This window comes from Ambystoma mexicanum, chromosome 1p, assembly GCF_040938575.1.
Source record: "Ambystoma mexicanum isolate Mex_15411 chromosome 1p, UKY_AmexF1_1, whole genome shotgun sequence".
Taxonomy (NCBI): Eukaryota; Metazoa; Chordata; class Amphibia; order Caudata; family Ambystomatidae; genus Ambystoma; species Ambystoma mexicanum.
Window position 1 is genome coordinate 1,132,675,064 of NC_090921.1, and position 288,358 is coordinate 1,132,963,421.

The window sequence follows — 288,358 nt, forward strand, 5'->3', positions numbered from 1 at the left end:
AATTAAAGAAAGATACATGGCCTGATTCGCCAAGTGTTTTCGAATAGGATTGCACCATTATAAAACATGTCTGTGAATCAGGCCCAAAGTTTCTAATACAGTCATGATAAAGTCTCTTCGGTCAGAATATAAACTCCTTCTTAGCAAAAAGCAGGCATTAAATTCCCCAACCCGCAAAGGGACCACGTAGTAAGGCAGTAAGGATTTACCGGTACCGGTAAAATACCGGTACCGGTAAACCCTTACCGCCTACCGTGTAATGAGGCCCTAAGACATCAGACCAGTTTTCTGTGCACTTTTTCTGGTCTCAGTGTGCTGTAAAAGTCAAGAAATATGTCCGGTCCTGCCTGAATGGCAAGCTTCTGGCAAGTCAGGTGGTTCCACAAAGGCCCCCTTAATTCCAGAACCCATGGTTAGGCAGCCTTTGAGAGAATTGGCATGCACATTGTGGGTCCTTTGCATCTCCAAACTAGCTAGGTACCCTGAGGCTGTCCCTCTCAGAAGCATCAAGCCCAGTAGCTGTAAAGGCCCTGATTGGGATATTCTCCTATGTTGGTTTCCTGAAGGATGTCGTTCGTGACAGTAGAACAAACTCCATATCAGTGTATATGAAGGCTATGTGGGAAGAGTGTGGAGTAACCTACCGGTTCTCTACATCTTTCCATCCACAACTGAATGGTCTTGTTGAGCAGTTCATTAAGACCAAGAAAGGCATGATAGGTTGCTTGGAAGAGCAGCTGAGGAGAAAATGGCATATTCTCCTGCCATGCCTTCTGTTTGCCTACAGAGAGGTGTAACAGAACAGAGTGGGGTTTAGCTCCTTTAAGCTTTGGTTTGGACCCTGTAAGTGGCCCCTTCAGTCTAGTGATAGAGGGATGGGAGGGAAACCCCTCATCCCCCACATGAGATGTGTTAGACTATGTACTTGGCCTTCAGTCTAGAATGACAAAGTACATTACAAAGTAAATGGAACAGTCAACCAAGAATCTAAAGGCCATTCAGGAGTTGAGTTGATAACGCACTGGCACAACTAGAAGGCCACAGTGACGGTCTAATCACCAGGCCAGTGGGTGTGGATTATGGTGCCTGTTAAACCCAGTGCCCTTCAGGACATGTGGACTGGGCATTAGTGTGTGCCGAAAAAATTCAGTGAGGTAAATTATGTCATTGACGTGAAAGGACCTAAACAGATGGCTCAAACCCCATTATAGCTGAGATAACTTGGTCATGGCATTAGTGACAGATGGAGAGACTAAGGAGGATACCAGTCTCCTCCCAGACCTCCTGCATACTGAAGCCACAGATAGATCAGTTAAAGGTGTGAACCTTGCAATGGACTTGTCAGAACAGCAGAACAGCAACTGACAAACTCTCACCGTTGAATCCGTTGACTCCAGGTCACACAGATTGTTGCACCCATGAGGTGGACACTGGAGACATTAAGCTGGTAAAGACAAGATTCACCAGATGTCTAATATGGTCAGGGGCACCATCAAGGAGGATGTTTCCCAAATGTTGTCCCTTGGAGTGATAGAGCCATCCCACAGCCCCTGGGCTAGCCCATTGGTACTCGTCCCCAAAAGGAACAGTGGTGGGAAGACTGAAGTCTGCTTTTGTATGAACTACAGGGGGCTTAATTCTGTCATGAAAGCAGATGCTCACTACATGGCCAAGTTCATGAGTACCTTTGCCCTCATGGGAGGGTACTGGCAAGTCAGCTTGACAGATCCGAGCAAGAGAGTATTCAGCATTCTTAACCCCAGAAGAACATTATCAGTTCACTGTGATGCCCTACTGATTGAAGAATACCCCAGCCACTTTTCAGAGGATGGTTAACCAGGTTTTGTCTGGACTGGAAAACTTCAGTGTTACCTATTTAGATGACAGTGCGTAGTTCAGCCTCACCTGGGAAGATCAATCATCCCAACAAGTGATTCAGGTACTGCAGAATGCAGGTCTGTCCATCAAGGCCATGAGGTGCCAGATAGCGCACAACACAGTTAATTACGCAGGCCACCTGCTTGGTGTCGGTAAGAAACAACCTCTGGAAGCTAAAGTACAGGCTGTAAAGAATTGAGACATCCCCACCACACAGACACAGGTGAGAACCTTTCTAGGTCTCACCAGGTACTATCAGTCATTCATCAATGGGTACAGGACCACATCCATGCCCTAAATGACGTAACTCTTAAGACAATTCCTAAGAAGGTAGCTAGGATCCTCGTCTGTCAAAAATACTTTCAGGATTTGAAGGATGGCTTGTGCAGGGCCCCAGTTCTAAAAGTGACAGACTATGGTCAGGAGTTCATTATCTAGACAGTGATTTTGGGATTGGAGCACTGTTAGTGCAGCTGAACTCTCAAGAGCTAGAGCAACCTGTCACCTATATTAGCAGGCAAATTACAAAAGGGAAAGGAACTGGACCATCATTGAAAAAGAAGCTTACACAGTTGTGTAGGCAGTTAAGAAGCTGCAGCCCTTCATCTTTGGGTCACACTTCACTATCCAAACACACAACCTGCCTCTCAGATGGTTAATGGCCATGCAAGGGTAGAACACCATAAGCTTTTGCGTTCAGCCATATCCCTACAGGGGACATCCAGCACAATTCAGGCTCCCAGCATGGAAATGTAGATGGCCTAAGCCAGTAGTTTCAGCTAGATGACGAACCAGACAATTAGTAGGGTGGTAGTTCACATGTAGAGGCTGGGTCTTATGTAAGCAATTCAACCATCTGCATTGTGGGTGTGTGCTTGCCTGGGGTTTTTGAAATGTTTAATTAAATGGAAATTTGGTAGACCAACCTCAGAAAGATATGTGGGGCTAATCCACACACATTTTCCTATGCTCAGACCACAACAAATGCATAGACTTGTGTACTCTGGGTGGACCTGGGTGGACACAGCCTACAGACATAGTCCACCCTGTTACATTTAGTTAGAATGTGACAGCAAGGAATGCACTAGGTCATCTACGGGAAGGGAGGGGGCCAAACTTACCCCATGGTGAGACTGATTAAGTAACAACATCTCCATGGATCCACCCTGCTCGTTTGTTAGGCCCTGCAGCTGGTGGCAGCAATTAACATACCAATAGAGGGTACTTCAAACTGGCCCACATGGGTTCTGGCTGCAGATGCCAACAAAGGAGACAGGAAACCCAACAACCTTTCACATGTAACTGTCTCAACCTGAAGCCAGCTCCCATCCTCAGAATCAATGATAGTGAGCTGTCATTTCTGGGACTGCTGTTGTCAGCAAGCCGCCCTGCTAGGAGAACCCCATTTACAAGGTACAAGAATGTGGTTTGCAGGAGCCCAAGAGTCTTGTCTAACCACAGCTTCAAGTGAGACCTGCCGCTTTAATCAGGAACCACAGAGAAATCTATTAACCAACGACAGACAGGAAGATGCTTGGGACTTAGTATCACAAGGGAGTGTGGCCAGAGATCTTTCTGTTTAGAGAAGGTTTCCGCCATTTGAGTTCTGGGCACACCTTGTTCCTGTTTTCACCCCCATAACTTTTATGTTGCAAAGTACTCTGGTTATGTCCTCAGGCATACAGAAGATTGTTGGTAGGGACCTCAGGATTGCTTCATTAATGTAGGCTTCGCCTATGCCAATCACTGTGGCCCACTTGGCTTTAAAAGAGAGTTGAGCTCCTCTTTTGGGGAGATCATCTGAAGACTTTGCAAGAAGAAGCAAGAAGATCTCAACATTGGGTCCTGGCTGAAGGTACAGCCTGACTTACATCTTCTGCCAGTGAAGGAAGGCCAGGCTATCCAAAGAGGGAAGCACGGTCTCTACCATGAACATTTCACAGGGAATATAGGAAGATACAGAACACAGAGGACCCTCCTACTGCACTAAAACCAGTACCCAGCCAGCACACAGCGCCTCCTGCTAGGCTCTGCAGCAAGCTTCCTGGATAGGAAGTGCCAGAAGGTCTCTGAACCTACACCCAAGGACAAGGCAGCTGTCTGAAACACACTCCACAGCTGTGGGCCGTCCTCCCTTAAAGGAGGACACAAGCAAATTGAAGAAGCTGGGAGAAGTGCTTCAACAAGCATCTACCAACGTCCACCTTAAAGCACATTTTCGATCCAGTCGAGTTTCTCGATATGCAACTGACAGCAAAGCTGACCATGGTCAAGCTCTCATCGCTAAAAGACGTGAGAGACATCTTGAGCAGTACTACAGAACTGTTGATAGCCACTAAGATAAAAACTCCCGACTCCGAGCCAGCATGTAGGCCAGCCTGCAGCCAATCGTCCAGCTTCATTCACTAAACAGTCTTGCTGCCCGATACCCGCAGCTTTCACTCATCTTGAACTCTTTCACAGAAGCCTGTAAAGTGCCCTGAAGCCAACTCGACCCTGTTGAGCACCAAGAACCTCTACAGCACAAGGTATATTGTTTTTCTGTCCCCCTGGTCCCCCCCAGAAGGCCCCTATAGAAACATGTTAAGACCCATTGTTCCCTTTGTGCATAAACCAAGAAACCTTAAACTGTTGTGATTATTAACCATACCGACTACCCTCAGGTCAGTACCCAGAGTGCATCCCTTTTCCTTATTTGAAACTGTCCTCTGCATTCCTTTGCAGGGTGGGTTGTATTTCATAGTGTTGCTAGAACTGTCTGTTGTGATATAAAAAAGTGGATATTTTTGATACAACCTTGACAGGACAGTCCCTTTTATCACTGGGTAATAATTGTATGTTCACTGTGTTGCAACTAAATAATGATCCACAACCTTTTGAGCTTTAAACCTGCTGTTCCATTCACATTACCAAAATTTGACAAGGAGGTTTATAATTTTCTTGTTCCAATCTGTTCAGATACCTTTTGGTGTATTAGAGGTGTGCGGCTGATGGATGGTTTAGAAACCGATATCAACCTCTGGACCACTGGTACCCCAGAAGTTGAATCGTCACTGGTATATTCACCACTAATAATGTTTTATGATTCAATCTGATAGGACAAAGTGAATGCATTTTAAGAGAAAGGGCTCGGGCGTCAACATTACTTATGTATCAAGTTGGGGTTAAACAATTTTATCTGTGTTGCAAGTCTATAGAGCAACAGCATCTTCTAACACAATTTATGTCTCAGAACTTTGTGGTTAATCCTCATAAAGGAGATTGGGTTTGGCAGAACCAAAGTTGTTAAAACATACTGTCCATTCCCCCAAGTACCCCACTAATCCCTGTGTATTTGGAAGCATCCATGCGCCTGATTATATACAAGCCATACCTGAAGTTGCTTCACTTTGAGAAAACCTGAATGAAGAACCAGAGCTAACACTCCATACACATGTTTTATGCTCTATTGCTAAGGAACTCTTGAATATATCAACTGGAAATGGCTAACATTTGTAAAATGAATGTTACATGATCCAGGTGTTGGTCAAAAAGTATTAAAATGTTGCATTTAATGTTTGGGCCTTGGCACATTTTTTAAACTAAATGGGAATGAGAGATAAAATTAGAGTCAGTCCGAGTCTAAAAGTAAACTGGAATTTTGAGCAGTACTTATCCTGAATCCAAAAAAGTGATGGGTGGAAGGTTTTCAATTAATCTGAACCACTGGTACTGCTCTGGACAACTTTCCACACTGTTTTTTCGCCCGTCTGTGCCATTGCAAAAGAGGTCCAGCCATATGCAAATCAGTCAGGTACTGCCACCAATAGTCGCAGCCCTGCCCAAACTGCTAGGCCAGGTCCCCTCTGCACTGGAAACACAAGCAACCCCAGACATGTTTCGGTCTTGTTGGGCCTCCTCAGTGAGGTGCAGCTTAGTTCCCTATGGCACAGTGACCAATGGACTAACGTCTGGGCATAACCTCTCTCACATAGGGAGACAAACTGAAACCAAAAAAGTCATGGGTGGAAGATTTTTAGTTTATCCGAACAACTGGCAATGCTCTGGGCAACCTTCCACACAACCATTTTTTGTTGTCTTTGCCATTGCGACAAAGGTCCAGCCATATGCAAATCAGTCAGATACTTTCACCAATGGGAGCACCCCTGCACAAACTGCTAGGCCAGGGCTCCTCTGCATGGAGACACAAGCAACCTTGAGTGGGGTGGGTATGCTTAGACATGGATCCCCAGTCTGCTGGCTAAATAGACCTAAGCTACTTCCCACTGATGATGTCCAATAAGGCTAAAACATGTCTGGGGATGCCTGTGATCTCATGCAGAAGGAATCTGACCTAGCGGTTTGGGCTGAACTGCCCTCTTTTGGGGTGGGACCAAGCCTGATTTTCACATGGTCGTTCCCCTTCTTCAAAGGCTTGACAGACTGAAGAACGATGGCCTGGAAGCTGGCTCAGAACCAGAGGTTAGGATTAATTCCAAACCCTCCAGACATCACCTCTTTTGTTTTGCACACTACTTATCCTGAACTGATGAAATACGCTGTACAATTCTATTAACACCGTTTCATATGGATATACTGTTTCTGACAGTTTTTACATCTAAGTAGGCAAAAAGGTGTTCAGAATATTGTCTGTTCTGCAGTAATATTATAGAAACGGCAGTTCATTTTATGTTCTTTTGTCCCATTTATTAAATTCCCAGAAAACATGTCTTAAACCGCCATTTAAGAAACAAGTGGTCAGGCAGATTTAGGTGGCTATAAGACTTCTTAAAAATGCAAATACAAAGAAATAACAGTAGCTTTAGCCAAATATGTTTGTGCTGAATTCTCTATTAGAAACTGTATTTTAGGTTAATTCTATATGTTATTGTGTTCTCCTTTTGAAATTTTAATGCATCTGATAAAATTATTTGGGCATGATGAATTGTTTAGTAAATGTAAGTAATGTTGTATACTTTTATTTAACCTATTTATGGGTTATTATTATCAGCGTATGTTGTGGTGAACCTTATTGTATATCTGCATTGCATGAATTTGTTATCCTATGTGCGTTTTTGCAATGTGATATTTGTACATTAATGAAACGTTGCTGAATAACGTGACGCATATTTCAAAGCAGTCTTCTGGCGGTTAAAGGCTTACATTCCACTGAAATAAGCTCCTGGTGAAACAGGGGTGTTGCTAGGTCTGGAAAAGACCTGGAGCTACGCTGATGTCGGAACTGTTGGGACTAGGGGCTAGCTAGTCTTTTGGCTGTAGCTCCTGAGATTCTATCCAGGGCTACGATGAAAAGACCAGGGGCTATAGCCCCCTCAGCCCCCCCAGCGACGCCTCTGTGGTGAAATATACATGTCTTAAACATTAGATGCCAAGGTACATCCACCATTTTCCAGCTTTAGACACAGTATAGCCAGGTATTACCCAGAAGGCAGTGCCTTGCAAATGCCTCCTCATGCCTACGAAAAAGCTATCAATGCGTTTTGGTTGTAGTTTGTCTTCCTAAGTGACAGGGTGTATGCGTCAATGTTGTTCCCTTGCCTGCTAGTGTTAGGGGATGCAGCTGCAAGTCACTGAATAGGTCCAACAAGGCCATACCTGAAAATGTCAAGAGCAGGGCGGGGAGAAAGGACCACTTTCTGCTCTTCCCATCATGCATATCTATCTGAGGGTTTCTGACAAAATAGAATAGATGTGTGTCTGTGCGGAAACCTGCCCTGTAAGAAGTTGCCCTGGTTTGGAATGATAACTACTGACCTTGTAACCTAACACTGTTTGAGGAACTTGTTTGGAAACAAATATGATTTTACTCCTGGGAGATTAGGCTACTCCTACACCCACACCCAATGGAAATTGCCCCTCGCCCAGACACATACAACCCTGACACACACTAATAAGAAATTATGCACCTGCAAAGTCCACAATGCCATTCGCAGTCGACTCTTAATAATAGTGTGTTCTTTATTAAGCACTTGTTATCAGGGTGGCTCGTCCATAATGGGCAAGGGGCGTCAACCCACTGGGTCTTGGCCCCTTCTCACCCATTATGGAGGAACCAGCCCAGTAAAATACAAGCACTCTCTCAGCTGTTTTTTCCAGCTAAGGGAGTGCTCTCAACTGTGAAAGGGAAACTTTGTTTCCCTTTCACAATTACATTTCCCCAGCCGCGCAAGCTCAATAAGCCATCCATGCAAGGCTGGGTGCGTTTGCTTCCCTAGGCTCACATGGCTCATTTGAACTGCTGGGTGGGGAACTGCATGTCTGCATGTGCAAGGTGGTGCTCCTGTGCCTTCTCGGACATACAGACAGAGCAGGCTAGATTGGGGCATCTCCGGACCCATGCTCACGCCCCGTGCACGCATGTGCACGCCTCTTCCTGCACTTGCGTGTCTCAATGTCACTGGGCCTAGTAAGATCATTGTTTTGTCCTCCCTTTTACCCCTCTGTTGCCTCATTGTGCCTTTAAACACTATGTATGGGTGTGATATAAATAAAATATCATATCATATGTGCAGGAACCAGGAAACTTTCTGATTCCTGTTCATGCTTGCAGAGGATGAAGCACTGGAACAGCTTGACCCGCGGCAGAAGGTAAGTTTGTTTATGTTACTTTTTTAAAATTTAAATTATTTGTATGGATGCGTGCATGCTTGTGTTGTTGGGTGAATGTATGATGGATGCTGGTGTGAATGAGAGAGTGTTTTCTGTGTGTATGTTGTGTAAATGTGTGTGTGTTTGTTTGTTCAGTATTTAAATACACAAATGGCTGTGTGAATGCTTGTATTATGAGTGAGTGCAAGATGGATGTTCGTGTGAATGAAACAGATTGTGCGCTGACGCTGCATATGTGTTGTGCAATATGTGTTTGTATTAGGGTGACCAGATTTGGAAAATAAAAAAAACGGGTCAGGCCACTGACATAGAAGTAGGACTACAGCTTCTGCTGTGAAACTAGTCCTATTTCTACGTGGGTGGCCTGTTCCATATACAAGGGAAAAAGGTGGGGTGAGGGGCACTTCTTGTGTGACAATAAGTTCCTCAGTTTCTTCTGTAAATCTCAGACTATTTTAAGTCCCTTTGGATTAAAGAAATAAATAATATTTCAGGTGCATGAAGGTAAAAGGTCTCTAGGCCACAAGAGACCCTCATAAAGAATAGCTAAACACAAATGGCCTGTTGTTGCCAACAGGGAAACCTTCTTGCTCTCCTAAAAGAGCAATTCCCTGTTTGGAATTATGATTTAACAACTTGAATCTTCAAAGCAAAACCACATTTCCAAATCTTTCATAGCAATCCACGCTTCTATTACAAATTGGTTATTCAATGATTAGTGTCAGAGCAAAGACATATGCAGTAAAAAATTCAGAGTTAATTAGTTTAAACATGTGTTTAATTAAATAAAAACAATACAACCAGAGCCTTAGTGGTGTCCCGTGAAGTTTGTAAACAAACAAAGTACAAATCAATTCGAAAACGACCAGGTTTTTCTAACAAAAAGAGCCATTTTCAAATAAACAGTAACCAAATGTCAACATTTCAAATGAATACAAATGCCTGTCCACCTTCTCGGTGTGTACTTAGGTGTGGTGTGTTGCTTTAACATACAACCAAGAATATCTTTCACATGTTGTGCAACAAGTGTCCTTAGACTTAAAGAATCGAATGTCCAAATACACTCAAATCATTGTTGAACAAATAAAGCCAACACGTTTTGAACTGTTAGTTCATCCTCAGGGCATTTGAGACAAATGTTCCCAATCTGTTTGTTCATCCTGTAAAAGTAACAGGTATATATTTTAGGTAATATTGTCCAATCCTGGAGACTCTTTCTTTTGCAGAAAATAACAAAAAACAAATTAAGGGTACTGACCATAGTCTTTAAGTGTAGCATATTGTACAGACACCTATGGGAAAAACCACAGGGGTTCCATTGTCAATTCCACTGAAAAATGCATTTAAAACATACAAAAATATTATAAACTCCAAGAGAGACTTTTCTCTCCCTGCCTTTGTGTGTGGCATAGGCAGGTATGATGGTGAAAAGTTACAATAAAGTCTACTCACCCTCCCTGTGGGGCTTGTGAACTGCGCAGGGAAGTGTGTAAAATATGATGAAAGGCCCTTGCGGACTCACCGAATACTATAGAAAAAGGGAAAAAAGGTAACATCTGGTGATTCCTAAAAACACAAGGTGTGTATAAATGATACGTATGACTCATGCCCTGTTTTATTTTATCCAGATAGGTGAACGTTAAAGTGCCGGCCACCGGAACGCCTTATTTTGGCGGATCCGTGTTAGACAGTTAATCCCATGCAGTGAGACCAACATCATATCCCGACTGATAGTCGGATTCATGCATCTTACTAGTGCAGCTCGTGCGTGACTGGCCGCTCTTCGCTATATTACTGACTCTTGTAACCTACTAATTAGCCTCACACGGTGCAGTTATAATAATCATACCAAGATCTAAGTGCAAAAGTTCCTTAATTAGATAACACAGATTCAGAGCTGAACTGTCTGTATAAAGGTGAGTGATCGCGCGTACTCGGCCCGTGTCTACGTGGCAAGTTTTTGTGGATTGCCATCGTGATCATGCACATGCGTGGATCGGAGTGGCTGAAAGAGTCTCCATCTTGGTGACGGAGAAATGCTTGAAGGCATTGTCCTGACAACTGTAGTTATTGAGACACTCTGAGGGCGGGTTGTCCTGAACACAATCTCCCCAGTTTTATTTAGCTTTAAATGTATGTTGCTGTTTTGCCTTAGACCCTGTGTTTCGTGTGTCCCTCTCCCGTCCCACAGGATCTGATAAGAGAGAAACAGATCTCAATGGCATAAATCAATATGAGGACCATGAGTGCGATACAAGGAAGGGGCCCCGGAGTGCTCCCAGAGCCCCTCCAGCGCACCCCTGGTAGTACAGTGTAATTATGAAAAGAACATGGATCCCACCGAAGGGTGTGGACCCTGAATCTATGACGGTATGATTACGCGCATGCAAGAGAGCGCTACTTTTGTATCTCTCATGATGACTACTGCAAATTTCATGGCCGTTAGATCAAACTTTAATGTATACTCGAGCAATTCCTGAATATTCGAGCCTTGTTGGATTACATTCAAGAAATAAGTGTAGTTGCACTTGTAATGTATACATGTAACACAGACATGGCTTAGAACCATCGTGTTGGAGGATCAGGAGTAGCAACAATATGACATATGGAAAAATGCAATAGGGTAGTACAATAATTCATGTCCATTTGACCTCAACTACAAACTGTCCCGCGGATAAAATCTTTATCGACCATCTGTTCTCTGGATTATCATTTTCAATGACGATTCCTGACTCTTGGCGTAACGCGATAATTGTTCCCATTTACAAAAAGGGCAATCGGGCGGACCCTACCAACTATCGCCCCATTGCCCTGTTGGACACGATGGATAAGATCTTCGCCTCTTTTTTACGCAAAAAACTAGAAGTATGGTCACTGTCCAAGCAAATACCTGATATTCGGCAAACTGGTTTCACCAAGGGTGTCAGCGTGGAAGTAAACTTGCTGCTTCTAACTATCCTCAAGCTAGAAACCCTGAAGGCAAAATCACAACTGTTTTGGCCTTTATCGATTTACGAGGAGCCTTTTACAGTGTAAATCACTCTAAATTGTGGCATAAACTAGAAAGGTGGAATTGCCCAAGTAACCTGATTGAACCGATCAGAGCACTTCACTCAAAGACTGTTATCAGCATAAGGCTAACCAACCAAGGAAATCTATCTACGCAGATTCCAACGAACATGGGCGTGAAACAGGGTTGCCCCTTGGCCACCGAGCTGTTCAAACTGTTCATCTCTGATATTCCTACTCATCGCAAGACTGTGCGTTGTTTTCCACCCAAATTAAACAACACAGAAATCGGATGTATCCTATACGCCGACGATGTTGTCTTACTAGATCAGACCGAGATCGGCCTACAGCGGCAATTAACAAATTTACATGACTACTTGAACGCCAACGATTTAGTGTTAAACATCGAGAAGACTAAGATAATCATCATTGGTGGGGCATGTACCAAAAAACAGAATCCATTTACATGGAAAATTGAAAACAAAAAAATTGATGTGGTGAATTCAATCAGATATCTGGGCATCACTTTCAACAGCTCCATCTGTGAACATTACTGGAAGCAAGGCATGATAAGCCGTATGACCCAATTCAGCATACAGGGTCAGTTGTTGAACAAATCATACAGGAAATTCACAATAGTGCCTGTTTTGACTTTTTACGTCCAAAAAGTAATTCCGGCAATTACTTTTGGCTCAGAAGCCGGATGGAATATCGATGCCAGTTTTGGCAGAAGTTGGAAGGCATCTTTTGGCGACGTGTACTAAATCTCGCGTCCCATATCTCGATGACCCACGTCAGGTATGAACTCTCATTAAATTCCCTTCACACTTGTGTCTTGTGGAAATCACTAATGGCCATGTGCAAAATGAATTTAACTCCAACAACGCCAGCATTTCAAGTCTTTGCTGCGAGGCCCAGTCCAGGAAAATCAAATCTTTTAGAAGAGTGTAAGCAACTAATGGAAGGAACCATACTCAGTGCCGACAACACAGAAATCGGATGTATCCTATACGCCGACGATGTTGTCTTACTAGATCAGACCGAGATCGGCCTACAGCGGCAATTAACAAATTTACATGACTACTTGAACGCCAACGATTTAGTGTTAAACATCGAGAAGACTAAGATAATCATCATTGGTGGGGCATGTACCAAAAAACAGAATCCATTTACATGGAAAATTGAAAACAAAAAAATTGATGTGGTGAATTCAATCAGATATCTGGGCATCACTTTCAACAGCTCCATCTGTGAACATTACTGGAAGCAAGGCATGATAAGCCGTATGACCCAATTCAGCATACAGGGTCAGTTGTTGAACAAATCATACAGGAAATTCACAATAGTGCCTGTTTTGACTTTTTACGTCCAAAAAGTAATTCCGGCAATTACTTTTGGCTCAGAAGCCGGATGGAATATCGATGCCAGTTTTGGCAGAAGTTGGAAGGCATCTTTTGGCGACGTGTACTAAATCTCGCGTCCCATATCTCGATGACCCACGTCAGGTATGAACTCTCATTAAATTCCCTTCACACTTGTGTCTTGTGGAAATCACTAATGGCCATGTGCAAAATGAATTTAACTCCAACACCGCCAGCATTTCAAGTCTTTGCTGCGAGGCCCGGTCCAGGAAAATCAAATCTTTTAGAAGAGTGGAAGCAACTAATGGAAGGAACCATACTCAGTGCCGACTTGACTCTGGACGATCTTATAATGAGACCACAACTTGCAAAAAAAAAGTTTGAGAACTTGTGTTGGATCCAGGACATTGAACAACGTCTAAAGATGACGACAACCTTGGACTCTGGAATTGGAGCACACAAGTTAAACGTCTTACCTCGATACCTGACAAACTGTCCATCTAAACATCATCATGATCAGTTTCTCAGATTCCGCTTAAATGCGGTGAAAACTAAACAGATGATGTGGCTTCGTCATTCTAAAGAAGTAAATGATAACTTATGTCCGTTCTGTCAAAACGAAATCGAATCCTTAGAGCATCTCTTGGCAAAATGCCCACAAATGATCTCGAAACGGATGCAGCACCTAGGAAAATTCTTGCCGGCGCACCTAGGCGATCGAGACTGGTGGTCATATGCCGCGGCCGGTCACTGCATTCAATTGAGCTGCGCCATAGTTGATTTTTTGGATTCACTGCGATTAGAGACAAACCCTTGAACATTACAGGGAATGCTCTTCTTGGGAAATGGAACTTAGAATGACAAATTTTGTGTTGTACCAGTAAACCTTGGAATGTGTCATTAACTTGTAACAAAAGTCTGATGCCAAAGTACTTGTACTGAGGCATAACAGGCTGTCATTTCAATAAAAAAAAAGAAAACACTCACAATCTGTTCCCTAATTAGCCAAGTTCCAGGTCAAGAAAAGCACATTAAATCCAATTCACAGTTAGCTAATAACTGATGTCAATTTGACCTCAACTTGATATTATCTTGTGAGTAAAAACCCACTCACAATCTGTTCCCTACCTCGCCCAGTTACTGGTAAAAAGAAAAGCACATTCAATTGAATTCACAGTTCATGCCTTTGGCACTTAACGTGTCTGACCTGTCTATCCAACCTATTTCTCTTTGCAACAACTGTTTTTGTAAGTAACCTCCCCTGTGCCCTAGTCTGATTTGGTCTAGGATTAGGCAGTTCAATTGTGCCACTGTATGTCAGTTTTCTTTCAAATGTGCTGCCACTTGTGATTTCATATTCAGTGCCCTAATGTTGGACTCATGCTCAGTCCATCTGAGCTTTGCCTTACGAGTGGTGATCCCAATGTAGTACAGCCCGCACAGGCATTTCAAAGTGTACGCCACATTGGTGGCATCACAGGTGCAAGAATGTTGCAGTTCAATAGTCCTTTCTGAATATGGATGGGCAATCCTTGTTCCTTGATAATATTTCCACAGGGTTGGCAATTGTGGCACAGTTGAGTGCTACAGTGTTTAATTTTGCTTGTCTGATCTTCCAATTGTTCTGCTTTGATCAAGCTGTTGCCTAAAGTCTTACTGTTTTTGTAGGCAAAAATAGGTGTCCGTGGGAAAAGATTTTGTAGCTGTGGATCTAATTGTAACATCGGCCAATTTTTCTTAATGATGTACTTTATTTTGTTGCTTTGTAGGGAATGAGTGGTTACATATACCAGTTGTCCCTCTGGTTTTGCGGGTTTTGGCTTTAACAGGGTTTCATGTTGTATTGCCTCCACTTTCGTTGGTATTGTGGTGATAGTAGACCTCCCTCCAGGAATTTAGCTTCCAATGTTTTGGACTGGCGTCTGTATTCCTCCGTGTCTGAGATGTTTCTCCTGTATCTAAGAAACTGGCTGAGAAGTATACTATTCAGGGTACGCTGTGGGTGAAAACTAGTCACCAGCAACAGACTGATCCTGTCCATGGATTTGGTGTAAATTCTAGTGTTCCCAATAGACCTGTACATCCAGCAAATTGATGGTGGTGTCACTGGTTTGAGATGTAAATTGTATTCTAGGGTTCATGTTGTTCATCATATGGAAGAATTCTTCCAGTTCCTCTGTTGGACCTGTCCAAATCCCAAAGGCATTGTCAATGTAATGGACAAACATGGATAAATGTCTTAGCCATCGAGGGGAGTCTAAGATATGCTCTGTTTCTAGATATATCATAAATGCCTTTGCATAACAGGGGCCAGGGCTGCCCCCATTCTTGTGCCAGATAATTGCAAGTAAAATCTATCCTTAAACTTGAAAAATTGTTTGTAAGGACAAGCTTCAGAAGTGTTAGGACAAAGAGTCTATCTCCCAGGCATGAATCTGATTCTAGTAATAACCACTCGACAGCCTCCAGACCAATTTCATGAACAATGTTTGTGTATAGTGAGATGACATCCATTGTGAACAGGATGTCACAGCCTTTAACAAAGCGGATGTCCTTCAGCTGGGATAGGAAGTGCATACTGTCCTTGACCTAAGTGTGGCTGTTCTGTATCAGGGGTTGCAGGACATGGTCCAGATAATGGTTCTAAGATGCACTCTGTTGCTGCATTTATGGGACAACCTGGCTGTTTATCCAAGCTTTTGTGTATTTTTGGCAGTAAATAAAATACCGGCATAATGGGATGATCTTTTACCAAAAATATGTGTGTTCTTTCACTGATGACTCCTCTCTCCTCTGCTTCTTCCAATACCCCCATGATGAGGTCACATACTTTCTCTGTGGGGTTGAAGTTAATCTCCTTGCAAGTCTCCTCATCTCCAAGCTATCTGTTTACTTCTTCTAGGTAATCAAGGGGCTTGTCCCGTGTCATGTTGATCACGTGAGGAGAGCGCCCGGGTTCCTGAGAGTATTACATTTTAAAAACCAATCTGGGATTTGAGGATCGGGTGAATACCATCCTGTTTTTTGGCCAAATCGATGGAAAAATCATGACATCGCGGAAAAAACCGGGATGTTATCCACCGGATCCCCAAATCCTGAGATGGGGTTTTTATACTAAAAAAAGTATTGGGACCCCAGGACGAAGGCGCAAATACCAGGACAATCCTGGAAAAACTGGGACGTCTGGTCACCCTAGTTTGTATGCTCATTTATTTATTATTTAAGTATGTGTATGAATGTGTGTATGCTGGTTTTATGCGAGTGCATGATGGGTGCTTGTGTGAATGAAAGAGTGCTTGGAGTGTGTATGGTATCTAAATCTGTGCATTTCTATGTTAATTTATTTATTTAAATATGTGTTTTGAGTGAGTGAATGATGGATGTCCGTGTGAATGAAACGGAGAGTGCTTGCTGTGTATATGTTGTGTAAATGTATGTGTTTGTATGGATGTGTAGTGGAGCAGCTGAATGCCTCTGCAGGGAGTCCCACCCACACTACCTGTATGTTGGAAGCCAGAAATCGTACCATATATGACACCAGTGATTGTGCCTTTTCCGCAGAGAGCCTTCAAGAAAAGGTATCCACTAAGAAAACCCTATCTGATGTATTCCCAAAGAAATGATAATCTCTTGGAAGAAGTCACAGAAGGGATATGAAAATGAGAGAAAATAGAAGCTGGTGACATCACAAGAAGTAAGCTTGACACACTAAGAAGAGTGGCTAAAGAAGAGGATGTATAGACTTTATGGAATCTGATGACGAAATAAAGAATCAAGTAACTTTCATGTGCAGAATAAAGATTGCATGTGTGAAGAGCACTGTAGAAAATACAAGCCATTTAATAATTGTACAGATGCAGCAAAGCAGGTAGACCAAATAATTATAAAGGTTGGCTAAACATAGCGAATAGACTGCAGGCGATGCCGACCATTATATAGAAGATGGACGTCGATGTCTCAATACTAGTAAGCTGAAGTCCACAGAGAAAGAAGGATCAAGAGCTGTAGCTGTGTCAGAGCAGGAAAAGCAGCTAAGAATCATGGAAGGGCCAAGAAGGGCTGTCTGGCCTGGTGTCAATGGCTGGGGCAGCCAAGAACTGGTTATCTAGTCTCAAAGGCAGTAAAACGTGAAAAAGAAAATCATTTCTTGATAAGTTGCAAAGAGGGAACACCATGAGTGCCAAGTGTATTAATTCAAGACAATTAAATGCTGACAATCAGGCTGAAGTGTGGTCTCCTGTTACGTGAGTCGAGGATGGAAGTAGAAGTGGGCATGCAGACCAGAACATTAATAAGCATGTGCTAACACTCCCTTTTAATCCCAAGAAAAAAATAAACTAGTAAGGCTGAGTTGAAGAGCAATCTTTCTGGCAGAGAACATGATTGGTGAAGGATGTAGAGCTCATTGGTAGGGGAGAGATCGTCAAGTCCACCTCCTAGCACCTGGGGTCTGAGATTACGTGCTGCTAGTGAATCAAATATTCCAGCCAACCAATTATAAAGGGCCATATAACGAAGGGCTTTCTATTTTGAGAGACAATAATATACTGTGTACTTAATAACTGTTGAGGATGACTTGCACTAGAGGCAGGCTTAAATTGTCCACCTGATAGTAGATGTCCTATCACAAGCCGATCCCTTATAGAAAGTATACTTAAATGTTCCCCCTAGTCTAACTACAACTCCTGTAGGGTTTTCTAATTTGCCACATAGTATGATGTCACGTATGATGCATTTTTACTATAAAATTGTTGTTTTTTATGAAATGCTTTGAGAGAACTTAAGCGTGCGTCCGTTGATGTGCGTTGTAACTCCTCGATATTAAAACAGTTGGAGGAGACTTTTGCCAAACGTATTAACTTATTAGAGTCGGTCTTATTATTTGGTGTATGAGTTACTCTGCATTCCATATGTGTATGATATGTTACTATTTATGGACCTTATGTTCACATGGTAGTATTATCGGATGGTTGGAGAAAGACCCATCAACTTCATAGAGCTCCAGAGTTTCGGACAATTAGGTAGCCTCCACCATTTAGCCAGAAGATTGCACTGTTACCGGGGGAGAGCAGCCCAATAGAATTCTTGCAAGAAAATCGAGATGATGGGCATGGTCGTTCTTTGACGATATCCCTACCTGGTTTCCACAGGCGCTTTGCGGACAGAAGATAAAAGTGGTCAGGTTGGAGGAGGAGATGATACCGAAGGCCTCGAGCCAGAGCGATCGAATGGTGAGTAGACTGAGAGGAATGGCAAATTAAGGGAACAGGGTTGTGGTCATTTTAAAAGTAACTAAAGTAACTGAAGTAACAGGAAGTATTGTATAAAGAGAGAGAGAGAGAGATATAGCGCCCGAGAAAACTGACTCGAGGAGTTCAGAAGAGTTTGTCTCACACTCCAATCTGCGAAAACTAGGCTATGTGCAGGACAGGTCCACATAAGGAGACAACCTAAACTCTGTGATCAGAGTTTTGATTAGGGGCAGACAAGAAATGAGGGGGATCACCGTTGTTTAAATGTGAAAAGTTGACTAGTTTGTCTGTTTATGTGTTTGTATTGAATTAAGGTGTCGAAGAACGACAATGAGTTGTAAAAAAGTTGAGATAAAGTTAAGAAGTTATATTGTCTATCTAGGAAAGGGGTTGGTACCAATCCAGAAGTAGACAGAGATCAGTGAAAAGGTAGCGGCTTCAGCGGTGATTGATTGGAACATGCTCATATTTGTTATTTTTGGTGAAGCAATTTTTATAAATTCTGCTAAGTATTGACAGTCAGTTGAGACTTGTCACAATGGGATATATTACTCCTTTGATGCATTTATGTAAGACATTGCTAAATCATATGCCCAAGTTCAAACAGTATAGTGCTGAATGGGTGAAAGGCATGGCAGATAAGATGTTCATGCCGTGGCAACAAGGGGGATCGCTGTCAAAAGCGATATTGCAACACATGACCACATACTTGCACGCTGCACACACAAGGCAGAAATTAGAGAAAAGGTTAGCTATTTTAGAGCTCTGGAAAATGTACCAGGGAGAGAGAGTGGATCCGCCACCCCAGGAGTGGATACTTAATCAGAGTAAGGAAGAAGGTGTTGTCCCTTCAGCTCCCCTTGTCTCGCCTTAAGTGAAAGGCATTGATGTAGGAGATGAAGGGTTGTATCCATTAAGGGAACGAAAAGCAGCAGCAGGGGTTAGTAATCCGATATACGAACCACCTGCGTATAGCAGTGATGATAGTACAGAGGAGAGTAAGAAAAAGAGGAGACTTAAGATTATATGAGACAAAGAAGAGAAGAGTGAGCAATCAAACATATCGACAGATATAGAATGGGAGACTAAGAGATGGAAAGTAGAAAAGGATAAAGCTGACGAGGTAACGCTCCTACAGAATGAATGGATGGGAGGACAGAGATTACTCAAGCTAGATGGGAAAAGCATTGAGAAAGTAAGGCAAAAGGAAAATAAGGATGAAAAGGATATAAAAGACAGTGAACGACAAAAAAGATCAAAGGGCGATGAGTATAAAAGATAGAGTAGACAACAGCAAGAACAGATGTATCAGGAAGAGCAACAAAAGAAATAAGAAAAGGCAGAGGAGCAAAGAAAGTATGACAATAGACAGAGCAATGGAAGATAGAGAAAGAAGAGGAAAAGAAAAGAAAATGAGAGAAGAGCGCAGAAATTAAGGGACAAAAGGATACAGCGACGGAAAGAAAAGAGGAAGAAAGAAGAGCAGGAATAAGGAGAGAAGAGTTAAGCCAAAGAGGAGAGAGTTAGATGGGGAGCAAGAAAGTGAAGAGAATTAGAAGAATTAGAACATGGGAGGAGACAACAGGAGCTTGATATTAATCATATTCAAAAGGAGCTGATGGAACCAAGTCCAACAATACGATGGGACAGAACAGAGGAGTTCCTTCCGTTAAAGGGAGCGACATCAGGACCATCTAGGGTGTCCTAGAAGATAACTTTGAAATAGGAAGCATCAGGGATAGGATTTATAAGGCCTATCAGGAATTAAGGGAAGGTAGCAAAAGGGGAAGCCGAGGGAAGGGAGAGAAATCACCTGTATTTCAATTACAAGGCGAAGAGGAAAAATCCATTCAGTCTTGACCATAGAGCCTCATCCTTAAGCAGACTGACCTTAAATAAGGGGACGAGAGTCATATTAGTTGTGGACTATAAATATCAGATGAGGAGAGACAATCCTTTAATGGAGGAGAGGAAGAAGGTGCATGTGCTCCCGAGGGAAGCCTGCAGGCAGCAAGGAAGTAAAATGGTCTGATCTAGAGCAACTGAAGGATAGACACCAGAGCCAATAGCATATCCAGAGCATCCCCAAGGATGATCTCATGGTGAAAGGGAAGAATCACTGCCATATGTCAGTAGGTTAAGATCGCTACCAGGAAGGAAATGGTCAGGAACGATTGTCCCTGCTATGGATAGGCAGACAATGGGAGCTGACTGCGGGTTAGGGTTAACACATTTTCCTTTATTGGAAAAAGGGGAGCAAGTCTGCAGTATATTCCATGGCCACAGATGGATAAGGATATTTTACGATGCAAACTTCCGATTTTGACATGGGGAGCGGGAATCGGATTTACGAATTAGAAAAAAATGCCAGGAGGTCATAGGGGAAATTAAGGGTCTCTTAGCAGCCATCATTGGAGAAAGAGCTGATGATATATGGGTAGAGCAGGCTATTCAAGTATGACAGCATAGAACACAGTGCACAATGGAGCTGTCATGATCCCAGTAAATGACCACAGTTCCCATTCAGGCATACACGAGAAGCAAAGGACATCACATCAGTCAGCAGGTCAAAAGTGGGTACAAGCCTGGCACAAATGGCATTTGTACCATTCTTGGCATGTGCACCCATAGGCTCTTATAGTGCTTACAGTGGTTTTCATACACTAAAGATGGCTTCCGCTAGGTCCATTGATAACTTACAGCACACTCTATACATATTGCAGAGGGAGCTACTTAAGCCTCGCCTCTGCTAGAGCCCTCGCTTCGCGTCTGTTCCCCTGACAGCGGGTAGCACTACCAGTGTCTCTCCTCACAGAACTTGTCAAAGGAGAAAAACAGAGACATTAGTTTTCACAGAAAAAAACAATAGAATTCCATAGTATTTGAAAATACTCAACTTTCCGAAGTGTTTCTTCAGTCATCTGTTTTTGTTCGTAGCCGCAGTATCTTCTGTCAGAAGTTCCCTCACAGCCGCTGCATCTTCTTCACAGCAGTCTTCGTTCGCGGTCGGAGTACCTTCATTCAGAAGTTTTCTCAGCAGACGCTGCATCTTCTAAAGGTATTTCTTCTTCAGCTTTCCAAAAACCTGCAAACAAAAGGTATTTCATTAACGAACGAATTTAATAGAAATTAGAAATAAGAAGTTTAACTAAGTTATCTGCCTGAAGTTTCTTCAAGTTTTCACCGCTTAGTTTTTACCACGCTCTTCCCTGAAGGCTGCAATTAATCCGCATAGACGAACTTACGTTTGTTAAACGTTTCTTCATCCGGAGTAATTTCACAGTCATTCCGCAGCCACTAACCTTTCCGAAATCCAAGATTAAGCAAGATTAAGGGAAACATATTAGAAAGAGAGATCTCTCCAACGTAGGGACTATTCAGAAACTAACGAACTATCATATTTTCACCAAATATCTACCCAAGACAACTCTAAAAAAGCAAGGACATTATAAAGACAAGAGTCCATTGAACACGGCAGCCTTCCAAGTTCAAAGTTTGTCATTCCAATGCGCCCCTGTAGAATACAGAATGAAGAGCTCCACAAAACAAACTCATGTGAGAAGGGAGGGATTACCAAAGGCACACTGCTATACAGTAATTTCCCAGACAAATAGATATTATAGTAGTTCTATTGTTACTATTGTCGTTTACACAGAAAAGGAATCCTAAAAGTGCCCAAGTAAAAGATCCACTGGCTGAGAAGGCATTACACTCCCGAAGAGTCCAGGTAAGCGTTACAGGAGTGCTGTTTAATAATTGTAGAGAAAATGTGTGGAGGGCTCTAAGGGTACAGTAGCCTGACATATCAGACATGGGTGCAATTATGACATGTAAGATGAAAGAAGATGAAGATGAAGATACTATTGCTTACATCTAGGACATTCAAGAAAATTCAAACTCTTGAAACGAATGAGCCGTGGGAAAAAACTGTAGCACTGTTTTACCACATTTTATATCAAGGGTTGTCAGAGCAAGGAGGGATGGAAGCCAAACCATGGGCTCAGATACAGCTGACGATAGTCCATCACTGCTGGCTATTACAAGAGAAAAATAAGAAGAAAGATGAGGCTAGGAAACATGACGAAGCCAAATTAGTTCCCAAAAATGTTTTTAAGTATGCCATAGAAGTGGCGGTATTGACAATCGGAGAAGGACTGGGAAGACAGCAAGCAATAGGAGCATCGCAGGTGAATAATCATCGCCCGATGGACCAAGGTGGTTATGGGTTCATGCCATGAGGCAGAGGTATATGCTACAGAGGAAAGGGTGTATTTCAAAATAATCAAGGTGGATTTCAGAATGCACAGAATTAGAATCAAAATGCACAATTAGAGTTTAACCAAGGGGGGTTACTTAGGCAGCCTCCCCCTGTATGTTGGATTTGTGGGATGACACGGCACATTGCGCATTGGAGACAAGGGAATGTAGCTTATCCTCCATCCTATAGCTCACAAGCTAGGGAAGGGTTGGCCCAAGATCAGACAGTGTATCAGACACAAGCACTGAGAATGCAACAAGCATTGCAACTACAGCAAGTTCAAATGAATCCACCACAAGGGCAGTCGCAGCATGCCCCCATGCATACACAGCATTACGCAAATATGGGACAATTGTTGACACCTAGAATAGGGGGTGTCCCTGTAGTGGGAGAGAATCCTTTCACAGGTACAGTTGTATGCATGTACCCATAGTAGGACAGCTCACAGGGCGACTTGATGTGTTCAGAACTATTTGTGACACCAGACCCCCAAAAGGAACCAAGGGTCGATGTGACAATAGGAGGCAAATATTTTTCTTTTTTAGTAGATGCTCGGGCTACAGTCTCATGTATACAAGAGGGAAAATATCCAATGTCGGGAAATGCCATGAATGCTCAAGGGTTCTCTGGAGCTGCAAGTTGAGTTCATTTTACTGACAAATTACCAGTCTCTATAGGAGAGTGTGACATGTTTGTTCGATTTTTGTATTCACTGCAGACACCAGTTAACATTTTGAGAAGACAAAACTTAACATGATGATTTCATTTACTGACAAAGGTATTGTGTGTTCCACTCCTGGGATATACTATTTAAACATGGGCACATTCATATTGGCATTCACAGGGCAAGTGGCTCTGCGATGCGTTCCAGTTGAGCCAAAGGTTTTGGGATGAGCATTCTATTAACATGGTTACCTGGCTTAGTGGGGAAGACCATGGGAATACCTGAGAATTCTTGTTCAGACCACAGATACCTATTGATGAAGAGGGGGACAGACTATCCTTATAGAACTAGATGCAGCCATAGTACAAGGGGAAATGGCAATTCTCTAAGGAACAGATAATGAGGGTAGACCATGGAGAACCGTGATAGCTATTGAAGAGGGGTGCAGATTGACTGACATTACAGATGATGTCATGTTTGGGGATTACTCGACAAATTATGAAATAGTGTTTCACATGAGCGTCACTTAATGGATCAGAATAGAAAAAAGAGAAGCCCCACAGCGAATGGTGATAATGCGGCAGCGTCCAGACATTTTTTAGGAAGACTTGGACAAGGTGCCAAGAGTCCTAAGGACTACAGGCCCTTATGACGTAGGTCTGTTAAAGGGGGTAGGGGAAGTCAAAATAAAGCTTAAGCCAGGAGTGATTTTACCTTGAGCAAAACAGCATCCCATGTCTCGAAAGACTGATGAGGGAATATTTAAGGCCATTTCATTGCTGATGGAACAAGGTATTCTGGTAGTGTCAGAATCACAGTGCAGCACAGCGGTGTATCCTGTGAAAAAATGAAAGGGAGGGTTGTGGAGATTCATACAGAACATAAGACTGATTAATCAGATTGTAGAGGCAGAGTTTCCTTTAGTTTCGTATCCAGCGATGATATTATGCAGTATTCCAGTAGAAGCACTATATGTCACGGTGATTGATTTGACTCGTCTGAAATACAATAGGGTGCCCCAAGGGTGAGTCTCCATCGATCTTTAATAGAGTTCTACAAATGGACTTAGGTAATATTGATTTGAAAAGTGCCATGATACAGTACGTAGATGACATTTTAATCTGTACCATGACAGAAGATTAATGCAGGCAAGATTCAATTCATTTGATGACTATTCTAGCAAACAAAGGATACAAGGTAAACAAAGAGAATCTACAATATTGTCAAGAAGAGTTGTCATACATAGGACAGTTGATTTCACATGAGGGAAAAAAGGTGACTCCTGAAAGTTTCTGAGGCAATTATAAAAACGGAAAAACTTCATACTGTAAAACAAAAATGCAAATGTTTTTGGGGCTATGTAATTATGTTAGAACCTGGGTGTTTGATTACAGTTCATACACCAGACTTCTTTTGCAGGCTTTGAAAAAGGCACAAGTGGACCAAGTTACAATAGAGTGCACTAAGGAGATGGAGAAGGGATTTGAATAGTTGAAAAAAGCAATTTGTATAGCTCCTGTTTTAGGAATCCCCAATTACGATGGGGAGTTTCTGTTATTCTCGCACACAAATGGGACAGTCATGACATGCAGCGCTTACACAAAGTACCGCATTTGGGTATAAGCCTCTGGCATATTACAGTGGGATGTTAGACCCAGTTATGAAGGGACACTTTACTTGCAAACAGTCATTGGCAGTCTCCACGTTCGCAATTTACAAGTCTACAAGTATTGTGATGGATTGTTCTATGATGGATTTTGTGGAGAATGCTTTGTTTGCCATTTTGAGTAACCCAAGGGTACATTGACATATCAGAGAGTTTCGGCTTACGAAGTAATGATTTTGAACCCAGCGATCAAAATTGTTAGATGTAAAATAGTGAACCTAGTCACATTTATAGCTGAGCCAGTGGTGGAGGGTGAGCAGGTGCATGACTGTGCAAACTATGTTGAATTTTATGATGATATACTGCACGTGACAGAGAACGCATTGGCAGGAGGGGAAAATGCTCTTGGTTCTTCAAAAATTGTTCAAACTAGTGAAGAAAGGCCTTCTGCCGCAGCTGTAATGAGGGATAGAGCAAATGGTGAGTTTGAAATGGTAGCAAGTGCTAGGCTACCATCTCACTTTTCAGCGCAAGCAGCAGAATTAGTGCTACTTATTGTTGTGCTTGAGAAACAAGAAGGGCAGGAAGTGACAGTGTACAGTCACTCCACCTATATGACTTCAACCATACACACAGGGCTAGATCATTGGTAAAGGAGGGGCTACCTCCTTGAGGATGGCACTCCAGTGTAGCACGCATCCTTATTGGGCAGGCTTATTAAGGCACTGAAACTCCTAGTAGCCATATCAGTCTTAAATGCACCACTCACTTTAAGTGAACAGACTTTATTTCTTGTGGGAACAAAGCCACATATGCAGAAGCTAAGAGGGTTGCATATTCTCTAGATATTTTTAATTTTGATACTCCGAATGTCAACAAAAAGGTAGTTGTTGCGAAGTGACTTGCAGGCTTAACTTAGGTTATATATTAGGTTTATTCAAGACACTTCAGTTGCAGTTACATGGAAGTAAATACAAGAGTATGGAGTATTATCAGCACTGGCCCCATCACCAAGGCAGGGGAGCTCTAACTGCCTGCCTCAGTACGGAACCCTCAGATCAGCATTCCATCATTCACCCAACAACATTCCATATGACATCACACTCACATATGGCAGATCAACACAGACAGTCACTATATAACACATCTCCCTCCTTTTCCAAAGCCACACACACACAGGAAGTCACAACGTAACACATCTCCTTCCTTTACCAGACCACACATGTACAAATCAGACACAACAAGATATTTCTCTAAACCCGTCTCAAACACGCATCTAATACCAAACCGAAACAGACACATTCACAGCGACACAACACCACTTACCCATTCAAACATCAAATATACTCAGCCTGTTGGGTGTGAGCTAATTAGCCAATACATTCAAATACTGAAGAAGAAGCTGAGACACTGGCCAGGCATCCCAAACCCATCTGCGTACCCGGTGAATGACCACAGTCAACCCAATGCAGAATTGATAGAAACTGACATGCCACACCCCACTAATTTGGATGAAACACAGGCTCTGACACAACGACACATAAGAAAATATCACTACAGAGGGGCTACCTCCTTTAAACAATTGCGGGAACAATATGACATGGTACTCATCCACTGAGGTACCTGTCCTACTCTACACGGGCTGAGGCGCTACCTCACGCACATCACTATGTTCCACAAACCTGAGGCGCTATCTCCCTCATATACACTTTTGTCCATTCACATCAGAGGCGCTTTTCTTGCTAACACTAATAGAGACACCTACCGGAGGCGCTACCTCCCTTATATGCACTTACGTCCATGCACATCAGAGGCGCTTCCTCTCTCTAATACTATACTTCGCATAAACCTGGAGGCGCTACCTCCCTAACATACCCTAGTGACACTCACCTCAGAGGCGCTACCTCTCAAAGAAAACCTATTGTCACTCTAACTGGAGGCGCTACCTCCCTAAAATACCCATTGGGCCACACTCATCAGAGGCGCTACCCCCATCAAACGTGACCCACATATCAGAGGCGCTACCTCTAAATACTACCACAGTGTCATTCATCTCAGAGGCGCTACCCCTTACTAAAACTGATGGAGACACATACACATCAGAGTCGCTACCTCTCATTCCTTACAAAAATGCCATTCACATCAGAAGCGCTACTTCATCAGTTACTGCCTGATCCATACCATCTACATGCTCATTATTTTGCATCTATTTTACTTCCAACTTTAACTGAATCAGGCTAAAACATTTTACAATTCACCATGTTATAATTGCGGTGTTATTAAGTTAACCAACATTTTGTCCTAGAAGTCCATGGTCATCTCTTGACCTTAAGCTAAATACTCTGCTCCTAAGAGTCCATGTTGCTTGTTAGCAACCTACACCTGAAAATCCTCAACAGGTTATGTTAGCTCAATCTTCCACACTTAATAAAAAGGATACATATCATGCAGCTTTGTGATGTCCTGCACACTATTTCCATTCACCACCTCTCATTCTGCACCTTCCCAACCGGGCAGAGACATACTCTCCACTCACTCATCACAACATACTGAAATATCATTTCTCACTACCGTCAAACATCAACATATTTGAACCAGAGTAATATTATAGCCACAGTAAACCCTAGCACAATACATCTTATTTTTTTTTTTAACAAATACCGTATGACATTTGTTGCCATTGAACATGTTAAACCATAGCCATCGCCAAAGTCCATAAATTACACGTAGCTTTCTGTTTTACTTTTACCATAGTCATAAAAATACATCACTGAGATCACCCATTCCTTGTTGAAGCTTTAATGGCAAACATCCTGTGTAGATGCTTTATTGGCATTCCCTTTAAAAATGTTGCAGCTACTCCCACTGCTGCCACACCGGAATAAAAAATAGTACCTGTTTACTGAAAACATCCCTTTTTTTTTTCATTGCCGCCCACAATCCACACATCAGTATATGATGCTTTCTCTTTCATTACCGCCGTGTAAGCAATAACACTTCCATTCCATTGTTGCACGCAATGAACTCCTCATTGCAACCGCAGACCATTGCAATCACTGCATCCAATATGTGAGGATAAACTCTTCCGGGAACGTCATCACGTTGGGGCACGCCGATAGAGCCACTCCTCTAATGTATTCGCTTGTAACACGGCAAGGGAGAAGATAAAAACGTTGCTCTGCGTTCCAATGCAGGTAAGAACATTCTGCATTTAACATTCGTATCTTCATCAAACCCGTGCGGAATTCCATTACGTCATCATTAGCTTCTCCGCTCCTGATCCACACAGAACTCCTCAAAGGGGCATTTTCCCAGCGGTCACACGAAGCTCCAGTGAACTGCACTTCAGACCCTCAGCAGTTCAACACTCGCAAAACGAGCGCGCACATTTCCAAAACGCCATAACTAGGCAAAGATCATTAGGCTAAACAGCACAATGCGATTTCACCATTTAAAAGTCTCATTAATGCAGAATAATTTCATTTCTTTTTTTAAAGTACCCATTTTACAGTGCTCTGCCGTACTTCATTTCACTGTAAGCTGGTAGCAGGAAAAAAAAACTTGCTGCATTTTCTTGGCTGCCATTCATCATAGCAGTAATGCACACCATATTTTACAGTACTTTAAACAGCTTCTTCCTGTACTGCACTGCACTTGCTGCCCCCTTTATTCTGCTTATGACTTTCCTCTACACTTCACATTTGCTCTTTTCAGTCATTCTTTCACAACACTTACAGTACCTTATATTCCTTGTGAAAGTAAGGGGGAAATCAGGCATTTTCAGCTCACCACTTCTTTGGCTGCCTGCAAGGGCGTATCCCCAACAGGACTTATGCCACGTCAAGTTCAGGGCATCATTTCCACAGCTGCCCTCACCAGCTTCACATCTGTGGGCACTTTTCATAATTTCTGCTTCACCACAGGGCGCCATTACATCACTGGACTGCCAACTGCCATCACTGGTCCTCTTCTAAAAGTATCAACTTACTTTTGTTGATGCCTGAAGAAGTGGGGCTTCCTTGCTCTTCCCCCGCCTGAACCCTGGGTGATGGGTCTCTTACTTGTAATGAGGGGGGCAGTGCTGAACTCCGCTGTGTCCTCCTGTCTACTGCACCCCCCGCAGCAGGCTCCTTCAACTTCAGCTCCTTCTTTTCGTGCACAGGTTCTTCTATGTAGACCAACTCGTCGCCAATGTTGCGAAGTGACTTGCAGGCTTAACTTAGGTTATATATTAGGTTTATTCAAGACACTTCAGTTGCAGTTACATGGAAGTAAATACAAGAGTATGGAGTATTATCAGCACTGGCCCCATCACCCAGGCAGGGGAGCGCTAACTGCCTGCCTCAGTACGGAACCCTCAGATCAGCATTCCATCATTCACCCAACAACATTCCATATGACATCACACACTCACATATGGCAGATCAACACAGGCAGTCACTATATAACACATCTCCCTCATTTTCCAAAGCCACACACACACAGGAAGTCACAACGTAACAGTAGTCATGATTATGGTAGTGATAGAAGGGTTTAATCATTTGCCGAAAACACAACTAATGGAGATTCAAGGAAGTGTACCACAGGAAGAGCAGGAATTAAGGAATCAAAGGGGGTGCTCTTTATCCTCCTCAGAAGCCTTATGTTGACAAGGCAGTGCTTTAACAGCTGCACTACTCAATGCATGTAACTAGGAAAGTCTTGCTGCAACAATTGCACAAGACTGATTTGTTCCAAACCTGTTAGAACACATTGCATTTTGTGTAGTAAACTGCATCACATGTCTGGGCATACACTGTGAATGATTAGAGGAGTTATTCCTCGACCAAATTGTCCTTTTCAGCATGTACATATTGACTATGTTGCTTTGCTGCAGATTTGTAGTGGATAAAGCTATCTGATAGTGGTATTGTGTCCCTTCTCTAGGGGGATTGAAGCAGGTCCATGTACGCACCCTGATGCCACTTGGCTGTGAAGTTTCTAGTGTGAAACGTCTTTCCAAGATGGGGTGTGTGTGAAGTACTCAGAGTAGATAATGGGCCACATTTTGTCAATGAAGTATTTGAACAGATAGGGCTTCTACTGAGTAATAAGCATAAGCTGTCTTTTTTCTTATCACCCGCAAGCAAACAGTCTTTGTGAGGGACTTAATGGCATCTTTAAAGAATGGATTGGCAAGCTCAAGCTTACATTGAAAAAGGGATGGCTATATTACTTGCCCTTAGCTTTAAATGTCCTAAGGAATCAGCCTGGATCAGATCACCACCTCACACCCTATGGACTAGTGACTGGGAGGTGAATGAGAATGCCTCTTGCACCTCCATCGTGGAGTAGAAGTGATGCCCAGAGTACATCAGAAATGTTAGGAAATTAGTTCCATGTGTATTTGACATGTATGACTGCTAGTTTCACTCTCATTTCAGATCAACTCAAGCGTCAGGGGGGTCGGTCTCAAAACACAGATGAAAACCATCCAGCAACCGGATCTTCTGAATTGTATTTGTTGGCAATACCTTGCTAATAAGAAATTCACTAGGAAGTGGTATGAGCCAAGATGAATGGACCGTACCTTGTAGAAAATGGTACTCACTCAGCGTTAAAAATTCAAGGCAGATGAGCATGGATGCATCTAAATGACGTAAATCTACAAACCGTCGAGACTGCAGCACTCCAGCTATCAATCAAGAAGCTAGACAAGAAGAAGAATTTCAGCATGTGCAGACTCAATCGATGACGAAGAAGAAGGATGATAAAGTTACAAGTTGATTAAAAATGCAGATTTGCATTTGGACTGTAACTCCCCGTGGACACTCCTTATAGGTGTTATAGCAGGCATGCAGGTCTTTGCCAGGAGTCACAGGATTTCTGAAAAATGAACTTTAGAAAAACATTAATGTATCTTGCAGATGCCTGACTTGGATTTCAAGTTTGATAATTAGAAGCAAGAGCAATACCCCGATTCTTTTCTCACTGAATATTTGTTTGGCTGAATCTATGGTCTTGTCTGACCGAGATGTGCATCATCTTGTACTTGCTGTTTTTGTAGTCATCCTTCGAGCTTATCCTGCTCTTGTCAGAAGAGACGTGGAAATTCACACTTTTATACAGTAATCCTAAGAGTGGCCCTGTAATCAGAAGGCTGCTTGCAGCAATAGTAGAACAATTATTACAGCTACCAAATTCATTATAGCTACCAGAGTAAAGTGTTTTTCATTCTTTAAACTGAAGTAAAATGAGAAATGTTGAAGTTAACACGATTTCAGAGAGTGAGCAAGCTCGAGAAGTTCCAGAGTGGCATAAATGTGGGGACTAATATGTTGGTTCATGATAAACATATGCACAACTATGCTTTGTGTCTTCCTGTTTCTACTGATTCTCCTTTTCTATTTCATTAATCTAAACATGGCAGATAGCCTTTTGATCCTCCACACTCCAGGAACTCTTGTTGATTTACCCATTACCAATGGGCCAACACCCTTTATGATGTCTTCCCATAGTAGAGCTGCATTAGAATTGTTTCCATGGGATGCTACCATTTTGGAGTATTCACAAGGAGGGCCACATCATATTTTCATAAATAACGTCAGTTCTGTTTATCTCACAAAAATAATTTTGGGATGATCAGGAGGAGTTTACTGTCATCTTTCCTAAAATCCTACAATGACTATTGTGCGATGTATATTTTCAATGTTATGCGATAAAATACATTTCTCCCATTGTAGTCAAGGTACAATCCCATTCCTCATCTGGTTAGGTCCCCACCCTCCTGGAGCACATGACGTCAGCTGAAGGTCTGTGTTTAGATTAGCCTACACATTCCAAGGGCTAATGACTAAGCTAATGCACTTTTTTTATTGAGACTTGTGACCTGGTGTCACAAAAGCCGGAGAACAGACATACTCTTATCTGGTCCACCCTCTGTCTCCCATCTCAACAGTATTTAATGTTGTATTTTTAAGAGAAGGCACTGAGGTTTGAAGTTGCAGGCTTAGATCTCCAGGACATCAGGGACTCTGGAATGCAGTTTCACATCTTGATGCAGCACAAGCAGCACAAAGCCTTTCAAACTCAGCCGCAAATTGCCTTTTAACTCACATTTTACTTTTAAATAAACTCTTAGGAGGCACACAGTTTCAGCATATATATGTATCCCTTGCATACAGTTGTCACTTAGATAACAGCTATTAAATGAGAGCACCATAATCACAATTTTAGTAGTTTTGGTGAAAATTTTGCTTTGCAGATTGTAGGAGGAAGGACCGAAATGACATTTGATTTTTTTCACCCATGAAAGGAATTCCATTTTACTGCAGCAGCATAACCCCAGTTCAGCATCCCATTATAGATTATGTGCACTTCCGGAAAAGTAAGTTCAAAAAGGGTAAAAGACATACCATTATCTCAAGACTTGATGACGTGTCCTCAAGAGCTATGCAGGTGGTTGAAGTCAATGAAAGTAATCTGACTGATCGGGGAATATCACAGGACCTGTTCTGGAAGGTTTCGACCGCTGGCTTAATTGGGGCTGCCTTTTCCCCTACTTGTTCTTCAAAAATCATTCTAATAGGCACACAAACGATGGACCCCCCCACGTCCCCTACCAACAATTCATAATGGGAGGGTCAAGAGAAGTGGTGGGGCCTGGTCCGGTTGGAGGTAAGGAGGTGATTATTTCAGGCCACTAAACCCCAACCTCCTGTTCCCTTCCCCCACACCCCACAAACACTGAGAGTGCCCCTGACTGATCATCATTGCCCTTTATTCTAGAACAGAACATATTGCAAGGAAGAGGGGGAGAAAATCTTGATTGAATATATTTTCCCTTGCCCGGACTCTGTGATGAACCAGGGAATCTACTACGTTCGTTCCAGGAAATACCCTTTTTGAGATCCAACATTTTTGTGTGATTTGGACTTGATGGATTTTATTGATGATACCAGAACATATCTAATGGCTGTCATGCTACAGGACGACTGGAAATAATGTGCCACATTGGGTCAGGGCATGAGCAAACCATCAGACTTTCAGTAATCCCAGAAGAGGTTTTGTCAGACCATAATTGGTCCTGGGTTCTGGGTATTTTAGCAGCAAAGGGGTAGATGTTGACAAAGCCAAGATGATCAAGTTATTATTGTGTCATGGAATAGCAGAGGCACTTCAACCTGTTGAACAATTTGGAAATATGCTCTGTAAAAAAATATCATTCTATTATCCTGTTACACGAGACCTGGTTGTTACAACCAATTGGCCTGAATGGCTTTGAGTCTATTGCACAGAAGGCCATGAGGGGGTGTAAGGAATGACTCCAAGGGAAATCTTAAAACTGTATTTCAATTTGGTCAGAGCAGGTCGATTTTTGATGATGCTATTACCGGGATTCTGACTGAGAATACTATTCTGAAGCTGGGACAGATAACGTATTGGTGATGTGAATTTTAACCCTTATATTGAGAAGTTTGAATTTTTTAATTAAGCTTATTTGTCTAGGATCGTAGAAACCTGGGTGGGGAAGCTTGGTAATGAATATATCATTCTAGCTGCGGATCTTATTCCAATTGTTTAGGAATGCAGTAAGTGCGATTGATGTTGCAGTCTATTCATAAGAGGCAACATTTTATTGAGAGGGACAACGGTTAGATCTGTTTGAGCCATTTGCAGCATCTTTTGACTGCCTTCTGGAGCTACACCATAAAAAAGTTCTGGTAATAAACAATTAAAAAATCTAATGTTTTACATATTATGAAATCTTCGCTCAGTAAAAGGGATAGTTTGAATAGGTTGTTGAACAAAGTAAAACTAGATTGTAATAATGTGTTAAACTATTTGGGTTTATTGGTCATGGGCGTTAACAGTCTTAAAAGAAAACCCTTTTTATTTTAGAGCTCAAATGCAATATTAATTTTTTATCTCACTTTGGGAAGTTCTCTATAGACCTGTGCAATATTTTCTGGGACAGCAAATTGTCATCTCTTCAGAGAGTATGATTTTATGAAAATTTGAAGAACTGCTGTGGAGGAAAACATTAGGTTTACCCCCCCAGTGTACTTTCTGTTATCATACTGTTTTCATCGTCTGTGGCGGAAGCCAACTTTTTGAAAGAATTGTGTTCCCAGTGGAAATTAACATTTTAAATTATGTAGAAACTCCCAAGGCAAGCTTCTGGTTTATGTTGTGAAGTTGGATATTACATTGTTGAAACAAGGTTTTTACCTGGAATATTTATTACAGAATGACGTGCTAAACGTTCCTTGATACAACATGGTATCAACATGGATTGCTTTTAATTCTGCAATGCGATCTCTGGTTATAAGCACTATGAACAAATAAACAATGAAGCCAAGAAAGGAGCACATATTTAACTTGATATCCATCTCCTTACTTAAGAAAGTTAATGAGAGTCTGCTTAAACTTGTTGAATACTAAACTCCAGCAAGAAATTAGAGCTAAATTGTCACTGGAGAACGCTTTATGTAGGCAGGAAACTGAAACGCTGCAGCACTTAACCCTAGTATATGCAGCATTGTGGGTAAAACGTTCCTTTTGTCTTAAAATTTTGGTCTATGACTCCTCAGTTGTTTTTACTGATCTGTTTTTTTATTGATCCTTTTTGTTTTTATTGTCTAAGGACCACACTTAGACAGAATTACAAATGTTAGCATGTGCCACACTTAGATAAGATAGTGATCAATAGCCTGCGTCACAACTAGATAGGATTGTGAATGTCGGCCAGTGCCACATCTAGATAGAATAGCGATTGTTAGGCAGTGCCATGTCTAGACTGATTGGGAGTACTATCAAGGCCAGATTTAGATAGAACTGTGAATACTAGCCTGCCTCACATATAGACAGGATTTTCGAAGGTGGGCCAGTGCCACATTTGGATGCAGTTGTTGAATATTGATAGACATCATATATAGAAAGGACTGTGAATATTAGCCAATACCGTATCTAGATAGAAATGCAGAGATCGTCACACTCCACATCTAGGAAGAATGTGGAATTTTAGCACATCACTTCTGGACAGTGATGTCAATAACCAACCCACTAACAATTTCACCTCTCTGCATACACCTCTCAAACTCTAACCAAACAAAACCACAACCCTATAGCAAAACAAACCGCACAAACTTTACTACACTGCAACAACACACACATAGACTCGCACAACAGCACACGATGGTTTCCGACCGGAAAGCACCTGAAGCCCAGGGAACAGTGTTAACCGGGTTGAGGCTGCCAACGACACATCACTGCTCTCTTGCACTTTTCCCGCTCGTTCCCACTAACTCACCCCCTTCCCCTTTCAGAGCCGCCAAAGCACCAGGGGACCGCTCCGGTGGTGATAGTGCACGGTACAAATATCCTTTAACATTAACATTAACATGTGATAGGCTTGTGATAGACAGAAACCAAGTTCACATTTTGAAAGTCTTGCAAACATTTTGCTGTACATATTATTAGTCTTGGATGGAAAAATGTAATGACATGCTTTTTGTTTGCCATGAAAAGTGCTTCATTTCACTATGGCGGCTTGAAACACACAATTCTGGCATTTCACTTAAGATGCTGGGTACTGCTGTTTCTGGGAATGTCATTGCAGCTTTCCAAGAAATTGTCATACATTGACACGTGTCTTTTCTTCATGTGATGTTGTGTACACATTTTAGCATCTTTTGGCATCTGGAAGTTTTTAGACCCAATTTCTCCCCTTATTACTTTGGTTCTATAGACCTTATGTTGGACATCATCTCTGTACAGGCCTGGGAATTTCGTTGGTCCTCATAACTGACTCTGGCCTCTTTATTTCTCACATCCAGGGGCCATTTCACCCCACAAGCCTTGCACTAGCGGCAGGCTTAAATTGTCTACCTGATAGTAGATGTCCAATTACAACCTGTTCCCTTATAGAAAGTATATTTTGATGTTCCCTTAGTCCAACCACAACTCCCCGTAGGTTTTTTCTTATTTGCCAGTTCAGTCATTTCGTATTGTGGTACGGCATTTTGTATTGTTCACCTTTGATAAAGCAAGCATGATACATGTTATTATGTAGCTGGACTGGCATTTTAGTGCAGCCAGATTGGACATGTTATCATACTTTGGCATGCATTTTTATTGGTGAAGCCAACTGGAGTATGTTCTTATGTGGGGATACTGCCATATATTGGTAGAACAAACATGGACATGCTTTCCTATAGAATCATTACTGGCATTATGCACAAAGCAAACATGAGTATGTTCGTATATGGGAATAATAGGGTATAATGCTGCAGTAAGCATGGAAATGTATGGGCACAGCCAGTGTGAACATTTTTTATACTGGCACATATTGTGGGAAAAGGCATCATGGAAATGTGTTGGAGAAATGCTCCTATGCTCTGTTGTTGACTTGCATGCATTGTATTTTTTTCATGAGTTACTCTTCAAAACCCAATTGCAAACTTTTCGGCTTTTACCTCCATTTTTCTAAAAAGTGTGCTCTAAAATGCACCATTTTCACTGATTATTTGAAAAATTCTCAGACGGGAGAACCCCCCAATCCTCCTTTGAGTAGTGTGGGCTCCCTCGCTACTCTCGGCCACATTCGGGACAAATGTTTACGCCCCTCCATTTAAAATATTAACCAGCCACCAATGCCTGTTATCATAGTTTCATGATTTCGTGACTTATAAATAGACAGTATTCCTGCTGCCCAATGCAGGAAAGTGTCCATGCTGGTGTCCGACCCTGTGACTTCCTTGTCACAAGTACAGCTCCTGCAACTAACTAAGAGACTACTATTGTGCCGCGTTCACACATCCCCTGCTCTGCCCCCCTTCCTGGACTATGCACAGCTTGTTACAATCAATGCAGCTGATGTCAAACATGCACATTAAGGGCTCTATTCTTCTCTCCACGCTTCGGACAGAGGACCTGGAACTTCCACTTCCCACTTTCTCGCTTGGGCTATTTTTGCGGGAGCACCTGCTGCTTCTGTCCTTTTGTGATTAGCAATTACTGTACATTCTACCCTTTAATTCGTGGTTTACCTTTTGAGTTTGCCTTTCTTTTGTGCTCGCCTTTCCAATCCCTTGATCTGTGCTGCTGCACAGCGCATGTCATGCGGTGCCATTTGCCACAATTATCAAAAACATCAGGCCCATTTCAAGAATAGCATCAGGTTTGCGCGGACTCCACAGCCATACTTGGTGCCTCATCAGTAGTGGTAATGGTAGAAACAGGCAGTCATAAATATGTCTGTTTTACCACCCACCATATTAAGGGTTGGAGGTATTTACCTCTGGCGGTATTCAGAGGAATACCGTCAGTGTTAAATAATGCCTGATTGCAGATGGAATATCCCCAGGACCCAACACCAATCTTCACCTTAGATGTGGAGGTAAACATTAAAGAGGCTCCCTGTAGTAGAAACGTTTCTGTCTGGTGACCCCCAAAGTGGACTAAAAAGCAGACATCTTTGATGCTCACCTTCTCACACACCCATTGCATTCTAACTATGAGAATGGACCCTGCTCTGTAATATAATATATTGTACAGTGGCAGTATGATGTGCTACTGTGTATATCCATTTCCAAACTCAGGATTAGCATGGAAATGGCAAAACAAATAATTCTAAAATACATGCCGATTTACTTAAATACTGCACCTGGTTTCAGTAAATTCATCTCTGTAACCATTGTAGAGGCAGTATGATGTAATAGGAGGCCCTCCAGTTACCTCCAAAGCTGTAATAATGCCATCAGTGCATGACCTTTTTGGATCTTTGATAGATCTTGTGTGGTCTGCACATTAGGCAATACCTTGGATGCCTTTTTACTTGTGCTCTTGTAGTCAAAGTACAAAGCTAATAGGTGTCATAGCTCTGGAGTAGTTAATAACGTTTAGGGATTGGATAAGTGTCTGCATGGTGTGCACCGTTTATTGAGTGCACACCATGCACACACGTTTAGGGAAGGAGTGTCGAATGCTGTGCACTTGCATGGTGTGCAGAGAATGGCTCCGAAGGTGTGTTGGTCTCCGTGGTAAAGGGTATTGTATGCTGTGCAATTGGGTGTTTTGCAGAGACTAACTGCAAAGCTGTGATGGTCTCCTTAGTAGGAGGTATTTGTATGCTTTGCACTTTTGTGGTGTGCAAAGAATGAAAGGGAATATGTGTTGGTCTCCTTAATAAGCCATACACACTAACGTATCGCATCCGGTCCTGCCATTTCACTAGCCCTCCCACCTGGATATTCCATCCTCCGACAGGACAGACACCTGTCGAAAGGAGGAGGAGTAGCTCTCCCCAAAATGTACTATTAACATACATCTCGTTTACCAGTCACCAGGCTCAGCACCAGACTTTCAAGGTCACCTCCTCCACCTATTAGGTGACAACCTAAAAAGTTCCACCAAACCTCTCCTACTCTGTGACCTTAATTTAGGTCTCAACAATCCCAAATATAAAACAGCCATAGCCCTAGCCATGGAACTCAAAGACATGGGGTTCTTACAAAAAATCAACAGCCTAATTCACTTTAAATGTCGCACACTCGACTGGTTGGCTGCCCACAACTGTTCTACCACTATTACCTCCATCTCTGCCCTCCTGTGGACAGACCATAACTATATTCAATTCACCATTCCCACAGCCCCAACTACCAAAGCTCTCAACTATGCACCACCAGCACAGTTTAGAAGCTCCAAAAAATTAACCAAGGACAACCTTCGTTCATTTCTGGAAGTGTCACAACTAAAGCCTCAGTTCTCTAGTGACCTTGGCACTCTAGCAGAGATCTATGCGGACACCCTCACTAAAGCTATTGACGCCATAGCGCCAATCGAATACAAAGAAAGAGAAGAAATCAATGCACGTTGACTCATGGTTCACAGGTGATTTACAGACCCTACGCACTAGTAAACGTGAAGCATTAACCAAGTGGCAAGCCACATCTAGTGATTCCACCAAGGAAGTTTCCAAAAGGCTTTGCACACATTATAAAGAAGCAATCAATAAATCTAAGTCATGCACGTATCTTAAAGGCCAATTCTCAATCTAAAGAAATGTTTGCCATTTTTAAAGACCTAATCACCCCGGCCACCAGCCCTGACGGGATCAGTAAAGATGAAGGGTGGTGCACAAGCATTCAGGCAGCCTTACTCAATAAAATGGAACTTCTTGAAGGAAAAATCCAGCTGCAATTCAAAGCCTTACCCTACCAAGACCGTCTTCCTTTGCCCAGTCTCCCATCCCATATGCCTACAGATGTGCTCTTCTCCTTCCGTGACGTCACTGAATCGGAAGTCTGTCACTTCTTTTAGCACCCTAAACCATCCTGTGCATAGGGGACATCTGTCCGCCTAGCATCATTAAGGAATGCGCTGACTCACTAACACCCTTCATAACGGCGTTCATTAATGCATCATTCAAAACAGGCACCGTTCCATCTAGCCTTGAAGAAGCAACCTTCCCTTGATCCCAACTCCCCCAACAACTACCACCCTATCACCACTGTCCACTTTCTCCTAAAAATCTTGGACAAAGAGGCCCACAATCAGATACAACAATTACTTGAATCCAACTCCATCCTGGGTAAAAGACAATCAGGATTCTGCAAAGGCCACAGCACGGAAACCACCCTTCTAGACCTTAAAAACCAAATAATGGAAATTATGGACAAAGATAAACCAACTCTCCTCCTACTTCTCAGTCACTTTCCAGCCACCTTTGATATTGTGGATCACATGATTTTCACCTCACATCTTACTCATGCTGCACAATTCTCCAAAGAGGCCTCCACATGGATCCCATCCTTCCTAAAAGGAAGAGCCATGAAGGTTTTCTCTATCCAGGCCAATGTAACTCCCATTGCAATCCACTGCAGAGTCCCTCAGAGCTCTTGCACAACTACTCCTCTCTACAACCTGTTCACTAAGCCGCTCTTTGATAAACTGGACACCTTTGGCATAGCATACACCAATTATTCCGATGATACGGCAGTACCCCTGCCACTCATGGGCATGTATGACCACGAAACTGCTGCCCTTCATCTGATATACTCCACGATCCAAGCCTGGATGACGGCAAAAAGGGCTATGTCTCAATGGAGACAAAACAGAGATTATCATTATCGGCCCTAAAGAAACGTTATCCAAACTAGGTGAACAATACTGCAACTTCACCATTGATAACACCATCATCCCTGTCTCCTCATCAGTAAAAACACTGGGGGGTCTACCTAGAGGCCACTCTGTCAATGACGCAACAGGTTAGCGATATTGTCTCCTCTTTAGCCCATACTACCAAGCATTAAACACAGTAAAACCATTCCTCTCCAAACAGAACTGCTTGTCAATGCCCAGAGCCACCAGTGGGGCTAAACTTGATTATTGTAATGCCCTCTTAGCAGGCACCTCTCCGAAAAAACTAAAAAGACTCCAAGTCATACAAAACAATGCCCTTAGAGCAGCACTTAGCATCCCGAAAAGAGACCACATAGCGCAGCCCAGGCGAGCTGCTCACTGGCTCCCCATTAAGGATTGAATCACCTTCAAGACCCTCAGTCGGACACGCAAATGCTTAACCTCCACAGCCCCTCCTTACCTCTAACTATCATCAGAGATACCTCCTCACATCCCAAACGAACTTGTCATGCCAACCAACATCACATCCCTCCCATCAAAAGGGCTAAATCAGTGGGATCGAGTTCCCTAACAGTGCAACCAAACTCTGTAATGCCCTTCCCAACACAATCAGAGCGGAGACGTCCCTCCCTGCATTCTGGAAAGTGTTAAAAAGGACACTCTTCAACTAACACATCTGGCCCCTCCTCTCCTGCCTCCTGCCTCTCTCTCCATCACATTCCTGTACTTCTTATGTAAATATGTATGTATAAATGTATTCTGTAACTAAGTATGTTGTCATGTAGCAGTGCCTTGATGCCTCAGGGCTGTTGCACACTTTATAAATTTGAATACATAAATAAATAAATAATACATACATGGTGCGGAGAAAAGGGGTGGGAAGGTGTGTTGGTCTCCTTAGTAGGGGATAGTGTTTGCTGTACACTTACATGTTGTGGATAGAAGGGCTGGGAAGGTGTGTTGGTCGCCTTAGTAAGCAGTATTGTATGCTGTGCACTTATATGTAGTGGAGAGAAGGGCTACAAAGGCGTGTTGGTCTCCTTACTAAGGAGTATTGTATGATGTGCACTTTTGTGGTGTGCAGAGCATGACTGGGGTGGTTTATTTGTCTCCTTAATACGGGGTATTGTATGCTCTACACTTTTCTTGTTTGCAGAGAATGACTGGGAAGGTGTGCTGGTATCCTTAGTAAGGGGTATTGTAGCTGTGCACATATATATGTTCTGGATAGAAGGACTGGGAAGGTGTGTTTTTCTCCATAATGAGGGGTATTTTATGCTGTGCACTTTTGTGCTGTTGTGAGAAGGACTAGGAAGATGTGTTGGTTTCCTTAATTAGAGGTATTGTATGTTGTGCACTTATATGGTGTGGCGAGGAGGGATGGGAAGGTTTGGTGGTCTCCTTGATAAGGGTATTGTATGCTGTGCACTTTCATGGTGTGGAGAGAATGAAAGGGAATGTGTGTTGGTCTCCTTAGTAAGGGGTATTGTATGCTCTGCAATTTTGTTTTGAGCAGAGAATGACTGGGAAGGTGTGTTGGTATCCTTAGCTGTACACATATATATGTTCTGGCTAGAAGGGTTGGGAAGGTGTGTTTTTCTCCATAATAAGGGGTATTTTATGCTGTGCAATTTTGTGCTGTTGTGAGAATAACTAGGAAGGTGTGTTGGTTTCCTTAATAAGGGGTACTGTATGCTGTGCACTTACATGATGTGCAGAGATTGGCTCGGAAGGTGTGTTGGTCTCCGTGGTTAAGGGTTTTGTATGCCGTGCAATTGTGTGGTGTGCAGAGAATGATTCTGAAGATTGTGTTGGTATCCTTGGTAAGGGGTATTGTATGATGTGCAGTTACATGGTGTGGTGAAAAGGGCTGGGAAGGTGTGTTGGTCTTAGTAGGGGTAGTGTATGCTATGCACTTACATGTTGTGGATAGACGGGCTGGGAAGGTGTGTTGGTCTCCTTAATAAGGGATAGTGGATGCTCTGCACTTAAATGGTGTGGTGAAAAGGGATGGGAAGGTTTTTTGGTCTTAGTAGGGGTAGAGTATGCTATGCACTTACATGTTGTGGATAGAAGGGCTGGGAAGGTGTGTTGATCTCCTTCGTAAGGGGTATTGTATGCAGTGCACTTATATGTTGAACATATGGTCCTTAATCAGTAACATGTCAGGCAAATGATGGGATGCAGAGCAACTCTTAGACCAAATAATCAGACTGACTCAGGAAGTTGGCAAAGTCCAATTTGACTCTTTCAATATCAATTGTCTAAAACAGGGAGTTACACGGACATCGACAGACTTGTGTTCATGCTCTCAATTCAAATCACATACAAATGTATTTATATAACAAAAAGGTGTGATATCTGATGTCAAACTGCATGGCAAATAAGAAAAACCTACAAGGGATTGTGTTTGGACTAAGGGTAATATCTAAATATACTTTCTATAGGGATTGTGTTGTAATTGGGTCTCTACAGTCAGGTGGACAATTCATGCCCACCCCTAGTGCAAGTCATCCTCAGTACTTATTAGAAACACAATACTCTATTGTCTCTCAAACCATAAAGCTCTTTGTTCTATGGCTCTCTACAATTGGTTGGCACGCTCGTGCCATGTCTGGAACATTCAGTTCACTAGCAACACGTAAACTGAAACCCCCAGGTGCCCGGGGTGAACTTAACTTCACCTTCCCTCCTAATTAGCCCTACATCTATCAGCACCCATGTCTTCTGCCTTGACAGTTGTCTTTGAACTTGGCCTTGCAATAGATTCTCTTCTCTTGGGAATACATTTTTGTTGTTTATTTATTTATACCGCACCATAGCCCATGGGCATCAGGGTGCAAAACTCACAACCTAGGACTATGGGCACACGCTTATCATAGTTCTGCGGCTGCATGCCCAACTCTATTTTCATCCTAGGCTCACGTGAGACGAGATCATATTTCAGCCCATTTTGCAGCATTTAATTGTCTTGAATTAATAGAACTTGGCACTCACAGTGTTTCTTCCTTGCACCTTAAAGGGATGATCCAGCTTCTCATGTTCTCTGTTCTTTGATAACCAGTTCTTGATTGCCTTCAGTCTTAACACCAGGCCAGACATCCCTACTCACTCCTTCCATACTGCCAGCTATTTCTTAGCTGCAACACAGTTTTCGATCCTTATTTCTCCGTGGGTATGAGTTAACCAAATTTGTGACACTGATGTCCACTTTCTATATATAGATAATGACGCTTCGCCTGCAGTCTATTCACTACATATAGCCAGCTTCTATGCTCACTTAGTCTACTTGCATTGCTGCATCCGTACAATTATTGAACATCTTGCATTTTCTGCAGTGAATCACATACACATGTGATCTTGTTTTCTGCATAGGAACATTCACTCAATTCCTCATTTTGTCAGCAGTTTCTATAAGGTCCATGCATCCTCTTCAGCCGATCTTCTTAGTGTGTCACTTCTTGTCCCTCGTGACATCACTAGCTCTTCTTTCGCTCTTTCTCAGATTCTTTTGGGGAGATCATCCCTTACATTGTCATCTCTTCGGGAATACATCTGGTATGGTTTTCTTAATGGATAGCTTTTCTCAAACACTTGGCGCAGTATAGTCAAAACTACTGGTGTAAACCATGGTGCAGTTTCAGGCTTCCAACATATAGGCAATAGGGGAGCAGGACTTCCTGTAGAGGCATTTGGCTGCTGCTCTACACCCCCACCTCTGGTCGAGTCATCAACCTCACCTTCATTAATTAGTCTCCACATCTCCGTACCTTCTCTTGAAGAAGTGCTTCTTCATAGACCAGATCTTCTTCACTCCCTTCAGAGACCCAGCTCATTTGACATGTTCATCCACATTCCAGGTCATGTGACTGCACTGTCCATTTAGGTTACAATAAACCTATCGTCCCACGCACTTCTTGTGATTTTTTGGATACAGGAACTTTGTTCCTTCAGGTGCTAAAATGATGGCCTTTATGTATCCTCTAAATTCTTCATCAGTCAATTCCTTGGGTTCAAATCCTGCTTCAACATCAATCATGATTTTCATTCTTACTGCCTTTTTCGTTGTCGTCTTGCACTGTGTAATTATCATCCTGCCCACAAAGAATCCAAACATCGCCATCACCAAGATTGCTCCAAGAAGGTTGAAGATACTTGCCATCCACTGTGGAACCCATGAGAATATAGATGCAAACCAACTGTCATCTGCAACATCCTCTGTCTCGTCTTATTATGCATGTTAGTCAGCAACGTTATGGCCTCTGTTAAGGTCCCATTCTCGTCATCATGAGAAGGTATGAATTTGCAACATGATGGCCAGATTTTGGCACAAACTCCTCATTCCATCGCTGTGATCATATCTAGGACATATCTGTTCTGGAGGGTCATTAGTTGTATGGCAGTCAATTCTTCCTTAATATCATTCAATCCTTTTATGGTAGTGTTCATTTTCAGCAGAAGCTCCCACCTGGTAATTTGCAACTGTTTAGCATTGGCCATTGTCTGAATCCCAGGCATAAAGATATCATGAAGAATAAAGCAGTTTTGCTGAACAACCTATGCTCATATGCGATAGTCTCATATGCATCTGTTGATTTTGCTGAAAAGTAATTCTCTCACTTGGTTCGATTGAGAAATTCAAGCGATCTTCTTCTCAAATGGGCATCTGCTTTTGGAAATTCTCCAATTTCCAGGTCACTCTGAGGAATCACTAATGCTGGAACATGAATAAGCACTAGAGAACATATTCCTCCCCAATCCTTGGCCAGCTTCATGTAGGCTGTGGACGAGCAAGCCAAATATCGACATATCAGGACGGCTGTCCCTACTGCCATCCTGGAGACATCAATGATAGTCTTGCAACCTATGTTTTCTCCCACATGCTTCTTTCCTTCTCTTCTAAAGCACACTGTCACATTTGCCAATGGAATCACAACCACTGGACTTGATTCATCTTCTACCCATGTCAGCAGCTTGGCATGTTTGGCCCATGACTTCAAACACCCATCATTTACTTGTTGTACTTCTCACATTTGTTCTGGCTTCAATAGATGAGCTGCACAGGGCATCAACCATTCTTCCCATCCTTTCTTGGACTTCATTTGTCCATAAACTAGCAGCTGAGATCTTTCCCACCATCCAGGCATCCAAGCTACTTCTATTCTATCAGGACAGTCCATTCTCTTCATTTCTGCCACAACCACTTCATCCTGTCCTGCCCTAGGATACTTGAGCATCTTGCTCTTCCATGCAGGCTTATTTTCCATCTGTTAAGTCTTGATATAATCATCCTGGAAAGGAAATGACCATTTCGATCTCCATTGCAGTGTGGGCCAATTTCCTTGGAACTGTCCTAGAGTCATGCATGCTGCAAGGTGAATACGATATCTGGCATCATGTGCTGGAACTTCTCTGGAGATGAACGTTCAGGGAGCATTCATGGCATAGTGTATGAGAGTGCAAATGTAGGAACTCTACTTATATGTTCTCTCCCCTATGCTTCTCATGTATTGATACCACATGTTGTGTCCCAAATGTGCTGTATTATTCAAGTATGTATTTATCCCTTCATTATCTTCCTCTACGCTTCTCCTTTGTCTCCCTAGCAGGATGTTTGCAGCAAATGGATCAACTCTAATGCAAACTATGGGGAGACAATGCAAGGGGTTTTGGCTCATCTGTAATGGGCAACTTAACAATAGTTCCTGGAGTGGGGAGGATCCAAGGGACATCTGCCTTATTTGGATCAATGACATTGAGAGTGCGAACCAAGAGGAACAAAAAGATACAAAACATATGTATATCATAAACCAACATATCCACCCCCACCACTTGTGGCATTCTGGAATTGGTTGGGCTTGCTCAGCCCTTAAATGTGTATTTACCTCATTATTTCTCATTTTTATTGCAATCAATTAAGGAAAAAGAAACACTTTTACTCCTGCAGTTGTAATACTTGTTCAATAATTGTGATGAGCAACCTTCTAATCACTGGCCCATTTTTAGGATCCTGGAAAAAAGTGTGAATAATAACATTTTATTTTTATTAGTGTTTGGTTGGAACAACCTTTTACAAAACGATTCACGACTAACTGATTCCTTTAAACAGACGAACGAGAAACAATTCACAAAGAGAAACAAAGACAAGCAACATATAACCATCTACAAACACATTCGCAAATACGCATAATTGACACATGAAAACCCAATCATTAAAAAACAACAATTTTAAAAGTAGACAGCACTGAAACTAAAAATAAAAAGATCTTTCTTATAAAATGTTCCCATTCATCCTAAACACCATTATGATCACTGTAGCAGTCCTATGTCTTTACGAGCAACATTCTACAATAATTTCAAACTTTTTGAAGAACAAGCGGAAAGAGGTGAGGCCAACGTAGCATTTGGACATATTGAGAATTTCTGGTGCACAATTAGCACTCATAAAGCCAAATCTGATAAAAAGTCGAGATCTGGCTTCTGCAGTTCCTTGACAATCCATATGGAGATGCTTCAAGGTTTGAGCTGTCGGATTCGAGCATCCATGGCAAAGCTTTGCGGCCTGATCCCCTTGGACTATTTGTGCTAAAATGTCTCCAGTTCCTGCTACGTTTAATCGAATTCTGGGGAAATTGTTCCTTATTTTCCAGTCTGGAAATTTTACCAGATAACTCGGTAAGAAACCAAGATTCTTTTCTTCTACTATGAATTGATTGGATCTTGCTTTCACCTTCATCAAGTCTGTTGTTATGATCCAATCCAATTCTACCAACATTTTCTTTCACCTTACAGGGATTATGTAGCAAAGTGTCCAGATCTGTATTTGCCTTTAATAATTCACCCTTAACCCATGTTTCCAATTTTCTCAGACTCTCCGAACCTCCCCTCTCACAATGCTCTCTGATATCCCTGTATAAAGAGTTTTCCTGTGCCACAGAGATAAGCCTGAAAAGAGACATTATTTCCATTCTGCAATAGTTTTCAAGGAGGTTAACCCAAGTTCGAATCTGAGAAGACCCATTGAGACACTCATAGGGTGATTGAGCACTTTCTTCCACACCATACCCTCCCATTTCTGCCAATCGGTATACCACAGAAGGGGTTTGGTTTCGAGCCCATCAAGTATGACTGGTATAACCTTTTTTTTGTAAAACCAAAGCAGTGGAAGAATAGAAAATGTACAATATTTTACCAGATATATTTTCATCTGGGCCACTAGAGGCAAGATTTTATTTTGCAAATCCTTTTCCACCTTACGATTAGCAGGAGAGGCATACATTTTGAAGCCGAGATATACCAATTCTTCTACTCTCTCAATTTGTTGTCCTCCTGTTTCCCATTGACTGTAAGGTATTTTTCTAGATCTTTGTCTGAACACCAAAATCTTGGATTTTTTTGGATTAAGGGAGAGACCATTATCCCTAGCGTAACTATCCAGTCCATTCAATAATCTCTAGAGTCTCACAGGCGAACAATCCAGAAGGACTCCGTCATCTGATTAGGCCAGCCAGTGAACCCTTGATCTTCCATTCACTGGACTGGCCAACACACATGGCTTTAAACAGTCCCCCGCGTCTGCCAAATATAGGATGAAAAACAGTGGGACACCCAAGCAGCCCTGTCTAACCCCCTTTTCCACTTTGATGGGCTCAGATAAATTGCCTTCCTCATCGAGTCGTATTCTTACAGTATTTTCTTTATGGAATATGATCAGCATGGCAAGCAAACCCTCAGGGATGCCCCAAGTTCTTAACTTTGTCCACAATTTGCCCCTGTCCACCTGATCAAAAGCTCTGGAAAAATCCACCCAGGCCCCATACAATGAATTTCCTCCACACTTTCTCATTTTCTCTGACATTACATTGAGTGCAACCCCATTTAGAGCTGTTGAGAGGCCCTTACGAAAGCCAGTCTGGAACTTAGAGAGGATCTTATGATCTTTTACCCATTTCTCGACCTCACCCAAGAGGATCTTCATAAAAAGTTTTCCCTCAATATCTAAAAGGGCAATAGGATGATAATTGAATGGTGACAAACTGTCCTCCCCCTTTAAAGAGTGGTATGATTATGGCTGATTTCCAGGTAGAGGGAAAAGCTTTCTTGAGTGATATTTCCCCAAATAACCAGACTAACAGTTTGGTCCATGTGGTTGGATTCTCTTTTAACACTGAATATGTGAGCCCATTCGGGCCGGCTGCTTTGGAGGACGAGCTCTTCTTAATAATTTCCTCCATACTCGTTGTGTCTAATGATAGTTCCCAATTATCACTCTCCGAAACTGCAGAGATAGAGTTTTTACATGACCCAAAGGTGAACGAGAGATAGTCCACCCAGACCTTTTCCGGGACAAACTTACAAAGAGAGCTTTTCGAACACCCTTCCAATCCATTTATCACCTTCCAGAAATGACCCGCATCCCTGTTTATCACCAACTTTAACATATGTTCACTGTCATACTGGAGACACAATGCCTTTCTTCCTACTGACCAGTGTTTGTATGACTGGCGTAGTGCTTTAGATTTGTTTTCCTTTTCATTCGAATCCAGATTCAACTTTGCTAAACTCCTTAATTCTTGGTTCAAGTGTTTTTTCTTCAGCATTGTGGCTTCGTCAAACACGTGGCGATGCACTTGCCTTTTCCCGCCACCTCCCACACTCGGCGGGCAGGTGGACCAGATGAATTTAGTAAAGCTACCCGGGGTACAATTACTCCTTAGTATAAAGTCAGGAGTTTCACTGAGGCACTTATTTAACCTCCCTCCGTCCCTCTTATATTTTTGGTGGCGTATTCTCCCTTTCCTACTCTCAACCTGCTTACGTGCCTATATTGCTCTTCAAAGTCAATCTCTGCAAACGTCAGGGTCAGCCTAGAATGGTCACTGCCCCCGCATTTATGTGCAATCATTGAGACATTCTGGGCAAAAAGGTTGAAGGACAAAAAGAAATAATCTATAATTGAACTGATTTTCCCCTGTGATCTTGTCGATTTGGTAGTGATGTCCCCCGAAAGAGAGCCATTCCCCATTTTCAGACCCCAGCCTTCTAAGAACTCAACCTAAGATCTACCGCTCCCTGAGGGTTTCTTTCCTTGGTGGACCCCCCCTCCTTTGAGGGATGCAAACAATGCAAATTTAAATCACCCCCCAATATGATTTGCGCACCCCCATAGAGGAGTTTAATATTCTCCATTGAGGCTGCTAGATCCTTGAAAAAAACTTCTTGGCTTGAACGTGCGGGGTTCCAATAAACATTCACAAATATCATATCAGACATAATGACCTGACATTTCAATGAGACTTTACAGATTTGGATCCCGCCTTCGTTTTTACAATTAAGACAGGTTCTTTCAGTATGGAATTTATAATTGCCACAAGCTGTCCTCCCGAAGGTCTTCTTTTCAGTTTTTGTGTGGCAGCCTGCAAGATCACTCTGAATCCTTCAATTTCAATGGGGTTCACAAACCAAGTTTCTTGTAACATTACAATGTCCCCCGAGTTAAATAGAGTCTCCCTCATTTTTGATGAATTGAATGTGTTGGGATCCCTCATGTTCCAGCAGATAACTCTAAGCACCCTGTGACTAAAGGTGCTGGTTCCCTACCCCCATCTTGAGGAGAACCTGAGACAAGATTTCTGGAAGAAGTGAAATAGGCAGATTGTTTCTATTGAGGCCATTATCCTCGACCCTTGTGGCTGAGGGATGGCCTTCTTTTGGGGCCCCAGACCATTCTGTTGCTCTTGAGATCCATTTGGACTTCTTTTGTTTTGTCTTCTCCAAATCTAGTGGGCAAGAACTTGTCACTTGTATACCCAGTCCTTTTAGCTCTTTTACATATTTTATTTTGCTTCTTGACAATCTCTTGAAGTTAAACCAACTTCAATTTCAACCATTTTGGATTTCGGGAAAGCAAACGTATTCGATGTCTTCAGATTTTTATCAAGTACAAGCTCTGTACTTTCTTGAGAATTGTCAGAATGGTAACTCTACATAGTGACTTGATTCCTTTTTTATTCAAAACTAAAAAAAACAAGAGCTTTGGGATCATGAATATTGATGTTTCTGCCTCGGTAACTACTTCCTGAATAGATTGGTGTGAGGCCTCTTCTGAGGCATCTTCTGTGACGTCACCTCTTTCAAACATTTCATGAGCCTTTTCCATTCTATTTTGGTCGATAATCAAAGAACAATGTTTACCTGGCCCCATTTTCACTTCTAGAAGCATCACACTTTTGCTGGCGCTATAAATTGTTGGTTTGACCGGCTGTGGACTAGCAGCTGACTGACCTTTGCTGATTGTACCAATCGATTTCAATGCTGCATGTTGTTTATTTAATAAGAAAATGGAGGCCACTGGGATTTTCTTATTATTACTGTCCCAACAGAAATTGGGGTTCAGTGGCTTCTCCGCCGCTTCCTTCCAGTCCATTTGTAACCCTGATCTCACATTGATCACCCTGATATCCTCCAGGTTGATTACTTCCGACTCATCGGGTTTCTTATTTTTGCAAGACGGAGGCTCTTCCTTATGACTGTCCTTTGATACGGCTCTATTCAGAGCTGAGACAGGATCAGTGACTTTACTCCCTTCAATTAGAGGGTCTGCCTTTTTTTAGGTAATGCTTAAGGAAGGAGATTGTTTTGGCTTTGATTATTTTTTCTTTTCCTTGATTTTTGGTTTTCTTCTCACCCTTCTGGATGAAAGTCACCCCTTTACTTCTTCTTTTCCTTCTGGCCTCTCTTTTCCTTTGTCTCTTTTTGTTTTTGGATAAACTCTGCCCCGTCTCTTTGCTGGACTGTCTTTTTCCCTCCTGGGTTACATGAGAAATATCTTCTTCCTGGATTGGTATTTGATCCAAGGTCTCTATAGATGCTTTGACTGCATTTGCCATTCGCAGGAATTCTTCTAAGACAGATTCAGACAGGGGAGTATCATTGAAAATAGTAGAGTTTCTCTACTCTTGATCTTGTCTTTTTTCAACTTGTGACCCACTTGTCAAGATATCTTTGACCAGGAGTGCGATGTTCCCTTCCTCCTCCTTTTTTGACGCCAATGAACGTTGGATTGCAGAGATGTCCATTCCTTGTTTTACCAGTTCGACCTCATGTCATTTACCAATGGTGCCAAAGAGGAGTTAATGATGTTATTGCACCCTACTAAGTTTGAGTCCAGATTTGCCACCTCTTTTGTCAATTCTAGGAGGATCCCAGCTTGCCCCTGGACCCCTGACCTTAGAAGTTTAAAGACAGAGAGTATTGAATTAAGAACAAAATTAAGGGCTGCAAAGGTATTATTATCTCTCACTTGTGTAGTATTCAGTGGCAACGAGGACTCGGGTGCTACTGAGCAGTCCTCAGGTTCATCGCTGGAATTATCTCCAGAAGAAAGAATCCATATTACATCTTTGGTCTGAGAGTCCTCATTGACCTGTCCGGACTCACTTTCATCATCAAACACAGATACATTGGTGTAGGAAATCTCATGTGCATCCACCTTTCCCTTATCAGTCGCCATTTTCTGCGATGTAAAGTCTTGGTCAATTGTTAATATGTCTGCATCATTGACACTTATGCTTCTCTTTTTCTCGAAGTGGCTGTGTATTTCTTTCTGATTTTTTTTTAGTTATTAGGGTATATTCCAAGCCTCGCTTCCATGCATGGACAATGCTCTCCTTTCCTTCACTTCAGCCTGGTCTTGACCCCGGTGTATGAAACTCTGGTCCAGCCTGAGTGAGAGCCTTTGAGTGCACTTGGGCATGGATGACTTGTCTCGTGGAACATTCTACTAAGTCGCCACAATTTTCTACCAGGCCCTTTTTGGATTCTCTATTTGAGGCTACAGAGTTAACTGCACCGATTGCCAAAGTGATTCCATCCTATTCTGGGGCCCTGAGGTCATCTACCAATGGGTTACTACGAAGTTTCATCACTTACGTAGATTAACCCCTGCACACTCTGCTAATAAAGGCAAATGATGTGCTTTTAACGGGGTTGTTTAGGACCTATATAGGACCTGTGTCACTAAACTCTTCGCAAGCAACTGATCAGCCCGTGATCAATGAACCCCGACTCTGAGCTTTACCACTACCCAGCTATAGACTGCTGCTTTGGGAGGGTGAGCAAGGAGGAGGGAAAATCTGCCTACAAGTTTAGGGGGTTAGGTGGGTGAACGATGAAAAGACTGAAGGCACAGAGGGCACAGAGCCTAAGCCTCAAGAACCGAGAGAAACTGCTCTTGGGTATTCACAGTCTCCCTGTTTTATTCAAGCCCTCAGCACTCAGCGCATGGCTTCACGCAGCTCTACAATTATAAATATACATTTTTGATTGACGGGATCAAAGAGACAATGCACCACAGCTCTGCAGTCTCCTGCTTCGATCAAACTCACCCCCCCGTGGTTCAATTATTATTATTTTGGTATCCTTAATACCTTGTCAGTATATAGCCTAGTACCTTGTCAATACCTTGTCAGAGGATGCCTCGACTCTCCGCTCCTTCAGGGGGTCACGGGTCTCGGATCTATGGTCTCACTCTCACTGCTCTCACAGCTCATACAGCAGTGAACGTAGTCACGCAAACACCACTGGTCTCCGCGCCACAGCCTCCAACCTCTGGGCACCTCCAGGCACCTCCAGGCACCTCCAAGCACCTCCAAGCACGGGACTAGGCGGGACCAGACAGGACCAGACCGCAGACCACAGACCGATGCCAATACCGAGACCTAGAGTGTGTTACCTACACGCACGAAATGCTTTGACTCACTTTGACTCGATTCGAGGACAGCACCTTCCGCTGCATGCTACGTGCTTCAAGCCTTCAATCTGCACTGAACTGACACAGAATTCAGCTGCTTCCGACAGCTCCAGCCTCCACTTCTGTATGCTCCACGCTGTGTCCTTCTTCCGGAAAATCAACATCTCTTATGACAAGATCAGGATAAGCTTGAAGGATAAACACAAAAACAGCAAGCACAAGGCAATGCACATCCCTGTTGGTTAAAACCATAGGTCTAACCAAATAGATACTCAGTGAGAAACGAGTTGGGATATAGCTTCTGTTTCCAATCTTCGAATTCAAAATCAAGATCAGACATTTTCCTGATACATCAATATTTTTCTAACGTTAATTTTCAGAAATTCTTGTCACTCTTAGCAGAGAATTGCATGCCTGCTATAATATCTAGAAGGAGTGTCCAAAGCGAGTAACAGTCCAAATGCACATCTACATTTATCAACTAGTAGCTTTATCGTCCTTCTTCTTCGTCATTGATCCAGTCTGTACAGGCTGACATTCTTCTTCCTGTCTTGCTTCTGGATCGGCAACAGTGGGAGGTACGGTCTCACCTTTGCACAGATTAGTGTAACTTAATTGAAGCCTAGCTTGCCTGCCTTGAACTTTTACTGCTGATGGGGTTATGTTTCCAACAATAAAGGGGCCATGGAAACGTGGCTCGTGCCACTTACGGGTGAAATTTCTAATTAACACAGCATTACCAATAAACACTTTAGGTGTTGATAATAGTTCAGTTGATCCAGTTGCTGAAATGTTTTCTTCTGTGTTCTGAGGCTGACCCCCTTGGCACATGAAATGAGAGAGATGCTAGACATCATACATGCCAAATATTAATTTAATTCATTTCCTACCATTTTCGCTGTGCTCTGGGCATCACTCCTACTCCTCGATGGAGGGGGTGAGGTGATGGTCAGAACCAGGCTGATTCCGTAGGGCTTATAAAGCTAAGGGCAGGCAATATAGCCACCCCTTTGTTAGTGTCAGTTTTATTTTGGCAATACTTTCCAAAGAATGCCATTGAGTCATGCACATATACTGTTCACTTGTGGGTGATAAGCAGAAGAAAACATATGCTTAATGTTCAACAATAGCCCTATCTATTCAAATACTTCATTGACAAAATGTGGCCCGTTATTGGATCTCAGCACTTCACATACACCCCATCTTGGAAAGATGTCACACACTAGAAACTTCACTGTGCAAGTGGCATCCGGATATGTACACAGACCTGCCTCGATCCACCTGGAGAAGGGACACACCACCACTATCAGATACCTGTATCCAATACACACTTGCAGCATATCACCATAGTCAATATGTAAATACTGAAAAGGACCAATTGGTTGAGGAATTACTCCTCTAAACATTGTCAGTGTATGTCCAGAGGTAAACATTTGACATACGATGCAGTTTACTGCATACAATGCAATGTGCTCTAACAAATTTGGAATAAACCAGTCTTCTGCAATTGTTGCAGCAGGTCTTTCCCTAGTTACATGCATGGGGAATGCAGCTGTTCACACGCTGCTGGCATCATCAGCTTTCCTGTGCGATATTGTCACCATAATGCTTCTGTGGGGGATAAAGAAGACCCCCTTCGCTGCCATAATTCCAGTTCTTCCTGTGGTGCACTTCCTGGAATCTCCATTAAGTGGGTCATCAGTAATTGATTGAACCCTTCTTGCATCACCATAACTGCGACTATTTTCTCTTTAATATTTGGTGTATCAAAACTTGAAATATCTGGAGAATATGCAACCTTCTTGGCTTCTGATTCTGCAGCTTCATTCCTGCAAGAAAGAAAGTCTGTTTGCTTAGTGTGAGCTGCGCACTTAATGACTACTATGGCTACTGGAAGTTGTCTTGCTTTAGTAAGCCTGTCCAATAAGGATGCGTGCTGCACTAGAATGCCGTCTTCATGGAGGTAGCCCCTGCTTTTCCAACATGCTAACCCTGAATGTACAGTTGAGGTCACATAGGCAGAGTCACTGTAAACCGTCACTTCCTGCCCTTCTTGTTTCTCAAGTGTGATTATAAGTGCTACCAATTCTACTGCTTGTGCCGAAAAGTGAGACGGTAGTCTTGCTCTTGCTACCATTTCAAACTCGCCCATTGCTCTATGTCTCATTACTGCTGTGCTAGAAGGCCATTTTCCACTTGCCTGATCAATTTTCAAAGAAACATCAATAAAGAGAATTTCTCCTCCTGGCAAATCATTTTCTTTCACTCATTATATATCATCATAAAATTCAACATAATTTGCACAGTCATGCACAGCCATGCACATGTTTGCCCTCTGGCACTGGCTCAGCTACAAATTTAGCAGGATTCACTATTTTACACCTGTTAATTATAATCACTGAGTTCTAAATTATTACTTTATAGACTGAGGCTCTCTGAGATGTCATTGTGCCTTTGGCTTTCTCTAAAATGGGAAACAGCATATGCTCCACAAAAAGTGTAATAGAGCAGCCCATCACAATACTTGTAGACCTGTCAATCGTGAATCAGGCATCTGCCAATGACTTTTCACATGGAAAGTGTCCTGGGTCTAAAATCCTACTGCAATACGCTAAAGGTTTATACCCCAATGTGGTCCTCTGTGTAAGTACTGCAGTCATGACCGTCCCATTCATATGCAAGAATAAATAAAATTCCTCAGCATAATTGGGAACCCCCAAAACAGGAGCTGTACAAATTTCTTTTTTCAACTCTTCAAATACTTCCTCGATCTCCTCAGTCCATTCTATTGCAACTTTGTCCACTTGTGCCTTTTTAAATACTTCAAAAGGGTCTTGTGTATGAACTACAATGAAACATAATTACATAGTCCCAAAAATGGTTGCATCTTGTTTACTGTGTGCGGCTTTGCAGTTTTCATAATTGCCTCAGCCCTTTCTAGTGTCACCTTCTTTCCCTCATGTGAAATCAACTATCCTATGTATAACACCTCTTCATGGCAATACTGCAATTTATCCTTGTCTGCTAGGGTAGTTATCAGCTGAATCGAGTCTTGGCTGCACTCATTTTCTGTAGTACTACAAATTAAAATGTCATCTACGTACTGTATCACCATACTGTTCAAATCAACATTGCCTAAATTCATCTGAAGGACCCTCTTAAAGATTTACGGGGACTCAAAGTACCTTTGAGGTAGCCTTGTATGTTTCAGTCGAATTTGGCAGAACGTAAATTAAGTCAAATCTTGTCAATCTTTGTGCAAGAGGATTGAGAAAAATGCATTATTCAAATCAATCTCCATGAAATATTGTGCTTCTTCTGGGATGCTGCATAATATCGTTGTGGGGTTATGACCTATAGGAAACTCTGCATCCACAATCTGGTTAATCGGTCTCATATCTTGTATGAATCTCCACGACACTTCCTTTGATTTTTTGATATAATATACCGCAATGTTACATGACGATTCTGGTGGTACCAGAATGCCTTGTTTCATTAGTGCTGAAATTATTTCGAATACACCCTCATCGACCTCTGGAGACATAGGGTATGTTTTGATCAAGGTAAAATCACCCCTGGTTTGAACTTTATTTTGATTTCCCCTATCCCTTTTTTTACAGACCTATGTCATAGGGACCTGTGGTCCAAAGAATACTTGGCACCTTGTCCAAGTCTTCTTCAAAAAAAGCTGGATGCTGTCGCATTATTGCCATTCGCTGTGTGCCTTACCTTTTCTCCATTATTATCCAGTATGTGATGCTCATAAAAAAACACGACCTCATCTGTTGGGTCATCTCTAAACATGTCATCATCAGTAATGTCAGTCAACCTGTACCCTTCTTAAAAGAAGCGGCACTGGGAGCCGTGTGGCCCACATTCCACCTGCACTGCTCCTTGGATATGGTTGTGCCAGTGGTGCATGGAGTCCCACAGTATGGTGCTACTGTTATGACTGCCTGATGAGGAGAAGTAGGCATTTGTTTTTTGATGTACCTGTATCACTGGATGATGGTAAATGTTCATTGCACCAACAATTTCGTTGAACAGTTGACATGTTTTAATGCACCAATGGGATACTCTTGCTGTGATGTTCATGTACATGTTTACTCCTTGGTATTAATTTAACACAGTACTTTAAAGAATAGGGAGTGGTATCCTTTCACTTCGGATTACTATCTGGGGCCTGGGTGGACTCGCTGTTGAGTGATGGGGTGTGGATCAGCACTGCAGCACATTAACGGTGCATTCTGGTCATTGTGGTCTGATGCGTAGTTGTGTTTGCAGCGATGTGTGTCCATCATCATGTGTGGGTTCAGGTGTGGTGGCCGTGTGCATGCACCCTTGGATGCCCCCTGTTAATTTTGCAGGTGCTGCAGAGATGTTGACAGTGCCTCCTCTGGTCATGTTAAGCTTCCTTTGGCGACAACCCCCTCGTTTTTTGCTTCAGCTTAAACATACATTTCTATCAGGGTGTGTACTCACCCACTATCCAGGTCTATTTTCCCCTGTGCCTCTCCATGTAGGTCTACAGTGCGCTGTTGCGTAGCACCATGGAGTCGTAGGTGGATCCATGTTAGCGGGCGCAGTAGTGGCTGATGTTTAGGTCAGACTCAAAGGTCATCTGCACATTCAAGGAATGGTAGTCCTTGCGGTTCTGAAATACTGTGCCATGGGCTGGGGCTCAACTTTTGTAACATGGGTGCAGTCAATGGCTACAATGACGTTGGGCACAGATGGCATAGAACCGTGCCTTGTGTACATTCACCTGTGCATGGGTGGTGGGCAGTGCCATATGCAGATTCACATGGAGCAGCAGGACATCCAGCACCTGGCCCAGGACTGCACTGAATGCGGACTGGGCCATGCCATGCATCATGGCCACAGAATGCTGGAAGGTGCCCGTCCCCAGTAACTGCAGGAATGCTACCAGCTTGACCAATCTTGGCACAGCTGTGTGGATTGCAATCCTGCTCCCAATGTCATTTTTTAATCACAGCCAGCAGCTCAGTGATGGTCACCTGATCTAGCCAGTACTCAGTTACTATCTGGATGTCACTGAGGGTTCAGGGTGATAGCCTGACCCTGGGGATGGGTGCACGCCTTGCTGAGGCTGGTCTCCTTCTCCTCCTCCTCCTCATTCAACCCCCATCCCCAGTACTGCCTGTGCCCTGCCCTGGTTGTCCAGCATCTGTAACTCCAGGCACAGCATGTGGAACTGCATGTCAAAGCTCCCAGCAGAGAATGGCAGCTTCATATTGAAGAGTGTGCTTGGGGCCTGGGTGTGTTTTTTGTAGCCTTCTGGTGTGTATAGTATGCACCTGTGGCTTTATTCCTGGCACCTGCATTCATTAACCTCCAGCTAGAGGCTGTGGTCAATTCCAGCTGTATTATCGCCGGTTTTTGGCCAATAATACCGCTGGAAATGGGGTTGTGATAGGTCTGTGATAACGCGCTGTATTGTCGGCAGTGTTACCGCCGGCTGTAATAACGTCGGCTGTGATACCACCAGCTGTATTAACGCAGGTCCCTTTTGGGTCCAGTGCTAATTTTGCTGGGTCATGATGGGGTGAAGCGGTATTCCAGGCGGTAACATTGTTACCGTCGCATTTAAGGACCGCCCAACTCGTGAGGAGGACCAATATGTTTTATACTGCGTGCCTCCTTGAGTAAAAATATTGTTGCCCCCCTGTACCCCCCCTCAGATGCCATATTTGCTTACCATTTCTGTTAAAAGCTGTCACTGTACTCCCTTTCTGTAGAGCATTGTTTGGCTCCCTATGGGGACCAGCCCCACAGTTTGAAAGCCACTACCGAAAACAGAGAGTGGGTCATTAGAATTAGACCCAGGCACATTGTGGGCCTCCTTCTGTCCCGGTAAATACTTTCCAAAACTTCTGGCCTGGACAAGCGGAGCGGCCCTTGTTGGTTACACGCTTTCCACATGGGTGCTCGAGTTTTGGTGATTACAGATACAGTGGGTGCATGTGAAAGTCTCACACAGTAATACTTAGCGACTAGATCTCTGAATACTTTCAGGGCAGGACCCAAAATACATCCGAGTGTGTCAGCTCTCTGGGTTTCTTTTCTATAGACATTCAAGTGTTGTTCATATCTTTGACCTTATCAAATAAGTTATGTGGTTGGATGCGTTTAAGTCTTGAATGAAACCTAAAGGAGAATAGTCCTTGCAGTCTACCATTTAATAAAGCAATATGAAATAAAGCCACTTACACTTTTGCTTAAAAAGTAGCTGTGGGGATTTACATAGCATTTGATGTGTGAACTTGGCCATCGCCATAATAATAATAGTAATGATAATATAACATGTCTTACATAGGATGCTGTATCCTTTCACGTCTAAACGTTGCAATAATAGCTGCTGATATTACACAATGTCATTGTAATAGAAGGAAATATTACTTCAGTTCTTGAAAGCAACACATTCACAAATAATTATATTTTCCTATGCAGCTAAAGCTGGGCCACAGGTGCCTACATTACATACTGGGCTCAAATCCCAGCTTCGCCGCTTAGTCAAAGGCTATTATCCTGGGCAACTTGATTAATCTCACTGTGTGTTACCTTCCAAAATGGCCAGACACTAGAATTAATTTGCTCACCTTGTATGCTATTTACAAAAAGCCTCACCCACATCGTTGCTCCACCTTTAATAATAGTGACCCTTCATATAGTGCGCATTATAAAGCGATTTGTCTGTTGCTCACTCATGGTCACATTGCTTGTTTTATAATATGCCACTAAGTAGACCCAAGCTGTTTATTATGAATGCAGTGCACGGTGTAAAATCATAGGGAAAATGCACACAACTCAAAGCCAGCAGATGGAAAATCTCAGATTATTTAGTTTATGTATTTATTAAATCCTACTGCTCACATGTAGACAATTCGGGCATATAAGGGAACTCTTGTGCCTAGATGTAAACACAATCGCCCATGATTATATAATTAGGTGAGGTTGAGAAGCTACAGTTAGATGGAGGCTCACTCCAGGCTGTTGTAGCCAACGCAGTTACGAAATCCCAAGAAGTCGAGGCTTATTGTTTTTTTATGTGTGGGAAACCATCGATTTTCTAAATAGTGTCTCGAAACAGCCAGAAAAGAGTTGGGGTTGCCAATAAACATGTCAATTGCTCAGAAAGTCTGGTAGAGGGATTGAAGACACAGGTTACAACATGAATGCCATGACCCCTCTGCCAGCTCTCTGCTACTGCTGCTGATTTTTTGGCAATGAATCAGAAGTAGAGTAAAGTACTGAACTGTCCACCCTGATGGATCAGAATCCCCAATATATATTTTGTTAGATGGTACTTGTATAGCACCTAACTGCCATTCTTAACTTTCCAAAATAAGCCACTTGGGTAAGTCAAGCTATTTGGGATGAGTTCAACCTGTTCCGTGGTATTCGTGCTATGTTATGCTATCTTGCATTTGTATAGTGCCTCCTGCTATATTTCAAGGCTTCAAAGTGATTTGCCTGTCGGAGAGTCAAAGGAGGAATATGATAGAACGTTCAGTATGTGCAGGGCGATGCAAAGTTGAGTTAAGCATTGGGATGAGGGATCCTATAATATTTCCTGAGTGCAAAGCATTGCCATGTGTCTCATGGCAGGGTTTGAAGCCTATAATACAAAAAAGTGTCTACCACTTAAGACACTCCCGTCCACTGCTCGCCAATATAACTAAACATACAGTCAAAAATGTATGAAAGTCATAACTTTTGTAATTTAAGTAGTAAATCAAAACACACAGTTTACATATGAACATTTCAAGGCATATCTTCTGCCAAAACATGAACACATCTTATTTATATAACACTATGGGCCTCATTACGAGTGCGGTGGTAAGGGGTTAACGGCACCGGTAAGGATGCCTGTGCCGTAAAACCAGTGTCCTTAGCGGGAGCCGCTAAGGGACCAGGGAGCTAATAACGGGCCCGTAATTTATGGGCCCGTTATTAGCTCTCTCCCCATTCCCATTGAGCCCTATGGGGGCTCGAATGGGAATGAGGAAGGGATTTTTGAATGGGGATTTACCGGGTCCTCCAAGGTTGGAATGACCTGGTAAGTCCCCATTCAGAGAACCCGGACCTGGACACGACTTTGGAGGCAGCCATGGTGCTAATAGCACCATGGCTGCCTCCAAACTCGTAATGACCCCCTATAGCTCCAAATCAAAAATGAAAAGGGTGCTCTTTGATTTTAAACACTTCAGGCCCAACACGTTTCGGGAGGTGAACCTCTTCTGAAAAATCATGTATAATAAAACCAATTCAGACCCACAATCTTATGTACATTGCAAAAGTGATGTAAAGTACTATGTTCTTAGGCATGTCAGAGGTACGGTCACCCTATTAGTGTATCAGTCCAAACAAGTAATTCCAACAGAGATACTATCAAATGTAAGTAACATTCTCCACCATACAGCTCTATACCTGTCATGATTCCTGCCCCTCATGTCCCCAGCCCTCCAAGATGTCAGGCTGGAGCCAGGCCATGATCACCGACATGGCCCTCAAGGGCCTCTCCATCCCTCCAAAGACCCACTTGGAGTCAGACTTGGCGCTTGTGGCACCAGACTCACTCACTCCCATAGGATAACATTGGGGATTGGACTTGTAGTGCTTTGATAGGGACAAGATGGATGCCCCCACATATTTTGGTTCGCAGAACTGCATGTGCAGTCTAGTCTTTTAGTGGTTTAGCCCAGAGACACCTGGGATATCCAGGGACTATTTAAGCCATGCCCAGGCTGAGAAACATGCTTTGCGTTTTCTGCACCTGCAGCGTGACACTCAGTGTGTTCGGATCGGTCTCCAGTAGGCCTGCATCTTTCTTCTGCGTTTAGCTCCTGCAAGAACAAGAACACTGTTAGGACAGCCTTACCTTGCGGCACTTCTGCACATCATTCATCGCTTCTTTTGTTTTGCGGGCATCCTTGGCGGTGTCATTCCCATCCCGGCACGCCACTTCCTAAGGAAAAGGGAAAATAACCGAAAAAAGGCATTAATAAGCATTCAGCAAATCTTTGCTTATTTTTAAAGACTGTACAAGCTTCAAACGCTTACCTGAATCCCAGCCGCTCTGGGGGAACTCTGGCTCCGGAACTTCTCATCCATCTGCAAGAAGGAAAAGACACTCTAGGTTAGCGTGGAAACATCTAGAGGCGCTGCATAGCGCATTTACTCACCGCATTTCTTCTTCATACCCGGCATCCACGCTGAAAACGTTGCAGCACCTAAAAGACACAGAAAAAGAACTCAGTTCAATACAAATACGAAAGGGTCGCATCGCGCACCGTGCTCTCACTCAACTTCAGTGCTACTCATCTCAGCAGCACGTCGCCATCCCCGGACGAAAGGAAGGAAAGGCACGAAGTTAGAGAACTGTTCAAAAGACTCATTATACTTACCTGTCGGACTCTTGCCAGTGAAGTAACGAGGCAGCAACGAGCCCGCATCAATCAACGCGCCCCTGTGCTGAAAACAGGACGGAGAGCACACTTTCCAAGAAAACAAGGTGAGCTGTGGATCAAAGCGAACGGTTGGACCCCGGGGAAGAAGGGGTTCAAGCACACAGAGAGAATAGGGAGTTAAACTCTACCAATCCTGTGTTTCAAGCCCATTCTCCAGTCGAGTAGACTCCAGGGAAGGGTTCGAGGTCGTAAGAGGTCAGAACAGGCTGAGTGATGTCCCCGTGGATACCAGGTGAGCATTACAATACCCATGAGATTGGCAATCCATGTGTTAGATATTGTGAATATAAGATTTATAAGTGTGCAAACGCCAGTGTCCAAATGCTACATATTACTACCACCTCTAACCCAGTGTTATATGTATAATCAAGTATGGCATACCTTTGACCTGGTATCAAAGGACCAGTGTCACGACTACCTATACATAAGAAAAATAAGAGGAACTTAAATGTGAATATTCTGCATCAAACTTTGTCCAACAAGGAGTTTTATGCTGAGAGTGCTCCACACCTACCTGTATACACAGGCAGACGTATGCATGCTGTAAAAGCATGAATGTGCCAATCCGTGTATCAAGGAGGACCCACAGTGTTGTCCCAACAACGGTTCTCCAGCAAATATTCTCCAATTCAATCTCCGGATGTCCTACATATAAAGCCAATGTTTCGTTTTATGGCGTTAAGATCCACCTGTGCAGTTGCACTCGTACATATAGCGGCTATCTCGAATGTTCATCTATATCGATATGTTCTTAAGCACAAGTGATGCCTATGCTCCCAAATACACCATTCAATATTTACCTTTCTGAACATCCAATAGCATGTACTGCAGTAGTCGCAAATCCAGAACCCGGCACTGAAAATATTTAAACAGAAAGTGGAGCAAGATTTTAGGAAGATTGATTACAGTAAACAAAATCCATACAATATGAAAGATCAACAACTTAAGGAAATTGAACTTCTAGTTAAAAATGAGGAATTAAATATAAAACCTGCTGATAAAGGTGGTGCTATTGTTATAATGAACACTGCCTTTTAACCTCGTTTTTTACATTCTTTTTGTTTCTTCTTTTAAAATTTTAAAATACTTGATCGTTAACATCCTCACTTCTCTAAACACACAGATGTAGATGCTATTCATTGTCAATAAAAATGTACCAGTTTTTATCTGTTGTATTAAAATAATGTTTTAATTCTGTTTATACTCTATGATGCATTTTTCTTCTATGACCTCTGTGCATATAAATGTACGATTTGAATCTCAATGAATAATGACACTACGTTGTCTAGAGCGTGGGTTCTCAATTTTCTGTTTAATTACCTCTATGGGGACTGCCATGGCCCCAGCATATGCAAAAAATGTTATGAATGCATTTGAAAAACAGTATGTACTTGATAAAATGGTACGGGGTTCCAAGATCCTTGTCTGGAAGCGATACATTGATCATTTTGGTGTTTGGTGTGGCTCAAGACAGGAACTTCAGTATTTCTTTGACTACCTTAATGGAGTGCATTCACATATCAAATTTACACTAGATATTGCAATCCTACCTTGCATTTTTTGAACATACAGTTGGCCATTGTGAATACCAGAATCACAACCTCGATACACCATAAACCGACCGATGTTAATAATCTCCTACACTTTGCGAGTTTCCATTCTAAAGTGATGATGAAAAGTTTACCAAATTCTGTGACTCATTAGAATTATTTTAGATTCAGCGACCTTTTTAACAGAATGTGTAGAGTTATCTGGTAGACGCTCTAACAGAGGCAATCCGGAGGACGTCCTACATGAAGCCACTGTAAGAGCAACAAAGGTCTCAAAGGAGCAACTCCTGATCCCAAGACCTAAAAAGGAATTGATGTCTCTTTTATATATTTCCAAATACTTGAGATAGAGTTTTTATATTTGAAAGATCATTAATACACATTGGTCTATTTTACATCATGACCACACTCTGCTCAAGTTGTTCCCCGAACCACCAATGATGGTATACAGGCGGGGTATAAACCTGCTTGACAAATTGTTAAAAGCAGAAGGGATACCAAGGCAGGGCCAAACAACTTTGAAATCAAAAAGAAAGGGGACTTTCCATTGTCTAATGTGCAGCCATTGTATAGGCATCACCATCATTCATCGCTTTTTCTGTTTTGCGGGCATCTTCGGCGGTGTCATTCCCATCCCGGCACGCCACTTCCTAAGGAAAAGGGAAAAGAACAGAAAAAAGGCATTAGTAAGCATTCAGTAAATCTTTGCTTATTTTTAAAGACTGTACGAGCTTCAAACGCTTACCTGAATCCCAGCCGCTCTGGGGGAACTCTGGCTCCGGAACTTCTCATCCATCTGCAAGAAGGAAAAGACACTCCAGGTTAGCGTGGAAACATCTAGAGGCGCTGCACACCGCATTTACTCACTGCATTTCTTCTTCATAACCGGCATCCACGCTGAAAACGTTGCAGCACCTAAAAGACACAGAAAAAGAACTCAGTTCAATTAAAATACGAAAGGGTCGCATAGCGCACCGCGCTCTCACTCAACTTCAGTGCTACTCATCTCAGCAGCACGTCGCCATCCCCGGACACCGGCCACCATCTAAGGAAGGAAAGGAACGAAGTTAGAGAACTGTTCAAAAGACTCATTATACTTACCTGTCGGACTCTTGCCAGTGAAGTAACGAGGCAGCAACGAGCCCGCATCAATCAATGCGCCCCTGTGCTGAAAACAGGACGGAGAGCACACTTTCCAAGAAAACAAGGTGAGCTGTGGATCAAAGCGAAGGGTTGGACCCCGGGGAAGAAGGGGTTCAAGCACACAGAGAGAATAGGGAGTTAAACTCTACCAATCCTGTGTTTCAGGCCCAGTCGCCAGTCGAGTAGACTCCAGGGAAGGGTTCAAGGTCGTAAGAGGTCAGAACAGGCTGAGTGATGTCCCCGTGGATACCAGGTGAGCATTACAATACCCATGAGATTGACAATCCATGTGTTAGATATTGTGAATATAAGATTTATAAGTGTGCAAACGCCAGTGTCCAAATGCTACATATTACTACCACCTCTAACCCAGTGTTATATGTATAATCAAGTATGGCATACCTTTGACATGGTTTCAAAGGACCAGTGTCACGACTACCTATACATAAGAAAAATAAGTGGAACTTAAATGTGAATATTCTGCATCAAACTTTGTCTAACAAGGAATTTTATGCTCAGAGTGCTCCACACCTACCTGTTTACAGAGGCAGATGTATGCATGCTGTAAAAGCATGAATGTGCCAATCCGTGTATCAAGGAGGACCCACAGTGTTGTCCCAACAATGGTTCTCCAGCAAATATTCTCCAATTCAATCTCCGGATGTCCTACATATAAAGCCAATATTTCGTTTTATGGCGTTAATATCCACCTGTGCAGTTGCACTCGTACATATATCGGTTATCTCGATTGTTCATCTATATCAATATGTTCTTAAGCACAAGTGATGCCTATGCTCCCAAATACACCATTCGATATTTACCTTTCTGAACATCCAACAGCATGTACTGCAGTAGTCACAAATCCAGAACCCGGCACTGAAAATATTTAAAGAGAAAGTGGAGCAAGATCTTAGGAAGATTGATTACAGTAAACAAAATCCATATAATATGAAAGATCAACAACTTTAGGAAATTGAACTTTTAGCCAAAAATGAGCAATTAAATATAAAACCTGCCGATAAAGGTGGTGCTATTGTTATAATGGACACTGCCTTTTAACCTCGTTTTTTAACATTCTTTTTGTTTCTTCTTTAAAAATTTCAAAATACTTGATCGTTAACATCCTCACTTCTCTAAACACACAGGGCCTCATTACGACCCAGGCGGTAAGTTACCACTATGTTTACGCCATGGTGGTTGGCGGACTTACCGCCCCATTCCGAGGTCGGCGGGGCGGTAAGTCCCCAATCCCCATTTACCCTTCCCCATTCCCATTCCCATTTTTGCCCCATTGGGCATAATGGGAGCGGGGAAGGCGTTAATTACCCCACCGTAAATTACGGTGGCGTAATTAACAACACGGTCCCTTAGCGCCATGGATTTTAACACCTGCTAAAAGCAGGTGTTAAATCCGCCATGGCGCTAAGGGACCTCGGAATCAGGCGGTAAGGGTCGGCGCTGTTTACGCTGCCGTAAACCCCTTACCGCCTGGGTCGTAATGAGGCCCACAGTTGTAGATGCTATTCATTGTCAATAAAAATTAACCAGTTTTTATCTGTTGTCTTAAAATAATGTTTTAATTCTGTTTATACTCTCTGATGCATTTTTCTTCTATGGCCTCTGTGCATATAAATGTACGATTTGAATCTCAATGAATAATGATACTACGTTGTCTAGAGCGTGGGTTCTCAATTTTCTGTTTAATTACCTCTATGGGGTCTGCCATGGCCCCAGCATATGCAAAAAATGTTATGTATGCATTTGAAAAACAGTATGTACTTGATAAAATGGTACGGGGTTCCAAGATCCTTGTCTGGAAGCGATACATTGATCATTTTGGTGTTTTGTGTGGCTCAAGACAGGAACTTCAGGATTTCTTTAACTACCTTAATGGGGTGCATTCACATATCAAATTTACACTAGATATTGGCAATCCTACCTTGCATTTTTTGGACATACATTTGGCCATTGTGAATACCAGAATCACAACCTCGATATACCATAAACCGACCGATGTTAATAATCTCCTACACTTTGCGAGTTTCCATCCTAAAGTGATGATGAGAATTTTACCAAATTCTGTGACTCAATAGAATTATTTTAGATTCAGCAACCTTTTTAACAGAATGTGTGGAGTAATCTGGTAGACGCTCTAACAGAGGCAATCCAGAGGACATCCTACATGAAGCCAATGTAAGAGCAACCCAGGTCTCAAAGGAGCAACTCCTGACCCCGAGACCTAAAAAGGAATTGATGTCTCTTTTATATATTTCCAAATACTTGAGATAGAGTTTTTATATTTGAAAGATCATTAATACACATTGGTCTATTTTACATCATGACCACACTCTGCTCAAGTTGTTCCCCGAACCACCTATGACGGTATACAGACGGGGTATAAACCTGCTTGACAAATTGCTAAAAGCAGAAGGGATACCAAGGCAGGGCCAAACAACTTTGAAATCAAAAATAAAGGGGACTTTCCGTTGTCTAATGTGCAGCTATTGTAAAAATGTGCACAAAGGAGACAACATCACATATCCCTATACGGGCAAAAAAATAAATCTCAGAGACTATGCCACCTGCAGGTCAACGGGTGTTATATACAGCATTAAGTGCCCATGTGGCCTACTGTACATTGGGCAAACATCAAGGACCGCCCGTGAGCGGTGGAATAAACATAAATGACATATATGCTGCATGAATGTCAAATCACCTGTGACAAGGCACTTTAAGGAGTTGAGGCACTCAATTTCATTTATTATCCTAGAAGTGGTGAGACGTCCACCCAGAGGGGGTGACTTCAGCACTCGACTCACACAAAGGGAAATGTTTTGGGTTGACCTACTGGACACAATACAACCAAGGAGTATGAATGAGGATTTTATTGAACTGCTTCATTTAATGATGGATTTGATATCAGTCAGGAGAATGGTTAGTAACACTCCACAGAATAATGTAATGAGACCAGAGTAGAATATGGCCAGTAGAACTGTTGATGGGCCAGTTAGCTCTGTTATTGCGGAACAGTGAGTATCACTTGCAGATTCGATACACTGAAGGGTGGAATAGTGGACATATTAGTAATTGATACCTACTTATTGTTGAATGTGAATTTACTGAATGTTGACCAGTAGTACTATACATAGATCCGGTACACTGCACCTGATCCTTTAGTACCGCAACCTTGGAAAATGAGATAGATCTATAGAGGTTGATCATTACCTTAGTAAACTAATGAACATTCGGGTTATACATGGTTAATAACCCACATGGAGGTTGCAGCATAATATAGCAATTCACTCGACTAATATATGGGGGATTCATGCATAGTCCTTGCTTCTCCCTCGTTGACTACCTTTCAGATGCGGCACTTGTGCTAATCACAGTGGTAGGACGACTTGAGTTTAAGATTCATGATGAGTCAGCCTACAATACCCGTACTTACCTGCAGAAACATTCAGTCTTTACATATGGTCCCTTATATCGAGGGCAACGGTCTAGTGTTTCTACGTTGATCGGAGACACAACCCCCTTCTTAATAGGTCCATGTGACTAGTCACGTGACACACTGCTAGATTGGGAGAGTTCCGGGTTACACGGAGAGAGAAGTTCCACTGTGAATACTGCAGTGTATGTTATTGGATGTTCAGAAATGTAAATAATGAATGGGTGTATTTGGGAGCACAGGCATCACCTGTGCTTAATAAAATATCAATATAGATGAACACTCAAGATAGCAGCTATATGTCTGTGGAGAATATTTGCAGAAAGAAACATTCAGGGTAATTCATAGAATTTCGCACAAAAGTTGTGCACGCGGCTGGCGCACAGTGTGCGCGTGCGAATGTATGCGCCAGCCGCGTGCGCTGAAATCGTTTTCCGCGTACAGCGTATTCATGGATTTTAGCCCCCAAAACCAGCCGTGGCACAGAGTGGTGCAGTGACCCTGCAGCAGCGCCAGTTACGCCCCCAAGAACGCCCTCGCGCAAGGAAAAGCCATCAAAATCCCCAATCCACGCCCAGATCCTTCAGAGGCAGACCCGTCTGGAGTTGAGCAGTAAGTGGCCAAGCATTGCTGTGTGAGACAGGGCATGTTGCAGTGTGCTGGTAGACTGATGCTTGCCTGTATGTGTGACATAGGCCATGTATGGATGTGTGTATGCAGGGACATCATGGTCATGCATGTGAGACCAGTTATGTGTGAACCACATGGTTGGTGCATGTGTTTTAATGCAACATGGGGAGCTCTATGCGGAATGCACACATGAAAGCATGGCTGTCTCTGTTCCTGGACATGAAGGGGGGTGAGGAAAGGGTGCTGATGTCATGTACATGTATGGTGCACGTGTGTGTGTGTGCCTGAGAAGTGTGTGTGTGACTTTGAAACGCCATGGATGCATGGGACTTTGAAGGCAACATCTTGGTTTACAGGGGCCCTTCTACATGGATGTTGATGTTGATTGCAGGCGCCAGGACTGTTTCTGCATGTGTGTTGTGTGCATTCACCCATGTGTTGTGGAATGACAGGACAGAAGTGACATTTGACAGCGCCACTCATGTGTTATTGCTTCCTGTCTAGGGTATTTTGTACTGTACCCTGATGCTTGTGTTCTATGTCTCCCTCTACGCAGAGTCAAGTGAAGAAGAGGGCGGAGATGGCGCTGTGGAGCCAAGCGGCGGGGATGCCTCCATTGGGCGGCGACACAAGGCCCAGCCACCCTCCCAGGAATTACCATCATCCGGGACCGAGGGGGCTGGTGCTGCGTCTGCCACAACGGCTGTGGCGGAAGGGCCGGGTGAGCCCCCACAGGGGCTTCCAATGGGGGAAGACGGTGTGGCGACATCCAGGTTGGTGGTCTCCACAAAGGAGGAGGAGCCCGCTACTGAGCCGCACATGGGGCCTGGTGGTGGTAGTACCACTGGTGCAAGTGGTGCAGTCCAGGGCCAGGGTCAGGAGGCAGCACAGGTCACCACGGAGGGGCCTGTGCATGTCGCTGTCCCTGACTCTGTGGCTGCACCACCATGCACCAGCAGGGAGGCCCCATCCCAGGCCCGTCCACAGGTAGGGGAGAGTGCCATGTCATCTGCCTCTCCACTACCTGCGGATGAGGGGTCCCACGAACGTATGGGCTCCGTCCTGGTTGGTGTCGCATTGCGCACGTGTGTCATTCGTGATGACGTGCGTTCTTCCTGGGCGGAGAACGCACGCCATCACGGAGAGCAGCGTCGTGACATGGCACTGCTGGGAGGGGCCCTGGTTGGTGGGTTCCTACATGTGTCGCACACTCTGGTGGACCTCTCCTCCTCTGTGGAGACTATGCGCCAGTAGTTCTCCACACCGTCTTCTGGCCAAGATTCCACCAGGGCCCCCTGTGGACCTGGCCCGACCAACACAGCCAGCTTGGTGGAGCTCACATCCCTGCCACAGTCGGGAGTCGGCGGCCCAGCAGGGGTGGACACCACAACTGGAGACCAGCTGATGGAGGATGTGCAGGCACCATCAGATCCGGCACATGGACAGCAGGAGCAGGCTCTCGGTGGGAGCAATGATGGCTCGGGGACATCAACATCGGAGGGGCAGGCATCGGCCAGAGGGCAGGAGGACCCAGGAATAGGAGTGTCTTCCGTGTGGCACCGGTTGGGCCAGCAGATAGGTGCGGAGCGGCGACGGGCGGAAGTGGCGCGGCTCAACCATGGTCAGGGCGGAGTTCTCCATGTGTCAGGTTTTGAGGCGGGCAGAGTGCCTCAAGGCAACTTGCAGGGAGTTGGAACAGGCCATGAGTGCCTCCCTGCGAGACCTCGTGGCCAGGACAGAGGCCCGCCTCCGGCAAATAGACATGAAGTTCGATGATGCCCTGGCCCGGGACACCACAGAGTAAGCCGCTGGACTTGCCCGCCGCCATTGTATATTGTTAGATAGTGTTAGATTTCCTTTTGTTTTTTCTTTATTTTGGTTGCGCTTGGACAATGCACCACGTTTTTGTATATAGTTTTATATTAGGTAGTATTTTTGATAGGTTTCATTTAATCAGTTGGGCTCATGGAACCTGGATTGTTCATCTGTACATAGTTCACCATTGGATTGTTCTCTTCTTTTTTTATTTTCACCATGGAGCAATGGTTTTCACTTTCTTTTTTCCCTTGGATTTGCTTTGTTGGACTGTGACTTTGGAAACCATTTCTTTTGGATTTCTTTGGATTATGATTTTTTTTTTTTTATTCTTTTACGGACATGGGGCCTCATTACGACCCTTGCGGAAATGGAAAAATGATGGCGGAAATGCAATACCGCCATCGAACACCGCTCGTTGCGATCATGACCCGTCACCGTAAAGTACGATGCCATTAGCGACACCGCAGTGAACGGCAACGCTAACTGCACCAAGTACGCGCACGCGCGCCTTGCAAAACCGGAATCACCGCCATGGCGCAACGGTACGCGAATTCTGACCCTAGCGGACATGCACTGAACGCCATCAAGCACGTCGTAAAGTACCATTCCGCCATGGCGAGAAATACGGCAACGCGAACCAACCGTAAATGGCCCACTGAGTGCCTGTACTCCACTCCCTGGCCTCATTGCACAACTCCTGGCAGGCGCAATGTACTCACACTATGCAACCAGTGAAATCCACAATTCACCCATGCATGCCAACGTAGAAAAGCATGCAGGGGCTCAAAGCGCCCCGTGAGTGGGCATCCATGTACGGCATGTCACCATAGCCGTACTGACGCAGCACAGGCATGTGAAGGTACAATACATCAAAATGAAAATCAAGAACACATGACACAAAACAACAGTAGTCCCCCATCGCTTGCCACCAGCGCAAGGCAACATCCAAAACAGCATCCTGAGGGGGATTGCACCAGCCCTGTACTCATGCCAGTAAACAAACCAACCATCAGCAGAAGCATGTACCACACAAGTCGGCAGAGTGACTGAGCAGCCAGGCTCATCCCAAGAGGGGCCGATGGGAGCTGCAGGGCACAGATGGCATCAATACAGAAGCTATTCCAATGGACATGACCCCAGTCCCCCTCCAACAAACGCACGCAAACACAGTCACCTGTGACCAGCCACATTCTGAACAACCCATCATTCCACCAATCGACCTGGCTGACAGGCACCAGTCGGCCAAAAGCCAATCCCCCGCCCCTGAACAGCACATCATGTAAACAGTCACAATGGCAGCCCCTATCCGTGACCATACTGTGCTACGTAGGCAAACGCGGCCAGTACTGTACCACGCAACTCAACTCAGAAGGCGGAACACAATGCAGATCATCACGCAATACATACCGCCACAAAGCGAAAATCGCCACATCACCTGCAAAGAACAACGCAACACGTCAGATATCGGAATACAATTTAAATGCACATCCAAATGACAAAGGCCCCACAGCAATTTGCAAAATACCACCAAAACAACCATCATCACCGAGGGCTGCATCTGCAATAATTGACCGGCTTCCACTTGTGTGACGCCCTGTACCATCATGGCACACAGGGCCTACATCAACGTTCCAAAAGGCACCATGGAAGCGGCAAGAACCGCAGGTCCGTCCCATGAGGCAGGCACTAGTCGAGCTGAAAGGCCGAAATGTTGCACCTAGCCACCAGTACAGCGTAAGGGCATGTGGCCCATTGGCGATCGTCCCATATGATCGAAATGGTGCTCCACTGATTCACCCGAAGCTGCAGGAGTCGAGAGTAAAAACCATCTGGAGGAGTGGCGTAGAGATGGCATCTGCAATAGGGCAGGAGATACCTGTCACCCAAAAGAAACACAAATCAACCGATTGCATTACGGGACTCATGATGCATTACAATCTTCATTCAACACACCAAATCCACACCCATATGCATGCTAGCCCACTCCAAAGGAATATACACACCCCTAAATCAGTATCGAATCACAACGAAACCAATCGAGCTAAATACACCATTGTCAACGTCGGTTACTGTGCATGCGTCCGTCAAGATAGAACCCATGACATGGGATTAGTAACGTGCCTAGACACAAGTGTATGAAGGCGCGTCGAGACAGGGAGGATCCGACAAGGGCAGATAGACGTATGTCCCACTATGGCAGCCTTGCATCACATAACGCAGGGGAAGGGGAGTGAATCAAAAAACCCATGTACATGGCAGACCCTAAACGGAATCATCAGTCCATGCATCCACACATCATTCCCTCATCCCGCAATGAAAACGCATGAATATTCACTCACATAATATGTGAAACTTCCATCGCGTCTGTGCGTAATGCAGTCCGCAAAAACCACTGTGCCCCTGGCCGGATCTGTAGTGTTGTGAAGCAAGATGGATTTGGGAACGTCCTGCCTTATCGTCCACTACGCTGTTGCGCATCCCATTCAATTCATATCATTCATTGCCTGCTCGTTATGGGCCATGTCCCAAGGACATACTACAATAGAACGTTACATTTCCAGCCAGACCTGTGGGCGTATCCTCGCCGCTACTTCAAAACCCAAAATGCTGGCCTTCGAATTCCTCACTTGCAACATTACGTCGAAAAGGCTTCTGTGAACGCTTGCATTCACAATTACATCAATGTAGTGCGGCTGTGTGTCATGATGCTAACTGGCTGCAATCACAAATGGCACGCCACGCCCGTCGGTGAAGTACGTTACTGTGCTGCATGAGGGTCGGCCATCGATCGAGCCCTACATACCACTGACTCTTCACAGGTATGGAAGCGGCTGTAATCATAGCATGTGTAACAATGGGAGCATAGCATGAAAATCAGTCAAAGTACATCACACTGCCATCGGGATTTGATACATGATTCAAATCCCAAGATGCCATGCGGCCAAATTCAGCCTTACGTGCGGGACGTGCTCGGCCAGAAGGGATTGCATCTGCCACAGATTCATTCAATCAGCACAGGTGGAGGCCATACAGGCCGACAGCACATATATTGCAGACCCAAACCCCTCCCACAACCACTCCCACTCCAAAATGCTACCGGCAGGACTAGCGATGTTGGGCCTGGGGTACCAGATAGCACTGCAAGTGCTACAACTACAAGAAGACGACGAACAACAACAGGTACAACAACCGGGCGCACAGGGGAGACGGAGGAGAAGGAGGAGGAGGAGGGCAAGGCAGGGTCAGCAAGGCCCACAAGCACTGCCACTACCACCACGCAGGCGGCCCGCAATCCCACGCCTCCGAGCCGATCCGTTCAACCTCACTGCTGAGCAGATCCACACCCTCTACCGTTTGGACCGGGACACCATAATCGCCATTGTGGACATGACACATGCTGACCTCGTGAGCATGATAGATAGCCCAACCGCCATCCCACCCCTACTGAAGGTGGTGTCTGCACTCCACTTCCTGGCCACAGGCACCTACCAGCACACAGTGGGACAGTTGCATGGCATTTCACAGCCACTGTTCTCACGGACACTCTTCCAAGTGCACGATGCCCTCCTGAAGCACGCCGACGACCACATCACACTACCACGCACGTACCAGGAGATTACCAACGCTAAAGTGGGATTCCATGCACTTGGCGGCATCCCGGGTTGCATTGGTGCCATCGACTGCACCCATGTAGAATTGGTTGTCCCACATGCCATGGAGGTCCAGTACCGCAACCGGAAACAATTTCATTCAATCAATGTGCAAATGGTGTGTGACTCCAACAAGATCTTTACGCATTGTTGTGCCAGATTTCCAGGATCTACCCATGATTCTATGGTCCTGAGGAACACAAGAATACCACGCTACATGGAGCGACACGCAGGGCACAGATCCTGGCTACTCGGTGAGTCTCATTCCATGCATGACATCGTGGCCCATTTGATGCGTCAATGACCTTGCAGGGGGGGGGGGGGCTACTTAGCACTATCATTCCACTGACACCCTTAATTCGTCTCATACAGGTGATGCCGGGTATCCACTGAAGAGATGGCTCCTTACACCAATCCGGAACCCACAGAACGAGCATGAGGAGGACTACAACCATGCCCACTCACGTACCCGTGTGGTCATTGAACAGGCATTCGGCCTACTGAAGGCTCGTTTCCGCAGCCTCAGCAGGTCTGGCGGGGCACTCATGTACAGCCATGAGAAGGTTTCTAAGATGGTCATGGCATGTGTCATGCTGCACAACATGTGCATACGTAGGAATGTGCCCATGCCCCCTGACGCTGTACTGCATGCACCTGAAGATGATGATGGTGATGAGGGTGGGGATGTGGAGGCACCTCAAGGAGTCCATGAGGCACAGGATGTACGTGCAATCCGACAGAGCATCATAGATGCATGCTTCTAGCAACCACGCATGGTGCCTATTACACGGAAAGGGGACCTGTGGCACTGTGTGTGTGTAGTACAGGCACATTGTGGACTGTACGCCTATGAAGGCCTCGTACGCAAATATCAATGTCCACACATGTCATTGGATGATAATGAGGTGCTGTATTGTTAATGTGATTTGATTTATACACCCTATGGACCCGCCACCCAGTGAAGCCCAACACACCCCCTCCACCCTACTACCTCCCCCCCCAACACCAGTGTCCAAATATGCATGCTGTCCGTGGGTAGACGCTATTGCAAGCCCCCTCTACGGGTATCAGGGGCACCCCTGCCCGTGGAGCGCAGGTTCCTGCCAGATCTGCGTTGGGGGCTGCCCTGGACGGAACTTGCCACGGATGATGTCTCTGCCTGCTCGCGTCCATGCATGTCTCTGAGGGTTTGTGAGAGCTCCGAGAGCACACGGCGCACAGCAGCAAGTTCAGCACAAACGTCTTTGGACGTCGCATGCAGTTCCCCCCTCAGGCTCTCGGTGCTTTTCTCCATTTGTGCTCTCAGGCTCTCGGTGCTTCTCTCCATTTCTCCCCTGAGGCTCTCACTACTTTTCTCTATTTGTGCCCTGAGTGTCTCGGTGGATGTTTCCATGGCTGCCCTGGAACCCCCGCATTCATTTGCATGGTCCTTGAGTAGCGTGGACGCTTCCTGCTGTTGCTCGATCAGCAGGTCGAGGGACTGTTGCCTCTGCTGGGCCATGGACATTTGCGGTGGTGTGACAGGGGGGCTGCTCAACACATGTTGCCTTGGCACAGGACTTGTGGGGGTTGGCCAGTCGTCGTCTTCAGGGTGCCCCTGCGTGGTTTCGTCATGGTGTAGGGGATGGAACATGCAGGGGGATTGGGAAAGGTCATGGATGGTACCTACGTCGCCAGCACTGTTTTCCGTGTCGGAGCATGCTGGCATGACAGCTGTGTCACCTATGGTGCTGCTACCACCAGAGGCAGTGCCATCAGATACGTTCTTTGGGGGGACCTGTGGTGCTGGGGTTGTGGACTTGCTGGCTGCTGGGGTGCCTGTTGCAGTCCCCTCCAGTGTGCTGCCACTTGATTCCTGCTGCTGCCGTGTCTTGATCCTTGCACCTGAGGTGGAGGCTCTTGGGACGTTGGTCCTGGCCCTCTTTGCAGGCGTGCTGGTAGGGGTGTCCTGCAGCTCGTCGTTGGTATCGGACCCTGTGGTGGAGTAAAGAGGGGCGAGCGTTAGTTATGGGTCTGTCGGATTTGGAATGGCAACGTATCAAATGCATTGGGGTGGTACATGTGGCTGATTTGGGACTGGGCCTTGGAGGTGGTCTCATTTTCGTGTGGATTGAGGATGCATTCATTTGGCTGCCTGCAGTTAGGGGGTGCATGCTGCACATGTAGGGGTTGTTTATGGCTTCTTGATTGATTCGTTTGTTCATTCTGACTTTTAGAGGGCGCTGTCAGGGCAAAGTATGTATTGCACTATGGGGTCACATGGTACTGCACATGTTCGTGGTTTGTGGATTTCGCATTGTTTCTCTTGGCCAACCTACCTGATTCTCCGGATGTCGGCACTCCTTTCTCCATCCCTCCGACTCCCTCTATGCTCTCCATTCCTATGGTGGAGGCGCAGATTTCCTCCCAGGGGGTCAACTTGATGGGCGACTCTGAACCCCCCCCGGTAGCTGTGGCGATGTTCCTGTTCGCAGAAAGTATGCTGCGTACGCGGATCCGCAGGTCGTCCCACCGCTTGCGACATTGCTGTGGCGTGCGGGGTGTTGTCCCCACCGCACTTACGCGCTGTGCCACCAGGGCCCATATGGCCTTCTTGTTGGCAAGGGCCGTCCTGGTCATTTGACTGGAGAAGACGACGGCGGAATTTTCCTGGAGGGTCTCGGTGAGCACGGTCAGTTCCTCTCGGGAGAAGTGTACCTGCCGCTTGCGGTCACACGCTTTCTTGGCTACCTTTCCCATATTTATTTTTTAACTGGGGTTGCTAACGGGTTGGGATGTGTGTCAGGGTCGGATTTTTTATGGTTGTGTTGGGATTCGGATTTTATAGTTGTGCGGCGTGCTGTTTCCCGTTCCGGCCACATGCTTTTACTTCCGTTTCCGTATATTTACGGTGGCCGTAATTTGCGGTGCACGCTCGTTACGGTGACCGCTCATTACGGTGACCGCTAAGATGGGTGGCGGTATTGCACCTGGTGCAGCGTACGGCGGCGGTAAGGGCCGTTTTGGGGTCATTTCCGCCATCGCAGCCTTTCGGATTCCGCCATGGCGTAATGCTCGTGCCCGATGGGTCGTGATTGGCCGCACTTTGCTCCTTCGTGCAATGGCGGAAACGCTATTTACGCTGTTGCGGTCCGGTCAGTCACTTTCCGCCAGGGTCGTAATGAGGCCCATGCACCTTTTCTTTTATCATTCCTATTGTTGCGTGTTGGATTTTGATTACATTCATGTTGTGTTTTAAACATTTTTTTCTTCATTCTTCGATGTGTATTATTATCTTGGTTTCATGCATGTCATGATATGGGTTTTCACATTCACTTGCACCCATTGTGTGTGTGTGTGACAGACATGTGTTCATTAACATACTTGCCATTCGGGTTGTATCATGTAATTACCTTTTCTATGTGGGTGGATGCAATACTTGGTTGGGTCTTTGGGCTGGGGAGGCTGGCCATAAGGGCCACGATTGAGGATCGTCATGACCTGGGGGCAGGGGGACATGAGTTGGACATTAGTGGGGGCCTGCTGCCAGGTGCCCTGCACTGCTGGGGGGTGGGGGTGCAAGGGGACATGAGTGGGACATGAGTGGGGGCCTGCTGGCAGGTGCCCTGCACTGCTAGGGGGTGGGGGTGCAGGGAAACATGAGTGGGACATGAGTGGGGGCCTGCTGGCAGGTGCCCTGCACTGCTGGGGGGTTGGGATGCAGGGGGACATGAGTGGGGGCCTGCTGGCAGGTGCCCTGCACTGCTGGAGGGTGGGTGAAGTTTCACACGTGAAAGGTCCCTGTGCGAGCGGGGTACGTGTATTCCTGGGGTTTGTGGGAAGTCTCACATGCGATTTCAGCAGGGTACGTGTATTTTGGGGGTGCAGGGGAGTCCGACACGTGAATTGGCAGTGTGGGTCCTCCCAGGTGTTCCCTCTACACCCTCCACGGCCCCTGCAGGCAGCCCACACCACAGGGGACTACCCTGCACCCCTGGTCATGTCCCGCAGGCAGCCCATCCACCATGGGCATGCCCACCAGCCAAGCCACATGTCACCTTGCACTACTGATACTGAGGGAGAGGAAGGCCAGTTGTTGTAAGCGGATCCCCTCCCTGAAAATGGGTCTGAACGTAGGCATCCCTGCTGGTGCGGGTTGATGCAGTCACAGGATCGGGGACAGGATTACACACAGGCACCTCTGCGGTGGCCTGTGCTGCCTCCTGTCCCTGCCCCTGCACTGCACCACTAGCACCAGTGGAATCCCCACCTCCAGACCCGTGTCTGTCCCTTGCACGGCCTCCTCCTCCACCAAACCCCCCACCAACCTGGATGACTCCGTGCCATCTTCCTCCGTCGGACCCTGTGGGGTCTCAGCTGCCCCTTCTGCTGCCAAGGAGTCCAACTCCGACCTCCGCCTCTTGGACCTTCCCTCGGCAGCTGCGGCCTGGGACGCGGCTCCGGACTCCTCACTCCCCGACAAGATGACAACCTGGGAGGGGAGCCGGGCCTTCCTTCTCCGGCTGGCGGGATGATCCCTGCCGCTGTGCTCCACAGCACCCTCTCCGCCCTCTTCTTCAGTTGACGCTGCAGACAGGGAGAGATAAAACACAGGCATCAGGGCACTGTACAATGGACTGATACACACATGACAGTTGCACATTAGTGGCCTTGTTTAACTACAGACACGGCATCACACTCCACGACGCACATGTCATTTTAACTCATACACATGAACATTTCAACAGCAATATTGCACCAGGCAGCAGCATGCATCACATACAACAGCATGAACAGCCAAAGGTGAGCCTGACATCACATGAAACACAAGGAGTGCACTAGACATGCACACACGCCACCACACTTACATGCATGTCTACATCTCCTCCAACTGTTGCAGTGATGAGATCCCCATACATGTCACATCTGCCATTCATCCTTCTACATATCAGTGTCACGTGCATCCATGTTGCATCACAGTTGCACACTTGTCAGATACACATACATGCACATGTACACAGTGCAGATGCATGCATTATGAACCACCATCCATGCCACAACCATGCCAATGTACATACACAGAAATTCAAACATGTGTGCTCCCACACCTGCATTTGCCCAGCATGCTTACCAACACACACACCATCAATGTGTCTCACAACTGAGAGGACTCACATGTGGCAGCCTCACGCCCATGTTCATACACATCCCTACATGGCCCTACATAAACACATGTGCAACCTGCACACTACTGGTACACCACAACACGTACAGCGTACTATCAACATGCATGTACAATTACCGCTCGACTCCAGACGGGTCTGCCTCTCAAGGATCTGGACATAGAGCGCTGGGCATATGCATTCCAGGACCCTCATTTGATGGTTCGACAGCCTGCCCCGGCGCCCCTTGGCATCCGCTGCCTTAGCGAGGCGCCGGGCCTTGTTGAGGGTCCTGGGCCTGAAGTCCTCCCAGCGCTTCTTGACATGATGTAAGTTGCGGACTGCCACCCCCTCCGCGTTGATGGCAGTCACGATGCCCATCCAGATCCTGGTCCGTCCTTCATTGTCGGCGCGCAAACTTCCAAAGAGGGCATCATACTGCCCCAGGACTTGCTCCACCAGGAAACCATCTTCGGTGGCAGTGAAGCTGGTGGCCCTCTGCCTCTCTGGCTGGGGGTTGCCAGTGTTGCCAGATGGTGTTTTGCCGGACATGGCAACCCCAGAGGCAGGAGTGGGTGGGCAACTGGGTCCTGGGGCTGGGCTGTGGAGCGATGGAATCCCAGTCAGGAGTCGTCGGTTCCAGCAGGGGTGGTCACAGCAACTACACCCCTGGCTGACGTGCAGGCAGCAAATGGCAGGGCACGTGGGCAGCAGGCAGTCAGGCAGTCAGGCAGCAGCAGATGGCAGGTGGGAGTGTGCTCGGGGCTCTGGGGGGCAGTAATTCGGCCTTCTGGGCAGGAGCGTGGTCTTCCGTGTGTTTTGGCGTGGCCAGCTTGATACAGAGTGATTTGGCTCGTGAAAAAATTGCACATCAGCGTGTAATTCGAGGAAAGGGCCTTAGCGCGTAAATGCGTCAGCACACGCACGCGATTCCATTGGACCAAAGGCCCTTAGTTACATTACGCACACCGGCGTTTCCCTCATAGCACGTGATGACAGAGCACACGTGGAAAAACTGCACGTCTGAGTGTCATCACGTGTAAGTGGAGGAAAGCGCCCACGTACACGCGAATCTGACGTGTACGTGTGGGCCGGCTTAAAATCTACATGTAGGACGCCATTTCCTTGTACGTGCTTTTTGTGGAGAGCGAGTGGGTGAAATCTGTACTTCTTGTCGGTTCACACACGATTACTTCACAGCGTTTCTTGTTCGTACTCCCTGTTACCTCTGACAGATCTTTTCAGAATTTTTGTTGGGCCTGTTTCCTCAAACAGAGTTCACTTCTCCTTTTGTCCTGTCTCCTCAGAAAGTGTACAATTCTTCTTTTGGCGGGGGTGTTGCCAACGCGCACATGCGTGTATTCTTCACGTTCTTTTTCCAGGCAGACGGTGAGTTCTGCATGTACTTAGCAACTGTGCGTGCCCCGTGTGTCATGTTCCCCTTCAGAGGTCATTGTAGGCTACGTGTATTACGCGTACGCTTAGTTTTGTGTTTCTGGGTGCCACAGCTTAGTGCGGATTCATTTTTTCACGCACGTGGTCTACGAGGGGTTGTGTGCACGTTAATTTTTGATTTTGGGCTGCCTGTGCGTTGCGTGACCGTCATCTTCCCACAGGGGTCACAGACAGCCTTGTTAGAGCACTAGGGTACGAATTCCATCTGGTATCCTACCCCTTTGACCCCCAATTGCCCAGGACAATAGTTTACTGCAACTCCCATATGCACAACAACATCAGTGCCATGGTTGTGAGGCGACCAAGCGATAAGGGAGGCAAAGGTGGCCGACCTTCAAAAGGTGGGCATGGTGGGCGCAGTAGGGGACGTGGCCAGGATTTGCAGGGTGCCCCTATACCCCCATGTGTGGAGGAACAATCAGGGACACCCATGCCCCCCCATGGTTGAGGGAAACGTGGCTGACACCATCCCAGCTCAGCCCCTGTTGGACCAGCCCATTGTGGCACCTGACCTGGCACAAGATGACTCCCTGGCTGACTTCCAGGTCAGCAAGTCTAGGCCACGTGTGGTGGTGCAAGTTGTCACCATGCCAGGTGGATCTGGGGCAGCTATGTCATCTGCTGCCCCAAGTATGCAGGGTGGGGAGGCTGCAGGGGCTGCTGCAGCTCCATCTGCCCCAGCTCTGACTCTCCCAGCCAGGACAGTGTCAGACCTGGTCCATCAAACTGATGTTCCCCCTGCCAACATTACCCTGCAACCAATGCCTGCATCAAGACCTATGGTCATTGTGCATTCCCACATTCCTACTACCCAGTCCACCGGTGATTCTGCCCCTACTTACAAGAGCGGCGTAAGCCACTCTGGCTCTGCTCCACCTTTAAAGAAGAGGAAGAAGGGTGCTCTAGCACGACAGGCTGAGGCCCCAGACACGGCTGCACACTCCGGTACCTCAAGGAAGCCTTGCTTTAATAATCCGGAACTTGATGCACTTGTGGCCTATGTGTCGGCACATAGCCACAAAATGCTGGTGACTGCAGGTGAGACCTGGTCCACGTAAGGCACACTGGCAGACGATTGCCGACCGCATAAGTGCCCTTGGATTTTTGAGGCGCACAGCTGATGATTGCTACAAGCGTTGGAATGACCTGAAACGCAGAGCAAAGAACAAGCTGGCCTCAAATCATGCCACTACTCTGGTGGTGACTGGCGGTGGGTCTCCACAAGAGGCCAACAAACTCACTGAACATGAGTCTGTTGCTGGGGCCTTCGTCACAGAGGAACAGATCCAAGGTGTGGGAGGACGACCTGATTATGATGCATTGTCTGGTGAGTGCCCATGCATGTGTGTGTAATGCATGTGTATGTTGTTTGGGTGACGGGTTCTGTTTGAGTGCCAGGTGAGGGTGTGTGTGCCTGAGTGGTATGGGTCACCCATGTGCTTCATCCAAAACATTCAGCGGCCTTGCATTTGGGTGTGAAAGTATCCCTTCTGCCCACAGTAGTAATTTAGCGCAACATTACGGCAGTTGCCCTTGAAGTGGCATCTTGCAACAACATTGTTTGTATTTTTCAGTGTTCGTTCAGGCTGATTGTTTCAATTCTCCCACTTTTGCTACACATTCCTCAGCCCTATTGTCACATTTTTGACATGCTTCTGTCATTGATGAACCCCACATTGGCCCACATGTGTTATCTTGTTAGGTGAATGATTTGACCATGCAGGCTGATTGAGTATTGGCCTGATCACATACATTTTTTGGGGCCTGTTTGAATGTGGAACATGATAGTTGTTTCCTGTCATGTTGAAGTGCACAACCATTGATGTGTACATCGGCCTGCAATCACTGTATTTTTGTACACTGGATGTGTTGCAGTGTGTGGCACATGCCTATTTTGTCACACTATGTAGCATTTTTCATCTCATCATGTCCATCTCACATGGATGGCTGGCAGTATTCATTCACTGACATATGGATGTACTTGTGGAATGTACAATGGCTATGGTACATGCCATCTGTGTGATGGCATGTGTCATGTATGTGTATTGGACATGCCACTCACAGGCCAATGTGTGATGGCAGTGCTACCTAGCATGCAGCAAATGTGTTGCTCTTCCATCTTGGTGTCATCAGTGTCTACCTTTTGCCTCCCCTTCCAACTCAGTGACAGTGCATGCATGGGAGGGTTATAGTCATGTGGGACATGTGTAAATCATGGACTGGTTCTGTAGCTTGTCAGGCCTATTTGTGTGCTATGGGGCTAATGCCTGTTTCCATTTTTTGTCTTTCATGTTTTTGCAGGGGATGACGCACTTGATGCTGTTGATGTTGAGGAGATGGTGCAGACCCAGGAGGGATCTCAGGCACGACCGGGCACCAGTGGGGGACGTGGTGTGGTGGTGGGTGAGAACCCAATCTTGTTGCAGACCATTCTGTCCAGGGGTGCCTCTGGGTGCACCTCCCCAGACCTCTATTCAGGTGCTGATTCGGATGATGAGACCTATGTGCCGTTGCAGGTAAGTGTTTCTGGCAGGGATTCTGTTCTGTCCAACCCACCTGCACCAGGGGTAGAACCCTCAATAGGGATGTCAGTGTTGGTAAGTCCACCTTTGCAAATTATGGATGCAGGGTCACACTCCACAACATCTGATCCTGTTCCTGGGCCAGCAGATCAGAGGGGGAATGCAGTCCTACAGCCTCCGGCAGCACAGCACAGCAAGGCGCAGATCGCCTTGCCCCAAACAGGTGTGGTGCCCGCCGACGCGGTGGCCATACGCCACCAGGCAATACCGCATGGGAACAATCCATGTACGGTATGGCAACCCAACAGGCAGCATCAGTTGAGATGATGGCTCAAGCAATGGAGAGGGTGGCCACTTCCATTGTCCCCCCTGAAAGGCAGATGGAGCAACTACAGCAGGCAACAGACTCCATTTGCCAATCACACAGGGAGGACATGTTGGCGTCCAAAAGGGACGGACGGGCGGCACTAGAGACTCTACGCCAATCGATATCAATAGAGTCCCAGGGCCACAGGGAAGCCCTGAGGGTATAACTCCATCACCTCAGGGAGACTCTTGTTGCCCTTGAGGCTTCCACTAACTTGAGGACAGAACAGCAGCTGGAGTGGCTCACACGTTCGCTCTCAGCTGAGATGCAGGCAACTCGGGAGGAGATCCGAGCATCATGTCAGGTGCTGCATGGGGATCTCCACACTATAATCCTCCAGAACGAGACCTTCCACACCCGCATGCTTGCTGCCATGGAGGACCATACCAGGGCTTTGCGTCGGCTGCCTCCCATAGCACCACCACCTCCTGTGGCAGCAGCAGAGGGTGATGAGAGTGACAGCAGCAGTTCTCCCACATTGGCATAGCCGTGCAGGCCATGAGCCCATGGAGGTGTTTTTTTTCCCCAAAATCCACACAGGTGGCTGTTGGTAGGCACCCTGTCCACGGACCTCCTGGATGCCCCCCCCCCCCTAAGCCCCTACATGGCCATTTTTGATTTTTGATTTTTGATTTTTGATTTTTTTTACAGTGTGTTGCCTTGTGTGGCTCCCGTGGGCATCCACTGTATTCCGGCTGGGCACATGCAGGCTTGTCCTGAGTTTGGGTTAGATGCTTGGGTTCGTGAGACACACACCCCTCCTGCTTCCCGTTTCCATGGGCTTGCAAAGGGTGTGCCCAAGTGACAGTGACTTACACAGTGATGTTGGACTCCCATGAGCTGTGTGGACAGTCTGTAGTCAATACTGTGTATACATTCCTAGTGGATATTGTTGTTGTATTGTACACTGCATGGTGTATTGATATGTGCTTGTGCATCCATATCTTCCTCCTAATTTGCAGGTTCATTCCTCATGTCTTCACAAGGCCGTCTACTTTGGAGATGGAGTTCATGTTGTAAGCAGTGCACTTACACATTTGAGTGGCAGCAGCACTGCACAGTTGGAAGTGGTCGATGTGCTAGCATAATCAGGTTGTAAGACTACCACTACTTTAACTTAGTACTGTCATGTTTATGCTATGTTTGAGATTGTGTAGCTGCATTGTATTGTTGGTAAGTATTTGGTCATGTGTGTTGTTAGTTCTACATTACTGGGAGCATTTTGTGGGTGGGCGGTTTCCATTAGGGACACTGTACTTTGACACTTGTGTCATGTTTTGGGGATTGCTTTGTTTGCTCTCACATAGCATGACATGCCATGGTGTGTTGGGTGGCGGTGCTGGGCAGGGGTTGGGTGACATTGCACTGCTGTCATGTTGTATTTTGCAAGGGGGTAATGGATTTAGCAGCATAGAAGTGTGTTTTTTGATGACACAGCATTGGTGGTGTTTGTGTAGGTAGGGATGCACACAATGTAACACTTCCAGGTGACCAATCTCAGGCTGGTATGGTTGTGACAGTTGACTGTCCCTTATGTCATCATCATTGATTGTCAGATGGTATGTGCCAGGGCTGTGTGTACTCCACAGGGGTGTGATTTTAGGTGAAGTAATTAGCCACCAGCTGCGTACGGGCTGCCTCACCCCATGACCTTTCCCCTCCCATGTGCAGCGGCCGTGCATGTGGTTGGGGATGTGGGGGCACCACCATGTCCACGGGCAGGCCCCAGCGTGTTGCAACGTTGTGCAGGACACATGCTGCCACTATGATCCTGCACACTACTGGGGGAGCGTATAACAGCTTCCCGCCAGAACGGTCAAGGGAGCGAAAGTGTGACTTGAGCACTCCGAATGTGCGCTCCACTATGCCCCGGGTTGCAATGTGGGCTGTGTTGTATCTTACCTCGGGTGGCTTGGTGGGGTTCCGAATTGGCGTCATCATGTGGGTGCTCAGAGGTTAGGCACTGTCCCCTGGTGAGGTGGTGATGGGTATCATTAGTGGGGTTGTGACATTGCTCTGTATCTGACACGCATGCATGTGCTGTGGCATTTATACTCACCGAGCAGCCATGTATCGCCATGCAGACCAGCTTCTAGGTCCTAGTTTAGGGTTGACATTCTGTAAATGAAACTGTCGTGGGTGGACCCTGGATAGTTGGCATATACTGAGGTGATTATTCCCTTGGCATCACATACTACCTGCACGTTGATGGAATGCCAGTGCTTGCGGTTTCTGTAGATGTGCTCAGATGCCCGGGGGGGACGTAGAGCCACATGGGTGCAATCAATGGCACCTAGCACTTTGGGGTATTGTGCCACCCCGTAAAAATCTTGGACGGCAGCCTGCCTTTCTGCAGGTGTTCTGGGCAGGTATATGTGCCTGCAGACTGATGGGCGTGCAGTCATGATGGGCAAGGCCTGGTGTAGGCAGCGTGAATGCGTGGCCTGTGACCCCCCCCCCCACTATAGCAGTTGTCCGCTGAAATGATCCAGTGGCCAAGAAGTGCAGTACCAGTGGCCAAGAAGTGCAGTAGATTGAGGACCTTATGCAGGGGGCTGAGTGCTTGGGAGCACAGGGTGGGTGATGTGAGGTCATCCTCCCACTCACTGACCAGGTCGAGTATTATGTGAGGTGGAAACCTGTACCTCCCATACACCTGGTCATCAGGCATCCCAAAATGGCTGGTTCTGGGTGTAAAAATTCTGGGCCTGACTATCCTCCTCCTCCTCCTGCGGTATCCCACGACCACTGCTGCTAGGAACAGTATATTCATCCTTGAGTCTGAGCTTGTTTGTTGTTTGTGCGCACATTTATGCTGCGCGGGTCCACGTACGCCTGCTTTTTGCTGGCGTACGTTTTTCCGGATTAGCGCGTCTTTTTTGGCGCACGCATTAGCCCCGTTCGATTCCATGAATACGTGTTTTGAACGTGCGTGTGGGCATTCCGCGCATTTGCCTCCTGTACTTCCCCCGTGACGCCCACATTTTCTCGAGTTGTTCCCCATTCCGCGTGTCACGCCCCCTGTTCCTCCTACTTTTGTTGTGTGCGCCGCGCTTTGTGCGATTTCGCTGTGCGCATAGCACACGCTGTTTTGGAGACGTGTGCGGCAGCGTGCGCCACGCAGAATTTTGGCGCACATCCTGGGATTTCCATGCGCACAGACTTCCATGAATCACTGTGCGCGGGTTTCGCAGCGATTTCAGCACTGGCACTGCGATTCGCATGCTTTCGCACGCTTGTGCCGAAAATTTCAGCGCACATTAATTCCATGAATCGCCCTCATTGTTGGGACGACAATGTGGGTCCTCTTTGATACACGGATTGGCATATTAGTGCTTTTACAGAATGCGCATGTCTGCCTGTGTACACAGGTAGGTGTGGAGCACTGTGAGCATAAAACTCCTTGTTGGACAAAGTTTGATGCAGAATATCCACATTTGAGTTACTCTTATTTTTTTTAATGCTTAAGTACTCTTGACACTTGTCCTTTGATACCAGGTCTAAGGTATGCCGTACTTTATTATACATCTAACACTGGGTTAGAGTTGGTAGTAATGCGCAGCATTCGGACACTGGCATCTGCACACTTATAAATCTGATATTTACAATATCTAACACATGTGTATGGATTGCCAAACTCATGGGTATAGAACTGCATGGTGGAGAATGTTACTTACATTTGATAGTGGCTCTGTTGGAATGTCTTGATTGGGACTGTTACACTAATAGGGTGATAGTACCTCTGATATGCATAAGAACATAATACTTTACAGCACTTTTGCAATGTACATAAGACTATAGGTCTGAATTGGTTTTATTATAAATGTATTTTCAGAACTTGCTCGCTCCTGAAGAAGGGGTTCACCCCCCGAAACGAGTTGGGCCTGAAGTATTTCAAATCAAAGAGCATCCTTTTCATTTTTGATTTGGAGATGTATTGTTGTATAAATAAGATGTGTTAAGGTTTTGGCAGAAGATATGCCTTGAAATGTTCAAATGTAAACTGTGTGTTTTGATTTATTACTTAAATTTAAAAAGTTGCGACTTTCATAAATATTTTACTGTATGTTCAGGTATATCGGTGAGTAGGGGATGTGAGTGTCTCAAGTGTAGACACTTTTTGTATTATATGTTGTCAGGGCTTTGCGCCTGGGCCTGTATTCCACCCCTCCACCCGAAGAGTGGGCTAACGTACTCTATTGAAAATTGCTATTTATTGATTGTGACGTATAGATGTGCGTATATATACTATTAGGGTTTGAAGCTTGCCATTTCAATTGCAAGGCCTGAGAGGAAAGAGGTGAGTGGAAGTAGCCTGTCAGAAGCTGCAAACCATTCTAAAATATGTGATAGATCCTTTAAAAGGTTCAGCTTGGTTCCTGCTACATTTGTGGGATTTGTTTGGCTGTCGAGTCAGGTGTGGACAAGGTAGGCTCATTTAACAAAACTATTACAAACTACCAAACACAACACATACTAGCTAAACAATATGACACCAGACACAGTTGAAGGGAACCTTCACACCTGGATCACTGACACGTTTGACCAACTAACACCCATAAAACTCTTGAAACCCACACCAAATAAAAACAAACTAGAAAATTGATGGATGAGGCAGTACAACCAGTTAGACAACATGATCTATCAATTGAAAATTCGGCTTTACAAATCATCAATCCTGAAAGCCAAGAAAGCACACTGTACCATGAGAATCCAATCAGCAACAAAGCCACAAAAGACCTGTTCACAATAGTAAATGGAAATAAAAAGCCCAGTTCTTTTTTCTTTTTATTATTATTGATTTAGCTGAACAAAAGAAAAGGAAAACTTCAATCAACCTTTCAATAAATGATCATTAAGAAACATTAAAATGGTAAAACTTAAGCCAATAGATATGAGCTTAGAGACTACTTAGCCACCTAGTTGCCATTTTTCTATTAAACTCTTAATTACATATCATCTAGAACAATCTCAAATGCATAGAATGATTCATAATTTCATCAATTTCATCAATTTACCAGTTGGTCAAGTCAGATTCAATGAGATCAAAAAATTAACAGGTGCAATTCTCAAAGCATTTTGAGTGGCAGTATTCTTGACTCTTTAAAATGCATTCTAAAATATACAATTTGTATAGAGGGTGCTAGAGAGCCGTCCAAGATGGCGGCTTCCCTGTGAGCTCCGTGTAGCTCCCCAAAGATCCTGAAAATAATATTTTTCCGTGGTGAATAGTTGTGAACACCCAGCGAGAGCTAAGGCGTTTCTGTGCACAACCCTGCAACTATTTAATCTGTCGCATGAGGTCTCACCCACGAGCGACGGTCGGAGAAGAGTCCCACCCACCCTTCTGCCATCTGGGTGGCGGCGCAGTCTCAGCAGAGCTGTGGCGAGGCGGCCGGGCGGGAGTTAGCCGAGCCCGGCGGTAACATCAAAAGGCGCCGGCCGTGCAGCGCCGGAGCTCCTGGGTCGCTGGGCAGAGCGGAGAAGCCGCGCGGCAGTGGTGTACAGCTCGGCCCCCCCAGAGCGACAGTCACACCTCGCCAAAACTCCTGGGAAGCGAGGAGGAGCCGATTGCTGAGAAGCTGTGGAGTCCGGAGTGGGCCCAGAGGACCGACGTGAACAAGCAAGAACGCGGGAGACGGCGACGAGGCCGCGGACCATACGCCAGCAGGAAGCCAGGTACGAGCGCGGTGTGCGCCCCCCTAACTGCCAGCACCCGCGATAAGTTGGATAGGCCCCCCCGGCTCTCTCGCGCGACACCATAACCTACAACCACCGTGGTTCTGTGGGGCCTAGCGGCCACATACACAAGACAAACATAGATCAGTCCTGCATTGCCATCAACAGTGAAGGAGGCCAACTGCGGTCCATTGACTTGGGGGTCCGGGGCATGTACCAGGAGCCTTGCAAGTGAAAAGGTTTCTACAGACCCGCACATGTGGATATAAGCGACAATCCACGGTGGGGCGACTAGTCAACTAAAAAGTACTCTGAATCGCAGCAGAATCACCCCACCTCCAACTGCTGACAGTGAAACGAAGATTACAAGAAAACCAAATCCAATACTCCATGCTTTTCCCGGCGAAACTTCGCCTCCAACACGAAGGTAAAACGCAGTTCTTCAACACACCAGAAGAGATCAGTGATTATTTGGACCGCGCCGGCTGCAGGCCCGCCCCAAAGAACGTAAACCCTCAGAGGGGAAATAGACAGAGGAGGGATCCGCCATAAAAATCCACTTCGTAATTGTCGCAAAATGAAAGACGCCTCACCAACACTCACACAGCAGTTATATCACCACGGACCGAAATTCGTAACGCAAGTTGGGAGCCAGCCCCCTCTTGGAGGGCCACCGGCACCCCTGGCACTGCAATGTTGACTGTTCTGTTTGTAAGGGACTGTTCTTTGTGGGCCAGTTGGGGGTTGCCCACACAAGGGTGGGAATCCAGTTCTGCCGAGCCGCTACCTACCCCTCACCCTTATTCCACAACAATCACCTGGTTCCTCATCACTCCAACACAAGCCGGGCCGTCCGGCCACCTCCAGATTACAAGAATCCACTCAATTCCTCTGGTCCTGATGGATTGGAATTTAATTAACCTCCCAGGTGGCAGGAATAACACTTAAAATCGCCACCTGGAACATCCGAGGGGGTAACCATCCAGCGAAGACTAGGAGAATCCTCCATCATCTCCGACGTCACAAGATCAATATTGCTATTTTACAAGAAACTCATCTCCTGCCTTCATCAGAACAACTTTGGGCCAAATCATGGGGTTGTCATAGGTACTTTTCATCATATTCGTAGTACGCTAGAGGTGTTGCAATTTTAATCGACAGGATATCGAACTTTAGTCTCATTAACTCAGTAAAGGACTCAGAGGGAAGAGCCCTGCTAGTGAGATGGTTGATCTCAAGGAAAGAGGTAGCAATAGTAAACTCATACGCACCAAATACCGATGGACCCAACAACTTTAACTGGGTCATGACCCAGCTGGGGAAGATCAACGCAGCAACCATTATTTGGGGAGCGGACCTTAACACGCCAATTGACCCCATTCTCGACAAGTCCCATAATACAACAGGACATCCCTCCAAAGCCAGCGCCCAAGTCCGCAAGATTTGCCACACGTTTGAGTTGTCCGACACATGGAGGCGCCACAATCGAGACGCAAGAGAGTACCCCTTTCATTCTGCTGTTCACAATACTAGTTCCCGGATTTATTACATTCTGGCATCCACTCACTGCCCTTTAACTGGGGGGAAAGCCACATTTTACCACGTTCCTTCTCTGATCATTCAATGGTCACACTGGAAGTCACCCTTTCAGGCACCACAAACCCTGGGCTCCGATGGAGATTCAAGCCCGGATCACTCAACGACACCGTCTTTGCGGATAAACTTCCCAAGGAACTAATATCCTTTATAGAAATAAACCAAGACTCTGTCGACTCAGCCAGCACAATGTGGGAAACACTAAAATATTACGTGCGAGGAGTATGCCTGGCCAAAGAAAATGGCATACTAAAACTGATCCGGAGAGACTTGGCCAGCAGTCAACAGCACTTGAAAGAACTAGAGCTGAGAGCCTCCACTACCCAAGACCTACATGTTCAAGCCGAATTAAAGAAAGAACTGCTGAAGTTCAAGGAAATAGCTGAACGAGAAATAAAGTTCCTGAGCCGCAAACACCAGGTCCGCCAATATGGGGAAGGACAGAAACCAGGCGCTTTGTTAGCCCGCCTTCTATCAATAGACAAATATCCGACCCAAGTGGAGTGCATTAAAGATGACCAAGGTCAACTAGTATATTCAGAGGAAAAAATTGCTGATGTATTTCGGGACTTCCATCAAGTTCTTTATAGTTCCCGGGGGGATTCTGATCCCGAATCTATACAAAAGTTCCTTGACGACACAGAGTTGTACTGGGTTGAAGCGGAGCTGCGTGAACCCCTGAATGCTCAGATAACAGTAGAGGAAATTCTGGAGGCAATAAAATCCCTCCCAAATGCCAAGGCGCCTGGGCCTGATGGGCTTATCAGAGAGTTCTACAAGGCCCATGCAACCATCCTAGCCCCTCTTCTGCTCCGAGTTTTTGAAGAATCTTCGCTGTGTGGATACCTCCCCCCCGCATCGCGTGACGCCAACGCAATGGTGCTGCACAAAGCCGGCAAACCCCCAGATGAGTGTGCATCCTACAGGCCAATCTCCTTGATTAATCTGGACAATAAAATTCTAGCTAAAATCCTCGCTGCACGGTTGCTTCCTCTTATGCCCACACTCGAAATCGGTGATCAAGCTGGGTTTATCCCGGGGCGAAGCACAACCTACGGGATCAGAAGACTGTTTGGCGTCATAGAGGCCCTAAATCCAACACAATGGGCTATAGCAGTCCTTCTCAACGCCGAGAAGATGTTTGATTCTGTTGAATGGCCATTTATGTTCACAACACTTACACAAATGGGCCTAGGCAAATTCTTTATCAAATTAGTGTCCTTGCTATACAGAGGCCCCCGCTCATATATCACACTCGGAAACTCCAGGTCCTTAGGCATAACAATAGAACGCGGAACAAGACAGGGTTGCCCACTTTCTGCCCTTATTTTTGCCCTCATTATGGAACCCTTGGCGTCAAGGCTTCGCGCCAACCATCTGACACGAGGTCTTAAACTGGGTCCCCATAGATTAATTGTCTCCCTCTACGCTGACGTCGTCATGTTATTTGTCAGTGACCACCAGGCCAATCATAACCCGGTAATGCGCGAAGTCATAAAATTTGGGCGAATGTCAGGTCTCAAGACCAACCACTCAAAATCGGTAATCTTTCCCCTGACCTCGACCACAACTGAATTCGCAGACGCTTATGGTTTTAAATGGGAAACCTCAAGGGTTCGCTATCTGGGTATTTATATGTCACGTAATCATCATGAAAAATATAGAGATAACTATGTCTGTGCACTAAATTCCTTGCAGGAACGAATACACAGGTGGAAAACTCTGCCTCTAACGATATGGGGAAGAACCTCCTTAACGAAAATGGTTGTCTTACCCAAACTTCTCTATTTATTCACGAACATTCCGCTGCTTGTCCCCAAATCCTTCTTCCAAAATCCAAAAAGTCAGGAGTCTAGTCCTAGAGTTGCTTTGAGCCGGGAAACCGGCGCGCGTAGCGTACAGCAAATTAACGTTGCCAGTGTCGAATGGCGGATTAGCGGTCCCCGATATTGAGAAGTACAACTACTGGGCAGCCCAGGCCCAATTTCTCAGTCATTGGTATACGGTCCACTTTGTTCGGCCCCACGTGCAGGTGGAGCGAGCCTTAGCTTCCCCCAACCTCCTGAGGACCGTCATTATCAGCCATATCCCGGTCCCATACAACACGCTAAACACGGTCCTATCCACCTACGCAATTTGGAAAAAAATAGCCAATAAATACGCGGTGACGATAAGATTTTCCCCATTATTGCAAATTAAATTTGTTCCTGTAATCCCCCTCACTAATGAGAAAGTGTTCCTTATATGGACAGACAAGGTTAACATTCACTCCTTTGGCGACCTCTTCCCCGGGGGTACCTTTTTGACTCCACAAATGGCCAAAGATAGAGGCGTTAACTCCTCTTTGGATGTGTTCATTTACTTTAGACTAATTCACACCCTTCAAAAGTTGTTTCCGTCCTTTCCCAATCAACCTCCCACATGGGACTTATTACACAATACGATTCAAGCGCAGGGGGAAGGAAGATTAGCATCACTACTATATAAGTGCCTCATAGTAGGCAGTGTGACACCCAAACCCAAGGCGCAGCAAAATTGGGAATCAGCCATTCATGAATCGATATCAGATGGAGACTGGTCCTATATCCTCCGCCAAACGCAAAAAGTAGCAATAAACACACAGCATAAATTAATTCACTTTAACTTCGTGCATCAGACGTACTACACCCCAGTTAAGAGGAACAAACATCACCCAAAATTGTCGGCCCGATGCGACAGATGTGCAGCAGCCAACGCTGACTTCCTCCACCTAGCTTGGAAGTGCCCGGGAATTCACAATTTCTGGTCCACTGTTCTACAAATAACTGAAGACATCATAGGCGAACAAGTGATCTGTTCTACAAATAACTGAAGACATCATAGGCGAACAAGTGACCCCAACACCCCTCGGAGCCCTGCTCAGTCTCACGAAATACTTGCAGCCAGCATCTCGAAAACTTGCAGCTCTTCTCTTGGTGCTGGCTCGTCGGAGAATCGTGATGTCGTGGGGTCGTGGCCCACTCCCCAAGATTGAAGACTGGAAAAAAGACATTACATATTGTCAAAACACTGAGTGCGAATTTATAAGACTCCTACCATTGCATGCTCGCCCCCCGGACATCTGGGGTCTATACATAAACTATCTGCTAAAAAACGCAGATCCCTCAGATTCTGATACCTCTGTGAGCTAGAAGATGTGTAGTGGGGCTGAGATTCATAAGGAGGCGCTGGATAATGGCGAACTGAAAATGCGGAAAGAACCCACGGAATCCTGCAAGGGTGAACTTGGGGAGGGTGGGGTTGGCTCGGCGGGGTTGATTAAAGTTGGGGTCTTGTTTTTTCTTTCTAATTTTTCTCTGTTTGTTTTACTCTGTTTCCGCACCCTGGAGGTGCCTATGTATGGTGATCATATTGTAAAATCAAAAATAAAGTTTAAAAAAATATATATATATTCAATTTGTTCGCTTACCAAATTAGGACATACATTTAACAAATGCTTTACAGTTTCCAACTAACAAGTAGCTTTACAGAATCTACATAGATTTTGATTGTTCAATATCTTTTTCCATTTTGCCATTATATCTCTGGTCTGACATAAATTCAAACAGAAAAGTAGAGCTGCTGATCTATATTTTGGAGAAGAAAATCTAACCAAATTAGACTCTGGGACTCCATGTTTCTTTAGGTTAAATGGATTAATGTTGAAGGTTAAGTAAGTAGATTCACGTGCAGTTATCCAAACTTTTTGTCATATCTTTTCTTTTGCTCGGGTTTGATTGTTGTCAAGCAACCCAGGAGTGATGTCCGCAGATCCCATGTTGTCCACAATTCATCGTTTCCATCTGACTACAACATTATGTTCTGACGTAGTCAAATAGGATGATAATATTTGCAGAAATGTTCCCAGTTTTGAGTCCATCAGACATTTCCTGTACATATACATCCCATATAGCGAAAGCAATCCTAGCTCGTGCCTGATGATACACATAGGTTGTGAGTGCAGTGGTTTCAATATATGCTTCCAATACAAGCCTTCCAATTGAGTCCAGAGCAATTCAGATTTTAAGGCTTTGGTTTCTCTACCATATTTGTAAGAAGATTCAATTCAACACTACAGCTAAGTCAATGCCTAGTCTGGGATACTGAATGGAAACCCTTATTGATATATCTTTATGTCCAGTTCATGAGTTCTGGATGACTACCCCTATATAACACCCCTCTCTTAGAATCCCCCTGGCCCCACTGAGCCAAGAAGTAGTTCTGTTTTGCAAGTTTAAAAGGTTTATTTGAGAAATAAGACAAAATATAGATACCACGCTTTTATAATAAATTAATAATCGATATCGCCCTTATAAATATAATGTTAATCAACAATGGGTAATCTGACACTAGCACACTTCTTTATAATCAATGAGGAGTTAGTATAGGATGGATCAAGTAGCAAAAATACTTTTATGATTTCAAGGGAAAAGCAAATAGGAATAAAAGGCAGTACAGAAATACTTGAGATGATTTTAGCAAAAGATAATATAATTACTTTTTCTCTGGCAATTCACCCCCCTCCCCTATGCAATGTAAGACATGGAAGTAGATGGAAAGAGGAGCACACAGTTCTCAGGAATTCAATCAAATACAATACGAAATTCAGTTCCCCCCCAGCAAGCTTAGAGAAAACCGGTATGAGTTTTAAAGCACAGGCCCAAGTGCTTTGAATGTGGTGGCAATGAAGTGAGAAATATGCTGAAATGCTTTTAATTCCCTTTAGGAGGTTCAGGGTGAGTGAGAGATACTTGGGATGAGTTCAGGCTCACTTTAGCAATGATTCAGAGATGGTGATTAAGAGGCAAACAAATTTTTAGCAAGGAAAGAAATGACTGCTGATGGTTACACGTGGCTGGATTTTTAACCAAATTGCAAATCGCGGTAAAATTCGCGAGTGCGTGAATCGTGATTACGGCAAAAGTATAAGGAGTAGCAAGTCAGTTCTAGGTTCGTTGGAAGGCTGGGATTCTAAGCTTTCAGAGGAAAGTTAAATTCTGTTCCTATCCCAAACGGTACCAGAGATACGGACGATTAAATAAAGGTAGTTTTTCGGATTTAAAGTAAACTCAAAATGACAGGTGACAGCTTGCAGCTTCAGAATTGACAGGTGACAGTTGTGCAGCTTTACAAATGACAGATGACACGATTTCTAGGAGGCTGTTCTACTTAGGTTAAAATAGTTTGGATTAGATTATTTTAACTAAGAGATTGGTTCTGCACAGTTCTGGTAGGTACTCACAATATAAATTTGAAATAGGCCTCGCCACGGATCTGGTCAGGTTTTGGACTGGACTCCGGTTCTGGTCTCGGCACTTCACAGTGATCTGGGTCAGCTCTCTGGTTCTGCTCACAGCGGTCTGGGTCACTCTGGATATCTGGTGTGGTCTGTCCGGATACAGCGGTCTCTGCACGGCTCCTGGATCTCTGCACTGGTCCTGGCAAAAGTTCTTGGCAAGGGATTCAAGCAGCTCGCCCGGCTGTGAGTAGCTTGCAATGATTTGAGGCCTGCTGCAGAGAACTCAGCTTGTGGTTTTAGGCCTCTGATTTAGGTTCTAAAGTATAAGTTCTAGGTTCTGGAGTATGTAGCTGGAGTCAGTCTGGAACTGGTATCTTCTGGATGTTGTGTGGTCCGGCAAAACGCTCCGCAGCAACTGGATTTGAATATCTCTACCTGTCCCAGCAGTCTCTTTTTATGTGTTTTGAAAATGGGTGTGTGACTGGGCCTAGCTAAGCCTGCCCCTCTCTTCTTGTCATTGGCCCGATTCTCCCCTCTCCCATGATTGGGGGAAGGAAATGTGAGTCAGAGTGATGCTGTAGGTTTTATGGGTCAGAGGATCCTCCCATGGTCAGTTTGCCCACAAATCTATATTTGTTTGAAATACATCCTTCCCAGATATACAATTTGTTGAAATTACATGTGCACATTATATATTCCTTAGCTTATGGTCCATGCTTGTCCGCCTCTGATCTTCCTGGGGGCTTGCATTCAGAAATGACAACATTTTGCGCTTTTTAACTGGTTTTGCAATATCGGACATTTACCCAAATTTACACACATGTGCGCAAGGAGTATGGACATTAATTGATGAAGTGTCAGATTTTTAACATGCAGACATTTGGAGTGAGACCCTACTTTCCGCTAGCAACCCCCCAGAATACACCACAGGGTCCTAACGCATCTCAAAATGTTCACAGAAAAATCACAAAAATAATGATATTACTTATATAATTCTTACAAGTCCGCACTTTGAGTTATCTATCTTTTTAAAATTATGCCCTGGTCAAAAAGGGGTGTGGCTTCCCATATCACAGGGTGAAATAACTAGTTTATCCACTTCCCCCAAGCTCAGCTGCTAGCAGAGGCACTGCCCCTTCCAGTTTCCCCTAAGAGGAAGCCACTTTACGGCCCCCCAATATAACATTTGCCTGAGTCCAGGACAGGCCTTTGTTCAACTCCCTGTAGTCCCCATCTACTCCACCCCTAATTTAATCAACAGGGCCATGTGACCTCAGGATGCAGCCAGGCCTGGCAGCCAGGCCTGGGAACACAGCTGTTAATCCAGTATCAACTCCTGTCGGGGGTAGTTGTCAGGCAGAATTCAGTTTCATTAAGCCAGGTTTCAGCTTAATGTCACTTTTTGTTCCCAGTTTTCCACATTCAAATCAAACTGACAATTTTTACATATACATTAAAAAATTACTTCCTTCAAGTCATTTCAGAATATAGTTTTACATTGTATCCACCTCTTAGCAAGTCTTTCCTTGGTCTGGCTTTGTTTCATTTGTTCAGTTTTACACAAAAGTCTGGTGGTTTTAAAACGCCGGCTTTCTGATAGTGGTGAGTACTGGCAATGCAACCATTTTTGGGATTAAGAAAATGAATTCCCCACAAGAAGGTTGTATCTTTGGAGTGGTCTCGTGCCAACTGTGCAGTTCTCCTATTCTGGCGTGAATGTGGGCGGCGATAGCTCATCCCCACATCCACCCAGTCTATTGATTTAGTTTGTTCTGGGATAGAATAATGGGCGGCGACAGCTCATCCCCACATCTACCCAGTCTATTTATTCAACATGGGTCAAAACCCATGACAAATCCCCCCGCCCGACTGCGCTTTGATTCAAATCAAGGGGAAGTCGGGTGCAAAGAAGGTTTTGAGCCCTTGCGCTGGTATGTCCCCATTATCTTCTTCCAATCCTGTAGGTGGCACAGTTCAGCATCTTTTCCTCCCTCCAGTCGATCAATCAGTTCTCCTTGCTGGTCCTGATGGGAGGATTGGGCGGTACCCTGGGCCCCTTGGGTCTCGGCTCCCGGTCCCCGGTCGTCCTCCTTGGTCAGTCTCCAGGTTTTCTTTATCCTAGGATGACAAAGGAAAAGCGGCAATACCTATTCGTAGACATTTTTCCACCACTATTAATGGTGTGGCAGACATATACATTTTATACTTTAACATACCTAACATTTTACTTTTGAGATACAAGTTATCATTCAAAGACAGTGGCTTACAAGAGTATAATATTTTAGAGACTATATGTGGGATATTTTAGGGTTGTAACTGAATTAATCTGGAGCGGTCCCCTCTGCTATTGCAGAGGACTCCTCCAGTTGCTGCAGAGTGTGCCTGGGATGGCACTTGTCTTCCCCCTCTGCCAAACCGCCTTTGGGGATGCAGATATTGTAGGCCACAGGGGAGATCTTGTCTATAATTTCAAACGGTCCCTTCCATGTAGGCAAACATTTTCTCTGTTTGGCCTGGTTTCTTTGGAAATTGTTTAGATAGACCCGATCACCCACCTTATATTCCTTTCGGGTAGTTTTTAAATCATAGTGGGTCTTCATGCTCTCGGCTGATCTTTCTAGATTCCGCTGAACATAGGCAAAAGCATGCTGAAGGTGTTTCCTTAAATTCTCCACATACTCATGAGTTGTGGAGGCATTTATCAACGTTTGCTCTTGGGTTCTGTAGAGTAAATGCTGGGGAAGCACCATCTTGCGTCCAGTCATCAACTCAAATGGTGACATTTTGGTTGCAGATGAAGGGGTAGATCTGATGGCCATTAGGACCAGAGGTAATCGGATATCCCAACTTGGCCCAGAATCTGCCACAAACTTTTTTAAGATGCTCACAATGGTTGGTTATATCTCTCCACTGCTCCAGAAGAAGCTGGCCGGTAAGCAATATGTAGCTTTCTTTTGACCCCCAGTATCTCCCACATCTTTGTCATTACTTCACTGGTGAAGTGGCTACCCCTGTCTGACTCAATCCTTTGAGGTAGACCAAAACGGGAAAAGATGTGCTTAATCATCAGGGCAGCTGCTGTTTCTGCCTTGCAGTTTGGGGCTGGGAGACATTCCACCCACTTGGTAAACAAGCATGTAACGGTCAACATGTACTTGTTTCCTCTAGAGGAGCGAATCACAGGGCCTACAAAGTCGATTTGCAAATCTGACCATGGCAGTGTCATCCCCCTCTTTTGGAGAGGCGCACGGTGTGTGAGGGATGATGGCTGAAATTGTGCACACACAAGACAGCCCTTCAAGTATTGGTCGAGGTCCTGCCCCATGTGTGGCCAGTATGCAACCTCTCTTAAGATTTCCAGTGTTGTGTGAAACCCCCTATGACCGGCGGTGGCCGCATCATGGGCGTGACTTAACATCAGGCTTCGGAATGAGGTAGGAACCACTCACTGATCATGGCCAGCTTGGGATTTCCTTACCAACAAACCGTCTTGGATTCAGAACATTTTTGGACATTTCATCAACACTCTTAGGTCCTCTTTCCCAATGTAATCAGTATCCGTCAGGGGAAAGTTCTCAGGGTCCTCAAGGTGTTGGTAAAACTTACCAATAATTGGATCCCCCTTCTGAGCTGTAATCAAATCAGCATCAGGGGTCTCCTTGCTCCATTGGGCAGTTGAAAGATCATTGTGAGCACTTGTCTGGGACCTAGTGATAGCGGTGACCTGGATTTCTCCCAACAGGAACTCTATTTCGATTAGATCCCCTTGGATGGCCCCGGTATTGGCCAGCTGATCAGCTAAGTCATTTCCAGTTTTGTCTGGTCCCTCTACTTTGGAATGACCCTTGATCTTCTTCCAGTAGATGGTCATCCCATTCGAGGTGACCAGATCATCAATGTTTTGGATTAACTTCCCATGTTTCAGGGGTTTGTTATTAGCGCATAACATGCCTCTGGTTTTCCAGTTGACCAGGTGCTCCACGAACCCGTTCTGTACATAATCCAAATCTGTGATTATGACCAGTTCGTGGAGTTGATGCTGGACAGCAGTGAGGATGGACTGATGCACAGCCATCAATTCTGCCACCTGACTACTTCGGGGACCAATTTTGTATCCAGCGGAGGGTTCTGGGAACTCCTTCACCCATGCATTCCCTACGCCAGCCACCAGTTCTTTCTCCCCGTCGTTGTCAACATGGTAAGAGCATCCATCCACATAGACAGTGGGCATTCCCTCACACCACACTTGTCTTCTTCAAAGACTTTGTGTGGGGAATTAAGGTATGCCTCCATGTTGTCCTTGATTTTTAGACTTCGTCCTCGAGACAGCTTTCTCCGGCACAATCATGCAAGTCAGCCAGACCTTGCGCTAGGGGACTCTTCTTGTTTTGGCCATATCTGACCTCCACAGGAAAGCCTTGCATTGACAGAATCCAGGAAGTAATTCGGGAATTACTCACATTTCCGGCCCGGATTCTTTCACTTTGGAGATATTGCAGAGGCTGGTGTGGAGTCTCCACTATGCTGTGTTCCCCCTGGATAAACGGGCGGTAATTCTTCAATGCCCACACCGTTGCCAGGAGTGCCTTCTCACAATCGTTGAATTTTTCCTCCACAGAGGATAAAGTTTTGCTCGCATAGGAGATTACTTTATTGACCTTGTCATGCTTTTGGTATAATACTGCCGTCAAGCACGTATTAGAGAACCCCGTCTCCAGGAATAACTCCTTGTTTTTGACAGGGTAAGCTAGGCAAGGCGCTTGTGAGAGGCTTCTTTTGAGTTGTCTTACCACCTCGGATTGTTCTGGACCCCATTCCCACTTGACCCCCCCTTCAAGAGATGAATCAGGGGTCTAGTGATCTCTGCGTAGCCTTCAATGAACTTTCTGCTGTAATTAGTCAGTCCAAGGAGGCTCCTTAGTTCCCGCAGAGTGGTGGGGTCTTTCAGTTTCTGGAGTGCTTCCACTTTCTTTTCTTGGGGACAGAGACCCTGAGGAGTAATCTCATGCCCCAAGAAATTAACACGGGTTCTACACCACTGTGCTTTCTGAAAGGAAAGTTTTGCTCCGGCGGCCCTAAACTGTGTCAGAACATAATGGATCTCCACTATGTGTTCCTCCACAGATGAACTTTTGATGAGGACATCATCTACATAAGCCAGGTTACCCCTCGCACCCAGGTCGGGCATGGCCTTGTGTAGGAAAATGTTGAATTCATTGCCGGAGTTGAGGTATCCGAAGGGAGTCCGGGTCCAGGTGTACTGCTGGCCCCCAAAGGTAAAAGCCAGTTTGTATTGGTCCTCCCTACTGACAGGCTCGGTCCAGTATCCATTGGTCAGGTCTATTGCAGTGAATACTTGTGACCCTTGAATCTGGGCCAGCCCTTGGTCAATGTAGGGCAGAGGCCATCGGGAAGTATGGACCCGTTTGTTGAGCTCCCTGAGGTCGGCGCAGAGTCTCCACTGGCCGTTTGGCTTCAATATTCCCAGCACCGGGTTATTGAAGGTGCTGTGAACTGGACGGATTATTCCCCGGGACTCCAGGTTCTTAATTATTTCAGTAAGGGACTCCATTGATGCGAGAGGCAAGCGATATTGCTTCACAAACACTGGAGTCATTCCAGGGTACGTGGGAATTGTTGTGGTGTGGATGTCGGTGCGACCACAGTCATATGAGTCTACCGCAAAGAGATCTTGGAAATCCAAGAAAACTTGTTTCAACTTTTGCTTCTGTTCCAGAGTCACACAGGCATCAGCTAGGTTGACTCTCTCTTCCACCATCTGCCTGAAGCCTGGAAAGACTTCTGGTTTGGCTATCTCAGCGGCCTCCTCCAGCTGGGTGGAGAAGTCCCTGGTCAGAGTGCTGATATGGACTGGAGGCTTCAGGTGGGAAAGGCAGCCCTCATGGACCTGTAAAATCACCTCATCCCTCCTAAAGCCACAAGTCACATCTTCCTTACCATAAGGGCAAGAAGTGTACACCAGGAAGTTCCCCCCATGCCGGGTGAAAATCCTGTCTGGTGTTGTATTGTCATCACTGTCACTGTCAAAACAGTCCTTGGGGATTGGTCCTAACAGTTCATTTCCTAAATCAATGGAAAAATGTCGGTCATCAACCGCCATTCCAATAATGGTGCCTGCGGCTAGAGTAATAATCTTTAAGTCGCTGTTATCCACCTCTATTAGAATGGTGTCATGTTCTCTGTTGACTAATGGTGTTGGGTTTACCCCTAACCCTTGCTGTTGGAGAGAAGCATTTAGATGGATATAAGCATCAGGGTTTTTCAATTTTTGTCCTCTTTTAACTTTCACTCCCAGGGAGAATTGTCGGGTCCTTTCTGGGATGGTGACTTCCTCTTTAATCTGAATTTCAACTGCATAAGGTAGCAATTGAGCAGACCTAAATGCTTTTTCTAAATCATCAAAGCCCATGGGATTATCTGCTAATCGGGACCAAGCTTTGAAGTTTATTAGGTCCAAACTAATGGCAAAGCGATTGAGAATGTCACTGCCTAAGTAAAAGGCGGCAGTGACGTCTCGCACGACCCAACAATTATGGACTATGCTCTTGTTGCCAATGGAGATTTTGAGCATACACCTGCTTGGCAGGAGATGTTTGGAATTGGGTGCTTCCAGGTCCATTTCCCATTTGTCTATCAGTTTGAATCTGGGAATGGCTGGATCTTTTGGGAGTTGGCAGAACATGGCTTCGCTGATGAATCTCTTACCGTTGTTCACGCACACTCGAGCGAGAACAGAGTCCTTCCCATCATTTAATTGAACAGGGATGAACAACTGCTCTCCAATTTGCTGAATATCAGCCAGGCTCTGAGCTGATTTCACATCTTTCTGGACTATAGGAGTGGGAGTTTCTGATTGTGGATTAGTAAAGAATTGCAGGGTGTTTCCTTCCAGTGTGGAATACCACCTTAAACTGGAAGGAAGGTTGATTTTCAGAAATAGAGAGGACCCCCCATCACCAGTCTGTTGTCCTACTGCTATTACTGTCACATCTGGAATTTGGTTGTTCTGGAAGTGAAATTCTACTTGGTCAGATTTTTGTTCAACCATGTGGCAGGTGCCATTTAAACTAACATGGTTGACACTCTGTTTTACTTTTATTGGTCGGCTAATCTGTGTCCAGAGGACCTTGTTTACGCAATCTATTAGGGGCGACAACCTTCTCAGGAGGTCATTCCCTAGTAAACAAGGGGTGCCCTCTGGAGTCACTACTATGACCGGGTGTTTCACCTTGTGTCGCCCAATTTGAATGTCCAAGTCTGCAGTCCCCTCAACGGGAATTTCCTTCCCGTCAAAGTTCTGCAGTTGTCCAGGAAGAGAGGTGAGAGGAATTCGGTAATTCTCCACCCTTCCTGCATTTAGTTCCTCAAAGGCCCTTTTGGACAGAAGGGTAGCTTGGGATCCAGTGTCCACCAGTGCCAAAATTGTACCCTGCCCCTGTACTTGTACCGGGGCATAGTATCTTCCCTCCTTCTCCTCAAGGGGGCACAGATAATGCACATTTTTGGACAACTGGTGGGCTAACTTTCTGGTTTTGGACATTGCTAACGAAGAGATTTGGGCAGAATTCTGTGGAGAGCCTTGGGAATCTGAAAGAAAAAGTTGGCAACTGGAGATCAGAGCCATTGTTGGTTCCGGTTCTGGGCCGCCCCAATCTTTTTGGAGGCAGTCACCAGGATGGGTTTGAACCAGGGGATTTTGGTATTGTGGGTTCTGGGATGAGATGATGGGCGGCGGTAGCTCAGTCTCCACAACTCCCCAGTCTGAATTGGCATCCCTTGGGACCCATTTTTCCTTGAGAGGAGTTCCCCCATCTCTGAAGAAGAAGATCCTCTTCCCAGGATCTTCTGAGGATCCCTCTCCCTCAAATTGGAAGACCTGTACCTCCTCCACAAAATGGGTCTGTTTGGGTCCTTTGTTTCTCCTACCCCCCCTCTGCTCCTTGGGAGGCAGGCTTTCAGGGGTAGGAGATTTTGTTTCTGGTTCCTGGTTTTCCAGGGGCTGTTTACAAGTTGGGAAGGAAGCTTCCTCCAAGGCTTTACACCCCCCTTCCCCTTGTGCCTCCTCCCTGGGAACCGGTGTGTTATCGGGGTGCTGCCCCCGTCATTGTTCTGGAGCATGCTCATTTGAGGGTTCTGTTGAGCCCTCAGTATGTGACCCAGATCCCGTGCAATATTTTGGACTTGACGCTCAAGTTGTGAAACCCGCTCAGGCTGATACGGGGCTCTATTTTCTCCCCTGGGCTGATCCCGGGTAGGGTAGCTATCCCTTCTCTGGTAGTACCCCTGGTTGGGAAGATTTTGGTACCCCTCCACCCTTGGCCTCCCCTCTCCCGGATTAGGTTGTCTGGGCTCAGGGAATTGGGGAAAGAAGGATGGATGGTTTTGGGGTTGGAAATTGGGTGGATACCTGGGGAAAAAGTTCTGCCCAGGATTTGGAGAATTTCTGCCCTCCTGCGGGAAGTTGGGAGGGAAGTCCCCTGGGTTAGGTGCTTGGCCGGATCCCCCCCCTTGGGCTGGAGAAGTCCACACATAGCCCAGGATTGGTCGGTTTCCCTTATAGCGGGGACTTACATAGTCAGGGGAGCTGGGGACCCCATTTGTGGGACTACCTCCTCGACTCCCTGTCTGTGACTGGCCCGAGAGCCTTCTGGGCTGTGAATTATTTGGTGCAGGCAGGTTTTTAGGCCCCCCCATCTCCAAATCTAAAACGGGGGCAACCTTTACCTCTGCCACCTTGGCAGCAGCAGGGGTGCTGTTGGTTTTGGGGTTTTTCGGCGCGTTATTTTTATTTTCGATAGGCTTCTGCACCTCATAGATCCGGGTAGCCTGTTCAATGACCCAGTCTAAAGATCTTTTCTCATGAAAATCTCTCACGAGCTGGGTCATTATATATTTAGGGAGAGCATGGAAAAATGTATTGACAAACTCTTTGCTGTCTGTGCGCACCCTTCTGGTGGTCTGCGCAAAAGCATGCTTTAATTCTTGCACAAACTCTTGTGGGGCCTGATCCTCCCCACATTGCAAATTGTAGGCTGCCTTGCGAGCCACTTGGGGATTTCTGTGCACAGAAAAATGTTTCAAGATGGCCGCCCTGTATGTGGACCACCTTGAATGATTTTGGTCCTCCAGCCCCAGAAAGAAACTGGAGTACTCTGGTAAGAAGGTCCACTTTACATATTGAATACAGCTTTGGCTGTCCTTCAAATGAAAAGTCTCCATCATTTGCTCAAACAGCTCTAAGTGCTCCCAAACAGAATACTTGGCGTTCTTATGATAAGGCGTGATAACACTCCTTATTGCCTTTATTTGCTTCAATCGGTCCTTAAGCAAGGCCCTTTTTGCCTTATTTGCCTTTTTGGTTCGGGTAACCCTGGTCCATTCATCCTCTGACTCAGAGGCACTCCTCCCAGAGGTTCCTGTCTGATCTTCCAGGGTTTCCCGGATTCTGCGAGCCTGGGAATGGCTGGCAGAATGTGGGGACCTGGTCTCCTGTTTCCTGTACCGCTCAGAGGAGTCTTTAGATCCCTCCTTGCTACAAAGATTTGCTGGGTATCCCCCCCACTGACCTAACTGGGCAGAGGTTTTCAGGATGCCCTTAGTGGGCCTACTCTCCTGGGGTTCCCCACTAAATTGCACTGTGCTTGGGTGCCCATACCCGGATGCCCGCCCCTCCATTCCTGGGTGGTACTGGCCTATGAGCCCCATACTTTTAGCTGGATAGTAGTCTGCCATCCCTTTGGCCCCGTGCTCATGTGCGCCAGGCAGCATGGGGGTGGCAGAGTCCAGGGACTGGTAGAGGTGAAGGCCTCTGGCACTAGGGCTCCTGAGGTTATGCTCAGGAGTTTCTCTTTCCCAGCGAACCTCATCTCTATTCGCCCCTGTTCCCTGTTGCAATGCAAGAGCCTGCGCTTTCAGTTCCTCAGTTAAGGCTTTACTAGACTCTATCAGTCTCTCCTGCATCGCTACCTGTTGCTGGAGCCTATCATTGTGCTGACAGAGAGCCTCATTTTCTCTCTGTGCCTCCTGATTGGTCCTGGAGTACTGGGCCAGTCTCTGCTGCAGGAGGGTTACCTCCTGAGCTGTGTCCCTATTGGCCTGCTCCTTTCTTGCCAGAGCATCCTCCACCCTCCTGGTGTGCTCTAACAAGTTCTGGTGTTCTTTTTGGAGGTCACCCAGTCCCTGGAGGGCCAGGTGATTTTCTTCCATTTTCCTTTTTAAGTGGCAGACTTCCTGGCCTAAGGTATCCCTTTCCTGACTAAGAGTCTGCATCTGTGCCGCCAGGTCGTCCCTTTGCCTTTGGAAGGCACCAGCTTTCTGGTGTTCTTCATCAAACTCTGCCTGGGTATCCAGGTCTTTCAAAATCAATTTATTGCTTTCCTCTTTCTCTCTGTCTAGTTGGATTTCCAGGGTGGCTACCTGCTCGGTGCATGCCCTGTTGAAATTGATCTGTTGCTCCAGCTTTTTCTGGCTCTGCAGTAAGGAGTCCAGACTGTCTTGGTGCTCCTTCTGCAAAGCCAGAATTCTGGTATCCTGGTCCGTCTTTTCCTGTTGGAGGATATCCATATCCTTCTTTATTTTAATGATGTACTGTCTACTCTAATTTTCGGACTCCTGGCTTCTGTGCAGCCTCTGCTCAGAAGAGTCTAGATCAGATTGGGCCTTCTGTAATGCCAGCAGTTGCCTACTCGCCAGATCTTGGCCTTCAGCACATTTGTCCTGCATGGCTCCCATATGTAAATAGAAATATGCCGATACCCTGGCAATCTTGTTGTGCTCATCCTTGGCCTTAGGGGCCATATATAGTTCACTCAGGGCCACATGTAAGGGACCCTGGTCTCTCCATTTATCTGACCCTGTTTCAGTGATCTGGGGTGCGATTGCCTTCAACCAGACCGTCTGGTCCTGTTGAGTCCACTCACCTTTCACAAATAGCTTATGTAAGAAGTGCTCTCTGGCTATTTTCATATCTACCAAGGTCGTCATTCTGGAATTTGAGTTCCTTCCTGACTTACAGAAGTTTGTATTTTATTTTTGCAAAACAGACCTTTCCCTTAGAGCGTCCTTTTGAGGAGTGCTTTACAGCGTAACACAGCGTGGTGATCCGACCGGATGTATGTATCTTGTCAGTTAGCACACTGTATTAATCTGCACAAGTGATAGATCTAATCCGGAATCCCTGGCTACGAGCCCCCAATTTGTAAGAAGATTCAATTCAACACTACAGCTAAGTCAATGCCTAGTCTGGGATACTGAATGGAAACCCTTATTGATATATCTTTATGTCCAGTTCATGAGTTCTGGATGACTACCCCTATATAACACCCCTCTCTTAGAATCCCCCTGACCCCACTGAGCCAAGAAGTAGTTCTGTTTTGCAAGTTTAAAAGGTTTATTTGAGAAATAAGACAAAATATAGATACCACGCTTTTATAATAAATTAATAATCGATATCGCCCTTATAAATATAATGTTAATCAACAATGGGTAATCTGACACTAGCACACTTCTTTATAATCAATGAGGAGTTAGTATAGGATGGATCAAGTAGCAAAAATACTTTTATGATTTCAAGGGAAAAGCAATGAGGAATAAAAGGCAGTACAGAAATACTTGAGATGATTTTAGCAAAAGATAATATAATCACTTTTTCTCTGGCAATTCACCCCCCTCCCCTATGCAATGTAAGACATGGAAGTAGATGGAAAGAGGAGCACACAGTTCTCAGGAATGCAATCAAATACAATTCGAAATTCAGTTCCCCCGAGCAAGCTTAGAGAAAACCGGTATGAGTTTTAAAACACAGGCCCAAGTGCTTTGAATGTGGTGGCAATGAAGTGGGAAATATGCTGAAATGCTTTTAATTCCCTTTAGGAGGTTCAGGGTGAGTGAGAGATACTTGGGATGAGTTCAGGCTCACTTTAGCAATGATTCAGAGATGGTGATTAAGAGGCAAACGGATTTTTAGCATGGAAAGAAATGACTGCTGATGGTTACACGTGGCTGGATTTTTAACCAAATCGCAAATCGCGGTAAAATTTGCGAGTGCGTGAATCATGGTTACGGCAAAAGTATGAAGAGTAGAAAGTCGGTTCTAGGCTCGTTGGAAGGCTGAGATTCTAAGCTTTCAGGGGAAAGTTACATTCCGTTCCTATTCCAAACGGTTCCAGAGATACAAACGATTAAATAAAGGTAGTTTTTCGGATTTAAAGTAAACTCAAAATGACAGGTGACAGCTTGCAGCTTCAGAATTGACAGGTGACAGTTGTGCAGCTTTACAAATGACAGATGACACGAATTCTAGAAGGCTGTTCTACTTAGGTTAAAATAGTTTGGATTAGATTATTTTAACTAAGAGGTTGGTTCTGCACAGTTCTGCTAGGTACTCACAATATAAATTTGAAATAGGCCTTGCCACAGATCTGGTCAGGTTTTGGACTGGACTCCGGTTCTGGTCTCGGCACTTCACAGTGATCTGGGTCAGCTCTCTGGTTCTGCTCACAGCAGTCTGGGTCACTCTGAATCTCTGGTCTGGTCTGTCCGGATACAGCGGTCTCTGCATGGCTCCTGGATCTCTGCCCTGGTCCTGGCAAAAGTTCTTGGCAAGGGATTCAAGCAGCTAGCCCGGCTGTGAGTAGCTTGCAATGATTTGAGGCCTGCTGCAGAGAACTCAGCTTGTGGTTTTAGGCCTCTGATTTAGGTTCTAAAGTATAAGTTCTAGGTTCTGGAGTATGTAGCTGGAGTCAGTCTGGAACTGGTATCTTCTGGATGTTGTGTGGTCCGGCAAAACGCTCCGCAGCAACTGGATTTGAATGTCTCTACCTGTCCCAGCAGTCTCTTTTTATGTGTTTTGAAAATGGGTGTGTGCCTGGGCCTAGCTAAGCCTGCCCCTCTCTACTTGTCATTGGCCCAATTCTCCCCTCTCCCATGATTGGGGGAAGGAAATCTGAGTCAGAGTGATGCTGTAGGTTTTATGGGTCAGAGGATCCTCCCCTGGTCAGTTTGCCCACAAATCTATATTTGATTCAAATACATCCTTCCCAGATATACAATTTGTTGAAATTACATGTGCACATTATATATTCCTTATGGTCCATGCTTGTCCGCCTCTGATCTTCCTAGGGGCTTGCATTAAAAAATGACAACATTTTGCGCTTTTTAACTGGTTTTGCAATATCGGACATTTACCCAAATTTACACACATGTGCGCAAGGAGTATGGACATTAATTGATGAAGTGTCAGATTTTTAACATGCAGACATTTGGAGTGAGACCCTATTTTCCGCTAGCAACCCCCCAGAATACACCACAGGGTCCTAACGCATCTCAAAATGTTCACAGAAAAATCACAAAAATAATGATATTACTTATATAATTCTGACAAGTCCGCACTTTGAGTTATCTATCTTTTTAAAATTATGCCCTGGTCAAAAAGGGGTGTGGCTTCCCACATCACAGGGTGAAATAACTAGTTTATCCACTTCCCCCAAGCTCAGCTGCTAGCAGAGGCACTGCCCCTTCCAGTTTCCCCTAAGAGGAAGCCACTTTACGGCCCCCCAATATAACATTTGCCTGAGTCCAGGACAGGCCTTTGTTCAACTCCCTGTAGTCCCCAGCTGCTCCACCCCTAATCTAATCAACAGGGCCATGCAACCTCAGGATGCAGCCAGGCCTGGCAGCCAGGCCTGGGAACACAGCTGTTGATCCAGTATCAACTCCTGTCGGGGGTAGTTGTCAGGCAGAATTCAGTTTCATTAAGCCAGGTTTCAGCTAAATGTCACTTTTTGTTCCCAGTTTTCTACATTCAAATCAAACTGACAATTTTTACATATACATTAAATAATTACTTCCTTCAAGTCATTTCAGAATGTAGTTTTACATTGTATCCACCTCTTAGCAAGTCTTTCCTTGGTCTGGTTTTGTTTCATTTGTTCAGTTTTACACAAAAGTCTGGTGGTTTTAAAAAGCCGGCTTTCTGATAGTGGTGAGTACTGGTAATGCAACCATTTTTGGGATTAAGAAAATGAATTTCCCACAAGAAGGTTGTATCTTTGGAGAAGTCTCGTGCCAACTGTGCAGTTCTCCTATTCTGGCGTGAATGTGGGCGGCGATAGCTCATCCCCACATCCACCCAGTCTATTGATTTAGTTTGTTCTGGGATAAAATAATGGGCTGCGACAGCTCATCCCCACATCTACCCAGTTTATTGATTCAACATGGGTCAAAACCCATGACAATATAGAACCGTCAGTAAAGCCTTCTGTTTGTAGAAGGTTATTACAGCTATATATGAGAATTTTCCATACCTGTTATGGAAAATTCACGCCTGTGAGGCAGCTGCAAACATCTTTTTTTTAAGCTCTGTATAGTACGGATGGTCAGAGGTATGATTTTTTTATATTTGTTCCTAGGTATCGATACTCATTAGTTACCTCTAGTCTGATACCATGCAGAGACCAACCTTGACTGTTTTTACAGTTCCTTCATTTTGCATTGCATTGTAAAAATGGTCTTTTTTCAGTGTTAACCGTCAAATGATTTTCATTTGTATAGTTCTCTAACACTGTCAGCAGATTCTGTAAACCTTTGGGAGTTTTGGATAAAAGTACCAAATCATCTGCATAAAATAGCCAGGGAACCCGGGTGAGGACCTAGCTTGGTGGGGGGGGGATGTCAGATACAACTTCTCTGAGATTGGAGCCTATATCTGAAATGAACAAATTTAAAAGGGTTGATGGCAAGATACAACCTTGTTTTAATCCTTGTGAGGATTTTATAGGCTGAGACAGCTTGACATCAAGCGTTAAACAAATCTGGATGGTTGTGTCCATGTGGAGTTGCATTATAAGGAATAAAATGGAATTCGGGCAAGCAGCTTGTGACAGATTTTTTATTAGCAAGCCCCTAGATACCAAATCAAAAGCATACTTAAAGTCTACAAATGCCATGTAAATTGGCTGATCTCTTTGTAGACAATGGCTTTTATTGCTCTTATGGTCATGAGATTGATAGCCGTGCCCAGCCCAGCAATAATACCCGTCTGAAAGAGGTCCTGCTGATTATAGTTACTTGTCAATAAGTTAAAGTCCCGAAGTATTAAACATGCAAATAATTTGCTGGGAGCATCTAAGAGTGTTTTAGGATGATAGTTGCTGCTGGACTGGAGGCAGTCACCTGTCTTAAATATCGGAACTACTATGTACTTCCGCCAGGATGGAGGTATGGTTTGTGTCTCTAATATTAGCTCAAAAACATCATAGAGTATTTTAGCCCAGCTTGCAGGGTGAGTATTAAGCATGAGTTTGCTTATGCCATCCGGCCCGGGAGCTTTGGACGACCTTAACTTTGCGAAGTAGTTGGTAATATCATCCAGATCCAAGTTCAAGACAAATTTTAAATGGGTGAATGATCTTGCAGAAGGTCCATCACACAGTTTGGGTGCATTGAGGACAGATTGATACTCATTCCAAACGTGTTCGGAAACTGCATTAATCTGGATGGGGACCTGGGTAGCATGGTTGGTTTTGTTTAATAATCTCCAAATATGCACTGAATTCTTGGAGACAAGAGTCTGCAACATAAGTTCTCCATCTCTTTGAATGATTTGAACTTTGTGTGGGCTAAGCCAGTTCTTGTATTGCTTGTTTAGCAACCTACGTGCACACATCTTAGATACGGGAGATAAAGAGAAAGGATGTCTTTTAGCGTTGCAATGTGCAGATTTTCTTTCTTGAAAAACAGCATCATAGGCATGTTTGTGCCTGTGAATAGGCTTAGCTCTATAACAGCATCACTGTTCAAATATTTGGAGAGCTGCAACATATAGCCCCCTTTCATGAGTAACTTTATCACAGAGTATCTGTGATTCATCTTCAGTGGAGGTGTGTAAGAGATCTAGCTGATCAGGAGTCGAGACAAAGCGGTTTATCCCTCTGTGGACCAAATAATTGCAAAGCATTGTGTTCATAGGTGTGACTGAGGGGGATCACGACTCCACAAGAGGAACAGTAACTCATGATCATTGCATTGCTACAGTAAAATTTCAAATGAATCAACAAGCGCAAATAGAGAACCATCTATGAACATATAATCAATGATGGCTACTTGATTGATTCGCCTCCAAGTGCTTTTAGCTGGTATGTCTCCTGGAAGGGAGCCATTTACCATTATTAAGGCGCTGTCCTTCATTAATTTGGTCCAGCATTTAGCCAGAGGGGAAAGTGGGACCCCTTTCTTGGGGTTACAGTGAATGTTCAAGTCACCAACTAAGATGGAGTAATAGTGAGATTGGAAGCAACATGATCTAAGGTGTCGCCCAAGTCATGTAAAAACGTGTCATTTGTGCTGCTGGCTCAATTCCATTATTAATAAACATTAATAAGAGCAAAGACCTGAGTTTGAGATGTTACATTTGCTAGTTGTATAAATTAGTTTGGCTGGGCCCAACGCTCGAGCTGGAGTCCACCAGCCTTCTTGGTGGCAAAAAGGAGCCCAGCCATGGTCTTCCTTTGAATTGTGTTTCTGCTGGGAGTAGTAGAATATCATAGCCATCCCAGACTAGGGGGGTGGTGAGCCATGTTTCCTGTAAACTGATGATGTCATATGTATTCAATTGTTTAGCAGATAGTTCCAAAAGATGTTTTTGGCCCCTAGTGTTCCAGGATCCTAATGTATAACTTAGAGCTGCTGGAATCTTGAGCTGCTACTGCAATTTTGCAGGCCATGAAGTGTGGTGGATGTGGTTCTGAATTGCTTGTGCCTGGTGCACCAATCGTGAATGATCCTGAGAGCATGTGATCCTGAACAGTGGAAATGTAGAGATTGCACTACCTGATTCTAATTTATTTACATGTATGTCCTCAAGTGGAATACTAAGTCGTACAATGCTGTCCTGGCTTGCCAAATGGCATGAAGAACACCAGCAGATGGTATCCATATGCTGGTTACTGAAAAATCTGTGTCTTTCAGAAATTCAACCCGGTAAATATCTGACGTGGTAAGGTCTTCGAATGCTGGTAAATTAGCAAAGATACTGAGTATGCACATTCTGTTCATATCATATGAAGGACATGGTGAGGGCCTACACTCAATTAACAATTGATGACAGTGTTGTATCTGGCTCGATTTACCATTTTGCTTTGCTATTGACGATGTTTGTCTAGAGTCCATATGATTGTTAGAGGTTTGTGTGTCTAGTGTAAGGAGAGATTGCGTGACATTGGATTGAGATTCCTTAGTATATTATTGGATGTATTATTTCTCTTCTGGGGATTGTCTTGGATGGACTGAATGTACAATGTTGTCCCTCAGTTGCTCGAGGGTTAACATGGGGATCTCAGGACCAATTTCCAGCTCTTCCTTGAACGGAGAGCAAGGATGATCATGTCATTGCCGAATGTAATGTCACAGCTGTTTTTTAAATGATGTCTCTTCATCGTTCTAGAGTTGACATAGTGCTTTGATGGTCAAGGTCAGTTTGGTGAGTATCTGAAGGTGACGCCTAAGATGTAGAAACCACCTGTTTGTCTAACAGTGAAAACAGATTGTCCTGATTATCTACTTCTTGTACTAACTGATCTAATGGTTCATATTCCAAATTTTGAGGGACATGATTTCTCGCCACATTCTTTTTGGTAGAAACTATGTTTGAATTTTTAATTTTTTGGATGGTTAATGACGCTGCTTTCTTTTTGTCATTAGGTAATGATAGAGCTTTTATAAATTGCTTGGATCTGGAACCTGTTGGCGGTTTTGCCACGTTCATATTTTTGGTTTTCTTAATAGGGTTATTTATATTAATGTCCAATGTCTATTTCGGCTTAGTAAATATATTGAATGTTGGTTTACAAAATGTTTCATTACTGAGCTTCATCTGGGTTGATGTTGTTACATAGGCTACAATTGGATCCATTGAGATGGATTCGCCAATACTGCTACGATTGATTTCTATAGCAGGAGAATGCAAAATTTGGTCTATGGCAATGGCTAAATCTAGACATACTCAATGCGGAGAAGTGGTTTCTGAGGGTCCTTCCTCGATAGATGTAGGTTTTACTGGCTCACGCTGCAGTAATTGCATAAGAATAGATTAATGCGAGCTGAATTTACTAAGATGTATTTTGTAGAGCTTAAAAAGCTCTTCCATAGAGGTGGAGGATCTGACTTTGCACTGTAATAATTGAGTGAGCATGCATGTCTATGACGTAAGTTTATTGTATATTATTTCGTAAAGCTTAGTAATTGACAACAATGCAGTATTCATAGCAGCGAGTGTGTGCTCTAAATAAGGAGCCAGAGTTTCACAATGTAACGTACATCACTCAGGATGATGTGTCGCAAGATATTTCCTCAGAGAGGGGTTGGTAAAAGGAATAGATAAAGCAGAGGAGTTGTGAGACGACTGGGGAAACGTAATCCAGGACTGAGAAAGCATGGGGTGTAATCGAAGCAGCAGGCAACCTTCCGTCTGATAACAAAATAGAGTCAGTTTGTAACATAGAAGGAGGGGGGACTTTGGTATTGGCAAGATGGAGTTCATGCTCTTCATCAGAAAGTTTAGAAGAAAGTGAACTTTCATTGTGGCCAATCTCTGCTTCTGACGTGATCACGCTCGCACAGGAGCCAAGTATATATGAAATTAAATTATCGGTTGGAGGCTCAGTGAAGCCCGCCTCCATAATTGAATCAGGTGGTGTAGATAAGTCAATGGTAGAGCGATTCATATCATGAATATCGACTACGTTGACTCTGAGGTAGAAATTACGTCAACTGGTAATAAATCGACGGCATTAGAGTGCTTACTCTGATCAAGAGTACAAACATTCTAATGTCAGCTGTATGAGCTTGGGCACGAGGCTGCATCCTAACAGCTCTGTTCTTCATTATGTTCAGCGTATTCAGCGTTCTTAGGGATGTACAACTTTTAAGGTGTAGAAACCTGCTGCAGTGGTTGGTCAATGCACTGTTCTGTTCTCACAAAATCTCTGTTATGTTGGGGGGTTCACTTCCACTGATTGTGTGTTCAAGTTTTCAGCTGTAGTTAAGGGAGTTGGTGGCATGACTGCAGCTTTAATCAAACGTTCTGGGCACTGTAGGTGCAGCTAAAGTGGGCCACACTCACCATCTCATGTAGTGGTAGGAACTGGCTTATGAAGCATGTCACCGCAAGATGAAGGACCTTGGCAAATCAGGACAAGGGCCTGGGTCTGTCTTTACTCAGGGTAACTACAACATTAAATCTGTTACCCGAAAGTTGCAAGTGCCAGGCTAAACTCGCAGCTCAGCAAGTTATCTGGGTACAGCTAGAAGAGTCTTGGTTTAATCTGAAAGTTGGGGTGCATTTGCTGGCTCTGAAAAATGATTTTAAACCAGAGAAATCCCTTGATTTTATATCCCCGCCCTATGCACGCGCACTTTTCATGGAGTTTAGAGCCGATTTCCTCGAGGTCACTAAATGTACAAGAAATTGGACGGATTCCAACTCTGGTATTTGCCCACTGTGTGCCATTGATGTAGAAACTACCATGCGTTTTATGCTATTTTGTGATTCATTTAAGGATCTGAGGGCAATGTATTTGATCCCGTTGTTCAAGAAATCCCGTGTTTCTATAGTTGTGGATAAACTATAGTTATGTCGGATGACGACTGATTTAAATGTTGTATTTTCTGTGCCGAAATTAATTTACCAAGCATGGGCCCGAAGGAACTAACCTATTAGCCATTGACACGCCAGTTCACGATAATAGTCCTATTCCAGCTTATTATATGCCAATTTTGTATTTAACTTACAAAGGTTATTTATTTATTTAAATTGTGATGAATTGAATGCCTTAGAGAGTTCAAGTGTGGTAATTCATGTGTTGTGTATTTTAGTATTGAATTGTGCCGTAACATGTTTCGCGTGCTGAAGACCATTGTGTCGAATAAAGCAGATGAAACAAATAAAAAGTGAATACATCTGTTGTCAGCTGCCTCAAAACCCACTTGTAAACCATGAAGAAGTGTACATATCCTACCAAACAACGTGTGCCTTTTAGGTCAGTCCAGCTCAAACTGATTTGTCACATCCCTTCAACAGCCAATATGTTCCTCGAATAACAACTGTGTCCATTATCCCTTCAAAAATTACCTTGTGCTGGGAAAAGTCTTGGCGAGCCTGCCCCCAGACATCAATTTTCACTGGCTGCTACAGCTGTGATGTGTTAGACAGGAGTCAACTCTCCCAAAATGCCATCCTGTTGTACTGTCAATAATAATGGCTGTCCAATCCTTTACATCATGTATTTGATGCCCTCGCATGTGTCAATCACAACACAGGTTTCTTCTTATTCACACCATGGATCATAGGTGGCAGCTTTGTACACTTCAGCAAAAGAAAGAAAGGGTACAGGAGGAATTCACATTTGGCAAGAGAACCTGTTGGAATTGAAATGATATTATGCCTCCTATCGCAGTATTTGAATGTGTATTGGCCTACGCCACGTTGTCTAAAATATCGTGTAAATAGACTCCGCGGCAAGGTCTTGACCTTAACGAAAAATTGTGTAAGTCGCCATCTTGGATTTAGCCGCCATTTTAGGTTCTCTTGTAAAGTAGAAGTCACCCTGAACATCAAAATGGAGGCCGAATAACATTCTGAGTGAGATTCTGGCCGTTGTGACCTCCGCACACACGAATAATTAATATGCCTGCAAGCCACTTGTCGGGGTCGCGAACTGAGACCTTGTCCTATCACTGACATATGTGTAAATGAACAACTTTATCAGCGGAACTGATCAAAATGCATACATTATAGGATTGACCTGGCAAGGAACCCTAGGCCTGGTCCCAAGAATGGTTAACCCGCGAAGGCGTTGGCCAAAGGATGGACAAAGAATATAAAAACCCAAATATTCCAATGTACAATCTCTCTACTAATGCATCGAACCTTCGTTGAAGTTCGTTACGTTACTCTGAGAGCCGAATAGCTATCCGTTTGTCAATTGACTTTTTGGTAACTGTTGTAGCTTTTAAATAAAGCACTTGTATGTCCTTTGTAACCTGTGTTGGTGTGTTTCTTTTGGGCTTCCCAGGCTCATATCAATTTCTTTGTTTTCACAGTTGGCGCCCGAATAGGGACCCTCAAGATTGATGCCGGATCATTGAAGGTTGGCGCAGACTATCGAACCGGGATCGGACGGTGTGATTCTGCGGGCCCGACCGAACGAGACGCGATACCTCGGCAGCGCTGCACGATCCGATCCTTGGACGATAGTCGTGTGGTCTGACACGGCATCTTGACGAGGGTCCATTTTTGAGGCGGGCAGATTTGTCGAAACTACCAAACACAAGGTAAAATTCGTTAGGTAAGTTCTTTGATAAACCGTACGGTCCTCCTTAGGTTTGGTCAGGTGCAGTCGTGACCCGGCTCTTAATTTAACCCTGACAATTTGAATTTGGCATATTGTATCTGCAGACACAATTATTGACCAGGTAACACCAATTTTTTGTGAAATGCCTGGGAAATTGTCTAGCTGCTTTAGGGCTCTGTTCCGCAGCGATCGACAATCTTTGAAATTTAGCCGCCCGGCACCACAGGATAGGGTCACCAGCATGTACTATATACTGTAAGTATGGCATTGGTAGTATAGTATTTAATGATATTTGGCACAGACAGACCAGACATGCCTCTGAATTTCAGTGGCCAATCAACAGCAGTTTTGAGATCCCCCGTATTGAATACCTAGAAGCAGTCTTGCTAAAAAAGAAGGCTAGACCTGCAGCCTTTGATGTTTTACAGAATTGGAAAAAAGAAGCGTTACAGCAGCTTAAAAGTAGGGACAAGCATGCACGCCGTCATAAAACAAACGCCGAAAAAGCGTTGTTATATGATAAAGAAAAACATTCAGAATCAGTTAAAAATATGGATAGGGCTTTTTCACTTGGAATCCAGAAAATTTACCCCTCTAAAGATTTCCATGTTTCCGAAGAATTTATTGAGAAATTGTTAAACGAACGCAGGCCTGGTGCCTCTGCGCCACCTCAGTATGTTCCTATTTTGGGTGCTCTGGCCATTCCTGCTGTTGTTCCGGCTGTTATTCCTGCCCCCCCCTGTACAACCTATTGTTCCTAGTCCTCTAGTTGTTGTTCCTCCACCTATCGCACCGCCCCTTCCTTCTGCACCGACAGTTGCACCTTTATTAAATTTACCTGCACCTCTGCTCCCGAGTGGTCCCGTATTGACTGAAGTTGATCAAGGTGCAGGATCAAAGATAGTCACTCGTAATACTGTTTCTTCAAATAAGAAACAGGAATTGTTTGCATGGGCCAAGCACTGTATGGAGAAAGGTGATCAAATTAATGTTTTTTCCACATTATCTAATTTGAATAGTTTTCCCGAGAAAAAAGTTTTTATCAAAGGTTTGGGGTCTCATTTATGTGTGATGTGGGGTAGATTTCAAAATTCGGATCTTCCACAAGGAGTGAGAGATCTGAATGCTTTGGCACTTTCGAGGGACACAGAGCAGAAAGTATATGGGCATGTTGAAAAATTGTTTGAGTATAGGAAAGACTTTGAAAAGTCACGAGATAAGGATGACGAAGACGATAGAATATATGTACAGAAACGGTTCCTTCCGTGTCGTAGATCGGCACCTGAGGAAATACGAATTTGTACCAAAGATGCGATTCGATGGATCTCGGATTCATCGATTCCGCCAGATGAAGTATATGACACGTATAGTCAGTATACAGTAGAAATGCAAAGAAAGGTAATTCAGGTAATGGTACAGTACCTGCAAGAGGAATGTGTAAGAAAGAAGGTTAGTTGCCCCATAGAATTATTGGGGATTTGTAAAAGGGTTTTTTCGCCCGACACTTCTTCAGCTGCCTTAGCGCTCGACCTGGCTCTGTTGCTTAGTAAGCGGACGGAGGTACCTATATCTCAGTTGCCTATGAGAGAGGTTCCTCCGACCTTTGTCCCAAAAGTTATCCCCGCCGACGCTGGGACTGGTGCCCCCGCTGTGGATATCCCTGCACATCATGTATCATAATTCGTTCACGTCCCGTTTTCACGACAGGAAGTGAACACTATTAGACAATCAGTTCCCGATATTAGGAAAAACCTGATGGGGTTTTACAAAGAAATAGAGTCCGTCTTGCAGTCCTCTGTGTTCACCTTGAGTGATATTGACTTGCTATTTCGTGTACTCCTACCCGTAGATGTATGGAAACAGGTTCGGACAGTAGACGATGTGCCAGGGTTGGGAGATACGTGGGCTAATATGATTAGGATTGATGGGGAAAGACCAGCAGGGGAGAAACCACCACAGGTAATACTTACTTTGCCTGATAGAATTGTCGCAAAATTAAAAACTATAATTCCAGAGAAAAGAATTATTTGGGACAAGCTTACGGCCTGTGTTCAAGGAAAAACTGAAGGCGCCACCGAATTCTTTAACCGATTCGAGCAGGTATTTTCTGACTTCAGTGGACAGGATTTGGGTACAGAGTCTGGGAAAAGGTTGTTTGTGGACAAATTTGTACGCGGATTGTTCCCCGACATCCAGTCACAGATTATGTCCTCTGAGAGCGCTTGGCAGGCAAAATCTCAATCTGAGGTTTTACACATGGCTCAGTATTATGAGAACCGTGTTAATAATGAGAAGGAGAAAATAGAAAAGAGGAAAGGAGATTTGAAAACCAAAGTATTATTACAACAAATTGTTAGAAACCCCAGGGGAGGCACGACACAGACCAGAGGTCAGTATGTCCCAAAAGGAAATGCTCCTTTGGGTTCTGTGAATATTAATCAATGTGATTATTGCCGCCAGGAAGGTCATTGGCGAGCACACTGCCCCTTCCTTCGACAAAGGTCAAACAGTGCGTTTGGGAGTATGGGTAGATGACCCAGGGGCCGCCCTGGAGCAGGGGGCCCTGATAGAGGTCAGTTTTTGCAAGATCCTCAGCAACCTTTTTCACGGGAAAATCAGACCTCGAGTGTGGACTCGAGGAACATATTTGATCACCCTTCTGCTGCCTACCTTTCTGAAGAGCTTCCTTTTGACAATACTCTATTTCATTAGGACTGCCCGAAGCAGGGTTTGGAACCTTCACCTATTCCGGTTAATCAGAAAGGCCCCTACGTTGAATTATTAGTAGGGAATAGGAAACACCAGTTTTTGATAGACACTGGAGCACAGAAGTGCTCCATTGATCATTCTCGGGTTCCAAACATTCCACTGTCAGGGCAAACCAATGTTTCCGTAGGGTTTTCTGGTATACCAATTGTTTGTCCGGTTTCTTCACCGGTGTCTGTTTCTTTGGGTCCCTTCACGGACCATTGCCCTTTTCTTCTGACTTCGAACTGTGGAGAGAATTTGCTGGGGTTGAATTTGTTAAAGAAATTGAATGAAGTAATTCATTGTTCCTCTGATGGAGTACGGCTGACGGTTTCACCACAGCAACTTCCTAATCCTCAGTTTCTGATTCGACCTTTACCTCCTGAGTTTAACATTGTCCCGGAATGTTTATGGGCGGTTGACGACAATGATGTCGGGGTACTACAGATTGAGCCCGTTAAGATAGTTTTGAAACATGGAGTTAAACTACCACGCATTCCGCAGTATAAAATATCAGTTGAGGGCGAGCGTGCTTTAAAATGCATTGTCTCTGATTTTGTGCATCGTGGGGTGATCGAGGAGATTACAGGTAGTTTGTGTAACAGTCCGATCTTGCCTGTATATAAGAAAGGCGACAATGCAATCCCATACCGGTTCATAATTGATCTTCGTGCTATTAACAGAGTTGTGGCCCCATAATTTCCAATTGTGCCTGATGTGACGACGATATTGACAATGATCCCTGCTACGGCTACGCACTTCAGCGTTGTGGATTTAAAAAACGCTTTCTTTAGCATCCCTATACATAAGGAAAGTAGATATTTGTTTGCGTTCACCTTGGGGGGACGCTCATTTACATTTACTAGGGCACCTCAAGGGTATACTGAAAGTCCAAGCATTTATAGTAGAGCTTTGAAAGAGCAGCTCGACACCCTTGAATTGCCACCTACTTGTACACTGCTTCAATATGTCGATGATTTGCTTTTGGCTGCAGATTCTGAAAGTGCTTGTAAAGAAGGCACTATACTGTTGCTTGTTCATCTATTCAAAAATGGTCATAAAGCTTTGCTCAAAAAATGTCAATATTGTTGTCAGGAGGTCGCCTATTTAGGGTACCTCCTGTCAAAGGAGGGGAGAAGATTGACACCTGAAAGAATAAAACACATTTCTGGCATGTCTGTTCCAAATACACAGAAGGAAGTCAGAGCCTTAATAGGTATGGCTTCTTACTGTAGGTTGTGGATCCCGAACTTTTCGCTAGTGATAAAACCAATGTTGGCTTTGACGAAGAAGGGCATTTCTCTGCCACTGCCATGGAAATTGGAACATCAACGATCATTTGAGCTTCTCAAAACCGCGTTATGCTCTGCACCGGTTCTGGGTACTCCAAATTATGACAAGGCCTTTGTGTTGTTTGTGCATGAATGTGATGGATGTGCTTTGGCTGTGTTAACACAGGAACACAGAGGGAAGAATAGGCCGTGCGGCTACTACTCCTCCGCCCTTGATCCTGTCGCATGCGCTTTGCCAAGATGTTTGCGAGCTGTCGCTGCTGCTGCCGCGTCTGTAAAACAGAGTGAGGGAATGGCCCTAGGCCATGATTTGATTTTGATGGTACCTCACTCTGTAGATATCCTATTGAATAAAACCCTAACGCAACACCTCACCTCTGCGCGGTTAACAAGGTATGAACTAATTCTGTTTGCTCCGCACATTCAAATTAAGAGGTGTTGTGTTCTTAATCCAGCTGAACTCTTACCTTTCCCGCAAAACACTGTTTGCGGTGACGAAGAATTACATGATTGTCTGTATACCACTGAACAAGAAATGAAGGGCAGGATAGATCTCATAGATACTCCTTTGGACAATGCAGAAGAGGAGCTGCTCTGTGATGGCTCCTGCTTCAAACTTTCAGATGGTACATCTACAGCTACTTATGCAGTTACTACATTGAGTAAAGTTGTTGAAACTAAGAGAATTTCGCATAACTCCGCGCAGGCCGCAGAGATTATAGCATTGACCCGAGCTTGTGAACTCTCCCAAGGGCGCATAGTAAATATATATACTGATAGCCAGTACGCCTTTGGGGTGGCTCACAACTTTGGGAGGCTTTGGTCGGAAAGAGGGTTCCTGACCTCACATGAGACCAAGATCCAGCACGGCCCCTTGATAGTGCAATTACTCTCGGCACTCTCACTCCCTAAACAGTTAGCGATCATGAAATGCGCAGCACATCGTAAGGTCATAGATGATGTGGGAAAAGGGAACGCTTTTGCGGACCTGATAGCCAGACAAACGGCCACAGACCTTAGCACGGACATGTATGCTTTGAGGGAAATGAGAGATGCTTATATAATGGATGGAGGTATTGGGTCTGTGCGAGATATTCAAACTGATGCCACAGTAGAAGAATCTAAAAGGTGGGCTGAAGGAATGGGGAAACTAGATGATGATGGGTGTTGGGTAGATACATCTGAAGGAAAATGGTTGCTCCCTGATTCATACGTCCTGGCAATGGTTACGATGGCGCACGGTCCTACACATGTGTGTGCTCAGCAGATCACGAAAATGTTAGAACAAGTTTGGGTGAATAACAAGATTCCGGAGACTGCCAGACATCATGTCTGAAATTGTATGATCTGCTTACAGCACAGTGTGGGCAAGGGGACAGTAACTCCAAGGGGAAGCTTTGGGCCCCCTTCTGTTCCCTTCGAGGTCATTCACTTTGATTTTATTGAGATGGAACGGTGCAACAATTTGAAATATGTTCTTGTCATTATTTGTGCCTTCAGTAAATGGGTCGAGGCTTTCCCCGTTAAAGATGCTACCACCATGACCACTGCAAAGATTATGGTAAAAGAATTCTTTCCTCGATTTGGGCTCCCAAGGGTAATTTGGTCAGATAATGGTCCTCATTTTGTTGCAGCGGTAATTTTGCAGATATGCACAGCCTTACGTATTGAGAAACGATTTCACTCAGCTAGACAACCTCAAAGTGCTGGGTTGGTGGAAAGACACAATGGTATCTTAAAGAATAAGCTTGTAAAAACATGTGCCGATACCAAACTGAAATGACCAGATGCCTTACCTATTGTATTATTCGCTATGCGTACCACACCTCAAACTAAGACTGGGCTTTCTCCATTTGAGGTAGTGATGGGGAGACCTGCTAACATTTGTGGTCTCCCAAAACCTAAAGCCCTGAGGGAGGTGGAAAATGTATTGCTTGTAGACTACTGTAACCAGTTAACTAAAAACCTGTATTTCATTTATCACCAGGTGCACTCAGCTTTACCTGTACGGTTCACGGGCCCAGGACACAATATACAGCCTGGAAGTTGGGTCCTAGTGAAGGCCTACGAAAGGTCTTCCTGTCTCGCTCCTCGCTGGCGGGGACCCTACCAGGTGCTGTTGGTCACCCGGACAGCAGTGCGGGTGGCTGGAAAGAAGCACTGGATCCACGCGACGCATGTCAAGAAACTTCCTCACCCGACGCCACATGTTACAGAAGAAGCAGAACCCCTCGCTGATGCTACAATCTCTGATCCTGGAGTAGCAAACAGCGCTGTGAGTGCGTCAGAGAATTTCTCTGAGCCCGAGGAGCTTGGGGAACAGTCCATTTCGTCTCCGCACTCTCTTGAAAAATCACTTCCGGAAAATACTGTTTCAAGCTTTGCGACTTCCGTCGCCTCCGACACGTCGCTTCCCTCAGGAAGTGACGACACTTTATTTTCGGACCAAACAATCTTGGGTACCACCAGGTAAAACCTTCGACGAAGAAAATAGAACTACGGCACGGGTTTTTCCGTGCATTTGAGAAAGAGAAGTGATCGAAAGTTTTCCTTTGTATAAGAAAGTTTCTGTTGAACAAAAGGGAAAAAAAGGGATTCTGCTGGCTAGGGTTGGGAAGGACTAAGAAATCGCGCGACCGTAGCGTCGCCAGCAACGAACATTGGGTCGTCGATTGAGGAACTACAATGCCTGCCACCTCCACTGCTGCTCCCCGCACTGGACTTGTGAATAAGGGGGTGACCAACTTGGACAATGAACAATGTGCCTGGGCCCCGAAAACGTACTGCTGTGTTTTGATAACGATAATTGTTATTTTTGCAATTACTGCTGTGGGACTTTGGTACTTTGAAGAAATCTATCCTCTAAAACCTTTACTACCGACCGAGATTGTACCGACTGCTTTGACTCCCTCTGTACACCTTCACACTCTGTCCCCTAGAGACTCCCAACATAGACAAAAGTATCATAATAACACTCTAATGATAGTAATGAATGCAACTCATACCATTTTTAATAAGAGTAACTGTTGGATTTGTACTCATTTACCGCAACATGGGAACAAGGGAGTGGGATGGTATATTCATCCTTTACCTTTAACTACTGCTTGCTATGCCTCTCTTAGAGCACTATTCTTTGGCCGTTGGAATGATAGCATCTCAGGGAACTTTGATGGAACTAATTTGAATGATTTCGAGAAACGTGAATTAACTCCCCTGGGATGCTTGCTTTTTGCAAATAGAAGTAAACCCAATGTTACTTCTATTAGGCCGTCTGATAAACTATCTCTTCCTTTTCAAACTCTAATTTCCTTTAAAATGGCTCGTATAGGCAATAAGGACGCCGTACCTCCTTCTTATTCTATAAATCATAGCCCTAACTCAGTCCCCTTTTGTGTACAAAGAAATGGCACTCGGCCAATGGGAGATTTTGAAGGTTGTAAAAACATTGTAAATTTGACTGGAGAAAACAGGCCTATGTATGTAGGGGGGCCTGTTTATTTTGTTTGTGGTAGTTTAGCATTTCCCTGGTTGCCCAAGGATTGGCAGGGAACCTGTTATTTAGGAATACTGTTACCCGGGGTATTTATAGCTAGTACATTGGAGGTTTCTAAGGCTCGCCCACGGCGGGACAAGAACGGAGATACCCCTGGGCAAGTATTGGGAGATATAGCAAAATCAGTTGTGCCCTTTTGGGGACAAATAACAAACTCTGAGAACATTAGGGGATTAGCAAGGGTACTGGAGAGGACGATCAACTGGACCACGGACATACTCTACAATATGACCTTAGAACAAAAAGCAATAAGATTGGTAGCACTCCAAAATCGGATGGCATTAGATGTCATTTTGGCGGAACGAGGTGGAGTATGCAAATTGGTGGGGTCCGCTTGCTGTGTTTTCGCACCAGATGCCTCGCCGACAATTTTTAAAGCAATACAGAACTTGCATATTCTTAGTTCTGAAGTACATATCCCTGTAGGAGATTGGAATCTTAGCACCTGGTTCTGGGATTCTTTACGATCTTGGGGTTGGAAGGTGCTTTCTGTTATTCTAGTTATTTTGGGGATCCTGCTATTCCTTTGTTGCTGTTTTCAATGTCTTCCGAGTATATGTGGAATGCTAGGGGGATGTTGTGCCCAAGCAGTGAGCACAATAGGGCATAGAATATATGCCCCAGATACAGCATCCAAAGAGTTTGTGTTACAAGAAGTTCTGATGAACGACCTAATGGCTATAGATATTACAAACAATGATTTGGGATGTATGGATGACAGCACATGGAGTTATTTGCAAAAGTATTAGAAATGATATTAGCACTTGGCATAGGCCAAAAGGAGGGTCTGTTGGAATTGAAATGATATTATGCCTCCTATCGCAGTATTTGAATGTGTATTGGCCTACGCCAAGTTGTCTAAAATATCGTGTAAATAGACTCCGCGGCAAGGTCTTGACCTTAACGAAAAATTGTGTAAGTCGCCATCTTGGATTTAGCCGCCATTTTAGGTTCTCTTGTAAAGTAGAAGTCACCCTGAACATCAAAATGGAGGCCGAATAACATTCTGAGTGAGATTCTGGCTGTTGTGACCTCCGCACACACGAATAATCAATATGCCTGCAGGCCACTTGTCGGGGTCGCGAACTGAGACCTTGTCCTATCACTGACCTATGTGTAAATAAACAACTGTATCAGCGGAACTGATCAAAATGCATACATTATAGGATTGACCTGGCAAGGAACCCTAGGCCTGGTCCCAAGAATGGTTAACCCGCGAGGGGGTTGGCCAAGGGCTGGACAAAGAATATAAAAACCCAAGTATTCCAATGTACGGTCTCTCTACTAATGCATCGAACCTTCGTTGAAGTTCGTTACGTTACTCTGAGAGCCGAATAGCTATCCGTTTGTCAATTGACTTTTTGGTAACTGTTGTAGCTTTTAAATAAAGCACTTGTATGTCCTTTGTAACCTGTGTTGGTGTGTTTCTTTTGGGCTTCCCAGCCTCATATCAATTTCTTTGTTTTCACAAGCCTATTTTACAATTTAATTGCAGTTAAGCATAAAGTGTTTTTGTTTAATTGTTTTTCTTTTGCTTAAACACAGAGGGGGGATGTGTCCTCCCTCTAACAAAAAGATGGTGGACGCTGTCATTTTTGCCCTGAAAGCATGGGAATGTTGCAGTGAGCCACTCAAAAACACACAATGCTTTGCCATTTTTATTATTCATTTTAAGATTTGTGCACTCTTAAAAAGGTCAATGTAATTTAATAACAATATTTTGGATGAAAATCCAAAATCTCCCTCCATAAAGGAGTAGCAGCCCTAATTTCTACAGTATGATATGCAACACCGCACAGGATTTACTAATCTTAATTCTAAATGATCCTCTTCCCTGGGTGCACTTTTGCACATTGTGGTGGTAGAAGAAAGACTGTTTGCTACACGCTTTTGATGGGTTTTTTGCATGGTACAACGAGCACCAAAAAGCTCCTGCAGCTTGCCGCTCATCCCTAGACCAATGGTTGTAGACACTATGCAGTACCAGAAAAGTGGGCCGCACAGCAGGTGACATTTCACAAGTTGCAATGCAAACAGAATAAATACACCAATCTTCCAAACATGGCCCAATAAAGGGGGTAGGACATGGAGTGTGACAAAAAAGCTTGCAACAGTTTGGTGTTTAATTGCTTCAAAAAGAACCATGCTGAGCACAGACATCAATGTGTGGATCTTAATCAGGGCTGTTTAGAAAAGGTGCAAACATCTTACAAGAGGCAAGGAACAATACTGGGCTCTCGCAGAAGGTTGATACATGATTTAATACCCCTACCCCCCTGCAGTTCATGTTACTGCACTTGCACAATCCGAATGTCATGTCACAAGGCGTAGTAGGACCATTATTGTTGATTATCTCCCCTGTCCCCTCAAACTCCCCTGTTTTGTCTTGCTGTGCCTAGATAAACCATTTTGCTGTATACTGTGCCTTATAAATAATCAACAAATAAATAATAAATACAAATGGAAGGGTCCTTACTAGTATCATAATAACAAAGAAAAAGAGGGAAAATGGGAAAAGAGCACAACCTTGTGCTTAACCATGAAGCTGTAGCAACATGTTGTTCACTCGTAAGGGAGCGCATAGTATGGTTCAACGCACTACTATGTCCCTTAAAAGGAGGTGCATTCCTTTATATTCCCCTAGTTACCAAGACATGAGGCACATTTTTTCCATGAAAAAACAATCTGAGGAATCGATCATGGAAAAAACACTGCTATTACACTCAAATGAAAGACTTAATGTGTTGTCCAATCAGTAAAACACATTTCAATAAAGCGCCATGATGTGTTTATAAATCACGCAATATAGTTTGTAGAGAGGGGAACAAATATCCTTGGTCATCGGGGGGGATCGAACTGGAATATTTCCTGCAACAGACGAACTGAAGCTCACCAAGAGATCTCCTCAGCCTCCAACCCCAGAAGCAAATTGCTTCCATAAATACAAATAAAAAGCATACAGTACAGTTCATTATTTATTTGTCTTATGTATTAATCCAAAACCGTGAATCAAACATTTTTACAAAGAAAACATGGAAATTGAAGGTGAAAATCGAATGCAGCGCCCAGGTTGCTCACTTTTAGGAGAAACGTCCTCAAATTCCCAAGCTAGAGTACAAATGATGCATTTATAGAGTATACAAAAGCATAACAACGACTCGTCATTATGAGTCACCATGTGCTTGACCAAAACCTTCCATGTGGGCAGTGAGGCTCACATCTTGCGCCTCCCGTGCAGAGAGTGGAGTGGAGCCATTACTTCCTTGCTGGGCCTATTAGCGATGGCAACGGCGAATGGAATTGCAAACAGGCCCCTCGCTAAGATGAGTGTCCCTGTATAGTGGTCAAATGGTACACTGCGTGTTGATTGACATAACAACTGACAGTGACAAGTTCTGTATGATGTGCGAACCTGATTTGGTGACAATTTTTGGCATTATAGGAGTATTTACTGGGAATGTAATGAGAGTGCTTGGCATGCGTTGCAAGTGCCTGCCATTTCAAGACCACGCTTTGCATAGAACGTTAGAGGTAGGGCATTATAGATAACACATGGCATCTGATTTGCGTACATGGCATTTGGCATGGTGGGAGTAACTGGACATCTGCTGTGAATGCTTGCTTTGTGACATAGGTAGCAAGTGCTTTGTGGTACAACCAGCCATAGCCACAAGCGCTTGGGAATGTGATGGGAATACTTTCCATAGGATGTGTGAATATGGCATTGAAGAGCAGTACCTGGCATGTGACTGGGTCAATATGCCATGTATATTTATTTATTTATTTATTTATATTTATATAGCGCGCAAGAAGCCCAGGGGCATTGAGGCGCTGTTACTTGCAATAACTTAGTTACATGGTACAGGCATGAAAGCGATTGATAACACATTATGAATACTACAAGATATCATACTGTTGTTACAGATATTGCATTGGGACGTATATTACAACATATATGATAAGTATTCGTGCTGGTGTGTCGGGTCTTATGTGAAGAGGGTAGTTTTCAGAGGTTTGCGGAAGATGGTGAGGGAGGCCTCCCCTCGGATAGTGGGAGGTAGGGCATTCCAGTGAGTGGGCACTAGATAGGGGAAGCTGGATCCGCCCGCTTTTACTGTTTTTACTAGTGGCACCGAGAGCATGTTGGTGTACGGTGATCTGGTTGGCCTGGTAGTGGAGACGGGGTGGATCCTTTGAGAGAGGTATGCTGGAGCAGCGAGGTGAATGTACTTGTGGGTCAGTGTCAGGGCTTTGAATACGATCCTTTCCTTTATTAGGAGCCAGTGGGCTAGTTTTCTGGCTTCAGAGATGTGTTCTCTTTTAGCAATGCCTTGGGCTGCCCGGAGAGCATTGTTCTGTATTACTTGTAGTCTCTCTAAGTTTTTGTTGGAGGTTCCTAGAAAGAGTACGTTGCAGTAGTCTAGCCTAGAGCCGGTGATGGCTCTGGCTATGTTGGTGCAGTTCTCTTTGGAGAGAAAGGGTCTGACTGCGTTGATAAATTTGGCATGATATGCAGCTGCTGAGGCTATTGCGCTGACTTGTCTATCCATGGATATGCTGGAGTCCAGGTAGACTCCCAGAGTTTTGACAGAGTCGGAGACCGGAATTTTAATGGAGTCAATGGTGAAGTGGCTGAATTGGGCATCTAGATTTTTTAGTGTGTCGGGGGAACCTACCAGGAGGAGTTCTGTCTTGTCAGAGTTGAGGCATAGACCGTTGTCTGCCATCCAGGCTTGGATGGTGTTGTAGAGGTTGTTGAGGGTCAGGGAGTCAGTGTCATAGTTCCCTGTGAGAGTGAAGAGGATCTGCGTGTCATCGGCGTAGTTGCTGTAGGATATGCCCATAGTGTCGAGGATGAGGAAGAGGGGTCGTGTGAAGATGTTGTATAGGGTGGGGGAGAGACAGGAGCCTTGGGGTACACCACAAAGTATAATGGTTGGTGATGCGGCGGCTAGGTCAGAGAATACTTGCATGGTTCTGTCTTGTAAGAAAGAGGTGATCCAGGCTGTGGCCTCTGGGGAGAATTTGGCAGTGGAGGAAAGGTGGTGGCATAAAACACTATGATCCACGAGGTCGAAGGCCGCGGATAGGTCAAGGAGTAGGAGAAATGCTGGTTTACCCAAGTCTCTAGCATCGTCCATCTGGTTTTTCAGGTCAAGTAGGGCGGTTTCGGTCCTGTGTTTGGGGCGGAAGCCAGATTGGCGGAGTCCAAGGAGTTTGTTCTCTTCAATGAAGTGCTGGACCTGCAGGTAGGCTGCTTTGTCCAATATTTTGAGGAGGAATGGGACAGTGGTGATGGGTCTGTAATTGTTGGGTGAGGTGGGATCGAGAGTTGGCTTTTTCAAAAGAGGGTGTACCCAAGCTTCCTTGAGGGAGGCAGGGACTTTCCCTGTGGTCAAGGAGGCATTCACAAAGGCTGTTAGGAAGGGAGCTAGCGCTTCCGTGCAGTCTTTGATAATGGAGGCTGATTATGCATCGCCTTTGCAGTTAGAGGGTTTGATGTTCCTCATTATGTTGATGATGTCTTTTTCCTGAATGGGTTTGAAGGAGAAGGGTAGGGGGGGATCCGGGGCAGGTGGTGGGAAGGGCATATGCTTATTGGGTAAGGCTTGTTTAGTGGCTAGTATTTTGTTTTTGAGGAGGCTTAATTTGGTTAGCATGGCCGTTTGTATTTCATCACACCAGTCTTTGTCTTTGATGAAATTCTGGGGGGCAGGAGTGGGTGTCTCGAGCTCCCTGAAAATGGCGAAGATTTCTTTTGTGCTAGATTGGGCTTCCGAGATTCTGTATTCAAAGGATTTGGCCTTTGCTTGGGTGATTGCCTTTTTGTATTTGGTGGATAGGGCTTTAAAGATAATCTTGTCTTTTTCAGAGTGGGACGTTTGCCACTGTGTGAGTGCGGCTTTTTTCTCATTTCGGAGTGTGAGGAGGTCAGGGGTGAACCAAGAGTTGGAGTGGGTAGTGGGTTTGGATTTGCGAGGTTTGAGACGGGCAATGGAGTTGATAGCTGCTTTAATGGCAACATCATAGGTTGTTGCGAGTGTTTCTGGGTCTGATGAAAAAGGTGGTCTGAAGGCTGGGCCTTGGAGGAAGGGCAGTAGCCTTTCCTTCGTGAGCTGGCGGGAGCTTCTGGCGAGGCAGGGTGGGAGCGGTTGAGGTGAGGGGGCAGCAGGGGAGCTAGTGGTGAGGATGCTAAAGGTGATGATGTGGTGGTCAGACCATGGGGTGGGATTGTTTCCTGTGATGATGAGTGGGCAGTTGTGCTGTGCTATCCAGTCGAGTGTTCTGCCCTGGGTGTGAGTTGGGCTCAGGATGGTGTTCTTGTAGCCTAGAGCATTAAGGGCAGAGTCAAGGGATTTGGCTGCTACGTCCTTGCTATCCCGGAGCCCTAGGTTGACATCCCCAAGGAGAATGGCTTTAGACTGTTTTTTGAGGTTGTCAGAGAGGAGGTGGATGAGAGAGGCTTGAAAGTCTCCTGTTGGGCCTGGAGGGCGGTAGACAGTGTGTACAGTAATGGTGCAGTGGGGAGAGAGGGTTATTTTGACTTGGAGGTAGTCGCTGTTGTTGTTGGTCAGGGATTTCTCTACCTTTCTGATAGAGAGGCAGTCTTTGGCAATAATTGCTACACCTCCACCTTTGGAGAGGCGATCTTGTCTAGTAATGGAGTAGCCAGGGGGTAGGGCGAGGGAGAGCACGGGGCCAGAGGCCTCATGTAGCCATGTTTCTGAGATCATGAGTAGAACCAAGTCCTGGGAGGTTAGGAGGTCGTGGATGTCTAGAGCGTGGGCATTGATGGACCTAGCGTTAATCATGGCGCATTTCAGGTGGGGTTCAGTAGTGGCTGGGGGGGTTCATGATGAAAGAGGGTGAGGTGGAGGGGGGGCTGCACTCTGGGTGTTAGGGGAGATACACAACACAGATTTGACACTGGGGAGTTCATTTTCAGAGGTAGTGGACACATGTGGCATAGCATTTGGCACAATAGCATTCAAAATGGTGGTAGAAGAATTGCATACCGCAGGTTTTACACTGGGGGGCTCATTTTCAGAGGTAGTGGACACATGTGGCATAGCATTTGGCACAATAGCATTCAAAATGGTGGTAGAAGAATTGCATACCGCAGGTTTTACACTGGGGGGCTCATTTTCAGAGGTAGTGGACACATGTGGCATAGCATTTGGCACAATAGCATTCAAAATGGTGGTAGAAGAATTGCATACCGCAGGTTTTACACTGGGGGGCTCATTTTCAGAGGTAGTGGACACAAGTGGCATAGCATTTGGCACATTAGCATTCAAAATGGTGGTAGAAGAATTGCATATCGCAGGTTTTACACTGGGGGGCTCATTTTCAGAGATGGTGGACACATTTGTAGTCACATTCGTTATGGGGGCAGTACAGTAATACGAAGAGTTAGGTACTTTGTTGGTCGCTGTGATGGTAGTACATGTAGTGGATGCAGGCTTTGAGGTTTTGCAGGGTAGCCTGGCCTTATCAGCGAGTATAGAGGGTTGTACAGAGCGTGAGCATAGCCGTGTATTACGGGTGCTTGTGGGGATGGGCTGCGAGTTGATGTCGGTTTGCAATGTACGTGCGCGCAACCTGATGCGCCTTGAGGTACAGCATTGGATAGGGAGAAGCTTGCAGGGGTGGTGCTTCTTACCTTCTAGGCACGGCATCGGAATTGGGCACACGGCAGACGAGCAGCGAAGAGCTGCAAAGAGCACAGGAGGCCTTTTCTCCTGGCCTTCTCTCGGTATGGGTACCCAGCATTGGATGAGAAAACCTCCCATGAATTTTGTACCTTGCATTTAAGTGGAATAACTAGCATGAATATTGGACCCTTGATGGCACTACTTGACATATCATGTGACTACCTGGGCTTTAGATGGAAATACCTTGCAACACAGAAGACAATGTAACTGTAAAACATGTGTCATGCCAATTCTTGTTAATACTTGCAGTCGACTTATACTGCACACCTTCTGCACTAGCTTTTCCCAGGTTATGGCACCCCAACCTAGTGTGCTTACATTCACTCTCTCACACTCTCGCTCTCTCTCGACACTGTCTTTTCATTCTCTCCCTCTCTCCCTCTCTCTCTATGAGGGAGAGTCGACAGGTGGGACTTTTCTAGAGCAGCCTAAGCCGCTACCGACCGCAGCGCGACCAGCGGAAAAACACAGGTATCTTGAAGGGAGTGCTCTATCTTTATGATTAAAAGTAGAATGAGAGGAGCAGCAAACGAGGCAAACCTGAGGTGGGGATGGGCCTGGTAGTTCTGAAATATAAATGACCATTGCTTGTGTTCTGCAGCATTACCACATCATACTGATGGAAAATTGTTCATACAGAGGGACGTAAGGGGCTTTGCAGACTGTAGTCACTGGCACTCAGCATTAAAACATGTCTCTGGTGCTCACATAAGAAACAGATCATTGGTTTTAATCTGAACGCAACCATTCCCAATAAGGAATGCCATTTTGAGAGGCAAAAAAGTATGCATTGTTGGAAAAAGGAGCATCCTTGGAAAAAGAAGCCATTAAAAAGCTATTTAAAAAAAAGGAATGATTTAATTTCACTAACATTGCAAACTAGTTTAAACATGTTACGATGTCTAATTATCACTTGCAGTGCATCGATAGTGGTCAAAATGAGAACATTACATGCATTTTACTGAGCAAAGCACATAATCAGATCTAGGAATGGCCATGTAAACTATATTCTGATAGAATATTATCTTTACAAGGAGGACACTCTGGTAGACTTCCATTGTAATATTTTGAAAGACCTCTATGAGAAAGGGGAAGCGGACTGACAGCACCAATGAAGATCCCTGGCTGCTTTGTACGAAAACAAATAGCATCATAAGAATGACCATAAATCTTTCTATTTGACAATATGTCTCTGATTAAATAAATGCTGTACATTTGTATCACCGGGTACGGAATACACACATTTTATTTTTCAAAACACTCACCCCAGCAATTCAATGTTAGTAACAAACCACCATGTAAACCTATTCAGACAGCTTCATACATTGGATATAAAGATACAATGAATGCAGGGCCTTTCACTGCTTTGAGGTCTGAGAGCCACTCTGCTTGTTTCTGGAGATGAAGAGTCACCTCCCTAAAACCATTAGTCTCACAGAATATTATAAATGGAGAGCTGACATCCTTAGAGAATTATACATTTACTGCATTTCCCCAGCAAAACATACACAGATCTCGCCCTCTCTGTTTCTCTCTCTCGCTGATCTTGCCTCTCCCTTCCTCTCCCTCAGTCTGTGCTTTAGTACCAGAGTGTCACTAATCTCCCACCCTGCCCTATCCCAGAAGACATCCTGGGAAGTGAGGGAAGGGGGGGATGAGCAGATTGTAGCTGTCCAGAGAACCTTACTGTTTAGTAATCATTTGTGTAGAGGAGCAGACGTATACGTCACTTATAGGATCTGCCCCCCCACCTACGTCATACTGGATGAATAATAGGAAGACATCGTGCATATAACCAGGCATCATCCCAATACAATACTGGAACAAGTGTATGAGAGACGTTATGCACTCAGACAAACCATATATCGAATGTATGCTCGTATTGAGGTGGTACCAGGAGAATTGCAGACACCTGTTAGCAATTCGAATCTGGCCTATGCCTGTCTTGCTGTAGCCTATGCCTGCATTGCTGCAGCCTAACTGAAATTGCCCATTCTCTGCATAATAACTAAGCAGCTTAGCCAACGCCGCATTCCTAACTATGCTCCCTTGGCTCATTCTCACCATGTTCCCTTTTTGCATCATGAACAACAGCATTCCATGTGGCAGCAACAGCTACATACCATACAATAATGGACTAGCTAAACTCGGCTGCCCTAGACACCATCCCACACCCTTCCTGACCACCCTCCCACCATTCCCAGACATCGCTCATCAACACCACACTGCTAAAGTTAGTGCCACACCAGCTAACACCCCACCCAACCTCACTAAAGATGACCACACTACTACCTACCCCAACCCTCTCAATCCATTAGGATACTGCCCCACAACCAACCCTACCCTCCCTGACTGCAACAGACTTGGCGCTAGACTCCATACCACATCCAGCAAGTTGCCTGCCATACCCATGACCAAGGCCACCATCAATAATAGCACTAATGCCACTAACACTGCATCCCTAAAAGGAGCACTACTCAATGTCAGATCCCTAGTAGCTCACCCCACCGAAATTGCTGACATCATTCTTTCAGCAGACCTTGACTTCCTTGCTACTACAGAAACATGGCTACATGAAGCTACAGGACCATACCTTACTCTTGCTATTCCCGACAACTACTCCATCCTCAGAGCGGACAGACCCAATGCTCGCGGAGGAGGTGTAGCAGTCATATTCAAATCCTCACTCGACCTCAGACCCACTCCCCCCCCTAAAATCCTGCGAGCACCTCACCATTAAATTACAAACTACCCCTAAGAGCACAATTACTCTGCAACTAATATACAGACCCCAGGCCCCACAGGCTCCTTCGAGGAAGACATTACTACCCTCATAGCAGATAGCTCTAAGCCCCATTCCCAAAATATCATTCTAGGAGCCTTTAATCTAGGGTATAACGACCCTAATGACACTCAAGCCGCTTCCTTGGCTAACGCCCTATCTGAGCATGACTTTACTCAAGTCATCACATTACCTACCCACCAGAAAAGTAAAACTATCGATTGGGTCGCAGCCCATAACTGCAATATCACCTGCAAAGCCCCACAACTTCTTGCGTGGACTGACCATTCCCTCATACTATTCGACATTAACCACAACAACCCTAACCCCAAGCAGCGCCCCCACGCACCAGCCTGCCTGACTAGAAACAAGCGCAACATCACTGCAGGGACCCTCACACCACTGATTATCCCCCTCCTAAACACACTCCCAGCCACCGCTGACCTTAACCTCCTAGTCAACACCTATAATGATGCCCTAACTAATGCCATTGATGCCGTTGCCCCACTAAAGCTATGCAAAGGTAAACCTAGAGCTCATCTGAACTCTTGGTACACACCAGAATTAAAAACTCTTAGAAAACAGAAAGCCAAGATGGAAACCTATGGAAAACCAATCCCTCAGCAGAAAACAAATCCAACCTAATGACCATCTCCTCCCACTACAAGAAAGAGATAATCCGCATCAAAAAGGAAGTCTACAATGTTTGAATAAACAATGCACAATCCTCTGCTAAAGAACTCTTCACCATTCTGAAGGAATTCGAAAATCCCAACCCTCCGACTGACACTTGCGGGAAAGACAAGCCATGGTGCACTAGCAGTGTCCTGGCCTACAAAATCACTGGTTTTCAAACTAAAATCGAGGCCAAACGTCTACAACTTTCCAACAGCAAAGCCTTCATACCGAGCACATCCACCCCGACCAACAACTCACATTCAAAATGGTCACTATACCCGAAGTCCAAAAAATTATAGAATCCCTCAACCCCCTCCCTAATTGCAAAGGGGATAGCTGCACCGCCCAGATTGTCAAAGATGCTGCGAGAGACCTAGCCCCCTTCATCTCCAAACTAATAAAACTATCCTTCTCGACTAATTCTGTACCCAACAACCTGAAACAGTCATGGGTTCTCCCTCTTCTAAAAAACAATCCCTTGACCCTCCCATTCCCACTAATTACAGGCCTATCACCACGGTCCCCTTCCTGCTAAAACTCCTCGACAGATTTGCCTACCTGCAAATTCAAGACTACTTAGAGTCCAATCAACTGCTAGGCCTACGTCAATCTGGCTTTCGTCCTCAACATGGAACAGGTACTGCCCTTGTTGACCTCAAAAGTCAGATTGATGACATCAAGGACAAAAACAAAGCAGCTATCCTACTCCTCCTAGACCTCTCAGCAGCCTTCGACCTGGTTGACCACAAAATACTCTGCAACCACCTCTCATCTGCTGCCCACTTCTCCCTCTCTGCTGTCATGTAGATACAATCCTTCTTAGCCAACAGAACCATGAGGGTTTTCTCATCTGTGGCTGCAGCAGACCCCATCCCCATCACCTGCATGTTCAGAGGTTGCAGGTTCACTCTTGACAGCTGGTGAGACATCAAAGTGACTTTAGCCAAGAGGCTGCATTTAACAAATGCACCGCTGTTCCAAAACTACATAATTCTAAGGAATATCCATCCAGGTGGCAGTTGAATATTTAAATCAAAGACACACCTGAATGAATTTGGAGTATGATATACATTTGAAAGCCAAACCTGATCTGTATCATACATGTGGTGCCCGCACTGTTAGCCAGGCAAATCAGCGAGCATTCTACCTAGACTGGCGGTCTCTGCTGCACCTTGCACGACCACAGCCAGTGAGGGCTTCCTCTAGTTTGATCCTTTCTCAGGTCGGGCAACACATCTCTCAGGAAGGCAGCCCTTCAGAAGGAACTGTCATGGGAAAGAGGAATCTATGGGAAATTTCTACATAAATGACTATGCTCACACCATGGTGTTGCCTATGAAAGGACCTTTTATGCTATGGGTCTGCGAAAGGGTAGTCTAATCAGAGTGAGGTCTACACAATTGCGAAAGGATTCCACCATCTTGTTTCCTTCAATACATTTATTTCTTTCCTGTTGCCTCCCTTTCCTTTAGCACAACACACTTTTGATCCAAGAAGGCATGGACCACTTGTCACAGGGAAGGAGAATGGACCCCTAAAAAACAAGCTTTTATTTGTCTAATCCCGTGAGGACATTTGTCAATGAAAGAGGGTATCTCCAACTCTTTTTTTGATTCACTTTTAACCATCCAGGTCATAAGAAAGAATTCATTTGGACATCTTTGGGGGAGTGACATATTTCCAAAGCCCTCTGCCATTGATGTAAGGAAGGAGTATTCCAAGACAGACAAAAGCTCTGTCCCCTACCTCTGTGCATGGTGCATTGGGGTTAACTCGTGCTGAGGACCAGAATATGCCATTCTGCATCAAAGCTCCCTAGGATGGGACAGCAGGACCTGAAAGAACTCACCTTGTCCTAGAGCACCTGTCATGGGACTCAAAACATCTGGAGAGCCATGTCAGCAGGAATCACTGTTCTATGGCATCAACATGGTTGAAGCATATGTTTGAGCTGTGTTCACCGCACTTGAACCAGAGGGAACTGCCAGTGCTGCTTTTTGCACTCAATTGAATTTTGAAAAAACGGTTACTTTGCATCCATTCAACGGCTCACCACTGCTTCATTCCCAGTGGAGCATGTCACCGGTTCAGCTCAAGCAACCTGGCTCATTGCTGCAGGAAAACTCAAAACTACTGCCTTTGGAAACTTGCATGGGATCATCAAAGGTACTGCATCGAACCAACAGAGCTCCACTCTAACGCTGAAGCATTGCATCAATCGTCAATCTGTAATAGTGATTACCAACTTCTGAAACAGACATGACCCTTGAACTGACCCAGATGAGCCATCTAAGCCTGCACAACCCCAATGCAGAACTGGACCGTGCCAAGCTCCAACTTCGAATTTACTAGACACCAACTCGTCACTTGATAAAGCATGACTCGCTACCGCCAAATCTTGTTCGACCCACATTGTACCAGAACTCGAATCCTGGTTCGAGGCTGTCAAACCCCCAAACATTGCAATCAGCTACTTTGAAGTGACCCCCTCGTTCACCTTTTTGGACTATAGAGAGTGGCTAAGTCCCTCTTGCACATTTTTCCACAAACCGTGAGTGCTGCACAATTGCATTCTGCATTTCACCATCTTTCCTTTACAGGTGTGTGTTTTATACCGAATGTAATACTCATTTTTATTTAAATCGGTGTTTTCGATGAAAAGTATATAAATTACACGGCCCGCAGTGGCGGCCGTGTAATTATGCATAAGTTGCTAAACTCATAAGAAGAGCACTTTTTTGGTGGCGTATAACTTCGCTCCCCCTGGAGGAATGCTCACCAAACCTTGCAAAAAAAGTATATGGCTGGCTCTGAATTTTTTTGCCAAGTTGGGTGAGGTTTTGTGCAGGGGGGCAAAGTTATAGGGAGGTCCCAACAGTTTTTTTTCTTCCATAAACTGAATGGGCAATAACTTTGCGCACGGCTACAGGCCGAACGGCTGGACGGATTTTCACCAAATTTGTGGCAGGAGCGGGGGCTTGGGTCAGAAAGCATGCTTTTGTGTGATTGGTGGAAATAGGACCAGTACTTTTGTTGCAAAGAACTGAAATGTACGTCCCAAAAAATGTGAGATATCTGGGTCCGTGGACCGAAGTCTCATTGGCCTGAGGTACGCCGTGCTGTCGGCGAACATTGGACGCAGCCGGTGGTTTGCTGTGCATCAAAGTTTTTGGGAAACGCTTCCATGTGTATCGGAGGACAATGTTGTGGTGTGTGTGCCAAGCCCCTAATGCATTGTGTTCATGGCTGGGCCTCTTGTATGTTACTGTGTGGCCACTCAAAGTAGTCATATCTGCCCCCGCTCCGGCGTCCCTTTTCCCTGTTCGCCGTGCGGTAAAAAATGTGATTGCACTGCAGTGTACAGTGAATCCGCTGTGCATGAATAGTTTTCGATAATGCTGGCATTTTGTTTCCAAGGGCAATGCGGCAGCAAAAGGGCTTGGAAAACACAGTTTACGGCATCTGGTGGTGGGAAGAAGGGATGGAAAGGATGGGGGAGTGAGAAGTGCTGCAAGTGATACATCTCATTAGAAGAAGACAGTGGTGTGCCAGCGGTATCCGTGCCTACTATGCCAAATTGTAGTTATCTCAACAGGCAACAATCTTGTGTGATCATTGCAGGCAGCCTTCGTTATGGCATGCCAGCTGCAGCGGCGATGTCTTTCTGTGATGAGTGGTGGCAGGCACATTTGCAGAAGGGGAGTGCATTCCACAAGACATGCACATTTACAGATTGGGTGTACTATGGTTTGCTGTGTGTGGTAAGTCTGTAGCCCTTTTAATGCATGGCTGCAGCCCTGCACAAAAAAGTATGTCCACTGGTTGAAAAGGTATGTCGACTGGCTGAAAGTCTGTGCCACATTGTCGCTTGTGGGTGTGTGTGTGGTTTGGCTGCATTGCACACGTTGTTGGTTGCATGGGTTTGGTGATTGCTAGAACATCGTACAGTTGTCGGTGTATGGGTGGAGATGCTGCAGTGACCAGTCCTGTACTGTGTCCACTGGGTGCACTAATGGAATGGTGTATATATGGAAGAGGTTACGGTGCAACTGGTTCTTACATTTGCTTGCACAGTGTGCATTGTGCAGATTAGTAAGTGTTGAAGTGCACTTTGCAGTACTTCTTGTATGCACATAGTACAGTGTGGAGAGCAGGACCAATGTTGCGATGATTGTGTTGTTTAGTTGGCATTATTACAATGGTTTCTGATTGGAAGTGGGTAGTGATGCCAAATCCTGTGGTATGTTTGTGCATTACGATAAGTGGAACATGTGTGCGTGCCTTCCTATGTTGCCTTTCTGATTTGTGGCACATGCCTACATGTTTGTCTTCATGGCTCTGTTATGTTGTGGTGGGTGTGGGAAAGGCCTAGAATGTTTGGTGCATGGCCGAAGGCTAGGCCTGTTAGGGAGATTTCTCATAAATGTGCTAATTCCCTTCATTTTAGAGACCCCCAGCAACTTTGCTGGATTTTGAGGACTTGATTTTTTTACCTGGAAAGAGTGTGACCCTTTTTCCCCACTCTTTCATGTATTTTGATGTGTGTTTTTCACTTGTGTTCTTTGATTATGGAGTTTTAGATAACTCCATAGGCATCATCTTGTCATGTGTGTTACACTGCACCCTCGGTGTAGTGACACATGGATGTCTTTTAGGCTTCCCAAAGGTTTAAATACCTTCTCTGGGATAAACTACCATTTCCCAGAGAATGTAAAGTGAAATTGCCTTTACTAGTCTTTCCAAATTCCTAGACCCAGCACACACCATCTTACAATGGAGGAGTTGCATAGTACCTCTCGTGTCTAAATTCTCATGTAGCAGTCAAATGCTGCCCTTTCTTATTGAAAAGGCTGATTTCAGTGGTTTTACAATGAACTACTATGATTTTTGCCGACCGCGAACACCAGTAGCTAAAAATCACGGGAGCCATGTTTTTCAAGGTGACGCCTTAAGCCCCTTTGTTTAAACAGGCCCCTGTCTTCTTTTTTAGCTTTTGTTTTTTTAAAGGTCCTTCTAGTGTTTGTCTCTGTGCGCCAATCCGGGTTTGGTCCCTTTGTTCATGTGCCTTTGGCAGGCTTCAGGACTGAAGAGCGCCTCTGGCGTCTGAGTGTCTGGGTTGGGCACGAGGTGAGGGATGTGCCCAAAACTCCCTGTGCTCAGTCTCCTAGGAGACCCAAATGTACTCTGGCGTGATTGGCTGGCTGACTGTCCGGCAAGGACAGCCACCCTGCTGGGTGAGTGACAGCTAGGCTGGAATGAAAGGGAGAAAACTGTTTAAAAGGCGAGTCTTTTGGACTGGGAAGCAGAGTCGACCACTGGAACAAAAGAACAGAAGAAGAGATGGAAGGGGACGGCTGCCGCAATTCCTGGACCGTTGGTTTGCCCGGTGAAGCCACACTGCAGGTCTGAATTGCCAAATTCATCTCGACAGAGAAGCCCCTTCAAGGACGACTTCTAGCTTTCAGTTGGTAAGACCAATCAACGCGGAATCCACCTGGATACCATTCTCAAGGCTGGTTAGGATTAACCAAGGAGAGGGATACCAGCTTGTGTGCTTGAATCTACAGCTGCTGGAACTGAAGTGACTCCATCTTGTTTGCTTTTCCGACGATCCCGTGCAGTGAAGGAGTCCCCCGACTTCCTCCCTCTTGTCCCCATGACTGAGGCTCAGGAACAGTGAGATCTGCAGAACCTGCCAAGAGCCAACGTCTTCAGCTGCATTTTGTTCTTCATATTGAGGTACTGTGCCAACCGGATTGAGAGAACGCCACTCTCGCACTGAAACTTCATGAAACTTTCCCAATTTACAGGCCTAATCAGCTTGTGAACCGACATATGGTTCTTTATTGCCTAAACTACTTCTGAGAACATTTGCAAAGACTTTACCGTTTGATACCAGAACTGCTCTTTCCTATCCAGAACACTAGTCCATTGACTTTGGCCTGGTCTATTGACTTGAATTGAACTCTTCTGGTGAACTGAAACTATTTGCACTGTCTAACAAATATATGTGATCTATTCTACTTACCTTGTTCCTTTTGCTCACTTCTAAGTAACTGAACTGCCATTTTGCTCCTATTTCAGGGGGGCTCAAACTGTCTCAAAATCGTAGAGTTTTGTAATCCCTTACCTCTCTCCCCCCTCACCCCAAATGGGTGGCGGGGGAACCTCATGCAGGCCTCCCTGGGCCTCCTACAAACGGATGCATGAGGTACACCGCCCCTCCATTTGGGGGGGTGGAGAGGGCCACCAAGAATTGTGGGACAGGCCTCCCAGTGGGTGTGGCAGTAAGGTTGGGGCACCCTGGGGCCAGATTGGAACACCAATGTGCCCCTCTGCGCCAAGGCAAGTTTGGTAAACAAAGAAAAAAATTGAAAATGGCAAGCTGCACTTCAGGGGGGGTTGAGGGGCACCCTACACCGCCGGGGAATTTCGTAATGTGAAGGGGGGTGCACCTCTCCACCCCCACCCCTATTTGAGGGGTGGCGCATCTCATATAGCCCTCCCTGGGGGTAGATAGGGGGGGCTGTCCTGCACTCCTTCCTGGGCTCAGGAGTCCCTTCCTAGGAGCAGATATCTGGCCCCCGGGAGGGCTACATGACATGGCCCCCACTCCATTGTGGGTGGGGGGGGTCACCACCCCATCCCATTAGAAAGTTCCCCGTCAGTTTGTGGTGCCCCAGAGCCCCCCCTACAATGCGGTCCACCATTTTCACTTTTTTCCTTTGGTAACCCAACTCCCCTTGGCGCAGAGGGGCACATTGGTGTGCTAATCTGGCCCCAGGGTGTCCAACCCTTACTGCCCCACCCACTGGGGGGGCCTGTCCCACAATTTTTGGTGGCCTTCTCCCCCCTCACCCCAAATGGGTGGCGGGGCACCTCATCCAGGCCTCCCTGGGCCTCCTACAAACGGCTGCGTGAGGTACACCCCCCTATATTGGAGAGAGCCACCAGAAATTGTGGGTGGGACAGTAAGGCTTGGGCACCCTGGGGCCAGATTGGCACACCAATTTGCCCCTCTGCGCCAAGGCAAGTTTGGTAAACAAAGAAAAAAAAATGAAAATGTCAGGCTGCACTTTAAGGGGGGCTGAGAAGCACCCTACACCGCTGGGAATTTTGTAATGTGAAGCACGGTGCACCTCTCCACCCCCACCCCAATTAGAGGAGCAGCGCATCTCATGTAGCCCTCCCTGGGGTCAGATAAGGTGGCGGCTGTCCTGCACTCTTGCCTGGGCTCAGGTGTCCCTTCCAAGGAGCAGATATCTGGCCCCAGGTAGGGCTGCATGACATTGCCCCCACTTCATTGTGGGTGGGTGGGGGGGTCACCACCCCGTCCCATTAGAAAATTCTCTGTCGGGTTGGGGTGCCCCACAGCACCCCCCCTAAAATGCGGTCCACCATTTTCACTTTTTTCCTTTGGTAACCCAACTCCCATTGGCACAGAGGGGCACATTGGTGTGCCAATCTGGTCCCAGGGTGCCCGAACCTTACTGCCCCACCCACTGGGGAGCCTGTCCCACACTTTTTGCTGTCCCTCTCCCCCCTCACCCCAAATGGGTAGCAGGGGCACCTCATGCAGGCTTCCCTGGGCCTCCTACAAACGGCTGTGTGAGGTACACCCCCCCTCCATTTGGTGTGGGGGGGAGAGGGCCACCAAAAATTGTGGGACAGGCCCCCAGTGGGTGGGGCAGTAAGGTTTTCGGCACCCTGGGGCCATATTGGCACACCAATGTGCCCCTCTGCACCAAAGCAAGTTTGGTAAACAAAGAAAAACATTGAAAATGACAGGCTGCACTTTAGGGGGGGGCTGAGGGGCACCCTACACCGCCGGGGAATTTTGTAATGTGAAGGGGGGTGCACCTTTCGACTCCCACCCCAATTGGAGGGGCAGTGCATCTCATGAAGCCCTCCCTGGGGGCAGATAGGGGGTCTGTCCTGCACTCTTCCCTGGGCTCAGGTGTCCCTTCCTAGGAGCAGATATCTGGCCCCTGGGAGTGCTGCATAACATGGCGCCCACTCCATTGTGGGCGGGGCGAGGGGTCACCACCCCTTCCCATTAGGAAATTCCACATCAGTTTGGGGTCCCCACAGCCCCCCTAAAGTGTGAGAATCTCCCCTTTCCAACAACACCTCCCTCGATCTCTGGCTTGAAATCAAGGGGGAGAAAGGTGGAAACTCACCTTCATTTTCACCGCGACAGCCCGAAATGGTTGCCACAGTGAAAATTACTTTCACTTTCACGTCGGCGTGTTTACGCACGCCAACGTGAAACTGAAGGTAATCCAGCCCCCGGGCAGTGAGGGGGGACCCCTCCCTCACATTGCCCAGGGGTTGGATTGCTGTTTTGAGCGATCCCTGCTTAGCAGGGATCGCTCAAAACAGAGTGCCAAAAAGGACGAGCTATCTCGTCCTTGGCACCCTGGAGAGAATTCCAAGGACGAGATACCTCGTCCTTGGCACTTAAAGGGTTAAGATAATGCCTGTGTGGCATACTTGGATGACATTGCAGTGTTCATCCCTCCTTGGAAAGAACATGTTGACCACTAAGGATATGTTTTGCAGGCTCTTGAGCAGGCCCATCTGACCATAAAGGCAAGTAAATGTCAAATTGGTCAGAGAAAAGTGGTCTACCTTGGACATGAGGTAGGAGGGGGTGAAATAAGGCCATTGCCTAGCAAAGTACAAACTGTACAAGAATGGGCCACCCCTACTATTCAAACCCAAGTGAGAGCCTTCTTAGGTCTCACTGGTTATTAAGGAACTTCATTGAGAACTATGGGTCCATAGCTTCTCCCTTGAATGTGGTCTCCTCACCCAAATGTACTAAAAAGGTCCGATGGAATGCAGAGTCCAACAAGGCATTTGAAGAACTTAAGAAAGCCTTTTGTCAAGCTCCAGTCATAAGAGCTCCTGACTACAGCCAAACCTTCATTGTGCAAACAGATGCTTCCAATACAGGTATAGGTGCAGTTCTGAGTCAGCTGGATGAGAAAGGTCGGGAGCACCCCATCTGCTTCATCAGCAGGAAGCTGAAGGAACCAGAAACAAGGTGGGTAACCATTGAAAGAGAATGTTTTGCTATTGTGTGGTCACTGAAGAAGTTTAGACCATACTTGTATGGATCTACTTTTGTGATTCAGACGACCCACAAACCCTTGAGATGGTTAATGCAGATGAAGGGGGGAAATCCTAAATTGTTAAGGTGGTCAATCAGCTTACAGGGGTTGGATTTTACAATTGAACTCAGGTCAGGGTGTAATCACGAAAATGTTGATGGTCACTCCAGAATGTTTGACCAACTGGGGTAAGGAGATTCATCCAGGGGTGGATTAAATCCTCCTGTCCCTTAGTATGGGGGGGACTAGTGTTAGGGAGAATTCTCATAAATGTGCTAATTCCCTTCACCTTAGAGACCCCCAGCAACTTTGCTGGATTTTGAGGACTTTATTTATTTTTTTTACCTGGAAAAGAGTGTGAGCCTTTTTTCCCACTCTTTCATGTATTTTGATGTGTGTTTTTCACTTGTGTTGTGATTGGGTGGATGACTGTCCAGCAACGACAGCCACCATGCTGGGTGAGTGACAGCTAGGCAGGAATGAAAGGGAGAAAACTGTTTAAAAGGTGAGTCTCTTGATCTGGAAAGCAGCGTCAACCACTGGAACGAATGATCCGAAGAAGAGCTGGAAAAGGAGAGCTGCTGCAACTCCTGGACCGTTGGTTTGCCCGGTGAAGCCCTGCTGCAGGTCGGAATTGACAAGTTCATCTCAACAGAGAAGCCCCTTCAAGGACCACTTCTTCCTTTGAGATGTTGTGACCAATCAACTCGCAAGCCACCTGGATACCATTCTCAAGGCTTGTTAGGATTAACCAGGTAGAGGGATACCAGCTTGTGTGCTTGAATCTTCAGCTACTGGAACTGAAGTGACTCCATCTTGTTTGCTTTTTTGACGATCCCGTGCATTTCAGGAGTCCCCCGACGTCCTCCCTCTTGTCCCCACGACTGAGGCACAGGAACAGTGAGATCTGCAGGACCTGCCAGGAACCAACGTCTTCAGCTGCATTTTGTTGTTCATATTATGGTACTGTGCCAACCCGATTGACAGAACGCCACTCTCGTAGGGATAGTTTGTGAAATATTCCCAACTTACAGGCATAATCAGCTTGTGACCCGACATATGATTCTTTTTTGCCTAAACTACTTCTGAGAACCTTCGCATAGACTTTACTGTTTGATACCAGAACTGCTCTTTCCTGTTCAAAACACTAGTCCATTGACTTTGGCCTGGCCTATTGACATGAATTGAACTCTACTGGTGAACTGAAACTATGTGCACTGTCTAACAAGTATATGTGATCTATTCTACTTACCTTGTTCCTTTTGCTCACTTCTAAGTAACGGAAATGCCATTTTGCTCCTATTTCAGGGGAGCTCAAACTGTCTCAAAATGTTAGACTTTTATATTGAAGTGTATTGGTATATAATAATAAGTAGTCTTCTGCTAGTGAAATGTTTTCTAAATGATGGTGTAATAAATTAATATGTGTTTTACCAAGTATAAGTGTTTACTTGAACCACTGTGATTAAAAGTCCTCTGTGTAGCCGCTTGTACGGCTCACATTCACTCTTGAGATAAGCCTGGCTGCTCAGCTCGATAACAAAAACTGTGTGGTACAGACTTACACCAAAGGTTGGTTTGGCTAACAACTGTAGTCCTCAAGGTGTGTAGTGGTCCCAGAGGGTACTGCATACAATTCTGCCTAACAAGGCCTTCATGACTGCCACCACAATGTAATGCAGTCATGCACGTGTCAGTCTGCATGCATGTCAGGTTGTTGACTTGTACACAATTGTTGTGGAGGACATTGTAGACTTGGTAGAGCAGCAGAAGTGACCTGCAATGCGTACATTAGGATATGGTGCACATCATTTCCTCTGTTGCACAATAGGGAGCCACATGTCTGCGTTAGCTATGGTTAGGCCCTTAGAAGACCCTTGCTTTAGGAAGTGCTGTAAAATATGGCAGCATGAAAAGACATGCTCAGCAGCGCACATGTAAAACATGGCCAATGCACACAGCCTCCTACATACCATTCACCACACCTGCACCCAACAACCTAGGCCTTAATAACAGCCACCACAACCTATTGCAGCCATGCAGTTGTCACTCTGTGTGCATTTGAAGTTGGCGACTTTTACACAATGGTTGTGGAGGATATTGTGCACTTGTTTGACCAGCGGAAGAGAGCTGCTATGCGTAAATTAGCATATGGTGTACATCATTGACCCTGTTGCACAATAGGGCGCCACATGCCACCATGTGCATTTCATATGGTTTGCCCCTTATAAGACCCTTGCTTTACTGAGTGCTTTAAGATATTGCAGCATGAAAGGATGTGTTCAGCAGCACACATGTAACCTATGAAATGGGGAGTGCAGTGCACATGGCATGAGCATTTAAACATACCGTGTACGATGGTGTCTGCATGCATTTGAAGTTGGTGACTTTTACACAATGGTTGTGGAGGACATTTTAGACTTCGTACAGCAGCAGAAGTGAGCTGGTATGTGTGCATTATCATACGGTGTACATCATTGCCCCTGTTGAACAATAGGGAGCCTCATGCCACCATGTGCCTTTCCTATGGTTTGGCCCTTATAATCGCTTTGCTTTTGGGAGTGCTGTAAGATATTGCAGCATGAAAGGCCTTGCTCAGCAGCAAACATGTAAACTATGGCTAACGTACACAGGCTCCTACATACCGTTCAGCACACCTAACGCAACCTTATGAAGCCATGCGTGCAAATATGTGCCCAGGGTGAAAGCTGGCAGCCTGAATTGCAGACAGGGAGTGCAGTGCACGACATGAGCATTTAACCATAGCCTGTACTATGGCCGGTTCAATTGAAGATGGGGAGCACAGTGCACATGGCATGAGCATTTAAACACAGCGTGTACGATGGTGTCTGCATGCATTTGAAGTTGGTGTCTTTTACACAGTGGTCCTTGAGGACATTGTAGATTTGGTAGACCAGCAGAAGAGAGCTGGTATGTGTACATTAGCATACAGTTTACATCATTGCCCCTGTTGAACAATAGGGAGCCTCATGCCACCATGTGCATTTCCTATGGTTTGGCCCTTACAATCCCCTTGCTTTTGGGAGTGCTGTAAGATATTGCAGCATGAAAGGTCATGCTCAGCAGCACACATGTAAACTATGGCTAACGTTCACGGGCTTCTACATACGGTTCAGCACACCCAACGCAACATTATTAAGACATGCATGCAAATATGTGCCCAGGGTGAAAGTTGGCAGGCTGAATTGCAGATGGGGAGTGCAGTGTACATGACATGGGCATTTAAACATAGCCTGTACCATGGTGTATATTCTGTGGGGAGGGCCTAGTGCCTTGCATGCATGGCTGGAGTGGAAAGCGAAAAAAGAGGTCCTCCTGCTTTATTGGGGTGCGGCCCTACTGGTACTTGGGGAAGCGTACACGCCACATTCTGCATTTCTCACCATGCTGGCCAATGGAAATGTGACTATGACCTTTGTCCAATCAGGTGCTCAGGGTGTGCGTCACATGCGAGAGCACCAATAGGGATAAGGATTACTCCTGCTTCACTGGGGCACGGCCCTCGCGGTACTTGGGGAAAGGCACATGCTACATTCTGCGCTTCTCACCATGCTGGCCAATGGAAATGGGACTATGGCCTTTGGCAACTGTACATGTTGTGGTTGTTTACTTTGGAGCCTTCTTTTTGGGTTCCATGCCTTGTTCCCATGTGTACCATCAACTGAAGATGATGAAAGTAGTGTAGCGCATTTTTCCCACTGCCAAGGTACTTTTCTCATGTATACCCCCGAGAATAGTGTGGAACTATTCCAATGATATCTGTTGTCAGCCAGAGGTTGGGAGGGGTCTCATCAACAGAAGCATGTGTGACTTCTTGAGTGCTGCTGGGATTTTCTCCTGTAAGAATGAGAACTTTGGTACTCAATATATAAAACATTTCCAAGGAAATGGCATGTCTTTGTCCAACAGTGGCAATTTCATTTTGTTTCACAATCTACAGGCTGCACTGAAGACCCTACTGTAAGAATGTGAGCCGACATTGAAAACACAAAATTAAGTAGCTTTAAAAAAAAAAACAACTAACGATGTCCCCTACCCTGGTTGAAAGTTAATCCACCACTCCCGCGCGCACACAGCACGAAAAGTCGGTGAATATCGCTATAGTTGCAGGGTGGCACGTGTTAGATATGCCACTTTTGCAGATGAGGGCCATAGAAATAGGCCTGCAGAGGCTACGGGATTGGTCAGTAAGGTTTCTGGGTTTGGTGTGTACGCACAGACTGTGGTAGATGGTGTATTTGAACTTAAATCAAATTGACTGGCCTGTATGGATCGAAATGAGGCTTCTCCACTTATGTTGCTTGATCTATCTGTGGCATTCGATCTGGTGGACCACTCGATTATGTCCACCAGGTTACACAAGGTCGCTCATTTTTCTCCTCTTGCAGTTAAATGGGCCGGTTTATAGTCAAAAAACCGAATAAAATAATCTCAAAAAAAAAAATATCGAATTGAAAATCTCAAAAAAAAAAATCTCGAATTTTGTTTTTAATACGTTTTTATTTCAAAATAGGGGGGTTCCCCCCCAACCACCCTTTTTTCATTTTTTTTTTTATTTACCCTTTTTTTATACTTACCTGAACCCACAAATACATATAAACAAATAAATAAATAATTCAAGATTTTTTTTTTTCGAGATTTCAAATTCGAGATTTTGGTAATTCGATATTTTTTTTTCGGTTTTTTGACCGACCACCGGGCCTAATCATTCGTTAATAATCGTGACAGTAAGGTGTTCTGTGGCACAGATGAGTCTGAATCTATTACCATCTCCTGTGGGGTGCCGCAGGGGGCGTGTACTTCTCCCTGCTTATACAACATATTTACAGCTCCTTTATTTGCTATGTTAGACCATGAGAATGTAATATTTACCAACTACGCGGATGACACTCAATGGGCCTCATTCCGAGTATGGCGGTAAGGGATATCGGCCACCGGTAACGAGACCGGTGGCGGTAATCCCTTACCGCCATACTCCGAGTTCCCTCTGCGCCCTCGCCCTTAACGCCTGCTTTGAGCAGGTGTTAAAGTCGAGGGCGCAAAGGGGCCTCCAAGCCAATAACGGTGACCGTAATGAACGGTCACCGTTATTTGCATCTTCCCCATTCCCATTGAGCCCTATGGGGGCTCATTTGGGAATGGGGAAGAGCCTTGGTGAATGGGGAATTAACGCCCCGCCAACCTTGGAATGGGGCGGTGATTCCGCCATCCACCAAGGCGCTGCCGGTCCGGGTACGGCGTCAACCAAGGCGTTAATAGCGCCATTGGTTAGCGCCGTACTCAGAATGAGGCCCAATGTGTCATCCCGCTATCTGGTACACATGGCCTGGACGAACTGGCCATCAAAAAAATGTTTTACCATCATCGAAATCTGGATGGTCCATGACAAGTTGGCCCTAAACAAATCTGAAACTGAGCACCTAGTTATTGGATCCTCTCAAATACTGAATAAACTTGGTCCATGTTATGATAGCTTTCAACTGGGAGAAGAAACTATCCTCCCACTTAAAAAATACTTGGTGTCCCTTTTGATCAGCGACTGTCTATGAAACAACATGCCAGCAGGCTGGTCTCGTCTTGTGACTCTTATATAACTCTATTAGCTTACCTAAGACCCTTCATATCACAACAAAACGCAGAGACTATTGCCAGAGCAATAATAGGGTTGAAAATTGACTATTGCTCAGTCTCCTAATAGGCCTGGACAAAACTGATCGGAATAAACTCCAAGTGTGCCAAAATGGCACTGTAAGAGTTGTTATGAAACTCAAGCGTAGAGATGATGTCACGCTTGCAAGACATGCTCTCCATTGGCTTCCGTGGAGTCTAGAATTTTGTTTAGGACCTTAACCATAATCCAAAAATGTAGGCAGGGCAATATGCAAGATTATCACAACAGCTTCTCTCAGTGAGAACAAGTAAAAGAGCTTTAAGATCTAGTAATCAACACCTCTTATTTGTTCCGAAATGCCGAACCATGAAGGTGGCCAACTCAGACTTTTCTGCTATTGGGCCTAAGGTCTGGAACTGTCTCCCCTCTGAGTTGAGAGGTATTGAATCGCCCGTGATTTTTAAGAAGGAGCTAAAGACTCACCTGTTTAATTAATCTCTTTTTAATCCTTTGACTGGTTTTTAACTGATTCTCTAATCACAGAATTTTTATCTGTTTTTCGTGTTGTTCTCATCTTGTAGCACCCTCACGCCCTCAAGTCCGTGGCCGCGCTATATAAATGTTATAAAGTAAAAGGAAAGTAAAAGTATTTGTCGACAGAAATGCAGAGCGTGCGGTTATGGCTGTGTGTTTCACGAGCCACAGCATGCAGGTATTTAGGGGAGTTCAAAGTACATTGACTGAAAGTGAATAGAAAACACTGTGCAGTGTCTGCTCATTTTGGAATCTATCATGTGGATGTGTATTGCTATGGAGTACCTACAATGAAGTCACTGATTTTGGTTTGTCTGTGTGACACTTTGGTGACACGCAATCATGACAATATTATTGTTGTTCATTGTGGAGGGAAAATTGCACAGCATGTTACACGAGTTTCAGTGCCGTTTGCGATGAAGGAGGCACTTGCCCAGGTCATGCGTTTGTTTCCAATATCTTGCATAACTTTCTATCGCATTATGTACACACCGATGGGAATGCGTCATTTTTTATTTGGTTCGCAAATGGTGAAAGCGCTGTACATTGCAAAGGAGTGTATTTGTGCCTTTTTAAGATATGTGCCAATGGCATACTTCACACATGGGAATATGACATTTCACAGCACAAGCAGTTTTCCCCAGCTATAACGTTCATCTTACTGTGCCTGCCATCCCGACTTCTGCACTGAAAGCAGTGAAATTTTTTTTCTAGTAAGTGTTACACACTGACACTCTTCAAAACGCTGTGCAACACGTAAAGAAACCTCTTTCTACAGCGACCCCCTTTCTAACCAATTCAACTACAGTGTTTTGCACAGTGCCACGCCTCCCGCCCTGCATACGTTCATTGGCAATTCCATTGTTCATCTCTAAAAGGTGCTTTCTTTATTTCCCTTTTTTCTTTTCCCAGTTAATTTCCATTTATTATGGTCTTCTGACACACGCCACAGAAGGAACGGAAGGAAAGGGCCGGTACAGAAGGGGCAGCACTTGCATGGATATCATAGGGGACCTGCCGAGAGACGGAATTATTGGGTGGCCCTCACCTACATAGACGCCGGTCATTGTCATGCTCCCAGAAGGACCCTTCCCACACACAATGGAGTCCTACGGATACTTGCAGTGTGACTGCACATACACCGGCCAGGTGCAGTCCACCTAGGAAATGTCCATATTGCTAATCTGTAGTCATCTGGGCCAGTACTGTGCGGCACAGATTCACCATGCTATGTTAACAGAAAAAGAGAAACTACTCAAACACTCACCAACATTTACCATGTACATCTGTAATTGCTAAAATACACCAACACTATTCGGAAAAGGAAGGGGTAGCACAAATGGATAAATACACCAGAACATTTGGCCTTTCCACACGTTTATCATGAGGGCAGCCAAGGAATCTGTTACAAACCATTGTCAACGGGACGTTATGGTTCCGTTGCAGTACCAAACAGCTATCATATTTACAAAAAACACTATGCTAAAGCAATGTTCTGGTACATTGTCCTACTAAAAACCTATGAAATTCACTATCAAAAACATTGTTAAAGGGTCGTTATGGTTAAGTTGCACTAGTAAAAACCTATGCAATTCAATTGACAAACGTTGTTACAAGGATGTTATGGTTACAGGTAAAACCGAAAAAAAATGAAATTCGCCAGTTATGGTAAGCTAAGCAACCATAACTCGCTCCACCAGTGTGCACTGCAAGGACTAACACCCATCACATCAAAGATGGCATCACAAATCTCATTGATGACATCAGCTTGTTCACATCAAGTTGCCCATTCATAAGTGCACATTTGAAATACCAGGTGAGAGACATTGTAGACACTAAACATGGACTAATGGTGCTTGTTGAAAACTGTCGGCCATGTTGTATTAGTATGTCGGAGTTACAACAGTACAGTGAGCATTTCTCAAATCAGATATTCTTTTTGAATTGAAGGTTTCCCCATGTACATTCAAACCTGTACTATATCTCATGCATCTATTACAACAAAGTGTGTAGTGCTGTGTTAAACTTCTGCTGGCAATAAAGTGCTAAATGCATAACTATTTTCCCAACCAGACAGCATAAAGTGCATAGTGTCATACAGCAGTTCTGCTGGTAATAAAGTGTTAAATGCAGAACCACATTTACAACCGAGCAGCATAAGGTGCATAATGTATATCCACAATGATATTGTCAATAGAGTGCCAAAATGCCTCTCACTGTCAAAAGCTGCTCGCAATCTGATGGTAAACGGCATATGTTTTGGCAAGGTGCATAATGCTATGTAGCTATTCGATTAAAAAAAGTGCTTTGTGCGTTGCAGTGTTAGGGATTAGGCAAATGCATCCAGACTCTCACCTGTATTACAAGTGGCTGCCCATCTGGCAGTTCCCGGGCCTCAGCCCCACTCATGACAAACCCCTCATGCGTCACTGGCACGCTCATGGTTATCGAGCACTATCCGACCTATATCCTGAAGGGAAATGTATCACCCCACAGACATGGCGGCCTGGGTACACTGGCTCGGTGCTAGAACTACTGCAATATTTCAGATTGAGGGCAGCGGTCCGCGCCATGTGGCCCTCCTATCCCGATGATTCCCCAGACTCACCTGAAATGCACTTCATAACGAACTCAGCCGGGGCTAAGAGCATAATATCCTCCCTGTATAAAATGCTGCTGGAACAATTGGGTGACACACCTCAGACACCACGGGATGCATGGAATGGCGAACTGGGCCTGACTCTCACTGATGCTATGTGGGGTAAGATGTGCATATACACATGTTAAGTCTCCCTTAATGCCAGATTTCGGTGCATGCAATATAAGCTCCTGAACCACCTATACTACCCGCCGTACAGGGTATGGAGATTTAAACACAGCCAGGCCCATACCTGCCTGAGATGTAAATCCGCGGAGGAGGACCACATTCAAATGTTTTGGTCTTGTGATGCGCTGGGCCCGTACTGGAAAGCCATCATAGAGGCCCTCTCTGAGAAAATTGAGATCCATATCGCTCCTGACCCACTGGCCTCTCGGCTTGGATTGTGGGATGGGCCTGAGTTGAGGAAGGCGTCCAGGTTCTTAAACATCGGAACTATGGTGGTCAAAAAATGCATATTACAGTGTTGGAAGCGCCACCCCCCCACCCTTTCGAGATGTGGCTGAAGGCCCTCACCTGGACCCAAATGTGCGAGGAGGACTATATCAACACTCTCCCCTCGACCTCTCGCCCTAAAAATGTATGGTCTGATATTTGTAGTTACCTGAACAATAAGGATGATATTGAACTGCTGTACTCCCCCCTGCCAGACATATAGACATATACATGAAATGTGCTGAACTGCGCGAGATGCTGTCTGCTCTTTCATGATAACCCCTGTGTGCAATGCCATTCATGTGTCTGCAATATTATTTGTAATATGCACCATATTGTTTACCTGTTCTTGCCTCATGCCAATAAAGAAAAGTAAAAAAAGAAAAAAAGAAAATTCCCTGTCGGTTTGGGGTGCCCCAGAGCCCCCCCTAAAATACGCTCCACCATTTTCACTTTTTTCCTTTGGTAACCCAACTCCCCTTGGCACAGAGGGGCACATTGGTGTGCCAATCTGGCCTCAGGGTGCCCAAACCTTACTGCCCCACTGGGGGGCCTGTCCCACAATTTTGCTTGTACCTCTCCCCCCTCACCCCAAATTTGTAGCAGGGGCAACTCATGCAGGCTTTCTTGGGCCTCCTACAAACGGCTGTGTGAGATAAACTCCCCTCCATTTGGTGTGGGGGGGAGAGGGCCACCAGTAATTGTGGGACAGGCCCCCCAGTGGGTGGGGCAGTAAGGTTTGGGCACCCTGTGGCCAGATTGGCACACCAATGTGCCCCTCTGTGCCAAGGCCAGTTTGGCAAACAAAGTAAAAAATTGAAAATGGCAGGCTGCTCTTTAAGGGGGGCTGAGGGGGAATCTTGTAATGTGAAGGGGGGTGCCCCTCTCCACCCTCACCCCAATTGGAGGGGTGGCACAACTCATGTAGCCCTTCCTGGGGCAGATAAAGGGGGACTGTCGTGCACTCCTCCCTGGGCTCAGGCGTCCCTTCCTAGGAGCAGATATCTGGCCCCAGGGAGGGCTGCATGACATGTCCCCCACTCCATTGTGGGAGGGGGGAGGTGGTCACCACCCCGACCCATTAGAAAATTCCCTGTCGGTTTGGGGTGCCCCACAGCCCCCCTAAAATGCGGTCCACCATTTTCACTTTTTTCCTTTGGTAACCCAACTCCCCTTGGCGCAGAGGGGCACATTGATGTGCTAATCTGGACCCAGGGTGTCCAAACCGCGCTTCCCCACCCACTGGGGGGCCTGTCCCACAATTTTTGGTGGCCCTCTCCCTCCCTCACCCCAAATGGGTGGCGGGGGCACCTCATGCAGGCCTCCGTGGGCCTCCTACAAACGGCTGCGTGAGGTACACCCCCCCTACATTTGGGGGGGTGGAGAGGGCCACCAGAAATTGTGGGACAGGCCTCCCAGTGGGTGGGGCAGTAAGGTTTGGGCACCCTGGGGCCAGATTGGCACACCAATTTGCCCCTCTGCCCCAAAGTAAGTTTGGTAAACAAAGAAAAACAATGAAAATGGCAGGCTGCACTTTAAGGGGGGCTGAGGGGCACCCTACACCGCAGGGAATTTTGTAATGTGAAGCACGGTGCACCTCTCCACCCCCACCCCAATTAGAGGGGCAGCGCATCTCATGTAGCCCTCCCTGGGGGCAGATAAGGGGGGCTGTACTGCACTCTTGCCTGGGCTCAGGTGTCCCTTCCAAGGAGCGGATATCTGGCCCCAGGGAGGGCTGCATGACATTGCCCCCACTTCGTTGTGGGTGGGGGGAGGGGGTCACCACCCCGTCCCATTAGAAAATTCTCTGTCGGTTTGGGGTGCCCCACAGCCCCCCCCCCCTAAAATGCGGTCCACCATTTTCACTTTTTTCCTTTGGTAACCCAACTCCCCTTGGCGCAGAGGGGCACATTGGTGTGCTAATCTGGCCCCAGGGTGTCCAAACCGTGCTTCCCCACCCACTGGGGGGCCTGTCCCACAATTCTTGGTGGCCCTCTCCCCCCATCACCCCAAATGGGTGGCGGGGACACCTCATGCAGGCCTCCCTGGGCCTCCTACAAACGGCTGCGTGAGGTACACCCCCCCTACATTTGGGGGGGTGGAGAGGGCCACCAGAAATTGTGGGACAGGCCTCCCAGTGGGTGGGGCAGTAAGGTTTGGGCACCCTGGGGCCAGATTGGCACACCAATTTGCCCCTCTGCCCCAAAGTAAGTTTGGTAAACAAAGAAAAAAAATGAAAATGGCAGGCTGCACTTTAAGGGGGGCTGAGGGGCACCCTACACCGCAGGGAATTTTGTAATGTGAAGCACGGTGCACCTCTCCAATTAGAGGGGCAGCGCATCTCATGTAGCCCTCCCTGGGGGCAGATAAGAGGGGGCTGTCCTGCACTCTTGCCTGGGCTCAGGTGTCCCTTCTAAGGAGCAGATATCTGGCCCCAGGGAGGGCTGCATGACATTGCCCCCACTTCATTGTGGATGGGGGGGAGGGGGTCACCACCCAGTCCCATTAGAAAATTCTCTGTCGGTTTGGGGTGCCCCACAGACCCCCCCTAAAATGCAGTCCACCATTTTTCCCTTGGCACAGAGGGGCACATTGGTGTGCCAATCTGGTCCCAGGGTGCCCATACCTTACTGCCCCACCCACTGGGGGGCCTGTCCCACAATTTTTGCTGTCCCCCTCCCCCCTCACCCCAAATGGGTAGCGGGGACACCTCATGCAGGCCTCCCTGGGCCTCCTACAAATGGCTGTGTGAGGTACACACCCCATCCATTTGATGTGGGGGGGAGAAGGCCACCAACAATTGTGGGACAGGCCCCCAGTGGGTGGGGAAGTAAGGTTTCGGCACCCTGGGGCCAGATTGACACACCAATGTGCCCCTCTGCGCCAAGGCAAGTTTGGTAAACAAAGAAAAAAATTGAAAATGATAGGCTGTACTTTAGGGGGGGGGGGCTGAGGGGCACCCTACACCAATGGGGAATTTTGTAATGTGAAGTGGGGGGCACATTTCTACTCCCACCCCAATTGGAGGGGCAATGCATCTCATGTAGCCCTCCCTGGGGGTAGATAGGGGGGGCTGTCCTGCACTCCTCCCTGGGCTCAGGTGTCCCTTCCTAGGAGCAGATATCTGGCCCCTGGGAGCGCTGCATAACATGGCCCCCACTCCATTGTGGGTGGGGGGAGGGGGTCATTTATACTAGGAGGAAGCCTGGTATACTAATAGCTAAGAACAGTTAGCTATGTATACTTTGTCTATGTCCAGGTAGACAATAGCCTGTGTATATATAGAGAGAGACAAAGCTAGAGTGTAGATGCCGGGGGTGCGGAGAACAATTTATCACATAGGGGACCAGTCATAATTAAAATCTAATTTTAATGATAAATCATAGAAGTTAAAACAACCAATTAAATGAAGTGGTCCACAGTACAAAACATACAATATTCCAAAAATCAAAAAACAAACTAAAACAGAAGTTACGTTACAAGCTAGTTCGGCTAGTTACAAAACCAGTGTGTTGAAAGAGCACAAGGGGGTATCTATTTAACAGATTGTATAGTACCCTACTTTCGTAAGAATCAATGTGTCGTAAATTTAGATCTCTGGTTACAATACAGAGAGGTATCTCGACATGTTTCTGTTCCTAAAGCAAGTGTGGAACATTCATCAGGAGGAAAATATTAACGTAACCCAGTTACAGTTGACATATAGCACATAACAGTGAGCACTCTCTAGCATCTGTGAAAATAAAACAGAACAAACAAATAGTCAGCTCTTGAGTAGCAAGATACTATGAAAAGTTCACAAACTATGAACAGGGCGTAAAAAGGGAGGAAACAAATACCTCAAATGACGCCTGTGGGTGCTCGCTACTCCGAATAGTAGGAGGTGGAAGACCATATGGTCAATCCTACAAGAGATAAAAAAATTACCTTATAAGCGTAATAAGTTGCTTACAGAAAAGCAGAAATAGTGTTTAACACACAACAGAATGGGAGACCAAAATGCAGAAGTCAAGTACTGTGTGGTGGACGTCACAAGGATACATCAGAGATACGAAGATCCGTAGGGGTTGATCGCCGAGCCAAAAAGGGGTTGAATCGGTCCATCATAGGTAAAGTAATGTAAGTTAGAGAAACGCTATGCTCAAAGTGCAAATGCAGAGGCTCAGCAGTGCTCAAAATTACTATGAGGGCCATGCATCGCTCCGAAAGGTGAAGAGGAAGGTGAGAGTCAATTATGTCTCGAACCCGAAAATGACACCCACGGATGTGTTACTATGGGGTATAAAGAAACTCTGGTATACCTTAGGAAAGCCCATATAGGCAACAGTTCAGCGGGAATCCTTCGATCGACCCTACAAGAGAATGGACACATACAAGCGGAGCTGGCATAAATATACGCTCGTAACTCATCTCCTTTAAACTTATTCAAGAGCGCTTAGGGAATAAGAAATTAAAAAATTAAAAAATTAACATCGCTTACCCTCAACATAATAACCGCCAGAGGATAAGTGCTCTGTACTCAGCGGGAATAACTCCCCGAATGGCTCAGGAGGCTCGTCACCAAAGCTAGCAGGTAGTCATAGTTACCTGGTAGTCCTACCTCTATGTTTAGTGGAGATAAGACCAGAGCCTGGAAAAACAAGGAACACGACGGCGGCCATTTTAAGAAGTAGAGTAAGTGCCTGCAAGCCACTGGCCCAAGCGTAAACAGAGGTGGAGGGGAGTGACAGAAGATCTACACGGAGGTGTACACGACCTATATAGGTCTAGATGGAAAATGTACAAACGTCACTGTGATTGAGTAAGACTAGAGCATAGATGTTGCTAAATGTTCTGCCAATCAATCGATTCATTGAGACCAATCACATCACTGTGCAGCATATATATCATTTTTTGCTCCATCTTCAACAGTTTCTTTTCTCGAGCTGAAAAGTTAGTTCCTTTAAGGGCTATTAGAACAGTCCATTTAAAGTCCTCATGATTGTGCTTTAGCAAGTTGAAATGTTTCACCATGGGAGCATTTTCAGTTCTATTCTTCAGACAGCTTCGATGTTCCATGATTCTGGTTTTCACTTTACGAGTGGTCTTGCCCACATAGTGTAGTCCACAAGTACAAGTGATCATATACACCACAAACTCAGTGTTACAATTTGTCAAATTCTTTTGGGTCCAGAGTTTTGAAAGGCCAACATCAATCATTTTCGTTTTGGAAGTCAATTTGCAGACACCGCATGAGCCACAGGGGTAATGCCCGGTGGCATCGGGAAGACCCCATAAAGTGGTAAGTCTAGGTTCCGAAATATTGGGACCTTTAAGTTTGCTGTTGCTAACTCTGTTGCCGATAGTGGTGCCTCTTTTATACGCAAATATAGGTCGTGGCATAACTAGAGAAGTGGTTTCAAAGATTTTCCAATTTTTCTTGATGATGTTGGTGATTTTAAAACTCTGGTCTGTAAAAGTGTTAACACAGACAATACGATCATCTTTGGGTTTAGCGGGTTTTAGTTCAAGTAATGCTTCACGATTGTTATTAAAAGCCCTTTTTGCTGATTTTTTCACCAATTTTTTGGGGTAGCCTCTTTGTCTGAGTTTTTTACTGAGACGAGCAGCCTCGGTCTCGTATGTTTCTTTATCCGAGCTATTCCTTTTGAGGCGTAAAAATTGGCCAAATGGAAGGTTATCACGTAAATGTTTTATGTGATGGCTCGAATAGTCTAACAGGGAATTCTTATCAGTCGATTTGTGGTCCAGGCCCAGAACAGAAACACCTGGGACGACGGACCGAAGCAAACCCGAAGCAGGAGTCGCTTCTGATTAACCTCTCTGACTGCATACTTACAGAAATGGAACAACAAGACCTCAATAAGGGACTTGGATACGTCATGACCAAACAACATGACCCTTTCGAATTCCGTATAGAATTCAAACAATTGATGAGGAAAATTCATCTCAAAGAATTTTTCTCTCTCGAAACTGAGAACATCTATGAAGGACCCCCCAACTGTACGGGTCTGCGCAACCCCTCCACATTTTACCCACCTCCGCAGAGTTTTTCTCCAGAATCTTTGGTTTTTGAAAAGAAAGTCATGGCGGAAGTCACCGCCCTCGAGAATAAACACCAGAGACCCTTCCAAAACCTTTCTAAGGCGGAACTCAAAGCCCTAGATTCTCTATCTAAAAATCCTCTCATTATCATCAAGAAGGCTGATAAAGGTGGGGGGATTGTGATCCTTAATCGCAGCGATTATATTAAAGAATGCGAAAGACAACTTGGCAATACTCACTATTATCGCGTTCTCACACAGGACCCTACCCCTGAACTATTAATACTTATCTCTGACAAAGTTTCTAAGGCTAAAGATCGAGAATGGATTTCAAAACAGGAAGCAGACTTCCTAGTAAACAAAAAACCTAATGTCCCAACGTTCTACACCCTACCTAAGGTGCACAAAACTCTTATCAACCCTCCTGGCAGGCCAATTATGGCAGGGATTAACTCGGTCCTTGAACCCCTTTCCACTTTTGCTGACCATTACTTGAAAGGATATGTTCAAGCTATGCAATCCTATTTGAAAGACTCCAGAGATGTCATCAATAGCCATGAAAACCTTGATTTCGATCCAACTACACAGTTGCTATTGGGCCTGGATATTGTCTCACTCTACACTAATATCCCACAACAAGCCTCTTTGGATGTTATTGAAGAAACACTTCTATCTCGCACAGATAATGACCCTGTGCCCACATCGTTTATTCTTTGGTGTGTGGAACTTGCACTTAAACGCAACTATTTTGAGTTTAATGGTAAATTCTACCAACAAATCGAGGGAACAGCAATGGGGGCGACCATGGCTCCGAGTGTAGCCAATCTTTATGTTGAGACTTTTGAGAAATCCCACATTTACAATAATTTAAACCCTTTCAATACCAACATTGTTAAATGGAGTCGTTATATTGACGACATTTTGGTACTCTGGAAAGGCACTGCTGATGAGGCCAACTATTTTTTCACCTGGCTCAATAGTCTGAACCCACATCTTCAGTTCACCATGACTTTGAGCAATGTTTCTACCAATTTTCTAGATCTTACCATCTATTCATCTAATGGGGTTCTTAAAATCAAACCATACCACAAATCGACTGATAAGAATTCCCTGTTAGACTATTCGAGCCATCACATAAAACATTTACGTGATAACCTTCCATTTGGCCAATTTTTACGCCTCAAAAGGAATAGCTCGGATAAAGAAACATACGAGACCGAGGCTGCTCGTCTCAGTAAAAAACTCAGACAAAGAGGCTACCCCAAAAAATTGGTGAAAAAATCAGCAAAAAGGGCTTTTAATAACAATCGTGAAGCATTACTTGAACCAAAACCCGCTAAACCCAAAGATGATCGTATTGTCTGTGTTAACACTTTTACAGACCAGAGTTTTAAAATCACCAACATCATCAAGAAAAATTGGAAAATCTTTGAAACCACTTCTCTAGTTATGCCACGACCTATATTTGCGTATAAAAGAGGCACCACTATCGGCAACAGAGTTAGCAACAGCAAACTTAAAGGTCCCAATATTTCGGAACCTAGACTTACCACTTTATGGGGTCTTCCCGATGCCACCGGGCATTACCCCTGTGGCTCATGCGGTGTCTGCAAATTGACTTCCAAAACGAAAATGATTGATGTTGGCCTTTCAAAACTCTGGACCCAAAAGAATTTGACAAATTGTAACACTGAGTTTGTGGTGTATATGATCACTTGTACTTGTGGACTACACTATGTGGGCAAGACCACTCGTAAAGTGAAAACCAGAATCATGGAACATCGAAGCTGTCTGAAGAATAGAACTGAAAATGCTCCCATGGTGAAACATTTCAACTTGCTAAAGCACAATCATGAGGACTTTAAATGGACTGTTCTAATAGCCCTTAAAGGAACTAACTTTTCAGCTCGAGAAAAGAAACTGTTGAAGATGGAGCAAAAAATGATATATATGCTGCAGAGTGATGTGATTGGTCTCAATGAATCGATTGATTGGCAGAACATTAGCAACATCTATGCTCTAGTCTTACTCAATCACAGTGACGTTTGTACATTTTCCATCTAGACCTATATAGGTCGTGTACACCTCCGTGTAGATCTTCTGTCACTCCCCTCCACCTCTGTTTACGCTTGGGCCAGTGGCTTGCAGGCACTTACTCTACTTCTTAAAATGGCCACCGTCGTGTTCCTTGTTTTTCCAGGCTCTGGTCTTATCTCCACTAAACATAGAGGTAGGACTACCAGGTAACTATGACTACCTGCTAGTTTTGGTGACGAGCCTCCTGATCCATTCGGGGAGTTATTCCCGCTGAGTACAGAGCACTTATCCTCTGGCGGTTATTATGTTGAGGGTAAGCGATGTTAATTTTTTAATTTTTTAATTTCTTATTCCCTAAGCGCTCTTGAATAAGTTTAAAGGAGATGAGTTACGAGCGTATATTTATGCCAGCTCCGCTTGTATGTGTCCATTCTCTTGTAGGGTCGATCGAAGGATTCCCGCTGAACTGTTGCCTATATGGGCTTTCCTAAGGTATACCAGAGTTTCTTTATACCCCATAGTAACACATCCGTGGGTGTCATTTTCGGGTTCGAGACATAATTGACTTTCACCTTCCTCTTCACCTTTCGGAGCGAAGCATGGCCCTCATAGTAAATTTGAGCACTGCTGAGCCTCTGCATTTGCACTTTGAGCATAGCGTTTCTCTAACTTACATTACTTTACCTATGATGGAACGATTCAACCCCTTTTTGGCTCGGCGATCAACCCCTACGGATCTTCGTATCTCTGATGTATCCTTGTGACGTCCACCACACAGTACTTGACTTCTGCATTTTGGTCTCCCATTCTGTTGTGTGTTAAACACTATTTCTGCTTTTCTGTAAGCAACTTATTACGCTTATAAGGTAATTTTTTTATCTCTTGTAGGATTGACCATATGGTCTTCCACCTCCTACTATTCGGAGTAGCGAGCACCCACAGGCGTCATTTGAGGTATTTGTTTCCTCCCTTTGTACGCCATGTTCATAGTTTGTGAACTTTTCATAGTATCTTGCTACTCAAGAGCTGACTATTTGTTTTTTCTGTTTTATTTTCACAGATGCTAGAGAGTGCTCACTGTTATGTGCTATATGTCAACTGTAACTGGGTTACGTTAATATTTTCCTCCTGATGAATGTTCCACACTTGCTTTAGGAACAGAAACATGTCGAGATACCTCTCTGTATTGTAACCAGAGATCTAAATTTACGACACATTGATTCTTACGAAAGTAGGGTACTATAAATCTGTTAAATAGATACCCCCTTGTGCTCTTTCAACACACTGGTTTTGTAACTAGCCGAACTAGCATGTCACGTAACTTCTGTTTTAGTTTGTTTTTTGATTTTTGGAATATTGTATGTTTTGTACTGTGGACCACTTCATTTAATTGGTTGTTTTAACTTCTATGATTCATCATTAAAATTAGATTTTAATTATGACTGGTCCCCTATGTGATAAATTGTTCTCCGCACCCCCGGCATCTACACTCTAGCTTTGGCTCTCTCTATATATACAGGCTATTGTCTACCTGGACATAGACAAAGTATACATAGCTAACTGTTCTTAGCTATTAGTATACCAGGCTTCCTCCTAGTATAAATGATTCACAGTGGCTATCGGTCACAGGAAACCTTTTCAAGTGGGTGGTATTTTGTGCCCACACACAGCAGCCTTTGAGACCCTTATCCCCCGACCATTACCTCCATAATGGCAGAAGATAGAACTTTAGCTTATAGTGAGGACTACGCAGCAGCCCTTATGAAAGCTATCTCTATTCTTGATCAGGACGCTATCAGGGATAACATACAAGAAAAAGATGAATGGAACGAACTGATACAGTTAAGAAAAAGACTCACACGGACTGAACTTCACGGAGCGATCATGCTTGAATATCTCAAGAATAAAGCATTACCCCAAGGACTTACTGTCATGAATGAACCTAGATTGTTCCTTGATAATGAAAAGTTTCGATTGCAATGGAGTTATATAGCGAATCGCTGTGGTTGCGATTGGTTAATTCTGATTATCGATACCGCAAAAGAAACATCTACCAAGATAGAAATCGAACTACTCAAAATCGAAGAAAATATACAAAAACTACTACCACTTGATAATTTTAAAAAACGACTAGAAGAGATTGATAAAGAACTGAAAGAATTCAAGACAACTAACACTAGGGAACGCATCCAACGTATGAAAAAAGACCTAGCACACTTTACACACGAGAGAGCTTTCCCGTATGTAAAAGACGACTATATCAACAAAACCTTACAAACTAGTGGTCCTACCCAACGCAACAGACGAGTTAGGTTCCGCAACACCTCATATAGTACAAGTAATGACAGCAGTGACCCCGATGATGCTGGAGAAGGTACTTCCTCTGGGAATAAGACAACCAACAAAAGGGGCAGAGGCCAGTTCACAAGACGGCAGAACAGCGGAGGAAGGAGGAACAATCAGGGCCGTTTTTTATACCAGGCCCAGAACAGAAACACCTGGGACGACGGACCGAAGCAAACCCGAAGCGGGAGTCGCTTCTGATTAACCTCTCTGACTACATACTTACAGAAATGGAACAACAAGTCCTCAATAAGGGACTTGGATACGTCATGACCAAACAACATGACCCTTTCGAATTCCGTATAGAATTCAAACAATTGATGAGGAAAATTCATCTCAAAGAATTTTTCTCTCTCGAAACTGAGAACATCTATGAAGGACCCCCCAACTGTACGGGTCTGCGCAACCCCTCCACATTTTACCCACCTCCGCAGAGTTTTTCTCCAGAATCTTTGGTTTTTGAAAAGAAAGTCATGGCGGAAGTCACCGCCCTCGAGAATAAACACCAGAGACCCTTCCAAAACCTTTCTAAGGCGGAACTCAAAGCCCTAGATTCTCTATCTAAAAATCCTCTCATTATCATCAAGAAGGCTGATAAAGGTGGGGGGATTGTGATCCTTAATCGCAGCGATTATATTAAAGAATGCGAAAGACAACTTGGCAATACTCACTATTATCGCGTTCTCACACAGGACCCTACCCCTGAACTATTAATACTTATCTCTGACAAAGTTTCTAAGGCTAAAGATCGAGAATGGATTTCAAAACAGGAAGCAGACTTCCTAGTAAACAAAAAACCTAATGTCCCAACGTTCTACACCCTACCTAAGGTGCACAAAACTCTTATCAACCCTCCTGGCAGGCCAATTGTGGCAGGGATTAACTCGGTCCTTGAACCCCTTTCCACTTTTGCTGACCATTACTTGAAAGGATATGTTCAAGCTATGCAATCCTATTTGAAAGACTCCAGAGATGTCATCAATAGCCATGAAAACCTTGATTTCGATCCAACTACACAGTTGCTATTGGGCCTGGATATTGTCTCACTCTACACTAATATCCCACAACAAGCCTCTTTGGATGTTATTGAAGAAACACTTCTATCTCGCACAGATAATGACCCTGTGCCCACATCGTTTATTCTTTGGTGTGTGGAACTTGCACTTAAACGCAACTATTTTGAGTTTAATGGTAAATTCTACCAACAAATCGAGGGAACAGCAATGGGGGCGACCATGGCTCCGAGTGTAGCCAATCTTTATGTTGAGACTTTTGAGAAATCCCACATTTACAATAATTTAAACCTTTTCAATACCAACATTGTTAAATGGAGTCGTTATATTGACGACATTTTGGTACTCTGGAAAGGCACTGCTGATGAGGCCAACTATTTTTTCACCTGGCTCAATAGTCTGAACCCACATCTTCAGTTCACCATGACTTTGAGCAATGTTTCTACCAATTTTCTAGATCTTACCATCTATTCATCTAATGGGGTTCTTAAAATCAAACCATACCACAAATCGACTGATAAGAATTCCCTGTTAGACTATTCGAGCCATCACATAAAACATTTACGTGATAACCTTCCATTTGGCCAATTTTTACGCCTCAAAAGGAATAGCTCGGATAAAGAAACATACGAGACCGAGGCTGCTCGTCTCAGTAAAAAACTCAGACAAAGAGGCTACCCCAAAAAATTGGTGAAAAAATCAGCAAAAAGGGCTTTTAATAACAATCGTGAAGCATTACTTGAACCAAAACCCGCTAAACCCAAAGATGATCGTATTGTCTGTGTTAACACTTTTACAGACCAGAGTTTTAAAATCACCAACATCATCAAGAAAAATTGGAAAATCTTTGAAACCACTTCTCTAGTTATGCCACGACCTATATTTGCATATAAAAGAGGCACCACTATCGGCAACAGAGTTAGCAATAGCAAACTTAAAGGTCCCAATATTTCGGAACCTAGACTTACCACTTTATGGGGTCTTCCCGATGCCACCTCGCATTACCCGTGTGGCTCATGCGGTGTCTGCAAATTGACTTCCAAAACGAAAATGATTGATGTTGGCCTTTCAAAACTCTGGACCCAAAAGAATTTGACAAATTGTAACACTGAGTTTGTGGTGTATATGATCACTTGTACTTGTGGACTACACTATGTGGGCAAGACCACTCGTAAAGTGAAAACCAGAATCATGGAACATCGAAGCTGTCTGAAGAATAGAACTGAAAATGCTCCCATGGTGAAACATTTCAACTTGCTAAAGCACAATCATGAGGACTTTAAATGGACTGTTCTAATAGCCCTTAAAGGAACTAACTTTTCAGCTCGAGAAAAGAAACTGTTGAAGATGGAGCAAAAAATGATATATATGCTGCACAGTGATGTGATTGGTCTCAATGAATCGATTGATTGGCAGAACATTTAGCAACATCTATGCTCTAGTCTTACTCAATCACAGTGACGTTTGTACATTTTCCATCTAGACCTATATAGGTCGTGTACACCTCCGTGTAGATCTTCTGTCACTCCCCTCCACCTCTGTTTACGCTTGGGCCAGTGGCTTGCAGGCACTTACTCTACTTCTTAAAATGGCCGCCGTCGTGTTCCTTGTTTTTCCAGGCTCTGGTCTTATCTCCACTAAACATAGAGGTAGGACTACCAGGTAACTATGACTACCTGCTAGCTTTGGTGACGAGCCTCCTGAGTCTTTCGGGGAGTTATTCCCGCTGAGTACAGAGCACTTATCCTCTGGCGGTTATTATGTTGAGGGTAAGCGATGTTAATTTTTTAATTTTTTAATTTCTTATTCCCTAAGCGCTCTTGAATAAGTTTAAAGGAGATGAGTTACGAGCGTATATTTATGCCAGCTCCGCTTGTCCATTGTCTTGTAGGGTCGATCGAAGGATTCCCGCTGAACTGTTGCCTATATGGGCTTTCCTAAGGTATACCAGAGTTTCTTTATACCCCATAGTAACACATCCGTGGGTGTCATTTTCGGGTTCGAGACATAATTGACTTTCACCTTCCTCTTCACCTTTCGGAGCGATGCATGGCCCTCATAGTAATTTTGAGCACTGCTGAGCCTCTGCATTTGCACTTTGAGCATAGCGTTTCTCTAACTTACATTACTTTACCTATGATGGAACGATTCAACCCCTTTTTGGCTCGCCGATCAACCCCTACGGATCTTCGTATCTCTGATGTATCCTTGTGACGTCCACCACACAGTACTTGACTTCTGCATTTTGGTCTCCCATTCTGTTGTGTGTTAAACACAATTTCTGCTTTTCTGTAAGCAACTTATTACGCTTATAAGGTAATTTTTTTATCTCTTGTAGGATTGACCATATGGTCTTCCACCTCCTACTATTCGGAGTAGCGAGCACCCACAGGCGTCATTTGAGGTATTTGTTTCCTCCCTTTGTACGCCCTGTTCATAGTTTGTGAACTTTTCATAGTATCTTGCTACTCAAGAGCTGACTATTTGTTTTTTCTGTTTTATTTTCACAGATGCTAGAGAGTGCTCACTGTTATGTGCTATATGTCAACTGTAACTGGGTTACGTTAATATTTTCCTCCTGATGAATGTTCCACACTTGCTTTAGGAACAGAAACATGTCGAGATACCTCTCTGTATTGTAACCAGAGATCTAAATTTACGACACATTGATTCTTACGAAAGTAGGGTACTATACAATCTGTTAAATAGATACCCCCTTGTGCTCTTTCAACACACTGGTTTTGTAACTAGCCGAACTAGCTTGTCACGTAACTTCTGTTTTAGTTTGTTTTTTGATTTTTGGAATATTGTATGTTTTGTACTGTGGACCACTTCATTTAATTGGTTGTTTTAACTTCTATGATTCATCATTAAAATTAGATTTTAATTATGACTGGTCCCCTATGTGATAAATTGTTCTCCGCACCCCCGGCATCTACACTCTAGCTTTGTCTCTCTCTATATATATGGGGGGAGGGGGTCACCACCCCTTTCCATTAGGAAATTCCCCATCAGTTTGGGGTCCCCACAGCCCCCCCAAAAATGCGAGAATCTCCCCTTTCAAATGGCACCTCCCCCGATCTCCGGCTTGAAATACAGACAAGATCAAGGGGGTGAAAGGTCGAAACTCACCTTTCATTTTCAGTGTGGCAGCCCGAAATGGCTGCCGCAGTGAAAATTTCTTTTGCTTTCACGTTGTTGTGTTTACGCACACCGACGTGAAACTGAAGGTAATCCAGCCCCCGGCAGTGAGGGGGGACCTCCCCCTCACATAGCCCAGCATTTGGATTATTGTTTTGAGCGATCCCTGCTTTGCAGGGATCGCTCAAAACATAGTGCCAAAAAGGACGTGCTATCTCGTCCTTGGCACCCTGGAGGGAATTCCAAGGATGAGATACCTCGTCCTTGGCACTTAAAGGGTTAAGATAATGCCTGTGTGGCATACTTGGATGACATTGCAGTGTTCATCCCTCCTTAGAAAGAACATGTTGACCACTTAGGATATGTTTTGCAGGCTCTTGAGCAGGCCCATCTGACCATAAAGGCAAGTAAATGTCAAATTGGTCAGAGAAAAGTGGTCTACCTTGGACATGAGGTAGGAGGGGGTGAAATAAGGCCATTGCCTAGCAAAGTACAAGCTGTACAAGAATGGGCCACCCCTACTATTCCAACCCAAGTGAGAGCCTTCTTAGGTCTCACTGCTTATTATAGGAACTTCATTGAGAACTACGGGTCCATAGCTTCTCCCTTGAATGTGGTCTCCTCACCCAAATGTACTAAAAAGGTCAGATGGAATGAAGAGTGCAACAAGGCATTTGAAGGACTTAAGAAAGCCTTTTGTCAAGCTCCATTCATAAGAGCTCCTGACTACAGCCAAACCTTCATTGTGCAAATAGATGCTTCCAATACAGGTATAGGTGCAGTCCTGAGTCAGCTGGATGAGAAAGGTAGGGAGCACCCCATCAGCTTCATCAGCAGGAAGCTGAAGGAACCAGAAACAAGGTGGGTAAACATTGAAAGAGAATGTTTTGCTATTGTGTGGTTACTGAAGAAGTTTAGACCATACTTGTATGGATCCACTTTTGTGATTCAGACAAACCACCAACCCTTGAGATGGTTAATGCAGATGAAGGGGGAAAATCCTAAATTGTTAAGATGGGCAATCAGCTTACAGGGGTTTGATTTTACAATTGAACTCAGGTCACGGTGTAATCACCAAAATGTTGATGGTCACTCCAGAATGTTTGACCAGCTGGGGTAAGGAGATTCATCCAGGGGTGGATTAAATTCTCCTGTCCCTTAGTCTGGAGGGGACGAGTGTTAGGGAGAATTCTCATATATGTGCTAATACCCTTCACCTTAGAGACCCCCAGCAACTTTGCTGGATTTTGAGGACTTGATTTTTTTTTACCTGGAATGAGTGTGAGCCTTTTTTCCCCACTCTTTCATGTATTTTGATGTGTGTTTTTCACTTGTGTTCTTTGATTATGGAGTTTTAGATAACTCCATAGGCATCATCTTTTCATGTGTGTTCCACTGCATCCTCAGTGAAGTGACACATGGATGTCTTTTAGGCTTCCCAAATGTTTAAATACCTTCTCTGGGATAAACAACTGTTTCCCAGAGAATGTAAAGTGAAATTGACTTTACTCGTCTTTCCTAATTCCTAGACACAGCACACACCATCTTACAATGGAGTGCTGGAGGGTTTACATAGTATCCCCTTTGTCTAAATACTCATGTAGCAGTCAAATGCTACCCTTTCCTATTGAAAAGGCTGGTCGCAGTGGTTTTACAATGAACTACCATGACTTTTCCCGACCGCGAACACCGGTAGCTAAAAATCACAGGAGCCATGTTTTTCAAGATGACGCCTTAAGTCCCTTTGTGTTAACAGTGGTCTTCTTTTTTCTCTGTTTCTTTTTGGAAAGGTCCTTCTAGTGTTTCGCTCTGCATTCCAAACCAGGTTTGGTCCCTTTGTTCGTGTGCCTTTGGCGGACTTCAGGAATGAAGACCACCTCTGGCGTCTGAGTGTCTGGGGTGGTCAGGCAGTGAGGGAGGTGCCCGAAACCCCCTGTGCCTAGTCTCCAAGGAGACCCAAATGCACGCTGGCGTGATTGGCTGGATAACTGTCCGGGCACGACAGCCACCATGCTGGGTGAGTGACAGCTAGGCAGGAATGAAAGGGAGAAAACTGTTTACAAGGTGAGTCTCTTGGACTGGAAAGCAGAGTCGACCACTGGAACGAAAGATCCGAAGACGAGCAGGAAGAGGACGGCTGCTGCAACTCCTGGAGTGTTGGTTTGCCCGGTGAAGCCCTGCTGCAGGTCGGAATTGCCAAGTTCATCTCAACAGAGAAGCCCCTTCAAGGTCCACTTCTTCCTTTGAGATGGTGTGACCAATCAACTCGTCAACCACCTGGATACCATTCTCAAGGCTTGCTAGGATTAACCAGGGAGAGGGATACCAGCTTGTGTACTTGAATCTACAGCTACTGGAACTGAAGTGACTCCATCTTGTTTGCTTTTTTGATGATCCCGTGCAGTGCAGGAGTCCCCCGACGTCCTCCCTCTTGTCCCCACGACTGAGGCACAGGAACAGTGAGATCTGCAGGACCTGCCAGGAACCAACGTCTTCAGCTGCATTTTGTTCTTCATATTATGGTACTGTGCCAACCCGATTGACAGAACGCCATTCTCGCAGGGATAGTTCGTGAAATTTTCCCAAATTACAGGCCTAATCAGCTTGTGACCCGACATATGATTCTTTTTTGCCTAAACTACTTCTGAGAAAATTTGCAAAGGCTTTACTGTTTGATACCAGAACATCTCTTTCCTATCCAGAACACTAGTCCATTGACTTTGGCCTGGCCTATTGACATGAATTGAACTCTACTGGTGAACTGAAACTATTTGCACTGTCTAACAAGTATATGTGATCTATTCTACTTACCTTGTTCCTTTTGCTCACTTCTAAGTAGCTGAACTGCCATTTTGCTTTTATTTCAGGGGAGCTCAAACTGTCTCAAAATTGTAGAGTTTTATATTGAAGTGTATTGGTATATAATAATAAGTTGTCTTCTGCTAGTGAAATGTTTTCTAAATGATGGTGTAATAAATTAATATGTGTTTTACCAAGAAACCTTGAGTATAAGTGTTTACTTGAACCACTGTGTTTGAAAGTCCTCTGTGTAGCCGCTTGTACAGCTCACATTCACTCTTGAGATAAGCCTGGCTGCTCAGCTCGCTAAAAAAACCTGTGTGGTACAGACTTACACCAAAGTTTGGTTTGGCTAGCACCTATAGTCCTAATTGTGTGTAGTGGTCCCAGAGGGTACTGCATACAATTCTGCCTAACAAGGCCTTCATGACAGCCACCACAATGTAATGCAGGCATGCATGTCAGGTTGGTGACTTGTACACAATTGTTGTGGAGGACATTGTAGACTTGGTAGAGCAGCAGAAGTGACCTGCTATGCGTACATTAGGATATGGTGCACATCATTTCCTCTGTTGCACAATAGGGAGCCACATGTCACTGTTTGCGTTTGCTATGGTTAGGCCCTTAGAAGACCCTTGTTTTAGGAAGTGCTGTAAAATATGGAAGCATGAAAAGATGTGCTCAGCAGCACACAAGTAAAATATGGCCAATGCACACAGCCTCCTACATACCATTCACCACACCTGCACCCAACAACCTAGGCCTTAATAACAGCCACCACAACCTATTGCAGCCATGCAGTTGTCACTCTGTATGCATTTGAAGTTGGTGACTTTTACACAATGGTTGTGGAGGATATTGTGCACTTGTTCGACCAGCGGAAGAGAGCTGCTATGCGTAAATTAGCATATGGTGTACATCATTGCCCCTGTTGCACAATAGGGCGCCACATGCCACCATGTGCATTTCATATGGTTTGCCCCTTATAAGCCGCTTGCTTTACGGAGTGCTTTAAGATATTGCAGCATGAAAGGACGTGTTCAGCAGCACACATGTAACCTATGGCTAATATACACGGCCTCCTACATACCGTTCAGCAAACCCAATGGACCATTATGCAGCCAAAGGTGCAAATATGTACCAAGGGTGGAAGGTGGCAGGCTCAATTGAAAATGGGGAGTGCAGTGCACATGGCATGAGCATTTAAACATACCGTGTACGATGGTGTCTGCATGCATTTGAAGTTGGTGAGTTTTACACAATGGTTGTTGAGGACATTTAAGACTTCGTACAGCAGCAGAAGTGAGCTGGTATGCGTACATTATCATACGGTGTACATCATTGCCCCTGTTGAACAATAGGGAGCCTCATGCCACCATGTGCATTTCCTATGGTTTGGCCCTTACAATCGCCTTGCTTTTGGGAGTGCTGTAAGATATTGCAGCATGAAAGGCCGTGCTCAGCAGCACACATGTAAATTATGGCTAACGTACACAGGCTCCTACATACCGTTCAGCACACCTAACACAACCTTATGAAGCCATGCGTGCAAATATGTGCCCAGGGTGAAAGCTGGCAGGCTGAATTGCAGACAGGAAGTGCAGTGCACGACATGAGCATTTAACCATAGCCTGTACTATGGCAGGTTCAATTGAAGATGGGGAGTACAGTGCACATGGCATGAGCATTTAAACACAGCGTGTATGATGGTGTCTGCATGCATTTGAAGTTGGTGACTTTTACACAATGGTCCTGGAGGACATTGTAGACTTGGTAGACCAGCAGAAGTGAACTGGTATGTGTACATTAGCATACAGTGTACATCATTGCCCCTGTTGAACAATAGGGAGCCTTATGCCACCATGTTCATTTCCTATGGTTTGGCCCTTACAATCCCCTTGCTTTTGGGAGTGCTGTAAGATATTGCAGCATGAAAGGTCATGCTCAGCAGCACACATGTAAACTATGGCTAACGTACACAGGCTTCTACATACCGTTCAGCACACCCAATGGACCATTATGCAGCCAAAGGTGCAAATATGTACCAAGGGTGGAAGGTGGCAGGCTCAATTGAAAATGGGGAGTGCAGTGCACATGGCATGAGCATTTAAACATACCGTGTACGATGGTGTCTGCATGCATTTGAAGTTGGTGACTTTTACACAATGGTTGTTGAGGACGTTTAGACTTCTTACAGCAGCAGAAGTGAGCTGGTATGCGTACATTATCATACAGTGTACATCATTGCCCCTGTTGAACAATAGGGAGCCTCATGCCACCATGTGCATTTCCTATGGTTTGGCCCTTACAATCGCCTTGCTTTTGGGAGTGCTGTAAGATATTGCAGCAGGAAAGGCCGTGCTCAGCAGCACACATGTAAATTATGGCTAACGTACACAGGCTCCTACATACCGTTCAGCACACCTAACACAACCTTATGAAGCCATGCATGCAAATATGTGCCCAGGGTGAAAGCTGGCAGGCTGAATTGCAGACAGGAAGTGCAGTGCACGACATGAGCATTTAACTATAGCCTGTACTATGGCAGGTTCTATTGAAGATGGGGAGTACAGTGCACATGGCATGAGCATTTAAACACAGCGTGTATGATGGTGTCTGCATGCATTTGAAGTTGGTGACTTTTACACAATGGTCCTGGAGGACATTGTAGACTTGGTAGACCAGCAGAAGTGAGCTGGTATGTGTACATTAGCATACAGTGTACATCATTGCCCCTGTTGAACAATAGGGAGCCTTATGCCACCATGTGCATTTCCTATGGTTTGGCCCTTACAATCCCCTTGCTTTTGGGAGTGCTGTAAGATATTGCAGCATGAAAGGTCATGCTCAGCAGCACACATGTAAACTATGGCTAACGTACACGGGCTTCTACATACCTTTCAGCACACCCAACGCAACGTTAATAAGCCATGCATGCAAATATGTGCCCAGGGTGAAAGTTGGCAGGCTGAATTGCAGATGGGGAGTGCAGTTCACATGACATGCGCATTTAACCATAGACTGTACCATGGTGTATATTCTGTGGGGAGGGCCTAGTGCCTTGCATGCACGGCTGGAGTGGAAAGCGAAAAAAGAAGTCCTCCTACTTTATTGGGACGCGGCCCTACTGGTACTTGGGGAAGCGTACATGCCACATTCTGCATTTCTCACCATGCTGGCCAATGGAAATGGGACTATGACCTTTGTCCAATGAGGTGCTCAGGGTGTGCGTCACAGGTGAGAGCACCAATAGGGAGAAGGATTACTCCTGCTTCACTGGGGCATGGCCCTCGCGGTACTTGAGGAAAGGCACATGCTACATTCTGCACTTCTCAACATGCTGGCCAATGGAAATGGGACTATGGTCTTTGGCAACTGTACATGTTGTGGTTGTTTACTTTGGAGCCTTCTTTTTGGGTTCCATGCCTTGTTCCCATGTGTACCATCAACTGAAGATGATGAAAGTAGTGCAGCGCATTTTTCCCACTGCCAAGGTACTTTTCTCATGTATACCCCCGAGAATAGTGTGGAACTATTCCAATGATATCTGTTGTCAGCCAGAGGTTGGAAGGGGTCTCATCAACAGAAGCATGTGTGACTTCTTGAGTGCTGCTGGGATTTTCTCCTGTAAGAATGAGAACTTTGGTACTCAATATATAAAACATTTCCAAGGAAATGGCATGTCTTTGTCCAAAAGTGGCAATTTCATTTTGTTTCACAATCTACAGGCTGCACTGAAGACCCTACTGTAAGAATGTGAGCCGACATTGAAAACACAAAATTACTTATAAAAACCGCAAAAAACGTGTTTCTATGGAAGCACCTTTAAAAAAAAAAAAACGAACAATGTCCCCTACCCTGGTTGAAAGTTAATCCCCCACTCCCGCGCGCACACAGCACGAAAAGTCTGTGAATATCGCAATAGTTGCCGGGTGGCACGTGTTAGATATGCCACTTTTGCAGACGACTGCCATAGAAATAGGCCTGTAGAGGCTACGGGATTGGTCAATAAGGTTTATGGGTTCGGTGTGTACGCACAGACTGTGGTAGACGGTGTATTTGAACTTAAATCAAAATGACTAGCCCGTATGGATCGAAATGAGGCTTCTCTACTTATGTTGCTTGATCTATCTGCGGCATTCGACCTGGTGGACCACTCGATTATGTCCACCAGGTTACACAAGGTCGCTAATTTTTCTCCTCTTGGAGTTAAATGGGCCTAAACATTCCTTAATAATCGTGACAGTAAGGTGTCCTGTGGCACACATGAGTCCGAATCTATTACCATCTCCTGTGGGGTGCCGCAGGGGGCGTGTACTTCTTCCTGCTTCTACAACATTTTTACAGCTCCTTTATTTGCTATGTTAGACCATGAGAATGTAATATTTACCAACTACGCGGATGACACTCAATGTGTCATCCCGCTATCTGGTACATATGGCCTGGACGAACTGGCCATCAAAAAAAGGTTTTACCATCATCGAAATCTGGATGGTCCATATCAAGTTGGCCCTAACCAAATCTGAAACTGAGCACCTAGTTATTGGATCCTCTCACATACTTAATAAACTTGGTCCATGCTATGATAGCTTTCAACTGGGAGAAGAAACTATCCTCCCACTTAAAAAACACTTGGTGTCCCTTTTGATCAGCGACTGTCTATGAAGCAACATGTCAGCAACCAGGTCTCGTCTTGTGACTATTATATAACTCTATTAGCTCACCTAAGACCCTTCATATCACAAGAAAACACAGAGACTATTGCTAGAGCAATAATAGTATCGAAAATTGACTATTGATCAGTCTCCTAATAGGCCTGGACAAAACTCATCGGAATAAACTCCAAGTGTGCCAAAATGGCACTGTAAGAGTTGTTTTGAAACTCAAGCGTAGAGATCATGTCACGCTTGCAAGACATGCTCTCCATTGGCTTCCGTGGAGTCTAGAATTATGTTTAGGACCTCAACCATAATCCAAAAATGTGAGCAGGGCAATATGCAAGATTATCACAACAGCTTCTCTCGGTGAGAACAAGTAAAAGAGCTTTAAGATCTAGCAATCAACACCTCTTATTTGTTCCGAAATGCCGAACCATGAAGGTGGCCAACTCAGCCTTTTCTGCTATTGGGCCTAAGGTCTGGAACTGTCTCCCCTCTGAGTTGAGAGGTATTGAATCGCCCGTGATTTTTAAGAAGGAGCTAAAGACTCACCTGTTTAATTAATCACTTTTTAATCCTTCGACTGGTTTTTAACTGATTCTCTAATCACAGAATTTTTATCTGTTTTTCGTGTTGTTCTTGTCTTGTAGCACCCTCACGCCATCGAGTCCGTGGCTGCGCTATATAAATGTTATAAAGTAAAAGGAAAGTAAAAGTATTTGTCGACAGAAATGCAGAGCGTGCGGTTATGGCTGTGTGTTTCACGAGCCACAGCTTGCAGGTTTTAGGGGAGTTCAAAGTACATTGACTGAAAGTGAATGGAAAACACTGTGCAGTGTCTGCTCAGTTTGGAATCTATCATGTGGATGTGTATTGCTATGGAGTACCTACAATGAAGTCACTCATTTTGGTTTATCTGTGTGACACTTTGGTGACACGCAATCATGACGATATTATTGTTGTTCACTGTGGAGGGAAAATTGCACAGCATGTTACACGAGTTTCAGTGCCGTTTGCGATGAAGGAGGCACTTGCCCAGGTCATGCATTTGTTTCCAATCTCTTGCATAACTTTCTATCGCATTCTGTACACACCGATGGGAATGCGTCATTTTTCATTTGGTCCGCAAATGGTAAAAGCGCTGTACATTGCAAAGGAGTGTATTTGTGCCTTTGTAAAACGTGCCAATGGCATACTTCACACATTGGAATATGACATTTTACAGCACAAACAGTTTTCCCCAGCTTTAACGTTCATCTTACTGTGCCTGCCATCCCGACTTCTGCACTGAAAGTAGTGAAACATTTTTTCTATTAAGTGTTGCACACTGACACTCTTCAAAACTCTGTGCAACACTTAAAGAAACCTCTTTCTACAGCGACCCCCTTTCTAACCAATTCAACTACAGTGTTTTGCACAGTGCCACGCCTCCCGCCCTGCATGCGTTCATTGGCAATTCCATTGTCCATCTCTAAAAGGTGCTTTCTTTATTTCCCTTTTTTTCTTTTCCCAGTTAATTTCCATTTATTATGGTCTTCTGACACACGCCATAGAAGGAACGGCAGAAAAGGCCCGGTACAGAGGGGCAGCACTTGCATGGATACCATAGGGGACCTGCCGAGAGACGGAATTATTGGGTGGCCCTCACCTACATAGATGCCGGTAATTGTCATGCTCCCAGAAGGACCCTTCCCACAAACAATAGAGTCCTACGGATACTTGCAGTGTGATTGCACATACACCGGCCAGGTGTAGTCCACCTAGGAAATGTCCATATTGCTAATCTGTAGTCATCTGGGCCAGTACTGTGCGGCACAGATTCATCATGCAATGTTAACACAAAAAGAGAAACTACTCAAACACTCACCAACATTTACCATGTACATCTGCAATTGCTAAGATACACCAACAATATTCGGAAAAGGAAGGGGTAGCGCAAATGGATACATACACCAGAACATTTGGCCTTTCCAAACGTTTATCATGAGGGCAGCCAAGGAATCTGTTACAAACCATTGTCAACGGGACGTTATGGTTCCGTTGCAGTACCAAACAGCTATCATATTTACAAAAAACACTATCCTAAGCAATGTTCTGGTTCAGTGCCCTACTAAAAACCTATTAAATTCACTATAAAAAACATTGTTAAAGGGTTAAGTTGCACTGGTAAAGATCTATGCAATTCAATGGACAAACGTTGTTACAGGGATGTTATGGTTACAGGTAAAACCGGAAAAAAAACAAAATTAGCCAGTTATGGTAAACTAAGCAACCATAACTCGCTCCACCAGTGTGCACTGCAAGGACTAACACCCATCACATCAAAGATGGCATCACAAATCTCATTGATGACATCAGTCTGTTCACATCAAGTTGCCCATTCATAAGTGCACATTTGAAATACCAGGTGAGAGACATTGTAGACACTAAACATGGACTAATGCGCTTTCTGAAAACTGTCGGCCATGTTGTATTAGTAAGTCTGAGTTACAAAAGTACAGTGAGCATTTCTCAAATCAGATATTCTTTTTGAATTGAAGGTTTCCCCATGTACATTCAAACCTGTACTATATCTCATGCATCTATTACAACAAAGTGTGTAGTGCTGTGTTAAACTTCTGCTGGCAATAAAGTGCTAAATGCATAACTATTTTCCCAACCAGACAGCATAAAGTGCATAGTGTTATACAGCAGTTCTGCTGGTAATAAAGTGCTAAATGCAGAACCACATTTACAACCGAGCAGCACAAGGTGCATAATGTATATCCACAATGATATTGTCAATAGAGTGCCAAAATGCCTCTCACTGTCAAAAGCAGCTCGCAGTCTGATGGTAAACGGCATATGTTTTGGCAAGGTGCATAATGCTATGTAGCTATTCCAATTAACAAAAAAGTTCTATGTGCATTGCAGTGTTAGCGATTAGGCAAATTCATTTCATTTGTCAATCACTGCTCGATGTCTAATAGTCTTCGGCATATGTTCCTCCCTCAAGGAAGCCTGGGTCTGCCCTCTCTTAAAAAAAACAACTCTCGACCCCACCTCCCCCAACAACTATAGACTCGTCACCACTGTCCCCTTCCTCCTCAAAGTACTGGACAAAGCAGCCTACCTGCAGGTTCAACACTTCATTGAAGAGAACAAACTTTTAGGACTCCGCCAATCAGGCTTCCACCTCTGACACGGGACTGAAACCGCCCTACTTGACATGAAAAACCAAATGGACGATGCCAGGACCATGGGCAAACCAGCACTTCTCTTACTTCTTGACCTATCCGCGGCTTTCGACCTCGTGGATCATGAGGTCCTATGCCACCAGCTCTCCTCTACTGCCAAATGTTCCCCTGAAGCCACAGTATGGATCACTTCCTTCCTACAAGACAGAACCATGCAAGTATTCTCAGATCTAGCATCCGCCTCACCAACTATCATACTCTGCGGCGTGCCCCAAGGCTCCTGCCTCTCACCCACCCTCTACAACATCTTCACACAACCCCTTTTTCTCATCCTCGACGCCATGGGCATTTCATACACTAACTACGCCGATGACACACAGATCCTCCTCATCCTCACTGGCAACTATGACGCTGACTCCATGACCCTCAACAACCTCTACAACACCATCCAAGCCTGGATGGCAGACAATGGACTATGCCTCAACTCAGACAAGACTGAACTCCTCCTGGTAGGCTCACCCGACACGCTGAAAAATCTAGACTCCCAATTCAGTCATTTCACCATAGACCCCATCAAAATACCTGTCTCAGAATCAGTCAAAACACTTGGAGTCTACTTGGATTCCAACCTATCCATGGACAAACAAGTCAACGCTATAGCCTCTGCAGCTGCATATCATGCCAAACTAATCAACACAGTCAGGCCCTTTCTCTCCAAAGAGAACTGCACTAACATAGCCAGAGCCATCACTGGATCTAGGCTTGACTATTGTAATGTACTCTTTCTAGGCACCTCCAACAAAAACCTAGAGAGGTTACAAATCATACAGAATAGTGCTCTCCGGGCATCCCAAGGCATTGCCAAAAGAGAACACATCTCGGAAGCCAGAAAACTAGCACACTGGCTCCCAATAAAAGAAAGGATCATCTTCAAGACTCTGACAGTGACCCACAAGTGCATTCACCTTTCTGCCCCCGACTACCTCTCCCAAAGGATCCACCCCGTCTCATCTACGAGGCCAACCAGATCACCATATACTAACATGCTCTCTGTGCCATTAGTAAAAAAAGCCAGAGCGGACGGATCCAGCTTCCTATATCTCACACCCACTCACTGAAACGCCTTACCTCCCACAATCCGAGGTGAGGCCTCCCTCAGCACCTTCCGCAAAACCATGAAAACCATCTTATTCACATAAGATGCCTCACACCAGTTGGATACATCTCATATGTTCCTAATGCATAATCTGTATTGTAATGACTACCTGTACCAACCAAAATATCAGCTCTATGCCTTGTGGAAGTCATAATGTACCACTGAATGCCTCTTTGCCTGTAACCAAGCTCTTGCAAGTAACAGCGCCTCAATGCCCATGGGTTACTTGCGCGATATATAAATATAAATACATTAATAAATAAATAAATGTTTTACCAAGGTGCATAATGCTTTGTAGTGGTTCCACCAACCATACAGTGCTATGTGCATTGCCATATTAATGACCAGCCAGAATAAAATACATGTTTTATAGCAGCTATAGTTTACAAAATAAAGTGCTGCATGTTGTTATAAACATGGCTCACTGTTTTCTAGTCTTGGACATTATATCATGCGGAATTCAACTGCCAATAAAATGCTTACAGCCTCATCGTGAGTTGGGCGGAAGCCCTTAAATGTGGCAGTAACGCTATTACTGTTGCATTTAAGGGTTAGCCCAAAAATTGGCCTGGCGTGTTTACCCCAGCTCAGAGCTGGGGGTGAACGCGCCGGAAAAGATTTCCCATTTTTGGGCGCAATTAACACTGCGCCATTAGCGCATGCTAATTGTGCTGAAAATTCCCATTGAATCCAATGGACCCAATGGGGATTGAGGAATGGGGAATTACAGTTACCGTCCAACCCTTGATCTGGCGCTAATAGCGCTGGAGCGGTTAGCAGTAATGCCATTAGCGCGGGTGGGAACCCAGTGGTAATACCGCCGGGAGACTGCCTAACTCGTGATGAGGCCTTTAGTGCATTGCCATGTGTGTGTGGCCAGCCATCATAAAGTGCCTAGTGCATAGCAGCAATTCTGTAACCAATAAAGTGCTATGTGCATTGGCACATTGGTTGCAGCTGAGTATTTCTTTATTCTTACTCATTGTGTGATGTATAGATGATGAAACGCAATCTATAAATAATCACAGCATGGATGTTAACATAATTGGAGGAATGCTGTACTATAAATATTGTGTGATGTGGTTCCTGAGTGGGTCCTATGCCTACCACTACTTGCCACATACAAAGTGTGGTTATAAAGTGCTACGTGCAGCGCTGAGATCTCATAGACGGCTAAATGCTAGAATACTATATGCCTCTACTCCATGGGACAGTTTGTACAAATGCGCAGCGCACTTATCGCTTGGGAGAATGAGTAATGTATGTAGGTGCCACATGCATTAAAGTGTCCTTAAATTGCACACTCTTGTTTACAATTAACAGATATATTCCTCATGTAATTGCTGATTTTTGGACCATCATCTTGTGTTGGAATCAACAATAAAACCCCTGCCATATCAACAACAATGCTGTAATGGGAAAACTATAGATTCTCTAACATGAAACAATGGAATACCAACAATAAAAAGTGCAAAATTAAGCATATGATCAAACCTCCAAAGAAGAGAAAAAATAAAACACGAAAAGAAAAAGAAAGACCACACCAAAAAAGGGAAACCCATGTAACAGATCAAGCCACCACTATAATATGCAACATCAATAACAATTCAAATTAAATCAGTGATATAGTGAAAATGAAAAGGGAAAGCCCCTGAAAAATAAACAAACCAAATATCATTGCGATCACCAAATGAATATGATATTTTTTCAACTAATATCAACTCTCGGTATACTCTCGAACAGATCAAAGAGTAACATATTGGTAACCTGAAAACATTCTGGAAACAACACTCTGTCATCTTGTGTACAAATATTGAGGGTTGGCAGCCATAGTAGCCTTAACACAATGTGGCCTTGTCGAAGTAACTGGGGTGTCTTCTTCGAATTAATGTCCTAAAAAAGTATACAACTTTTCATCTATATTATGGCCATTTGGGTATTTGCTCTCAAAATCTAGAATGCATTGTGTTTCTTTTTGTCTGAGCATGCACTCTCTGTCTCCACCATGCAAAATGTTTGGCCATGGGATAATTGGAGTCATTATTCATTATTGCTTGCCTGTTGGATACGAATTTTGAACTTACATTTCGTACTGCTGATGTACCATTTTTTACATGAGCATGTTAAAACATATACCACATAATATGATTCACATGTGATTTTTTCAATTATAGGAATTGATTGGCTTAGTATAGGATGTTTGAAGAATGTACACTTGTCTGCATGTTTACAGTTATTACACCTACTTCATTTTGAAAATCCCTTTCTTTGGTCTGTCAACCACATTCTGGGTCTGTGGTCTTCTTCATGTTCCATGAAACGATGTACCAATATTCCCTCTGAAAGTAATGTCCGGATTAGCCTTCAAGTTATTGCGTAGGTCACTATCAGCCAACAATATCTTCCAGTGTCTTTGTAATATGCATCTGATGGACAAAGCTTGACTACCAAAAGTCAGGATAAGTCGTGTTCTTTCTTTATCCGTCTCAGGCTTCTTGTTTTTTGTGGATCCTATAAGGAGGCTTTGTCTGTCATGGAATCGAGCTTTGATGTAAGCTCTTTCAATGACCTTCTTGGGATATAACTGCTGTTGGAATCCACAAGCCATTATTTTGCTTTCCAAATTGTATGTTTCCAAAGTGGAACTATTTCTTCGTAACCTGACAAATTCATCATAGTGAACACTCAATAACAAACTCTTAGCATGACCACTCATTGAATGTAGAGGCGTGTTGGATCCCATAGGTTTCCTGTGCAGTTCACAGGTTAAGGTCTGATCAACAATTCTCACATTAATGTCCAAGAAGGTGATAAATGTACGACTATGCGTTTCTGTGAATCTTAGATTGTTCTGGTTACAGTTCAATAGCATGACAAAATCTGTCCATCCTTGTTCTGTCCCTTTCCAAATAATGTAGAGGTCATTGATATATCAAAGACATAATATTATATTCTCTGTTTTTTCTTCATTTTTTTCATACCAGACATTGATTCCTATCCCATGGCAGTTCCCTGTAATTGTCGAAAGTATTTGTTGTTGAAGATGAATACATTGTTGGTAAGGCAGAGATCTATCATGCCGAGGACCATTTGTATATTTTGGAGATAGTTGAGAGACCTGGTTTTGAGGTAGTGTTCTCAGGCCCGTTTACCAAACTCGTGTCCTATCGATGTGCATAAGGACACAACATCCATGGTGGCATTGATGTAATTGGTTTCCCATGGTAAGTCATAGATGTGAGTGAGAAAGTCTGTAATATCTTTTAGATACGAAAGAAGAGAAGAAACGAATGGGAAAGGGACTTCTTCTATGTACTTGGACATGTTTTCTAACAATGAAAATACCAGAGTCTCAATAGGTCTCCCCAGTGGATTGTTGATGTTCTTATGGATTTTAGGGAGAAAATATATGGTAGGTATGGTAGAATTGGTATATTACGAAGCTTGATTGGACATTCCTTTATCTTAGACTGTTGTACTCTACTGTTTGGGTTGCTACTGGCCTTGTGAAAATATAGCCTTCCCTCTGTTAACGTTACCACAAAGGGAAAAGTTTGCATATCTCTTAGCTGTGCCTGTTTTACCTTTAAGATTGGAATCACAGCTGGTTTGTAGAGGCTCGTGGGCTGAGTAGGCTGTTTACCCACTACCTGTCCTTATAATCATACAGAGCAGAACACATTTCATCACAAACCATATATAATATTTCAAATTGTACTATTGTGAAATACCCTTGTGAAAACGTGGAGGGGACAGATAACACCAATGAGCTTTCCAGGCTGCTTTGTGCAAAATCAAAGAAAATATATATACTCTATTGGACTGCTTCAGACTTGGAATTTGAAAATAAAATAGCTGTAGCATCTGTTATTCCGTTTGTCATAGGGTTGTTCCAAATGCATAGACATCCTTAGGGGATTATTTATCTATATATTTGGATATATTTCAGGAGTTGTTTCCCGAATATCAAAGGATGTATGTTTTCAGATTGACTGTAAACGTTTAACTTTAGTAGATGTTTATATCTGACTCCTTCAGTGTGCATAATGTTGAATAAGTGCCATTCTTAGGTTTAATTGGAAATTGATTTAGCTGAAAGTGATTTTGTAGGTGGGGATGCCAGGTAGATACAAAGAGGTACAGTACATCTCTTGTAAACATACCTGTAATTAACATTAGACTCGGCTGGGTAGAAATAGAGGATCACAGACTGCTTTCAAATGTTGTATTTTTTAATGCTTCATTTCAATGTGCCTCTAGGGTTACAATGGTATTTTTCCAACGTACCCGGTCCCATTTCAGGGTTGCTTGTGCCTAAATGTGTGACTGCATTTTGTGCAACGCTTTTTTATGACTAATACGTGCCTCCTAGAAGCGTGATGGCCAGAACTGCTATAGGTCTGAATCAGATGCAGCGTAGGCCTTCTCCAGGTGCTATAGTTACGCCTCATTAGATAACGTGGTTGCCCAAGGTCTAAATTCCTTTCATAAACTTGCTTCACCCAACCCAGTTTAAAGTCAACATTGTCCTTTATTTATCGAAGAAAGAAATGCCCCTTGAGTGCGTGTTTTTATTGTTGCCCATTCCCCTTGCCACCATCATCTAATGAAGAAATCGATGCGACTAATCCTCTGTACCATCTCCGAATATTGTTTTAGTTAGTCCAAAAAAAGATATCAAAACGTGGATTTTGTGTAACTTTACTTTGTATAGAAATGCACATCTGCTACCTAAAATTATATTTCTTTTGTAATTAAATGGTGTTTTAAAGAATATTTCAGTGCTCTCCTTATTTGGTGAAAAAGCAATGCGAATAAAATAAAAATCATTTGACACAAACCTCAACCCAATCCTATATTTCCTGCCTGGCCTATGTATCCCACTTCCTGGCCTCTGCTTGCATTGCTGATGCTCATGTTGTGTCTCACGTGGGTTGGCATACGCTGGAGGAAATTGTCCGATGCTGCAGCTCGTACTTTTCATGTTGTATGTGTGTGTGTGTTTGATGGTAGCTTGCTCTGCTGCTCTCCTTGCTAGGTCTATAGTATGTGGAAAGGTTTGCACAGCTGCTCCTTCTGCTGTGGTTGGTCTTTGCCTGCAGGCTGCATGCTCCGCGGCTGCCCATACCTACACATTCTGGTGCAGACCGTTCTAGCCTGGAACTTGTTGTAACTAACATTGCCTTGTGCTGCTGCTACCCTTGCGTTTGTTTGTGTAGGGGAGTGAGAGAGGGAGGGAGGGAGTGTGTTGTGGGTGGGCTCATAGTATACCGGTCTTGTGTGTAATACCATTTTGGACCTCTCCTGTAGGTTATTTTACTTTTTTGTATGTTATGCTATTTTATAGCACGTTTATACCGGGCCAAATCACGGTTGTGGTCTCAGAGCGCCTAGCCTAGGCTTGCCCATGGACTGGTGTATTGTGTCCCCGCCAGGGTTTCCATTCCTGAGCTGTGAAAGGAAGAGGTAATTTAGAGGGAAAAAAGAGGGATGAGTTTGGGGAAGCGAGAAGGTTGACGAGGTGAGACATCCAAGTGTAGGGTGTTTGAAATAGCATGTGGGTCATTTTACATGCAGGCCCTAGGTAACTTTTGTAATGGGCTAACAATGGTATATTTTAAGGGCCCGATTCATGGAATGTTTTGCAGTGCTGAAAAGTGACTTTGCACTGCTGAAAAGTGACTTTGCACTGCTGACACAAACCCTGATTCATGGAACTGTGCAACGTGTATTTTTTCAGTGCAAAGTCATTTTGTGCTTCAAAAATGATTTTGTACTGAATTTGCACTCACCTTGCACTGCAAAAATACACTTTGCACAGTTGCATGAATCGGGGTGTGTGTCGGCAGTGCAAAGTCACTTTTCAGCAGTGCAAAGTCACTTTGAACCGTGCAAAGAAATTCCATGAATCTGGCCATAAGTATCACCAATAGTAATAAAGGTACATAATTGCAAGAAATCCAGAAGTCAGTCAAAATGGTGCATTGGGTGTGTGCGGTTGATAAGTGGAGTTGTTTTCCAGAGGTGTGATGAATTGCCATTAGCAAGGGAGTGAAAGTCCTGGCTTTTTAAAATGTTTTTACAAAGTAATAAAATGATGCAGGTAATTTCATCTCTTAAACGGAAATCTGCTAACGGGATTCCCCCGTCATAAGCTCCATGTCAAAAGCATAGTGCGTAGTCCTGCCCAGATGCATCAGTATCCTGTTTCCCAGCATCTGCTCTACCAGTGGCACAGAGCAGGATCAGAGGTTGCAAGTGCCCTCCTGACAGCTGCAGTGAGACCCAAGTATTTGAGGTTCAGGGGCTGCATTTAAAATATGCCCCACCCCACGTTTTCCAAAAACTGCATAACTCTAGAGATCCCACTGGTGGCCCACTAAACTGTAAATATAAGCCATACCTGAGTTAGAGTATGTTGGCCAACATCTCTCCGAGTTATCCCAGCCACATTAAATTGATATTGCATGTGTCAGCCCTGTGGGCCCAGTTCAGCAGTGGAAGGATTATATGTATTCCTCCCAGCCAAGGTACACCCCTGTCCACTGACCAGTCTGCAGCCAGGGGGGATTGCTTCTCTTTTTTCCTTGAAAGGGCATGTAACGCCCTTTCCATCAGGACAGCCACTCCACAGGATACTGGCCTGGACACAGAAATGAAAGTCACACCCATTCACAAAGAGCCAGGCCTCATACTAAGGGGCTGCTTTTCTAAAGGCCTTTGCTTCTATTGAGAAGGAAAGGGGGCAGAGCTACTATAGCCATGGAGAGATATGCACAGTTTAAGGAAAATGCTGCCATTTTGTTTCTTTCTGCTTTCCTTTCCCTTTCCTGTCCCCTCCACTTCCTATAGCACAAAACACTTTGGGTGTGATGTCAGAGGGGAAACATCCACTCATTTCAAGAACAGGGATTGCACCCCTAAAGTGGGATAGCTTTAGTCTAATTGTCTGGGCCTTTCGCCTTTAAAAGAAGGGGTATCACGCCTTGTCTGAGAATCACCTTGAAGTATATTTGGATCATCACTTGAGAAGATTTCATTGGACCCTGCTGACAGAGCTGTTCTTTCCAAAGTCCTCCAGTTGTGAGGTGAAGGCAGGTGTCCCAAAGGAAGAGGCAAGATCTGTCCCCTAACCAATCCCAGGAACCATTGTGGGTGATCTGCTGCTGGAACAGGACCTGCCTATCTGCCAGCCACAGTGGTATCCAGGACCTCACCATGTTGGAGAACCCTGCAGTTATGTGTGTTTGTGAGTACGAGAAAAGGACTCATCTTTTACCTGAGCCTATGGTTTGAAACTCGCAGCCCCTGAGAGTCAAGACAGCCAGGATCCTAGTGTTTTCCGCTGTTGAACTGCTTGGAGTGGGTCTCAGGAACTGTTCAACAATTTTGAACCAGCAGAGCCTGCATTTGCTGTTTTTTGCTCTCTCCCGATCGTCACACAGCACCAAGAAGTCTGGTTTGGCGCTGCCAAACCACCAAGAACTGCAAGAAAGGTGCTCTAGACTGCTAACTGTCCCCTTCATCCATTTTCGGTCCCTAGAGACTAGTTATGTCACTTTTAACCCTTTTTGCTCACAAGTGCATATCCTTTTTCAAGAACATTGCCGTTCACCCTGGGTGCTGCATCTATTAGCTGTGTTCATTCTGTGTTCTTTCCTCAGGGGTGGGTTTGGTGCAGTGTCTTTCTAGTTAATTTCACATCCCCTCCCCTCTTAAGAGTATAGCCTTCCCTCGACCCATATTACCACAAAAGGTGAGGAGGTATATCTCTTGAGTGTGCCTGTTTCACCTTTATGATTATGCTGGATCTTGGTTTGTAGAAGTGTGGGGGTGGAGTGGGCATTTTAGCCTCTACTCATTCTTGTACTTCTGCAGGGCAGAGGTTTTTCACAGTAGGATGGTCTTATACTAGCTGACTGGTCCTATATAAATGCACCCTTGCTGGTCCTTTTTTCCAGTACTGTCTGGGTGTGACAGGTAGAGAAGAGAGTGATTTCATTTTGACATTTAAAAAAAATAAGTTTAAAACATGGTGTGAAGAATTTCACCCATCCGCATGGTTGGTGTGTGGTCACCTGGGCTTTTTGAAAATATTTAATTAAATGGAATGATGGTAGACCAACCTCAGGAAAATGTGTGGGACTAATCCACACACATTTTACTATGATGACACCATGACCAACGCATAGACCTGTGTACTTTGGGTGGACACAGCCTACAAGCACAGTCCACCCTCTCAAATTCAGTTGGAATGTGACAGCCAGGAGTGCACTATGCCATCTCCAGGAAGGGGCACAACCAAACTTCCCCCTGCCATGGCCAGCCTGATTATCTAACAAAGGCTCCATGGATCCGCCCTGCTCTTTTGTTAGGACCTGCAGCTGGTGGCAGCAATTAACATACCAATATATGGTACTTTAACAGGCCCACATGGGGCCTTGCTGCAGAGGCTAACCAAGAATACATGAAACCCAACAACCTTTCATATGAAACTGTGTGAACATGAAGCCAGCTCCCGCCCTCAATATTAATGACAGTGTGCTGGTATGCCTGGGACTGCTGTTTATAGTAAGCTACCCCACCAGCGGCGACCCCATTCATAAGGTACAGCAATGTGGTTGAAAGAGCCAGAGAGTCTTGTCTCGCAGCAGCTTCAAGGGAGACCTGCTGCTTTTACAGGGACCATATAGAGAGGACCATTAACCTGACCCAAAGCCGCCATGTAGGGCAGCTTGCAGCCGTTCATCCAGCTTCGCTGGCCAAACTTTCTTGCTGCCTGATACCCGCAGCTGACTCCTGTTTCAAACTCTGTCACAGAAGCTTGCAAAGCACCCTGAAGCCGACTCGACCCTGTTGAGCACCAAGAACATCTACAGCACAAAGTACACTGTCGTTCAGTCCCCCTGGTCCATTCTAGAAGATCCCTAGAGACATTTTAAGACCCATTGCTCCCTTTGTCCTAAAGCCAACAAACCTTAACAAACAGTTTTGGTCATTAACCATACCAACTACCCTCCTGTCAGTATCCAGAGTGCATCCCTTCTTTGAAACTGTCTGTCCTCTGCATTCCTTTACAGGGTGGGTTGTATGTTGTAGTGTTGCTAGAACTGTCTGTTGTGATTCCACTCTTAGATGGAATTGTGAAAGTTAGCATGTCCACTCTTAGATGGAATTGTGAAAGTTAGCATGTCCACACTTAGATGGAATTGTGAAAGTTAGCATGTCCACTCTTAGATGGAATTGTGAAAGCTAGCATGTCCACACTTAGTTAGAACTGTGAAAGTTAGCATGTCCACTCTTAGATGGAATTGTGAATGTTATCATGCCCACACCTAGATGGAATTGTGAAAGCTAGCATGTCCACACTTAGTTAGAACTGTGAAAGTTAGCATGTCCACTCTTAGATGGAATTGTGAAAGTTAGCATGTCCACTCTTAGATGGAATTGTGAATGTTATCATGCCCACACTTAGATGGAATTGTGAATATTATCATGCCCACACTTAGTCAGAACTGTGAAAGTTAGCATGTCCACTCTTAGATGGAATTGTGAATGTTATCATGCCCACACCTAGATGGAATTGTGAAAGCTAGCATGTCCACACTTAGTTAGAACTGTGAAAGTTAGCATGTCCACTCTTAGATGGAATTGTGAATGTTATCATGCCCACACCTAGATGGAATTGTGAAAGCTAGCATGTCCACACTTAGTTAGAACTGTGAAAGTTAGCATGTCCACTCTTAGATGGAATTGTGAATGTTATCATGCCCACACCTAGATGGAATTGTGAAAGCTAGCATGTCCACACTTAGTTAGAACTGTGAAAGTTAGCATGTCCACTCTTAGATGGAATTGTGAAAGTTAGCATGTCCACTCTTAGATGGAATTGTGAAAGTTAGCATGTCCACTCTTAGATGGAATTGTGAAAGTTAGCATGTCCACTCTTAGATGGAATTGTGAATGTTATCATGCCCACACTTAGATGGAATTGTGAAAGTTAGCATGCCCACACTTAGATGGAATTGTGAAAGTTAGCATGTCCACTCTTAGATGGAATTGTGAAAGTTAGCATGTCCACTCTTAGATGGAATTGTGAAAGTTAGCATGTCCACTCTTAGATGGAATTGTGAAAGTTAGCATGTCCACTCTTAGATGGAATTGTGAATGTTATCATGCCCACACTTAGATGGAATTGTGAATATTATCATGCCCACACTTAGTTAGAACTGTGAAAGTTAGCATGTCCACTCTTAGATGGAATTGTGAATGTTATCATGCCCACACCTAGATGGAATTGTGAAAGCTAGCATGTCCACACTTAGTTAGAACTGTGAAAGTTAGCATGTCCACTCTTAGATGGAATTGTGAAAGTTAGCATGTCCACTCTTAGATGGAATTGTGAATGTTATCATGCCCACACTTAGATGGAATTGTGAATATTATCATGCCCACACTTAGTTAGAACTGTGAAAGTTAGCATGTCCACTCTTAGATGGAATTGTGAATGTTATCATGCCCACACCTAGATGGAATTGTGAAAGCTAGCATGTCCACACTTAGTTAGAACTGTGAAAGTTAGCATGTCCACTCTTAGATGGAATTGTGAATGTTATCATGCCCACACCTAGATGGAATTGTGAAAGCTAGCATGTCCACACTTAGTTAGAACTGTGAAAGTTAGCATGTCCACTCTTAGATGGAATTGTGAAAGTTAGCATGTCCACTCTTAGATGGAATTGTGAAAGTTAGCATGTCCACTCTTAGATGGAATTGTGAAAGTTAGCATGTCCACTCTTAGATGGAATTGTGAAAGTTAGCATGTCCACTCTTAGATGGAATTGTGAATGTTATCATGCCCACACTTAGATGGAATTGTGAAAGTTAGCATGCCCACACTTAGATGGAATTGTGAAAGTTAGCATGTCCACTCTTAGATGGAATTGTGAAAGTTAGCATGTCCACTCTTAGATGGAATTGTGAAAGTTAGCATGTCCACTCTTAGATGGAATTGTGAAAGTTAGCATGTCCACTCTTAGATGGAATTGTGAAAGCTAGCATGTCCACACTTAGTTAGAACTGTGAAAGTTAGCATGTCCACTCTTAGATGGAATTGTGAATGTTATCATGCCCACACCTAGATGGAATTGTGAAAGCTAGCATGTCCACACTTAGTTAGAACTGTGAAAGTTAGCATGTCCACTCTTAGATGGAATTGTGAAAGTTAGCATGTCCACTCTTAGATGGAATTGTGAATGTTATCATGCCCACACTTAGATGGAATTGTGAATATTATCATGCCCACACTTAGTTAGAACTGTGAAAGTTAGCATGTCCACTCTTAGATGGAATTGTGAATGTTATCATGCCCACACCTAGATGGAATTGTGAAAGCTAGCATGTCCACACTTAGTTAGAACTGTGAAAGTTAGCATGTCAATTCTTAGATGGAATTGTGAAAGTTAGCATGTCCACTCTTAGATGGAATTGTGAATGTTATCATGCCCACACTTAGATGGAATTGTGAATATTATCATGCCCACACTTAGTTAGAACTGTGAAAGTTAGCATGTCCACTCTTAGATGGAATTGTGAATATTATCATGTCCCCACTTAGTTAGAACTGTGAAAGTTAGCATGTCCACTCTTAGATGGAATTGTGAAAGTTAGCATGTCCACCCTTAGATGGAATTGTGAAAGTTAGCATGTCCAATAGCCTCTCTGTGATTCTAGAAATGTGCCCAACAGCCCCCCTGAATTTAGAAGTGTGCCCTGTAGCCTCTCTGTGAATTTAGAAGTACGCCCAATAGCCTCCCGTGGAAAGTTGAATATAGAAGTGTACCCAATAACCTCTCTGTGAATTTAGAAGTCTCTGAAAGGGCATGTAACCCATCATATCTCACCAACACGCTTACTCTCTCCTTACATCACCACTCAAATAGAACACAGAGATACTATGACACCATTCGGTATAGCTGTTCTCATATCAACATTTGCTGCTCACCCCACATCACTCTAAGTAATCACTGCTGGTTACGCACCCCCCAGCGAGGCGTTCTCCTCAGGCCTAACGCAGCCACATCCGATCTGGATGAATCCTGCCAGAACGAACACATACTCCTGACCTCTCAACCACCACACCTACCGCTAGAAAGCAGCTATTACACCGATACCGCAGGAGCTGTACACATACCCGGTGCTCACACGCACCTTTTTGACTCTCTCTACTCTCTCTACTGATATGAACTTCGGTTCCCAAGGGCGTTCAACCTACCAGCGCCTTCAGACCATACCAATGGTATATAAGGCGCTATATAAGTGCAAAATAACAATAACAATAACAATATAAATTAAGTAGATATGTTTGGTACAACCTTAACAGGACTATCCCTTTTATCATTGGGTAATAGTTGTGTTGCAACTAACCAACAATCCACACCCTTTTGGAGATATGCCTGCCGTCCACGTTACCCAAATTGGACGAGGATTATAATTTGGTTGTTATTACAATCTGTTCTGATCCCTTCTCGTGGATTAGAGGTGTGGGGCTGATTGATAATTTAGGAACCGATATTCACCCCTGGACAACTGATACCCTGGAAATTGACTCATCACACATGGGTTGGGCGGAAGGGTGGTTGTTGGTACCGCATTTGAGGGAGGGGTACATTTGAGGGAGGGCTGCTTTGGATCATCAAGGGTAGGTGAGGAGGTGGAAGCCAAATAAAACGTACCATGCTAGCAAAAGTCCTTGCACCGTCCCTGGCAGCAATGCTGCACGCAGGATACATTTCTTCCGGAATCAAAGAGGAAACAGGATAACCGCAAACTGCTGTCCGTGCATTTCCCTGCCACGGGGCAGCACCATGGCTTACCATGTGGGACTTGCATCGGAATTGCCCGCCCACCCAGTAACTGACAAGCAGCACATTATTACCACATCCCTCTGGCAAAATACTTCCTATAAACTCTTCAAAAATAGAAGAGGAAACCCCCTTGAGAGAGTTCAACCTCCCAGAGCTTTGGGGCTAGAACTCAACACCCAATGCCTGGTAGTCTCGTCACTCGTCAACATGTGGGAAGTCTGTCTAAAATTAGTTAACATGAAACAAATGTAAAAATCGGAAATGTTTAAGCACTACTCTCATTCAGAGTTTAATTCAGTGTATTTTACCTAAAGTGAGAAAGAATAGCAATAGTTCCTACCCTAGAATGAAGCTTACCACTGCATTTCAAACCCCAATCTAATTATGAGCCGTGCAGCCCATGAAAGTCAAGATCACACAGTTTATGGTGGGCTTCAGAGAGAATGGGCAGCTTTAATAATAACACTAATGCAGACAAGGCGTCAAGCATGAGGTAGCACAGACAATTGCTTGCTTTTGTGTTAAATATTGGGATTAATGATGAGTTTAATGTGGTAAGTCACATTTGTGGAAACTCAAGAGCTCGAAATACATGGTGTTTGCCCAATAGCACAAGGCCACACTGAAATGTACCTCACATTGTTGGTTGTTTTCCTACCCATTGGCTACAAGGAAGAGTTAGTTAAGCGATACGTCCCGATCTGGTCAGATAATGCCCCGGGACATAAGTTAGAAGCCTGAGAAAAGTGAGGGCTTCAATGTCGGTCCGCAGACATTACCTTACCAGTAATGCCCCCACCCCTGCATGTGGTGTATTGCTATTAGTATCCCAGCATGTTGTACCGGGATACTAATCGTTTTTTTTTCAAGTTGAGAAATTGCATGTTTGCCATTTCTCAATATACACATAGTCCTTCTTCCTTTTCATTATGGCCATTGCCGGACAGAAGCCGCACTGAGAACAAAGAGTGTTCCCGGCACCGGCAAGGGACGAAGGTGGACAAGGTAATTGGGGAGGTGTTGGGGGCGGATTGGGGGTGTGGGAATGGGTTTTGGGGTGGGGTAACAAGAAGAAGGGGACTTGGGGGGGCAATTTACCTAGATAAAACCCCTGTTCTGAACCTCCTGATTGGTTGGGAGGCTACAACCCCCCCCTAATCTCAAATATAAAATCTGTGATTATCTCACACCACTCTCTGTAAATATTTCACGTTTTACCCTGCTCAAGCACTCTGTTAACCATTTAAGCACTCCTTGGGATTTTCAGCGATGGCCTCTCTAGAGCCTGACAGAATGGCAACTCCTGGTGTGTGCACATACAAATGCAAGGATTTTACAGGTCATCTTTACCCCTTACTAGCAGGAGGCAGATCTGAGGGTGTACTCGAAGGGTATTTATATCAGCTTCAATGTGCCCAGAGGAGCCAGGTATTGTTTCCTATGAAGAAATGCATACAGATAACTCTGCCCTCACAGACCCTATACATGATCTTGGTGCTAGACTGCCTAATACAGAATGGATGTGAGCAGAGCTGGGCAGTCTTCAAAACTATATATTATTATATATTTTTTTTGTGCAAACAAATAAGACATATTACATATTTGTCACATTTTAGCATTGAAGATTAGCATTGGTTGGTCAACCGGATGTGTGTTAGAAAGAATCCATCCCTCCTGTTGTATCCTGAGAAACCAATCTCAGCAACTGTCCCCCATAAGTACTGGAAGATTTGCTGCATTTCTCAGACTAAGTTTTGGGAAGAATCCCTAGAAGAATGATGCCTGGAAACAAGCTGCTGATGAGGTGAAGCTCTGCAGGAGAAGTTGCAAGAAGTGCACCGAGGACTCTGACGGCATCAATGCTCTGACGGACTTTGGGAAAATACCTCAGAATGACCTCCAGGTTGAGCCCATTGCTACAGTTCTTATTAGCTCACAGGTGGGGATAGTAAAGATTATTTGCCTTGGCTGTGATACTCCAAGTCTGCCACCCAACTGATCGAGGAAAAGATAATGGAGAGAAGAGATACTGGGCAGCATGAGAACTTCGCCCCCACCAGTGACTGAGACAGTGACCAGCAGCAGTATCTAAAAGATCACAGTGTACCTTGGGTGGGATATCTGGGCCTCTGCCGGGGGGCCCTATTTCCCTGCACACAAACATCAATTCCGCACCCTTGAACTGGCCCTGGATCCAACAAAGGGATTCGTCTCTGGTGAACTGTACATGCTAGCATCCCCGCTGTCAACAGAAAATCTCAGTGACAAACCTAAATGCTGATCTGTGACCTCCTATTCTCCAGCGTCATCATTTGGAGGCTGGAAAATACCATCATTAATGGACTGAAGGAGAGGTCCACATTCTCCGATAACATTCTTCAAGTTTTGTATCAAGGCACATTTACGGCCATGAACTGAAGGCCTCACTTGTTTACAGATCCAATTATTATGATATTAAGCAGTTAGTCTCTAAGTAGAAACCCCAGACACTGTGAAGTGAGGCAGTGTGACTGTAAGAGCAAGAGTCATGGCATTGTTGAAGCATCTCTAGATGTTGTCAATTTTCCTGTCTGAACAGCCCATGATTTTATTATCTTTCTCTGGGAATCTCTGTTCCGGGGGAATTGATAGGAATACAATTCATGATGTGCACCCCTAGGGAGCACAGGGGCTCATGAGGGCACGGTGACACCATGAACCCCATATTCTCCCCAGGTAAGTACTCTCGCCTGACTGCATGTGAGCAACCCGCGTGGTTGGTGGCAGTTCAACAATTGATAAAGGGTACTGCATAGCTGTAAGCCACGGTTATTGTCTAAGGAGGATAGGTCAGGGGCAACATGCTCGCCTTAAAAGACACAGAGTATCACAGGTTCGATCCCCGGTCCGCACTAGAAACCTCTGGGTATTACGTGCGTTATAAATAACCTATCATATCATTCCGATTGGCTCCCCTTCTAAAATCTAGCTGTGAGGTCTTAAAGCCAGTCATTATTCAGATGGTAATGTATGTGAAATAAGGATGTTTCCATACATGATCATAGATGCTAACCTTGGGGTTTCCAGCTGGTTAGCAAGCAAGAACTAGTTCGAATCAATAGGATTATACTGACTGGAAGTTGGAGCAAATTTGCATCCTTCACTTTTCTTCTCGGAAAAAGGTCATGAAATGTTGATGTGCTAATTATTCCCACTGTTCAGTTTTCCATCAGAAAATTTGAATGAATGCAAAACTGTGATTGATGCTGGGGAGATGGAACTTAGACCCAATTTTCTATGATTTTAGAGGGTCTTCCCCAGTTACTGGTTGTAGCTAGGAAGAAGAAGCTGACCTAAACATAGAAGGTGGAATATGCTAAAAATCCTTGAAATGATCCTTTGAGAAACTTTGATGGCAAAGCCCTGCCTGGGATTTTGGCAAATGTATTTCCTAACCTCCAGAGTGAGACTAAGGCCAAATGTTCCCTTCCCTTTGTCTTGGCGGTCAACAATGGGACAAAAAACAGCCAAGAACTGAGACACCACTTAAATGACAGAGCCAGATACCTGCAATAGTAGACCAAGATGGCTGGTTGGAGCTGGCTCTAGTGCTGGTCGTACCGAGATTGTGTTGGTGAGCTGCTGTTTGCATGTTGATTGAGGCAGTGTGTTGTTTTAGCACTGTAGAATTCTCAAATCCACTGCCTTTACGCACACAAACCTAGGGGCTTGTAGGGACATTTGTGGGACTGTATGTTTAGTATTTGGATGTAATATTTTAAATCTTCCATTTTGATCTACATGTCCCATGTTTCCTGGCACCGGACAGCCTATTTAACTAACTTCAGGCACATCAACTGGGGGGTGGGGTGGTTATTATATTTTGAGCCACGTTACACTTTCATGGACATAGAGGAGATTCAGGGTGTGAAGTCTCTTATGGTAAAATTGTTGATTAATCATCATACCCATACAGTTTTATTCTTCTGTACATGCCCTTCGTAGCATTCCTAACTTAGTTATGTTATGTTATATATTTTTTATAAAGCGCATGCTCCCCAGAGGCATCTTGGCGCTGAGAGATACAACAGGACCAGCTAAGACCTAGAACAGGTAGGTTTTCAGAGAGCGACGGAATGGAAGATGGTCCTCCATGGCTCGTAGGAAGAATGGAAGAGCATTCCACAGCTTAGCCACAGAAAAAGAAAAGAAGCGCCCACACTTCCTAGTGAGTCAAAATCATGGAACAGGAAGCACACAGGGGTCTCGCAATCGTAGTGAATGTACCGGATGGTGGCGTTGAAACTTCTAGTGTAAGTACTCTGCACCTTGGCCATAGTAGGCCCATTGAACAAGATTAAAGAGATTTAAACATAACACATTTATGGACCTGCAGCCAATGCAGTGAGTAAAGTACTGGGGAAATGTGCAAGCCATAGGAAGGTTCCTTGGCGATTAGAGCTGCAAGATTTTGAAGCAGAAAATCTAAAGTGGTTGGGCAAGAAACAAGGAATTTCAATAATCATTGTGGTTCAGGATGAGGGAGACAACCACAGATTCCCAAAGATGGAGGGGGGGCGGGCAAAACCTTATGAAGGTCCCTTAGTTAAAAGAAGCCAGTTTTATAGATAGAGCTGACCTGTGCTTCAGTGGACAAGTACGAAGAGAACTTAAAATCAAGGTTTTTTTACCACAGAAACAGGTGGCAGACAGGGACAAAGAAGGCCAGCTTTAGATCCACCATTCAAGTACTGGTCCTAGCCCACCTGGATGGGGCAATGCACTCCCCGAAGGCCTCCCTTTGTCTTCCCTTGTTCCTCTGAGAAGTATCCTGCACGCGGCTGCATGCCTCATCACGGATCTATGCAGTTACAACCACCTTACCCCGGTCGTCATCAACCTTCACTGGCTCCCAATGCACGCAAAAATCACCTTCAAGCCTTGCTGCATCATCTATAAGGCAGTCGCCCTCAAGTCACCAGCTACCTCATGGAGAAACTCAGCATCTCTGGCGGACGGTGCACTACCAGAGGACAGGACACGTGCAGACTTGAAATCCACTGCCGCAAAAAGGAAAGGACCATAAAACAAGTCTTTTCTGCCTATGCCCCAAGACTATGAAAGCTCCGCCCTGTCGGCATCAGACTCACCTCCACAGGAAAAGAACTCAAGACCGACCTTTTCAAGCAGTCTCTCCTCCTCAACAACTATGCCATCACGTCGACCCTCGCACCACCTGACTCGATAGACGACGCCCACCCCTCTCCTCCATGCCACCTGGTACAGCTGTACTCCTCCTCTGTGCCCCTCGGTATCCTACCCCCTGCTGTATATCTGTTCTGTTGTTACCTCTTAAAAGCACTCCATTATGTATCTGTAATGCTGTACACCTCTGTAAAGTGCTCCGTTATGAATTTGTATCTGTAATAGTCATCCTGCCGTTGACTCTTAGACTGGAAAGTAATCTACTACGTTTTCATAAAGCAACTAAAAACATTCTTGTTAACGTAGATTTGGCAGTTAAACCCTTTCCCCACTCATTTGTCCTGATGCCAGTGGGCTGCAGCGCTATATGAACAAACAAACAAAAATACCTCTGTAAAGTGCTTGGTTGCTTCTTGAAGCTAGGTCCGCACTCAATAAATATTATAATATCAAAAAGGAGACCAAAGAAAAGAAGGAACAGAGAAGCTAGACCGAAGACCAGGGAAGGGGTCAACCACCAGTACCTCCAATTTGTCTCCATTAAGCTTAAGCCAATTGCTGCTCATCCAGCTGACCACCTTTGAAGAACTATCATCTATGTTCCATCCTCTACTGAAGCCATCATCGAGATGTATTATTATCAGGGATTTTAACCTTTGGCACAACGATCAGCAACATCATTTAGCTTTATTTATTAATCGGATGCTGGTGAATTTGGGTTTCACGCAATTACTTGCAGATGTGTAGCATTGCTCTCAGCGTCACGTGCACTGCTGGAGCGAGGAGATTGACCCGTGCCTGTAATGCGGGCCAAGCAGCGGCTGGAGCAAAGGACGGTTGAGAGAGTGACGGCAGAGAAGACAGAGAGCGGTTGCGGTCGGGGCGCCATCACGTTAACTTCATATGTTAACCAATATAATATTGTAACACTTTATGTACCTCTCCAATAAACCCCTTTTCCATTTACTCACCGTGTCGTCATGAACTCCCATACTACAAGATCCCACTAACATTGATGACTACATCCTGAATTGGCTTTGCACTATTTACATATTATTGGAGCAACTTGAGACGGTAGCTTGTCCTTGGTCCAATCACTCTTGTATAGTTTTTAATATTCCGGTCCTTTGTTTCACTCTTTGAGCAGACCCCAATAGGGTCTCAGTGGCAAAATGTAACGTATATAAAATGACACCTACAACTGTTGCACCATTTATAGAACCTTTGATAAATCTACCATCCTCTACCTTGCCCAATGTATTTGCGGCCTGCTGCTTTGATTCTCTAACTTCGGAGTTAGATGGTATCGCTCTGGCAAGGGTATGCAAATCGACGAGTGGAACCATGAGACAGCAAGCGTGGTATACACCAGACCTAAGAGTCTGTAGAGACAAAATGAACAAAACTTGTAGACATTGGCAGAAATCTCACCTTATTGTAGATAAAGATAGATATAGCACAGCATCTACCAAATATACGAAAGCCATTGTGCAGGCCAAGAAGGACTATTTTGATTGGTGAATTTGTAATGCATCCACTAGCACAAAGGAGTTGTTCAGGATTATGAAAGAGTTAGAAAAGCCAGATATTTCTCTGGTGGACCATGCAGTTAAGGACAAACACTTGTGTGTTAAAATACGGTGTAGGTCTACTTGATCGAAAATATTTGACCTTTTCCAATTTGACCTAAGTTTTGTTTGGTCGTTTTTTGGGTCAAAAAGGTGGGGGGAGACTCCACTTCCCCCACCTTAACCTATTCCCTTACCCCTCCCCATATATTTATTGATTTTAATTTGACCAAAATAATGATCAAAGAAATGTGGTCAAATTGAAAAGGTCAAATGTTTTTCGATCAAGTATGCTAATACCCTAAAATACAACAGGCCATGTTGGACAAAGTGGCAAACTTGACATTTGCAGCATGTAAAAAGGCTAAGATGGCACCTCTGAACACCTGTTCCCTTATAACTACCGATTGTTCTCCTATAACTGCTGATATACCACATTTTGAGTTTAAAATAGTGACATATAGTGACATAGTTGAGATTTTAAGCCAATTAGCTGTCCAGGGGATCCTTGCCCCTCTAAGGTGATAAACAAAATCTGTGCTTCAAGCCTTGCACCAGCCATCTCAGAGTTTGTTAATTCCTCTTTTCAGGATGCACTGTTTCCACTCTCTATCAAACAAGCATGAACCACTCCCTTGCTAAAAGAAACCTTTTTGGACCCGAATATTGCGACACATTGGAGACCTATTACTAATGTTCTGTTTCTTTTAAAGATGTTAGATTGTGTTGAACACCTGCAAATCTAAGCCCATTTAGAACTGCACAATCTGCTGGATCCAAGGCAGTCTGGCTTTCAGGCATACCATAGCACGGAACCGTCCCTCTTGGATTTGAAAGCCAACCTGCTATCGAATATGACCATGGACACATGTCACTGCTGCTACTATTAGATATGTCTGCTGCATTTGATCTTGTGGATTTTAATGTCTTTTTAATAGAGTTTGCTCAGAAACCTTTTAATCCAAATCAGCAGCTTCATGGATTTTATCTTTTTTAGCTGATTGAGAGGCAAGAATATTTAATGGCCAAGTGTTAGCCGATCCCATTATACTACGGTGTGGTGTTGCCCAGGGTTTGTGTCTTTGTCCCACAAATATTTTTCCTAAGCCAATGTTTGACATGCTTGACAGAGAAGGTGTTCATTATATCAGACATACAAACCTTGTTTGAGTTGTTGAGTAATTATGTTGAAGTCACGGCCAGGATCAACGCTGCTTTTGATCTTATGCAAAGATGGATAGCACATAACGGCCTAGCCCGCAATCAAAGAAGGAATCGCTCCTGGTTGGCACTCAGCAGAGATTGGATAAACCTTCTGCCTCCTATAAGAAGTTTACTATAGCAGGATGTGTAATATAGGTGCTTCCTAAGGTTAAGATCCTTGGGGTTTACTTAGATTCCACGTTGTCAATGAAGGACCATGTAAACCTTGTCGCCTCCTCGTCAGCCTACTATTTAAGATTGCGACGCAAGATTCAGCCGTTTATCTCAGAAGATAACTGTGCCACATCGGCCTGGGCTATTATAGGAGCCAGGATTGACTAGTGTGGGAGTCTGCTGGTTGGTATATCTGGTTGCAATTTGTCAAGACTCCAAGTGGTCCAGAATCAGCAGTGAGGACAGTTGCGGGCCCCAAGTGCAGAGCATGTCATAGAGGGTAGGAGATCTCTGCTTTGGCTTCTGGTCAGGGAATGCCTGAAATGTAGGCTATTGACAATTACGCATAAATGCCTCTTTGGCAATAATCCCACTTACCTGAAGCAAAGATTGAATGTCAATCATGTACCAAGATCAAGCAATAGCAATCTACTCTCTGTGCCAAGTGCCGAACTGGATAGAGCGGCTAAACGTTCTTTTGACTATATTGCTCCAGATCTTTGGAATGCTCTGAGGTTTCCATCGAGCAGTTTAAAAAAACGCTAAAAAGCTTTTATTTTACCTAACGCTGTTTTTTTTTTGGTCTGAGGGCTTCGAGGTTTTGTTGAAATGTTATACTTATCTTATTGCCTTCTCATCTGCTTGGCATATATTATCTGACTTTTAATGTTTTTTTTTTATTTTGTATTCTTTCTTTATCTGTTTTTACTCCTGTCTTTCATGGGGTTGTTGTCCTTGTTCGTTTGTGGTGTTTTATGTACTTGTTTATAGCGCCCGTTTATCCCTGGCGTTAAGTGCATAGGAGAAGTCTGCAAGGACCAGGAGCAAGCACCCTTATCTCCCACACAATGCACGTTTACTGCTATCTTCCTGTCGTGCCTGCACTACCCCGGAGGGATATGCTATACACAGAGTGTCATCCATACCACATCCAGGACCACCTGCCTAGGGGCCGGAATCTTCGTTGGACGGTCTGGGAGGTATTTACCATACAAAAGCATCTGCTGGCAGGAGCCAAGTACATCTTCAATGTCCCTGGACCTGACCTCACACCGACATCAAAGGATCCTGCCTGCAAGGAAGCCCAACGCCGCCACAGTAGACAGAAATGGAAAACATGGGATCCCGACCTTAACTAAGCCTAAAGAGCACAAGATCCTCTTACCAAGCATCAACCACAGCTGGAGGTTTACACTGTTCTTATCAAACCCTTTGGCTACTGGACTCACTTTTCCTGGAGAGCCGTAAAGAACTAGGCCAGAAGGGCACAGCGAACCCTGCCAATGACTCCATGTTCAAGTTGTTCAGTGCCAAGGGCCGGCTGCACTGCTGTCCAATAAGCCCACACCTGTCTCCAACCAAGAAACCTGAGCTAGTCTGCCTGTCTATGTCTACACTGGGCTGTCTCTGGAACGAGAGACAACCTGCAGTCGCAAATGTTTTTTTTTCTGAGTAGCGGTTGCTTCTTAATCTTCGGAGATCTTGCAATAACCCTAACGGTTAAGTATTTTTGCAGGCTTTGGTCTAGCGGTTTGCATTCACCACAAAGGCCACGTTTTCCCGCGCATTATGAATCTCTGTGAATTCAAGAAATGGAAGTGCCATATAAAAACAAGACCTCTTCCTTGACACTGCATTGCCTCTTTAAGCATCTCCCTTCGCCGTTTGCCCATATCGGGATCAATACCTTGCTTCTACCGTGGAGTCTTCTGAAAACTCCACACACCAACCCTCCAGGAAACCAAGCGAGCCCAGTCAGTCTGACAAAGATGTGTTTCTGCATTATTTATTCCGCTGCTCATGCAAAATATCAGCTGTCATTACACACCATCATTTTATTGGAGCATCATAATCGCCCAAGCAATAGCTACGTAAACAATAGCTGTTTACTTATGAATGCAAAAACCGATGGCAGGAGATGTATTTTTTATGCCTTTGATAATCGTTGTTTATCCTCTCTATCTTGAGACTGCACTGCTCAAACATTTCTAACAAAGGTTTTCCTGGGAGGCTGAACAATCCTGTTTGCTCTGATGGCGTCAGATAGACATCGTGGTAATGCGGCCGTATGTTGCACGCGCGGCCCACGTGCACGCATGCACGCAAGGTGGTGCCTCAAAGCGTTAATAAATGGTGCAGGCATCGGTGCACGCGGAGTGAAACAGCTGCGATTGTCCTTATTAGCACATAGCATAGATCAGATAACAAGAGTTGGGCTGAATCAATGAGAACACGTCTGATCCTCCTTGAGTAAAAGGTATCACCAATACCGAGGAGCACGCCTCAAGGAACCGCTGGTGATCCACCGGTTGAGGTAGGTCTTAACAATCGTGATGAAAGTGGTTGGGGTGTCTATGGTTGACTGAAACAAAGAGTCAGGCCGTCTGGCATCCCTTTCTATGCCCAGGGCAATAAACAAATGTACCTACTCCACAATGCCAATCCAAGAATTTGAAACACAAGTAGGCCCTAAATGGGTTCTTTGGGTAGAGAGAATGGAACTCTCTTTCAATACTACCCAAAACCTTGACGCTAATGCAAAAAAGTAATCGGCCCTGGTCTTCTATGCTGCCCTACAAGACTCTAAACACTGCTGACTCCTTGGATTCCGTAGCAAGCAAGCACTGGCAGACAATTTCAAACTCAGAGCTAATGCAGGCTTCGAACGATTCCAGCTCCGTCAAGCTAAACCAGCAGCACACGAGCCCATCGATGCATTTCATGCTCGGCTTCGCCACCTGGCCTCCACATGCACCCTCATGCACGTGACAGATGACGGGAGTCCAGCTGGTTCAAGGCTGTTACTCGAACAAGCTGCACATGAAACTCTTATGAGAATCAGCCTCATGGTACAATGCGCGCTAGAGCTAGGCCGCTCACCCAAACTCAAGGAAGAGCTGAGAAGATGGAATCTGATTACCAGGCCTTAGTCATTCAGGAATTCCGATACACATTCCGATAAGCAGTGGAATGGGGCCAGGACTTCACACCAAATCAAAAGATCCCCACAGCCAATTGGATCTGTCCGGTCATGTGATTACTGTGGAGGACTGCTACTACACAAAAACCGCTGCCTAGCATGAGGCGTAGATTGCACCAAATTAGACCGATTTGATCTTTTCGACAAAATGTGCCGTGCTGCAACATTCATACCGCCATCTAGGGCCAACAGACCATCCCTCCTCAGAATGTGGCACATAGAAGCATTTCAACTACCTGACACTGATGATTCTGTGGATGAGCATGCTTTGTTTTGGATCTCCATGCGAGGCCACAAACACGCAAAACGCTGACAACCACGTTGCAGACTGCTGATTGAAAGGACCACCAAGCCAGCACTATTCGATACAGGTGGACACGTTAGGCACATGCAGATTACTGTGCGCTTTGGCTTATACTTATTAAGCTCAATTGGGTATTGGCTGCAATAAGGATTAGTTTAGGCCGTGCCCTCAGCCTAGAACAACATATCCATTAACCAATCGTTACCTAATAATTACGCTCACAGGGAAGTGATCACAAGGAAGTATCTTTAAATTTATCCATGTTTTGTGACTTGCTGTAAATAGAAAAACTGTTTTTTGCCAAATTCAGCCGTGATAAGGACTTTGGTAGAAACACGTGTCGGCTAGAAGTGGCATATGTTTACCTTTGATTAACAGAATCAATGGTCCAATGACATATTGACCAACATAATTTATGTTTGTATTCAAGTGATTAAATATTTCTATACACTTATTTTATGGGTTAGCACAATTATTAGGATTAATGATTGTTTAATGCTAATTGATACAGGTGAGTCAGTGAAAGTGATAAGCAAGACACAGTTTGCCCTCTTAAAACTGTGCCCAATCCTTCAACTAAAGTCTCCATGCTTCCGTACGGTGGTGAAGATCACAATATCTTTCAGCATAACAATAATTGCACAGAATAAATGTTTGTCACACTGGCAGCCACGGCAACACTCCTCAGTTTCAACACTGCAGAAGAGCTCAAACTCATACACTTCACTTTAGGGTTGCACACCAAAGACATTGAAGACCTTCTGAGTGAAATATTTTCAATGGCATAGGCTACCTACGTACTCATGATATCCACCTAAACATCAAAAAACTGTCCAACCCATCACTGTCAAACATCAGCAAATTATTTTTCACCTGCCCCGTCAGGTTGAGGAAGAGCGTAGGAAACTGGAAGAGGCAGGCATGATCCAGAAGATTCAGGGTTCCACCACTGTGGTCTCCACCATACTAGTAACCAGAAAACCCAAGAGGCCAAACCAGGTCCACATCTGTATGTGATAAGCGCCTGCACACAAGGCTGTGAAACAAAAACAACCACACATTTGAGGAACACCTCACAGACATCCAAGGAGCGCAACATACCTCGAAACTGGATCTGAGAGTGGGTTACTACCAAGTTCTGCTGCATGAAGAATCACGGTTTATCACCACCTTCTCTTCTCATGTCGGACAGCACCAATATAAGCGGTTGCACTTCAGTTTGTCCTCAGCAACAGATGTTTTCCAGAACAAGATATGTGGTGTCATCACAGGGATCCCAGGTGTTGTCAATTCCAGTGGTGATGGCATCCAGATCTTTGCCAAGTTGAATGCAGAACACCACCAACAGATAAGGGAAGTCCTGCAGAGAAATCAAGAATACTGCTACATGCTAAAGAACGAAAAGGCCAATTTCTCAAAGACAAACTAGAACTTGTCAGTTTTGTTTTCCAAAAAGAAGGAGTAACAGCAGCCCCGCAAAAAGTGAGAGACATTAAGTCAGCCCCAGCCTCACAAAATCAATCAGAAGTGAAGAGTTTTCTTAAAATGATTAACTACTGCTTGAGATTCTTTCTCCAACTTGCCACAATAAATCGACTTTTTGTGTACCGGCCAGCGAAAGAACAGCAGAGGCACTAGTATTCGAGAGAAAATTACTTTCTGACCTCAAGAAATTGGAATCACATAGTACCAATGAGTCTGTCTTTCATAAAACTAGTAAGTGTGAAAAGGCAGCAATTAAAGGCCTCCTTGACAACAAGTTTATTGTTATTCGCAAAGCCGATAAGGGTGGTGCGATCGTAATTCAGGATCGTGAGGCCTATGTTCTCGAATGCAATCGACAACTTTTAGATCTTAGTTGTTATATACCCCTTTCAGCAGATCCCACTCTATCTTTACAACAACGAATCACTATCAAAGTAACTAAAGCGAAAGAACGCGGCTGGATATCAGCTAAAGAAGCCGATTTTCTGTGTGCCTCAAAACTTCGGATTCCCCAATTCTATATTTTACCCAAAATCCACAAGGATATGGCACATCCACCAGGCAGACCCATTGTGTCTGTTGTAAACTCTGTGCTGGAACCTCTGTCTCGTTTTACAGACTTTTTTCTTCAGCCTTTGGTGCATAAAATGGAATCATATGTACAAGATACCATCCAGATGATTAATCAAATTGAAGGTTTATTTTTTGACCCTAATACAGAACTGCTGGTGGGATTGGATGTAGTTGCCCTATATACTAGTATACCTCAAAGAGCCTCCCTTGAAATGCTCGAAGAGCGACTTCTATCTGAACATCCAGACTCTTCGACCCCGATGTCTTTTGTACTCTGGTGTGCCGAAATGGCACTTACAGAAAGTTACTTCCATTTTAATGGTGAGTACTTTAGACAAATACAGGGCACCGCAATGGGTGCTACTTTAGCACCCAGCGTAGCTAACTTATATATGGAGAACTTTGAAGTTAATAAGATCTTATCGACAAATAATCCATTCAAGTCAAATATCCGTACATGGAAACGGTATATTGATGATATATTGGTTATATGGTCAGGCAGCCTACATGAACTAAACCAATTTTTTGATTGGCTGAACTTACAAGATCGGTTCCTTAAATTCACCCTTACCCAGAGTAACTGTGAACTGAATTTTCTAGACATTACGATCATGTCCAATCCCACTGACAATCAGCTTAGTGTGAGGCCATTTCATAAAAACACAGATAGGAATTCCCTATTACATTACGAGAGTTTTCATCCTTGTCACGTTCGGGACAATTTACCTCTGGGGCAGTTTTTACGCCTGAAACGCAACAGTACTAAAACACAGGACTTTAAGAAGGAAGCCGAGACCCTGAGTACAAAATTGCTTGAGAGGGGGTACCCCAAAAAATTAACTCTCTCTGTGAAGAAACATGCCCAGAATAACAATAGACAGGCTCTTTTAGAGTATTCTACTGACTCAAAGAAGGATGGAGACGATAATCTTGTATTCGTCAACACCTTTAGCCATTTGTCCAATAAAATCAAAACCATGATGCTTAAAAATTGGAACATCCTACAACAAGGCCTCAAACCACTACCCAAACCGATCGTTGCCTTTAAAAGGAGCCGCAATTTGAAAGAACTGAACTCACGAAATGACGTGAGCTTAAGACCTAGCAGACAGACCACGTTGCCCGAAAGATGGGGTATTCCAAAACTAACTGGCCACTCTGCGTGTGGACATTGTTCTTGCTGTAACTCCACTTTTAGGAGCACAGAATTGAACCTGGGCCTCCCGACACCATGGCGACAGCAACACTTTAGTAATTGCAATTCTAACATGCTTATTTACGTGATTTGGTGCCCGTGCAATCGTATGTATGTTGGCAAAACCGAACGTAAGATTAAAATCAGGATTGGGGAACATAAAAGTTGTATTCGGAATAGGATTCTGAATGCCCCCCTAGTTGAGCACTGGATTGAATACATTCACAAAGTGGAAGACCTACAATGGAGCGTGATTTTGAGAATTAACCCCACCGGCGATAGTAATGGAGATAAAATTGAGCTACTTCAGAAGGAACAACATCTTATATTTCTGACCCGCAGTGCTGAGATTGGGCTTAATGAAAAAATCGAGTGGGATGTATGAATATGTGATGCCGCTCGAGCTGTGGTTTGACAAACTCTATGATGAGTCGAGTGAGGTAATCCCTTATTCATGCACAGTCCACAAGCGTCAAAATGACTGTGCCTTTAGGTACCCTTCGATTCGTTATTTACAACACTTTATTGTAAGAGGACATTTACACTATTTGTGACTTTGTTCTTCGTGGACGAGCCTTGTCTTTGCTCGGTAACCGTTGTTGTTACGGTCATTGTCTTCTATGTTTGCCCATGGCCATCAGCTTGCCGTTAGAGCTGGTGAGCCAGGGACTCCATCTACCAGCAGGCCTAGCGGCAATACCACACACCTGCAACGTATTAACTCGCCGTCGTTTCTGATAGGCGAGTGGGCTCATACCCATGCTGCCGTTTGGGCAGTTTTCATTTATAAGCACCTCCTCCGGGAAGCACTCTAGAGGACATCCTGTTTCTGTCAGGATTCGAGTGCCGACACGTACCGAGAGCCACAGCGCAACGAGGGGAGCATAATTATCCGCCAGAAGGACTTTTTCAAACTCCCAATAACAGGTAATTGCTGGACGGGGTTGTTTGAGGATAGGGTCGTTTTTTGTAATTATATTTTTTTGCAACGCAACATTGTAATTTACTTACTCAGATTTTACTTTATCCAGCACTGTGCTGGGTTGATGAAGTATGAGACATCTACTTAGACTTTTGCTTTTTTGTTTTTGCTCTTTACAGGACCCGTTGTTCCAACCGTTCTTAGATTTGCTTTCGGGGTCGTTAACCGCCATTGAATGCCGGTTGGATGTTTAAGTGTCTTGATCTAACCCAGCAAAAATCTGGGTGCAATTTTTTCAACTAACCTACTTAACATCGCACAGGTACGATTCGTCAGTATTTTCTGCACACTATATCGATATGGGCAGGACACTGACATCTATGCATTTCCTCCCCTTTAGATTTTATTAATAGTCCCTCCTATTTGAAGGGTAGCGGTTCTGACTGGCCTGTTTACACTCAACAATGTGATACATGTCGAAATGAGCCCAACCGAGAGCTAACCCAACCTTGAGAGGTGAGAACTCGCACAGAAGTTTGGTTTGCTCTTGGTCTGAGGGGGACCCTGTCGACATCTGGAGACTGTATTACTCCCCCCTGATCATAGGAGTGGGTGCCTATAAATATATTATCATGATGTTTTCCAATACCCCACAAACATGATGCTGTGGGAACCTAAGATATAGCACTGCCCCCAGTGGGATGTTATGTTTTTGTTACTCGACCCTGAGCTAGAGGGTATATGTGTATGTGGGAGGCGAGTTAGATCGAGTGAGTTGTGAAGGTTTTTTATATATGACTAACCTAACTCCAACAATGTGGAATAGTATCTGCTCCTCTTTTTCTCCCTTTTCCTACCCATCCTTATGGTAGTTTCTCTCTGTCTCGTTGTATTTTTCCACAACCATGGTTAGAAGACTTTTAAATTTTAGATTCAACTATGACAATGGCATTAGGCTCACGTAGTGTTTAGGGATTGGAGTACTTTCATTGACGTTAATTTTACTCCACAGATTTATAGTTGTTAAAGATTCTGGTGGGACTAGAGTCCATAAGTTGAGATCTCTACTTACCCACACCCTAATTTTTGATTGTTTACAGGTGGCAAGCATCTCCCTTTGGCCTGTTCGGTAATTGAGGAGCTGGTGACAAGAGCAACTACACTACAATTACCATCCCAGCTCGCCCTTGAACCGTGGCAGCACAACAACAGTGCATATTGGCGGCTAGCCCTGGACTATGCCAGAAGGCTTTGCTTAGCCTTTTCTTCATAAATATAACGGCCGTTGAGCCGTCCTGCTTTAATTTTTAAAGCTATACACATTATTGTTTTCCTGTGAATAGTGTTTGTCCTTGAATACGAGCCCCTGATGAATTTCCCTTGACTTTGGTTGATGAATGTGAATGTGTATGAGGAATGAAACATGTTGGGTTGATTGGGTATGATGCAGTGTGAGTACCTTGGTGCAACTTAGCGTGGAGCATAGTGTGGGCGAATTAATTGACCCTAAACTGTGCAGCTTATATAATCTAATACCTCTCTGTAACTATAGATTCCTTTTTGTATTCTGTAGGGTGGAACCCGAATATGCCGGTTCCTTCTTTATGCCACTGTAACTCATATAGTATCTGTTTGAGGTTGTTTGATGCACTGTTTACACTTTTTCATTGTATTGTGTTTATGAAATACTAATTGTGGTTGAGAATAATTCTCTGCTTTTAAGTATCGATAATTTATCGAATAAAAACTTTTTATACTGTGACACGATTTTCTCTTTTAAAGCCTAAAGAGTAGCACTAACCAGGCTAGGTGTTCTTACACTCCGCTTTGGAGAACAATACGCTCTTGATGCGTAGTGTATAAAGCCCGTTCTGGCCTCAGATAGATGCAACACCTGTATAACACACTGCTCACCGAACCTTTTGTATGTTTGTAAAGGGTCGTTTCCCTAGTTTGGAGGGATGTTTGGTGTAGCAGTATAAATATCCTCCTACCTCTTTTTGTGTCAGTTGGAGCCCCTCCGACACCTCACCAGAGCAGCGGAACCATGGGAATCAGGCAAAGCACAGCAGTAAGCTTCAGAGGCCACTAAGAATAACCCTGGCTAAAGACATGACTATGTATTACTTCGACCCTCTAAGACACACAGAGTTGGTGGCTGATGCCATAAACTTGGTGCAAAAATCCGATGGGTAAATACTAAACATTTCATTTGTGAGTCAAGCCCTCACCTCAAAGGAATCCAGGTATTTGCAAATTGAGAAGGAGGCCATCGCAGTACTATGGGACTGTCATCATTTTCAACTCTACCTTTATGGAAGACCATTCAAGGTTGTCACTTGCCACAAACCACTGATACACATATTTAATGGCTCATCTCTGAGACTCCCTCCCAGGATCGAGCAGTGAACACTCCAGCTTCAGGAATGTAATGTTTCCATAAAATACCGCTCTGGCATGGGGAGCCCAGCTGATTTCCTCTCCCACCACCCTCACACAGCCACAGCCAGTGAGTCTCGTGCTGCAACCCACATCAAAACACAGGTCAATATGGTGGTCAATGAAAATGTTCCCTGAACCCTGTTGATGGAAGAAATCCCAGAATCGACACTACATGATGAGCTCTGTGAGAAACCTCAAGGTGTCTTGCCTGCTAGTCCCAAGGGATCTGATATCCATGTGGCCAGGACACAACCATCGCTATTGGAGCCAGTCCCTGGGGGTGGACCAGTGTGGCAGGATCACCTGGATAAGTAGTCCTCCGGGAGTGGAAGTGGAACACTGACGGGTGAGATGCAGCACCCCCTTTGCTATAACACCGTTTCCCCATCCTCCCCCATAGAATATTTAGAAACTCTACCCTGCCCTCTTTTCTGACACAAACACTTTCTTACACCATGAAAGATAATGGACTAACACCCGAGCTGTTTACCTGACAGGTCCCAACACAAGGATCAGGCAGAGTTAGGCAACTGACAATAACTATGCACGCCTGACGGCCCTTTCCTTTCCCCACAGCGATAAAAGGTAGAACACGAGAGCACACTTTGAGCAAGGCACACCGTACGACAAGGCAGCTGTTCCAGGATGGCAATTCAAAAGGAGGAGAAAGGCAGCGAGAACCAAAAGGACAACTGGGAGGGAAGTGCCCTTCTCCTTTTCGAGCCAGACCCGCAAAGCCTTCGAGAAAGCAATCACAAGGCTGCGAACAACAGCCAGCATGTGGTGTATCAGGTGTCAATGGTGCACGGAACGCTCCTACACTGATAACCAAGTCAGGGAGAGACGCTTGCTACCATGGTGCCGCCCTTGACTTCAGAGACAAGAAATACCGAGCGGTTCATCACAGCCGGTGAGTCTGAGGGAGAACCAATAGTAAACGGAACTGTGATTGCAAGGAATTTGACCATCCGCACAGGGAGAATGCGCTCGCCTGGGCTTTTTTGATTTTTTAATAATGAAAAGGAAGGATGGGAGACCAACCTCGGAGGACTGTGTGAGGCCATTCCACACACAGTCCATCTGCTTCCCGCACAAAATGCAAAGTCACATGCACTCTGGGAAGACATAGCCTACAGGCGCCGTCTTCCCCTGTCATATTCAGCTGGTATATCAAAGCATCTCAAGGAGGGGGAAGGCACACCTTCCTCCAGCATGGACAGCCTAATTAAAATATCAAAGGCCCCATGGATCTGCTTTCTTTTGTCCTCTGGCTGGTGGCAGAGCATGCTAATGAGAGATAATTGAAGCAAGCCTGAAGGGGCTTGGTTGCCTGGATAAACAACAGGAAAGGCGGGGCTAACAACCCTTTGGTATGCAATGTGTCAAATTGAAGCTAGTTCCCACCCCTCTGTATGAAAGAGTGAAATGCATGTCTGGGTCTACTATTTACCATAGGCAAACCCCTGGAGAGCTGACCCCTTTCATAGGGGAAAAGGATGTGGTTTGGGGGAGACAGGAAGTCTGCTCCCAGCATAAACTTCAAGAGAACCCTGCGCTTTAAACAAGAGTCACAGAGGACTCAGTTAACCAGAGAGACACTTTGATCTACAACAGACAGGGAGATGGGTGGGACTTAGGTATATGTGGTCACCCACTTGTCTGTCCTGTTGCAGAACACTCTGTGCCTGACCTCATGCTTAACAGAAGATTGTTGGTGGGGGCCCAGGATTGGTTCATTAGGGTAGGCTTAGCCTGAATCAATCACTGGGGCCCATTTGGCTTTAAAAGAAGGCCGACCTCCACACTTAGCAGATCATCTGAAGACTTTGAAAGGAGTAAGAAGGACTCCTTTGGACCCTAGCTGAAGATACAGTCTACCTTACATCTTCTGCCAGTGGAGGAAGGCCAGGAGTGCCAAGAGGGAAGCAAAATCCCTCTCCTAAAAATCTCCCAGGGAACAGAGAGAGATACCAGACTCAGAGGACTTGTCCAGCATCCTCAGAATTGGTACCCAGCCAGCACATAGTGTGCCCTGCTAGGTTCTGCCAGCAAGATTCCTAGGTGGGACGTGCTGGAGAGTATCTGAACTAAGGACAAGGCCGTTGCCTGCAAACACTCTCCTGAGCTTTGGGCCCTCTGCCTTGAAAGGACACAATCCCTGCGAATAAGCTAGCTTGAGTGTCACACAAGCATTATCCAGCGTCCATCTCTTATGGACATCTTCGAGTTTATTCCCCGAACCGCATCCGGCTACACCTCTGACTGTTGTCACACCGCAGTCCGCAGAGCCACCCGAGACGCCTCAACAAGCTTTCCAGATACACCAACCAGCACAGAGACAACAATTCTTGGTCCCCAGCCACCGTGCTGGACAGCCTGCAGACATCCATCCAGCCTCACTTGCCGAACTGCCAGCCGCCTGGTGCCCACAGCTGTCTCCTGCCACTAACTCTGTCTCAAGGGCTGTGAAGCGCTTTGGAACCACCTCGATGCTAACAGCACCAAGAACTTCTTCAGCATCAGGTACATTGTGGTTCTGTCTCCCTGGTCCTTCTCTGAAAGCCCCTAGGGACAGTTACAACCCTTTGCCACCTTGGTGCTGAAACAAATAATCTTGAGCAGTAAGACTGATTACTTTACCAACTACCCTCCTGTCAGTATCCAGAGTGCATCCCTTTCCTTCGTGAAACTGTCTGTCCTCTGTGTTCCTTTACAGGTGGGTTGTATTTTGTAGTGTGCTAGAACTGTCAGTTGTAGTAAAAATAAAGTAGATATTTTCATACAACCTTCACTGGACAGTCCCTTTGATCATTGGGTAATAGTTGTATTTTTGCTGTGTTGCAACTAACCAACGACCCATTACCTTGCAGAGATAAGCCTGCCGCACCGTCTACGTTAATGTTAAAGATATTTATACAGCGCACCGTCACCAATGGAGTTTGTCTCCAGGTGCTCAGGCAGATCTGTAAACAAAAAGGTGGGGTTTGGGTTAGTGGATGTAGATGGCATAGGAACGTGAGAGGTGGTGTACTGTTGGCAGCTTCAGTCCGGTTTTCTCCATGCGCTGAGCTTGGGTGTGCATATAGGATCAAAGCAGGTCCCCTTGTACTGTTGTTGCGATCTATGTGTTGATTGTTTGTTGTTGCGGTGTGGTGAAGTCTGTGCGGTTTACTGTGTGAGAGGTGATCGTGTGGGTTTTTGTGTGAATTAAGTATGCAGAAAATTGAGGTTTTGGTTAGTGGGTTGTATGTCTCATACTCCCTGTAGTTTAGTTTATCTATCAGGTTGTCATACTGGGTTGGTATATTCTTTCTCTTGGTTTACTGCTTGTCTAGATTTTGTGGTGATACCGTGGCTGGTTCCAGCAGATCAAATTGGCTAAGTACCCCAGGTTCGGTGAGCATAGTCCCTTGCTATCTATTTACAGTCAGTGGTCCATTAGGTGGTATAATCTTCTCTTCCCTTTTCTGACTGTCTAGTTTCAGACTAGACTAGGTTGAGGCTGCCCTCTTTCTATGTTTTGACCTTAGAACACCCAGGGGGCAAGCATAATCCCTGCTTAGGCAGTGGAGTTATATTATCATTCCCTGCTCCTTCCTATCTATTTCTCTCTGTGGTCCATTGCTGCCTGTGCCTTCGAGGGATGCCAGGTGCTACTGCTGGGCCATACCTTGCTCTCCCTTCTGATTGATCTGGGGTATTCCTTGGTATGATTTGATGTGGTTTGTTTTTTAATTGATAAGTGGATATGTTACAGATACGTATATCCTTTTTTTTTGTTGTTGATATAGCTGGCCGAATCCAACTTTTTAAATTACAATTTATCAAAATTTATCAGCAATTACAACATAGTTTTGATGTTACTTTACCCCACACGATCACTAAGAATCACAAGGAACAATATAACTTCAAATGTTGTTGTACAATTCATCAATTTTGGTATATGAGAAAATAAAATAAAACAACAAATTGAAATGAGCAATTCTTCAGATAAAACTTTAACATGATTTAAAATAGAAAATCAAATAACAATCCATAGAAATTAAGTAGAAAGAAAATGGATTCAAACATGACAGAGAGTCATGGAAAGGCCTGTTGGCCTAATTGCTTGTTTGCTTTTACTATACAATTCCTTGTGTCCAAATCATTGGACTCATTATCGGTCAGATTTAAAAATGATAAACATTGAATCACGGTTATTTTGGTTTTCTGACGTTGACAGTTAAATATAGCCTCTCATAAAGCTTATGACGTTCGAGTACAGAAACTTAAACAAATTTCATGAAAGTACTTTTTCCTTGCATTTAACAATGATGGACATTCAACTAACAAGTGCCTGATGGATTCCCGCTTGTTTCGATCGACGCAAAATCTGCATATCTTTTCTTCTTGACTTATTAGACATCGCCTAGATAATAGATTTTTTGACGCCCATAAGTGTATTCAAAATCTAAGATATTGATTTCTCAAGATATTACTGGGAAATTTAGTCAGATATGGTTCAAGTTGTTTGAGCTTTTTACATGAGAAAACATGATCTCTGAACAATAATAATTGCTCACATTTATTTCTGGTATGTATCCAATCATGCCAAAAAGATTTAGTTTTAGGTGCTTCTGGATTGCTAAGCAATAAATCTTTAGAAATATCAGATTTGTTTGTATATTCTTGAATGTTTTCGCGCCAAATTCCTATTTTTTAATTATTTGACCTCAAAACATATGTAGATATGGTGTTATTCAGGCATTTGTTTTTGTTGTTTAACAAATATTTTCTGTAGGTTGATAATAATTTCCACAGATATTTAGAATTCTGAGAGGGGATGCCTAATTCATGCCAAATGGCACACATTGATGTAGACATTGGAAGGTTTAGAACTGTTTTCCAATACCTTCCCTCGATGCGTCTCCAAAAATTCTCTGGATACCACGATCTAGTTTCCGCACCATATGATTATATCGCAGTCACCTTTTTATTGTAGAATGATACAGCTGGCTTTAGTGTAAATTTCCCAAATTTAGATTGGATTACACGCGTCTGAGATATGGCCGTTTTTAGTTTGTAGTAGAGATCTTGAATGTAAGGAAGATCTGTTGGATGATTGCTGATGATTAAACCTAAGTATTTAAATTCATTAACAATTTGTATTATCCTTATTTTAGAAGGGTTGATGATTAAGGGTATCAGGGTAGGTTCTTCTCTGAGCCTAGTTCCTCTGTGTATGTCCTTATCCACATTCTTTCTGGTTATGGGGTGAAGAGGCATGATTTGAGGACTTTCCTGAATTGTAGGTGATCTCTTCTGTTCTGTATGTTCTTTTGGTAGTTTGTTCCAGGTTTTTGGGGCAAGGTGAGAAAAAGAGGATCTTCCAAGTTTTCTCTTGTTGTATGATTTGGGTTCCAAGCGGATGTCGCTGCTCGTTCTGAGTGGCCTTGCAGAGTGATGAACATTTAGTTTTCTTCTGAAGAGCTCTGCACCTTGGTCATGGATTGCTCTGTGGGTTATGCACATTGATTTGAACGTAATCCACTGTTTGATGGGTAGCCAGTGTAGCATTCACAGCGCTGGTGTGATGTGTTCTCTTCTAGGTAGTTTAAGGAGCAGTCTGGCTGCCGCATTTTGTTTGCATTGGAGTTTATTTAGGAGTCATTCAGGCAAGCCTAGATATAGGCTGTTGGTGTAGTCTAGTATGGACATGATGAGAGGGCGATGACAGCAGTTGTTTTGTTGGTGAATGAGAGGAATGGTAGGATCCTTCTAACTGATCACAGGAGAAAGAAAGATTTCTTGATTAGGGCGTTTACTTGTGGCTATAGAGTGAGTTCATTGTCCTTCAGGACTCACAGGTTTTTTACAGTTGATGATGGGGCTGGGTTTCGCCAAGTTCGGTTGGCCATGGGATGTAGATGTTATCTGAAAGACAATGGACTAATACCCAAGCCGTTTACCTCTGTTTTGCCTGGGTTGAGTTTAAGGTCATTTAAGTACATCGAGTTGTATATTTCATGAAGGCAGTTCTCTAGTGTTGCTTTGTCTTCTTGTGAGTCTTGTATTTTGTTGATTATTTGTGTGTTGTCATCGTAAGTGTAACAGGTGGGGCCATGTCTTTCAATGATTTTAATTAGCTGTGACAGGTAGATGTTGAATAGTAGTGGCGAGAAGGATGATCCTTGTGGTACTCCACATGACGATTCTAGTTTTATCCACATTGTTTCTGTTCTGTTTTATAGGAAGGATCTGACCCAAAGTAAGGCGTTGTCAGTGATTACGAATTCTTCCAGTCTCAAGATGAGAATGTCGTGGTTAACTGTGTTGAATGCTGCAGAGAGGTCTAAAAGTATCAGAGCGGTGCTGTTGTTTGAGGCTGCGGTAGCTTTTAGATCATCCCAGATTGAAATAAGTGCGGTTTCTGTTTCTCTCATTGGTCTGAAGCCTACTTGTGCCTGGGTTAAAAAGTGATGGTCTTCTATGAAATCTTAGGTTGTTCTATATATGTGTGTTTCCAGGAGTTTAGTTGGGTAGGGGATGTTGGAGATGGGTCTGTAGTTGTAGAGGTCCTTTACTTTTCCTGTTGTATCCTTGAGGAGTGGTTTGATGTATGCAGATTTGAAGGCTTGAGGCACTATTCCTGTTGAGATTGATTGGTTAAGGACGTTCCTGTAGTATTCCATTGGTGTTCCTTGTGGGAGGATTGATTTGTAGATGCAGGGAGGCAGGGATCCGCAGGGTAGCCAGATTTGTTGCTTTGATTTATGAGTTTTATGAAAGTCTCCACTGATATGTGCAGGAAGTTTCAGAGTTTGTTCTGGTGTTCCTTGCATCGGTCAGTGTCTTCAGTGTAGTGGTTGCATGGTCTGTTTTGAATGGTCTGTTGGATAGTCATGATTTTATTTTTGAAGTGGTCTGTGAGGTCACTGCATTATTTCTTCGATGGTATTGGAGTGTTGTTGCAGCCGGGAGGGTTTTTAATTTCATTTATGATTTTAACCAGTTCTTTTTCAGTGTTTGGTGCTTTGAGGATTCTGTTGTCATAGTATTTCCTTTTTGCTTTTTGTATTTCGTTTTTTTTATGAACAGGTATGTTGTTGAAGTTTGAATTTATTTCCACAGTCTTTATTGATCCTCCATTCTAGGTCTAGTTTTCGTTTTTGTGTCAGTGAGGACAGGGGCTAGTGCGGCATCCCACAGGTCCCAGGCCTCAGCACAGTCCCTAAGTGGCCTAGTAATTGTTCTGGTTGTTAATGAGGTAGTGGCTAGAAATCTCCTGCTGGAGGAGAGGAGACTAGCGCTAGAGGAACAGAAACAGTGGGACAAAGTCACCATAGAGCTGCGCATGCTGATGCTTAAAGAGCAGAAAGAGGCCAACAGGTCCGCCTCTAGCAAGAACAGCAGTAGTGCCTCAAACCAGAGTGCCCAGGATAAGCCCCGACAGCACATCCCCAAGGATTTAATACAGGTTTATGAAGTGGGGAAGCATATTTTTGATTGGTTTGAAGTGCTCGAGCAGGAATTCTAGCTGCACGAGGTGGAGGAGGTACTGTAGGGTGCAGCCCTGATGAGTTGCTTACCAACACCAGGGACTGCTGCATTTATTCAGTTAACTCCTGAGGAAAGGCCCGTTAATAAGAGCATGATGGAAGCCCTTCTCAGGAAGTTCTGTTAAACCCCAGAACAGTCTCTCAAGTGCTTCACAGAGCTTGGAAAGAAAAGCGGGCAGAAATTTGAAGCGTTCACACACTTGTCGTTGAAATATCTGAGCGGGTGGTTGACTGGTAACAAAGTTGACACATTTAAAGGGATGTACAATTTGATTGTGTCTGAGCATGTGTTGAATAACTTTGAGGTTGACCTACACTAGCATCTTGTGGACAAGACTGTCACAGACCCTAGGGAGCTTGCAAAGTCTGCCGACAGGTTTGTGGGTGCTCGAGTCCAGAAAAAGGCTCAGACGAGCACACCCAAGCAGAAAGAGAAATTGGCGGACACAAAAGTAAACAAGGATGGGAAGCACAAAGGTCCAACATAATCCTGTTCGAAGTCAGGTCCCCAAAAGAATGAAGGGAAACCCCCAAGCTCTAGTTCAGCCATGCACACCAAAAAGAAGAGCACAGGCAGCCCTAACACTGGGACACCTGCGCTTTCACCACCCAAAGGTTGTCTCGTGTGTACGGAGCTAGGCCATAGGGAAGGGCATCCTGCTTGCACAGGCTTACCCAAGCAAGCCATAGTGAATGTTGGACTTGTGGAAGAGGCCAACATTAGTGTGGGCCTCTCAGAGGAGGATTTCCCACTAGGACAGGGAGTGGCCGAATACGGATTGGTTACACTGAGTGGGAACGGTACCGGATCTCCAGAAGAGACCCCAATTCCCAATAATACTCAACTCTATCTAGAGCATGTGTACATCAATGGACACAAAACTCCTGCGGTCCGAGTCACCGTGGCGTGCATCACTATTATCGCACGGCAGTGGGTACAGCCAGGTCAGTATATTGCTGGGCCTGATTTGGGCATAAGTGGATTTGATGGTAAGAGTAAGTGCGCCCTGGCAAAAGTCGAGTTCAGCTGGTGAGGTGAAATGACCCAGTGCTGTGTAGCAGTGAAAGACTCCATCCCTGTCCCATGTCTGTAGGGTAATGATCTTCCTGATCCCGAAATAGCCACAGTGGCTACACGATTGAGGGTCAAAGTGATCGCCATATTGAACGCTCTCAGAGCCTTAGGGCCTGGAGTGCTCCCAGAGGGTGTGTTTGAAGGACTGGCGTGGCCAGTAGCCCCTGGTCAGTTCCACAGAATACTGAGTTGCCTACTCCTGTGAAAGAAGGGCTAGTAGCCATGCAGGACCCTACTTTGGTAGCAGGGGACTCCATTACCTCAGAGTTGCCTGGCGCAGTGCTTGAACCTGAGGTGGAGGACCAGGTGGGCGCAGATCTGAAGGGTCTTCCCAAGCTGGATGAGTTCACATCAGTTTTGGGCCCAGATCAGACTGATTTTTACACAGCCCAGAAAGATTGTCCCACTCTGGCGGGTCTGTGGAAGCAGGCAGAGGAACATGCTAAGGGTGAGGCCCTTGGGCTGTTCAAAGTCTACTGTGAGGATGGACTCCTGTACAGTTGACTAAAGGATTCTGAGGGTGAGGACACCAGAAGCTTGCTGGTTCCCCAATGCCACAGAAAGTTCCTTTTGGATTTGCCTCACCAAATTCCTTTTGCGGGTCACTTGGGAGTGACTAAGAAATCAGACTGGTTGTCTGCGCACATTTACTGGCCGCAGTTCGATGTAAAAGCTAAGGAATTTGTCTGGTCCTGTCCGACTTGTCAATCTTCTGGCAAGTCAGGTGGTGCCACAAAGGCCCCATTAATTCCACTACCCATGGTTGGGAGGCCTTTCGGGAGAATAAGCATGGATATTGTGGGTCCTTTGGATCCTCATCCAGCTCAGGGAACAGATATATCTTGGTGGTGGTGGACCATGCCACGAGATACCCTGAGGCTGTCCCTCTGAGGATTATCAAAGCCCATGTGGTTGCAAAGGCTCTGATTGGGATATTCTCCTGTGTTGGATTCCCCAAGGAAGTCATTTCTGACAGGGGATCAAACTGTATATCAGCATATATGAAGGCTATTTGGGAAAAGTGTGGAGTCACCTACAGGTTCTCTACCTCCTTTCATCCACAAACCAATGGGATTTTTGTGCGGTTCAACAAGACCCTGAAAGGCATGATAGGTGACTTGAAAGAGCACATGAAGAGAGAATTGGATATTCTCCTGCTATGCCTTCAGTTCGCCTACTAGGAGGGGCCACAGAACAAAGTAGGGTATAGCTCCTTCGAGCTTCTGTTTGGACACCCTGTACGAGGTCCCCTCAGTCTAGTGAAGGGGGGATGGGAAAGCAAACCCTCATGGATTAAAGTCCTTCAAACATTGGTAATATGCTGTTCCAATAACCAAGTTCATGAAAAAATCGTTGAACCAAATCGTGTGCAGCAAAAAAGGCAATTTAATTGTGAAGAATATGCAAGCAAGATGTGCTCAATAGTCCAATATATTCAGCTGATGCGTTTCGAGGGGATTCCTCTTCTTCGAAAGCCTAATTGGAGTCAATGGGATCACCAGCCGAAATACTCTAATTACAAGCGCTTTGGCGACTCAGTAGATTGAGAGGTTTCCCATATCTCTGTACTCATGGGAGCTTGTGCCGGGCACAGCTCATACTGGCCGGAAGTTCTACTCTACTTGCGTGGCATTGCCAAAGCTTTGTGCCCATGGCAGTGCCACTACTACCTTATAGGTGGTAGCATATAATGTGCAGGGGACGGAAGGATTCCAAACTTGGATCCTCTTTTCCTCTCTTGTGTGTAGTGGAGGCCTTGTGCCAGAGCCTCATTTCCGCCCCTGCACCTTCAATAACTTAAACCAGCAGTGCTGGATCTTGAATATCCTTCTTCTCAAAAAATTATTTTCCGTACGAAGGAATAGGTGTGCATCCACAACCCCCTTTTTTTGCAAAGCAAACCCTCATCCCCTTCACAAGATATGGTGGTCTATGCACAGTCTAGAATGGCAAAGTACATGGAACAGTCAACAAAGAATCTAAAGGCCAGTCAGGAGCTGATGAAGAACTGGCACGACCAAAAGGCCACAGTGACAGTCTAATCTCCAGGCCAGTGGGTGTGGATTATGAAGCCTGTCAAACACAGTGCCCTTCAGGACAAGTGGATTGGGCCATACTGTGTGCTGGAATAGGTCAGTGAGGTGAATTATCTCATTGACATGAAAGGACCTAAACAGATGTGCAGGGTCTTCCACATCAACCGGCTAAAACCCCATTATAGCTGGGATGACTTGGTCATGGCATTAGTGACTGACGGAGAGACTGAGGAGGAGACCAAAGCCCTCCAAGACGAACTCCACACTGAAGCCACAGATGGGCCAGTTGAAGGTGTCAACCTTGCAACCGACCTGTCAGAACAGCAACTGACAGACTGTTGCCGTTTACTGGGACAGTTTGGTGGTCTGTTTTCACTGAATCCTGGTCACACAGATAGGTGCACCCATGATCTGGACAGTGGAGACAGTAAGATGGCGAAGAGTAGGATGTCCGATAAGGTCAAGGACACCATCAAGGAGGACGTTTCCAAGATTTTGTCCCCAGGAGTGGTAGAGCCATCCCAAAGCCCCTGTGCTAGCCCAGTGGTACTGGTCCCTAAAAAGACCAGTAGTGGTAAGATTGAAGTTTGCATTTGTGTGGACTACAGGGGGCTCAATTCTGTCATGAAGACGATGCTCACCCCATTCTTCGGACAGATGATCTCATTGACAAGCTTGGTGCTGCCAAGTACATGAGTACTTTTGACCTCACAGGGGGGTATTGGCAGGTCGGCTTGACAGAGGCAGCAAATGAGCAGGGTGTGGGGGGCTACGTACATTAAGGAGGAGCAGGGGTGGTGGGCGGGGCTACGAGCATTACAGGGGAGCAGGGAGCTGCAAACAACATGGGGGATCAGGAGGTGGTGGGAGGGCTTTGAACATCAAGGAGGAACAGGGGTGGTGGGAGGGGGCTACGAATATCATGGGGGAATTGAGGCGGTGGGGGGCTACAAACATCACAGGGGAGTAGGGGGTGGTGGCCGGAGGCTACAATAAATCTCAAACAAAGGAAAACAGGGCATACATCAAATAACACAAAGTTCACATATACCAACAGAAATGAAGTGAGTACCTAGACACAACTACCTTTGAAAATAAATTTCTGGGGTGCATGTCTGCAACTATCTTTCATATCAAGTTTAATCAAATATATTTAAAGCAACAATATCATGACTTCATTCTAAAAACACATAAAAGTATATGCACATGTTACAATACAAATACACACCGCATAAAAATGTTTCACTTAAAAACCCATACACAAATATTAGCACAGGAGGGAAACATAACAAAAACAATTGTTGTTAGTTAACATGAATCCCATATTAGCCCGACTTATATAAGTTTCTGTCCTGGATGTATTCAATGACTGGACATTCCTCAGGGGCAATCATGTATCTTGTGCTTAACACGGGATGATTCTTTTCCACTTCTGATTATAATTCTTATATTTCCAATTTCAAAAAGGTACTCCAATATCTGTAGATACACAAACACAATAATGCATCTCACTGAGCAGGCGTCAAAGGTTTAATAAAATTTCACCTAGCCAAAACCCTCAATACCAAAAAAGGGTAAAACAGATAAGAGAAGATCAATAATCTCTACCTGTATCAACAAATCCAAAGATATGAATATCTTCAGTAGTATTACAATTGTAATTCTTGGTTGGATATCCACAGGTCATCATACCACACATAGTCCATCAAGTCTATCTGTGTAGAAACACAAAAATTCGACAGGCACATCAACACCGTGAGGCCAGCCGCACTTGGCACCAATAAATAAAAATAAGTGCCACCAACAAACACCCAATGTGAGAATTCAAATAGATCTCACCTAAACGCCAAAGATTCTTTATTCATAAGTAAGAGTCAGCATGGCGACAACAACTTCAAGAGTCAAGTAGGCAGCTTGTTTTGTCTCCCTAAAGCAAAGGGACACGTGAAAGAAAGTATTCAGCAGCTGTTGTAACCTGAACAACAGAAACAAATATTCAGGCATTTTGCACTAATGTAACGTGGGAACCAGACATATCGGCTGCCACCATTGATCTTAAAACACAGAGTTCAATTACCTTAGTTCAACACCAGTCCCGAATCACACATAACCCGATCAGTAGTACGAAGCCGGAAACGCTGTATACACAGCATACGATTAAAGAGAAATGCTGTGCCGACGGAAATGACGAAAGTAGCCAGTGTCAAAAAAGTGAAATCATCACGTGATCTTATAGGAAGGTAATGTTGCTGCGCAACCGCTGAAGACAGGCTGTAAACACGTAACATGTTACGTGGTTAGTTTTCTATGCGGCTGCTCACGCCCATCCAAGACCAGGCTGTACCAAAAACTGAAAACAGCGTCCCCACACATCAAACACCCGCTCTCAACAAAGACCCACATGCATGCACCCACACCGTGATCTAATAACCACCTTGAGTTTGCTTCGTGAATATACTAAATAATAAAAGGACTTATAAACTCCATTGAGGCCCACATAACAAAAATCACAGGGCTACCGATCCCATATATCATACCCTAAACCATCATAAAGAGCCAAAAAGCACCAAGTTTTAAAGGGAAAAACGCTTGCAGCCCAAATTCACCATCAGGTGCATACCCAAGTTATCCCATCAAAGAAATCACATGTATCAACACAATGATTACGTATGACTGCAACCCATCATTGGAAGAAAACAGTATTACAAAGCATCTTTGTTTATCAAGAAACATCCATATATGTCTGCGCCTACCACCACGATTGTACTACCAACAAATGTCAACCAGCATATACATACGGGGTTCGCAGCAGAGGAAAACCCACTAGGAAACTGGAAGGAATTTCATTTTACATTGTGCCATTCGATATTTTCATTCAGGCCTACAAGATGGCTCTTTCTCAGGAAAATAAGTTTCTGTTCCAAATTCAATAATTTAATATTAATTAATTCTTGGCACTTTCCTTTGACCTTTTTTAGAATGCACCATTCAAAATCATTCTCACCATGTCCCAAATCTCTAAAATGTGCTACCAAAGGCGCTTTCTCGGTATGGTTCCTCAGGCAGCTCCTGTGTTCGATCATACGGGTTTTACACATCCTGCTGGTCTTCCCAATATATATACGGGCGCATGGACATTTAATCATATAAATCACATTAGTTGTATTACAATTAGTGTGTTCTTTCAAAATCCACTCGTGATTCAAACCCAAATTAACCACAGATACTTTCTTAGTTAAAGGGCACATAACACAAGTACCACATGGATGGTGGCCCATAACTTGGGGTAAACCCCATAAGGTACTTTGTGTACAGCTCAAAACCTCTGTTCTTTGTACATTATTTTTAATCACCAGATTTCTAATATTGGTACTCTTCTTGAATGCTATCACAGGTGGAGGAGTATGCATGACTTTTCTCCAATTTTTACAGATTATCCCCTTCACTTTATAGGATAGATTGCTAAAAGTATTAACCAATACTAGTGGAGGATTCTGTGTATCTTTGCTCTTCTTCTCAAAGAGAGATTCACGATTGTTATTAAAGGCTCGCTTTGCAGCTTGTTTCACAACCTTTGTCGGATACCCTCGGTCACTCAATTTTTTGATCCAGACATTTGCTCCTTCCTCATAGTTCTCATTAGTACTACTATTGCGCTTTATCTGCAAAAATTGCCCAAACGGCAAATTGTCTCTAACATGTTTTGCATGGTGGCTTTGATAATGAAGGAGAGCATTTTTGTCAGTGTCCTTCACATAGGGCTTGACCCGTAATTTATGGTTGCTATGATAGATCGTGAGATCCAAATAGTTAACTTCTAGCACGCTGAAAGTAGCCGTGAATCGCAAATATCTATTCTGTGTATTCAGCCATATCAGGAAATTCTTTTCCTCCTCTACTGACCCATGCCACACCATGAAAACATCATCGATGTACCTCAGCCATTTGGTTATCTTGCTTTTGAAAGGATTCAAATCGGAATAAACTGTAGTCTGTTCAACCATGTCAACATATAAATTTGCTAAATTGGGGACCATGGTAGCACCCATTGCCGTGCTCTCTATTTGGACATAGAATTGACCACAAAATTGAAAGAAGTTATTCACTAAAGCTGTTTCAGCACACCACAAGATAAAGGCATTACTCACTGGATGGTTATCCTCACGTTTTAATAATGTCTCCTCTATCACTTCTAGGGTTGCACGTTGAGGAATATTGGTGTATAGAGATTGAATGTCTAAACATACCAAAACATCTGTATTGGGATTGAAAGCAAGACCTTCTATTTTAGAAATAGCATCCCTTGTATACTGAACATAACTCTGCATCTTCATAACAAAGGGTCTTAAATAAAAATCAACAAATTTAGACAGCGGTTCTAGAATCGAGTTCACCCCCGAGACGATGGGTCTACCAGGGGGTTTCTCAATATTTTTATGAACTTTTGGTAAAATATAGAAACTAGGTATTCTAGCCCTTTCTCTAACAAGATATTCTCCTTCCTGTGGCTGATAAGTTGTAAATCTACAGCTTTTTCCATCTTCTCTTTAATGAGTTTCTGTAATCTCGGAGTGGGATCTTGATCCACTTTGCAGTAACTGATGTTATCAGAGAGAAGTCTGTCACACTCACCAATATAATCCTGTTTATTGAGGATAACAACAGCACCACCCTTAGCCACCTGGCGAATAATGATGTTGCCGTTTCTACCCAGATTGCGCAGCAGCAATATTTCCTTCTGACTCAAATTGGAATTCCTGGGGATACCCTTCTTTTCCATTACCTCAATTTTCTGTAAAGCTCTCTTCTCGAATACCAAAGATTCCGGAGAGTGTGTATGTGTAGGAGGCTACAAACATCACGGGGACCAGGGGTTGTGGGGGGGGCAACAAACATCATGGGGGAGCCAGAGGGGCTGTGAACAACACGGGGGAGCAGGAGGTGTTGGGGGCTATGGACATCACGGGGGAGCAGGGTGTTGTGGGGGGGCAACAAACATCACAGGGGATCAGGGGGTGGTGGGGCTGCAAACAACATGGGGAGCAGGGGGTCTACAAACATCATGGGGAACAGGGGTGGTGGATGCATACAAACAACACAGGGAAGCACGGGGTGTTGGGGGATATGAACATCATGGGGAACAGGGGTGGTGGGGGCTACAAACAACACAGGAGAGCAGGGAGTGATGGGGGCTATGAACATCATGGGGGGACAGGGGTGGTGGGGGTCTACGAACATCACGGGGAACAGGGGTGGTGGGAGGGGGACTGCAAACAACACTGGGAACAGGGGTGGTGGGTGCTACGAACATCACAGGGGGACAGGGGTGGTGGGGAGGCTACAAAACACATTACAAAGGAACAGGGATGGTGGAGGGGCTATGAACATCGCAGGGGAACAGGAGTGGTGACTGGGCTATGAAACATCATGTCATGCCTGCTGGACATACCTCTGGACCAGGAACGACTTCTCCATACAAAATGAGTTACGCCCATAGAACCACTAGACCATTCTACTCAAAATGGAGGTTGTTCGATGCATTGCCCGGAAAACGACGTCTGCATTTTTCACGTCGTTAAAATTCACGTGATTTAGGTCTGTCACATGTTTCACGGCAGTGCGTACATAAGCAGCATGGAAACTCAGATCGCTGCTTCTGATTAAGTCAATTTTGGCGTTTTGGTAGCTGAACTCCGTACCTGCGTGCTCGCATTCCCTTCAGCAACTTCTTTTGCCTATTTTTGAGCGTGTTTCCTACACACGCTAATTCCGGAGCTGCGTGAATCCTGTTCGCGTGCCAAATCTCCACGCGGACGCTGTCTGCAAGCGCGGCTGTTCTGAACTGCGTGAATCCTGTTTGCGTGCCAAGTCTCCACGCGGACGCTGTCTGCAAGCGCGGCTGTTATGAGCTGCGTGAATCCTGTTTGCATGTCAAATCTCCACACGGACGCTGTCTGCACGTGCAGCTGTTCTGAACTGCGTGAATCCTGTTCGCGTGCCAAGTCTCCACACGGATGCTGTCTGCAAGCGCGGCTGTCCTGAGCGGCGTGAATCCTGTTCGCGTGCCAAATCTTCACGCGGACGCTGTCTGCAAGCGCGGCTGTCCTGAGCTGCGTGAATCCTGTTCGCGTGCCAAATCTACACGCGGATACTGTCTGCAAGCGCGACTGTCCTGAGCTGCGTGAATCCTGTTCGCGTGCCAAATCTACACGCGGATACTGTCTGCAAACGCGGCTGTCTTGAGCTGCGTGAATCCTGTTTGCGTGTCAAATCTCCACGCGGACGCTGTCTGCAAGCACGGCTGTCCTAAGCTGCGTGTATCCTGTTCGCGTACTAATATCTACACGCGAACTCTGTTTTCAAGCGCGGCTGGCCTGGCTGTGCGTAATCTATCGCGTGCTATCCTGCACGTGGTTTTCTGAACTATTTTTGAACCTTTGGAGCCTGTGACAGTTAACAGGTGAAATGCTAATTTGTGCTCATCGTAGGAAAGGAAGTATTTCATGAACTATTGGAAGGTTATTGTGCACAGTACTTTGGATGCTATCCTGTGGTGCACCAACCCGGCATCTAGCGAGAGCCTCGTGCCGTTCGGGATAAGTCTCCCTTACTAATCTTCCCTTCCTTTGTCGTTTGTTCAACTACTGGTTTTCTTCAAGGAACTTTCGTGGATTTCTTCAATTCTTGCCATAAGGTCAGTGCCTGAATTAATGCTAAAACTGTGTTTTCTTAGTAATTCGATTGGGACAGTTTCTTATGATACTTTATCTATCCTAGGCATACTTCCTACACAATTCCCACGCCCTTTCCAGTGATCAATCTCTCTGCCTGTTTATCCAGTCAGAGAGTTGTATCATTTGGAAGGTCTAATTTGACCTGCATACAATCAAGTCGTGTGAAAATAGGATCCGGAAGAGCCCTACCAAATTGTTTCCTTTATTGGTTACCGTATCGTTTTCAGTTGCTACATTGGTGATTTATAACAGAAGTTGATACATTGGTGATTTATGACAGGTGAACAGGGATGGTGGGAGGACTACAAACATCACAGGGGAAAAGGGGTGGTGGGAGGGGGGCTATGAACATCACAGGGGAACAGGGGTGGTGAACTGGCTACGAACATCACGGGGGAGCATGGCGTGGTGGGGGGGTTACGAACATCACAAATGAACAGAGGGAGGGGGATAGGAACTTCAAGGGGGAAAAGGGTGGTAAAGCCAGTAACTAACAGGGAACAAACAGGGCCTTAGGAGGTGGGCCTTGGGGATGGGGGCCGGCGTCCACCTGCCAGCGTATGGATTGGCCAGAGTCAATGGTTCATCAGCCAATAACACCACAGCAGCATCAGTGCCAGTGGATAATATATTGCTGTGCATCAAACAGCTGATGGCCATGGCCGCACTCACCAAGTCGGAGTCGAAATGAAGTCTGGAACTCCACAGTGCGCGCACAGCAGTTACACCCAAAGATCATCTGGCAAGGCAAGTGGAGCTTGCCTGGGCACATGCAAGGCAAATGACCCCCATAGTCGAGTGCAGCATCAGGTGAGCAGAGCAGGTCCCCAGGGAGGGAGAGAACACCAGTGAGGCAGGCAGAAAGAAGAGAAAATGTTCAGCCACATCTGGTTGCATCATGTATCCCATCTGAAACAAGTGCTTCAGGCGCTGCAGAATGCAGGCCTGACTATCACAGCAACGAAGTGCCAAATCGTGCAGGTTACCATGACTTACCTAGGCCACCAGGTTGGTTGAGGTAAGAAATAACCTCTCAAAGCTAAGGTACAGGCTGTGAAGGAGTGGAACCAGCACAGAGACAACAATTCTTGGCTCAGAGCTGCCCTGCAGAACAGCCTGCAGACTTCCGTCCAGCCCAGCTTGCTGATCTGCTTGCTGCTTGGTACCCGCATCTGTCTCCTGCCACTAACTCTGTCTCAAGGGCTGCAAAGCACCCTGGAACTGCCTCGATGCTGACGAGCACCAAGAACTTCTACAGCTACAGGTACATTGTAGTTCAGCCCCCGTAGTCCTTCTCTGAAGGCCCCTACGGACAGTTACAACCCTTTGTCCCCTTGGTGCTGAAGCCAAATAATTCTGAACAGTAAGACTGATTACTTTACCAACTACCCTCCTGTCAGTATCCAAAGTGCATCCCTTTCCTTCATAAAACTGTCTGTCCTCTGTGTTCCTTTACAGCGTGGGTTGTATTTTGCAGTGTGCTAGAACTTTATTTTGTAGTGATAATAAATAGATATGCTTATACAACCTTGACTGGACAGTCCCTTTTATCATTGGATAATAATTGTATTTTTGCTGTGTTGCAGCAAACCAACCATCTTGCAGAGATAAGCCTGCCATTCCATCCACGTTACCATAAATTGGACAAGGAGGTCTTATAATGCACTCGTATTCCAATCTGTTTGGATCCCTTCTGGTGTACTAGAGGTGTGAGGTTGATTGATGGTTTAGAAACCGATATTCATCCCTGGACCACTGGTGCCCTGGAAGTTGATTTATCATAGTGATTGAACGAAGGTTGCAAGTGGTGACGTAATGTGAGTCAAGGAACAAAGACTTGGTGTTACAAAACTGTTTAGAAAACCCAGAGGGAGACCAGGTACAGAGTTGGCCTGCGCTGCATGGGCGTTCATTCGAAATACTCTGACCAGTCCCCTTTTTGTTGAAACTACCAATACCAGAAGGCCATAGGAGGGACGACGCAAGAGGTCATAGTGGTCATACATGGGACCAGTAAAACCCCTTGTACACTCGAAAGTCTTTGACCCGTAACTCAGAGGAAAGCTAAGGGGAAGAAATCCTGTATTGTTTAAAGAAAGACAAACTGTGTTTGTGGCAAATGTGAACCCGGCTGAGGTATGAGGTACGATAACCACATTAACTTGAAAACGACAAGTGAAATACGCTGTGAAAAGGATGTAGTGAACCCGACGGACGGAGGCTAACATTGCAGATGCATCTGCGCCCGGAAGACATTTCGGAAGGATCTGAGCCCGAAGAGGGGGATTCCAGGGTGAAGAGCCATCATCCAACATGCATACAGAAAGGAACTTTGTTTTGTTATTCTTGGAAACATTAGGCCCTCCGAGGCAAGAGACTTTTGCAGAAAGAGACAACCACGGAAGGTCCGGATATCACCGAAAGGGACTGTAACCCTGTATTTGTTGAAAGGAACATTTGTTTTCTTATTTTGATACATCAGACCCTCGGGGCAAGAGACTTTGTGTAAAAGAGACTTGACCATGGAGGATCCTGATATCGCTGAGAAGAAGAATTACCTTGAAACGTGGGGAAGGGAGACCCTGGCTATATCATCCTGACATATTATTTGTGAACACTTCTTTCTTTTCTTATGAACATTATCCCACACTATTTTGTAAATTACAGGGAAGTATTGGCAATAGTTTCTTTTTAGTATATGCCCTTTTTATTTGATAAGCAGCCACTAGGACTGCCTTATTATTATTTCATGGTTGTAGCTTGCTCCCATTTTAGATTTAGGTTTAGATTAGGTGTTTTTCTCACCCATTCATACAGTTTAAGTAACACCCTTGAACTGTGATCACTTGTGTCTGTCATTACTGTTGCCACACTGAATTCCTTACAGTGCCGATCTTGCCGACCCGGGTCCCCCCAGACGATTTCAACATCAGCCTCCTCTATTATCTGAGTTCCGCTAGCCTCTGTCGCCCCCAGCAGTCTTACCTGCAGCGCGTTCTTGCTCCAGCTACCAGCATCTTCGTCCCTCAACTCAAACTGGCATTGCACAGCCTTGCGTAGCCTTTGTCCCCCACTACCTCACCTCCTCACCAGAAACTACAGCAGTAGCAGTACAGTAGATAAGAGTGTCAGCTCCACACACCACCACACAGCAACACTCAGCTTCACTCTCCTAAACCTAGCTTAATGAACCAATCCAGTGGTCCCTACCAACAATCTCCTGTATGCATGAGGTCATAACCAGAGTGTTTTGCAACAGGAAAGGCCAAGGGTTGAAAACATGTGATACTAAGTCCCACCCATCTTCCATTCTGTTGTTGATCATGGAGCGATCGATTCATGGAATTTCTTTTTAGTTTGCAAAGGTAGCGGGCGCCCCTCCCTCGACAGAACAAGGCCTGATAACCTGTTCAGTGGTTATTAACCACTTGAGAGTTCGCAGCCACTGCTTTTACTCACTGTGCCTTCCACAGATGGGAAATATTCATTTGCATATCAGTCTTTGTCCTGCCCAGGGGCAGTCCAGCACCGAAATGCAATGGCAATTCCAACCTGAACGAGAGTACCACCAGCAACCCCATACACGTGTTTCACCCTTGTTGGGGATCATCAGTGAGGTGAAGCTGATGCCTCTCTAAGCACAGTGAGAGGGAGACCACGTCTGGTTGCCCCCAGGAGACCTAGGGTTACCAATCCCAGGTTCCTTGAAATTTAGTTTGCAAAGGTAGCGGGCGCCCCTCCCTCGACAGAACAAGGCCTGATAACCTGTTCAGTGGTTATTAACCACTTGAGAGTTCGCAGCCACTGCTTTTACTCACTGTGCCTTCCACAGATGGGAAATATTCATTTGCATATCAGTCTTTGTCCTGCCCAGGGGCAGTCCAGCACCGAAATGCAATGGCAATTCCAACCTGAACGAGAGTACCACCAGCAACCCCATACACGTGTTTCACCCTTGTTGGGGATCATCAGTGAGGTGAAGCTGATGCCTCTCTAAGCACAGTGAGAGGGAGACCACGTCTGGTTGCCCCCAAAGCCTGATATGCAAATGGATATTTCCCATCTGTGAAAGGCACAGTGAGTAAAAGCAGTGGCTGCGAACTCTCAAGTGGTTAATAACCACTGAACAGGTTATCATGTCTGTTCTTGCGAGAGAGGGGCGCCCGCTACCTTTGTAAAACTATTTGTTAAGGAACCTGGGATTGGTAACCCTAGGTCTCCTGGGGGCAACCAGACATGGTCTCCCTCTCACTGTGCTTAGAGAGGCATCAGCTTCACCTCACTGATGATCCCCAACAAGGGTGAAACATGTGTATGGGGTTGCTGGTGGTACTCTCGTTCAGATTGGAATTGCCATTGTATTTCGGTGCTGGACTGCCCCTGGGCAGGACAAAGACTGATATGCAAATGGATATTTCCCATCTGTGAAAGGCACAGTGAGTAAAAGCAGTGGCTGCGAACTCTCAAGTGGTTAATAACCACTGAACAGGTTATCATGTCTGTTCTTGCGAGAGAGGGGCGCCCGCTACCTTTGTAAAACTATTTGTTAAGGAACCTGGGATTGGTAACCCTAGGTCTCCTGGGGGCAACCAGACGTGGTCTCCCTCTCACTGTGCTTAGAGAGGCATCAGCTTCACCTCACTGATGATCCCCAACAAGGGTGAAACATGTGTATGGGGTTGCTGGTGGTACTCTCGTTCAGATTGGAATTGCCATTGTATTTCGGTGCTGGACTGCCCCTGGGCAGGACAAAGACTGATATGCAAATGGATATTTCCCATCTGTGAAAGGCACAGTGAGTAAAAGCAGTGGCTGCGAACTCTCAAGTGGTTAATAACCACTGAACAGGTTATCATGTCTGTTCTTGCGAGAGAGGGGCGGCCGCTACCTTTGTAAAACTATTTGTTAAGGAACCTGGGATTGGTAACCCTAGGTCTCCTGGGGGCAACCAGACGTGGTCTCCCTCTCACTGTGCTTAGAGAGGCATCAGCTTCACCTCACTGATGATCCCCAACAAGGGTGAAACATGTGTATGGGGTTGCTGGTGGTACTCTCGTTCAGATTGGAATTGCCATTGTATTTCGGTGCTGGACTGCCCCTGGGCAGGACAAAGACTGATATGCAAATGGATATTTCCCATCTGTGAAAGGCACAGTGAGTAAAAGCAGTGGCTGCGAACTCTCAAGTGGTTAATAACCACTGAACAGGTTATCATGTCTGTTCTTGCGAGAGAGGGGCGCCCGCTACCTTTGTAAAACTATTTGTTAAGGAACCTGGGATTGGTAACCCTAGGTCTCCTGGGGGCAACCAGACGTGGTCTCCCTCTCACTGTGCTTAGAGAGGCATCAGCTTCACCTCACTGATGATCCCCAACAAGGGTGAAACATGTGTATGGGGTTGCTGGTGGTACTCTCGTTCAGATTGGAATTGCCATTGTATTTCGGTGCTGGACTGCCCCTGGGCAGGACAAAGACTGATATGCAAATGGATATTTCCCATCTGTGAAAGGCACAGTGAGTAAAAGCAGTGGCTGCGAACTCTCAAGTGGTTAATAACCACTGAACAGGTTATCATGTCTGTTCTTGCGAGAGAGGGGCGCCCGCTACCTTTGTAAAACTATTTGTTAAGGAACCTGGGATTGGTAACCCTAGGTCTCCTGGGGGCAACCAGACGTGGTCTCCCTCTCACTGTGCTTAGAGAGGCATCAGCTTCACCTCACTGATGATCCCCAACAAGGGTGAAACATGTGTATGGGGTTGCTGGTGGTACTCTCGTTCAGATTGGAATTGCCATTGTATTTCGGTGCTGGACTGCCCCTGGGCAGGACAAAGACTGATATGCAAATGGATATTTCCCATCTGTGAAAGGCACAGTGAGTAAAAGCAGTGGCTGCGAACTCTCAAGTGGTTAATAACCACTGAACAGGTTATCATGTCTGTTCTTGCGAGAGAGGGGCGCCCGCTACCTTTGTAAAACTATTTGTTAAGGAACCTGGGATTGGTAACCCTAGGTCTCCTGGGGGCAACCAGACGTGGTCTCCCTCTCACTGTGCTTAGAGAGGCATCAGCTTCACCTCACTGATGATCCCCAACAAGGGTGAAACATGTGTATGGGGTTGCTGGTGGTACTCTCGTTCAGATTGGAATTGCCATTGTATTTCGGTGCTGGACTGCCCCTGGGCAGGACAAAGACTGATATGCAAATGGATATTTCCCATCTGTGAAAGGCACAGTGAGTAAAAGCAGTGGCTGCGAACTCTCAAGTGGTTAATAACCACTGAACAGGTTATCATGTCTGTTCTTGCGAGAGAGGGGCGCCCGCTACCTTTGTAAAACTATTTGTTAAGGAACCTGGGATTGGTAACCCTAGGTCTCCTGGGGGCAACCAGACGTGGTCTCCCTCTCACTGTGCTTAGAGAGGCATCAGCTTCACCTCACTGATGATCCCCAACAAGGGTGAAACATGTGTATGGGGTTGCTGGTGGTACTCTCGTTCAGATTGGAATTGCCATTGTATTTCGGTGCTGGACTGCCCCTGGGCAGGACAAAGACTGATATGCAAATGGATATTTCCCATCTGTGAAAGGCACAGTGAGTAAAAGCAGTGGCTGCGAACTCTCAAGTGGTTAATAACCACTGAACAGGTTATCATGTCTGTTCTTGCGAGAGAGGGGCGCCCGCTACCTTTGTAAAACTATTTGTTAAGGAACCTGGGATTGGTAACCCTAGGTCTCCTGGGGGCAACCAGACGTGGTCTCCCTCTCACTGTGCTTAGAGAGGCATCAGCTTCACCTCACTGATGATCCCCAACAAGGGTGAAACATGTGTATGGGGTTGCTGGTGGTACTCTCGTTCAGATTGGAATTGCCATTGTATTTCGGTGCTGGACTGCCCCTGGGCAGGACAAAGACTGATATGCAAATGGATATTTCCCATCTGTGAAAGGCACAGTGAGTAAAAGCAGTGGCTGCGAACTCTCAAGTGGTTAATAACCACTGAACAGGTTATCATGTCTGTTCTTGCGAGAGAGGGGCGCCCGCTACCTTTGTAAAACTATTTGTTAAGGAACCTGGGATTGGTAACCCTAGGTCTCCTGGGGGCAACCAGACGTGGTCTCCCTCTCACTGTGCTTAGAGAGGCATCAGCTTCACCTCACTGATGATCCCCAACAAGGGTGAAACATGTGTATGGGGTTGCTGGTGGTACTCTCGTTCAGATTGGAATTGCCATTGTATTTCGGTGCTGGACTGCCCCTGGGCAGGACAAAGACTGATATGCAAATGGATATTTCCCATCTGTGAAAGGCACAGTGAGTAAAAGCAGTGGCTGCGAACTCTCAAGTGGTTAATAACCACTGAACAGGTTATCATGTCTGTTCTTGCGAGAGAGGGGCGCCCGCTACCTTTGTAAAACTCATGGAATTTCTTGCCTGGTTCAAAGTGACTTTGTATGGCAGAAAAGTGCATTTTCACTGCCAATACAAACCCTGATTCATGGAACTGTGCAAAGTGCATTTTTGCAATGCAAACTCTGTGCAAAGTCAATACATAGTAATTGTTGCAGTACAAAATTACTTGGCACAGACTTTTCATTGCAAAAATACACTTTGCACAGTTCCATGAATCAGAGTTTGTGTCAGCAGTGCAAAGTTACTTTTTAGCAGTGCAAAGTCACTTTGAACTGTGCTAAAAAATCCAGAAAGCGGGCCTAGAGTCTCTCTGGTTAGAGAATCTCTCTGAGGTTCCTTATTAAAGTGACAGGTCTCCCTTGAAGCTGCAGCAAGACCAGACTCTTTTGCTCCTGCAAACCACATTCTCTTACCTGATGGATGTGGTACCCTTATCAGGGAGGCTTACTATAAATACACTGGGCCTCATTGCGACCCTGGCGTTAAGGGTTTAACGGCGCCGTAAAAGGTGTCGGCGCCGTTAAACCCTTAATGCCTGATTACAAGGTCCCTTTGCGGGACCCGACCCTAATGGCTGGTTTTTCCAGCCGTTAAAGTAGGGACCCGCAAAGGGACTTTGGTGCTAATAACGGTACCGCAATTTGCGGTACCGTTATTAGCGCCTTCCCCATTCCCATTGAGCCCTATGGGGCAAAAATGGGAATGGGGAAGGGCCATGGCGGCATGGGGAATTACCGCCCCACCACCCTCGGAATGGGGTGGTAATTCCCCATTCCGCCATGGCGGACACCGGCATGTACCATGGTGCTAATAGCACCATGGACCTCCACCTGGGTCGTAATGAGGCCCACAGTCTCAGACATGACAGTTCACCATCAATGAGACAGAAGGGGGGAGCTGGCCTCAGGTTGACACAGTTACATATGAAAGGTTGTTGGTGTTTCCTGTCTCCTTTGGTAACCTCTGCACCCAGGCCCCATGTGGGCCTGTTTGAAGTACACTCTATTTCTATGATAATCACAGGCACCAGTCGCAGGGCTGAACAAAAAAAGAGCAGGGCGGATCCAGGGAGAACTTTGTTAGTTAATCAAGCTGGCCATGGCAGAGGGAAGATTGGTCCTCTCCTTTCTGGAGTTGATAGGTATACTCCTGGCTGTCATATCCCAACTAAATATGACAGTAAGTACTGTGCCTGCAGGCTGTGTCCACCCAGGGTACACAGATCTATGTGTTTGTTGTGGTGTGAGCATAGGAATATGTGTGTGGATTAGTCCCAAACATTTTCCTGAGGTTGGGTTCCATCATTCCATTTAATAAACATTTTCAAAAAAAGCCTTAGGCGGGTGCACACCCACCATGCGGATGGACGAATTCCTCACAATTACCAAAATCCGTCCTTAGAAGGTTACAAGAAAGAGAAAAAGGTTGGTGCACATCTGACCACTCGAGATTCCCAAAACATAAACCCATTCATTCCACGCCAATCACACCCCAAATCTGTTCCGTGGAATCCACATCAGCAGAGGCAAGGACATGCTAGGCAGCAACTGAGGAATCCACATCCCGTCTGCAGATTTCCAGCTAAGACTAAACATATCCGGTGGCACGCACTCCTCACGCAGCAACTACAGATCTACCGGCTTAAAACACAACTCATTCTGCAAACAATCCTTCTCTTACCATGCACCCACCCTTTGGAACTCGATCCCAGGGGCTGGTTGAAGTGCCCCTACTACAATTATCCACTTTTGCAAATCTCTCAACATATGGCTTTTTCAACAACACCTGACCAAGGACTAAGTCCAGTGGATACAACTATCAGTGCACAGACCTCACAGTACTGCGCTACTTTTAAAAGATGCCAGCCCAAATGCAAATTCCGGCTACCCACGCTCTATACAGCACTCCGATGCTCTCTAGCTAGGTTTGCACTTTAAACAATAAAATTAAAATTAAATAAATATGTACTTAAAATTCCTCTGGTGGTGCAAGAAGCTAATAGCGTTGGAAACATATATAATATCTCTGTTGTGTAAACTGGCATTGGGATGCCTAGCCCCATGATCCATCCCTTGTGAATGCACACAAGGTGTGCACAACCCTGTGTCAATGAGTGCATGGTTCGTTTGGAGCTCCATACTAGCATAAGAAGGGAGTTGACCACTGTAGTGTGAGTAATACTCACAGTACTTAATTGCTAGATGCAGGAGGCTGGTGGTGGTAGCTTAGATGTTAAAACAAAGGGGTGACGGCTTCGAGGTTTAGAATTAATCTTAAACCTCTGGCTTTGGTGGAGACAGAAAGCAATGCTGTATGGAAGCAAACTGCAGACCAGCACCCACACTCCAGATATTGCAGGACCGGGTGCAAAATACTGCGCATCACATGCATGGGGCATATATAGGATTGAAAGCCTTCTTTTATCTTCTGCTCAACATTAGCACCCTAAACCCTTACTGTCTCCTTCGAAAGGCATAAATGTTGCAGATTTTTTATATGGCTTCAGCGACAGTTTTTCCCTTTAACCGCTTCAGGGTAGATGACGTGGGTATCTAAATCCACATCCACTGCATGCCAGTGTATTGATGTGGACGCTGATGTGCACGTCGTAAGGGCAATTGTGGGCCTACTTTTACAACACAGCTAAGTGGTTAACATAGGGATCCAGTACTTCAAAATGTACATAAAGATTTAATGAAGACTTTATCACTTGTATTACTTTTTATGCTCTACTCCATAAAGCTCGGCTTTCAGGGAAAAACACAGTTGAAACAGCATAAATGATGTTTGTCTGACATCTATAAAATGGCGTTCATCAAATCCCCTGGAAATGCTCGTGTGAACTCTGAGCATATTTAAAGAAAATAATGTCACTTATCAAACTTGAATTTGTATTTCTACATAGTTCTTAAACTATTTCATGGGCAAAATATCAATAGATTGTCCTACATGTATAATTCTCCGAAAATGTCTGTGCATTGCTCTCTGCCCCTCTTCTACAATTCTGCAAGGCTCCCGCGTTTGGGAAAAGGAAACATTACCTCGAAAAACTAAAAGCATGATGGACATGATTCCAAAGGAGTGATCGACAATGCAGCAATGTTATCCGCACATCCAAATGTTCAATCTGCCCAAATGAGTATATATGGATCATGGTTACAAACACTTTAATGTTGTGGTGAGTGTTGTGCTAATAAATGAGCACCCATATGAGTGTGCATTATGAAGTCTGTGATTCAAGAGTGCAACACTTTTGTAACAGACACGTGTTAAATAAAAAGTTATGTTGTCATTCTTATGTTCCAAAAACGCTCTTTGAGTTTATGCAAAGTAGCCAGGACCCTTTTTTGAGCTAAGGTTCTCCTTCGCTTTCGTAGAGGAGTATTTCAAAACAGAACAAAAAGGAGTCTACAAAATTGTCCATCTTGGAAAGAAAATCTTGTGTCAGAATAATACATATACATTAATTGTTATTCTTGGTTTTGATAATGTGTTTGCTGAGCAAGACAAATCTAACACTTTTATTAGGACTACAATATACACTGGAAGTGATCATTAGAAATGAAGTTTGTTATATTTAATAAAAAAGCCAATTTACACTTTTAGTCTAATTAAATAATTTCCATTTTCAAGCAGCTAATATTTTGTTTGTCAAACTGTCCTTTTGTTCTTGGACAGGGTCATGTTCAGATGAAACCAATAATCCGTTTCTTTTGTGAGTAGCAACAAAATGTATAATTTTGGGTGCTGGCCACTGTTTGGTTGTTAGTGGTCCTGAACCTGCATATTTATTCCAGTACACACAAACCTTATTTATTTATTTATTTATATTTATAAAGCGCACTGCAACACTCGGGCATCGAGGTGCTGTGAAGGACATGGACGAAGGCATGATTCAGGGTTACAGTAATGTGGCACCACATAAATACTTAGTGCAGAGTGTTATGAAACAAAAGGCAGAAAATAAACAATGCAGCCGCTGGCTCTGCAACCTGGTCTTCTGGTCCCTTCTAAGGTGGACCAGTTTTTACAACACAGCTAAGTGGTTAAAATGTGGAACCAGCACTTCAAAATGCACATTAACATTTGATTTTCATCACTTGTATTACTTTTTATTCTCTACTTCATGAAGCTCAGCTTTCAGGGGAGAACAGAGTTGGAATGCTATTGATGTTTGTCTGAGATCTAAAAAATGCAGTGCATCAAATCCCAATATTCTCGCAAAACTAAAAGCATGATGGTCGTGACTCTAAAGGAGTGATAGATGATGCCTCAATTTTATCCTAAAATCCAAATTCTTAGCCTGCTCAAATGAGTATATATCCTTACAAACTCTTTAAAGTTAGGGTTAGTATTGTGATAATAAAAAATGACTGATCTGAGTGTGCAGTATGAAGTCAGTGATTCAAGAATGCAACCCTTTTGTAACAGACGCATGTGTCAAAAAGATAGATATGTGGTAATTCGTATGTCTCCAAAATGCTCTTTGACTTTGGGCAAATCAGCCTAGAACCCTCTTTGCAGCTGTTGTTCACCTTCCCTTTTCACATAGGAGTATTTCAAAACAGAACAAAAGGAGCAAATAGTACTGCCCCTCTTGGAAAGACAACCTGATGTCAGAAAAATATATTTATTTTTTTAGATATATATTGTTATTCTTGGTTTTGACGAAATACACTGGAAGCGACCCCTAGAAATGTATTTTGTTAAATATAAAAAAGCCCATTTAAGATGTTAGTGTCATAAAATAACTTCCCTTTTCCAGCAGCTTATTTTGCCAACAAGAAAGATTTTGTCTCTCAAAATGTCCTTTCTTCTTGCAAAGGGTCATGCTCAGATTAAAACCATTCATCAATGTATTTTGGGAGCAATAACACAATATAATATTGTGTGAGCTGGCCACTTTCTGGTTGTTAGTGTGATTGAACCAGCAAATTTGTTACAGTATGCACAATCCTTATTATTAATAAACAAAAAGCAGAGCCTAAAGAATGCAGCTGCAGGCTCTGCATCCTGGACTCCTGGTCCATTACAAGGTATGTCAGAACCGTAGCACCCACAGTACAGCTTATCCACATTCCTCTTGTAGAGGAACAGGCGTATACCTATGCAGGAGACCCCGCCCCTTTCTCCCCTATATTGAAGACATGAGACCATGCCATGTTTGACACCAGCCGAACTACCAATACTAATGCAAGTGTTTGGAAGAAAGTACTCATTGAGAGAACCTTATCGAATGGGATATGAGAAAGAGCAAAGAAAAGGAGCTAGTGACGGCATAAAAAGTATGCACGACACGCCAAGATACTGGCTGGAGATGATGTATAGAGCCTTACGAAACTGATGATGAAGTAAAGAATCAAGTGAGCTTTCAAATGTAAAAGTGGAAGATTATACGTGCACAAAGTGCTGCAGAAAAATAACCGTTCAATAAATGTACAGACGCTGAAACTCAAGGTAGATTAAGTCATCATAGAAGCTTGCTATGAGTAGTGAATAGAATGCAGGCCAGGCCGCCATTGTACAGAAACTGGGGTAACAGGAGGGATGGCCCAATACATGGACAGGAGTATGGGCTATCAATAGATGCAAATAAGGGGGGCGCCCTGCCATTGAAATTATTTACTAATTGCAATATAATTTAATGCAAATTCGATCACATAGGGGACATTCATGCAAAATACTATTTTTTGCCATGTGGTGCACTACTGCGTAATATACAGATGAACACTCAGTATTGAGGGTATAGGTCAGCTTTACATTTTGCTGAAACTTTTTTTATTATTTTTTGTAGATTTTTTTTTAAAGCAAAAAGTCTGTCCATGGTCAGAAATTGACCTTAATCTGACCTGCCAGGATTTTGCGGCATGAAATGGCAAATTTTGCGCCATGAAATGGCAAATTTTGTGGCACAAACCTTTATTTATTGCAGCATTTTTGCGGGACATTTTGTATTAACTGGAGGGTGTAAGATTGCCACATTGCAGGAAATAGGCAGAGTGCAAGGCTACAAGAGAGCCAGGGTATCATTATTATGTATCTTTTGTATTAATTTAATAGGAAGAGTCCCAGATGTCTCTGGCTTGGCAGAACAGTGTTTGATTTGGCTACATTTCTGGTTTAATGTTCAAGCCTATTTAATAGTATTTCAAAAAAGGTAGCAGGCACTCCTCTCCAGAAAGAACATGGCATGATTACCTGTTCTGAGATGAGAGTTTGCAGCACATGCTTTTTGCTCACTGTACCTTTCATAGATGGGAAATGTCCATTTGCATATCAGTCTTTGTCCCGCCCACATGGGCAGTCCAGCACCGAAACGCTCTGAACAAGACTCTGAACAAGACTACCAAAAGCAACCCCATACACGTGTTATCATGCCATGTTCTTTCTGGAGAGGAGCACCTGCTACCTTCTTTGAACTATTTAATAATATTAACTAAATTGATCATTATAAATTGTAATGCTGAAAATATTCCCCTTCTATGTTCTCCAATCCCCCAAACACCCACACACCTCTGTCACCAACACACATCTCACCAACTCTCCATCCCAACTTACATTCCTTAACCTCTCACTCTGTCATACAAATACTCACGTGCTATGTCACACTGTCAAGTCACAATTTGCACCGCCCAGCCCATGCCACACTCCAAATCATACTCCCAAATCACACCTTACACTCTACAATTCCTCCCGCAATATACAGTTTCATTCTTTTGTGCTGCTTCTGCATCTTGCATCCTTTCTCCCATTCTATCACACTCTTCCCTCATACGTTTTCCCAATCTGCAACTCACTGCCTCTTTCTGGCCAACCACTTCCTCTCTGCTTTCTGGCTCACTGACCACACGCTCCCTCTACTTTCTGTACCTCTGCTCGCTCTTAGATTTCTGGCCCACCGCATCACTGCTTCCTCTGCTCTCTTGTGCTGTGCTTCCTCCTCTGACCCACTGCTCTCCCTTTGCTTTCTTGTCTATCACTTCACATCTCACCCATCACTCTCCCTCTTTCATAGTGTAACCATTTTTTTATTTTTTTTAAAATGTAGATTTTGACCCAGTTCCTCAAATAGTGGGGCATTTAAAAAAAGAACGGAGGATATGCTATTTTTAGACAACCCATTTTTGGAAATGAGCAGGTCACCTTATTCTCAAAGGTGACCGGCGCATTTCCACAGGCTTGAGCTGTAGCGCTAATTGTGCGCTGGCCAGCTGCCTTGAATGGTGTTCTGGGTTGTTTGACCGAAGTGTAATTATTTGCAGCAGAATTGACCGTAGTCAATTTCGCTGCGAATTGATTTGCACTTTAGCCAAACAACCCAAAATGTACCTTTCACCACCACCCCATCCCCTCCCCTACTTAACTGCTTGGTCGCTGCCACTTCCCCTGCAATCCTGCGGTGCCAGATCCGTCCCTCTAACGTGGGTCGGATCCGACTCCGCAGGGTCCCTTTTTTGTTATTTTTTGTTATTTTCTTTTTTTTTTGTCCCCGGCTCCAATTTTGAGGAAAAAGGGGAAAACACTTATGCACCCACCCTAGACCAAAAATGCAGAACATGGGGAGCGGGTGACACCCACGCAACACATGTTCAGTATTTATAAAAATTGATCGAATAGTACTGGACGAAATAGGTCAAATTGTAACATTCGATAGATTTTTGTCATCAAAATGGGCAGTACTTTGAATAGAATCGCTCTCCCGACAGTGTTCTGCAAGCTCCTAGCGCCTTTCACAGGGACAGGCCCTCCAGGTGCCTGCCGCTGTAAAATGTGACTCAAAAAATGCATTTTTATCCTGTTTGAGGAACAGAAATGCAAGCGGCACAACAGCGGTTCATACCTTAAAAGAAAGGCATGACAGGGTCAGGAAAGACCCTGCCATGCAGTGGCAGCCCCACATCCCGTGCGCGTAGGGTTGCCTACAATTTCTGCACATTTAAAAGTGCATCTTGCTTGGAAATGAGGGATGCGCTTTTAAATTGACAAAAACGCCACTTTATTTGATCAAGGAGGTGAAAAAGGCCATCTGAATGGGCGCGCATATAGAATGTGCCCATTCATGTGTCCCTTGTGAATTGGGCTGCACTTTTTTGGTGCGCAAGTGATGAGATGTGTTAGCGCATTTCATTACTTGTGTAAAAAAAAGTTGAGAACCTGTCACCCTGAGTATTATTTTTTTTAAAACAGTAATTTTTGCAGATTACTTGCACAAAACGGCCTTTTTCGCAGCATTTCGCGGGATCGCAAAATCGCTATAAGCTGGAGGGTCTGCTTAATACATTTGACAGTACAAGTATCCAGATTACTTTATAAAACCTAAACAGAAAGCTGTGAACAACATAAACAAAGACAAAGGTTCACAGGTAACATTGCAAGCTGTAAGACAGTCAAATTAGTGCAAAGGAGTACAATGTTACGGCAACAGTGTGGACTGCATCGACAAGAAAAAAGGTTCACAAAAAGCATTACTTCATGCAGTTAGGCAGTTTAGTGCAAAACAATGAAAGTACATACAAAGCAGTTTAACATGTATCAAGAAAAGAGGGGGTGCTCACATATCTAATACTGACATGGAGCAACAGATACTGGCCCTTATTACGACCCAGGCGGTAAGGGGTTTACGCCGGCGTAAACCATGGCGCCCCTTACCGCCTGAGTACGAGTTCCCGTAGCGCCATGGTGATTTTTACACCTGCTTTTTGCAGGCGGTAAAAACCATGGCGCTAAGGGACTTGTTGTTAATTACGCCACCGTAATTTACGGTGGCGTAATTAACGCCTTCCCCACTCCCATTATGCCCTATGGGGCAAAAATGGGAATGGGGAAGGGTAAATGGGGATTGGGGACTTACCGCCCCGCCAAGGTCGGAATGGGGCGGTAAGTCCGCCAACCACCATGGCGGAGTTGGCAATTTAGCGCCATGGACCATGGTGCTAATTGCACCATGGTTCTCCGCCAAGGTCGTAATGAGGGCCACTGTATGTTAGTGTCTTAGGCCAACACTAAAGCTTTGTATAGTTTTGTCATTCTAGAAAGAACAGAACTAATATAGTTTGTCCAGGAGACATGACCTTGGAGAGGTCTACCAGAGCCAGGCTAAAGGGTGAACTTGTCATGGGTCAACGTCAGGATAATGAATCATAATCCCAAGATCAAGATGGGGTGGAACATAAGGGCATCAAATGGTGCCGGAGTTCATAGACGTTTCGGCATACAGAGTTTAACAGCCTTCTTCTGGAGCCAGGGCGTAGTTTCCCCTTAACAATGGTGGCACCAAGCCTGGGCACCTTCTGGCTTAGAAAATGGATATAAAGTGGTGAGATAAACAATCATTCAATAAATGTACGGACACTGAAACGCAAGGTAGATTAAGTCATCATAGAAGCTGGCTATGAGTAGTGAATAGAATGCAGGCGAAGCTGCCATTGTACAGAAACTGGACATTGGTATCAATAATTTAGTAGGGCAGAACCGATGAAGCTGGAATAGAAATCTGTCGCAGCAAGAATAATAGGCTTGTGAAGCTATACTGCAAGGGAGCCTGGCCTGGAGTCAAGATTCAAGAATCAAGGTCAGCTATCTATTCAGAAGAAAAATGAGTATGCGAAGGATGAACCTTCCCGCATTAAGGTGTAGGATAGAACCCAAAGGATGCCAAACTTTAATTCATTTAGAGCATTTAAAGGCTGCAAAATTGACCAAATCGTGGTCTCCTGTCCCAGACACGATAGCGAGTGCCCTCACTCCCATGCATTCCCAAAGATGATGATACTCTGCAAGGCCAAGTACAAAGACAATTTCATGGCAGAGGAATGGGTGATGATAGATGCTGGGCTAATTGGGTGGTGGGGTAGTTTCATGCCCTATCTCTTTGCACCTGGGTCTGGGCTTATGTGCTGCTGAATTAACCGAATGTTGCAGACATGGAACAAGCATGCCAACCAATTGTATTAGTCCATATAACGAAGGACCTTATAGTTTGAAGACCAATGAGAAATTGTATATCTAAATGCTTCTGAAATCACACGGTAGGCAGAAGTTGGCCACCTGATAACAGACAACCAATACTAACCCTAGCTCCTATAGAAAAGTATACTTAGATGTCTCTCTCAACCAATTCCGACCCTTAATAGGTTTTTTACTATTGCCACGTAGTATGACATCACTCTGATGCATTATTGCTAAAAGAGGTATGTTTTTTGTGGAGATCATTGAGAGACTGAATGGACGTTCGTTGATGTTCATTGTAACCTCCCTGCTTTAGACAATTGCTAATAAAAGAGTACTTTGCCATCTTCCTGAGTTGGTCCCGTTATTTGGATTCTGAATTATTCAGGTGCGATGCCATCCATTACATATGTATGTCCCTAAAGGGCCATATGCTCATGTGGTAGCGGTGCGGGTAGTTTAAAGATCCAAACTAGTTTTGCTCCAGTATTTCCTATGATCGGGGCATTCTCCACCATAAACTCACTGATCGCAGCGTTTCCTGTCGAAAGCGGCCGATAGAAATAAACTTGCAAGAAAAATCAAAACGGTGGGCAGGTCCCCCTTTGAAGAAATCCCTGCTCGGTTTCCATGGGTGCTCTGCGGATGGAAGGCGAAGTGGTCAGATTGGAGGAGGAGTCAATACCAAAGGCCTCGAGTAGATTAACGAATGTAAGTAGACTAAGGGAAATCACAATATAAAGGGGCGGGTTTGTGATATTTTGTGCAAAAGGAAATGTTGAGTAGACCAAGAGCACCTAGAAATCCTAGTTCAAGGGAATTGGAAGAAGACATTTCAAACTCCAACGGGAGTAGGGATAAAATAGAAAAAACTTGCACTAAGGACCATGAAAGATGATGTCTTAAACCCTGTATAGGGTAAAATAAGTAGAGGCAGAGAATTATACCCCTTATTATCAATTATTAATAATGAAGAGAAGGTGATTACAGGGCTTATTAATGTGTAGTGTGTGATTAATCTAAATATTGGTTATTGTATGAAGTGCCAAGGAGCAGTAGAACTGTAAAAGGTTGTAAAGTAGCTGTGTTTGAAGTTAAGGTGTAGTAAACGATTGGCGCCAATCAAAAGATAGATAGGTTAGTGAAACAAAGGAGTATTGAGCGGGAATTGATGGTGCTTGGTCATATTTGTTGTTTTAAAACACTAAAGGTGGCGATTTGAATTGAAATAAAAGGTTTATTTAAACGATCTGGTAAGTATCGACAGGCAATTGAGACTTGTCATTATGGAGGCCACGCCTCTCATGCACCATTGTAAGACACTGCCAAAGCACGTGCCCAAGCTCAAACAGTACAGTGCAGAATGGGTTAAGGGCACAATGGATAAAATGTTCATGCCATGGCCACAAGGGTGATCATTGTCCAAAGTGTTATTGCAACACATGGCCACATACGTGCACGCTGCGTACAGGAAGGAAATTAGACAAAAGACTAGCGATTTTAGAACTTAAGAAGATGTACCAAGAGGAAAAGGAGGACCCGCCAACAGAGGAGTGGATGCTTAATCAACGTAATGGAGAGGGCATTGAGCCCTCAGCTCCTCTTACCTTGCCTGAACTTAAAAGTGTGAATATACAATAAATAGGAGTCTATCCTTTAAAGGAGTTGAAAGCAGTGGCCTGGTATACTAACCGGACATATGAACCCCCTGCTTACAGTAGCAACGACAGTCCAGAGGAGAGTAAAAGAAAGAAAGACGCTTGTAAGTTTATACAAGATAAGGAAGACAGAGGTTACAGGTTGAATTAATCGACAGACATAGATCGAGAAATTAAGCGATGGAAGGGAGAAAAGGACTGGGGGGACAGATATTACTCAAGTTAGATGGGAAAAGCATCGAGGAAGTTAGGCAGAGAGAGGATAAGGATGAGCAAGAGAAGAAGGACAGGGAAAGAGAAAAGAGATTGAGGGAGGATGTGCAAGGAAGAAAGAGCAGGGAGTGACAGGAACATATATATAGGGAGGAACAAGAAAAACATGAAAAACAGACAGGAACAAAGAATGTATGACAATAGACAAAGAGCGTTAGAAGAAAGAAACAGGAAGGAAAGAAAGAGGGAGGAGGAAGAAGCACAAAGGGTGAAAGACTAAAGGTTACATAGAAGAAGAGAAGAAGAATGAAGAAAAGGAGTAAGGAGGGAAGAACGAAGGCAGGAGGAACAACAACTTAGAAGAGATGCGAGAAAGAGAAGGCAAGTAGATGAAGAAATAGAACAGAATAGGAGGCAGCAAGGTCTGGATGCCAGTCTCATCCTCAAGGGACAAATGAGGCAAAGCACACAAATATGGTGGGAGAGAGTGAGAGAGATTCCCCCGATAAAAGAGATAATGCCAGAAGCACCTAGACTAGCGCACGAATAAGAAAGATATGATGCAGATGGCATCAGAGAAAGGATCAATAAGGTCTATCAGCAATTAAGATGAAATAGTGGATATGGAATTTGAGGGTACGATAATCGATCCCTGGTACCTCAACCATGAATTGAGGAGGAAAACATGTTTTGTGATGAACACCAAGCACTGTCTTTGAGCAGATTAAACATTGATAAAGTCAATGGGGATGATAGCCATACTAGTTGGGGGTCTAGAAATGTCAGATGAGGAAAGAGAGTCAGGTCGTTAGGTAGAAGGAGAGGGTGCGTACGTCCCCTTGGGAAGCCAGCAAAGGGATAAAGAAGTGAGGTGGTCAGATCTGGAACATCCTAAAGACAGAACGCCAGATCCCACAGAATATCCTCAGCTTTCCCGAAGATGATCGTATAGCATGCAGGTAGAGTCCCCAACATATGTAAGCAGGTTAAGGTCATTACCAGCAAGGAGACGGATAGGGACAATTACCCCTGATATAGATAGAGTAACAGTGGGATCTGATGATGGGATGGGGTTCACACATTTCCCCTTGTTAGAGAAGGGGGAGCAAGACTGCAATATATTCCATGGCCACAAATGGACAAGGATCATTTAAAATGCAAGCTCCCTAGTTTGACTACAGGGCTGGGAAATGAATATACAAATTAGAAAAAATGACAAGAGGAAACACGCTGCCCATAGGGTAAATAAAAGGTCTTCTAGCAGCCATTCTTGGGGAAAGGGCTGATGGCATATGGAGGAGCGAGGGGTACTCAAGTGTGACTGCACAAAATACAGTGCATGATGGAGTGCCATTTAATAATTGTAGGGCAGATGTTTGAAGTACTCTCAGGGTACAGTATCCTGACACATCGGATATGGGTGCAATTATGACATGTAAAATGAAGGAAGATGAAGACCCTATTGCTTATATTAAGGCCATTTAGGAGAAAAGGCAGCTTCAAAATTCCAAGCCATGGGAAAAGACAGTGGCACTATCTTATCATATTGTATGTCAGAGGTTACCAGATCCAGTACAAAGATGGATGAAAAAACTAGTGGAGATGGAAGCGAAGCCATGTGCTGGGATACAGTTGACGATAGTACATCACTGTCAATTATTACAAGAGAAGAATAAAAAGAAGGATGAAAATAAAAAAAATGGAGGAATCCAAATTAGTTCAGAAACAATTGTCAAAATTTGCAATAGAAGGGACGGTATTGACAAGCGTAGAAGGGATGGGAATGCAGGAAGCAATAGGTACATTGCTGGTGAATAATTCATGCCCCATGGATCAAGGTGGGTATGGGTTTGCGCCACAAGGCAGTGGTATGGGTTTTAGGGGAAGAGGAGTTGGATTTCAGAAAAAACAAGGTGGATTCCATAACACACATAGTGAGCACCAGGGTTCTCAGGGAGGATACAATCAAGCAGCATTTGCCAGAGGGCCACCCCCAGTATTTTGGTCTTGCGGAATGATAGGACACATTGTGGCCATATGTAGGAGCCGAAGTAATAGACAAAAGGGCCAGTTTTTAAGATGGAGGACAGTTTATACACCACCATATAGCACACAAACAAGAGAGGTCTTTTTCCAGGATCACACATCGTATCAAGCAAAGGCGCTGCAAACACAGCAAGCGCAACATGTCTGTCCCTTGGTATATTCACGACTGACACCAGTTAACATTTTGGGAAGGGATTTGATGACAAAATGTAACATGACAATTTAATTTACTGATCAAGGAATAGTGTGCTCCACTCCAGGAATACACTATTTAAATATAGAAGAGTTCATACTGGCGTTCACAGGGCAAGTAGCACTGTGAGGCGTCCCAGTAGATCCAGAAGTCTTTTTATATGGAATAAGCATTTTGCTGACATGGCTACCTGGTCTGGCAGGGAAGATTGTGAGGCTACATGATGAATTTTTATTTAGACAATGAATACCTATGGATGAGCAAGATGGACAGACTATCCGTAAATATTTGGAAGCAGATATACTTTGAGGTGAGATAGCAATGCTTAGAGGGTTAGATGACGAAGGTAGATCATGGAGAACAGTGACAGCTCTTCAGGAGGGGTCCAGATTGACTGACATAATAGATGATGATATGTTCAGAGAAGAACCTATCGATGATGAAGTAGTGTTCTTTATGAGCATTACTGGATAAGGATCAAGAAGAGAAGAGAGAAGTCCCACAGCCAATGGCGATATTGCAGCAATGACCCGCATTTTTTTAGGGAGTCCTTGAAAACGTGCAAAGTGTGCTATGGACCACAGGCCCCTATGACGTAGTTTGTTAAAGGCAATAGTGGAGGTTAAAATAAAGCTTAAGACAGGAGCAATTTTACCCAAGGGAAACAGTACCCCATGTCCCGATAAGTTGATGAAGATATATTTCAGAATATTTCAGCACTGATGAATCAAGGGACATAGTGCCATCAGAATCATTGTGTAATACTGCAGTGTATCCGATTTAAACATCTAAAACGAGATTTATCCAGGCTTTGCGACCTCTTAACCAAATTTCAGAGGCAGAATTTCCTTTACTTCCTAATTCTGCGACACTATTGTGCAGCATCCCAGCTGAGGCTCAGTATTTCACAGTGATTGATTTGAAAAATGTGTTTTTCTCAATACCGAGGCATAAGAACTCACAAGACCTGACTTCCTTTACATTTAGACAAAAAAACCTGAAAAAGACTAAGGGCCTCATTACACGGATGGCGTTAAGGATTTACCGGTACCGGTGAAATACCGGTACCGGTAAATCCTTACTGCCTTACTACAAGGTCCCTTTGCGGGTTGGGGGATTTAACGCCTGCTTTTTGCTAATAGCGCCATGGCTCACCGCCTACCGTGTAATGAGGCCCTAATACATAATCGTTTTCCTCAAGGGTGCTAAGAGTCACCATCGATCTTTAACAGGGTCTTACAGGTGGATCTAGGCAATATCGATTTTAAGAGTGTGGTGATACAGTAGGTAGATGACATATTGATTTGCAGCACCAAAAGAGGATGAGTGTAGGCAGGACTCTGTCCAACTAATTACTATTTTTGCAGGCAAAGGATGTAAGATGACAAGGAGAAATTACAAAAACACCAAAACCGAACCCTGTGAGACAAATGCAACAGTTCTTGGGCTTGTGTAATTACTGCAGAGCCTGGGTGTCTGATTACAGCACATATACCAAGCCACTTTTGCAAACACTAAAGAAAGCACATGTTGGCAAAGAAAAGATAAAATGGACTGATGAAAAGGAGGCAAGATTTGAGGAGTTGAAAACAGCAGTTTGAACAGCTCCAGCTTTAGGGATTCCCAACTATGGTGAGGAATTTTATTTATTTTCACACACAAATGGGGCAGTCATGACAGCAGTGCTTAGACAAAGGAACACATTGGGGTACAAACCTTTGGCATAGTATAGCAGGATTTTAGACCCAGTTATGAGAGGACACTCCCCTTGTGAACAATCTTTGGCGATAGAGAAGTTCACAAGTATTGTCATGGGCTGTTCTATGACCGTTTACGTGGAGTATGCTTTATTTGACATTCTAAACAAACCCAAGGACTCATTAACATCCCAAAGAGCCTCCGCTTACGAGGTAATGATGTCCAATCCAAGTGTAAGATGTAAAATAGAGAATCCAGCCATGTTTGTAGCTGAACCTGTTGAAGAAGGTGATTATGTGCATGACTGTGCAAATTATGTTGAATTTTACATTAACATACCCAGTGTAAAAGAGAATGCTTTGGCAGGAGGGGAGATTCTTTTCATTGACCGCTATTCTAAAATTAATCAGACTAGTGGGGAGAGGCATTCAGGCTCTGCAGTAGTAAAAGACAGATTAAATGGTGAATTTGAGGTAGTGGTGAGTACAAGACTACAGTCTCACTTTTCAGCGCAAGCAGCAAAATTGGTAGCGCTTATTGTTGCGCTCGAGAAACATGAAGGACAGGAAGTGAGACTGTACAGTGACTCTGCCTATGTGATGTCAACCGTACACACAGGGCTGTCACATTGGAAAAGGAGGGGCTATCTCCACACAGACGGCTGCCCAGTACAACATGAATCCTTATTGGACAGACTCATCAACGCACTACAACTCCCAGTGGCGATAGAAGTCGTAAAATGCACAGCCAATACCAAACTAACAGACTTATCTCTTACGGAAACAAAGCCATGGACATAGAAGTCAAAAGAGTTGCATATTCTCCAGATATTTCAGGTTTCGATACTGAAGATATTAAGAAAGGTTTAGCCAGAACCATGTTAGTAGGAAATGGGTTTAATATGCTGTCAATCACACAACTAACAGAGATTCATGAAAGAGCCCCACAGGAAGAGCAAGAACTATGGAAACAAAGGGGGTGTTCTTTTTCCCCCATGGAAGCTTTATAACGATAGGAAAGCAATGGAAAGCCAGTAATGCTGACAGCATTATTGAAAGTTGCACTTGAAAAACTGCATTACCCCGCACATATAACCAGAGAAAGTTGTGCTGCCACTATTGCAGAAGACTGGTTAGTACCTAATTTATTCGAACACGTTCGCACAGTTCATGGTGAATTGCATCGTGTGTCAAAAGTTTACTGCTCGGCATACACTAAGAACTATTTGAGGAGTAATACCTTGACCGAATGGTCTGTTTCAGCATTTACATATCAACTATGTCAATATGTTGCAGACATGTAATGGTTACAGATAGCGATTAGTGGTGGTGTGCCTGGTCCTTGTGTACACCTTGATGCCACTTGCGCAGAACATTTTTTGGTGCACAAAGTTTTCTAGAGGTGGGGCATGTGCGAAGTACTATGATCTGATAATGGGCTGCATTTTGTCAATGAGTTATTTGAACAGATAGGGCTTCTATTAAGCATAAAACACAGGTTTTCTTCTGCTTATCACCCGCAAGCAAACAGAGTATATGAGAGACTCAATGGCCTCCTCAAGCAAAGGATTGACAAGATTAAATTGACTTTAAGAAGGGATGGCTATATTGCCTACCTTTACCCTTATATGCCCTTCGGAATCAGCCAGGTTCTGACCACCAATTACCCCCCACGAATTAGTGATGGGGCCTTGTATGAGAACACCTCTTACACCTCCATCTAGGGTCAGGAGTATGCCCAGAGTGTAGAGAGGACTTTAGGTAATGAAATGGATGATCATTTGACATGTATGACTACCAGTATTTCTTTCATTTCAGATCAAGTCAAGCAAAGGGGGGAGAGGTCTAAGAACATGCAAGAGGACGATCCAGCAACCAATCCAAGTGAACTATTGTCACCACCAAAGTTATATGTTGGTGACCTAATCCTGATTAAAAAAAACTTTACCAGAAAGTGGCACAAACCTAGATTTAATGGAGCATTCTGCGTTGAGGAAGTCTCCCCTTCTGCAGTTAAGGTATCAGGCAAACAAGCTTGACTACATTTGAGCGACGTGAAGGTTTATAAAGGCGAGACCGCCCTCCAACAGTTGCCAACCTAGAAGCAAGACAAGAAGAATTTCTACATGTGCAGACTCAATCAATAACCAAGCAGAAGGATGATAAAGCAGCAAGTGATAACTATATATTTCTTTTGGACTGGAATTTAATGGACGCTCATTATATATTTGAGCGGGAAGTCCAAAGGCTTGAGGAAGAATTCCAGAGGCTGAAATGAACTTTTAGAAATATATTGGAGAAATTAATAATACATCAGTACTATGCCTAAACATATGTTTTGATCAGAAATTGGAAGAAATATCAATACCCAGATTCATTTCGTGGAGGACATCTGTATAATTAGTAAGATACATGATACCTGTTGGCACTAATACAAACAGTCTTGTGGTTGCTGTTTTACTGTTCATTCTTTGATCTTACCCTGCCCTTGTTAGGAGAGGCGTTGATGTTCACACTTTTTTACAGATCCCAGAAATGGTCCAGTGATAAGAAGACTCCTCATTGCTATAATTGAACAGATTGTGCAGTTGAAAATGTAAAATAACAAATTGTTTGTATTAAAAATGATTAATGAGGGAGATAACATAATTATAGAGACATTACAAATTCAGAAAGCATTGGGATGGCACAGCAAATAGTTCTGCAGATGTCTATGTCTAATATACATTTGTATGATTATTCTCTTAATCTTTTTGTATCTTACATTTCAGTCTCTAGTATCCTAATGGTGCCATTGAAGAAAGAACTCCTATGATTTTCCCTACTGTATGTACAAATAGAAATGATAATTTATTTGATCTCCATGGGTATGTTAGACAACATAAAAGAGGCACAGAAGAATATAGCCAGGGGATAAATACCTATATGGATAATTCAGCCCACCTTGGGAATATGTTGTATCAACACATGGAAAAGGTGGGGAAAGAACAACTGCTGAGAATTGCTATGTCTGCTCTCTCATCCCCTATGCCATGAATATCGTGAAGACTTTCATTTCAAAAGAAGTGTCAACATCTGACGCAAAATGCCTTAGCCATCTTGCAGCATGTACTACGCGAGGACTATTGCAAATGAGTTGGGCAACTCTGCGATGGAGAGCAAGACAGTTATTCCCATACCAATGTCACTATATGAAGACTATTCACATGGAGAATTAAACTGGGTGGACAGACAAGATGCTTGTGTATCCTGATGCAGGGCAAGATAAGGTGATAGTCGAGGAAATTAAGAGGATGAATGGTTCTGATATGACGGAAAAAAGCTTGGATGCCTGGATGCTGGGAACAATCACAGCTGCTAATCTATGGACGAGTGAGCATGAGCATAGGGAAGAGACGATGGAATGATGTCCTGTGCAGCTCATCTTCTGAGCAAGGAAGCAGTATGAGGAATATAGAAGGTGAATGATGAATGCCTGAAGTCGTGGGCTAGATACTCAAAATTTTTACAAGGGTGCAAGACGAATAAAGACCAGTGGCTGTAGTTCCACTAGTTAATGCAACAATGTGTTTCCGAGGTCATGGAAAGAATCAAGTTGGACATAATAATGGGTGTAAAACCACAATTGACGTTCCCGGAATGAGAAAAGGGACAGCTGACTTAATGGATCAATATTGGTCCTGCGGATGAAGAACATACATGAAATTGCCAGGAACTGGGGTGGAGTGTGTTCTTTGGTGTTCATCCATGTTCCGGCATTGGTGATCTCTCAGGGCGTTTTAAACATTGATGAATTCCCAAAGTTGGATGACATTTTGAGAAAAAGAAGATTGCTTGAATTCCAACAGATGAAAAGAGAGAATTATTTTTCATCCAAATCAATAAAAGTTTATGAAGCCAGTCCTGATGAACACAAATTGTTCAGTAAAACTGCTCTGGTAATGACATCTATATTATACCTGGACTTCAAACAGCAGTGAATGCCAAATGGTTTCAAATCATCAAGTGGGCGCTTCGGCAGACAATCAATGCTAATACAAAAAGATTTAAGACCATAAAAGAAGAGCTGAGGGCCATATGACTGATGACTCTCCAGAATAGGTATGTCCTTGACATGGTCACAGCAATGAAAGGAGAAATTTGCGCCAAGATCGGGCCATCATGTTGCACATTTATACCTTCTCATGACGGGGAGAATGGGACCTTGACGGAGGCCATCTCAATGTTGGCAAACCTGCATACTAAGATGGAGGAAGAGACAGTTGGTTTGCAATCTTATTTTCATGAATTCCTCATTGGTTGGTGAATTTATTCAAGATTCTTGTAGCAATACTGGTGCTGATCATGTTTGGATTCCGTGTGATCCGGATAATAATTGCACAATGTCAGAAAACAGCAAAGGAAGTAGTAGGAATGAAGTTCATGATTGATGCAAGGATGAACAAGAAGCCAAGGAACTGACTGATGACACTGTCATATAATACATAAAGGGTAGCATTGTAGCATTTGAAGAAACAAAGGTCTGGTATGGTGTGGATGAACACATTAAAACAGCAGGCACCGTCAGGAGAGTGATGAAAATATGGACACCTAAGAAACACTTTTTCAAGAGAAAATAAAAAGACACAGAGAGACTTGAGGAGGTGGTTGAGGACTCAACCAGAGGGGGGAATGTAGAAGAGCAGTTGTAAAACTCTGCAGGAGATCCCACCCCCTTTCTCCCCTATATTGGACACATTAGACTGTGCCGTGTTTGACACCAGCCGTAGTGCCAATACTGCTGCAAGTGTTTCGAAGAAGGCACCCATTGAGAGAACCTTATCGAAAGTATCCCCAAAGTGATGATAACCTGAGGGAGGAACTTCCTGAAGGAATATGAGAAAGAGCAAAGGGAAGGAGTTAATGGCATCATAAAAAGTATGCACAACATCCCAAGATACTGGCTGAAGATGATGTAAAGATCCTAAAGAAACTGATGATGAAGTAAAGAATCAAGTGAACGTTCAAATATAAATGAGGAAGATTACACGTGCATGAAGTGCTGCAACCATTCAATAAATGTACAGACACTGAAACGCAAGGTAGATTAAGTCAGCGTAGAAGCTGGCTATGAGTAGTGAATAGAATGCAGGCGAAGCCGCCATTTTACAGAAACTGGACATTGGTATCATGAATTAAGTAGGCCAGAACCCATGAAGCTGAAATAGAATACTGTGTTGCAGCAAGAATAATTGGCTCGTGAAGCTGTACTGCAAGGCTGCTTGGCCTGCAGTCAAGATTCAAGATACAAGGTCAGCTATTTATTCTCAAGAAGAACGAGTATGCAGAGGATGAACCTTCTCGCATTAAGGTGCAAGATAGAACACAAATGATGCCAAACTTTAATTCACTTAGAGCATTTAAAAGCTGCAAAATGGACCAAATATTGGTCTCCTGTCACGTGAGCCAAGGATGGAAATAGACTTTGAACTTGAAGTCCCAGACACAATAGCGAGTGCCCTCACTCCTGTGCATTCCCAAAGATGAGGATACTCTGCAAGGCCAAGTACAAAGACAATTTCATGCCAGAAGGCATGGGTGATGAGAGATGCTGGGCTAATTGGCTGATGGGATAGTTTCATGCACTATTTCTTTGCACCTGGGTCTGGGCTTACATGCTGCTAAATGAACTGCTTGTTCCAGACATGGCACAAACGTGCCAACCAATTGTATTAGTCCATATAACGAAGGACCTTATAATTTGAAGACCAATGAGTAACTGCGTATCTAAATGCTTCTGTAATGACATGTTTTTAAAGAGAGGCATAAATTGCCCACCTGATAGCAGACAACCAATAACAATCCTAGCTCCTATAGAAAAGTATACTTAGATGTCTTGCTTAACCAATCCCGACCCTTAATAGGTTTTTACTATTGCCACGTAGTATGACGTCACTCCAACGCATTATTGCTATAAGAGGTATGTTTTTTGTGGAGATCATTGAGAGACTGAGCGTACGTCAGTTGATGTTCGTTGTAACCTCCCTGTTTTAGATAATTGCTAATAAAACAGTACTTTGCCATTCCCATTATTTGGACTGATGATTCTGGTGTGATCCCATGCATTACATATACACGTTCCTAAAGTGCCATATGTTCACACTCAGCTCCCCTTATGAACAAAGTGCCTTCAATGGCAACATTCCTGTAGGACACATGCAATGACAATATATGTCTCCAAGATCAGGTTGGTCTCCATCTTGGAGGATGCCCCAATCTCCCTCTACTTTAACTATAAAAAGACACTGCATCCAGCTTCAAGATATCTGTTGTATTTCTGTGTTTGTTTGCTGCTAGCAACAACAGCTGGGGTTGCTCTAGGAAAGCTGCACCTGACAATGTGGCTCTCACCAAAGGTGGGAGTGAGACAGAGACCTAGAGGGAAACAGGGCAAGACAGGGGGGTGTTACATAGCAGACAGACACAATAATTATAAAGAGAGAGGTTGAGTGAGAGACAGAGAGAAATATGAAGAACGATATAGAGAGTGATAGAGAGAAAGAGAGTGAGAAAGTGAGAGAGGGAGAGAGAGAGAAAGGAAAAGTGAAAGAGAGAGCACAAGCATTAGATACACATAAACTATACTGTGTACAGCCGTTTCCTCAGTTAATAACTAAAAATAAACACTTACAATTCAGATCCCATCACATTGGATTGAAGGTTCTTCCTTCACCGTGTTTTGAGAATTCATCTCTTCTTCAGAAGGAGGTATCATTTGATATCGCTAAGACTAATCCGAAATGCATACTTACATTTTTGTGGTGAATTACAATGTTTTGTCCTTTACACTGATACCTGTGAAAACATGCATGTAGTTCCCACAGGAAGCTGAATTAATGTCATGTCAGAATTAAACTTTGCACATGTTCAGTCATATGCCAAAGAACAATGACATAATTTTACACTGTAGGGTTTGTAAAATGCCAATGTTCGGCGGAAACAAACTTATTTGATCATCCTGTGAACACCCATAATTGTCATGGCATTCAGAATTCAAAGAACATCACACACTTTTAATATGTTTAAGCGTTAATTCAATGGCAGCTTCAGGCTGATAAATGTGTATTTAAATATTGAGTTGAAAGTGTCACTGTTAGGAAAGATTTTCTTTTTGCAATTTTCCCTCCATATTTTTCTATGGGACCCCATTCTTTTGGCTTTGTTTTTGATTATTTCCTGAACATTTGAATGGAATTATAGCCTCCAGCCTCACTCCCTTGCCTTTTGCTCATTGTTATGGGGGAACTTCTAGTACTGAGAACCTTTGTTTCTCTTTTGAATTCCTCCATTCTTATCAATTGCACACAGTGCCATGCAATGCAGTGCAATGGGAATACTTTGAATGATGCAGATCCTTACCGTTGGTGGGCTTGGACTTGCCTCCAACTCCGAATCTGGATATGAGGAGGACTCCTGCAGACATTCTGGAGACCTACATTGAAGCCAAGAATCATACAATGAAGAGTTGCCCACTGACAACCTGAGGGTGACTTCTGCAGTGGACCAGTATCTTCTCGGCACGATGAAGCCCTGCTCCTCTGCAAGATCATAGAAGACCCTTCTTAGTGCTTTGATTTTGGAGTAGTGGGACCTAATAGATTCAACGCCTACTTGACGTTGGATGCCCCATGAGCCTTTCGGAAGTGTCCCTGGACTACCCGGTGGACGAACCAGCCTCCTTGTGGGCTGCCTCAGCAGAGATGTTGCCTTTCTATGTTCAAGTCGGTAACATTGTTTCTCGCCAGTGTGTGCCATAAGTCATCGTCTTCCTAAATTTCAGCTTCCTAGCATCCAGGGAACCTGTCGGGAAGGCGTCTGTCATTGCTGGCAAAGGGTGATCGTCGTTGGATCTCGCCTTGTTCTGTCTGTGAAGTCTCCTGAAGAGGTCTGCATCTAAAAAGTCTGCATTCTTCACCATCTGGACTTCCATCTTAAAGTTGCACCCGACTGGAAGAAGCTTTCAAACCTGCACCCATGGATACTTCTCACCTGAACAAAGGATGGATGATCGTGTCCTCAGCAACTCCCAGATGATCCACTGTGTGACATAAGAAAATCGGAATCAGGGGGGTAGGTAAGCAATCCTTTTACTGTTTCTGCCTCTGCTCCATAGGATAACACTGAGTGCAAAACCCTTTTGTCTCCTAACTCCCCCTTTACTTACCTTTGGTCATCAGACCATGGTCAAGTCTCTTACCCTTGGGCTTGCCTTGGCACTAGAAGAGGTAAGAGAAGAGAACTCAGCTGTCTTTGGATACATTCATATTCCACTTTTAAATAGTTTAGAACTGTGTTGGAACCTGGGACGTTTTGGCACCACGCCCAACACATGTTAGGGCTGGACATCTTAAGCAAAGGGGATCGTGCTTGTGATTGGTTCTCATCATTTAACATGAATATGAGTACTAACTTGTTTCACCTGGTTAGTTATTGATTGATGCAGTGTAAGTGAACGTACTGGTGAATGTACATGTTTGTGATATATGTTTTTGTGTGATAATACTACCTGCAGGCATATTTTCTTAGTGTGTTCTGAAAGGCCTAATAAATAACGGTATTCGTTACATACGGTCTAAGCTGAATTATTGTGTATTATTCTTTGTGGACTCATTGTGGCCCTAAATCACTCTGACTCACTGCTGCAACTTGGCTTCTCTGCCACATACCTTGTTTGGGGTTTCGTTAAACTCTCAGAGCTCCCTGTTCACCATACCTAGGGTGGCCTCCTAGAGTCTTCCCCCAGGGTTGACTTTAGAAATCCATCTTAAAGTCACAACCGTTCCAGCCAGCACCTTTTAAAAGGGCACACATTGTAACTCACAAAACTCACTGAAAGAAGCCTGCATGGTAGTTATGCAAAGATTTGAAACACTTAACAATGTGTTTGCAATTGTACAGTTAGAAGAACACACCCATGAGTTGCCAAATTACAGAGATTATTGGTTTTTCATTTATAACTTATCGTGTCTCTAACTCTTTTACGCCTGTGCTGTGTGTTGGTAATTTACAGCTTATCCCTTGAAACAAATCTACATTTGGTTATTAGGTATTGTAAATAATGACAAAGCAGCTATGAACTAAGTATACTCTGGTTTGTGATGGCATTTCTGCAAATAAAATACTATTTAAAAAAAAAAAAACACTCCCGTCATTGATCTGTTATGCCTGTCTTTCAGAGGTACAATTCCGCCATGAACTTTTACCATTGCAAAATGACACATTTACAGGGTACCCATGTAAGTGATGTTAGCAGGGTGAAGGTTGCAATTTGCTGAAATGTGCTCCGATATTTTAGAAATAAATGCATGCCATGAATAGTCTTTCTGGTAATATGATCATACACAATGGTACTTATGCAAGCAACTTCAGAAGAATGGAAGGTATCTTCATGAACTATTAGCATTTTGAACCCTGCTCCAGTGGAATGCACTTTTTACCAGCACATGCACACATCAACTCCCAATAGTGCTGTATTACCCAACTTAAGCCTACAATTTCACTACTCTCCAAATAATGAAAGGGAAACCCAGGCACATATAAATTGCAATATCCCTGGTCTACAGACTTGAAGATCTGACCTGAAACCACACAAATAACCACTTCAGTGACCAAATACCATCTGGTGAGCACCGAAAAACCTGGGTTTTTACCATGTGTATTAACATAACTTTATGTGGGTATATCTGTTTCTGAAAAGGTTGCCTGCTGATCAGATCTTCCTTTCATAAATACTCTAATCCAAAATTACACTGCATACATGTGCCTTTGCTTTAATCAGTCTCCTGACATTTACAGCTCTGGCTCTACAGTGACACACGGCAGGTTCAAGGGTCACATTGGCATCCCTGACAGCTGCTGAGACACAAAGATCCTGTAGGGCCGAGGTGGCTTTTTATTCTCCTGTACTTCTGATCCAAAGAATAATATTTGAATTGTTTTCATTATGATTCTGAAGCACTTTACACCAAAGGTGTTTTCCATTGTTTTGCCAAAATTCAATCAGAGTGTTTTCCTTTGACGTACCAAAGTTACATTTAGGTGTTTTCACATTGCTCTACCAGAGATAAAATGGTGGTTTTCAACTGCTGCACCCTAGTGGAATCTGCGTCTCTTGCCATTGCGGTGCCAAAGTTAAATATAAGTGTTTATCCATTGCTGTGCCCAATTTAAAGCTAGGTGGTTTGCAACTACTGAACCAAAGTTGAAACATAGTGTCTTTCCATTGCTGTGCCAAAGTAGAATCTGGGTGCCTTCACATCGGTGTACCAAAGTTGCTTCAAGACGATTTTCCATTTCTGTACCGAGGTTGGATCTGGGTGTGTTTTATTGCTATGCCAGGATCATTTCTGGGCGGGTTTTCCTTTACTGTGCCAATGTTAAATCTCAGTGTTTCCCATTGTTCTACCAAAGTTGATTCCAGGTGATTTTCTATTGCTGTAAAAATTAAATCTGTATGTTTTTCCATCACTGTGTCTAAGTTGATTCTAGGTGATTTTAGTTTTCACTCCTCGCCCTGCCATGCCGGTACATGGAAGTACCACACCCCACCCCACTCCTGCCCCAATCTTCCCACAATATTCCCCCCTCTCTCAGCAACCCCACCCATGCACCCAACATTTCACTTATTCCACCCATAAAAAGGTGACTCAGGCAGCTCACTGGCCACTCTCCAGAACCCCACCAGTACTCGCCAGCCCCTGACTCACACAGATCATCCCACCCCACCAATTTCACCTCCGACCCCTCCCACCCTCTTCGTGCACCCCCACAGGAATAGGGCACCTTGGGCAGCTCGTTGGCACATGACCCTTCAATACCCTCCAATACCCCATCCCTGCACCCCAGCGTACATCTCGCACACACCTTCCCCTGCCAATGCCACCCTCTCTCCCGCCCGTGGCAATGTTGCACTGCCCCTCAGCTCCTGCCTCTCTACCTTCCACCCAACCCCCATGGACACCTAACTCACTCTTCCCCTCCCTCCGCGCATCACAAGCAGGCCTGGCCAACACACCCTTGTCAACAAACCCTCCTACTCTCTTGCACACTCCTCTGCTCCTCAAGCACCCCACAAATCAAACAGGTTGTACTCATCATAGACCGACACCTACAAATTGCTCTCCCCATCCTCTCCCCAGAGAACCCCCTGCTCTTCGGCTCTATTCTCCCTAGCCGTGCCCACCCACTCCCAACCCTCAACTAGCCCTTTTCACCTCCCCTGCAAAACACCCATCCCAGACCAGCTTCCATCTAAACCTCCCTCCTTCTGAACTCCCCACCTTGCACTTCCACATCCCTGATCTGCTCCCACACCTTGCCCAACCCCCTGCCACTTCCGAAGTCGACCATGCACGAGAACTCTCTCAAACTAGTCTGCATACTCATCAATGCCAGATCTGTTGCCAAAAATAAACACAACATCTTTGTCCTCATAGCCATTGAAAATCCAAACATGTTGTTCATCACTGAAATCTGGTTCACCAATGACTTCAACAGCACCACACACAAGGCCATCCCACCCAGCTACTCCCTGCTCATACATAACAAGCCATCCTCCACAAACAACACCTTTCACTAATATCCACTGAGAATCTACCTTGTGGCACTAAATGCAAATCTTTTCTTGCTAAGTTCTACCTCAGCCTTCCCGTCACCCACTCTGTCCATCTATATAGGCATCCTGGCTATGAACAGAATTTCACTGACACTCTCTGCGTCTCCCTCACAACCACGCTGATCCAGCACCCCACACTCACTTTCCAATATTTCCAATGAGATTTCAACATCTGGTTTGATGTTCCTGACAACCCCATAACCTAGTCCCTCACTAACAATCTGGAAGCTCTTTGCCTAACACAACTGATTTCCCACCTGACCCACATTACAGGTTACCCCCTCAATGCCCTATTCTGCTCATCGGGCCTAGTCTCCTCACTCCCACCTCACCCCTTCATCTTGACTTATCACCACGCATTGCCTTTATTACTTCAACATCACTTCCCAACCCCACCACTCCAATCCCACCACTTCAAGCAAACACCTCCTCAACCACCCCGCTCCCCCTCCCTCTCTGGGATAAAATCACCATCAATCCAGGCCTGTCCGATTCCCTACTTCACATACTCCCTGACCTCTCTCGCACAGAAGGACACCCCTCCATTGACCTCTTCGATCACAGGCTCTCCATAGCTAAGACTTGCCTCACATCAACCAGTCACCCAGCCCAACAATCAAGTTCACACCAAATGTGGTACATCCCTTCCCTCAAAGCTCTCAAACCCCTCAAGCATCGCCAGAGAAAACTTGGAGGACCAACTCAACCCCACAAAACAAAGCGGCCTTCGCCCAACTGAATGGGTCACATCTATATGAAACCAGGAAAGCCAAAGATAACACTATGGAAACAGAATCTCCAAATCCAACAATCCTTACAGGTAATTCTTAGAACTCCCTAGATGTAGTCCCTTCTTGCTTTCTACCAGGCTGACAACTGACTGGTTTTCCGTGATTACATGGCCACCATCTTGGAATGGTTTCGATAACTGTAGTTTAAATTCCTGTGGTGTGGTAGTTGCCTCTAGATCGTCGCTACAGACGTCTAGGGATGTTGCTAAACATGATGTTTGTTGTTTTAAGTGTTGCTTGGCTCATTGTAAAGCACCTATTTCTCCTATCCGCAAAGAGTCTACGCAATACTGGCCATCATCATCTCCCGCCTAGACAACGCCAACTACCTCTATCTCGGTGTCCCAGCACGCCAGCTCAGGAAACTCCAACAAATCCAAAACTCAGCAGCCATACTGCTCCTTACCCTCCTGCCCAGACAACATATCTACCCCGCCCTCAGAGTACTACACTGGCTCTGTATCAGCATAAGAGCGACCTTCAAAACCAAGTGCATCACACACTGAGCCCTCCATAACACAGGACCAGAGTTGCAACAGAATAAAATCACCCACTACCGAACCCCAGAAACCACTGATTGGGGTCATCTCTCCTCCTCAATAATCCCCCTTACCATTCCACCAGAGCTGGCAGCCTGGTCTTCTATGTCCTACCTCCCATCATCTGGAACACTTTTCCTCTGCACATCCGCCACACCGAAAACTAGCTTGCATTCAAAATAAGGTCTCAAAACCTGGCAATATGCCGCATTATCCTGATACACGTCCCTATCCTTCCTATTTCCAAGCATATGAACACCTTGCACCAGTTAGCACCGGCCACTTTGGCGGTGGCCCTGAACTCGCAGCACATGCCGGTGCTGGCCATTATGGCGGCAGCCCGGACCAGATACACTGTCAAACACCAATCATGATCTGCGTCCCCACAAGCACCACTATCATTTTCACAGTATTAAATGGCCCAGAATTGATTAGTCACTGAACCTGGCATGTACGGAAAAGCAAACAAATCGCACTCAAAGTGGTTGTGATAGAAGCAGCACCATTGCATTCGGACAGATTTGGGTGTACTGCGCAAACTGTCATGGGAATAATTTGTGCCACTGCCATATCTCGCACCAGAAAGCCAGTGGGGGTGCCTGGTGGATTAATCCAGGATGGCAATCAAGAACAAGCCCGGTATTGCACTGAAAGGACTTGAGGGATGGGCTGGTATAACGCATGGATGGATAGGGTAGGCCGCCCATGGCAAAGGTCGCAATTGAGAAGGTTCAGTATGCGCATGAAATCTGGAAAGAATTGTCATGCTATCCGTCTAGAAGAGTCTTTAATTATAGCCCATGCTCCTCTAATCATATTTTTATTGAAGCACAAACTGTCGCTGTCACTAACCGTTTTATCGCAGCCGCAAGAATGAACAGAGGAAGCCACTACCTGATGGCGCAAACATACAGCAAATCAGCACCGAATCTGCTAGGTAATAATGCACCACGCTGGTGGACACTGGCTGCAGGCATGGCTACCCACACACATCAGAATACAGCAAGCACTATGACAAAATCCGGTCATGCTGGTACCATCATTTTCTGCCTACTTACATCAGACTACGCCTCAACACCTCCGACACCAGTATGCCGCAAAGACCTTTGACTAATTTGGACACATAGTGAATCTCTAATGCTCACGCCATCTCCTGACTCCTATCTGCACCCATCCACATTCTGGCCAGCGCTTCTAAGCCTTATTTGGCCAACTGCAAACAAGATTTCTAATCTTACTGCGTGCCCTCCAACACTCTGGTCCCTAAGGGCGTTCCCGCCACTAGCGCATTGCGACTATAATAATGGTAAAAGGAGCCATATAAATGACAAGTACAATACAAACGGCTGGGTAGAATTAGTGAATTTGTAAAAAAAGACCCATTGATCAACAGAACAGAATAGAGAGAACAGAATAGAGACAATAGAGAACCATAGGAAAAATGAAAAGGTAAGATGATCTAACAATAGTAAGGTGATAGTTAAGCAAATGAGGAATTTTGCAAGACAAATAACAAAAAATCTAACACAGACTAAAAGGGGGAAATTGAGGAGATCAAGATGGTAGAAGAAGGTGGAAGCCATACAATTGTTAACCAAAATGGAGCAATAACATAGACGTTCACTGGTGAGCAGACAAATTCTGTCAGCAGGTATGGGAACGGGGCAGAGTTAGAGTACCCAGAGAGGAGGGGTGTGCTGAAAGAAGGGTTGCGCAATCTTCCTTTTCCTATCCCCTCCATTTCCTGCAAATGGGGTACTCTGGGAATTATGTTACAAGCCAAATGGCACTTGTTATAACAACCTGGATTAGAGGTTTTACAGCAGGCTACAATTAGACTAATTATTTGCGACATTCTGGGCCTCATTACGAGTCCGACGGTAACCGAGCCGGAAAAACCAGCAGGTTACCGCCGGACTCGTGTTACCATTCCGCCACCGTGATTCCCGGAATTACTGGGGCATTTTGACCCCGGTCGCCCGGGAATTCCAGAGGCAGAGTTCTGTAAATCCTCATTCCCATGAAGTCCCATAGGAGTCCATGGGGATGGGGACCATGGAAACACTGGTTCTGTCTTTGACAGAGCCGATATTTCTATGTCCGTCTGCAGGCGGGTGGTGTTAAACACGCCAGGTCAGACCTGGCGGAGTGACACCTCCCGCCTGTAGGACTCTCAATCAGTCAGTCCGGAAAGAAGGTGGTAGCAGTTTTACCACCACTATTCTTTCCGGACTGGCAGGGTCGTAATGAGGCCCTCTGTCTTTTAAAGGAGTGGGAATCCCCCATTCATTCATTCATTCATCTCCAGACTTCAACAAGGTCAAGAAGATGTCATGTGGACCTCTGTTTTGGGACTTTCTATCCCAAAGTTGTCTGCTATGTAGGTGTAAATAGAAGGCACTCAAGGCAGAGGGTAGCTCTGTCTCCTGACCATCCCCAGGGAACAGTGTGTGTGACTGCTGCTGGATGGAGGCGTCTTCACTGGATGCACAGGAACCAGGCTCCCGTTTACTGGAAGTGAAGGATCTCCTGTAGGTTCAAGCCACCCTGTCTGGAATGGGAGTGCAGAAGGACTTTCTTTGTCATGAAGCCCCTGTGTTGGGATTCCCAGCACCCACAGAACCCTGAAAGTAGCCCTGGCTCTCCCTGCAGCTCCAAACTGCATTGGCGCTGGTTTTGGGGCCCTTCAACACCATTCAAGCTGCTGCATGGAAACCACCAGAGTCCTCTATAACTGTAAAGACCAACTGCCTCTCCGAGTTTTACCACATGCAGATGTCAAAGCGCTGCTACCTCTGCCAACTCTGCATCAGAGACCCACCAAGTCTTCCAGTGTCCCCAACACAACACTTCTGCCTTGTCACCACATTTGTTCAGCTCCAAAAACGATTCCACTGCATGCTCCAATGCCAAGTTGAGCCAGCTGAGTCCATTTGCCACCGAGGGCCATCCTTCACTTCTTTGCCACTGACCCAACGCTTCCTGTTGCCTCCAGTGAATTCTACCCACAAGCCATTGCAGCTGCTGAGCAGCACTGCATTGTTGGATCCGCATGCCACCGCTCTTCAACTTGACACTGGCCCGGTTCCACAGGCACCCAACTTCCGGTTGGATGCTGAAAAGCTGGGTTCAAAGATATTGAACCCCAAAGACAAGAACGTAAGGTAAAGTTAAGGGACCCTGTATCATGGTCAACTTGTGAGGCTGTAGTGACCTTTAATTCCCCTTATCTACTTAGTCTGGTGTGGGCGTTCTTAGTAGTTTACAATTAGCTTATTGCATTTTTATTGTATGAATAAGAAGTGTTTATTTTAATAGATCCTTAATTAGACATTCTTTAGTTTTTGGGCTGTTGCACTTAAGTTGTTTGGGATGCTCCCGTTACAGAGCATGAAATCTGTGAAAGTTGTTTAGATAGGGGAGCACATGTGTTAATACAACTCTGTGAGTAATCGCAGTTTACAAATGGATACTGTACTGCAGGGGTCCAGGGATGCGTGGTAGCTAAAACCCTACTCAGCCCCAGACCACTATTAAACCAGCAGTGATCCCAATCAAACAGGTGAAACATGCTGGCCAGGGGCCGGCTATATCTTCAGCGGGGTTGTGAGCTGATACAAATAGAAACCCAAACAACTCAAGTACAATGGTTCCAAAATAAAAGAATGACCAATCAAGGTTTTATAAAAAAGAAGGACTTTTAATCAACACAGAAAAGGCAGACTGTTGGAGAAGGGCACTCTTGGTAGACAGGGGGTTTGGAGGGGGTGGGGGGTCGTATATAGGCAATTCATCTGCACAATGTCGATGCACACAAATGTTTTAGAAGAAAAAAGAAAAAGGCAGTGAACTAGAGTAAAGAGCTCTTCATTATGGCTGGGCAAAATTGTTACATTCAGTTCTGCCAGTCGGGAAAGTGAAAGCTGTCTGATTTTGAACTGTTTTGCCCCAATGCGCCATTCCGCCATCCCTGCATATCGAAAAGAGTGGCACAAAGTCTCTCATGCCATTGCGCCAACCCAGTGAAAACTGAAATGAGCTGCGCAAAGTTTCATGTGCTGCTGCACGAACCAAGCACGGATCGAAAAGAGTGTACCACCTACCTAGCATGAATTGAAATGAGCCACACAAAGTTTCTAGTGCCGCTGCACAAACCTAGACCAGTTTGAAAACTAGCACAGATCGGTGAAAACCATGTTAAGTTTCTCATGCCGCTGCATGAAAAGTACCACTGATTAAAAAACAACCGCACAAGGTTTCTCGTGTCACTGCGTGAAACCATCCCGGATTGAAAAAGAACTGCACAAAGTTTCTCGTGCCGCTGTGCAAAACGAGCACAGATCGAATTAAAGACCCTCATGAAGTTACTCATGTTGCCGCACAAAAAAAAAAGACCTGTTCAAATTTTGTTGTTGCACTACATGAAATCAACATGGGAACGAAACACTACAGTGCACAAAACTGCAAGAAACGGGGTGAAATTTCAGTGGTGCAAGAACCGTTATGCTGTTTTCACAGAACAGATGGAAGCGATTCCAGTGTGAGTTTCACACTTTTTTTTTCAGGTGGAATTTTCACTCACCCCTACTCTTCACAGTATGTTAGACTTGTCTTTTGGGTGATTGAGGCTTCTAGGAACTTCCTGAGGTGATGATCGGGCATAGGGTTGAATAGTTAATCAACTGAGTCGAGTGTGGGGTGTGGTGAAGCAGCAACAGCATGTGGAACAAAGGCGCTTGGGACAGGCAGGTGATTTCCTGGTTGGTTCAGCTCACAAGTGTGGCAATGAGGTAAACAGAGACCAGAGCTGCTCCTTGTTGTCTTGGTTGTTTTGAGGCACAATCTCGGGTCTCCAGGGATAGGGTGAGCTGTTTGGTTCTGCACCAAAACTCGAGGGATTTTTTCCTGGCACCTACAGGGGTTCCTTCATCTCGAATGAACAGGAGCCCAGTTTTAGTGCAGCCAATAGGAGGCCTTGGTCCAGCAGCAGTCACCAACACTGTTCCGTGGGGGTGGTTAGGGGACAGTGCTCTCCTCTGCCTTGGATGCCTTATGTCTTCACCTTTATGGCAGAGGACTTTGGAATGAACTGCACTCCCAACACATGTCCAAAGGTGTATCCTTGTTCTACTGATGGTCCAAAGATTAATAGAAAATGAGGCGGTGTCCATCTCCTTTGAAAAGAAAAATGACACAGGGGTTGGGTCCAAAGCCAACCTGATCTAGGGGGTCAAATTCCCATTGTTATAACAAGTACCCTTTACGTTATGAAATTGCACAGTCCCTGGCTTGCCAGAAATGGAGGGGACAAGAAAAGAAAGAGAACTCTGACAGAATGAGCGATGTGGGTCCCTTGTCCAGGCCTACTTTCCCTCTCTGACTACTCTAACCACACCACCTTCACATGCCTGATGGCTTCAAGGGGTCTCAAGTAATGAACACACTAGTGTGAGCATGGCTTTGATATGTCATTGCTGCCTCTGAAGCACTGTTACCAGGTGACAGCCCTGGGAGAAGTACCCAAGTCTCTTCCTCTTCTCCTCCTCCCTTCCTCACCCCCTCGCTGGCTAATGTCCCCCCGCTGCAATGACTGGCTGCCTGGTCCCCTCTGAGTCCTACAGGGGTCAGGCCTTCCTCCTACCAGCCTTCTGCAGTTCTTCACTACCAGCACTTGCCTTTGTGCACCTCTCCCTGACTAGCCTATCAAGTCTGTTCCACCCCTGTTCCTTGCACTTACCCTTACCCCTGGCTCCCTGCACACTTGCACTCCATGGGCTCCCCTGGCACTTACCCTGCCTCAACCCGGATGCATCCTCCCCCCATGCACTTTATTTTCTGCACTACAAGATCCGACTGTCACAAGGCCTAGTAAGACTGTTTCTTTTTGTTTAATACTCCTCTGTTCCCCTTCCACTTTTGTCTTGTGGTGCCATGAAACACTCCCTGCTGTATCAGCGTCATACAAATGTTCAATAAATATAATAAATAAATAAGCCTTGGGTGACAGCTTTACCCTTCCTATCAGAGAATCAAAGAGACAGTATCTTGGCTATTGTTCCACATGGCTGAGCAGAGACAGTCAGACCAGACACTAGTAAACATCAATCATGAGTCCTGCTCACAGAGCTGACATTAGTGTAACATCACACATGTGCTCTTAGCAGTCATAATGCCACAACATGCTTGGCTTATATTCCTTGATTTGTGTGCCACCAGAAAGTCTAGATTTCAAAATCGTTTGAATTTATATCAGAGGTGCATACAGTTAAAATCCCAGACCTACAGCTGTGGATGTCCTGTGGGTCTCTGGCCCTCCCTCCTCTCCTCTCCTTTCCTTTCCTTCTTCTTTCCCTTATAAAGCGAAAATTCCATAGTTGTATCTGATGAGGATGATGGCCTTGATGGGATGATGAAGACTGATTATGCCTGTTGGGTTCAATATGACCCAGTTTATTGGCCCTTTTGAAAGCCAGAGGCAACATTGGGACAATGCTCTGAAACAGGCATGTTATACTTCCAGCAACCCAGCTGGCTCCCCAACAATGCATGCATGATTAACATTACCCCTTGCCAGAAATCATTGATTATCGTGCACTCCCACACCATATGCCAGAAGTCCTCCGAGCTGTGCCCACCCTTCGGACACTTGCGCAAGTGATCTAGATTATATTACATTGGATCCCAGTGCAGGAGAATTGCTGTGTTGTCAGCTTCCCCTGACCAAGTTCCTGTGAAATGTTCTTGATTTAGGTATCGGCAACGAAACATGCTCTGTATAGGTTTATGAATGATTTCTAATGGGTATAAGGTGTAGGAATTCATGTTTTCATTAAAGCAGTAGGCCAATCGTGAGCGTGCAATATGAAGTGGTTTGCGAATTTGTAAGAGTGGCTGACACAGCTGAAAGCAAGAGCAAAGTAATTCTCATGCAGATGGTCACTGATGCACTTGTGTATATTCAAAATGAAATGTCTGTAATAAAATGAAGCTTTAAGATCATCACGATAGAATCAAGATTGTATGTTGTTGATAAATTATTTTCAGAATAAAGGACAGTCGAAATTGGATCGACTTGTTATAAATAACCACTGGGTGAAGGTGTTTTTGTAGAGGGATTTCTATGTTTGTCGTTCACAAAGCAGTCTAAAGGTAGCCCTTTCAGTGTAAATACCCTATTGTCTCTAATAAGTAACAAAGACCGTTAGGTTGCCAGCCACTGACAAATTGCAAACCTGGATGTAAGGTGGTGGCGTGTCCAGGTTTTGGTTGACAAACCAGGTCACACTAAATATGCAAACCTGGCCCCCGTCTTAGCCTCTAGTTTGCAAAAATCAGTGAGGTGTCTTACCTTGAATCCCACACCACAAGCGATTCCGAAATGCAGAGAGGATCTCTTGACATCGACAACACACATCCAAGGAAGCCTTCATAGAGAGAGGGAGGGATGGAGGTCAGTCATGCTCTCACACTAAAGCACAGAAAGATTGAGAAGAAGAGGTAAGGTGAGTAAGTGAGAGGGGAAAGTACTGAGAGAGACAGAGAGTGAGAGAGCTAGCGAGAGAAAGAGAGTGAGAGACAGAGAGAGCGATATATATATATATAATAAGTGCTCATATATATAATATATATATATATATAATAAGTGCTCATATATATATATATATATATATATATGAACACTTTTTGGGCGGCATATAACTTCGCCCCCTCTGGACGAATCCTCACCAAACTTTGCAAAAAAAAGTGTATGGCCCATTCTGAATTCGCAAATAAACAAAATGGGGTGTTCTGAGGACACTGTCCGTATTGTTCGTTGTCAAGTTGAATGTGTTCTAAGAACACTCGCAGTGTCCTGAAATGTTCGTAAATAAACAAAATGGGGGTGTTCTAAAGACGTTTCTAAGAACACTTGCGGTGTCGTGGAATGTTCGTAGGGGGTGTCCTGAAGGCGTAGTCCGTATTGTTTGCTGGCAAGTTGAATGTGTTCTAAGAACACTCGCAGTGTCCTGAAATGTTCGCAAATAAACAAAATGGGGGTGTCCTGAGGACACTGTCCGTATTGTTCGTTGTCAAGTTGAAAGTGTTCTAAGAACTATCGCTTTGTTCTGAAATGTTCGTAGGGGGTGTCCTGAAAACGCTGTCCGTATTGTTCACTGGCAAGTTGAAAGTGTTCTAAGAACACTCATAATGTCCGTGGACATTAAACGTTTCCATAGACCATAGTTGAAATGTTTGACTCTATGGATGTGATATGCTGCGGTGGTTGTAGCCAGGGCATACAGTCTTGGGTGCATGGCCATTTGGCCATGCACCCAAGACTGTATGCCCTGGCCACCGCAGCATATCACATTCATATTTGCTTATAACTTTGGGTGAAAAACAAATGTATAAGGAACAAAGGTATTAGATACTATGAATGTGGTATGCTGCTATGGTTCTCCTTATTATTGTATACTTACTGCTTGTTCTAGTAATGGGAGTCCATGTTTTTCTTGTTAATTTCTGTGATAAAAGAAAATAGCATGTTAGTATTAGTATTTTGTAATGACTTATTACACTGTATAATCAATATACTTTTTTTTTTTTGGACCCTCATATTTAGTAGATTACAAATCAGAGTACTGTGCAATTTGCTCAGTTTCTGTATTTGTTGCTAAAATCATTGGGTCTGTGGGAAAAAAAAATCCATGTTGGATTAAAAAAAACTTTTTCTGTTATGCTACAGTTTGTTTGTTTGTTTTCAGTGTACACTTGTTTTTTCTGGCTAATGCTTAATACTTTGGCTTGTTGTATTTTTTTGGAGCAGTAACATATTATTTATTTGTTTTGATATTATAAAATTTTGGAGAAGTTAGATACCAATTGGCGTATTCTAACTGTCTATGTTTTTGATATATTTTAGTGGTATTGATTTATCTATTTGGATATTGTTACATTTTGGGACAGTTAGATACCAATTGGCGTATTCTAACTGTCTATTTTTTGGTCTAATTTAGTGGTATTCATTTATCTGATTAGTTGTTGTAGAATCTTTGAGCAGTTAGATCGTTTTTGGAGTATTCTAACAGTTTATATTTTTTGAACACAAGTTTACTTAGGGTTTAAATACAGTTTAGTTATCAAATTTTGGTTTTAAGAACATCAAATAAGCGTTTGTAAGATTTCCTGGTAATCTCTGCTTTAGAGTAATGGTACTATCATTACATTCAAACCATCCACATTTCTTTTGTATATATGCAGTGTAGTGCCCTGAATTGGTTGTGGCTCCTGCGTGGTAGATAATACCTATTGTTGTGAAGGTTTTCTTACCAAGTGATATTTGACCATGTGTGAATCCAGTCAACTTGCAGTTGTTTTTGGTACTATCTGCATTGTAACATAGAAGCATTAGTATTATGTATTTACTATGTGTTTGTATTACTAACGTGGAGCGATTATCTGAATTGCAGGTAGAGCATAATCTACCATGGTTTGCATTTTGTACAAGTCGCTGAAATGGAATGGATTCACAATTTGGTATTGATATATATATGAAGCGTTCATTGGGGATTTCTTCTTGTGTCACATTGTTGCAGAGAGTGCATGTATGTTTCCACATGTATGAAATCTGAAAGATTTCATTTATAGGTATGTTTTTGTTTTCCAGTACTTGTAGTAAGTACATTAGAAATTCTTGTGGATCTTCCTGTGAATTTATAGTGAATTTCACCATTCCAGCACAGTAGTCCAATTGTTGTCTTATTCCAAAAACACTATACGTGTTGTCAGGATTGGTTGCTGCATTTCTGTGAAGTACTAACATTTGCAAACACAATGGGTCTGTACTGTGTAAGTAAATGTTGTCAACAATTGGTGGTAATTGAAATAGAATATTCATTGCTACATTTGCGTAGCAACTTACACCAACTATATTTGAGAATTTAAATGGTCCAGGTAGTTCTGTATCTAACTGCTTTTTTGGAGTTTGTCTTCCTTCATTAAAGAAGTACTTGGTTTACTTTCCCTAATTGATTCTTTTTTGCTTGTGGTACTTGATGAAGTATTAGTTTCTTTTACTCTCTTTGGAGGATTTGCAATGACATCCTGTTGCATTTATGTTTGATTTATTTTTCTTTTGTAACGTTTTACTTTTTGTGGAACAGAATATGTGTTTAGGTGGGGGGTGTATAGTGAGCAAAGTCTATTGTATTCTAAAATGCAAGGAATATCAGTGTTTATTTTACTTGCATTAAAGTTGATTAGAAATAGACCGTCAAGTGTACGTAAGCGTGATAGTGCTACATAGCTCATGCCTTCTTTAAAGACTGTGTTACCAATATCTATCATTGCTTTGTCTAGGGTAAGACCTTGTGATTTATGAATCATGACTGCGTATGCAAGAGTTAGAGAAAATTGTTCTCTGCGTACATACATATCTTTGAAGAGAAGGAATCTAGCTGTTGAGCGTCCTATCCTTTTTACTTCTGAAAGTTTGTCAAAGAGTATATTGTCAAAATGAATTTTGTTGTCGCGTGGGTATGTTTGAAAGCCAACAACTGTACCCAGTGCTCCATTAACTAGTCCTTGGTCCACGTCAAGGTTACGTTTAAGCATTACTCTGCGATTTAAGGATAATTTTAATATCTTTTCTAAGCCTGCTGTGTTTGAGATTGATTTTTCTAAACTATTTAGTCTTGTTGTGGCTTGGTCACACATGGGTAGTGTCATACCATGTACATCTAGTTTTTCTGTGGCGCTAATTTCCATGATTGGTTGCATTTCTTTACTGAGCATGATTTCATTGAATTTGAAACAGCTTGCAAGAGTTGGCATTAAGGCCATACAATTGACATTTTTGTGGGCTAATTGTTCCATAACATCTGTAGCACATGAATTATCGCCATGAAGTGCATTAATGTGCCAGGTTTTCAATATTCCTTCTGCTTCTTTAGAAAGTATACCAACTCTGATACTTTTTAAAATGTTGGCATAAGTGAGATCTGCAGATTGCCGCATGTTTTCTGTTAATTCTCTGTATTGGAAATGTTGCCAAAGGTTGACATTTCCAATGCTGCCAACAGTTTTACGGCAGAGTTTGTGTCCTAATGTTTTAAAAATAGGCTCACCTTTTACTGGTGTTAATTGAAGCAGATCTCCAAAAACAATAATGTGTTTTCCTGCAAAGAGCTCTTCATAGTCTGTTTTGAGTACTTCTTGTAATCTGAGGTGAATCAAAGCTAACATCAGGTTGGAGGCCATGCTCACTTCATCTATTAGTAGCATTTTCATTTGTTTCAATACTCTGCGTAATTCCATTGCAGCTACTGCAGAAAGTTTGTAATAGTCTAATTTGTTCTGGTGTTCTACTGGTAATAGTAGTAATCGGTGTAATGTAACACCACCTATGTTGTAGGCAGCTAAACCTGTGGGGGCAGTGACAACAGCTGACAGTTTGTTGTTTGTCAATTGTTGAAGGAACTTACTAATGATTTTTATTAGGAATGTTTTGCCAGAACCAGCTTCACCACTGACGTACAGTAGTATAGGTTTATAATTATGGCAGGAACATTCTTTATTTTCATGTTTTACACAATGTGCAATTTGTTTTGTTACTTATTGAAAAATTCTACTTTGCTCATTGTTTAGTTTTGATTGTAGTATAGTTAAGTCTTCCTTATCTTCATACTGACACATGGTGTTTTCTACTTCTATCATAGCTAATTCTGCCTCATTTATTATTTGTGGTTCTCCCAGGGGTTCTTGGCTTCCTGTTACAGAAGGTTGACTACTGTCAGGAGTGTCCTTATCTAGTTGGGCTTGGAGTTCTTCTTCGTGTTGCTGTTCATTGTGCAACATTGTTTTGTACTGTGTAAAGTTTACATCAGTTATAGTGCTTTCATTTGCTTTGAAAGCATCCTCATATGAGTCATAGTTATCTAGTAATTGTTCTTCTTTTCTCCATGGTTTGAATAGTTGTAGCAGGGACATGTAATATACTTCTTTATGTTGAGGAGTCTTTAATGACAATTTGATATGATTAATTAAATTTGGATTAGTGAGTTTAACTAAGCTGCCTTCAGAGTTTGTTACTCTATATTTACCTTTTTTTTCATCAGGTTTCATATTATATTTGTATGTGTAGTTTTGGGCTATGTGGTATAGACACATGTTTTCCAAAGTATTACTTCTGTTTGGGTAGTATGTGTCCAATAAATTGTTTTTTAAAATGTCTTGGCTGTTGGGATCATGTTTGGCTATTGTTTCTATATCTTCATATGATTTTAGAACTCTTTTTCTAGATTTAGCTGGACCAAGATTTAGCCATACTATATTTTCAGATTTACCATACAATGCAGTACCAGTTAAACGATTGCTGCTTCATATGATCCACATTCTCTATGGGTGAGCATTTTTATGCCCAAGCTGTATAATTTCTGAGATACTGTTTTATCTGATGACATGTCATTCCAGAGGTCTTGGAGCTCTGTCTTTTCTGTTTTAGTTAAGTATGCTGTGACATATCATGCAACTGCAGTAGAATTGTCTGCAATGTACTGCACATCTATGTTTGCATTCCATAAGTTGGCAATGATTGCATTATAATCATTGATATATTTTTCTTCTTCTTTTCTTTTTATGTAATATGTATTTTTAGGTGACTTACCTTTAACACTATGTCTAACTGAAGACATGAGGTTGTTCACTTGACCTGCATTTGTAACTGGTCTAGGGAAACCAAATCGGCATTTGGTGTAGTATTTCCCTTTGTTTTTGTATTTGCGACGACAATATTTTCCACATTTGTGTCTTTGAAATTGTAAAATTTGTGCATGAAGAGCACTATTTGTGGCTTCTGATGGAATTTCACAAGTGACATATTTTTCAATAAACTGTAAAACAGTGGCATCACTCTCTTGACCAAATTTAGGAGCATCTTTAATCCATAAAAGCATGTGGATATGTGGTACTCCTCTGGCTTAGTATTTTTTCTCCAAAAGAAGTGTTGCACTTCTCCAAGGGGAGGAACAGTTTTATTACAAATAAAATGTAGCATAGCAATGAAGCGATGGTGAAAATATCTTGAAACATTAAAGGGATTCAAAGAACACAGTTCTCCAGGTGTTAGTATATCTATGTTTGTTTTGTTTTTATTTGATATGCGTAGGAAATCATGAAAATCTTCCCATGCATATTCTGCACAACTTAATGTAACAAACCAAGTGGGTGGGCCAAGGTTTCTGATCATACAATGTACATCTCCATGACATCGAAACCAGTACTCTTTAGAACCATGCATATTTGCTATTAGATTTGTAATATTTGATTGTAAAACCTCATCCTTTTGTTGCACTTTTTCTAATAATTGTGTAGCTGTCATATTTTGAAAGTGTGATCCTGATTTTAATATGTGTGCAACTCCGTAACATAAAGCTGCTAGTTCACTTTCAAAGAGTAGGTGGAATATGTATTCCACATTTTGTCTAAATCTGGGATCTTCAGAATACATCCGTAATGAGCGGTATTCTGAAGCTGATATTTGAATAGGTCTATCATCATACCTTCCTCCTTTGCCAGTAGGAAAGAGTAGAGGAAAAGCACGTGCTTCTATACTTTTTTCCCATATGCTGATTGGCGATCCTTTTGTTTGACGCATTTGGTAAGTTTCCAGTGCATCTTCTACGGTGTCATTACAGTGCAAAGGATGAATTGTATAATGGTCTAAAGTATTTGATATTGTAGCAGGATCTAGTAGCTTCTTGTGTTTCTTGAATTATTTCAGTTGTATCTTTCAAGTTTTCTTCAATATTAATTTCTTTGTAATATTCATTATTCTCTTTAAGATGTTGGAAGGCTTGTCTAACTTTATATAAATCTACCAGCTGTTGCCATATTTTTTTGTCTTTTGTAGGTACTCCATTTACTAAGATAATTAAAGATTGCTGCATTGGACGTTGCACTCCTAGAGTATGCACATTTTCTTTTAGATCTAATGGTAAATAAACTACTTTTCCATGAATGCCTTTTACCAATTCAGAGGGAGGTAATTTTGCTGTTTTTGGTTGAAGGCGTATTATTACTTGAAATGGGTGTACTGTTTGAATTATGATGCTCTCATATAAATTAGGTTTTTGTGGGGGTTTTGGTACTGGGTATAATTCCAAATTATTTGTGATGGCACGTGAAGGAGTTTGGTTGTTGTCAAGTTTTGTAGTGCAGTAACTGCAAAGTATTAAGGGCTCAGTTATTTCATACTTGTTTTCTGCTACAAGGTAGAGAGCTAATTCAAACCATTTAGAATCTTCATTGTCTTCTATTTTGTATGATAGGTCTACAGTTTTTGTGTTACTTTTATAAAAAGTTCTACGGCAACATACACATACATGGTTTGGTACTTCATTTTAGTATTTCTTTTTTGTATGTGTTTATCAAAAGGTTGCCATGTGTAGAATTGTTGCTTAATTGGTTTAAAGCTATTTCATTCTGTGAATGGCTTTCACTTCCAAAATATTTTTTCTTGATATAGTGAATTTCTTCAAGTCGGTCTTTTGCTGTACCATGTAGAAGGATGTTATTTAACTTTGCTAGTGCTAAAGCAGGACTTTTAGCATAGTACAGTTTATAGACTAGATTTCTTATAGTTGAATGATGTGTTGATATCCTTTTGATTTCATGGAAAGTGGTTTTACAAGTAGGTCCTGTAATGCAGGCTAATGAATGTCCTTGTAGTCCTGTGTACTTGCACACTGGACAGGTATCCAAATTTTGCAGTAATTTAATTTTGATTTTGTCTTTGCTTTTTACATATTTATTGAGGAATTGGCGTAAAGATTTGAAAGATTGTTTGGAAATGTTACACATTGACGTGCATGGCCATTTGTACACTAGACGTTCTGATTCAGTTGAATGGAGGGGTAACTCTAAGTTTTCAGGGCATATTTTTGTAAGGAGTACTTATTGTTCCATTATGGTATTATTCACTTTTTTATAACCTCGACCACTACTATGTATGGCAATTGTATTTGTTTGCTTTTGTTTGTACGCTTCTTCATTAAAATATGGTTCTGTGCTCGTAATGTGATTCCATTCACCTCTGCAGATACTTAAGAAGTTCTTTCTGTTGACATTTCGCTTATTGAGAAGTCTTTTTTGTAATTTAGTTATTAGTTTTGTTAGTGGTTTCATTTTGTTTAACAGTAAAATAAATAACTTTCTTTTCAGAAGAATTGCACTGTCCATCAACGCTTCTAAGATTAATTTCCTACAGTAGGTTTTAAGCATTGAACCTGATTTCTCTCCTGTTTTTATAAGATTTTGAAGGACTTTGTGACGGTACATTTTGGCTAAAATACTTTTCTTGGTATGCTTACTTTGCACTATATTAAAATTTGAAGAAGTAGTTTTATCTGTAGTGATAGCTGATTTTCTGTTAATTGTTTTTTGGTTTGTTTTACATTTTGATAGAGGAGGCAACGTTTTTGTACTTAAAACTTCTTGTGTTTCACTAAATGACTGTATTAGCTGTTTTGTTTCAACTTTTTTTACAAATTCTGCTAGAGATGGTTGCTTATGTTGGACACTTTTATTTTCATTTGCTCTACTTTTGCGTTACTTTCTACGGACTTGACTTTTGGTAGGCATTCTTTAGGGTCTGTTGAAAAAAATAAAGAAGATATGGGTTGGGGTGTTCTGGAATGTATGTGTGCTGTGTGCATGAGTGTTTGAGTAAGATGATAAAGATGTATGTAATGGTGTGTGACTGTGCATTGGGAACTACAACTAGTAGGGATAGGTATTCTTGAATTTATGTGTTACTAAACCGGGGTTCAGATGACAAAAAAAAAGTGAGCTAGTGGTGTGGAAAAGTACAAATAGTAAATCTAATGTATACAATTAAAACAGTTGTTTGTTCTATAATATGAAAATTGTAGCGGTTCAGTTGGGTAATTTGTGTGTCCAAAAATAGGGATTTGTGGGCCATTCTGGCTGTAAATCGCTGTTTAAGACATGGAGATTTTTGGACAAAATGGTACACAATCTCTATTTTTAGGCACCAAAATAGCTTGTATTAATGTTATAGTATGTTTGATTAATAATACAAATATTATGGTGATATTCTACTTACTTTTTTTCTTAAATTAACAGGTAACTTCTTAGTTCTTCTTTGTTCTTCGAATTCGGCTGCTTCTTTTCAGTAGACTGGTCTTCACTGCAATTGTAAAAGCTTCAAATTAGTAACTTTGTTTGTATATAGCACTGTTTCTAATTTAGATATTGATTTTTTAATTGAAATCCTCAGTGCCTTCTTTAAAACCATTAAACTAATTTATTTACATAAGATACATTGCATCAGTTCAGTACATATGATATGTTCTTAATGAACAAATTGTATTGAATGACTAACTGTAGAAAAAAAAATATCTTTACTATGTCTTGTGAAATGTATAATATACCAGTGAATACTACTATTTCTGTAAGTAAGCTGTTCTAGGTAATAGCGCCTCAATGTCATGTCTAAATTAAAGTAAATAAATAAATAAAAACAAAAAAAATATGAAATTGTATAAGTATTTTTTTAAAGATTTAAACATAGATTGTGCTTGCATGCAATTATGTTTGAATATATGTAGTCTATACATTTCATTTAAAAAATGTTAGTTTAACATGATTTGAGTGTGTGTGTATAAAGAAAGTAAATAGTATAAAGGTTTATAAGTGATAGTTGATTTTAAGATATTGAAAAAAATACAGTAAATTCATTTTACAGATTAAACAAGCTAAACATCTGTTTGAAAATGTGTTCATCTACTGTACAGAAAATATGCATACCTGAAGTTTGTGTTCATGCATATGGATATGCATGGAGCTGCAAGTAGAAATCTTGGAGACTTGTACAGTATTTCTGGTAGATGGTGCTTGCCAATGATATGACACTTGTACTCAGAGAGATTCACAGTACATTTGCAGTGCTGATCTATGATGATGCAGTTAGATGTAGAGGTCTTGAATGTGATTGGTGCATGGTCATGTGATTTTTTAGCTACATCCAATGAGGGAATGGCAGAGAGAGTGAAGTGGAAATGGTAGAAGGGCTGTTCATGTTACGATATGTCCACGGACATGGCGGTAGTTCGCAGACATCGGGAGTTACATCCGGGGATTTTTGTGTTCAGAAGTCATGCAAATGAGAATAAGCACTGAAAGGGATTGGTCAGGAAAGTTTAGTGTGTGTGTTGTGCCAGGAGAGAGTTTCTCAGATACACTTTTTGCTGAGAGAACAAAAGATAGCTATGGCTGTGTGTTTCAGAAAACAGATTGTTTGGATTTTGGGAGATTCGTGGATACATTGGTTGAATGTGCATGCAGAAAGCTGTGGAGTAGCTGTAGATCTTGGATTCCCACATGTGGAAGTACACTGGCATGGAGTACGTGGAATGAAGTGGTTGGACTTGCTACCTCTCTGTGCTACTTTGGAGACAGAGCAACATCCAGACATAATTGTAATTCATTGTGGAGGGAACAGTTTAGGACATGTGACTGGATTCTTTTTGCAATTTGCTATGAAAGAAGGACTTGGGAAGGTTATGGACATGTTTCCTAATTCTCAAGTGATATTTTCACGTATTGCGCAGAGACAAATGTGGCTTCCTTCTTCTTCATTTGGTCCACAAAAAGCAAGGCGCAATTTTAATAAGGCTGTTTGTGCCTTTCTAAGAGATTTTGGCATGTCCTCTTTTCACATTGAAAATATTATGTTTCGTAGTACATACATTTTTCGCAGAGATGGAGTCCATCTTACTGGCAATCAGATTTTTCTGAGAAATGTACAAAATGCATTGCGACCTTTTTTGGAATTACAACAACCATTTTGAAGTAGGTGTTAAGCATTTATAATTTTTGACTTACGAACACCACCCAAAGGCTCTTTTCAGAGCCACCACTTCTTCCCAGAGAAAATTGCAACGTTTGTGATGGGGTAGCAACCCAATTTTTTAAATGTTCGCAAACTGTCTGCGGACTTCTAAAAAATACAAAGGGCCCTGCTTCATTTATTTTCAATTCTATTTTTTAACTGTGAAAGGCGGCTCTGAAAAGAGCCTTATTTTTTTTTTTTGATTTTTGATATTTTGTATTGTTTTTGGTTTTTTATACACGACACACTAGGAGAGGAGGGGAAAGGAAGGTAAAGGGGGGGACACCAACCACAGGGATAAGAAAGGGCGAGCTGAGAGAGGAAGATGTAGAGTGGGTTTTATTTGGGTAGTGAGCAGATCTTCTCGTGCTCTGAGACGATAGTCTCAAAAGCACTACGAAGTCGCTCCCCCCTGCAGAGTACTGTGTCACAGTACATACATACAACTGTGACCCACAAAAGGTAAGGGTCATCAGCATTCTGTATGGCCTGTGAGGCAGCTTGAGGAAGACGCTGTCCCACAGAGGTGGTCCTTGTGGTGACAGGTTCAGAAACAGAGGATGAAGTAGAGGAAATCAACCTGCTACGTTCTTCGCAGGGTACAACCCTGCGAATAGCCCCAGAGTGAAATGACCTCAGGTGTCGCTTCATAGTAGTGGTCCCAAAGCTGTACTTACCGTGCTTCCCATGACTGAGTATCATTTTGCACTCATTGCAGGTAACACAGTTCGCACGAGCCTTAGGAACATTACCATGAATGGTAAATAACCGCCACACCCAAGACTCACGCCTAGTGCGGGTAGTAGGGTTTTCCTCAACCTCATTCTCATCATCCCCTTCTTCCTCCTCCGCATCCTCACTCCTGTTCCCCTCTTCAGGCCCTTGGGGAGTTGGTGGTGGTGGAGGGGGTGGGAGTGGTGCTGAAGCAGGTGCAGCACCAAGTGGCAGTTCTGCAGCCAGGGATGCCATCTTGATGGTGTAATCAGCAAGTTGCTGGAGAAATAGCTGTGCTCTGAAGAATAGCCAGAAACACAATGAGAATAAGCTCTAGGGCGTGGTCTTTTATAGGGGTGCTTGTGCGCGGTTCGCGGACATGCGCGCTGTCCACGGACAGATCCAACACAAAAAAAGTTTGAAAAGTTTCAAAAGGTATGTAGAAACTCAGGATTACTATGTGGGACTTGTGCCATGGTGTGATTTTATTGAAAAATATTATGGATTCATTGAAAATGTACTTTTAATTTGTTCGGGGACCCGAACAGTGTCCGCATTCAGAACACGCGATCAGCATGGGCGCGGTCATATGATCCGTTCACGAAAAAGTCTGCGAAGGAAGCGCATGTCCGCAGGACACCAAATGCACGGAGATTGGCTAGCGCATGCGCGTTGATGTTCTACGGACACTGTTCGGGTCCTGAACTAATTAAAATTGCGTCACACGTGAAAGGAACATTTTAGGACACTGCGTGTGTTCTTAGAACAGTTTAAATTTGCCAGCGAACAGTAAGGACAGATATACTGTTCTTCAGGACACGTTCAATTTCGTTTATGTACGAACATTTCAGGACACCAATTGTGTTCTTAGAACATTTTCAATTTGCTAGCGAACAGTACGGACAGGTATAGTGTTCTTTAAAACACCTCCATTTTCGTTTAATTACGAACAATTCAGGACACCGCGTGTGTTCTTAGAACAGTTTGAACTTGCTAGCGAACACTATGGACAGATATAGTGTTCTTTAGGACACCTCCATTTTCGTTTATTTACGAACATTTTAGAACACCTGCACTGTCCGCAGACACCTACATTGTTTTGTTTAAAAAAAACGAAACTATTTACAACACAATATAAAAATTAAACTTTATTTAACATATATTAATAATTTATGACAGAGAAGGTGAGGCAGAAACAGAAGCAAAAACAGGAGAATTAGGGGTTTCATCATGATTGTTATTAGGTGAAGAAGGGATGAAAGTCTCATCAAAATGTTTTGGGTTATGGAGAGGGTTTGGGGATAATTGACTGGGATATGGTGAGGGGGGACAAGTACATGTTGGGCAATGGTATGACGTTTTTGTTTTAAAATGATCGTCAACAAAAGTTTTCAAATTATTAAAGTTGGTCAACAATAAATCAATTTTTTCTTTTATGCTGTCAAGCGTGTTTTCCATAACAGCTTCTTCAGAGGTAGTTTCTATTTTGTTATGCTCTGTACAAAAAAAAATATATATGTTAAATGTATACAAAATAATAATAATTAAATGGTTTATATTATAAAGTGTTTACCATTAGTTTCACTATCTTGTGACATTTTTTCATGTGGGAAATGTTCCTCTAGCCATTCCAGAGTACTAGACATTTCTGTGAGAGAAAAAAAAAAAAGATAATATATTTTTTTATCTAATACAGAAAGTTTATAAATATATGAATAAAATTAAGTACACTTACTATTTCAGGTAAGATATGTCCTATGTACTCAGTGGGTCTGCTCTTGTTCTCAGTTCTGTTGTGTTTGTGAGGTAATTATGTTGGAAGCCAATTTATTTTCTTGTGGTATATTCCATTTTAGAACATAGTGCATTCAAATGAATGGTTAGTGTGTTGTATATATGGGTTACATTTGTTATGTATTAGTACATATAATGTGTTTGAGTGTTTTTTTTAATTTGTTAAATGTTCCTATGTTATGATATAACAATCAAACATACCCCCCCAGAGTTTTTTAGGTAGTGGTACTGTTCTTCAAACATGTCCGCGAACATTAAATGAGTTCGCGGACATCAAGTACAGTAGAAGAGATTCAGTCAGTTCCATATGATATGTATATAAAGTGAAAGTCATTATTGTTAAGTTGCACTACTAAAAACCTACGAAATTCAATGAAAATACTTTGTTAAAGGGACGTTATGGTTAAGTTGCGCTACTAAAAACCTATGAAATTCAGTGAAAAAACTTTGTTAAAGGGACGTTATGGTTAAGTTGCGCTACTAAAAACCTATGAAATTCAGTGAAAAAACTTTGTTAAAGGGACGTTATGGTTAAGTTGCGCTACTAAAAACCTATGAAATTCAGTGAAAAAACTTTGTCAAAGGGACGTTATGGTTCCAAGTAAAACCGAAAAACCCTTGAAATTCGCCAGTTATGGTAAGATAAGCAACCATAACTTGCGCCACCACCGTGCACTGCTAAGACTAACATCCAGGACATCAAAGATGACATCACAAATGTCATTGATGACATCACTTAACCATAACGTCCCTTTAACAAAGTTTTTTCACTGAATATATATATATATATATATATATATATATATATATATTACACTGCCACGATAGTGGCAGTGTAGTTATGGTTAAGTTGGTGTTTCCATTCCATAGGAAGAGCACTTTTTGGGCGGCTTATAACTTTGCCCCCTCTGGACGAATCCTCACCAAACTTTGCAAAAAAAGTGTCCACTCTGAATTGTTTTGCAAAGTTTGGTGAGGATTCGTCCAGGGGGGGAAAAGTTATAGGGGGGTCCCAAAATTTCTGTTTTTCCCATAGAATGAATGGGAACAATTTTTTGCTCACGCCTATTGCCCAAACCGCTGGACGGATTTTCACCAAATTTGGACCAGGAGCAGTGGCTTGGTCCTGAAAGCGTGCTTTTGCAAATTTGGTGAAAATCCGTCCAGTAGTTTTTTTTAAATGACCAAAAAGTAGGTAAAAGAAAATTAGTGATATCTGTGTTCGCTTCGCGGACACACTTCCCTGTTCGCTCCGCGGACAGGACAGTGATTGGGCAAGCAGCTTGCGTGATGTCCATGGACATCTGACGTGCTCTCTCATTGGATGTGGTGAAAGTGTGCAGTGTATCTGGCTTCAGAGACGCCTGCCATCTTTCTTTCCCGCATGAGAGGCTTTGTCAGGTCAGCAGAAGCGTGTCTGTCTCCTGTTCCTCCCACCCCCGCTCATGCCCCGTGTCTGCCCCGCTCATGCCCCATGTGTCCTTTCTGTCCCCCCCACCCCCGCTCATGCCCCGAGTGTCCTTCCTGTCCCCCCCACCCCCGCTCATGCTCCGTGTCTCCCCTGTTCTTCCAGCCCCGTGCTCACACCATCGCACAAGGTGGCCAGCGGAGGGCCGAGGAGCGGGATCTGCCGCACGAACTCATGTCCATGTTTTTGTTTGTCTCCTGACATACAAACCCCCCCACGCCCCGCTCATGCCCCGTGTGTCTCTCTCCCTCCCCCCACCCCCCGCTCATGCCACGAGTGTCTCTCTCCCTCCCCCCACCCCCCGCTCATGCCCCGTGTGTCTCTCCCCTCCCCCCACCCCCTGCTCATGCCCCGTGTGTCTCTCTCCCACCCCCCCACCGCCTGCTCATGCCCCGTGTGTCTCTCCCCTCCCCCCCTCCCCCCATCCCCCGCTGATGCCCCGTGTGTCTCTTAACTCCCCCCCACCCCCTGCTCATGCCCCGTGTGTCTCTCTCCTTCCCCCCACCCCCCGCTCATGCCCCGTGTGTCTCTCCCTCTCCCCCCACCCCCCGCTCATGCCCCATGTGTCTGTCTCCCTCCCCCCCGACCCCCGCTCATGCCCCGTGTGTCTCTCTCCTCCCCCCACCCCCCGCTCATGCCCCGTGTTTCTCTCCCCCTCCCCCCCGCTCATGTCCCGTGTGCCTCTCCCCCTCCCCCCACCCCCCGCTCATGCCCCGTGTCTCTTCCCTCCCCCCCACCCCCCACTCATGCCCCGTGTGTCTCTCTCCATCCCCCCACCCCCCGCTATGCCCCGTGTGTCTCTCTCCCTCCCCCCCACCCCCCGCTCATGCCCCATGTGTCTGTCTCCCTCCCCCCCCGACCCCCGCTCATGCCCCGTGTGTCTCTTCCCTCCCCCCCACCCCCCGCTCAAGCCCCGTGTGTCTCTTCCCTC